Raw genomic sequence first — 221,186 nt, 5'->3', positions numbered from 1 at the left:
AAAGAGTGTGTGTATGTGTATGTGAGAGAGAGATTGAGAGAGTGTGTGTGTGTGTATGTGTATGTGTATGTGAGAGAGAGATTGAGAGTGTGTATGTGTGTGTATGTGTATGTGTATGTGAGAGAGAGATTGAGAGAGAGTGTGTGTGTATGTGTATGGGGGAAAGAGACTGAGTGTGTGTGTGTGTGTGTGTGTGTGTGTGTGTGTGTGTGTGTGTGTGTGTGTGTGTGTGTGTGTGTGTGTGTGTGTGTGTGTGTGTGTGTGTGTGTGTGTGTGTGTATATGGGGGAGAGAGAACATGTGTGTGCAGGACACCAGAGGTAACCCCCCAGTCAGTCACCCCACCCTGTCACCCCACCCAGTCACCCAGTCAGTAATCCCACCCAGTCACCCAGTCAGTAATCCCACCCAGTCAGTAATCCCACCCCCACACAGTCACCCAGTCACCCAGTCAGTAATCCCACCCCCACACAGTCACCCAGTCAGTAATCCCACCCCCCACCAGTCACACAGTCAGTAATCCCACCCCCCACCAATCACACAGTCAGTCATCCCACCCCCCACCCTGTCACCCAGTCAGTAATCTTACCCAGTCAGTAATCCCACCCAGTCACCCAGTCAGTAATCCCACCCAGTCAGTAATCTCACCCAGTCAGTAATCCCACCCAGTCACCCAGTCAGTAATCTCACCCAGTCACCCAGTCAGTAATTCCACCCCCACCCAGTCACCCAGTCAGTAATTCCACCCAGTCACCCAGTCAGTAATTCCACCCAGTCACCCAGTCAGTAATTCCACCCCCACACAGTCACCCAGTCACCCAGTCAGTAATCCCACCCAGTCACCCAGTCAGTAATTCCACCCAGTTACCCAGTCAGTAATTCCACCCAGTCTTCCAGCCAGTCACCCCCCCCCCCTCCCCCCTCTCTAGGTCTCTGGGTCTCTCTCTGTCTCGCTTTCTCTCTGTCTCCTCTCTCTCTGTCTCGCTCTCTCTCTGTCTCGCTCTCTCTCTCTCTGTCTCGCTCTTTCCCACACTCTGGATCTGGATATCTTATTTACGCTATATATATCTTAACAGCCCTATACTACACCGAAATAACCGATACTGCTTTCTTCCAGATCTGACTCTGGAGCTTCACACGGGAGACATCGGAACCCCCCCTAACCCAGAAGACAGGTAGGGAACACCTTCCCTCCAACATATAACATTGCGGGAATGAGGTACCTGGACATTGAGGGACTGCGGATCAGGTAAGATCCCAGGCGGGATTGCTGCTTTAGATATTGTGAAGAGGGGGCGTCCAGCCACTGGTTAATGGGTGCAGGAAAATAGTCACACACATACACACACACGTAACAAGGACTAATTGTAGTAAAGTATAAATGTAATACAATAAATAAACTTATGTCAAAAAAGAATGTTTTACTAGGAATTTACTTAAAAAAAATTTAAGCGGGTATGGGGGCGGAGCTAGGGGAGGGGGTGGAGCTAGGGGAGGGGCTGGGGGCGGGGCTAGGTGGCGAGTAGATTTTTTGGTTTGGCGAGTAGATTTTTGGGTAATTTGTCAAGCACTGTATATATATATATATATATATATATATATATATATATATATATATATATATACACCTTCAAGAATGGGGGACAGCTAGCGCTCCAAATACAAAACAACAATTGAGGTGCATGTCCTATAATGATAAATAGAGAAAGCAGTCAACCCTCGCGAGAGCAGACACAAGACAACACTCAGAGGTAAGTGAAAAAACTTGTATTAAAAGGTGAAAACAGCACAAACATGACCAACGTTTCAGTCCTCGTGGGACCTTCCTCAGGGTGGTGCTAAAGATAACTGGCCACAGAGTCCCTTATATACCACTAAACCCATGCCCATTTAGCTCAAACAGACTGACTGATTGGCCGTGAAGGGAGTCCAGTGATACGCCCCGCCGCCTCCGCTGTCGCACTCATGACGTCATCGGATCAGCTGGAAGTTCACTGACAGCTACTGATGCGCGCGCAATTTGAGTCAGCAGCCAATCATAATGGTGGTGGAAGACAGCATCCTCCGTTGCCGGGGTGCCGCGCTGCTGGTCGCCATGCCGCCGTGGTCCACCGAAAGGGGGTTTCCACAGCGCAAGTCACTGCGCATGCGCGGCCACGTCACCAACAGTAGAGCCAGCACCGGCATCCAACACAGCTAGGAGACACGATCCATAACCCCCCATGTCATGGCCAATCGAACAGCATAAACAGCCACAGGCTGCGCATCAAGGTGGATCCAGGCCTCCGTGCTGTGATCCAAATGGGACAGCGGAAGAGGCCTCCGTGCTGTGATCCAAATGGGACAGCGGAAGAGGCCTCCAGGGGCAATCTAAAATATCAGACAGTAGGGAACAAGCGCGAATGAAGGGTAGGGGAATTAAAAACATCGAATTCTCATGGTAGTGGGTTTAACCAGTTAGTCAGGTAGTGTGTAAATGAACTACCCACAGACAGGTTGTAACCACAAGGGATGGCAATGAAAAATGCAGAGGCAAAAATGCCTGATAATCAATGGCATATGTAAAAAATACATAAGGACGGGGGGGGGGGGGGAAATTACACCACCAGACACGGGGAAAAGGGGGGGGGGGAAGGGAGAGGAAGGAGCAAAAACGGGGGAGCACGGAGTAATACAATGTAACCAACATGATGCAATAATAAAGTTATATAGAAAACACCCAAGCATGATATCTTCATTGAGCCCACTCTGGGCCATGGTACTGAGTTCAAAAATGAGCCTCGTTTCCCGTTGAAGCAGCAGTCTTCCTCTATCACTGCCCGGGCAGATACATGAGCTTGCAGAATGGGCATACACCGCATGGTGGCAAGACTATGTTTAAGTTTTTTGAAATGTCTCGCCACAGGCTGTAACTTTGAGTCATCACTATCAGTAGGCCCACATAATGCCTTCTTGACTGAGGACCTGTGCATACAGATCCTCTCTTTCAACATGCGTGTGGTTTTGCCCACGTAGTAGAGGCCACAGGGACAACGGATAAAGTAGGCCACAAAGCGGTTCTCACAGTTGAGGAAATCCTTAATCTTTATGGCTTTGCCACTGTGCGGATGTGCATATTTTTTGCCCAAGATCGTATGTTGGCAATTAGTGTACCCGTGGCACTTGTAGACACCAGGGGTGTCTTTAGAACCACCCTGAGGAAGGTCCCACGAGGGCCGAAATGTTGGTCATGTTCGTGCTGTTTTCACCTTTTAATACAGGTTTTTTCACTTACCTCTGAGTGCTGTCTTGTCTGCTCTTGCGAGGGTTGACTGCTCTCTCTCTCTCTCTCTCTCTCTCTCTCTCTCTCTCTCTCTCTCTCTCTCTCTCTCTCTCTATATATATATATATATTTTTTTTATAAGATATATATATATTTTATTTTATAAGAACAGATAAGCAAAACATATATTTCTTTTTTAAATTTCTTATATCTTAAATTAGTCATATTGTACAGAATCAGTGCACTATTGCCTTTAATGGTTAAAAAAAATGGAAAAACAGACACCAACATGTCTGTGGAGTATACCTCCCTATTGTCATAATATAACCTTCATTTATTGTAAAATTCATTCATTTAAAGAACCATTACTTTGTTTTCTTTATTTAATTATTTTTTTAAGTATGTTTGAAGCAGGGGGTCTTTCGAGCTGGACTGCATTGATTTCAGCTCCGTGAACCGCTTGCTTCCTGAGATACTTACCTGCTGCCACCGGGCAGTCCTGACTGCGTACCAGGATAAACAAAATGCAAGGCAGCACTCAATAAATTAGACTCCGTTAGTTGATCCTGGCAACAACTGCAGTTGTTCGAAAAACTTGACATTTTAATTCACACGAGCATGCAGGTGGTACAATGTTTCTGGCCTCTAACAACCCTTCCTCAGGTAGGTTAGTCCCAACTGGGCACCCAATATAGAGATTTAATGGTCCTGTGCCCCGCGGGACCAATAGGAAGCCATGTCACGGGACCAATAGGAAGCCATGTCACGGGACCAATAGGAAGCCATGTCACAGGACCAATAGGAAGCCATGTCACTGGACTAGTAGGAAGCCATGTCACTGGACCAATAGAAAGCCGTGTCACTGGACCAAAAGGAAGCCATGTCATGGGACTAATAGGAAGCCATGTCATGGGACTAATAGGAAGCCATGTCATGGGACCAATAGGAAGCCATGTCACGAGACCAATAGGAAGCCATGTCATGGGACCAATAGGAAGCCATGTCATGGGACCAATAGGAAGCCATGTCATGGGACCAATAGGAAGCCATGTCATGGGACCAATAGGAAGCCATGTCATGGGACCAATAGGAAGCCATGTCATGGGACCAATAGGAAGCCATGTCACGGGACCTTTAAACCTTGCAGGAGATACTGGCATGAGCTTCTAAACGATGTATCTCGGGAAGCAGGGGGTTACCAGGGCTGAAATTCACGCAGTTCAGTTCCGGGACAAACCTGCTTCAAACTTGGGGGGGGGGAGGGGCAAGTTAATGGTGCTTTAAGAGATCCGTTTAATGTAAAATGGATCTGATACACCTCTAGTTTCAGTTGGCATTTAGTTGTTTATGTTATTGTATGCAAATGCAGTTACTGCAAAGTAATTGGGATATTTCCATGTAACATCTTATCATTAATAACTGTGTAACTCAATATAACCCTTCATGGAAATATTTATTAGAAGCTGGAATTAATATTGTACTTTGTATCTGACATTAGGCTCAGTACAGTATATCTTCTTGAATCAATGCACATTGGATATAACTAGAGCTCGCAGAGAGAGAACCGCTGGCCACGTTTACCAGAGTTTAAATGACAAGGAAGTCTATGAAGGAAGCCTCAGCTTTCCCTGAAATTTCATCTATAGACCTGAATGCATTTCAAATAGGTTTGATTTTACAATGTTACTTTGATCATTTTGAGCATGTAATATGTTTGTTTTGATTAAAATAAATTAAATTATTTTTTTAATGATTTGTAAGCTCCAAGTTTTTTATTCAGAAATTTCAGCCGCCATGCACCAAAATCAGTGAGATTCGGACTTCTACAAGTGAGACTGCACCAAAATCAGTGAGATTCGGACTTCTACAAGTGAGACTGCACCAAAATCAGTGAGATTCGGACTTCTACAAGTGAGACTGCACCGAAGTCTGCTGATGTTAGTGTGACTGACACCAAGTCAGTGAAACAAACACAATATCAGCGTTAATATCTGCTGCGTAAACTTGATTTACAGTCATTTTTATAAGAACAAAATTGTACGCTCTAGCGACGCTATGCTAATGTCGGTACATCAATACTATCCCAACGTCCAAAGAAAAATGCATAGTGATTCAAGAACACTTTTCTGCAAGTAACACTATCTAAAATAACCTCGCTGGAATGACCGTTAAGAAACTCCCCTCGTTTATTTACTCACTTTATTACACCATCCACTGAAGACCGTACTAATATCATTGGTAAAATCAGATCCGCTAACTGTAAATTGAACCCTTGCTCTGCAAGTCTACAAGAATGCCTCCCCATCTTGATTAATCCTATCCACATCATCGTGATGTAGCCGGGTCCCACTGCACCCGCCTACCTTACCTCCGATGAGCGGGCGGGGAAGGGGGAGGCACTGCGGCTGATAGAGACGATTCCGGTGGGGGTTGCACGGTGTAGGGAGGTTGCGGTGGCAATAGGGGTTGTAGAGGGGCGACTGGGTCACCGGAGCTCTGTGGTGGCACTTATTACAGGGCACCGCCATCTTGCAATTGCCGCGCGTGCGCATAAGCAGTTGCGCATGTGCAGAGGAGTCGAGACACCCCGGTGGCCATTACAGTACATTGCGCATGTGCATTGAGCAGCGGCAGCCAAGACACAAGGGGCTCCGCAAGGGACTACATATTCCAGCAGCACTAGGTGCTGCCAACATGTGGTATAGGAGGGCCAACAGGGCTGCTGGATTCACAGCCAGGAAATATAGGTGTTTGACGCGAATACAGGGACCACGCCAGTCAGGAGCAGGATGGAGAGGGTGAGGGTAATGTCCAGGGAGCAGTGCTCCACTGGACTAGGCCAGATTTCCCCCAGGACCAAGATAGATTCTCCGACTCACTGTAGTTTGTGTATGCTGTAGGGAAAGGCCTTAGATAGGGACCCTTCCCTCGTAGCGTGTCAGTGAGAGACATCAGCAGCACAACACTGCACAAGTGGTGAAGTACAGCCTGCGGTCTGGGACCAGATTCAGGCCAAATTGTCAGAGACTATTTTAAAGGGGTACAATCCAGCTGGAGGGCCACGTTGCGGATCCACAGAGTCCATTACTTATTGACCTGGTCTGGACTGAGACCAGGGAGGTATTATTCACATGCACCAACGGCCAAACACACTGTGGGTAGCGCTATCCCACACATTCTCTTTGGGGAGGGACTAGTCTGTGGATGCTAAGGGGTTAAGTGCCCAGGCACTCCAGTACTTTGGGGGTTCCACCCGGGAGGTGTTATTGTGTGGGTGCGGCCTTGCATGGCCTTGTTATTCTTGTCGTGTATCATATACGTTCAGTAAATACTGTTATAATATACCTTAGTGTAATTACTGTGTATATTGGTTCAGGTGAGGGGCTCCTCCCACTACGCTGGGATCCCTCGCCAGTGGAGGCGCTATATAGCTAATAGGACTATGAACCATCTGCTATGGAATAATGGCCAATTTATTATTTCAAACATTCATTAATACCATGTGCCATCATGCCAGGCATTATTAGTAACACAATATAAGTGACTGTAATAGCATGTTCCTATATACAATTCCAGCTAGCCAACCTACAACGTTGCAGCAGGTCTAATTGATAAAAGGCACCACTACTTTGGATAAGAAGGGAAATATTATTGTACCCTCGGACCTATGGTCTGAAGTGCTTACGATTATAAGCATTTAATGCATGTTATGATATGTACCCACCATTATATATAAAGGGGCGTATACCTACCTGAAGTTTTAAATGGTAGATATATCTGCCATTCAGATCAAGATTACTCATCAAAGTTCATAGCACAGCTAAGCGCTCATTTTGAGATTTTAATGGTAGTTTGTGTTTTCTAAAAATGTAACAATAACATTTATTTATTTTCATTATTAGTGGAGGTGAGTGCATCATTAGCGATTCTGTCTTGTTTAGTAGGCCTCGTCTAAAGGCAACTCTACACAACATCTCATCATAGCCTCCACACAATCCTCATTGTGGTGAAGAGAAGAAGTGCAGGCAACTGGATGAATACTTAAAGAAAGCCTATAATAAGCTTATAATGTGCAATACCTCTGCTTCAAAAAACACCACATCTAAGAAGAAAATATTTGCCACAGTCTTGGGATATGCTTTACTGAAATTTGCACATGGTGAGTAGGAAATTCATAAGAGCCAAGATTTTCTAGCGTTTCTTTTATATATACACGTTTGTGCACTATTGTATTTCTTCTTTTTTGGGGGGTGATCCACGGTGATCCATGTTCACTATTTGGAGAATATATACGTTGAAGGGAACAAGTTCCCACCGGGGGGTTCTGAGTATTTTCTGTATCACCCAGACACAATTAAATAAACTTTGTCAGAATTGACACTTTATCATCACTCGATGAGTGTCTTAATATTCACAATATAAATATTCACAAATATTAATATTCACTAATTTACCTTTGCACTGGGTTTAGCGGAAGCGCCGTTCCACACCACTTGTGGGGACTCCGAAGGAAATCAAACACAAAGGGAGATGTTCATGAAACTGCTATAACGCTGACCAGGGCGCTACTCATTGCCATCTCCCATTGACTTGAAAGTGCGCAGTTTCCGTGCGATAGTGCCCCAATACAAAGTTGCAATGTCGATTCCTAATGTTACAGCTTTATATTGCCCCCCCCCGGATCACGCATCTCCCGGAGGAAACATCTCCCCCCTTCTCCCTGGAAACGTAGTGATATCTCGGGAACAGGAGGGTCCGTGGAGTTCGGGCGCCACAGACGACTGGTTCCTACGTGAAGGGTGTGGGGCAGGTTATATCCCACAGAACAATTGCTGATAATTACTCAGAAAGAAGCAATATTCTTTGCAGCAACTTAATAGGGGGGAAAGCTGATCAGTTCCCCTTACACGTTTATAGTGCATTATTATTTTGAAAAGTAATACTCAAAATAATAAAAAATATATGATATTCATATTAAATACATTATTCATGTGGAGTTATTTCGTCATAGAATTTTTTTAAATAAATCACCTTCCTTGGGCAAGATGTCCGAAATTCAGATACAGTTTGATGGATGTTTTTGGTAGCGAATATTAGCATTCAGTTAACCTAATCACAGTCTATTGTCCAACGCTCAGTGATAGTGCAATGTGTATAACTGTGAGACTCACTGAAGTACTCAGTTTGGCCACCAGGTGGCATGTGTGAACTTCACAAGACAGTACAGGAAGTCAGACAGGAGTTACTCTCAGCATGAGTGCCACGTGGAAAAGGACAGTCCCTCATAGGACAAAACTGAACTAATGGCAGAAGTATGTTTCATGGGATAAATATAAGTGACTGATACACATTTAAAAAAAACAATGAGACAAGTCTACGTATTTTGTAAATCTATTTTTAAACTCTCCATAGTAACCAGATGCTTTGGGGTATTTGTATTACATGTGTATGACACTGTGTGCTCATTTGCATGTCATTTCCCAGAATCCCTGGCTGCAGTGGAAGCATTGCATGCTGAGAGATAATGGGGAAAGGCAGGGTCGCAGACCTGTCAGAGATATGCAAATGTACTCACACGTGCTATTTTCATTTGCTGTACACAGACTGTACAATGGAGGGTATTTGTTACTTTTTTTTACCCACCATAACTTATATAATGTGTGGTTATTACATGTATATAAACTAAAGTATTTGTAAGTACAGATACATTGTAAATCCGCACTTTATTTCCCTTTGTTGTGGAATTTGAACCCCAAAGAATCCCCCCTAGGTGGGAAGATACAGACCTCCATAGGGGGAGCTCCAGGAGGTTTAAATGTCCTGGTCACGTGGGCCAATAAGAACTCACAAGGGGTGATGTCACGGCTTCCAATTGGCCCGCGTGACGCAAGCCGTCATTTTGTTAAGCCCTGAACACCCTACAAAGTATCTCAGGAAGCAGGGGGTCCCCGAAGCTGAAATGAACGCAGTTCAGCTCCGGGGACCCCCTGCTTCAAACCTATTTTTTTGTTAAAAGAAAGCAGAAATGCTGCTTTAAAAATGATATTTTGTGAAAGCGAGTGTTAATATGAACCAGCAAGAGAGGAAAATTGCACTTCTAAGAAAATAGCGGTTCTGTACATTATCAACATTTCAGATAGAAAAATGCTTGACTTAAAACAGACCTAACATCTAAATACTTATTTACAAATACAAATATTTGGTATGTTTTGGTGACCACTTCTCACTATCATACTTGAAAAGGAGAGGTAACTCTCAATGTATTACTTCCTGGTAAAATATCTTTATAAATAAAATATAAATATATCCCACACAAACACAAAGGCCCCTGTAAGATATAGTGAGCAGTATTATACATACATTCTAATAATTATCTTCCCTTCAGTTACTCCATTGGGTTACGGGTACTTCTTACCATATTGGGTAGGGGCTAAGTGGATCTGATTCTCTTACAGTATATTCCATCAATAGAGATGTCAACATCCAAGGACCTACTGTAAATCAGTGAGATTTGGGGAATTTGGACCCCAAAAAATTTATTGGAAAAGTGCTACGTTGTATCAGCGAGACTTCACTGAAGTGTGTGAAACCACAAGCTCAAAATCAGTGAGATTCACAGACAATTAGTGAGAGTTGGCACGTCTACACCAAGGAATGTGCTAGACCAGGTCCAGTCCTCGTGGGCTACCAACAGGTCAGGTTTTCAGCATATCCCTGCTTCAGCACAGGTGGCTCAATCAGTGGCTCAGTCTTTGACTGAGCCACCTGTGCTAAAGCAGGAATATGCTGAAAACCTGACCTGTTGGTAGCCCATGAGGACTGGATTTGGCCACCTCTGGGCTACACAGGACAGGCAAAGAAACAGGATTGTAGATAGCATTCCAAGAGCAGGACTGGCGAGTAGCATTACTTGCATTACACAAGTTAACTAATGCACAGTAACTGCCGACACACAACGACACACACGGGACAACATGTAACAAGGAAGTGTTCCGAATCATTTCTTCTGGCATAGCTTTCACATGTTTACTGTTGTGACAGAGCCAACCGGTTCAATGGTATGTACATTTTTTTGTCAACCATAAAAAACCACGTAAGAAATACACCCTGTTACCCAGCTGAAATTGGGTCATTTTTAAACAGGAGTTTTGTGAGACTTTACTTTTCCATGGGGTTAATGCACTTCCCTTGGGGTTAATGCACTTCCCTTGGGGTTAATGCACTTCCCTTGGGGTTAATGCACTTCCCTTGGGGTTAATGCACTTCCCTTGGGGTTAATGCACTTCCCTTGGGGTTAATGCACTTCCCTTGGGGTTAATGCACTTCCCTTGGGGTTAATGCACTTCCCTTGGGGTTAATGCACTTCCCTTGGGCTTGGTACATTTTTATGAAATCCGCTCCATCGTTCTGATGTTAAATACAAAAACCCTAAAATCTTGCGGGCTGTGTTTGAAGGTAATTTGGGGATCTGACATACGGGGGGAAAGGGTGTGAGCATGACGGAGAATGTGCCGACTGTCCCAGGAGGCCGGCTCAGGGCAAGGCGGATGCCTTGGGCCCGTGCTTTCGGGGATGCCACGCTGCCTCCTCCTGTCGGTGCCAGAATCCAAATTCCGCCCGACAGGACAGTAGAGAGCTGTAGGATGGAGCTGGGGAGTCCCCAAAAGGGCGCAGGACCAATGCGCCGCCTTGCCATGACAACACAACGTCATTACGCTGTGACATCATGACACTACAGGAGAAATGCTGACAGTGTGCGGCCTTGGGTAAGGTAAGGCCAGCCCGGCGATGGACCTCTGCATGGAAAACTGCAAACAGGAAAAGGCCACTACTGCAGCTGGTGGGAAACACTGAACCTGAGCGCGCGTTACTAAATGTCGCAATGTAACACGTGCGCATTCTTGTAAGTATTGAAAAGTGAATTTATTGTGGATGAAACAAACCTGACTTTCAGTAAAGTACAAACGTTGCAAGCAGCCACATAACTCAAATGAAACATTAAATGGAAAACTACGTTACTTATCTGAAAATCCATAGAATAAATCCGTCTCCTTGGAATATCTTAGCTGGGCTGAAGATGATCTTCATTAAGTCTCCGTCTTTCCAAAATCTGGAGAAACTTGCCCGGACTTATAGCACTATCCATTGGCTACAAAAAAGATACAAGCCATTCACAGTATAATAAAGATTTATCTGGATACCCATATAAATAAAATATTATAGACCAAGGGGAATAACATAAAATCAGATTGATAAAAGCTTCCTAAAAACCCAAACCGCCTAGCTCGCCCGATTCCAGCGTGTGACACCATTTAAAAAAAAATGGCATTGGACACTTCTAAACACGCTATTAGAAGAGGTCTTTTGGACGCAAGAATTGAAAGCCGTGTTACGGTTGGGGTTACATTGTGAATGTGATTTAATGTATTTTTGTAATTGGTCTTAGAGATGTATTAAGACTCACTGTCTCCGACGCTGCGGTTGAAGAATCAAAAGTCTGCTGCGCTGGGGCGTGTCTGCCGCGATCGATTACACCGAACCTACACAAATACATTTATTGGGTATTGGAAGACATGTACCTGATCAGACACACACCATCACAGCAGGAGTGTTCGTAGTCCATCTTATTCGTGTATTAATACTTAACAGATAAAGTAGGGATCAATGCATCTTAGTCAGGGAATTAACTTCCAGTTAATATCTCACAGAGAGAATAGAATTACTACTCTAAATCATAATCTTTTTCTTACGCAGATGTAGTAACGTAAGGGCTATTTCCACAAGTTTTACAGCAAAAACACTACGGAAACCAATGGTAATGCGTTCTCTCCCCGTTTAAATGGTGAATAACGCTCGCTACATGCATATGGAGGCGCCGCTAACCCCAACACAGAACTGTTCATAGAAGTTTTGCCGGCACAATAAATAACTCCCCCAAAAAGCTCATCTAATTTGATTAGAACCTGGATCACCCGTTTTAAGGGCAGCGGTATTACCCACGGGCGTCTCTGTCATCAAATAATGATACTTCTGTTGCCTTCTTTTCATTGCAGCTATTTCCCCTCTCTAGAATACAGGCATGCCATTTTAAAAAGAGCATATAAAAGGAAACTTATCAAAATGTGGCGCTCTAAATTATCAGTTAATACACAGTGATACTGGTGCAAGTTATATCCAAAAATAAAAAAGTATATATATATATAAACAGTGATACTTATACAAATCAATGGTAAGATGCAGCTGTGACCCGGTAGAGGTTGCTCGGTCAATCCTCGTGATAGAAGTATGAAGAAATGTCCGGGAAGCGCAATATGTGAAAAGAAATACAATTCGTGATAGTGCAATATTGTTAAAATTAAAATCTGGATTTGATATCTTGGCTCAATAGTTAATACTCACAAACGTGAGAGGGTATAGGGCACATAAAGGTATCTTTTAATATGCTGCTCACTCGGTGGACAGGAGATGCAGAACTCAATGTTCCCCCAGATATGTGGACTCCCAAGCACCTTAATAGAAGATAAAACTGGACATAGTGCAGACCGTCTGAACAATTTATAATGGATAAGTGAAAAAGGGAGTTACACTCACATGGTATCAGTTAAAAACAAGCATTTAGATCTCTCTGGATCTCGTTGGCCAGATGGATGGTGTCTCCTCTTCCCCTCTCTCGTGGCGTGCGTTCCAGCGGTGCGTTCCACTCAACCGGAAGTGATGTCATCCGCTACGTCCACTTCCTGGGGTTTCGGCCGGCGCTGAAGAAAAACGTCACTCTACGCGTTTCACCACATAGGTTTCATCAGGAGTGACGTTTCAGTAGATAGGGGCGGTGTATATACCCTAATTCTGGGTCTCATTAGTCAGAAAACACCTGATACTACTTTAACTCATAGTATACATCTGTGGCTATAATGAGCTATACAAAAATGCTATCTCTCTATTGCACACATATGAAATTTATAAGTTAACTCATATATGTTGTGCAAATAACATTTTTGGTGTACAGTTCTTAAAAATACATATTATTTATGCAATCATTTTAAAATACATCAGGTTTGTTAAAAATATATTTGGTTAAAAATATATATATACTATTTAATCTTCAGTGCAAATATTAACAATAAAAAATGTATAAACTTTCAATATAAAATACACTGCCTAAAAACACTTTAAAATAGTTAAAACAGGTATTGCAGAGAAATTATCTCTAAACTGGAGGTATATATGTGGAAAGTGCTGGGCAAGAGGCATATTTCTAAAAAATGGAAAGATAAAATATTAGTGCATTATAAAATCACAGAAAAGGTTTAAGATCAAATTCTAAATTCAAACCAGATGGAGATATAGTTTTTAGTTCGAACATCCAGAAGGATTCCCTTTTAATCAATGCTTTATTTCTGTTTCCTCCTCTCCAATGGGGCATAACTTGTTCGATTGCTTTAAATTTTAACCCCTTGGGGTCCGCATTATGTACCATCAAGAAGTGGTTTGGAACACTATGTGTGGTCATTTTTCGTTTAATATTTCCTATATGTTCCAAAATGCGTGTTTTTAGGGATCTTATAGTTTTCCCTATATACTGTAGACCACAATCACATTCAATCAGATAAATAACGAAATTGGACCTACAGTTTAAATGCTGTTTTATACTATATACCTTTTTTGTGATGTTAGATTCAAAGGTATTAGTATTCTTGCAACTATAATGGCAAGCAGTGCAGAATTTGCAATCAAAGAACCCTTTCGGTGGTTGTAACCACGTTGGGTTTTTATTTACAGTAGGACTCCTCAAAGCACTAGGTGCTACAAATTTCTTTATATTCGGTGCTTTTCTATATACCATTTGAACCTTGTTGGGCAGTGCAGTTCCTATAATGGGATCATTTCTCAATATAGACCAGTGACTGTTCAATATATCATTTATTTTGTGTGCATCCCTATTATACTGAGTAATAAAGGGTACCCTTAGCTTATCGTCTTCCCCACTTTTTTCTCTGGGGATCAACATAGACTCTCTGGATATTTGTCTTGTTTTATCCAACGCTTTTTGGATGACATTTGGCCTGTAGTTCCGTTCTGCAAACTTCCTGGACAGTGTAGTTGATTGTTCTTCATATACTTTGTTATCAGTGCAATTTCGTTTCAGTCTACAGTATTGGCCATATGGAATGTTGTTAATCCATTTATTAAGATGGCAACTGGACTGTAGGATGTAATTATTTGCATCCACATCTTTGAAGAAATGTTTTGTTTTAATAACATTGTTTTCTATATAAATTGTTAAGTCCAGGAAGTTTACAGTGGTTTTACTTACAATGGAGGTGAATCTAAGATTTAGCTCGTTATTGTTCAGATACAGAAGAAATGTATCTAGATCCTCCAATGTACCCTTCCAAACAAAGACAATATCATCAATGAATCTCCGCCATGTGACCAGATTTGCCCCCAGACCTATCCAAGACCATATATACTGATCTTCCCACATGGCCATTAATAAATTGGCATAGCTGGGGGCAAATTTGGTCCCCATGGCGGTTCCACATAATTGCAGGAAAAACTCATCACAAAACCAAAAAAAAATTTTTGTTAGGACAAATTCAATGCATTTTATAAGAAAGTCTATCTGTGTCTCTGGGATTTTCCCATCTTTCTCTAGAAACATTCTAACTGCTTGGCAACCATCCTCATGTTTTATAGATGTATATAAAGCGGTTACATCGGTGGTTACCAATATGTAGTTTTCCTGCCATTCTATGTTCCTAAGGGCCCTGATTATATCACTGGTATCCTTTAAGTAAGATCTCTGTTGTTTCACAATGTCCTGTAAATAACTATCAATAAATTCTGACAAGTTCGCCGTTAGTGACCCAATGCCAGAAATTATTGGTCTCCCGGGGGGGTGTGTAACATTTTTATGTATCTTTGGTAGGAAGTAGAAGACTGGGAACACCGGATCCTCGACATTTAGGAACTGAAATTCATGTTCCTCCAGAATTCCCAGTCCTCTACCCTCCTCCAACAAGGACAAAAGTTCCTTCTTATATATGATTGTGGGATTAGATTTCAATTTCTTGTACGTTGTTCTGTCACCCAGTATTTTGTTGGATTCTAACATGTAATAGTCATGATCCATGATGACAACACCACCCCCCTTATCAGCTGGTTTAATCACAATTGTTTTATCAGCTGAGGGACTTACTTTTGCTCCCTCTATTGGACCCAATAAATTTGGTCTTTATGTAGACACACAAAAATTTCTACGATCACTAACATTGAAAAGATTTTTCATGAGTAAGGATGTGGAAACCAGGAATTGGGATAATAAAAATCCAAAAATTCCCAATCCAGGTGTCCCAAACTATGCTCATTCTAAATTCAAACCACAATCAAATTTTTTTCCCAAATTTGCAAAGGGGAACCATCTAGAGGTATTTTTTCAATTAGTAACAAAAGATTTGGAAAACTTATGCAACAACAAAAGCAGGCAACATAACAACCTAACTAGGGAAGAAAGAACAGCTTTAGAAGAACTTTCAGCTGATAAAACAATTGTGATTAAACCAGCTGATAAGGGGGGTGGTGTTGTCATCATGGATCATGACTATTACATGTTAGAATCCAACAAAATACTGGGTGACAGAACAACGTACTGTACAAGAAATTGAAATCTAATCCCACAATCATATATAAGAAGGAACTTTTGTCCTTGTTGGAGGAGGGTAGAGGACTGGGAATTCTGGAGGAACATGAATTTCAGTTCCTAAATGTCGAGGATCCAGTGTTCCCAGTCTTCTACTTCCTACCAAAGATACATAAAAATGTTACACACCCCCCCGGGAGACCAATAATTTCTGGCATTGGGTCACTAACGGCGAACTTGTCAGAATTTATTGATAGTTATTTACAGGACATTGTGAAACAACAGAGATCTTACTTAAAGGATACCAGTGATATAATCAGGGCCCTTAGGAACATAGAATGGCAGGAAAACTACATATTGGTAACCACCGATGTAACCGCTTTATATACATCTATAAAACATGAGGATGGTTGCCAAGCAGTTAGAATGTTTCTAGAGAAAGATGGGAAAATCCCAGAGACACAGATAGACTTTCTTATAAAATGCATTGAATTTGTCCTAACAAAAATTTTTTTTTGGTTTTGTGATGAGTTTTTCCTGCAATTATGTGGAACCGCCATGGGGACCAAATTTGCCCCCAGCTATGCCAATTTATTAATGGCCATGTGGGAAGATCAGTATATATGGTCTTGGATAGGTCTGGGGGCAAATCTGGTCACATGGCGGAGATTCATTGATGATATTGTCTTTGTTTGGAAGGGTACATTGGAGGATCTAGATACATTTCTTCTGTATCTGAACAATAACGAGCTAAATCTTAGATTCACCTCCATTGTAAGTAAAACCACTGTAAACTTCCTGGACTTAACAATTTATATAGAAAACAATGTTATTAAAACAAAACATTTCTTCAAAGATGTGGATGCAAATAATTACATCCTACAGTCCAGTTGCCATCTTAATAAATGGATTAACAACATTCCATATGGCCAATACTGTAGACTGAAACGAAATTGCACTGATAACAAAGTATATGAAGAACAATCAACTACACTGTCCAGGAAGTTTGCAGAACGGAACTACAGGCCAAATGTCATCCAAAAAGCGTTGGATAAAACAAGACAAATATCCAGAGAGTCTATGTTGATCCCCAGAGAAAAAAGTGGGGAAGACGATAAGCTAAGGGTACCCTTTATTACTCAGTATAATAGGGATGCACACAAAATAAATGATATATTGAACAGTCACTGGTCTATATTGAGAAATGATCCCATTATAGGAACTGCACTGCCCAACAAGGTTCAAATGGTATATAGAAAAGCACCGAATATAAAGAAATTTGTAGCACCTAGTGCTTTGAGGAGTCCTACTGTAAATAAAAACCCAACGTGGTTACAACCACCGAAAGGGTTCTTTGATTGCAAATTCTGCACTGCTTGCCATTATAGTTGCAAGAATACTAATACCTTTGAATCTAACATCACAAAAAAGGTATATAGTATAAAACAGCATTTAAACTGTAGGTCCAATTTCGCTATTTATCTGATTGAATGTGATTGTGGTCTACAGTATATAGGGAAAACTATAAGACCCCTAAAAACACGCATTTTGGAACATATAGGAAATATTAAACGAAAAATGACCACACATAGTGTTCCAAACCACTTCTTGATGGTACATAATGCGGACCCCAAGGGGTTAAAATTTAAAGCAATCGAACAAGTTATGCCCCATTGGAGAGGAGGAAACAGAAATAAAGCATTGATTAAAAGGGAATCCTTCTGGATGTTCGAACTAAAAACTATATCTCCATCTGGTTTGAATTTAGAATTTGATCTTAAACCTTTTCTGTGATTTTATAATGCACTAATATTTTATCTTTCCATTTTTTAGAAATATGCCTCTTGCCCAGCACTTTCCACATATATACCTCCAGTTTAGAGATAATTTCTCTGCAATACCTGTTTTAACTATTTTAAAGTGTTTTTAGGCAGTGTATTTTAAGTTTATACATTTTTTATTGTTAATATTTGCACTGAAGATTAAATAGTATATATATATTTTTAACCAAATATATTTTTAACAAACCTGATGTATTTTAAAATGATTGTATAAATAATATGTATTTTTAAGAACTGTACACCAAAAATGTTATTTGCACAACATATATGAGTTAACTTATAAATTTCATATGTGTGCAATAGAGAGATACAGTAGCATTTTTGTATAGCTCATTATAGCCACAGATGTAAACTATGAGTTAAAGTAGTATCAGGTGTTTTCTGACTAATGAGACCCAGAATTAGGGTATATACACCGCCCCTATCTACTGAAACGTCACTCCTGATGAAACCTATGTGGTGAAACGCGTAGAGTGACGTTTTTCTTCAGCGCCGGCCGAAACCCCAGGAAGTGGACGTAGCGGATGACATCACTTCCGGTTGAGTGGAACGCACCGCTGGAACGCACGCCACGAGAGAGGGGAAGAGGAGACACCATCCATCTGGCCAACGAGATCCAGAGAGATCTAAATGCTTGTTTTTAACTGATACCATGTGAGTGTAACTCCCTTTTTCACTTATCCATTATAAATTGTTCAGACGGTCTGCACTATGTCCAGTTTTATCTTCTATTAAGGTGCTTGGGAGTCCACATATCTGGGGGAACATTGAGTTCTGCATCTCCTGTCCACCGAGTGAGCAGCATATTAAAAGATACCTTTATGTGCCCTATACCCTCTCACGTTTGTGAGTATTAACTATTGAGCCAAGATATCAAATCCAGATTTTAATTTTAACAATATTGCACTATCACGAATTGTATTTCTTTTCACATATTGCGCTTCCCGGACATTTCTTCATACTTCTATCACGAGGATTGACCGAGCAACCTCTACCGGGTCACAGCTGCATCTTACCATTGATTTGTATAAGTATCACTGTTTATATATATATATACTTTTTTATTTTTGGATATAACTTGCACCAGTATCACTGTGTATTAACTGATAATTTAGAGCGCCACATTTTGATAAGTTTCCTTTTATATGCACTATCTCTATTATCAAGGCTGCACCTAGAATATTTAGTTAAAACCTTCTTACACCTAAATAGTAGATCAGATGGCTAGTTCAAATATTTTTCAAAATAGAAACAACAGACATCTGAATCTAGACACATATTTTAAGGATGCCAATTTGTCTTTTAAAGAGGACCAAGAGCAGATTAATGCAACCTGCATTAAATTAGAACGCACGATGATAAAAGACACAAAAAAGTGGATAGATTTACTGTTCCTTAAAAAATATGTGGAATATAAAATTATTCCTAGAGGACTGAGGGTCAAAAAAAAATCCATCAATGGACCTAAGTGATGAGGATTTTTTTATCAAAATGGAATAGTGCACAAGACGAGTGTTCTTTTAACCTAATAAAAATTATTATGTCACAACAAGAAAAACACTTAAAAAAATTGGATAAGGAAATAGAAGACTTGCGTTTAGAACTAGGATCTCTAGAAAACATTAAGGACTATAATGAGCGAGATCAAAAAATCCAAAAAAATATTGATAATTTTAAGAAAGAAGTTATTGAAATTAAATTACAAAAATTCAGAAGGGATCAGGACGATTATGCCAAAGGAATTGAAAGGACCTGGAATAAAGGTTCAAAAAATGGCAAAAAAACACCTTCTAGTCCTGATCCCCCTGGGGATAAAAAACCTATTACTACATCTACTATGGATACCTCATATAGAGGGAGATTCATAGAATATTATCCTAAAAATCATGCAGGTTTTTTACCACAGGTAATGGTCAAGAAAAGTGAGACTAAAACTCCACTTACTGGAGGGAAATCTAAAGAAAAAACCAAACACCTAGAGATTAGGGATATTATTGAATCCTCAGGAAAGGAAAATTTTAAACTGGGTCAAGAAGTTGAGTCACCCTCTCCCTCTTTTTTGGCACAAGGGGGGTGTATGAGTTCATGGGAAACCAGGAACCCATTTCACCCCCTGACAACACCGAAACCAGATGTCGTCCAAAGAAACAAAAGGCGCATGTCAGAGGGAGACGAGGGGGGAGACTACGGAAAGGCAAGAAAAATACATTAAACACAAGAAACATTTTTAACCTAAGTAAAAATTTTTTAACAGACTGTGAAAATAAAGTGATCAGCAAGGGACTTACTTTTGCTCCCTCTATTGGACCCAATAAATTTGGTCTTTATGTAGACACACAAAAATTTCTACGATCACTAACATTGAAAAGATTTTTCATGAGTAAGGATGTGGAAACCAGGAATTGGGATAATAAAAATCCAAAAATTCCCAATCCAGGTGTCCCAAACTATGCTCATTCTAAATTCAAACCACAATCAAATTTTTTTCCCAAATTTGCAAAGGGGAACCATCTAGAGGTATTTTTTCAATTAGTAACAAAAGATTTGGAAAACTTATGCAACAACAAAAGCAGGCAACATAACAACCTAACTAGGGAAGAAAGAACAGCTTTAGAAGAACTTTCAGCTGATAAAACAATTGTGATTAAACCAGCTGATAAGGGGGGTGGTGTTGTCATCATGGATCATGACTATTACATGTTAGAATCCAACAAAATACTGGGTGACAGAACAACGTACAAGAAATTGAAATCTAATCCCACAATCATATATAAGAAGGAACTTTTGTACTTGTTGGAGGAGGGTAGAGGACTGGGAATTCTGGAGGAACATGAATTTCAGTTCCTAAATGTCGAGGATCCGGTGTTCCCAGTCTTCTACTTCCTACCAAAGATACATAAAAATGTTACACACCCCCCCGGGAGACCAATAATTTCTGGCATTGGGTCACTAACGGCGAACTTGTCAGAATTTATTGATAGTTATTTACAGGACATTGTGAAACAACAGAGATCTTACTTAAAGGATACCAGTGATATAATCAGGGCCCTTAGGAACATAGAATGGCAGGAAAACTACATATTGGTAACCACCGATGTAACCGCTTTATATACATCTATAAAACATGAGGATGGTTGCCAAGCAGTTAGAATGTTTCTAGAGAAAGATGGGAAAATCCCAGAGACACAGATAGACTTTCTTATAAAATGCATTGAATTTGTCCTAACAAAAAAATTTTTTTGGTTTTGTGATGAGTTTTTCCTGCAATTATGTGGAACCGCCATGGGGACCAAATTTGCCCCCAGCTATGCCAATTTATTAATGGCCATGTGGGAAGATCAGTATATATGGTCTTGGATAGGTCTGGGGGCAAATCTGGTCACATGGCGGAGATTCATTGATGATATTGTCTTTGTTTGGAAGGGTACATTGGAGGATCTAGATACATTTCTTCTGTATCTGAACAATAACGAGCTAAATCTTAGATTCACCTCCATTGTAAGTAAAACCACTGTAAACTTCCTGGACTTAACAATTTATATAGAAAACAATGTTATTAAAACAAAAAATTTCTTCAAAGATGTGGATGCAAATAATTACATCCTACAGTCCAGTTGCCATCTTAATAAATGGATTAACAACATTCCATATGGCCAATACTGTAGACTGAAACGAAATTGCACTGATAACAAAGTATATGAAGAACAATCAACTACACTGTGCAGGAAGTTTGCAGAACGGAACTACAGGCCAAATGTCATCCAAAAAGCGTTGGATAAAACAAGACAAATATCCAGAGAGTCTATGTTGATCCCCAGAGAAAAAAGTGGGGAAGACGATAAGCTAAGGGTACCCTTTATTACTCAGTATAATAGGGATGCACACAAAATAAATGATATATTGAACAGTCACTGGTCTATATTGAGAAATGATCCCATTATAGGAACTGCACTGCCCAACAAGGTTCAAATGGTATATAGAAAAGCACCGAATATAAAGAAATTTGTAGCACCTAGTGCTTTGAGGAGTCCTACTGTAAATAAAAACCCAACGTGGTTACAACCACTGAAAGGGTTCTTTGATTGCAAATTCTGCACTGCTTGCCATTATAGTTGCAAGAATACTAATACCTTTGAATCTAACATCACAAAAAAGGTATATAGTATAAAACAGCATTTAAACTGTAGGTCCAATTTCGTTATTTATCTGATTGAATGTGATTGTGGTCTACAGTATATAGGGAAAACTATAAGACCCCTAAAAACACGCATTTTGGAACATATAGGAAATATTAAACGAAAAATGACCACACATAGTGTTCCAAACCACTTCTTGATGGTACATAATGCGGACCCCAAGGGGTTAAAATTTAAAGCAATCGAACAAGTTATGCCCCATTGGAGAGGAGGAAACAGAAATAAAGCATTGATTAAAAGGGAATCCTTCTGGATGTTCGAACTAAAAACTATATCTCCATCTGGTTTGAATTTAGAATTTGATCTTAAACCTTTTCTGTGATTTTATAATGCACTAATATTTTATCTTTCCATTTTTTAGAAATATGCCTCTTGCCCAGCACTTTCCACATATATACCTCCAGTTTAGAGATAATTTCTCTGCAATACCTGTTTTAACTATTTTAAAGTGTTTTTAGGCAGTGTATTTTATATTGAAAGTTTATACATTTTTTATTGTTAATATTTGCACTGAAGATTAAATAGTATATATATATTTTTAACCAAATATATTTTTAACAAACCTGATGTATTTTAAAATGATTGTATAAATAATATGTATTTTTAAGAACTGTACACCAAAAATGTTATTTGCACAACATATATGAGTTAACTTATAAATTTCATATGTGTGCAATAGAGAGATAGCATTTTTGTATAGCTCATTATAGCCACAGATGTATACTATGAGTTAAAGTAGTATCAGGTGTTTTCTGACTAATGAGACCCAGAATTAGGGTATATACACCGCCCCTATCTACTGAAACGTCACTCCTGATGAAACCTATGTGGTGAAACGCGTAGAGTGACGTTTTTCTTCAGCGCCGGCCGAAACCCCAGGAAGTGGACGTAGCGGATGACATCACTTCCGGTTGAGTGGAACGCACCGCTGGAACGCACGCCACGAGAGAGGGGAAGAGGAGACACCATCCATCTGGCCAACGAGATCCAGAGAGATCTAAATGCTTGTTTTTAACTGATACCATGTGAGTGTAACTCCCTTTTTCACTTATCCATTATAAATTGTTCAGACGGTCTGCACTATGTCCAGTTTTATCTTCTATTAAGGTGCTTGGGAGTCCACATATCTGGGGGAACATTGAGTTCTGCATCTCCTGTCCACCGAGTGAGCAGCATATTAAAAGATACCTTTATGTGCCCTATACCCTCTCACGTTTGTGAGTATTAACTATTGAGCCAAGATATCAAATCCAGATTTTAATTTTAACAATATTGCACTATCACGAATTGTATTTCTTTTCACATATTGCGCTTCCCGGACATTTCTTCACATTTTAAAAAGAGCACTTTCCTCGTATTTTAATGTTATTATTAAAATATATATATTGTGCAGCCAGATATTTTGGCATTGTAATTGGTGACCTCTGTTGGCTGAAAGGGACATTTGGATTCCAACTGGTTACTGCCCCCGGGACATTACAGAACATGGTCCATCCAAGCTGTGATTGTCTGTGCTTGAACAAAGCAGTATTCTCAAGTTTCTTAGGCCAGTCCCCACCGCAGCTGCAGATTGAGTATATTCGATTTGTTCTGAGCCATTCAAATGAACATAACTCATTTTATTAACCACTTACATTCCACTGGAAAGATCCCAGCACTGCAGAATTTAGTAACATCCATTTTTCCTTGACAGACCCGAGCTGATTTAGCGTTGCACAGGGTATGGACCACCCAAACCTACTTCTGCACTGGAGTCAAGGATACACTTGGTAAACTGGTACTTTCCCCTGTGCTTTCACTGTGCTCCCCCTAGGCAGCCAGCAGAAATGAAATGACATTTAATTGACACCATAAGAGTCCTTAGACTGCTGGTCCTAGTGAGGGTCAGAAAACATAACGGTTGTTTCACCCTAATGGTTAGGAATGTGCTGTGACTCCACGGAACCCCATCCTACCTACCCTACGTACCAAAAGTTACCCAGGCTGTAATAGAGATACAACAGTGCAATCCCATGTAGCCAGGTACCCCCTGGGCTACTAATTTCCCTGCCTAACCCATAAATCCTGGTACCAGCGCAGGCCATGTTAGGGTTAAACTATGCCCTTGCTGCAGTAAACAGCTCCCTAGAGTGACAGGGGGTGGGCCCAATGCCGGGGCTAAGACCTGGGGCTCTCTCCTGGTAACAAAAGCGGGCGGCAGTCCAAATGTAGTGTTTGTCCCCTCCCACAGGGGAGTGTTAGCTGATACCCCATACTCCACCAGGGAGCATGGGAGATAAGGAGCCTCCTGGAACCTCAAGCTCCTTGGGTTGGCTCCAGGGCCCAGAAGAAGGATGCTGTACTATGTCAGTGTGCTGTGATGTACGCTGTACTAGAAGAATAAAAACCATAAGTTATCTATTTTACTCCCGCCTAAGGATGCAGTTATTCAGGGGGAGGGAAAGAGGTTTTCCTGCAGGGACTGCACCTATCCATGATAGGTCCTGTTGGAATGGAGGCGCTGCACGAAAGAAATATAATAGCTACAGATCCGAAAACCTGTCCTGTTCTCCCCACTAACACCGGTGGAAGCTCAGAATCCTGAGAGCCTAACAGGTGAGCAGCACTACATCCGGTAACCAGAACCAAATCTCCCTTTGGGTGGGGGAAAAGGGGTTACACCTATATTGTCGGACAATTCAATTTCTTAGGGGCCTCTGAATAGGGGGAGTGTTTATCAATTAAGTGTTTTCTTTACCCTTATACCACGCTGTCTTTATCAGTAGGGTGACCAGGTGTCCCGTTTTAGCCGGGACAGTCCAGGTTTTTTAATGGCTGTACCGGTTTTTTAATGGCTGTCCTGGCTGCCCCGCATTTTTTTAAATATCCCGTTTTTTTGTGCTGTTCCGGATTTGGCCATCAGAGCAGGGAGGCAGCAGAGAGCACAGAATGCAGACAGGAGAGCAGGAGGAGAGCAGAGGCGGGTCTGACTGCAGAGGGTGGGGGCGGGGTCTGACTGCAGAGGGTGGGGGCGGGGTCTGACAGCAGAGAGCACAGAATGCAAGCAGAGAGGAGAGCAGAGGCCGGTCTGACAGCAGAGGGTGGGGGCGGGGTCTGACAGCAGATGGTGGGGGCGGGGTTATCTGTAGAGGGTGGGGGCGGGGTTAGTGTCAGCGGAGCCTCAGCAGTGAGAGCCGGAAGTGAGGTGCCTGCTGCCAGTCAAGATGGTTTCCCCCCCCCCTCCATGCTCCACAGTGACAGGTAGGACACAGAGAGAGACTGTGTGTGTGTCTGGCTCTGTGTGTGTGTCACTGGCTCTGTGTGTGTTTGTGGGGGGGGGGAGGGGTCAGTGCCTCTGTGTGTGTGGGGGGGTCAGTGGCTCTGTGCGTGTGGGTCAGTGGCTCTGTATGTGTGGGTCAGTGGCTCCGTGTGTGTGGGTCAGTGGTTCCGTGTGTGGGTGTGTGGGTCAGTGGCTCTGTGTGTGTGGGTCAGTGGCTCTGTGTGTGGGTGTGTGGGTCAGTGGCTCTGTAGGTCAGTGGGTGTGTGGGTCAGTGGCTCTGTGTGGAGATAACATTTTTTAGATCTATTTATTATATATATATTTATCTTGCTTTTGGCTGTATCCTCCCCTCGGAATGCCGTTAACATGGCTGTGCGACGTCACGTAATGCACATTGCCATAACAACGAGCCGCTCCGTGACCTCACGCGGCATCAAGTTGACATGACAACGGGATGCATTATGGCGCTGAGGCATCACGTGATGCCACATTGTCATGGCAACATGTCACCACCTGACGGCAGTGTCTCGTTGTTATGGCAACGGGGTGCGTCATGTGATGTAATTTGTTATATTAATAATTTTTTTATGTGTCCCGGTTTTTCATTTTGAAAATCTGGTCACCCTACTTATCAGAGGGCCGATAAAGTTAAGCGGAGGTGGGGAGAGGGCTCTGGCTGTACAAGGATTTGCTGATCACCGTGACCTCACACAGTGACCTCACACAGTGACCTCACACAGAAGTGGGCAGCCAGAGGAAATCAAACCTATCCTTAATCAAACATTAAAAAATAAATGAAAAATACTTGTAGGTGTCCGTTTTGGGTAAATAGGAGTATATACTGTATATATATATAGCCAATAAAGAATATCACTTGTGAGCCCATTCACATGGCTTAGACAGGTCTGCAACCTTGCCTTTCACCATTATCACCTAACATACAGTGCTTCTACTGCAGCAAGGGATTCTGGGAAATGACATGCAAATTAGCACACAACAGGTTTTTTGGTCGCCTTTTTCACCCACCATAACTTAAAATGTGTATGGGATTCTGGGAAATGACATGCAAATGAGCACTCAGTGCCACCTTTTGTCTCAAGCTTGTATTACACAAGCCAATCCTCAAGCCAATGCATGCTGTTTTAAACACAGCTTTTAGACAGAGGCTGGGATGAGATGCAAAGCCATTAGACCCACTCACATACATGTTTCAACCTTGATGGGTATCATCAGTGTGAGGCTGGTCTTAATGGCTAGCAGGTTTGAGACTAGACTAGGTAATCACCACTGTCATTAAGGTTATGGTGGGTAAAAAAAGTGACAAAAACCCTCCACAGTAAAGCATAAAGCAACTGTAAATATTACTGTATGTTCATTTGCATGTCTTAGACAGGTCTGCAACCCTGTCTTTCCCCATTGTCACCCAGCATACAGCGCTTCCACTGCAGCAAGGGATTCTGGGGAATGACATGCAAATGAGCACTCAGTGCCACCTTTTGTATTGTACTGTTGTAAGGAATCCACTACTGGCTTTGACTTTTGCCTTGCAGACCTGTGCAGTTGCAGGCTTCCTCTGGCAATCTATGGCACAGGTGCTGCCTCTCATTGCAGCTTCTGCCCTGTGCTACTTCATTGGAGGAATTCTCACACACCCTCCTCCTGTGATTGGATCTTCGCCCTTTATATTCTAGGCGTTGGCTCTGAACCAGCGCCGAGCATAACTATTCCTACCTCTATGTTACTGTCTCTGCCACAAAACACCCCAGGCCTCTCTCCTAGCGTTCTTACCTTCCAAGTTCCTGAGTATCCAGAGGCCTGGTCCTGGACGTCTGTGCTGAAGCGTTGTTGCCAGCACTGGCCTGCTGCTATCTCCTTGCAGTGGCCTACCCTGGACGTCTGTGCTGAAGCGTTGATGCCAGCACTGGTACTGCTGCATTCCCTCCTAGCAGTAGCTACCCTTCCTGTCCTGTGGCCTGCCGCTATTCTCCTGTAGTGGCCTATCCTGGACGTCTGTGCTGAAGCGTTGATGCCAGCACTGGTACAGCTGCATTCCCTCCTAGCAGTAGCTACCCTTCCTTTCCTGCGGCCTGCTGCTATCTCCTTGCAGTGGCCTGCCCTGGACGTCTGTGCTGAAGCGTTGATGCCAGCACTGGCCTGCTGCTATTCTCCTGCAGTGGCCTACCCGGGACGTCTGTGCTGAAGCGTGTTGCCAGCACCGGTACCTGCTGCATTCCCTCCTAGCAGTGGCTACCCTTCCTTTCCTGCGGCTTGCTGCGATCCTCTTGCAGTGACCTGCCTTGGACTTCTGCGCTGAAGCGTTGGTTCTACCCGACGCTGCCCTGCGGTGAACTTCGGCCAGCCTGCTGTCTCCTCCTGCTGAGATCGGCGTCATGGGCCGAGGCCGCACCTCGTGCAGAAGCCACCCCCGCGCTCACGCTCCTAAGCTGAAGCGGGGAAATCCTGACTACCTGTTGCCGAACTCCTGCTTCCATAACGACGATGCTGCCTTCTCCAATCCTGACCCTGCGATGTACGACTACGAACTGCGCACTCCGGATCAGTCTGCGTGGACTCAGGTCGGTGATTATATAACCCCACCTCAGCCCCGCGGTCCGGTCCCGGTTTGTGGCGAGCATCGGCGTAACAGTATGCTCGGCCCGTTAAAACCGGACCGCGCCGTGGCGGGGGATGGCAATTTTCCAACTGAAGTTATGTCCCGTCCTGCGTATCAGTCCCACTATGAAGGCCAGTATTTGTGTGAAGTACTACCCCTGGTTGATGAACTGTGGACGTATGAAGGTTTAACCCCTTTGCAAAGACAATGCCGTTGTGATCTCTTTATTAAGGCTTACTGCATCCTGAACTTAAAACAGTCTCTAGCCGCTTGTATTCGCTCTCCTGATTCCCCTTTAACCTGGGATAACGTGTACCCTTTGGAACTGGCCGACGCCCAAGAGGCAATCTATGCCCTGGCCTCATCACTGGACATTCATCTAGTAGAACAGAGCGCCCTCCTCATGTTGGCTCAGTCTCAAGATACACTCCATGTATTTTCCTCAACACTAGACACTCACATAATAGAACAGGATCCCCTCCTTGCCAGCTATGCTGCTGCTTGGCAGATTCTCTGTGCTACCAGTCCTGTTACTAAACCTGTGGGGTTACCTCTCTCTCCTAAGAATGGTCAAACCATTTCTCTGTCGCTGCCCGCTAAGGAAGAAGCTGCCACGCTCCCTAATCCTGAGTTAACCTCCCTAAGTTCTGTCCCTGAGGTTATTTCGGTCTTAACCCCTGCTAGTCAGGCTTATGCGTTCCCCACTGTAAATCCCTGCAGTCCCCAGGTCAGTGTGTCTTCCCTAGCACCAGAGAATGAGTCCTGTTTGCCCTCTTTTCCTAAACCAAAAATTCTAAGCTCTGTTTCCGAGGTTTTTTCTGTATTAACCCCTGCTAGTCTGCTCTGTGAGGTTCCTACTGTTAACCCTAGTATTCCGCAGTCTAATGATAGGTCCCTAGGGCAAGAGGCAGAACCCCCTATGACCCCACTCTCGGAGACTAGCTTCTATTTCTCTGATTCTCAGGTACAGAGTAATTTAACCCTTGGGGTTTTTCCTATGTTAACCCCTGCAGGTCAGCCCTGTGAATCTTCCTTGGTAGATCCCTTTAGTTCGTCAGTCAGGGACACCTCCTTAGCCTCAGAGGATCAACCCCTTTTGTCCTCTGACTCGGCTAAAATTCTCGGGGTTATGCCCCCTGAACTTTCGGCAATAATACTGGCTCCAGTAAAAAGTACTCTGGAGCCGTTTGTTTCTCTAAACCTGTTCGCAGAATCCCTACTCCTAGGTATTTCACTTACCCCGTATGTCACTCAGAGAGCTGAGACCCCTGCTTCTGAGCATAGACCCCTTTTCGTGGAATCTGTTGTCGTTTCTGATGTCCCAGACACTCCTTCCCAAATACCCACTTCAGAGACCAGCACAGGCGTGGTTACCCCACTTGCACTGTCTGAGTTCTCCTCTTCTCAAATCCTAGGGTTTAAAGCGAACAGTACATATTATGCTCCTTTCCAAGTGACCCCTACTGAGATCAGCGTATCTGCTGTTGCTCCCTCAGTACCATTAAAGTTAGGGCCCTTCTTTTTGAAGGATCAGGCTTTCAAGTTTGAGACTCCCTTTATCCCTGACTTTGTAAATCTGCAGTCCCTTCTCACTGTAGTTAAAAGTTCTCCAGCAGCCGCTGAGTTAAGCTTTGCCGCTGCCAAATCTTCTGTTATAGAAGCAACCTTGCCTAGCTTACTTCTGTCTGTCCTATCTGTGATGCCTATCACCTTTACTAAAATTTCTGTTTTGCAAGGTATTTCTCCTATTAAATCTGTGATACCTGCAATTCCTTTAATCAGTTCCAAAACCCCTGTCACTAAGTCTCCCATGGAGTCTGATGCCCTCACTAGGGATTCTCAGGGACCCAATTCTGTAACAAGCAAGATATCCCTTGTGTCTGTTGGAGAGTTTACCCCAGTTTCTCTCACGGATCATGCCACAGCCTCCGGGATGATTAAAAATGACTTAAAGTCTGGGATGCCCATTCCTGTAATAATACTGTTTTACGCTGATTCGCCCACAGTATTCGGGGTATCCACTACTGACTGTATGTCTACTACCACGAACTCAGGGGTATCGCATTTGGAACGTTCCCTTTTTTCAGAAGATCCCGTCTTTAAAATGGACTTATTTTTCTCTGTGTCTTCCACAATACTTGGGGTACTTGCTATTGACTGTCCTGTCCCAAAACTAGGGTTACCTCTCAAAAAGGTGCCTGGAGCTACCGATGTTAAAGACCCTATGTTTAAAACAGTAACAATTTGCATTGCTTCTCCCACAGTATCATGTGAGACCTGGGTACCTGGGACCTCCACTCCGAAGCCAAGCTCTAGTTCTCTGTCTTCTTTCTCTGTGTTGGAGGCACCCAGCTTTAACCCCAAGACTTTTTTCCCTAAGGTTGATGCACCGCGTAACCGCCTGCCTTGTTTTTTGGATAAAATCTGTTTTCTCACCTTTCAAACAGACTCCTTACTCGCAGGTCTCTGTGCGGTGCCCAAAGTGCCCGTTCTGTATGGCAATTGGCCTCTCCCTAAGACGAAGACACCCTTACTGGACCTCGTCGCTTTACCTGAAGCGTCCGTTCCTGTTCTCTATGGTTCCACTATGGGTATAGACATGCTTATTATGTCCTTCGCCAAAGCCACAAATTCGGATTTCATTCTCTCTAAAGATCACAAACCAAAGGAAGCGGATCCTTCTTCAACTGCCAGTACCATGACCAAGAGTTGCATACACACTGCTACAGACTCTCGCAAATTGCTTGGGATAGCAACCCTGCTTGGTATCAAAAGTACCGCTGCAATAGTGTGTAGTGAACCCTCCCGCCCCATTCCCTTGCTAACCACCACCCGGAATTCCTTGGAAGCTAAAGACTCTCGCAACTTCCTCCGTGCTGATTTCACCAAAGACATTGCCTTCTCTGAAGGTCCCTCTGCCATTTTTGTCCGACAATCTGTGTCCTGTGTCCCGTACTCTTGGACTATTACTATGCACCGGACACCTGGCTACTGTCCTTCCGATGTTCCCATTCCGGAGCCCTCAGGTCCCATTGTCCATGTACCAAGAACTGCAGTACCACCGCTGTCTTTCATGGCACTCGCCAATGTACATCTGGATTGTGGACCTAATTCTCGCCGGAGACACTTCAGGAACAACTCAATGTCTCCCAGACCTATGAATGGTCCTGTTCACCCAGGCTTCTCACCCAGTGGTGGGGGTACTGTAAGGAATCCCAACAAACTATGGGCTTTCAACGCCACCTCTCGCCTAAGGAGGTTTAGGAACAATTCCATGTCCCCCAAATCTGTGATGGATCTTGTTCGTCCGGAGGTCTCACCTGAAGGGGGGGGTACTGTAAGGAATCCACTACTGGCTTTGACTTTTGCCTTGCAGACCTGTGCAGTTGCAGGCTTCCTCTGGCAATCTATGGCACAGGTGCTGCCTCTCATTGCAGCTTCTGCCCTGTGCTACTTCATTGGAGGAATTCTCACACACCCTCCTCCTGTGATTGGATCTTCGCCCTTTATATTCTAGGCGTTGGCTCTGAACCAGCGCCGAGCATAACTATTCCTACCTCTATGTTACTGTCTCTGCCACAAACCACCCCAGGCCTCTCTCCTAGCGTTCTTACCTTCCAAGTTCCTGAGTATCCAGAGGCCTGGTCCTGGACGTCTGTGCTGAAGCGTTGTTGCCAGCACTGGCCTGCTGCTATCTCCTTGCAGTGGCCTACCCTGGACGTCTGTGCTGAAGCGTTGATGCCAGCACTGGTACTGCTGCATTCCCTCCTAGCAGTAGCTACCCTTCCTGTCCTGTGGCCTGCCGCTATTCTCCTGTAGTGGCCTATCCTGGACGTCTGTGCTGAAGCGTTGATGCCAGCACTGGTACAGCTGCATTCCCTCCTAGCAGTAGCTACCCTTCCTTTCCTGCGGCCTGCTGCTATCTCCTTGCAGTGGCCTGCCCTGGACGTCTGTGCTGAAGCGTTGATGCCAGCACTGGCCTGCTGCTATTCTCCTGCAGTGGCCTACCCGGGACGTCTGTGCTGAAGCGTGTTGCCAGCACCGGTACCTGCTGCATTCCCTCCTAGCAGTGGCTACCCTTCCTTTCCTGCGGCTTGCTGCGATCCTCTTGCAGTGACCTGCCTTGGACTTCTGCGCTGAAGCGTTGGTTCTACCCGACGCTGCCCTGCGGTGAACTTCGGCCAGCCTGCTGTCTCCTCCTGCTGAGATCGGCGTCATGGGCCGAGGCCGCACCTCGTGCAGAAGCCACCCCCGCGCTCACGCTCCTAAGCTGAAGCGGGGAAATCCTGACTACCTGTTGCCGAACTCCTGCTTCCATAACGACGATGCTGCCTTCTCCAATCCTGACCCTGCGATGTACGACTACGAACTGCGCACTCCGGATCAGTCTGCGTGGACTCAGGTCGGTGATTATATAACCCCACCTCAGCCCCGCGGTCCGGTCCCGGTTTGTGGCGAGCATCGGCGTAACAACTGTATATATTATATTATACTGTACTGTGTATATATATATATATATATATATATATATATATATATATATATATATATATATATATATATTAACCCAGGTGAGACCCCTCAAACATGTCACTGGAATTTCTTCACTTTGGTCTTAGGAGGGGATTTTTTGATTTGCGGAATAAAAAACCACCTTACTATGTCATATATAACAGAACATTGCCAAATAGCATTTAACAATATGCTTGAATCATCCCATTAAAAAGCCTATTAACAAGTGTAGCACAAATGGGAGAGGGCCTGGAAAAATAAGATAGTGTCACTGCCAAAGCATTTCTTTTGTGGGACCTGTGACTGCCCGAAATTATCTTCCTGGATTTAGTTGGGCAGTATGAGTTAATATATTAATATTTAACAGATGAAGGTTATTAGCTAAAAATCACACTACGAAATAACAAATCCCTTGTAAATCATTTGCACTTTAAAATAAAAGGTCTCGTTTCTGCGGCATTCTTTCCTTTTGCTAATTTGCCTAGAAATCAGGCGCGGTAACATGCGGCTCCTTAAAGGAGCATATGGTCTCCCAAAAAAATGCTTCACCCCTAGGTGGGAAGCAGGGGGTTTACGGAGCTGAACGGCGTTCATTCCAGCTCCGGGGACCCCCTGCTCCCTGAGATACTTACCTCTGTCGGGGGCGCCGGTAGCAGCTACGCAGGTGTAAATGCCCCGGTCACGCGGGCCAATAGGAAGCCACAAGGGATGACATCACAGCTTCCTATTGACCCGCGAGACATTTAAACCGCCATTATGGTAGCCCCAGCTGGCCCAGCAGGAGCTGCTACCGGAACCCCTTATGGAGATATTTCAGGAAGAAGGGGGTCCCGGGGCTAAAATGAACATGGTTCAGCTACGGAGACCCCCTGCTTCAAACTCAATTTATTAAAAAAACACACAATTCAAACCAGGAGCACCAATTTCACTAGAACATACCTGTATACCATTCTCTGCTCGGAGGATTACGCTTCCAACATATCATAAATAAAGGGACTCACCAGCTTTGCCTTCCGTGTAAGGCTTTTTTAATATTGTTATTTCACATTTTTTGACACAATTCATTCTAGTGTTCTTCTTTTTCTTTTTCTACTGTATCGCTAGACCATGTTTTTTTTAGCACCTCATCACTGAACATTTTTAACATCTCTTCATAGCTTCTTTGTATTTTCTTTTTTCTGCATTATCATGGATCATCAATGTCATGGGAGAGGGGGTTTGGCCCGGGATTAAAGGGGTTACACCCCATTTGGCCACCCCCTGCTCCCACTTGGGAAGCAAGGGTTTAACTGGACTGTGGTCCAGTAATGTGTTTTACACTGCTTCAGAATCCCAATGTATATTCCCCTGTAAAAATGTTTTGTTTCTGTTCAAGTGTTTGCCCCTACACATACACTGGGATTGATGCGGGAGGGAAAGGGTTAAGGTTAACTTTGTGTTTATAGCTCTTTGTTCCATGTACCATTTTGCAGAGTCTCATATGTCGCCATTGGAGCTCCATTCATTTCAATGGCGGATCTAGCGGTTTTGGACCTGTTTCCAGCGACGACCAGCAGGTGGCGTCCGAGAGGAGGAGCGGCGTTTTCCCATTGTAAGTCAATGGGGCCATTGACTTCAATGGGGATTCCTCGACGTCGACCTCCAGGAACAGGTTGGCAGCCATCCAAACCGCAAAATCGCAGAAGCGGACACAATGTCTTTGAAAAGAGCTTTATCACTGAGTTCAAGGTCAACGACAAGTGGCGTGGGAACCTTAGCTTTTAGAGCACCTGGGAATAAAATTATTTTTGCCCTAGCCCCTAGGAGCCCCTCCACACGACCCCCATCGGGTCCGGGAATGAGGGACACCCGTAAAGGGTCATACTTATGAACAAGGGTCCTGCCATTGACTTTAATGGCGGAGTGGAGGTCCCATTGAATCCAATGGCGGTGCTCGCCCATGCATTGTCTATGGCGGCGCCTGCCATTGATTCCAATGGGGAAAAGCCGCGTGGCGTTAAAACGGCTAAGTCCGAAACAGTTAAAAATGTAAGTCCATATCCCCGGTTCTGGGAGGACCAGAGGGCTGAGATTTGGGTGGCATGTAGCCAAGGTTCCGGCATGAATGCATGGCCATTCCCAGCCCTCTCTGAACAACCAGACGGAGTATGGGCAAATGTAAAGATTCTTGGTTTTTCCATAGACTTCAATGGCGGAGTTTCCCCATTGAAAGTCTATGGCGGCGGGACCCATTGACTTCAACGGCGGAGTCGTGCCATTAAACGCCTATGGCGACGGAGCCCGTTGATTTCAATGGGGAAAGAGTGAAAGACAGAGATTAATTTTTAAAGGGAAGAATTCTGTATTTAAAAGTGTTTTAACCTACATTTGTGTATCTCCGGTTCTGGGGGTCGCAGAGGGCTGCAACTTGGCCACAATGGAGAGTCATGTCCGGCAGGAAAACCTGGCAAGTATCAGCCCACTGGGCCTAACAGAACCAATTATTTTAATATGTGAAGATATTAAACTGTGAATAGTATTTTGGGTCTGATGTGAAAACTCAGAGCCCATCTGCTATGTTAATAGGTCAGGATGGCAAACAAGTGGTCTACCATACCCCCTCTGATCAAAGGTTGACCACTCTGATTGTATACAATAGGGCGGAGGAACAAAGGGCCTGAGTGGTCTGTAAGTGTCATAATTCACACTTGCAGATAAGGGAGTCCAAACTTCAAAGGAAACTGCTAGCCAGCCAGGCGCCCCAAGGTTAAGGGATAGGACTGAGATTGTATATAAACAAGGCTCAGCCTATGCCCATTGTCTTCGTGTATTGTCGTGATGATTACATCTGAACCTGTATTGTGGAAGAAATGGCCCATCCTGTATCCTGATGGCTTTCTTGTCCAACACCCTTAAGTAAGTGCATATTTTCCCTGTTATTTGTATATCTTGTGTGTTCACCTTCATTAAGGAATAAATTATATTTTATCATATCTAGTCGTGTTCAGTTCAACCCAGGTATTTTGGTGTATATTATAGCTTGTCATAAGTTACCGTGACAATCAACCACCAGATCCCATCCAAGTTACAGAGACAGATACACACTTTTCATTTAATTACCTTGATCTCACGGCAAGGTTTAAAAAAGCAGACTCCGTGTTTGACAAAGATAAAAATTTACTTTGCGAAGTTACTGAATATTTAAAACCTCATTTCTTCAGACTAGAAAAATACACAGCACAGGACTTAAGGATTTGGTGGGATGTCATTACCTTCAAAAATTATCTTAAAGACAAAAGGATACCCCGCGGTTTGCGGATGACCAAAGCACCAACCTTTGGGTTTGAGGATAGAGATTTTGAGTCACAATGGACCCAGGTTCTTGATCAATGCAACTTCAAACTTATTGAATTGATAATCGAACGTAAGCATTTCTCACGAACATGGTCTCGTGACATTTCCTGGAGTCACATTCTAATCTCTCACCGGCACACATCATTTTCATCTCGGATAGTATTCACTATCTCCTTACATATAACTACTTCATGTTTTCAGGGGATTTCTATCTCCAAACACGTGGCACAGCAATGGGAACATGCTTTGCACCTTCTTATGCCAACCTATTCATGGGTTAGTGGGAACAGTGCTACGTGTTTGGAGATAGAAATCCCTTCAGACATCTTATAGTCTCTTATCACCACTATATAGATGATCTTCTTTTGATTTGGAAAGGCACCATCACTCAGTTGCATGCCTTCATTCACTTTCTTAACACTAATTCATTTAATCTTTCATTCACCCACCATTATCACCATCACCACATTCACTTTTTGGACCTCTGTCTATGTTGACATGGACATGAAGGTATATTCTAATATATATAGGAAGCCCAACACTCGCAATACATTATTGCATGCTACGAGTTGTCATGACAGGAATTTATTTAGAGGTATACCTGGAGGTTCATTTCTACGTCTCCATAGAAATTGTTCAACAATTGATTATTATGAACAAAAATCTACTGAATTGATTCGAAGATTTAAGGTTAGAGGATATGATCCTCAAATACTTAATGAGGCATACCAAAGTGCAAAACAGGAACCAAGGGGAAGTCTTATTAAATCCAACAACACATGTTCTAAAAGAAAAAGGGAAAACATCCGTGTATGGGAATGATGATAAAAGGAACAACAATCAGCAGCTTCCTCTTTTTATTACCAGGTACAGCAACCCGGCAAATGCCATAAAACCCATAATTTAGGACAACTGGGGAATTCTGGCTACAAATCCTCTTTTGAAAGAAATGGTCTCTAATGATCCAAAAATTGTATTCCAAAGATCAGAAACATTGGGCAACCTAATATCACCCAGTGTGCCCAAATCTGCTTTAAACACATCAAAGGAATTCTTTCCCAATCTAACTGGTTGTTATCCCTGTTGTAAGTGCAACATGTGTAAATATCTCTTAAAAACCAAAACAGTTTGCAAAAAAAAATATGGAACCGGTGCATATAAAATGTTGTCTTACATAACATGCAATACCGACCATGTAATCTATATGCTCATCTGTGGTTGTGACAAACGTTATGTTGGCATGACGGCAAGGCCATTAAAACAACGAGTGCAAGAGCGTATGAGGTTAATTAGCTAAAAAGATCAGCTGCATCCAGTATCCAAACATTTTTAGTATCTGTCCAAATGGAAGTTTGTGTAACTTTAAATGTGTGGCACGTAAAGCCACACTTTCGGGGATAGAACTAACTTGCTTTTCAAATGAGAAGCTTACTGGATTTTTTCACTTGATACTCTGGCACCAAATGGGTTACTGAATGGGACCTTAAATGTTTTTTTTTACAATTAAATAAAGCATGTTTTGGATGAAACTCTTCTATTTCAGTTTCATTCCCATTCTTTCCCATTAAATACAGTCATTTTTTATATCATTTTTTATATCATTTTTCGATATCATTTTTGATATCTTAACTTTGCTGACAGTTATTGTTCTCTCTCCTCTCCATAATACTATATTATTCCAACACAACAATTTTTACTGTTTTGTACAAGGAATGCATATAATACTCTGTACTATGTTCAGCTGAGGGTTCTAATTGGTCTGTTATCAAAACCATTATTGCTTACTATATAATAACGTCCAAATATGTATGTGTATATGGATTTATTTTGCATATGATTTTTACAATCAATGATCCAAGACATACAATTAACAAATGCTACAATATGCTTAGTGTATTTATACAACATATCAATGTTGTTACATTACACTTAACTTTATAGCAACATAGAGTTAGCAACTGTATGGTTTACTTTCTATGTCTGTTCATTGTGTCTTGCAACTTTCTTTTTTTCTTTCTTACCCGTTCCTCCCTCCTCCTCCCTCTCTCCCTTCCCCCCCTCTCTCCATTTTTAATTTCTTTCTTCTTTTTTTTATCTCTTTTTACACTTTCTGTTTACCAGATAATTAATTGACATCAGCTGTCTTTGGTGTAGGGTATAAAGATCCTTCACTTCCCCCACATTGTTACTCCACGAAAAAGCGCCATAGGGGGCGTGAAACGCGTGGGAGGAAAGTCCATTCACTGTTTGTTCATGTGTTTTTTTATGTAGTCCCAATAAATTGTTTTTAATTTTCTCCTGCTGGTGAGTTCCCTATTTTTAAAATTTTTTGGAGCGGTTGTTATTTTGATCTATTTTTGTATTGATTAAAAATAGAAGCGGATGAAAATTAAACGAAATGGTTTCAATTAAATAAAAGATTTTTTTTCTCCATTCACATAGAACAAGTGCAATTGACGTGTTAATACTGTAGATTAGAATTAGGGTTTTTTTAACCCCACAATTGCACGGGTTCATGTGACACCTCCAGACATTATTGTAGCTGATTGTGGAGGTGCAGTTTTTTTGGCAGTGTAAGGAGAAGCGACACGTGTTAACCCCTTAGGGCTTGTGATACACCGCAGGCTCGTCACAGGCATTAAAGTAACTGAAACACAAGGGGCGCGTTTCCCAGGAAGGGAAATTCAAGTGGAAATTGTTTTCACCTAATGAATGGTTTCATTCATTGTTCCACAATAGGCTCAATGCATTTCTATGTAGCTGCAAAGAGGCCAGGTTTGCAATACATGGAAGCACTCACCATATAACACCTTGGGACATATGTACAAAGCAAATGGCTTCTTGGCGCTTAACTGGCTCATGGAAACATCATTTTAAATTGCACTTTACATTGTACTAAGCTGACATTCTTCAATCAGCATCAATGATATGAAATACACTGCGCGAGACAGAGACATGCTGACGGTAAGTACTGTGCTGTACTAGAAAAGAATGTTTGAGTGTCAACAAAAAAATAAGGAGAAAACACGTCAAAATTGGCCACCAATTCAGCTTGGCGTAAACACTAAAAGGGTCTGTTTGTATTGTTAGCGCAGCGGTAATGCAAGCCGCTGATTTATTTTTTTTGAAACTTTTTAAAATATTGAATCTTTTCACCAGCATCATGCTCCTTATACAGAGAAGCGCTGTAAATATATATTTTTGGTTCAACATTGCCCCTTATCCCCTCTAGAGTGTAAGCTCTCAGGATCAGCGCCCTCATTACCTTCTGTAAGTGTTTGCGCTTCTTTGTCCTTATTTGTATGTCATTCTGTGTATGTAATTTATATCACTCTGTAGCCTCATTGTACCGCGCTGCGGAGTCTGTTGGCGCTTTACAAATAAACAATAATAATAGTAATACTGTAAAACTCCCCCAATTCTGACTGTGCCAGTTATAAGACTTGAGTTGATCCCACGTGCTGTGATGCCCGGCTGAGCCACTTTGGCAGGGGAGCGGTTATTTTTCTGTAATTTTTCCTTCGCTGCTCTCAGATCTGTTTGCCAAGTTACACCACCTCATATCTGACATTACCAGGAGAAAAGGGGAAAATCAGACAAGCAGAGAAAAAGAACCTTGCGCTATCATAATGTGTGAATCAGGTTACGCCTACCTAACTCCTCCTATTGCCCCAAGTAATTATTCTCTGATGTCCCTGTGATGGTAAGGGTACCGTAGATTTGGATGCTCTTAAAAGTTAAGCCCGCCATCACCCGTACCTGTTAATAATATTATGTATTTATGTAGGTACAGTTTATTGTACCAGTCCGGTATCTGTGTACTGTGACCACATTGGGCTGAGATTATATTCTGTAGCCTGGTTCCAGCATTTTGGGAACCAGGAAAATAATTATATGTTAAATGCTTTTAATGTACGTCCCTTTGTGTGGAAGATGGATATACAAGTATACAGCCTCAACACAAAGGAGATCCTGGGTGAGATAAGGTGAGTGGCTTGGGACATTGCCGAGCGAGGCAGTGTTGTTGACTCAGGTGTGGGGGTAGTGGCTCCCTATGGGGGGGACCATTGTTCGGCCCAGACACAGAGTCACCTATCCCTTCAGGGGATATTTGGAGGACAAAGGGAACCGTTGCCGGGACTAGTCTATAGGCACGATTCCCAATGGCCCATTCAAATGCCCCGCTTGAATTAAGCCCGCAGGGGTGGGCTGTTCTGGAAGTCCAGACCCCAAAGACAATTAACTCTGGGATTGGTCGGGCATCCGTCATCTATGCTGGTGGATGAAAACCGAGGGCTATACGAGTAGGAATAGGAATAGGAATAGTAGGGCTATACGAGTCTTTGAGTCCAGAGACTTGTTGTGGAATACACGGAGAGCCAAAGTGGACCCTTTAACTATCCAAAGTCATCCACAGGTATTCCGGAGACTTGCAGAGGGGTTTGGAGGGAAACGACGGTGAGGAATTTAAAACTACCAACTAGCAATGAACAAGGCAGTGCTGCCCCTACCATTGAGGACGGCTGCAAGCTGGGAATGCGTATAGGGGTAAACTTCTGGACAGAGGTCCCCGTTCCTAGGGTTCTAGGTTGTTCCTCCAGTTGGGGGAGTTTGTGTGGGTCTTATGTACTGGAAGTGTGGAATCTGTCTAGTGTATTGATCCCTGGTGTAATTGTCCTGGTCTCCTGTGACAGTCCCTATTAATTGATCCAAGTGCCAGCAAACTTTGGCTATGACCTTGGGCAAGTCACTTTATTTCCTTGTGTCTCAGGCCCCAATATAAGATTGTAAGAACTTTGGGGTTAGGGACCCACAGTGTCTGCAAAATTCTATGTACAGCACTGCATACATTGTCATCACTATTGAAGAAACAAATATTATTATTACTATAGAAAAATGCTCCAGTTTGTGACATCTGCTATATATCTCTCATAGACTGGTTTAGGCTTAATACAAATATACATTTGGAGTGATCCAGCCTTTGTAACCGTGTGTTGGGCTAATTAAAAATCCAATCCTTCCCCTTAGGATATATAGTCAGAGAACCATTTAAAGGTAGGATCTCTCTACCGGGTTTGGACTTTCAGCGTTTCTTTTTTTTTATGTATGAGAATAAAAATGATGAATTCTTAATACTTGGAAACGCATATTGTATGACTGAATTGTGTTCATTTTTTTAATAAATAAACTTGATTAATAAACATATTACATTTAACACCCCAATAAGAAAATGAAACAAAAATAAGGCTGAGTTCCCGCTGGCGCTGAGATCGCTGAGCGGGCGGCGCTTGGCGCGGTTACTTGAATGTATATGTAGCCGAGACCCTCTTTCCATACTTGTTGTTGTTATGGGTGGGTATGCTGCAGTTAGGGAACACTCTGATAACGGAGGTTCAGCATAAGGGAGCCGCCATGTTGTGGTTGGCATCAGCGCAGACTTAGCCTAGCAGAGGTTGCGCATGCACAGAGCGAGGGTGAGGAAAAGCCCGCGAAGGAGGTAGAGCACGACGGGTCCCAGCAGCCCCCGCGGGTCCCTGTGATGCGCCTGGACCAATGAGGTGCGAGGCCAGGAGGAAAAGGAAGTGGTTGCGCGCACGTGAGGGCAGAGTTGGTTGGAGAGGAGAAGGAGCTTCGGTGTGGGGAGGCAGACCGCCCCCTACCTAGGCCGTATGCCCCAGGTCCAGTTAGGCCCTGAGTCCCCGTAGAGACAAGCGGAGCTAGGGACTGGCCATAGTTAGGTTCCGGTTCCCTTATTGCCACATTATCACCGCTGGGACAGTTCTAAGTTGGCGGGAGGTCTGGGCGCAGACCCCGCTATCGAGCCGCAGCGTGTCTGGGTGGGATCGCCCTAGACACCTACGGGTGACGTCATCTACACCTCGCTGATCCTTTGTGAAGATTGTAGCCGCACCGGGTACTGGAGTGCCCTGCAGGTAATTCTAAAGTGCACCAACGGTACCATCATTCATTCAGGACACAGTGGCTGCGCAGTCACACTGATACACATTCATTGACTCACTTGAGGGTGGGAGAACTATTCCCAAGGGGAACTGGACACGGGGTGGGATCACCCGGTGAAGGGAGAAGGGAGGGTGAACGTTCGGCGAGACGCAGAGTATAGTGTCTCCTCTAGGGAGGGACACCTGTTGGTCTAACATATGGTTACTGCAAGTAAAGTTAATTGGTTAAGGGATATTGCTGTGTGTGTGTGTTATGTACATAAGTCCTGCGAAGACCCACTTCCCCTCGGGCGGAAGCTGTCGCAGGTGGAGGCGCTGCACCAAGTTATAGGTATTGGGTGTAGCCCAGGCTCTCCGTGGCAGAGGCTCAGACCCTGTGAGCCTACAGATAATACAGCATATGGTAGTGGCCTGCGTTCGCTAGGAAGCAGGGCTACATATATATATATATGCAAGTTCCCGCGCGTGCGCATGCGCGGGCACACACGCTCGGCGCTTTTGTAAATAAAATTTTTAAACTTTCCCGCTTGCTCAGATAGCCCACAATTGCGCCCCCCCTTCCTCCCCCCCCCCCCCACGCGCGCAAGTTGCAGGACACCCGGCGCTCATGCTCTAAGCATGAGCGCGCTCAACGCCAGCGGGGACTCAGCCATAGGCTGAGGCTAATTGTATTAGTTACTTACAGAACATCATAGCCACATTCACAGATGTCAACAAATCAGTGAGGCTTGGGGGTTAAAAAGGGACAATTTCATGCAAAAGTGCTGATTTTGTTATTTAAAATATACATATGTAGACCAATGACACTCCACTGGAAATCAGGCTGGTCCTGAGGATCAGTGAGGTCATTATATGCTTCTCCATTGGAAATGGTCATTTCTTGTAATCCGGATAATGCCTTTTTTAGACAGTGAAGCCGTTTCTCTGCTTTCTAACTAAATTATAATGGAATGTGGGAGGGGGGGGGGGGGGTCAGTGAACAACTTCCTCCCAGTCATGGTGGGAAAGGAATGTGAGACAGAGGGGAAACCCCCGGGTACTGTAACTCCAGCCTCCAGCACACAGCACAGAAATACAGCCACTTCCCTATCGCAGCAGCCAATACCCAGCAGTCACAACACAAGAATGACAATCAACTGAGTTATTTGACCCTTTGTTGACCCATTATTACCAGAGCTCTACATTGCATTGTCGTGAAAATTTGCATTTCCAGCACGGAAGGCGTTAAACCCCCAAAAGTGACGCTTGACATGGGTTTTGCTCCACCCAGAGGCATGCTTTCTGCTCCAAACTCTCACATTTCTTCTAAGGCATGATAGCAACAACAGGGGTGGGAGAGGAGGGTGCTGCCTGTCCCCTGGTGAGGAGTCTGGGAGCAGGGGTCCTGTGAGTGAGGCTGAAGCACTTCCTGCCATGTCCCGGGTGGGCACAGAAGCCTGAGTGTGACCTGAGGAGTGTGACCTGAGTGTGACCCGAGTGTGACCCGAGTGATGTTGGAGATGGGACTCCTCGGGATGCCCGGGAATCTGCCCCCTCTGCTCCTCATACTGGGACTGCTGATGGGAAAGGTAGGAGGCATCAGTGGGGAACTCCTCCGGGGTATCTGTGAGAGGCACGAGCAATCCCCAATAATAAAGGACAGGCACAGCCAGACCTGACTGAGCTGCTTATAATTCCTTTACAAGTATGATTGCAGTTACCCATAATGAACTTTATTCACTGTGAGTCTGTTCATGACAATAGACCATGTGATATACACACACACACACACACACACACACACACACTTATACACACACATACACACACACATATACACACACACACACACACACACACACACATACACAGTTATACACACACATATACATATACACACACATATATATATATATATATACATGTAGAGGTGTCAGTACCGTGTTAGCCGAGCTTCAATAATCAAAAAAATAAATAGATGATACCGTTCTGTGGCTAACGAAATGCTTTTATTTGTGCGAGCTTTCGAGATACACTGATCTCTTCTTCCGGCGATGTTACAATGAATGAAGCAAAAGGTAAACATAAAAACAGTGTCTCTTGGAATGTTATCTGTGCTGTTCCTTCGCAGTGGCCTAAACAGAGATCGAAATGTTATGAGTCATTACTGACAGTAGTGAACTCTCGTCCCATAAGCGCTAAAGGCCATGTCTGTACATACTGTGCTATATGTATGCACACACAGCTGTCTCTCACACATACTAATACTCCTTGTTTTTCCATCCCTATACACCAATAGGGACCACTAAATATCCACACACACTTTTAGTTGTGCTACTAACTCTCACATTTCCACACCCACCCACACCATTTATATCCAGTCCCACTCCACACACACCTTGTGTAAAGCACTGTATATACTGTGGGCTCTCCATTCATTTTTATTCACTCTGATACACATACACACTCTTTCTTCACTTGCTTTCAGTAACCATTTAACACCTCTAGCCATAAAACACATCCACACCGGGGGAAGGAACAGCACAGATAACATTCCAAGAGACACTGTTTTTATGTTTACCTTTTGCTTCATTCATTGTAACATCGCCGGAAGAAGAGATCAGTGTATCTCGAAAGCTCGCACAAATAAAAGCATTTCGTTAGCTACAGAACGGTATCATCTATTTATTTTTTTGATTATATATATATATATATATATATATATATATATATATATATACATATACATATATACACACATCACTTTACTGTATCTCTGGCACAGGTTCTCATGATGTTTTCCCAAATACCCCCGTTTTTTCACTTGCTATCCAGTGCAATTATATAGGGGGCTGTGTTGGCCAAAATTGCCAGATTAAGTGATGCCAACAGATTCCCTCTATAACTACTAGAAGATGCATTTTTCCCACCCTGTCACTGGTACTCCATAACGTATATATATTGTTAGGTTCAGTCAGCACGTGGTTTTATAGTATTTTTTTTAGTACTGCCAACCATGTGTACATCACTTTGCTGGAGAAGTAACAAATGTTATCGCTGCCCTAGAAAAGAGTCCTGTCTATATCATTGTAACAATGTCATAGTGTGATAATCCTAATGTAACTGATTACTTTAACCCCATGTGAACCTTTCCCTGGTAAGCCGGAGACCTGTAAAATGTGTTATATCGTATATATGGTGAATCCACCCTTCCCGGGTCTGTCATTCCTAGATTCTACATCCTAAAGGATTTCCTGTAGACATACAGTGATAACCCTACATTTAGACTAATATCCCCTTCCAAACCCATAAGAGGTAGTCACTGGTAATCTGGAGTAGTGTGGTTGCTTTATGACATACCTGTATATATATATATATATATATATATATATATATATATCAGAAAATAGCCGTGTTAGTCCAGTTGCGATAGTGCAGAATAAATTAGTTCTTCAGTATTAGGTGATACCTTTTTTATTGGACTAACAATTTATGTCATAGGACAAGCTTTCGAGAGTTCTCCTCTCTACACTGTTTTAGCCATAGATTCCTGTATTTATCAGTATTGCTTGACCTGAAGAAGAGAGGAGAACTCTCGAAAGCTTGTCCTATGACATAAATTGTTAGTCCAATAAAAAAGGTATCCCCTAATACTGAAGAACATATATATATATATATATATATATATATATATATATATACATATATATATACATATACATATATATATATATATATATATATATATACATATATATATATATATATATATATCTTTATTTATATGGCGCCATTCATGTGCACAGCACTTCACAGCAGTAATACACGTGATAAGTCATATAAATAATACATAATGGGAAGAAGTGCTTCAGACATAAGTGACATTTAGGAAAAGGAGTCCTAGCCCCAAAGAGCTTACAATCTAATTGATAGGTAGGAGGAACATACAGAAACAGTAGGAAAGTGTTCTGGTAAGTGCGTCTGCAAGGGGCCAAGGTTTATGTGTGAGGTGTAAAGTATCAGCCACGGAGCTACTAATATGCTTCGTTAAGATGGTGTGTTGTAAGATGGATCTTAAAGGTGGATAGAAAGGGTGCTAGTCGGATATTGAGGGGAAGGATATTCCAGAGGTGTGGGAAAGTGGGTGAGAAAGGCTTAAGGTGGGAGAGGGCTATAGGCACCAAAGGGGTAGATAGAAAACATCCTTGAGCAGAACGCAAGAGTCGGGATGGTGTATAGCAAGAAATTAGGGCTGAGATGTAAGGCGTCTAAAGCGTTAAAAGTGAGGCGATGTTATGCCCCAGTAAGTGAACTCTTGGTATATTGCGTGTTATTTACCAACACAATATTTATTGAGATCTCTTTGTTCTTAATTGTTTTCCAAATTTACACTGGTTTTGAAAACACTAGGTGCTGATGGGTTAAAGCAATATCAGCCATTTTCACCACTTTTCCAATCCAGCTCCTGTAGTGCCGACGATTATTCTAAAAAAAACCTGGGGCAATCTCCAAAAAGACCCAGGTACATGCTGGGTACATGCTGGGTACATGCTGCAACATTTCACACATTTCTGCAGACAGACTAATGGCCCATCGGATTAACAGCGGGGGTCCCTGGCAGTCCCTTTCAATTTGGCCAGGAACCCCCGCTGTGTTAATCCGATGGGCCATTAGCCTCTGCAGAAATGTCACTGAAATGTACCCAGCATGTATACAGCATGTGCCTGGCTAGTTTAAGGCAAGCTTTAGAATACTCGTTGGCTCGTCTGTGCCTGTGGAATAAAAGCAGGCTCGCAGTATGGGGTTTATTCATTGAACAATGCCAATCGGGGCACTGCCGCGTGGAAACACCCATTGACTTCATTGGGAGACTCCGTGCTACTGATTGGCAATATCACAGTTTTTAATCTTTAATGAATAACTCCCTATATTGTAATAAGCATAGAACTTGCTCTTTATTTGATATAAATTGCATGTATTTGTTGTTCCATGGGGGGGTCTCCAAATCTGCATAAATCACACTTACTTTAGCTATTTGCATACAGCGCAATGACGCACCAAATGTGGTCTAAATAATGACGGGAAAACGCTTAGTGATTCGCATTAGACAAACGTCAGCAAAATGTCGCCGCTTTCTTTAAGTTTGCAATTTACACCACGTCTTATGTTTGTATATATATAGAACAACATTACCATTCTCACGTCCGGTAAAGGAAGACTGCACTCAGATCAGTAAAGGTAAAAAAAGTCTGTATTAGGCATCAATACAATATATATATATATATGTGTGACAGGGTGAATGAACGTCACCAGCCATATACCTGGCAAACCTATGTTTAGGCTTGCAGTGCAGCAGTGAGGAGGTTAAGTTTCAGTTGAGAAGGGCTGCTTAATTAGTCTGACCCCAGCTGCATAATCAAGGTGTTTTAAAACCCCCAGGCTATACACACATGCAGGCTAGCTGGTCAGGACACAGGACTGAAATACTGAAGAGATTACTGCTATAAGGTCTGTTTTTCAAAGTACATGTGTGATGAACTGTCTGTGTCCTGCATGCTGAAGAGGAGCTGCCTTGTTTTCTATGCTGAAGAGAAGCTATTTTGTTTTTGTCTGCTGAAGAGAAGCTATTTTGTTTTTGTATGCTGAAGAGAAGTATTTTGTTTTTGTGTGCTGTATGTTTTTAAGGGTCAATAAATACACCTTATCAAGAGAACCCGCGTGTGTGGTTGCATGTACCCTGCAACATATGGTGTCAGAAGTGGGATTTTGAGAGGCCCCTGCAGTTGAAGGGCCACACACACACACAAAAATTAGAAAAATGGAAGAATTTTTAAAAGAGTTTCTGTGCGAGCAGACCAGACAGCAGGGACTGTTAATGCAGGAGCAGGCCCAACTACTATTGCAAAATGAGAAATGGAAAAACACTGCTCACCTTAGTAATCAAATGTCAAGGTAAAAAGCGGTGCATGGAACTATAAACAATTGAATAGGATGTGATCAGAGGTGACCAACAGAAAGCGTTCCCATAGGTATTGCACTCAACTAAATATATAACTCTGAGTGATGATATATATGTACATAGATCAAGTCAAATCAAACCATATGGGTGTTAGGAGGTAAAATACAAAACAAAAAATTATTTAATTAATACTTAGTATATACACAGAACAATGAACAGTTAATTTGCAAATAATCTAAAATCACATAAGGGAGTGAAAACGGAGTGGATCAGCAAACGGTGAGGTATATTGATAAGTTGTATTGGGGGTATATACAGTACTGGCACGGAGGTGCCAAATGAAAATCACACTGCCTATAGACTCTGTGTTATTGGTCTATATGGTTACACACGGCGCTGTGGTGACTAAATTAGTCAAATTATACACAATCCTCTGTGTCTCAGGACCTCACAGTTGAGCATCATTGTGTAGTAAAATTAGTAAATAGCTAACAGCTAGGTATCCCTCATTGGTAAACTCCTCATAGTAGAGGGATATTACTCTAATAAGTATGCTGTATAGCAGTAGCGCGCTGTATATCACCCATTTCCGGATCGCAGCTTGGAGAACACCATGAATGCCTCAGCCTCCGTCTCACGCTCCACTCAACAAACAAACGGCTGACGTCATCAGTCTGAGCGTCGACTCACACCCGACGATCGTTTCACGCCTTGTGGCGCTTCTTCTGGGGGGGAGGAGTGATTTTAGATTATTTGCAAACCAACTACTATTGCAACAGCAAACCCAGCTCCTAACCCAGCAGCAGGCAGCACAGGATGAGCATATGGCCAAGCTGCTGACCCAATTCCAGGTCCAGAATTTGCGAACAAACCCCCGGTCCTCCTGAGGATAATGGCTTCGAACGAGGATCCAGAGGCTTTTCTACTGACATTTGAAAGGGTTGCCGAAGCTCAGGGCTGGGCTGCAGATCACTGGGGAACTGCTTTGGCCCCGATCCTCATAGGAGAAGCCCAGGCCTCATATCAGGGCCTCCCAGCAGATCAGACAATGGAAAACCAACAAGTAAAAGCCGCCATACTGGATCGCTTAGGTCTGACCCCAGAGACCTACCGGCGGCAGTTCCGGAACCTGAAGTACACCGCTAAGATGAGACCCCGGGTCCTCGCTCAGCGGTTATTGGACTTGTGTACTCGCTGGATACAACCCAAGGAGCGCACTAAGGAGGCAATTCTTGGTGGTTTTGGAACAATTCCTACAGATAATACCCCCTTCCGCACGCTCGTGGGTAAAACGCCATGCTGCTGAAACCCTAGCTTTGGCGGTCCGACTCGTTGAGAACTTCCTTGGGCCGAGGATCAGGTGAGTGCCTTGGACACAACGGATCCAACTTCACCAGCACTTGCGGATACCCAAAGAGGGAGATTGGAACAACGGGGAAACTACGGCGCCTCCATACGCAACCGCCAAGTGCCACGAAAGGAGCAGTCCTTCCAACAAGGAAGAAGTAAAAACACCGGGCACCGCCGAGACCCTCATCCCCTTCCTGATGTCTGCTTGTCGCCAAATGAGAGGAACTTCCGAGGATGTCGCCCACAGGAACCACCAGATGCCTGGTCTCCAGTATCCGGTCCAGCGGAGCGCTATCCGCGGAACCCTCCTGTGAGGGAACCCTCTCCATGTTCTGCCTGCGGAGAACAAGGCCACCGGCATGTGGACTGTCCACAGATGGATTGTTCCTTCAGCAGGACCGTCGCCTCGGCCTTCACTGGAGAAAGTTACAAGCCCTGGCTACTTCCAGCCCAGGTTGTCGGGAAAACCCGTCCAGGCCCTTGTAGATTCGGGCGCTGGGAAAACTCTGGTCTTCCCGCCTAACACCGCCTAACGTGTGTTCGTTTGACTCCCCATGGAGTATAGAATGTATACACGGCGATGTAAAATGGTATCCGACGGCCAAAATCCGGCTACTATTAAAAGGTCAGGAGGCCTACCTCAAATTAGGAGTCACTCCTTGGCTACCTGCCCTCGTTGTGCTCGGCCGGGACTGGCCTTTCTTTTCGAACCTAATGGCTCCAGTCTCTCACGAGGAGCCTTATTCTATGGCTCAGGAGAACCCTGGCAAACTGTTCCCCTTCTCGGCAGACCTTTTTACCAGTAGACACCGTGTTCAAAAGACTCGGAAGCAAAGACGCTATGACAAACAGGACTGGTGGCAAAAATCTGGGTCTCAAGGTGACCATTCTAGTAGCCAGAAGTCACAAGTGATGACTGGGGATGGCCAGAGGGAGGGGGATATGGGCCCTGGAGATTTACCAGACCTATACCTCCCTGAATTTCGCCAGAGGCAAAGGGAAGACCCAGTCCTTGCTAGACAGTATGATAAAGTAGTAAAAATTGATGAGCAGATATTGAATGGGGTGATAGTATTTCCCCATTTTGAATTATCGAATGATATCCTGTATAGGGTGAATAGGCAGACACAAACAGGGGAGGTCACCAGACAGATATTGGTTCCCAAGGTGTTTGTTAAATCAGTTTTCACTCTAGCCCATACTGTCCCTTGGGGTGGTCACCGGGGAAGGGATAAAACATTGGACCGTATTTCGTCCCAATTCTATTGGCCAGGGATGCATAGTGATATTGCTAAGTTATGTGCGGCAAGTCCGGAGTGCCAGCTAACTAGTCCGAAGGGACAAAAAACAGCCCCTTTGGTTCCTCTACCCTTGGTGTCAGTTCCCTTTGAGAGGATTGGGGTAGACTTGGTAGGACCTCTAGAACCTTCTGCGAAAGGACACAGGTTTATTCTTGTAATAATTGACTATGCAACAAGATATCCTGAGGCGTTCCCCCTGAGAACAGCAACGGCGAAGCAAGTAGCCAACAAGTTGTTGGAGCTGTTCTTACGGGTTGGACTTCCCCATGTTATGTTGACAGACCAAGGTACACATTTTATGGCTAAAATGATGCAGGATGTCTTAAAATTACTAGAGGTCAAGTCGGTTCAGACATCGATCTACCATCCACAGACTGACGGATTGGTGGAAAGATTTAACCGAACTCTAAAATGGATGCTGAGAAAATTTGTAGATTCAGAGAAGAGAGCCTGGGATGAACTTCTCCATTTTCTGCTGTTTGCAGTGCGGGAAGTTCCCCAGGCCTCCACGGGTTTCTCTCCATTTTAACTGCTGTATGGCCGCCAAACCCGGGGTATCCTAGACCTCCTAAAGGAGTCTTGGGAGGAACAGCGGTCCCCTTCTAAGAATACCCTGCAATATGTATTGGACCTTAGGAAGCGCCTAGATGTGGTCGGGCATTTTGCTAGGGAGAATCTTAGATCAGCCCAGGACAGTCAGGAGAGACATTACAATCAGAATGCTCGCATGAGAGTCTTTCACCCAGGAGATCAGGTGATGTTGTTGTTACCCAGTTGTGAGAGCAAACTCCTAGCCAAATGGCAGGACCCATTCGAAGTACTCTGCCGCACGGGTGATGTGGATTACGAGATCGCTCAACCAGGGTCCAGGAAGGGTAAACAAATTTACCATGTGAACTTGCTGAAACCCTGGAAGATGCAGCGGTCTCTATTCATCCACCCGGTGGAGGAGGAAACGGACTTGGGTCCTCAGCCCCCACGGGGGAACATCGTGGGTGACGATAAAATCCCAATGGGTAGACAGTTGTCCTCTGAACAAAAAGGGGACTTGTTAGCAATAATTACACAATTCCATGATGTTTTTTCTGATTTGCCAGGGCAAACTAATTTAATTTCACATGTGATCGAGATAGCACCTGGTGTAAAAGTACGTTCCCGTCCTTATAGGTTGCCTAAAAGTCGTAGGGCCCTGGTAGAGAAGGAGGTACAAGAAATGTTACACTTAGGAGTGATTGAGGAATCATGCAGTGAGTGGTGTAGTCCACTAGTTATGGTCCCTAAACTCAATGGGAAGGTAAGATTTTGTGTGGAACTCCGAAAGGTCAATGCGGTATCCAAGTTTGACGCATATCCGATGCCAAGGGTGGATAAGTTAATTGACGCCCTTGGTAACGCGGAATATATATCCACCCTGGAGTTAACAAAAGGATACTGGCAAATACCTTTAGAGGAAAAGTCCAAGTGCAAAACAGCCTTTGCCACTCCCATGGGTTTATACCAGTTTGTGAAAATGTCATTTGGACTGCATGGAGCCGCAGCCACATTTCAGAGACTCATGGATAAAGTGCTGAGAACCCATAGGGCTTATGCCGCAGCCTACCTATATGACATTGTCATTTATCGTAAACACTGGCGGGCCCATCTAAATAGGCTGAAAGCGGTCCTCAAATCTCTAAGAGAGGCAGGGCTCACAGCCAACCCTAAGAGATGTGCCTTAGGTAAGGCGGAAACCAAATACTTAGGGTATGCAGTGGGAGGTGGAAAAGTAAGGCCACTAGCCGACAAGGTAGCTGCCCTGAAAGAAGTTCCGATCCCCCAAACAAAAACGCAGGTACGCTCTCTACTGGGTTTAGCAGGATACTATCAGCGGTTCATCCCCAACTACTCGGAAGTTGCAGCCCCATTAACGGACCTCACAAAAAAGTGTGCCCCTACACAAGTGGTATGGTCAAGGGAGTGTCAGAGAGCCTTTGAGGACATAAAAAGTTGTCTATCAGAGGGTCCTGTCCTTAGAAGCCCAGACTTCAGCAGGCCTTTTGTAGTGCAAACCGATGCATCAGAAATAGGGCTAGGGGGAGTGTTGTCACAACAGTTTGAGGGAGTGGAACATCCAATCCTTTTTCTGAGTAGGAAATTGTCCCCGAGGGAAAAAAACTAGTCAGTGATTGAGAAGGAGTGCCTCGCAGTAAAGTGGGCAATCGGGGCTTTGAGGCATTACCTGGCAGGAGTCCATTTTACTCTGGTGACGGACCATGCTCCATTGAAGTGGTTAAATAGCATGAAGGACTTCAATGCTAGATTGACCAGGTGGTATATGGCCCTTCAACCCTTCTCATTTGAGATTCAGCACAGGCCTGGAAAAGAAAATGCAAATGCTGACTTCTTTTCTAGACAAGGGGTGGATGGTCGGGCTTCAGCCGTGCGTGGCCCCAGCCACACACTAACAGGGGAGGAATGTGACAGGGTGAATGAACGTTACCAGCCATATACCTGGCAAACCTATGTTTAGGCTTGCAGTGCAGCAGTGAGGAGGTTAAGTTTCAGTTGAGAAGGGCTGCTTAATTAGTCTGAATTATGGCTGCATAATCAAGGTGTTTTAAAACCCCAGGCTGTACACACATGCAGGCTAGCTGGTCAGGAGACAGGACTGAAATACTAAAGAGATTACTGCTATAAGGTCTGTTTTTCAAATTACATGTGTGATGAACTATCTATGTCCGGCATGCTGAAGAGAAGCTGCCTTGTTTTCTATGCTGAAGAGAAGCTATTTTGTTTTTTGTCTGCTGAAGAGAAGCTATTTTGTTTTTGTATGCTGAAGAGCAGCTATTTTGTTTTTCTGTGCTGTATGTTTTTAAGGCTCAATAAATAAGCCTTATCAAGAGAACTCGCGTGTATTTATAATATAGTATGTATTACATATGTGTATATATATATGCATACCCCGCATTAACGTACGCAATAGGTCCAGAGCATGTATGTAAAGCAAAAATGTACTTAAAGTGAAGCACTACCTTTTTCCCACTTATCGATGCATGTACTGTACTGCAATCATCATATACGTGCATAACTGATGTAAATAACGCATGTGTAACAGGCTCTATAGTCTCCCCGCTTGCGCACAGCTTCGGTACAGGTAGGGAGCCGGTATTGCTGTTCAGGACGTGCTGACAGGCGCATGCGCGAGCTGCTGTTTGCCTATTGGGCGATATGTCCTTACTCGCGAGTGTACTTAAAGTGAGTGTCCTTAAACAGGGGTATGCCTGTATATATACACACACGCACACACACACAAACAAATGATTGCTCCAAACTACAAAGGGCCAGTTTTAATTTCATATTCTAATAGTTTTGCCTAGATATTGTAAAGATCATTACAAAGGATGAGACCTCTTATTGCAGCCCCCCTAATAATTAGCCGGCATACGATGACCTTATTACATGGGTAATGTAGGGCAGTTTGGCATCAGATTACTTGGTACAGTATAGTCTTGGTTTGCATATCTTGAATTCCATTGTACTTTCTCTAGGGAATTCAGCAATGAACATTAAAGAAATACAAACTCTAAAATCAAGACTAGCTCGTATTGTCCCTGCTAATGGGAACCAGTTGATCGCTGAAAGTTACTATGGGAATTATAGGGAGCTTTGTTGCGGTCTTCCAACACCTGCATCAGTTCCCAAGAGTGAGCTTTCCGCATTGTGCATACAGTCATGTGAGATACAGACCGTTAAGGCAGTGTTTTTCAACCTGGGGTCCTAAGAACCCTTGTGTTCTCTGGGAATCCCTAAAGGGTTTCCTGTAATTTTCTTGTCATTTTAAATTTGTACCAAATATAGAAGAATCTACAATGCATCTGACGTCAGACATGCTATTAGAGAGGGTTGGGGTTCCATACAATGCATCTGATCTCAGACGCGCTATTAGAGAGGGTTGGGGTTCATTACAATGCATCTGATCTCAGACGCGCTATTAGAGAGGGTTGGGGTTCCTTACAATGCATCTGACGTCAGACACGCTATTAGAGAGGGTTGGGGTTCCTTACAATGCATCTGACGTCAGACACGCTATTAGAGAGGGTTGGGGCTCCTTACAATGCATCTGATCTCAGAAACGCTATTAGAGAGGGTTGGGGTTCCTTACAATGCATCTGATCACAGGCGCACTATTATAGAGGGTTGGAAGTTCCTCAGAATTTCACTTAGGGTTCCTTAACCAAAAAAAGGTTGGAAACCACTGATCTAAGGTGTCATCTCCAAACTATCGGAGGCATGTGTAAACAGAACACAAATTCAGTGCATTATTATTAACAGGGTAATAAGCGTACAACAGCGATAGCTGATGATATTTATGGGCCATATTTACGAAGCCGTCTTCTGCCAGAAGGCACCTTCTGGTGCTAGAAGACAAGTTACAACCTATTGACTTGACGGTGTCTAACAGCACTGGTTGGTGCCTTATGACAGAAGACAGCTTAGTAAATATGGCCTTATATCCTTGTCATAAAAGGTTTAACCCCATGACTACCAGATGAGATAAATCTGTCAGTGCATTGCAAAGCACTGAAGTGGTTCAATGTGCAATGTCCCCCTAAACATTAGCCCAAAAAACACATCTTAAAAAGCTCTTTAAAAAATTCAGCACCAATATCACTTAGGGCGCAGGAGCTTTGAAGCGGAGCATCTACCGGTACCCTCCTACAGAGGTAAGTATCTCCAGAAGCAGGGGTTCCCTGATATCGATGGTGTTCAGCCCCGGAGACCCCCAGCTTCTATCCAATGTATAATCACAGACTAACGCAGACATATCTGAAAATGGCTCAACTAAGACAGCCTGGCGCAGATATATTGAGCGCACGTTGCGACACTGTGCTTCCATGTTTGCTTTGATAGAGTCAAATGTGCTTTATGTTAATCCCCTCCACTGCTCTTCTTCCACCTTCCTCTACTCTACAGACTGACTGACAGTACGTGTAGTTTCCAAGAACGGTTGTGGTACTGCTGGAGGAGAAACGAAAGCAGCGGGTTCTGAAATCTTCTTACATGAGACTCAAAGTAGATTGGAACGGTTCTATCTGCACAACACACAATGCTAACCCCAACGGGCTGTTCTAGTTGTAATCATCACGTGCCAAAGATTTATTGTAGTCTGGTACCTTTTAGTGGATCACCAAGAAAGTTCTACATATGGGTAACAACGTATGCAGAGGTTCTGGAAAATGTGAAAGCTCTGTACAGACTGCTACAGATGTGGTACGACTTCCTGCCCTCGGCGTCGCGGACAAACAAGTAAAAGTCTGCGGCGCCAGGGAGAGTGTCTGCCGCGATGAAGCTACGGGAGGTCCATGCTTCTGAATGTGACCCCCACGCAGCGGTAATCCTTCAGTGGCGTGACCGAGTGTGGCAGCGTCACAGAAGACCATAAGTCTTGCTACAGCTGTAAATAAATGTGATCCTATAAAAGCTGATCCTATAATTCGGCAAGCCGTTTTAATTCGTTTTATTTTTTACATGGGATTGAAGCAGGGCTGTCTCGGGAGCTGAACCCCATTAATTTCAGCTTTGGGGACCTCTTGCTTCTGAAGATTCTTCCCTCCGTAGGGGGTGCTGATAGCTGCTCCGCTCAGCTGGCAGAGCTGACGTTATGGTGGAGTTTCGAAGCTCCCGCGCCCTGCAGGCCAATGGAAAGCCAGAACGTAATCCGGATCTGCTTCCTATTGGCCCACGTGACACGGGCGCTTTCGACTTTAAACTCCAGCAAGTATAGCTCCGCCGGAGTGACTACTGTGGTCCCCTATAGGAGGTAAGTATCTCCGGAGGCAGGGGATCCCCAGAGCTGAAATTAATGGGGTTCAGCTCCGGAGACCCTCTGCTTCAAACCTGTGTTAATTTTTTTTTAAATGGCTTGAATTGTTCCTTTAAATTTACAGTTATATCATAATATAGTGAAACTATTATAAGTGTCTGTCTTCCAAAAAGTGTTAAAAACACCTTCATGGAGATCATTTAAAAGATTTGGAAGAAAATTATAAGTTAAAAAATATGCCCTTTGCCCCCTAGTCAATTGGAGGGATTTGGTAGCCTTTGAATAAGGTCGCTAGTTATCTCCCAAAATTCATGTTACAGTTCCTAATTTTGAATGAACTTCTCCTGCTGTATGGAAGATTAGAAAGGACAGTCTAAGTGGCTTCAATTGCAATATTTGAAAATTGTTAAAGCATCTTAATTCTGGGGATCTCTTTGAGGCAGCACATCTTCCCCGTCTGCTGATTTACCATTGAGGTTGTGGCCAATAGGCTGATTACCTTTTTTGGTTTAAAAATCAAGGGTGTATTGAGTCTGTAGAAAATTATTAGTGTATTCGTTATGTCACCGACTTTGAAAAAAAAAAAACCCCGGTGGAATTGCATGGTCAGCTTCTTGTAACTTTGGCTAAGTCACTATCTTGATAGCTCGCTTTAAATCGTAAGCTCTGCGAGCCAAGGACTTGTGCATACAGCATATGGACATGTATGCACAGCACTACAGTTCAGCTTATTATATCTCCCTAGTTACTGATGTAGCAGACCTTATTGCCGTGTTAACACGATGGTGCATGTGTTTAACCGTAGTGCTATTGAAAACCATGTGTGAGGAGAGAACACCTGGTTATTTAATGCGTTATTTTGCATTAACGGGTGCAATGTCGCCTGTTATATCTGTAGAATGGCATTTGGAGATTAGTGGAGTTGCCACTGTATGTCTGATTTGTTCATTGCCTACATGAATCCCAATTCTGTTCTGGTTAATAAGTTGTGCATCTTTGTGCAGGGTACTATAAATAAGATCATTTTTTAATTCCTGGCTTAGTGATTAACGTTGATTGGGCTTTTTGACCTTTTAAGTAACGCACCGTTTTCTGGATGTTGTATTATTACAGGTTTATAGCAGCTTAATATCACTTTTCTATGAACCAACAATGAGAGTCCTTCATGTTTCAGCTGTACATGGAGTAGTACCTTTTACTGGACTATGAGAACTACCTGTAAGTTCACATTCACCAAATGACATTGAAGAAGAGACCTCTGATGCGTCGAGAACGCGGTACAACGGCATAATATCTGTTTTTCTCCTTGTATAGTACTGCAGGGTACGCCACAGAGTACAATTCCTGCACTGTTGAGCTTATCTAATGTTTTGTGTCGGAGGCTCAGAGAACATACAGCGCTTGTGTAATCTCCTCTTCAGATACTGGGCCAAATTGAAAATTGTGGGCAGTGTTGGGAGGGGGTGGGGCTATAGTGGGTACTAGACAAGTAAGGAAAATGCTGCACACCTCAAATTGAAAAAAAATATGATACAGTTACCGGTGCTCCGAAGTTTGAACGAAAGCCTGTGATCAGTCCTGAACAGATAATAAGAGGAACACAATGGATTTAGCATATCCAAACTCATTTATTGAGCCAACACAACGTTTCGACCGTAATGGTCTTTATCAAGTGACAATGGCATGTTGGTACTCCCAGGATGGGTGGGTACTCCCAGGATGAGATTCAGGTTTGTGGTTGGGCTGCGTTTCGCTAAAACGTTAGTGGCACACCCCACAAAGTAATCATTGAATGCATTTGCAATGTCCGTGGGGTTTGTCAGAGTAATATCCCCGTTAGTGATATTACTTGGTTGTTGATGGTTAGGAGGCTGGAATATATTGTTGATAACCTTCCAGAAGTTAGCTGGGTTTGATGTATTCTGGTGGAGATTGTCAGAGTAATATTGTGCTTTTGCATGCCTTGTTTTCCTTGTGCACATGTTCCGCATGCATCTGTAGTGATTGAGATCCTTGGTAGTGCCAGTTACTTTGTAGCTTTTCCACAAGGCATCCCTGAACTGGTAGAATGCTATAAGGTCAGTTGTAACCCATGGAAGGTGGGCCCCCCGTACCTTTATTTTGTGTAGTGGAGCATGGGTATCGCAGAGTTTTAAGAACTCGGATTGGAAATAGTCGAGCGCAGAATCAGGGTTGGGAATTAAATCGATTCTGTGCCATGGGAAGTTGGTAAGGTCATCCAGAAACTGTTGTGGGTTAAAGTTTTTAAATGTTCTAGTGGGGAGAACTTTAGAGCTTGAATGGGGCGGTTTAATTTTCCTTACACAGTACACTATTGCATGGTCACTGAAAATATCAGGAAGGATGACAGAGGATTGGATTCTGCTGGGGTTTGAGGAAAGAATCCTGTCTAGCAATGAATGGTTGTGCGATTTCAGGTTTGTCCGTGTGTGTTGGGAAATGAGTTGTGATAGGTTAAGTGACTTGAGTTGTATCTGGATTTTGTGGTTTTTAGGGTCAAGCCAATTGAAGTTGAAATCCCCAAGAACTAGCAGCTCACTCTTCTTATTCAGAGAGGAAATGGAGCCAAGAAACTGGGTGATATCAGTCAGGGATTGTGGAGGGGCTTTAGGGGGCAGTAGATGCCAGCAATCAAGATGGGCTTACAAAAAGGGGAGGCAGATTTTGCCAACTAGAATTTCAAAAGAGGGTGGGCTTGGGGGGCAATTTAACAGTGTAAATTGTAAGGTATCTGCAATATAAAATAACACCCCTCCTCCTCTCTTTGACCTATCTCTCCTAGAAATGGAGTATCCCTGAATGGCGATATTTGCATCAGGGGTTTTAGGGGTTAGCCATGTTTCTGTAAGAACGATGGCTTCGGGTTTATGGATAAGGCACCATGCCCTTAGTTCATCCAGTTTGGGCAGCAGGCTCCGGATATTTATATGGGCGACAGATAGCCCTTTTTGGAATTTAAAGGTGGAATTCTCAGGGGCATGGGACAGAGCTGAAATGGGAGGACCTGGATTAGGTTCAATAACACCTGCTAAAGAGAGTAATAGTATGAGTAGAAATTTGGGTAGTTGTTTGCAAGTCGTAAATTTGTGGTGTTTGCCATTAGTGTGAGCAGTGGTTGGTGTGCTGGTTTTTAGAGTTCTCCACCAACATTCAGTAGATAGTGCAAGACTTTTGAGTAGGTCAGGGTGTATGGTGATGTTGGGTGTGGGCCAGGAGGAAGGAGTTTGTAGTGTATAGAGGGAGTAACATCTCCATGAGGCCAGGAAAAATAAAAAAGTTAAGATACATAGCAGGTTCATTAGGCCAGAGGTAGGCACCCTCAGTACTTTGGGGGAACCACCACGTGTTTGGTCACTGGATGTGTACTGTGGGTACAGTTATTGCCATAATTGTACGTGTTAGTAGGTGCATACAGTAAACCTTAGTTATATACATTGTGTGGTGTATTATTCTTTACTATGTATTGGTTCCTGTGAGGGGCTATCCCGCCAACGCTGGGATCCCTCACAGGTGGAGGCGCTGCACGCAAGGAGAAAGAGCTCACCCCAGGCTCCCAGAGGCGGAGGCTCAGCCCTCCTGTGAGTGTACAGGTATCAGCAGCACGTGTAGTTACCTTAGGCATAGGGAGGAAAGGGGGCTACATAAAGAAAATGAATCCTGTTCATTTCAATGGGATGATTTTCTTTCATGTGTCTGGTACAGGGGGGCTGCCTCAAAATCGTACCACATTTGCCCCTTAACCCTTCCAGCATTTGCTTTAATAACGACCACATGGCCACGGCCGCCCCCCTCGATTGATGTAAATGTACGTGGTGGGTGCAGGGGTTCTCAACTCCAGTCGTCAAGAAGTCCTCCTCATCCCCCCAAACAGGTCAGGTTTTAAGGATATCCCTGCTTCAGCACAGGTGGCTCAATCTTCGACTGAGCCACCTGTGCTGATGCAGGGATATCCTTAACCTAGAGAATGAGGAATTTGACTTTGCTATATCTATTACGTCGATAGGGCCTCTATATTTTTCAGGCCCTCGTCTACAGGGCCCTCCTAAAGGTCCCTCCTAAAACATAAATCAGCTAAGGACAGTGACATGTTTAAAAGGTTACATGGAGCCGATGAGGACAAAATATCCGGACCGGTCGGTATACTGTACGTGTTTGTAAATATTTTCATTTTGAACATTTCCATGGTAGAGGCGTTATGGAGGGGGCTGCAGACTATATGGAACATTTCCATGGTAGAGGCGTTATGGAGGGGGCTGCAGACTATTTGGGACATTTCCATGGTAGAGAGGCGTTATGGAGGGGGCTGCAGACTAATTGGAACATTTCCATGGTAGAGGCGTTATGGAGGGGGCTGCAGACTATTTGCAACATTTCCATGGTAAAGAGGCGTTATGGAGGGGGCTGCAGACTATTTGGATCATTTCCATGGTAGAGGCGTTATGGAGGGGGCTGCAGACTATTTGGGACATTTCCATGGTAGAGAGGCGTTATGGAGGGGGCTGCAGATAAATTGGAACATTTCCATGGTAGAGGCGTTATGGAGGGGGCTGCAGACTATTTGCAACATTTCCATGGTAAAGAGGCGTTATGGAGGGGGCTGCAGACTATTTGGATCATTTCCATGGTAGAGGCGTTATGGAGGGGGCTGCAGACTATTTGCAACATTTCCATGGTAAAGAGGCGTTATGGAGGGGGCTGCAGACTATTTGGATCATTTCCATGGTAGAGGCGTTATGGAGGGGGCTGCAGACTATTTGGGACATTTCCATGGTAGAGAGGCGTTATGGAGGGGGCTGCAGACAAATTGGAACATTTCCATGATAGAGGCGTTATGGAGGGGGCTGCAGACTATTTGCAACATTTCCATGGTAAAGAGGCGTTATGGAGGGGGCTGCAGACTATTTGGATCATTTCCATGGTAGAGGCGTTATGGAGGGGGCTGCAGACTATTTGGGACATTTCCATGGTAGAGGCGTTATGGAGGGGGCTGCAGACTATTTGGGACATTTCCATGGTAGAGGCGTTATGGAGGGGGCTGCAGACTATTTGGATCATTTCCATGGTAGAGGCGTTATGGAGGGGGCTGCAGACTATTTGGGACATTTCCATGGTAGAGGCGTTATGGAGGGGGCTGCAGACTATTTGGAACATTTCCATGGTAGAGGCGTTATGGAGGGGGCTGCAGACTATTTGGGACATTTCCATGGTAGAGAGGCGTTATGGAGGGGGCTGCAGACTATTTTGGTAATAGGAGTGTTTCCCAGCCCCCCAATCCCCAGATAACTTGTTCCTTGTGCTCGGTTCCTTGTTTGAGAGGTAAATATGGAGCCGTTATTAGTCAAATAGATACATATACATTGCTGCATATGAATGGATGTACTGTCCCTGGAGAAAAAGTAAAGCAGTTACTTTAATGGTGATTTTCATCTTTCTGAGGAAGCTAGTTACAGGTTTTTTTTATTATATATTTACTTTTTTTGTATTTGGTACGTGGTGGGACTGCACCATCAAATAGTGTGCGATGCTTTCTATGTAGGGCTAACAGATATATAATTATAAGTTTATTAGAGGAGCCATTCACGTGCTTTTTAACATTCTTTTTTTTAACATAGGATTGAAACAGGGGGTCTCCGGAGCTGAGCCACATTCATTTCAGCTCCGGGGACCCCCTACTTCCCAAGATATAGACCTCCAAAAGGTCTCGTTAGTCTTGTAAATGTGTATAGGATTTGTTGTAAAAATAAGTATTAAATAAATATTAGGGCTCTCCCTGAAATGTCAGAAAAGTTTGCACATGTTATTTGGATCGTCCTGGTGTCTTGCTAAAAACGGGTGTTAGTGCATGTTGTGGTCTACCAAAAACATGCGTCCGTTTGGAGTTAAATAACATTATAAAAATATATATGATCAGGAATAAGATACCAAAGAAATGTTGGGTTGTTCTAAGATTTTACCGTTTTTCCATTCAGATGTTGCTAATTTATAGTCTTGGATGGAGGAGTAGGTCAAAAATTAACAGGGGAAAAAAGGCTACAGTAACCCAATTGTATCATTTTATTTGAAAACCAATTTGTAATGTGGAATTTTAAGAACTCAACCACCACTGTTATTACACACCATATAGTGTGTGTGTGTGTGTGTGTGTGTGTGTGTGTGTGTGTGTGTGTGTGTGTGTGTGTGTGTGTGTGTGTCTCTCTGTGTGTGTGTGTGTGTGTGTGTGTGTGTGTCTCTGTGTGTGTGTGTGTGTGTGTGTGTGTGTGTGTGTGTGTGTGTGTGTGTGTGTGTGTGTGTGTGTGTGTGTGTGTGTGTGTGTGTGTTCAAAACAGCCAGTGTGAAATTCAGGATCATTGATCATTTGCAATATATTACCTATTATGCATCCGATGTTAGGCTGCGCTGATTGCCACGCGTATTACTGCTGTGAAGCGCTATGTACATTAATGGCACTATATATAGACATACATATGCTGTAAAGCATCCAAGATGTATGTTTAACATAGCAGGTGCATTTTGGTAATGCGGGCTACATCCGTATGTCTGCCCGTAGGGGAAGGAGAACCGTGTATTTCTCTGGGTAAGCTAAGATGTGAATTCATATACTGGAAAAGCATTTTGATTGTACATTCAAACCAGATGGACAGCACAGACAGGATCTCTGTGCTACTTTGTGTCACAGATATGCCACCAGGCACACAGATGTAGCAGTGATACTGCAAAAGCTAGTTCAGTTGTAAGAAAAATACTCCGACAGAATCACATAAGTTTCATTGTACTAGTTCTCATGGGCTTTCCTCGGATACAACTCCCAGTGCAACGTGCTGAATTATACCTTTTATTTATTTATTTTTAAAGAAGAATTGGGCTGTTAATCATAGATTTACTTAAAACTCCCCTTAAAACTCCTCTTTCTCTCTGCTTCTCACCCTTTATCCGATAAAATGCAGAATTTCAGGTTTATCGAGGAGACTTCAACTTTGCATGCATACTTCTGTGGCAGAAGAACACTGCACAGATCCCACACATTGTTACAAGTAGTTTCCTGACCTTGAACATTTCTCAGAGTTATGGAAGTTTCAGTTTACCGAAATCTTCAGGGTTTGAACGAGACGTTTTGCATACTGTACTGTCTCTTACCCATCCCTTTTATTGACCGATCGAAACACACCAAGATGCACGCACTGTCCCAGACTACTAATTGTGCATTCCGTCTGCAATATATTGGACTGGTTTACTTCGTAAGAGAGAGTGAATGTATTATAAATGTGTGACCTTGAAAAAGTCACCTTATCACTGGGCTTGAAAATTAGATTGCAAGTTCTTTGTGACAGTGATTAATTGTGCCTGTAATTGCTGGTTCATCATTTAACATTGAATTGCTTTTAAAGGAGCAATCCATGCAATATCCTATATGTGTATTTTTTTAAAATAAATCTGTTCTGTAGTATTAGATACTTACTACTTTTTTTTATTTTTTTATTCAACTCTTAACGCCATTTTTAATGAGTTTTAATATACCGAGCATCCCTTGATTTCTATTACAGGTTTTAGCCCACCTCCTCAGCAGTGCAAGATATTTGCAACACTTTCCTGTTTGTGATCATTTGTTCCCAGCAGTTTGAGCAGCAAACTGTAACAATAGATAATGTTACCAGTAATGCAAGAATACATTGTAGCTGCTGAGTTACACTGACTGAAGGATTGATTGAAACTGCAGAATTTATCTATCTAGGTTAAGAAATTTGTTAGTGTAAACTAGAAAATATTTCTTCATTTTCCTGTGTGACGTACTGATGTAGCAGGCGTTACTACTCCAATTAACCCATAAAAGCCATTGAAAACATTGGTAACTAATTAGTTCACCTTAACGTGTAATTGCGCAGTAAATATTGTGTGTTAAGCATAACGTTTGATACATATGTTATGCTTAAAGCCTAAATAATAAACTGTTATACTAAAGGAAATGCAGCAGTTATGTTTTAAAGAGGCAATCAATGCTACACTTAAAAAAAATGTATTTTGTTATGTGCCGCCTTTGGTTACCTTTATTGAAAACTAATTACCTAAGCTGCAGATCGATTTGTTCTCCTGTGATCGATCAGCAAAGACCCTGCTTCCCAGGGTTCACTAAATGGCTGCCTTTCAGTTTCAATCAATCCTTCAGTCAGGGTTACTCAGCAGCTACAAAGTATTCTTGCATTGCTGGTAACATTATTTATTGTTACAGTTTGCAGCTCAAACCGCTGGGAACAAATGATAAAACACAAAAGTGTTGCAAATACAGTATCTTACACTGCTGAGGAGGTGGGCTAAAACCTGCGACAGATATCAAGGGATGCTCAGTGTATTAAAACTCATTAAAAAATGGCAATAAGAGTTGAATTTAAAAATAAAAAAAAAGTAGTATGTATCTAATACTACAGAACGGATTTATTTGAGAAAATACACATATAGGATATTGCATGGATTGCTCCTTTAAAAGCAATTCAATGTTAAATGATGAACATCAAACCTTAAACATTTTATCGGTTAAAACATATTTTATTCTGCCAATCTGAAACCATCACCGTCCTGATGAAATGCGATGTATGTGCATGAATTTACAGTAATCACGTGCAATTTCTTGCCTAAAACGTTTTCATATAGAAGGAAATACTGTAACTGGGGTTTTTTTTTGTGTATTTTTAAATAACTCCGTCCTATTTCAGGAAGAAACGGCGTGAAATATTTCGGCAAATAAGTCCCTGGCACTTTGCTTCAGAATGTGGAAGAGCTCGTTAGACGACTTGCAGATATGTTTGTGACCTTTTCTCTTCTAACACTATAAGAGGGTAATTCTATAAACAGCGCAGCCACCGTACAGGCCGATTTATGCCACACACACCTATTGATGTTATGGGCCTTAGGCAGTTCATGTATTAAAGCAGCAGTGCGCAAAGTGGGGGGCGCGAGATTTGCTGCGGGGGCGCCGGGATTACAAAGGCCCCGCGCGCGCTTCCCGAAAGGCATTTCAATGAATGCCGTGGGAGCTGCGAGGCTCCTGTAAACCTTACTTACCTTGATTCAGACGCTTCTGGTCACGCGTCACCATGTCAACGCAGTGTCAAATGACGCCGTGGGCTCATGTTACGTTGCCATGACAAATTAGCCGCAACGTCGCTCTTGCGCATGTGCTTTGGCCGTCCTCATTGAGGCACGGACTTTTGTTCACGCCGCGCTAAGCATGGATGTGGCCCAACTTGAACCCTCATGCCTTTTGCTTCATAGCCCTTCACACCGATGGGAAATGGAGCCTGGACAAAACAGGCTGGACTGAGATCTCATGGTGACATGGACGTACGTTGGCATTACTGCCTTCATCAGGGTTTGTTTGCTCATTACCCGAGCAAACTATAGGATCATCTCACAATGCTGAAGTACAACCAGCACCTCTCCAGCAGCTGACACGCCTTTACCCAGTGTCATGCGGCCATTCTCACGCTCAGAAACCATATACTGTAAGAATATTTATTTGTGATCTTCAAAAAACAAAAACACACACACATTGCAATGACTCAAGGCCAAGATTTCACTTCCTGCAGTGAAATGATAACCCTTTTGTAATATGCGTCTGTGTATGATAGGGGAACGCGGCACAAGCTTGGGAGCTAACACTTTTCAGTGGAAGGAATAAGGCCTCGGCCATGTTACGTGCTTGCTGGCGGAAGCGCGCTGAGGCGCGCTCCCGCTCAGCACTGAGCCCCTACAGCCGCAATTAGAGCGGCTTTAGTAGGGGCTCACCTGCGCTTCCGCGCGCTTGCGGAAGCGCAGGTCTTGGGGGAATTTAAAATTCCCCCGCTTGCCGGCGAGACAGGCCGGTCACGTGAGCGGTTCGCCCAATGAGGGCGAACCAGCTCCGTGACGTCACTGGCCCGCCCCCGGCCAGTGACGCGCCCGCCCCCGGACCGCCCCCGGCCCGCCCCCTGACGGCTGCTGAGAGCGCTTGCGGTAAGCAACCGCAAGGCCAGGGAAAGCACCCGTTTTCCCTGCGCCTCAGCGCGCCTCAGCACGCCAGCAGGGACCGTGGACTCGGCCTAAGGGTGAGAGAAACACGAGGGAGGAGGTTTGACAGACAAGGAGTTAGGTCACAGAGAACAGTTAGAATGAAATGCTAATCAAACACTGCGCGTCATATTGTGTGAAATCATCAACCAATAGACTTACATCTTCATGTATTTTGACACACAGCCGTTTTCATCAGTAAGATACAGTATGGGGGCCCAGTATTCCTTACAATGGAAGGTTTGTTATTATATGGGGACATTGTGTCTTCTAATGCTTTGTAAGATGAATGGCAAGTTTCCAGGTGGCGGGTCAGTAGTATTCAGTTTCTCTCTCAGTCTGAGAGGGACATTCTTTATGTAATTCTTTATGTAAAGCCGATCTTTACTGTCCGCATCTTATACTCGAATAGGAAATTAGATTGCAAGCTCTTTGAGACTGGAATGGGACGTTTCGTCGCAGCCACTCTGCCACTGCTGTTCAGACGCCAAGAACAGCCAGACACCGGCCGTTTCACCCCTAAGGTGATTATCATTAGGTGTTACGTTTAGGGATTTTAGGGTAAGGGGCGAGGTTAGGGCAGGGATGCACAAACTGGGGGTCGCGGGGATTCTCTGCAGGGGGTGCGGGGTTTATAGAGGCCCTGCTCGCTTCCTGAAGGCATTTAAATTAAATGTCGGGGGAGCAGCAAAGGCCTCTGTAACTTAACTTACTTTGGCTCAGATGGCTTCTGGCAACACAGCGTTAAATGACACCGCGGGGTCACGTGATGCCTTGTTGCTATGGCTATGTGACGCGTCAGAACGCCGAAGCAAAGGTAAGGAAGCGGGGAGCGAGTAGGGGGGGAGAACCGGCAGGGGGGCGCAGGGGAAAAAGATTGCGCACCCCTGGGTTAGGGGGTTAGGGTAAGGCTTAGCTTTTTAGGGGAAGGGTCCGATTAAGGGGTTAGGGTAAGAGGTTAAAGTTTCAGTTTTTAGGGTAAGTTATGAAGGTTTTTAAGGTAAAGATTGACATTAGCATTGGGGCTTTTAGGGTAAGGGGTTAATGGGTTAGGGTAAGGAATTATGGTTAGATGGTTACTTTGGCGGTGAAGCAGTCGGCGGCTAAACATCCCGGCAACTAAACGGTGGCAGCTTAAATGTCCTAGACCACTTTGGGGCAGGGACTCCCTTTCCTTTATAAATTCTTTATTTATAGTCCACATTTTTTATAACATTTCACATATACACAACTTTTCCAGTCTGCAGTCTACACTCAACCTTACTCAGACATATTGTATAACATCGTAAAAAAAGAATGATATATTAGTGTACCGGATTTACAACAACACATTAACTGACAGCATTAATATAATAAAAACAAACACAAAACCAACAATCTGACATAAATAAAAAATTATTGTAATTAAACAAAAGAAAAAAAAAAGAAAGTAAAAACTAGAAACAAGTCAATTCCATAAATAGTAATTATCCTTATTATTCTATTGTATGTCTTTATTTATATAGCGCCATTAATGTACATAGCGCTTCACAGAAGTAATATACGTGGTAATCAAATAAATAACAGATAATATAAATAACAGATCATGGGAATAAGTGCTTCAGACATAAAAGTAACATTAAGGAAAAGGAGTCCCTGCCCCGAGGAGCTTACAGTCTAATTGGTAGGTAGGGAGAACGTACAGAGACAGTAGGAGGGAGTTCTGATAAGTGTGTCTGCAGGGGGCCAAGCTTTATATCATGTGTCCAGTATTATCCACAGTGCTATTCATATGCTTCTTTAAGCAAGTGTGTATTAAGGTGGGTCTTAAAGGTGGATAGAGTGGGTGCTCGTCGGGTATTGAGGGAAAGGGCATTCCAGAGGTGTGGGGCAGTCAGTGAAAAAGGTTTAAGGCGGGAGAGGGCTTTAGATACAAAGTGGGTAGAAAGAAGACAACCTTGAGCAGAACGCAAGAGTCGGGATGGTGCATAACGAGAAATTAGGGCTGAGATGTAAGGAGGCGCAGAGGAGTGTAAAGCTTTAAAAGTGAGGAGGAGAATTGTGTGTGATACGGAATTTGATCGGAAGCCAGGAGAGGGATTTCATGAGGGGAGATGCTGAGACGGATCTAGGAAAGAGTAGAGTGATTCTGGCAGCAGCGTTTAGTATAGATTGTAGGGGAGACAGGTGAGAGGTAGGAAGGCCGGACAGCAGGAGGTTACAGTAATCAAGACCTGAGTCAGAGTTTTTATTATTATTCTCACTATGGCAAAGTGTCCACTTTCCGACCCTCTCACAGTGTTCTATTAGCAGTAAACTCTGACCATGGCAGCCAGAGGTGTTCACATTGTGACCTAGTGTCCGTGGTTATCTTTGATAGTTGTTCCATTTTCATGACCTCCCTACTCTCGACTCCCATTGTCCCATAGTGGGGGCCTCCAGCTTTTTCCAGTTGTCAGCGATGGCACATCTTGCTGCATTTAGCGTGTGTATTAATAGAGATTTCCTAATTCTTTGCCCCTTGACCCCTTCTCTGCTTAGCATTGTAATACTCGGGTCTTTTGGGATTCTAATCTTGGTGATATTAAAAAGCTGCTGTAATATCATATCCCAAAATCGCTCTATTATCTTACACTCCCACCAGATATGAAGCATTGTTCCCACCTCCTCACACCCTCTCCAGCACTTATTGGAAGTTCCTGGGTATCAGTATTTCAGTTTTTGTGGTTATAATACCACCTATACATTATCTTATATCCATTTTCTAGAATGTTCGCTGATATCGAGGAAGAGCTGCATTACTCCACATCGTGTCCACCCGAGTGCAGAGTACTCCCTGCCCAGCTCTTTTTCCCAGGCTAGTACAAACCCTGGTTTAGTTTCAATGTTAATTTCTAGTAATGCTCTGTAGATGTACGATATATTGTGTCCAGAAAACAGAAAAAAAGTGCGCTACTAGATATTAATCAAAAGTAGGTGATTAAGTGAATAACTACAACACTACAAAATATACACCTCTGTCGGTTGCTCCCTGGCGTCTGGTAACACGTCAGAGTACTGTACATGAAATGCCTGTTTCACTTCACTTGATGTACGCAGATATATCACCTGTACCTCATATATAATTTTTATTGAACTTACTTCACTGTATGTGTTGTGTGCTGTTTTTTCTTGTCGTTCACTGATATATTGTGTCCGCCTGCACCCCGCAAAACCAGCACTGTTTCAAAAGGACTCAGCACCCTTAATATATTTTTTGTTTTTTTTCCGTTAATATAATGTAAAATTTGCATATATTGCCATCTGTCCCTTTCTTTAAATTTGAACTGGTCCTGAAAGTGCTTAAAGCTGCAGTTCAGTCAATATCCTGCATGTGTGTTTTTTTTTAATAAATAAGTTCTGTAGTAAGAAAAAATACTTTTAGCATTTTCTGTTTTTAAAAAAACAACCTTTAAAGACCAATTTTCTTGTATTCTATTTTAACAGCCATTTGCTAAGGCACTGCCCCTTCATGTCCTGTCACAAGCCCTGGCACACCCCTTTGTCAGCCCCGCCCTCCCTCTAGCACATGTCAGTGCAGGAGTGCTCATGAATATTCATGAGCTTCCACTGAGAGAAAGAAGCAGAAGAAAAACAGATCCCTTCACTAATTATGTCACCAAATTTTGCCTATCAATACATGGAGAACGAATTGACCTGCAGCTATACAGTTCTTTAGGTAATTAGAGATTGCCCACATGAAACTGTTGAAGTAAAAAAATTAATTAAAAAAAGACTGAACTGCCGCTTTAAAACATCTGGGACCCCTTTTCCTAATGGCTTCTTTTATGTAGAAAGAGTGTATTCCTATTATGTCATGTGTGTTCCTGCTGGAAAGCGCTATGTACATGAATGGCGCTATATAAAGTAAAGATATACATACAATAATGTAACGTATTACATATTACATATTACATATAATGTAACATATTGATTGCACAGATCATGAAATGTTACGACCTTGTTATTACCATCTTATTTACTGAATGGGATTGGGTTTCTAACAAAGATTCAGTCACCTGTGAAATAATAATGTGTGTTTGTTTTCTTTTGGCTGGAAAAGCCATGCTTAGCAAATACCTATTGTCACGCACTAAAGAGATACAATGTTTACTGATCATTTGACTGGAGATTGTAGGATCAGTGTACTGTACCAACACACTGCATCTGGTTACCATAGAGAAATTAGAACTTGAAAACTTATTTAAAAGACGTATACTGGTCTCATTTTTTACAACACTGATCACCACCTGCATTTCACCAATGAAATGTTTAGTTGAGGTGGTTCCTAGGTGTGAATTCCCCTTTAATTCTAAGGGCCTTATTCTATATTGTCCGAAGTGGACATTCGGGCAGATGTAATATTAACCTCCCCCTCAACAACATTAAAGTCAATGGGGATTTTCGGGTGAAAATGGGTCGAACGGCTACTTAGGACAATATAAAATTACTCCCCAAGTTGTACAAATGACCTTTCCTTTCCATCCTGATCATAAAACTGCATCTTGAAAAGCTCTAGTTTTGAGAAATATACATGCCACAAACATTATTTCAGTTGCTGGGACTTGTTTGCGGTTTTCTAAACACTGCAGTTGAACTTCTCCCTGATGACTGCACCCTCGGAATGTCTGATGCAAGCTTTGCTGCTGCAGGTATGAGACCCTAACCAGCCTCTAGCAAAAGCAGAACGTATTGCAATGAGGGAATGTGAAGAGCCACAAGCAGTTAAGGAACGGCAGCATGACCTCATTCCAAAGCCCCCCCCCCCCCCCCCCCGGTGAGGGACAAAGTTTGGGTACAGATACATTGTTTAGTGGGAGTGTGGTTTAAGGGATTTCCATTCTCAAATACAAATACAAACTCACTACAAAGATCTATTAAAGGTGTAATCCCACACAGGCGACCAGTTTAATTTCGTAGTTCAATCCTGTTTCAATACAGTGAGTGTTGAGGGAGAGTGATAACGTTATCTAGTGCGGGTCATGTTTTTGGTGAAAAGATTGGCCACCGGAGCGATCCAAAGGAGAGGAACACAACCCAGTTTTAGGAGAATTTTACCGGTTACCACCTTCCCTCCGCCCCTCCCCCCCCCCAAAGCCTGGGCTATTTAATTTAGTGTAAATAAAGTGATGATATGCATTGTTTCACAAAAACAAAGAGGGTTTGTTATCACATTTGAAAGGTTTTGTTTAGACATTCTCCTTGTGCCTTCATCAAACAGAAGGCATGTCTGGCCTTAGATATAGACCTTTAGTCGGAGAACCTGATCCTATCTCAGACCTGAGGTGTGGTAGCTAACAAGGAGCGACAAACAGATGCAGAATTTGGAAGCTGCCACTGTAAAATGTGCATCGCTCAACTCAGCGTTTCTCCACACTCTCCCAGCCCATGTTTTGGGGATAACCAACCAATCACACATTCACAGAGAAGATAACTGCATACATACGTGCTTGGTAATTCATTATACAGCTCAACCCCATTATAACACGACCCGTTACAACGCGAATCCGCTTACAACACGATGCACGCGTGGCTCCCAATTTTTGTATTTATGAATACTTTACAACACGATTATTGGTATCTTAAATACTTTATTATTTGTAACGCGATCCGCTTATAACGCGATGTGATTCTTTGGACCCCAAGCACAGCGTTATAAGGCGTTGAGCTGTGTATTCCTAACATGCGTGTCCTGAGGAGATCATAGAAAAACAGTGGTTAAACTCCTCCAAAACATCCCCAACGGTCACTAACCATCTCAACAATGCAAAGTGCGGGACCTCAACACATTTACAGGAGAAGATGTTTAAAATGACTTGTGTGGCTTACAAGAAAAAGGAAGAAGCTGAAAGATGCAGTCAGAAAAAGAAAACACAGACAGCAAACAGTTCTATAGGAATTACCTGTGCCTCTGGTTTGGGAACATGCCAAAATATAAGCAGACGTGCTCTCTAAAACTGTGGTTAGTGCTTCGTTCTGCCTACACTGTGCCACGCTTTGCCATCACAATGTAATGAATAGGTGCTAAGTACGGATTCCAACTTTCCATAAGGGCGTACTTACTGTAAGTGCATTCAGTTAAAAGCAAAAACTAAATACAGGCATAGAGATATTCCTCAGTATACTACACATCAGGCACAAATAGTTTGAAGAGTATTCATTGCATAGGGACACAGACTAAAGTAATCTCACCGAAAGTTTCAACAGCAGCAAAAAAAGAAGTTTAGATGTCCTGACTTGTAGCTCCATCTTAAATATTCATTATAGATGTCTGTAACTATCATTATACGGCTTATTCTGACCCAATCTGACAAAGGTGTCTCCATTCTGTGGTCCGATTCGCTATCAATGAAGCGGTTTTATACTTCAGCACATTTATTCACCCCCATTTCAGAAGTGCAGACACAGTCACCTCTTGAGAACAAATGGACATCTTTCTATAAATAAGGAAGAATTGACATTATTAAATATTAGGCGGTGAATGGATCCCAGTGCTCATGACTTGATGCTTTGTAGGATTACATTACAGAGAGACATGACCCATGGAAATGAGGATGTGGCCTGGATACATGTTTCAATAGGGGGCATTGTTGACGGTCACTGGAGAGGCTGAATGCTACATGATTTGGTCTGCAGCCTCACAAATTGCCTGTGCTTAGATAATTGTACTTCTTTGAAATGGAACACAGAGCAAAGGACTATTCTTTGCTCAATTCAGATCGTTGCCCCTTTCAAAGGCATTGTAAGGGAGGAGCAGCTAAAGTTCAGAATTAGTCTAATTATTCACATTAATTAACTATTTTTAGGATCCGTACTGTTTAAAATGGTACATTTGTATACAGCTTGTGCAAATGAAACATTTTATATTTATTTCTAACACTTCTATCACCAAAGACTTTAGGAGTCTTAACAAAGTTACAGTTCTGAAGTCTTCATTGATTGCACATTAAACATCAGACTGATCAGCTAGTTCCATTCAATCAGATGATCTGTTTCATTGATTAACATGGCGCAGCTTTTGCACCTATTTCATGGAGAACGGATTGGTATTGGCATTTGTGTTCTTGGTTTTCCTTTACGAGTCAAATAAACCACTAGGTTTGAGCTGTGAAAACCTTGTTTAACCGCGTTCGCTGCCAGGTGGGCGTAAAATGCATTGCAAAGCAATAAAGCTTATCTCCGGCAATTCTAGGGCACCATATAAGACCGTTTCTTTTATTTAACGCTATTAAGCTATTAATAGGACTACTGTGGCTTTGGTGGGACGCATAAGCCTATTGAGAATAGCCTATGCATTGTACCAAGGCTCCTGGGAGGCGTTTACGCCGTGACTCCCAACATATTAAATACTTCGGTTCGATAAAAAAAAGGATTACCAGGAGATTCAAAGGGGTATCTCATTTATCAGAACATGCACAAAACCAGAATAGACAGATTCTACATTTTAATGCACTGAAAAGCATATCATTGACATGTATGTATGTCCAATTATATAGCGCCATTAGTGTACATAGCGCTTCACAGCAGTAATACACGTGACAATCATATCAATAACAAATAATACAAATAATAGATCATGGGAATAAGTGCTTCAGACATAAAAGTAACATTTCGGAAGAGGAGTCCCTGCTCCGAGGAGCTTACAATCTAATTGGTAGGTAGGGAGAACGTACAGAGACCGTAGGAGGGAGTTCTGGTAAGTGCGTCTGCAGGGGGCCAAGCTTTATGTATCAGGTGTATAGTATTAGCCGCGGTGCTACTCATATGCTTCGTTATGCAGGTTTTAAGGTGGGTTTTAAAGGTGGATAGAGAGGGTGCTAGTCGGGTATTGAGGGGAAGGGCATTCCAGAGGTGTGGGGCAGTCAGTGAGAAAGTTTTTAGGTGGGGGAGGGCTTTAGATACAAAGGGGGTAGCGAAAAGACATCCTTGAGTGGAACGCAAGAGTCGGGATGGTGCATAACGAGAAATTAGGGCTGAGATGTAAGGAGGCGCAGAGGAGGGTAAAGCTTTAAAAGTGAGGAGGAGAATTGATTGTGTGATACGGGATTTGATAAGAAGCCATGTCCCATGCTTTATACTATTAACCCTTTGAATGCCCTAGGATGTAGCTACATCAAGGAGCACCCTGGGTACCCCATAGGTACATCCCCTCAAAAATATGTTTGTTTTCTTAGGGGAGATGGCGTCCAATTGAGCTCTGGATGCGATCTGCACTAATGGCGGAAGGAAGGGGGATGACTCCTCCCCTTCCATTTCATCATCAGTGATGGAGTGGTCACGTGACAGGCGTGTCGCTGGAGCTGTCCTTATAACCCTGCTGCCTAGTGATATTTTTAGCTAGGCGAGCATTGCTCTGTACTACAGGGCTCCATTCAAATGTGCTCTGTATTTGCATCGTTTTGTTTTCTTTGATATTGGATTATGTTGGATACAAAGCTAACTCATATGCTGCAGCCAGGTGCTTCAGTGAATGTCCCAAATATTGTGTTTAAGTATAAATGATATAAACAGAACTGTATTGTCTTGTTCAGCCTTGATGTAGCTGTGGGCGCTGTATATCTTTATTTATATATCACGTAACAGTTTATACTTTAGTAAGGTTATCAATTAGAGATGTGCACCCCCATGTTTTGGTAAAATATATATTTTCTGACAGAGTAGAACACAGATTAGATCGTGGTCCATATACCTAGAATAGTAGATTAAACATTAAAAAAAATGATATATTTATATCTTTATTGTTAATGATTTCTGATGTGATATGTCTCAATAAACTGCATCAGAATTACCTATAATATTACCAACATATTCCATACCTAGGAGTACGGAATATGTTGGGTCATTGATTTTTAAATCTCTTTTTGGCGAGCCTCGGCCAGGCCATGCATTGTGCATAATGCGTTGTGCATAACCAAGCAATGCTCTCTAATGTTACGATACGTGCATTATCAGGTGTGAGAACAGTGACACAGATCTGTGTATACAATATATATTGCAGTTCCTTCAATTCAAGTAAGGCGATTTAGATAGAACAAGCCTTTGACAAGTGGAGCGATGACCTAAACATATGAGACTTAAGTTATTTAGCTATATTTTCTTTATTAAAAATAAATTGATATTCTGTACAATAAACACGTGTTTGTTATTCAGTAAGAACTATTCTGAAACTCCATAGCAGCGCATAAAGAACCTGAAGCTATGTAGGTGTAAGAACATTTTATTCTTGGACGGTGATGAGGATGTGAAATATATGAGCATAAATGATATTTTCTTATACACCGTGCATCAATAGAGGATGTTACAGTACTGTACATTTTCTATTCTGGTGATGGTCTCCCCAGGGGCTACGTATAAAGAATCATTTTGTGAAAAAGTACTGCGTCAAAAATCAGTTTCCCACCTACAATGGTTATGTTACGTCATTATTCATGCTCATTTGGTACCCACTTTTATTATTTGTACGGTGTGCGCCATGTTCATGCGTATCAATGCATTAAGAACGGTTTGCTTTGTAACGTTGGCTGCTGTACATCTTTAACAGAAAGTGGTCCAAACTTTTGTAAGCAAGAGTTTCGGAACAGGCGCTGTAGGTGTCCGACAGACGCTATAGGTGTCTGACATCTGGGAACTAACGGGTGGTGAAGTGTATGTAGCTCGCACAATCTTGACACTACAAACATATGGTGCGTGCTACCCTTTCTATGGAGTAACTTAAGGGTAGGGATCTTCTAAATACGGGGGGAAGTCCAGGGCTGGCGCATCTTCTGCTTTAGATAGAACTAATACTAGACACTGGGCGTTTAAGGTGTGCTGTGCCGGAAGTTATTTGCAGTATATCTCATAGAATAATAGAATTCTATATATAACGGTGTTTCCCCCAACCAGTCGCAGATAGGGGCCATTGCAGGGTGTGTGGTGCATATACCTGCTGGTAACAGGAGGGCTGAGTCGTACTCCGATGGTAGTGGGGACACAGGAACAGGCTTCCGGAGTTCATACCACACATATCTCCTGAGCAGTGCAGCGCCTCCATCTGCCGTAGGCTCCAGGAACTGAAGGTGATCTCCCACGGTAGAACTATTACCTCTCCCCCCAGTAAGGTCACGCACCAGGCAGGAGGTATATGCAAACAGGAACGGGTTTATTACTTTATACTATGTAGTAACATGTACTTTATACTATGTAGTAACATATACTTTATACTATGTAGTAACATGTACTTTATACTATGTAGTAACATGTACTTTATACTATGTAGTAACATGTACTTTATACTATGTAGTAACATGTACTTTATACTATGTAGTAACATGTACTTTATACTAAGTAGTAACAAGACCAAGGCAGGATCTGCCCAATACAGTCTCTCAGTATTCACCGGATGATGGTGCCTGGGCCGCACCCGCAGCCGTCCCAGCTCTCCCCCACCTCCCTAGCGGAGGCAGAGGTAAGGTCCACACTCACTCTCCCCCAAGGGGAAGAGGAATAGAGTATGCCCAATATGCAGCCTCTCCAATGTGTGACCTGCCTTCCCCAAGTGGGGGAAGGCACTGCTAACTATAGGGCGGTCCTGCCCTTACGTACAGCCAGGAGACGGGCACCCCGTTGTCTCAGCTACAACAGGATGTACCACCCCCCGCTGTCACTCAAGTGCAGTACCAAATGTGAGGGGGAAAACCCCATAGCAACTACTGGCAACCTGATAGTACCAGGGTTTACTGCCAGCCCTAGGGCAGAAAATTAGCCATACGCAGCCATGGGTATATGGCTTCATATATAGAATAAAAGGCTTACAGTTTCCGTATATGTGCTGAAAAACCAGCTCTGTAACCAGCTCACAAAGTAATGTACGAGATGGTTATCTTCTGCTGTCTTTGGAAAAAATAACTTCCTTGTAAAAAAGGATTCTCCTCATATCATGCATGATCAGTAAAGAAAAAGTCACGAAATACGGCTGGTATACATGGCATTCACCTGTAACAGCCTCAAAAATATCACACACACACACTGAGACGCACACACACACACACACACACACACACACACACACACACACACACACACACACACACACACACACACACACACACACACACACACACACACACACACACACACTAAGACACACACACACACACTGAGACACACACTGAGACACACACACACACACACACACTGAGACACACACACACACACTGAGACACACACACACACACACACACACACACACACACACACACACACACACACACACACACACTGAGACACACACACACACACACACACACACACACACACACACACACACACACACACACACACACTGAGACATACACACACACACACACACACACACACACACACACACACACACACACACACACTGAGACACACACACACACTGAGACACTGCTTTTATGTTGTTGTAAAATGTATTTTCAAAAACAGATTTAAGGGGGTTTCAAAAGAATAAATAAATGTATGATCGTTTCCATCATGTACAGTACCACAGCAGAAATGTAATGACTATAAGTTGTGTGACTATTGTGGGGTTCTGGCTGGAGAGAGGGCAGAGTAATGTAATATTTGTGCATTTTGAAGGTTCTCAATAATTATTAGCGATGGAGCCCGCCTAACCGTCCCCTTTGGTTAGATATGGTGGAATATGTTGTGGTGTTTTATACCAGTAATTCCCAGCGTGCAGTCGGGGAATCCCTGCGGGTTCGTGGGGTGTCTCCAGTGGGTTCAGTAAAACAAATCTGCAATGGCATTTCCCAGGCCGTATAACGGGTTCCTGGCCCAGTGTGGGGGCTGCGCACTTAGTAAGGCCCCAAACTGCACCTTAGCATGAGGGGTTTAGCTGCCAATTACAGCAGGAGCTTCCAAGGTCAGTCCCCACAATGCATTGCAGTCATAACGCAAAGCATTGTGGGAAGCTCCGCAGTAGTTGACAGCTATTCCACCCATGCGGTCTGCACACACCAAGGGGCCGTTTGTGGCCCTATTAAATGTGTGTTCCCCCACGCTCAGGGCACTATACTGACTGGGATCGGTCAAACTGTTTATTCATTGGGGTTCGCAGCACATTTTCTAGCAGGGGGCGCACAGTGTAGAAATTAGATTGGAAACTGCTGGTCTACAACAGGGGAGCGCAAACTTTTACCTCTGCGCCCCCCTTTCTGCCTGCTCCGGAGCTCGTGACCCCCCTCCTACCTTTACCACTGCGTCAATTACTCTCAGGGGACACGTGACGACAGGTCACGTGACCCACGGCGTCATTTGACGCATGTGATGTCACATGACCACGCGGCGTTATTTGATGCTGCGTTGCCATGGAGACGCGTCACCGCGTCTGATTCCAGGTAAGTTTTCTTTGTTGCAGAGGCCTCACGTGATCCCCCGGCATTTAATTTAAAAGAGCGAGGGACCTCTGCAACCGCCCGCGCACCCTCAGACAAATCTCCCCCCCCCCCCCCAGTTTGGGCACCGCTTGTTTACAGCAACATGGTCACTGAATCCTATGGAAAGTTTGCGTTCAGCAAATACTATTTACTGACATTACCAGACATTGTCACAGCGTCTTCAACCCAGCGTTCATACCAATAAGACAGTTTATTATTACACACCCAGGGTACTTTGCGTAGCGCCTATGACTCTTTAATATTCAGTGTTACTCACAGGTATGAACACAAGAGAGAGATTTGTTTCCCAGGACGTAGTAATAAACGTGCAGCATATATTGAGTAGAGCATTCTTTTGCATGTTACTGTAAACCATTCGTTGTTTGGTTACATGATACAGCACATGGTTTATGTAATAAAGCAGTGACTGCGATGTACGTATCACGTGCTGGACGACTGCAGGAATTTTAGCCGGTAACTCATGAATCTATTCATGTCAGATTACTCATCTCACCGTTCTCACCAACTCATTCTGTGTAGAGAACATGTTCACACGGGCGTTATACATACAGTAAGGCTCCTGGAAATTGCACTTGGACACAGGAATTTCTTATGTCCTTTAGCATCAGTGTCAAAAAGGTAAGAAACTTGTTCATCAAGTTTCTTTTATCGGACTCCTATCTGTTAGCAAGTTAGATATATATATCATCTCATACTTCATGGGTTTTTTTTTCTACAGATAAGTGAGAACAATAAATATTAATTTATTGTACATCTATCTGAAGAACTCCTCCCTACCCCCAACATACTCAGTGTAATCCTTCCCCAAGACACTCGAGAGATAAGCCCGGTACGTTGATACTTTCATGCTAAGAAAGGCAGAACTACTGTCCGTGAAGCTTGAAAGGTCCCGTCATGCGATAACCAGAGGAGGCCACGTGCCTGGCATGTGATATAACCGGAGGAGGCCACGTGTCTGGCATGTGAACCAGTGTGAGTTGGGACGATTACTCTTTCCCTTTTAAAGGAGTAATCCAAGCCGGTGATTTTTTGGATGAGTTTTTGGTTATTTTTTTAAAACATGGGATTGAAGCAGGGGGGGCCTGGAGCTGAACCCCATACATTCCAGGTCTGGGGCACCCCTGCTTCCAGAGATACAGACACCCAAAGGGGGCTCCGGTATCGCCTGCAAGTTTAAAGCTCCCACGTCATTTGGGCCAATAGGAAGCTGCACCGGATAACATCCCAGCTTCCTATTGGCCCGCAGGGCATGTGAGCTATGTATACATCGGCCATTACAGTACGTGATCGCTGCTACCAGCACCCCCTACAGAGGTACGTATCTCTGGAAGCAGGGGGTCCCCAGAGCTAAAATTAACGGGGTTCAGCTCCGGAGAGACCCCCCACTAAAGCCCATGTTTAAAAAAAAATTCAAAAATATTGTCCGCTAGATTGCCTCCTTAATAGTCAGAAAGTAACGTCTGCAACCAGATCATTCAGTTATTCAGGTGGAAACTTCACAATACACTGTAAATGATAGAGAAGCTGTGTCAGAATGTGTAAGGATCAGAGCTGAAAGTGATTAAAGGGTAACATGGTGGGGGATACGCTTTAAGAGGACTAATGATAATTTTATCCGTCACACTGTACTATTCACTTTGTTTCTCTTTGCACTGGAGGAAAATGTACAGACCGGGGCGGGAGTGTCTTACATCTGATGCTGATCTCCTGAACAAAGCGAGTAATGAAACCTCAAGCCCGGCGGATTTAAATAACCCAGGGAGAAGCCAAAAACTGCCCCATTCACAAGAAGCAGCTTCGATACGTCCCCAATATTAATATTTACTGGAACAATTCCTCTCCGACTTCTACAAATCTCTCACTGATACAAGTAAAGCAAACGTGGCACAAAGTACCAAAAAGTACCAAAAGTATCAAAAAGTACCAAAAAGTACCAAAAGTATCAAAAAGTACAACCTTTAGAAGATCCCAAACGGCACCTCAGGGTGTGCAGAGAGCGTGGGTGGTATAGTTGCCAATTACTACCAGAGCTTCCAAAGTCATGCCCCACAATGCCTTGCCACTGAATGCAATGCATTGTGGGCAGCGACTTTGCAGGCGCCTGCTTTAATTGACAAATCTATGCCACCCCACACTAGGTTCTGGGCCTTATAAAGTGCACACTCCCCACCCATGCTCAGGAACCCGCTATCTCCTGCCATGACATCTTTTTGGGAGCAACCCCCTTGGAGACACGTCACGAACCTCTGGGGGTTCCCAAACCGCCTGTTGGGAATCAGTGCTCTAAACCAGGGGTGCGCAAACTTCATCCTGCTGCAATTGCCATGGTAACTGGGCGCTGCATAACACCGCGTAGCGCAATGACGTCACGTAGCATCTCGTTACCATGGCAACGTGGTATCCTTTGCCGCCGCGCAGCCATGTTCACTGCAGTTGGATGAGGAATTGCAGGAGAATGCCGGAGACGCCGTCGCACCCCGCCGCCAGCCAGAGCTTGACAGGCTAAACCCGTAGCCCGGAGGTAAGTGCCCGAAACCGGCAGTCTCCGGGTCAACCCCGGGGAGGGGGCAAACCTGGTCCCAGCTATTGTTTTTATTTTTAAAACGTGATGGTTTGTTCTGGGAATATAAGCAGGGGGGGGGGGGGGGGGTTAAAATGAAGCTCTCCCCAGTGCCCCTTGTAATATAAAGGTTACCATGGTAACCTCACAAGAAGGTAACACTAAAAGAAACTTGAAATAAGAAGGAGATGCTCAGGGGCGAGATACTAACATGATAAGGAGTTACACGCATACAGGCTTCTGGGCGGGGGCAGGGGCGAGATACTAACATGATAAGGAGTTACACGCATACAGGCTTCTGGGCGGGGGCAGGGGCGAGATACTAACATGATAAGGAGTTACACGCATACAGGCTTCTGGGCGGGGGCAGGGGCGAGATACTAACATGATAAGGAGTTACACGCATACAGGCTTCTGGGCGGGGGCAGGGGCGAGATACTAACATGATAAGGAGTTACCCGCATACAGGCCTCTGGGCGGGGGCAGGGGCGAGATCCTAACATGATAAGGAGTTACCCGCATACAGGCTTCTGGGCGGGGGCAGGGGCAAGATACTAACATGATAAGGAGTTACACGCATGCAGGTTTCTGGGCGGGGGCAGGGGCGAGATACTAACATGATAAGGAGTTACACGCATACAGGCTTCTGGGCGGGGGCAGGGGCGAGATACTAACATGATAAGGAGTTACCCACATACAGGCTTCTGGGCGGGGGCAGGGGCGAGATACTAACATGATAAGGAGTTACCCACATACAGGCTTCTGGGCGGGGGCAGGGGCGAGATACTAACATGATAAGGAGTTACCCGCATACAGGCTTCTGGGCGGGGGCAGGGGCGAGATACTAACATGATAAGGAGTTACATGCATACAGGCTTCTGGGCGGGGGCAGGGGCGAGATACTAACATGATAAGGAGTTACCCGCATACAGGCTTCTGGGTGGGGGGCAGGGGCGAGATACTAACATGATAAGGAGTTACACGCATACAGGCTTCTGGGCGGGGGCAGGGGCGAGATACTAACATGATAAGGAGTTACACGCATACAGGCTTCTGGGCGGGGGCAGGGGCGAGATACTAACATGATAAGGAGTTACCCGCATACAGGCCTCTGGGCGGGGGCAGGGGCGAGATACTAACATGATAAGGAGTTACCCGCATACAGGCCTCTGGGCGGGGGCAGGGGCGAGATACTAACATGATAAGGAGTTACCCGCATACAGGCCTCTGGGCGGGGGCAGGGGCGAGATACTAACATGATAAGGAGTTACACGCATACAGGCTTCTGGGCGGGGGCAGGGGCGAGATACTAACATGATAAGGAGTTACACGCATACAGGCCTCTGGGCGGGGGCAGGGGCGAGATACTAACATGATAAGGAGTTACCCGCATACAGGCCTCTGGGCGGGGGCAGGGGCGAGATACTAACATGATAAGGAGTTACCCGCATACAGGCTTCTGGGCGGGGGCAGGGGCGAGATACTAACATGATAAGGAGTTACCCGCATACAGGCCTCTGGGCGGGGGCAGGGGCGAGATACTAACATGATAAGGAGTTACACGCATACAGGCTTCTGGGCGGGGGCAGGGGCGAGATACTAACATGATAAGGAGTTACACGCATACAGGCTTCTGGGTGGGGGGGTTACTGCTATAACGTCACAAACGGGGATACTCACCTCTGCTGTAGGTAGCAGGGATCACTTAATGGCCGCTTTTCAAAGCTCCTGCGCCCTGCTGGCCAATAGGAAGCCGTGACGTCATCAGGTTCAGCTTCCTATTGGCCCACGTAATGCGGGAACTTCAACACTTTAAAGCCCAGTTAGCTCAGCCAGAGCGGCTACCGGCACCGACTACGGAGGTAAGTATCTCCGGAAGCAGGGGGTCCCCGGGGCTGAGATTAACGGGGTGTACGGATATCCCTTCCTTCTCTATGGATCTGGAGTACCTATCTGGAAACTAAAGTTGGTAACTTCTAATAACCACAACGCCCTATTATCACGTTGTACACGTGAGTGCAAACTTTATAGCGCTGCCAGCACTGATTTCATTGTTGGGGTTGACAATATTGCACTATTTGGTATTTTACTTCTCTCCCATGTCCTGATGTGATTTGCGCACCTGTTTCTCCTTCGTGTATTTAATGCATGAATTGTTAACATAATTCCAGTAGGAGTGTGCAATTCTTTGCTTACGGTTCGCTAATTAGGCAAAAATGTAATGGATTCATTTTTTTGCGCAATAAAAAAACAAACAAATCCGCCCTATAACTTCCAAAAAAGATCAGGCATTAAAACACAATGTGCAGGTCACGTGAACCTTTATATACAGCTATTTACACAATGTGCAGGTCACATGAACCTTTATATACTGCTATTTACACAACAGTGGTGTTATTTTTGTGAAAAGTAAGAGAAAAACACAATTTCTTTTGTACCAAATTTGAGTGATTAATATCACTTTTCTTTTAAAGAGTGGATGACGTACTATTACTGTTACATACATTCAGACTATTCTACTAACTCTGATTTATGTGTTTATCTTTAGGTGACATGTTCCTGTGACAGTAAGTACTATTATCTCGTACCTTTAAATTGAATGTTTGTCGGTTTGGAAGTACTGTATGACTTGCTGCCACCTAGTGGCAATAACAGATATGGCAGACCCGCTCCTAATTAATAACACAACGCATCAGCCCCTTGCCAGGGAAGATTTCAGCACCATGCCCTTGAATGAGAAGACAGTTACACAGCAAAGTAAAGCAAGGTTGTGGTTACTTTTTGTTTCTTTGGAAATTAGAGACAACTCTCTTCAGATAAGAGGGAGATCAAACCTATCCCCATGTCTCAGCACACCATATTTACAACTTAACTGTAAAAAAAAACTATTTAAAAATAGGTGTAAAAAAAGGCTTCAGTTACTCAGATGTAACCCCTTCAAACATGTCACTGCCATTAGTACATGCTCATCCTAGGACGAAGTGGCCCTTGAAAAAATGGCTTTTGATTAAGAGTAAATAGAAGTAAATAATGAATAACTTGGTTAAATTAAGTGTGACAAGGCTGCTCTTTTTTCATAGAAAAAAAATAAAGTTTCCTATAATAAACGGACCAAGTTATGTTGGGTTTTTGACCGTATTACTCTGCCATGCTATATTCTATTATCATATACTATATGTATTTTGGTGCTAACTTGCAGTCTCATCTATTACAGTTGCCGCAGAATGTAACGTAATCAGTGTCCTGGCCACAACTTCCCAAATCGGTGTTACCGGACTTCCTGTCGGATTTGTCCTGCAGAATGCCACATATTTAAATGAAACTCTGGCAACAACACCTGCGCAAGTCTCTAATACATCAATCGTAAATGCAACGTCTGGTACCCAATACATTATCCACTATGGCAACTCTTCCATAAGCTGCTGCCAGACCATCACAACACGTAAGTCTCTGGGTGCTGGGCCCCCGCATGCGGCCTTTATTCATGTTTGCAATAAACTCTCTGAATCCGGTCTGACATTGGAATACTTAACGGAGGTCATAGAACGTAATATCTAACAGCCTGGCTTTCAGTACATCATTCCTGCTATACCGCTGCCACGCGTGGCTGGTGCCTGCTCCAGGGCAGGCAGGGGGGGAGTTCTCAATGTGCAGTGAGAAGGTTGTGGAGTAAATCGAGCCACACGCCCATTATTTCCTTGTATTCTTTCCATTGGGGAACATAAAGAGGACGAGAGGCATAGGGACGGATGTTAGTGCTTTGTATGTACAGTATTGGTAATACACAGATATACAGAGGCACCCCTATTGCCTATATGTAGCTCACTAAGGGAAGTGACCTTGGTGCAAGATAACCCATCAGGGCCCCTATGCTTACAAATAGAAGCATATAATGGTACCATGTAGAAAAGATGGAGGGACACAAGTAGTAAAATTGGTAAAGTTTACAGCAGTGTAGAAGTCAGACAAAAAAGTTATGTTTTGGGGACACAGCCCTTTCCTCAGGGGGCTTTGTTTGAGGAAGGGGCTGTCCCTCCAAAACATTACTGGTGTGCCTCCATCTTTTCTGCTATGTACAGTATTTATGTGTGTTGTGTATAAGAGACTTTCAGTGCCCAGATGGCCCGTAAGTAAATATCTTCATTCCTTTATAGTCAGGTCACCTTTTCTCCTCTTGTATATTCTTGGACGCTCTTCAAATTGCAAAGGTCACTCAACTGCCCAAGTTACAACTTCCTGCTCTATCTCTGAATCTGTAACGTGAGCAGTACCACTGGTTACAAGCAAGATGAACCATCTGCAGGTGACTAAGCAGTCCAATCAAAATTGGTCAACTTAGCTAACTCAGTGGTGTTCTGTCTTGTGTGGAAGAACCAGGATAAGCAAGAGTTCAATGTTTCAGTGTATTGATGGGTCAGCAAACGCTCCCACTTTCTCTGATTCTCCATACTCAGGATCATCGTTGGATCATCTTTAGTTGAATTCATAATATAACTACCATTTGCACTGTTCGTTGAAACCTAATACATCCTTTGTGATGATTATCAGACTCTGTATGTCCTCTGTTACACATTGTCTGTACTCATACTGCTGTCTCAATTACTGACACTTCTGCTTTTGGCTTCTCATGTACCTCTGGCCCTAATGAAAGTGATGTGTCTTCTCATTGTCTTCTGTTATTGGATGCGGCCAAAATGAGTGCACCACCTGTGAAGGGAAATTACGCTTTAGCCAGCGAACAGCCGAGGCCTAACCATAGAAGCGTACGGTTATTAGGAATTGTTGTGGTGCTATCATATACTATAACTAAATAGGAAATTAAAGAGCAAAAAGTGAAAATGGGTCAAATCATACAAACACAAAATATATGCAAATGTTCGTCCTCTCCCACCCCCCACCCCACTCTTCTCTCCACCCCAACTCTTTCCCCTCCTACTCTTTTTCCCCTCCCACTTTCCTCCCCTCCCCAATCTTTTCTCTCCTCCCCCCACTCTTCCCCCCCAATATTTTCGCCACCCCTCCACTCTCTCCCCTCCCCCCCCACTCTTTCCCCTCCTCTCCCCCTCTTATATATTTTTGTTCTAAAATGCTCTTAATATGCAACAACTACTTTTGAATGCCGTCTCTCAGCTTTTTCCTGCACTGGTCAGCTGGTGCAGTTGGCTGCAGTAACTTTGTCAGCTAATAACTGTTCATTTTCTCTGAGTACATGGTACATAGCTTCTTGAATAAGAATATTAAAGCTATACAGGCATACCCCACATTAACATACGCAATGGGACCGGAGCATGTATGTAAAGCGAAAATGTACTTAAAGTGAAGCACTACCTTTTCCCCACTTATCGATGCATGTACTGTACTGCAATCGTCATATACGTGCATAACTGATGTAAATAACGCATGTGTAACAGGCTCTATAGTCTCCCCGCTTGTGCACAGCTTCGGTACAGGCAGGGAGCCGGTATTACTGTTCAGGACGTGATGACAGGCGCATGCGTGCGCTGCCGTTTGCCTATTGGGCGATATGTACTTACTCGCGAGTGTACTTAAAGTGAGTGTACTTAAAGCGGGGTATGCCTGTACAAAATAGGCCCCTGACCGGGGCATGTGTCAGAAGTCCATTGTTTCCAACAGAGAGCGAAATAGAGATTAGGGCAGAAGACTCACTGTTCAATGAAAAACAAACATTATTCAGCTGTTACCAGTGCTCCAAACTTTCTGGGGCTGTCTGCTTGTCCCCAAATACAGTTACATACTATATACAGAGGGATGAGCACACAAAGTTCTCGTCTCATAAATTCTTTATTTTGCCCGATTATCCAACGTTTTGTCTGACATAGCAGCCTTTTTCAACATAACGACGAAAATATTTTGGCACATATTTACTAAGTGGTGCTATTTCAGAATATGCAGGTACCTTTTGGTGCTGGATGACACCTTATGGCTCATTCAAGTGATTGGTCTGTAATAATAATAATAGCACGTTCTTGTATAGCGCTGCTAGTTTTACATAGCGTTTTACAGAGACATTTTTCAGGCACAGTCCCTGCCCCGTGGAGCTTACAATCTATGTTTTTGGTGCCTGAGGCACAGGGAGATAAAGTGACTTGCCCAAGGTCACAAGGAGCCGACACCGGGAATTAAACCAGGTTCCCCTGCTTCACACGCAGTGCCAGTCAGATTATTTTACTCACTGAGCCACTCCTTCTCTGTAAGGTGTCTTCTGGTCACATGAAGGTGTTCTTACAGCATAGAAACATTTTGTAAACAGGCCTCATAATCCTTATCTCCTTGTTGGTCAAACCTTCAAACTGTGATTATGTGTCAGCTTTGAAAAACATTACTATATTTAACATAGGATGAGCTAGTTGTCAACTGGTTCCATGTGGACTTGTAGTCATCATCACGTCATCATCTCAGTGTTTCCCACTCATTTTGACCTTATTGAGGCAGTAGGGAAGACGCTGAGTGTATGGCTCTAATCAGGGGTCATTCCATTGATGTAATGGGAGACCATATGTGCCAGCACAGAAAGGGCAGAAGAGGGAGCTGAGCAGTGAAACTATGGTGAAGACCCACCTCCCAAATATAATAAATGGGGAACCTTAAGTCTAATAGTTGACCAAGTTAAAGATAATTACCTTTTTGTCATTATAGAACCAAAACCTGTGAAACTGCTCCAAACCAATAATGTGACTTCAAACTCTGTTCCCCTGAGCTGGGATAAACCTGATGAGTATAACAGTTATTATACCTACAGAGTACAGACAAACACAAGTGTATCATCATCTATAATAGTAACAAAGGAATCCGCTACAATAAGTAGCCTGACAGCTGGGGAAACATATACATTCTCTGTATTTACCAGGGCAGACAATGTCACTGAAGGAGAATCGCTCTCAGTCACTACCTGCACAGGTGAGTACAGGCCGACTGCTGAAACGGAAACGTGTGTTGCTTATTTTAATTGTGTATTTTTTTTTTATAAACTTGTTCTTTATTTGCATTGTCTATGACAAAAGGTGGGGAGGGGTACAGAAAATAAAAGGGTAGCGTGTTACTCTTCGTTTACGAGCATTTGTTAACACACGTATAATACCTTTATATTAGTGTAAACTTAAAAAGCAACACTTTAGTACAATACAAAAAACGACAAGCTATACACTATCAAATATTAAAGGACAAAAAGAGGAGTAAAGAAGAAAAAGAAAAAAAAGCTCAAAGCTGTGACCATGCAGCAAGCTTTAGCCTATAGGGGAACCATGTTGAATGGTTTTGAAGCAAAAGGTGGCACTGTGTGCTCATTTGCATGTCATTTCCCAGAATCCCTTGCTGCAGTGGAAGTGCTGTGTGCTGGGTGATAATGGTGAAAGGTGGGGTTGCAGGCCTGTTTAAGACATGCGAATATTTCCATTTGCTATATACTTTGCTGTGGAGGGTTTTTGTCACTTTTTTTTACCCACCATAACTTAACTAAGTATATATATATATCAATATCAGAAAATAGCCGTGTTAGTCCAGTTGCACTCCCCTGCTCTAAGGCTTATCACTGTTTAGTAAATCTGGGCCTGTATCTGTAACATAGAAATATGTCAGGCCTCTGTCTCTTTCATTGGAATGTATAATCCCAGTGACGTGCCCTATATAACATACAATGCATGTGGATGGCAGCAGCTATTTTTGCATCTCTAATTAATGTCAGTTAAAGGTTTAGTTCCTTTAAACACAAAGCAACAATTCAACTGTAGTATTATATTGGACATCAACAAAAGTGAATAGAATTAAAATCTTTGCTTTTATTATTTTTAGTTCCCGGGAAAAGTCAGAATATCACAGTGAGCAATAAGAATTCTATAAGTTTCCTTGAAGTCACCTGGACAAGACCAGCAGGGAAAGTGGATTATTACAATGTCTCCCTGACAGGCGACATAAATACAAAGAAGCAAACTGATTCTACACAAGTGAATTTCACAGACTTACTACCAGGCCGAGAATACTCCATCATTATACTAACAGTTAGTGCCAACTGCAGCCAACCCGCAGATCCAGTGATAGAGGCAACATGTAAGTATGATTGTTATTGTTGTGTTAAATTGGATGTCATTTTTTATATCACACAAAGAGAAAGGGAAACTGCCCCAGTTATAGGTGCACATTTATTATTATAATGTATTATTGATCAAAATGTGGATGGGGCACAGAAAATAAGGGGAACACGGGTACGCACAAACTGGTGGGTGTGGGAAATTACCCTGAACCATAGTACAATAAGGGTACAGTATGTTACACCATAATGGTGAGCGCGGTGGGAAAGGGGAGAAGGGAAAACAAAGGAAAGTTGGGGGGAGGGGGGAGGGAGATGCCTATTATATATTATAATGATACATCATAACAATCATACATTATACAGTATGTAGGATATTATGTGTTATTATGGTTGGAAGTGTTTCCGGACTCTATAAATATATTCAATCTTAATATTTTATAATTTAAGTGAATATAAAAAGGTGGAGTTTTAACCAATATTTTGATCATTTTAACAGATCCCTCTCAACCCGGCCCCTTAAACGTTACCAACACTGGAACAAACAGCATTTCCTTTTCCTGGGGAGACCCACTAAATATGACCGGCGTGTTCAAGACTTTTAATATAACCTATAGGAATTCTTCAGGCGTTATTTGGAGCCTCTCAAGGAACACATCATCTGTCACCCTTCAGAGCCTCAGATCTGGGACTAACTACACAATTACTGTAGTAACAATTGGAGTCCGGCAGTATCAGAGTTTACCTGTGAGCAACACTGTGATCACAAGTAGGTTCTCATTTATTTCTATCTCCTGCAGGATGTTTCCCCTTTATTAGCACCTGTTATAATATACAGCAGGTCCCTTTGCAGCTTCAGTTGTACTGGAACCATTGGGTTATATAACTGGCAGCTGTTGTCCTGCTGCAATTAGGAGGAATTATGTTTTACATTTAAGTGAAACTAAAATGTTCTTCCCATTCAGGTCAATGGGTTAAAGTTTTCAGAGCTTTTCCTTAGGTTGCCAAATGAGTCGTATTAAAGTAATAATCCCTGAAGGACAGGGCATTACTGGCCAATAATGCCCTGTCTGGAAGATGGAAGAGTTGAAGGCCCGAGGCGAAGCCGAGGGAATTTAACCCAGCCAGGGCACTATTGGCCAGTAATGCCCTGTTCTGAGGGGATTATTACTATTATAGGCTTATTTCATAAATAATAGACACTTTTGTATAGTTATATAGATTTTTTTATTAAAATAAAATGGTAAATACATGAAAACACCTCTATATACTCTTACACTGCAGATATCTATATCCACACACTGCCGCCCCTCTGTGTACACACAAACACACACACACACACACACACACACGAGCTCTATACAAACACACACACACACACACACACACACACACACACACACACACACACACACACACACACACACACACACACACACACACACATACACACACACACACACACACACACACAGTAGCTCTATATACACACACACACAAACTGCAGACAGCCACTTACTTATTTGCAGACACCATCTCCCCCCCCCCAATTAAACTGAATCTGCTCAGAAAATCTCAGTCAGCTCGGGAGGGGGAGGAGTCAAACCGTGGCTGATACTTTTTGACCAATCCCCTGCCCTGTCTCAGAGCTGTTACTTAATTCAAACCAATCCCTTGCCCTGTCTCAGAGCTGTTACTTAATTCAAACCAATCCCCTGCCCTGTCTCAGCTGTTTTGAAAGCTGATTGGCTGGAAATAAACAGATTGAAAACTGCACTTTGCAAGCTGCTGAAATTCAGGGCATTACTGATTGGAATTTTAACCAATCAGAGAGCAGGGTTTTCAATAATGCCCTGAATTTTACTGCTTTAGTTTAGCCTATAATCGATAGAATCCAATAATACCAAGTTTCCTGGTTACAAATTGTCAGTAAAACTGTGAGAAGTTAACATGTTTGTGAGTTCGTGAAGCTCCAAGAGAATAATAATATAGGGGTTGTATTTTTATTTTAACACTCATTTAAATATACTAAGCTATATACTATTGTATTTTATTGTAGAACCAAAACCCGTGAAACTGCTTGGATCTAGAAATGTGACTTCAAACTCTGTTCCCCTGAGCTGGGATAAACCTGATGAGTATAACAGTTATTATACCTACAGAGTACAAACCAACACAAGTGTATCATCATCTATAATAGTGACAAATGAATCAGTTACAATAAGTAACCTGACAGCTGGGGAAACATATACATTCTCTGTATTTACCAGGGCAGACAATGTCACTGAAGGAGAGTCGGTCTCAGTCACTACCTGCACAGGTGAGTACAGGCTGACTGCTGAAATGGAAACGTGTTTCTTATTTTAATTGTATGTATGTATGTATGTGTCTTTATTTGTATAGCGCCATTAATGTACATAGCGCTTCACAGCAGTAATAGTTACACTCATATAAATAATAAGATATAAATAACACCTAATAAGATATAAATAACACAAAGGGAAGAATTGCTTCAGACTTAAAAGTAACATTTAGGAAAAGGAGTCCATGCTCTGAAGAGCTTACAATCTAATTGGTTGGTAGTAAGAACGTACAGAGACAGTAGGAGGGCATTCTGGTAAGTGCGTCTGCAAGGGGCCAAGGTTAATGTAAGAAGTGTTACTTATCAGCTATCGAGCTACTCATATGGTTCCTTAAGCAAGTGTGTCTTAAGGTGGGTCTTAAAGGTGGATAGAGAGGGTGCTAGTCGGGTACTGAGGGGAAGGGCATTCCAGAGGTGTTGGGCAGTCAGTGAGAAGGGTTTAAGGCGGGAGAGGGCTTTAGATAAAAAGGGGGTAGAAAGAAGACATCCTTGAGCAGACCGCAAGAGCCGGGATGGTGTATAGTGAGAAATTAGGGCTGAGATGTAAGGAGGGGCAGAAGAGGGTAAAGCTTTAAAAGTGAGTAGGCGAATTGAGTGTGAGATGCGGGATTTGATCGGAAGCCAGGAGAGGGATTTCAGCACGGGAGACGCTGAGACAGATTTAGAAAAGAGCAGAGTGATTCTGGTAGCAGCGTTTAGGATAGATTGTAGGGGAGACAGGTGAGAGGCAGGAAGGCCAGACAGCAGGAGATTACAGTAATCAAGACGGGAGAGAATGAGGGCCTAAATCAAAGTTTTAGCAGTCGAGCAGCAGAGGAAAGGGTGTATGTTTGTAATATTGCGGAGGAAAAAGCGTCAGGTTTTAGAAACATTTTGAATGTGAGAAAAGAATGTGAGAGAGGAGTCGAGTGTGACCCCTAGGCAGCGTGCTTGGACTACTGGGTGAATGATGGTACTTCCAACAGTAATGGGGAAGGAGGTAGTAGGGCCAGGTTTGGGAGGAAGTATGAGGAGCTGTGTTTTTGCCATGTTTAGTTTAAGTCGGCGGAGGGTCATCCAGGATGATATAGCGGAGAGACATTCCGAAACTTTGGTCTGTACCGCAGGTGTAAGGTTAGGGGTTGAAAAGTAAATTTGTGTGTCATCAGCATAGAGGTGATATTTGAACCCAAGAGATGAGATTGGGTCACCTAGAGAAAGTGTGTAAAGAGAAGAGGGCCCAGAACAGAGCCCTGGGGTACCCCCACAGAGAGATCGATAGAGGAGGAGGAGGTGTTTGCAAAAGAGACACTGAAAGTACACTGGGAGAGGTAAGAGGAGATCCAGGAGAGAGCTTTGTTAGGAATGCCAAGAGTATGGAGATTGTGAAGGAGAAGAGGGTGGTCCACGGTGTCAAATGCTGCAGAGAGGTCGATTTTCTGTGTTAATTTTTTTTAACAATATATGAGACAGCATTTACTATCAGTCTCAGTTCCCTCTCTTCCACTGGTCAGCAATACTGCAACATACTACTTCATTCACTATATAACATACAATGCATGTGGATGGCAGCAGCTATTTTTGCATCTATAATGAAATTCTCTATACGCCGGTTAAAGGTTTAGTTCTTTTAAACAAAAAGCTACAATTCAACTGTAGTATTATATTGGACATTAACAAAAGTGAATAGAATTAAAATCTTTGCTTTTATTATTTTTTAGTTCCTGGGAAAAGTCAGAATATCACAGTGAGCAATAAGAATTCTATAAGTTTCCTTGAAGTCAGCTGGACAAGACCAGCAGGGAAAGTGGATTATTACAATGTCACCCTGACAGGCGACATAAATACAACAAAGCAAACTGATTCTACACAAGTGAATTTCACAGACTTACTACCAGGCAGAGAATACTCCATCATTATACTAACAGTTAGTGGCAACTGCAGCCAGCCCGCAGATCCAGTGATAGAGGCAACATGTAAGTATGATTGTTATTGTTGTGTTAAATTGGATGTAACTTTTGATATCACACAAAGAGAAAGGGAAACTGCCCCAGTTATAGGTGCACATTTATTATTATAACGTATTATTGATCAAAATGTGGATGGGGCACAGAAAATAAGGGGAACACGGGTACGCACAAACTGGTGGGTGTGGGAAATTACCCTGAATCATAGTACAATAAGGGTACAGTATGTTACACCATAATGGTGAGCGCGGTGGGAAAGGGGAGAAGGGAAAACAAAGGAAAGTTGGGGGGAGGTGGAGGGGGGAGTGCCTATTATATATTATAATGATACATCATAACAATCATACATTATACAGTATGTAGGATATTATGTGTTATTATGGTTGGAAGTGTTTCCGGACTCTATAAATATATTCAATCTTAATATTTTATAATTTAAGTGAATATAAAAAGGTGGAGTTTTAACCAATATTTTGATAATTTTAACAGATCCCTCTCAACCCGGCCCCTTAAACGTTACCAACACTGGAACAAACAGCATTTCCTTTTCCTGGGGAGACCCACTAAATATGACCGGCGTGGTCAAGACTTTTAATATAACCTATAGGAATTCTTCAGGCGCTACTTGGAGCCTCTCAAGTAACACAGCATCTGTCACCCTTCAGAGCCTCAGATCTGGGAGTAACTACACAATTACTGTAGTAACAGTTGGAGTCCGGCAGTATCAGAGTTTACCTGTGAGCAACACTGTGACCACAAGTAGGTTCTCATTTATTTCTATCTCCTGCAGGATGTTTCCCCTTAATTAGCACCTGTTATAATATTACAGCAGGCCCCCTTGCAGCTTCAGTTGTACTGGAACCATTGGGTTATATAACTGACAGCTGTTGTCCTGGTGCAATCAGGATAAATTATGTTTTACAGTTAAGTGAAACTAAAATGTTCTTCCCATTCAAGTCAATGGCTTAAAGTTTTCAGAGCTTTTTCTTAGGTTGCCAGATGAGTCGTATTAATCGATAGAATCCAATAATACCAAGTTTCCTGGTTACAAATGGTCAGTAAAATAAATTGTGAGAAGTTAACAAGTTTGTGAGTTCGTGAAGCTCCAAGAGAATAATAATATAGGGGTTGTATTTTTATTTTAACACTCATTTAAATATACTAAGCTATATACTATTGTATTTTATTGTAGAACCAAAACCCGTGAAACTGCTCCGATCTAGAAATGTGACTTCAAACTCTGTTCCCCTGAGCTGGGATAAACCTGATGAGTATAACAGTTATTATACCTACAGAGTACAAACCAACACAAGTGTATCATCATCTATAATAGTGACAAATGAATCAGTTACAATAAGTAACCTGACAGCTGGGGAAACATATACATTCTCTGTATTTACCAGGGCAGATAATGTCACTGAAGGAGAATCGCTCTCAGTCACTACCTGCACAGGTGAGTACAGGCTGACTGCTGAAACGGAAAAGTGTTGCTTATTTTAATAATCTGTGTTAATTTTTTTTAACAATATATGAGACAGCATTTACTATCAGTCTGAGATCCCTCTCTTCCTAAGGTCAGCAATAGTGCAATATACTACTTCATTCACTATATAACATACAATGCATGTGGATGGCAGCAGCTATTTTTGCATCTATAATTCAGGGGCCTATGCAGAAAGCAGAGCTAGAATAAATTGGAGAGTTTAAGAAAAAGTAGCTTTAATGGAGAGTTTTTTCTCCATATGCAGAAAGGGCATAAAACTGCATTTAAAATCCTGTCTGCATATTGAGAGTTTCAACCAGCGATATGAGCGCTGTTGAAACTAGTGGGAAAAAAAATCGCGTTCTTGCTGGCGAAGCAAAATGTTGAAAATCGCGCCTTTTTTTTGGCACGAACAGCCACTAGATGGCGTTCGCGGCTCTCTGAATACGGCCGTTTTCAACACTGGAGAGATTTAGGTTCTCTCCAGCCGCGCGGCGAGTTTCAGAAGAAAAAAAAAAGGCGCTTTTTTTAAAACTCGCCATTATCTGCCTTTCTAAAGGGAGATTTCGGCAAAACATGCCGCTTTCCCTGTTAGCGCTGCTCTCTGCATGAGGCCCTAAATTCTCTATACGCCGGTTAAAGGTTAAGTTCCTTTAAACACAAAGCTACAATTCAACTGTAGTATTATATTGGACATTAACAAAAGTGAATAGAATTAAAATCTTTGCTTTTATTATTTTTTAGTTCCCGGGAAAAGTCAGAATATCACAGTGAGCAATAAGAATTCTATAAGTTTCCTTGAAGTCACTTGGACAAGACCAGCAGGGAAAGTGGATTATTACAATGTCTCCCTGACAGGCGACATAAATATAACAAAGCAAACTGATTCTACACAAGTGAATTTCACAGACTTACTACCAGGCCGAGAATACTCCATCATTATACTAACAGTTAGCGGCAACTGCAGCCAACCCGCAGATCCAGTGATAGAGGCAACATGTAAGTATGATTGTTATTATTGTGTTAAATTGGATGTAACTTTTTATATCACACAAAGAGAAAGGGAAACTGCACCAGTTATAGGTTTTTATTATTACTTATTTATCAAAATGTGGATGGGGTACAGAAAATAAGAAGGGGGGAAATGGGTACATAAAAACTGGTGGGGTGGGAAATGACCACGAACAGAACCATAGTACAACAAGAGTATGTTACGCCGTAATGGTGAGAGGGGTGGGAAAGGGGAGAAAGGAAAATATAGGAAATGTGGGCGGGGGGGGGGGGGGGTAGAGGGGTGGGGGAGGGGGGTAGTGCCTGTCGCCTCATTTCAGTCATTGAAGATGCTGAGAGAGTGTACACATGTCTCCCCCAACCACTGTCTCCTGTTTCAATAGGCGCATATTTTTATTGATTTGATTATAATAAAGCTCTGTCTCCTCCCCTAACTCCTCCTATAACCGCTCCCCAAAATACTAATTGGCGTAAGTGGAGCAAAATGGGAACAAAGCACCTTGATACATTAACACAAATTGACAGAGTCAAAATAGCGCAATTTGCACCCTTTTTATAACTGCTCCAGTTACGACAGTTGTTACATATTCCCAAAGTATCACAGGTTACTGTCAATGTTTGCAAACTCACAAACTCACAAACATGGGTTGATTGATAATAAGTAGTTTATTGCAGAGTAGGATCATACCCACAAAAGTCAAATCAGAGTCTCTGCCAGGGAGTGTCCAAAACAGCTTTTTTATACATTTCTTCCCCCTTTGTTCTAAAGAGGTTACCAGGCAGAATATACTAACCACTCCTTAGTTCTTGGACCAAACATCTTACAGATCATTAAAACCTGGTTAAAACTTGATACAAACAGCTCTGTATAGGAACCAGGTATCACCTTACTCTAGGAATGTGGGCATAAACTACAGGCACAGTCGTAAATCTACTTAGAAGCGAAACTCTACAACACACACATTTCTACACACAAAGTGGATACTAAAGAAATAACAGATTTTACCAAATGGAAACTGAACATTGCCATCAAACCTTCTCCATAGACCCTCCAGTCCATTTCAGTAATATCAACAGTATGTTCATTTCAGCAATATTATTTTGTCATTACATTTTTAGAGCAGAGACGACCATAATACCAATATATGCAAGCCATTTCATTCTTGATTGAGCATTTGGTAGTTTGGTGTTAGGAAGGTTAGGGTAGTTGACATATTAACCTTTAGAATGGTCTCATGATGTGTCTGGTACATAATGGGCCCCGTTATGGCAGAGTGTAACGTGTAGCTCACCACAAACCAGGCGCGGCCGCGAGGCTGAGGTAGAGAATTGTATAAACGCCAACCCACAACCGCGAGGGCGCGCCTAGAATGTTCTTGCAAGCCAGATCAGGAGTATAGAAGGTGGAATAGTCGTTATACTTGCCAGGTCAGGATTGGAGAATAGCGGATAGTTGGAGTACTTTGCCAAGGTCAGGATTGGTGAGTAGCGGATCGTTGGAGTACTTTGCCAAGGTCAGGAGAGGAGAGATGTGGGGTCCAGATATGAAGCAGGGGTCAGGCAGCAGCAGGTACAAGGCAGGAGGCAGCAAGGCACAAGGCAGGATGAAGCAAGATACAGCGTCACATAAGGTTATACTCAGCGATGTGTGTCAGTACTGAGCAGGTATATAAAGGAACCACCCACCAATGGGAAGTGGGGAGGAACAAGATGGAACGCAGGGATAGGCTGCTGGGTCGCGCATGTGCGCCCTATTGTTCAGCCCGATCAACTCTAGGGGTGGAGCTACGTCCCATTAGCGACCCAATCACGCGCCCCTCACGCACCGCGCATGCCCGTCACGAGAATGTGAACGGAGACTGGAGGCGGGTCCAGGAGGAGCTTGTCCCGTACGCATCACTGACGTCAGGAGGTGACCACTCGATCGCGCGCCACTCGCGCACCGCGCATGTCCGTCTTTGGAGCGTGGGGCGGAGACTGGGGGCGGACCCGGAGAGGTGGCCAGACTGAGTGTCAGCCACATGCGCGCAGTGGAACCACCATAGAATCGCAACTCCCGAGCACCAGATGCAGCAGGATGGGGAGGTGAGTTCCGACCCTCAGGATGGCGAATCCTCACACAGAGGTCCGTTGATGTACCAGGTACATCATTGTGGTTTCCATCACCCAGGGAGTGGGATATGGGCCTTGATAGTCATGTGATTGCTATTGAAGTGATCACATGACTGGAAATGCCGAAGGTCGTGTTGCATTGTAAATGTTAAAGTAATCAATCTGTGCTTCTCAATTGCTTCCTTCATACTGTATACCTGTATTATAATGATACATCATAACTATTAAACATTATACAGTATTTAAAGCAGAAAGAAGGATATTCAGCGCTCGTGCTGCAGAAATAAAGATGGAAAATCCCTTTGCTGCACGTGCATGGAGCGTCTCCCCAAATGCTCCCACTTCAAAAGGTGATCCCCCCTAAAAAAGGGGGGAGGACACCCTGAAAGACAGAAAAAGAAAAAATGCACAGATGCGCACCAGGGATTAGATAATGTTATTTATTAATAAAAATACACATATAAAACTGAGAGGATCCAACCCCTCCTCAGCTAAAGGAGTTAAACTGCCCAGATACAGTGACCATACATATGGACTCTGAAAAATCGAAACCCTAAACAGTAAAACACACACAGTGCACTAAAAAATGTATATACAATGTAAAAGAAGGGAAAACCAAAGAAAATAGCGACAATCCAAGGTGATTCAAGTTGAAACCGCCAGAGAGGACTATCATACCGCTGACAACGGGAAACGAACACTCACACTGGGGCAGAAGTGGGGGTCCACGGATGACCGCATAGGATCCGGATCGCGGCACCGCAGAAGTTGAAAAACACCACTTGTGCCACAGGCAGGCTCCGTCTCAGCCTCTCAGCAAACACGCGCAGGATGACCTGTCGTGACCTCTACGCGTTTCGCACCACGTGCTTCGTCAGGGGGGCTTTTCTTTTTCTATTATACAGTATTTAGGCTATTATGTACTATAGGAAACTTTTTGGTTGGAAGAGTTTACCAGACTATAAGTATATTCAGAGGGTAGATCCGAAATTGGCAAAAAAAGTGGAGCACAGCATGCAAAGCACTGGGGCTAAGGTACAATAAAGTCAATTAAAAACAACTTTATTAATGTGGTGACAGCATGGAAATTTGGCAGGTGGGCCACTCTGATGCGTTTCATGCTCACGGCGCTATGTCAAAGAGTTTGTCAAATACCGTATACCTGTAGTTCTCGAGACTTTCTGAAGAAACAATCTAGACTTATTGCATTTTGTGATCTAGGGCTGGTATGTCCATACAGGAGGAGAACAAGCCGTGGCTGTCCCCAAAACAGACATTGGCGCTATTATCCTCCTTTGGGCGTCATATATATACCCCCTCTATTTCAGCCTGTACAAGTCAATGGGGCCTATGCTAGTAGCCTCAACGAGTTGGCTGCTACATCGCAAGGTTTGGCATGTTCCCGCCAAACGGTTTGTCAGTTGAGTTATCGGGGTATTCAGAAAGAATCTGGACCCCTCTCAAACCGTGCGGTGGGAAAATGCCCAAACCGTTCGGCGAAGCAGCAAACACCTCTGAGATTTTTCCCACGTTCTACCCCGCACGTTCTGGCTGCAGAGCTGCATAGAGAGCTGCACAGAGAGAGCCGCCGAGACCTGCACATCTCTCACATGCGATCACAGTGCTATTTGTTTAAATTTTAATACTAATGTGCATGAGAAGGGGGTCTCCGGAGCAGAACCGCGTTGATTTCAGGTCCGGGGACGTCCTGCTTCCCGAGATACAGGCCCTGATATGGGGTGCCGGTATCTCCTTTGCGTTTAAATGTACCAGTCATGTGACGCTGGACATTTAAACATTGCATGGGGATACCGGCACCCCATAACGGGGCCTGTATCTCGGGAAGTAGGGGATCCCGGACCGGAAATCAACGTGGTTCAGCTCCGGAGACCCCCTTCTCACACACACTAGTATTAAAATGAAAATTAAAGCAACTTCATTACCTTTGTGGCTAGCTTGAATAGGGGCAGAGGGGGAAGATGAAGGAGGTTGTTGCCCCTGGTAGTTAACCCCTTGATTGCCTTAGCGGTTAGCCGCTAAGGTAATGAAGCTGCCTGTAAATGCATTTTCATGCATTGGATTGATGCCGGGGGGCTCCGGTGCAGTATTAATGTGTATCAGCTCCTGAGACCCCCGGCATCAATTCGATGCAGGAAAGATGCATTTTTTTTCTAAGTCCCTCTCATGTAAAAGCTGGCGAGAAGAATCTTTGATAAAATTGCAATTCCACAGCCCCGATGAGATTATCAAGATTTCGCAATTTTATCAAAATTGCGAATTTGGGCTTCTCGCCGGTTCCGCACGATGTGTTTCGCCGGGAGCCAGAAATCATGAGAAAATGCTTTCCCAGCACGACTTCACCAACTGATCGAGGCTTTCTGAATAGCTACCTAGCAAAATGTTGCGAGAACAGCTCAAAATCTTCAATGAGTTGGTCATCGAAGTTTATAGAATAGAATAGGCCCCAATATCTTCGTATCGGACACTCACAGGTGTATTAATTCTCCATCTTCATATCGGACACTCACAGGTGTATTAATTCTCCATCTTCATATCAGACACTCACAGGTGTATTAATTCTCCATCTTCATATCGACACTCACAGGTGTATTAATTCTCCATCTTCATATCGGACACTCACAGGTGTATTAATTCTCCATCTTCATATCGGACACTCACAGGTTATTAATTCTCCATCTTCATATCGGACACTCACAGGTGTATTAATTCTCCATCTTCATATCGGACACTCACAGGTGTATTAATTCTCCATCTTCATATCGACACTCACAGGTGTATTAATTCTCCATCTTCATATCGGACACTCAGGTGTATTAATTCTCCATCTTCATATCGGACACTCACAAGTGTATTAATTCTCCATCTTCATATCGGACACTCACAGGTGTATTAATTCTCCATCTTCATATCGGACACTCACAGGTGTATTAATTCTCCATCTTCATATCGGACACTCACAGGTGTATTAATTCTCCATCTTCATATCGGACACTCACAGGTGTATTAATTCTCCATCTTCAAGCAAGTTTAACCATCAGCTTCACATTCACATACGCTGCTCTATCTACAGCTCTGAAGCACTGCAACACAGAACTGTATTTCTTTCTCTCTTATGAATATATTCAGTCTTCATATTTTCTAATTGTATTGAATAGGAGGGGTTTTAACTAATATCTTTATCATTTTAACAGATCCCTCTCAACCCGGCCCCTTAAACGTTACCAACACTGGAACAAACAGCATTTCCTTTTCCTGGGGAGACCCACTAAATATGACCGGCGTGGTCAAGACTTTTAATATAACCTATAGGAATTCTTCAGGCGTTACTTGGAGCATCTCAAGTAACACAGCATCTGTCACCCTTCAGAGCCTCAGATCTGGGACTAACTACACAATTACTGTAGTAACAATTGGAGTCCGGCCGTATCAGAGTTTACCTGTGAGCAACACTGTGACCACAAGTAGGTTCTCATTTATTTCTATCTCCTGCAGGATGTTTCCCCTTTATTAGCACCTGTTATAATATACAGCAGGTCCCCTTGCAGCTTCAGTTGTACTGGAACCATTGGGTTATATAACTGACAGCTGTTGTCCTGGTGTTATCAGGAGGAATTATGTTTTACATTTAAGTGAAACCAAAATGATCATAAACTGTGAACTTTCAAAGTGAAACCTAATATAATGCTCATGCATGTTATTATAACAAACCTCAATGTTAATCCGCATTTGCAACGCAGTAATGGAGAGAAAGAAGGGAGCCGTGGTGCTGCATGTGAAATAGTGGGTAATATGCAAAGTGAAGTATTTACTTTGGATTATATGGTGATTAAGTTTACATTATCAGCCATATTTACTGAGCAGTCTTCTGCAGTAAGACCCCTTCCGGAGCTGGAAGGCGCCTTGCTGCCCATTCAGGCTAAAGGGTCAAAGCTTTCAGAGCTTTTCCTTAGGTTCCCTGATGGTATTACTGTATTGGAATTTGTAGATAAGAAAAATAAGTTCTCATGGTTACAATTGGTCAGTAATAAAACTATGAATAGTTTCAATGTTTATGAGTTCCTGAAGATCCAAGATAATAATAATATAGGATTTCTATTGCTATTTTGCTTCTCTTTTAACTAAATGAAACAATACACTTTTTTTTTTGTAGAACCGAAACAAGTGACAAAGCTCCAAACCAGAAATGTGACTTCAAATGTAATTTCAATGATTTGGGATAAACCTGATGAGTATAACAGTTATTATACCTACAGAGTACAAACCAACACAAGTGTATCATCATCATCTATAATAGTGACAAATGAATCTGCTACAATAAGTAGCCTGACAGCTGGGGAAACATATACATTCTCTGTATTTACCAGAGCAGACAATGTCACTGAAGGAGAATCGCTCTCAGTCACTACCTGTGCAGGTGAGTACACATTGATGGTACTGATGCAGCGGCCGTTATTCGAACACATCACGGCGCCGATTTTGAGTTCTCTGCTGTTCCCCACGCAGCATGAATGCGGCCAATCGCCCCAGGCACACGCTCTTATCGCCCCAGGCACCCGCGCTTATCGCCCCAGGCACCCGCGCTTATCGCGGATGTTTTGTTTGAATTTCATGGATTCTGTTTCTTCGTTTGCAATAAAATGGATGAATTGTAATGTGTACAGTACTGTGTTACTGTGTCACTGTGCTACTGTGCTACTGTGTCACTGTGATACTGTGTCACTGTGTTACTGTGTCACTGTGCTACTGTGTCACTGTGCTACTGTGTTACTGTGGTACTGTGTTACTGTGCCACTGTGTCACTGTGCTACTGTGCTACTGTGTTACTGTGTTACTGTGTCACTGTGTTACTGTGTTACTGTGTTACTGTGCTACTGTGCCACTGTGTTACTGTGTCAATTTCATGTTTTAAAAGCCAGAACACTAAAATTCGTTTTTCTGCGCTCGCATCTTAGTGCGGGGAGGCTGGAATTCATCCCGCGGTTTCAAATCGGGATTCTGATGTACATGAGGCGTGAAGTGTTCCAATAACGGCCGCTGCATCAATAAGGCCTCATTCTGAGAGACACTTTGAGTGTGTTTAAAAGTCAGAGTATAATAGGTTTTCTCAAACTGTGGTCATCAAAGACAGTGATCCACAAGACTGTTAAAAAAAATCCCTGTTACCAACTGTTCTCTTGCAGTCTGTGGCTTTTGTATCATTAGCAGCCTGTCCGTGCTGAATATAGGAGATAAATAAATATACTGTACTGATGTACATGGCTGAGTAAATGTGATCGGCGTACACAGGAATATTGATGCTGAAAGGGTCAGCGATGAAATGTTGAGAACCCTTTGGTTATACAATACACCCCGAGACATTGGGGTTATTTAACACTGTGTTAGATCCATGTACAAGTACATCGCATTTAAATGGATAACCCCAAATAACCTGCATTGTTCCTTAATAAGATGTTACAAAATGATTGAAATATTTCTTTAGATAGGATAGATATGCCAAACAGGTTAAAACATGAGTAGAGGTTTGATAAAAATAAAATAAAAGTGGTATTGCATTTTTAAGTCAAAGATTAACACACATTCCCAGCACGCTCAAACTCCCACACCCACCACATGATGAATATATATTTATGTCAACCACAGAGCTCCTGAGCGTGGCAATGGCATACAGCAAGAGACAGGGGGTGCCCAATGCTACATCCCATTGACAAAACATATATGATGAAAAGTATAAAGTAAAATACTTCAATAATAATAATAATAATAATATTAAATACTTCGTTATTAGTGTAGTGTAGGACCTGCATTAATTTGGTTATACCTTGACGTTGGTATGCAGGCTTAATACACTTGGCCAAAGGGTTAACCAAATAACCAAGTATTTAATATTATTATTATTGAAGTAGTTTACTTTATACTTTTCATCATATATGTTTTGTCAATGGGATGTAGCATTGGGCACCCCCTGTCTCTTGTTGTTTGCATTTTTAAGTCACCTGGATAGAAGGTCCTTAGATATATTGCTGCGTGGCAGAATAATTTGTAAGTTCTTTTTAACACAAATAAGATATTTTATTTTCTGGGGTTTTAGATCTGGCTCACAGAATAGCTCTCCTGGATGAAACAACACTGACCTTGTATGCTCTGTGATGTACATGTTATATTTCGGTGGCTAGTTCTGGCACTATACACAGCAGTGAATATGGCTACATCACAATGTCGCTCTCTCCTATAATCCAGTTGTTAAAGCAGAAGACTAAGGGATTTCTACAATGTCTTTGGTTGAAAATATCAGCTCCTTAATTACAAGGTCCCAGAACGTATACTATTCACAGTGTAAGAACTGTAACTGCATAAAAGGCATGTTTAATATGGGTTTGAATGTGCTCTCTTTTAGTGCCTGGTTTATTGGCATCCCAGAATATCACGGTGAACAACAAGAATTCTACAAGTTTCCTTGAAGTTAATTGGACGAAACCAGCAGGGAAAGTGGATTCTTACAAAGTTATTCTCACAGGAGCCATAAATATAACAAAGCAAACAGATTCTACACATGTGAATTTCACAGACTTACTACCAGGCCGAGAATACTCCATCATTATACTAACAGTTAGCGGTAACTGCAGCCAGCCATCAGCTCCATTGGTTGAGGCAACATGTAAGTACAGCAATGTGTTTTGTTCTCATTGTACCATCGTCATCGTCTCATGAAAAGGTCTTGCAGTTCTTGTCAGATTCTGATGTTTAGAATATTAACAGATAATTATGTCTTCTCTCGTTAGCTGATATTGTTGAAGTAATAACTCAACATTAATAGAATGAACAGGGGAGTCTCTGGATGGTATTTGTGGCGGCAGCTGGGAGGATTAGGGCTAATAGGTTGGTTGTCGCACTTTGCGTCACGCAGCGTATCGTATAATGCACAACATTACTTTTCTACATCTTAAATTAGACGATAGATTGTTATTTATCAGGTAACCTGCTGCTACACGCCCATTACACATGGTAGTGTGCCCCAACATTTTGCGCCCCCCTCCCCCCCACACCGGTCACTCTTTGACACTTATCCGATAACCATTGGGTTAATAATCTGTTATATATAAGGGACCAATATGCATTTTTATAGACTAGCGTAAGATTATCAGATCCCAAATGAATAATAGTAATCTTCATGATGCTAGTAATGTCCCCAAAAGGAATCTCCTTAAAATATTTTTCTAACAATAGAATCACAAAAGAGGCTTCGAATGTAATTATAAATCCAATAAAAAACATATTTAGCTATTGTCATAAAAATAAAAAAATAAATTACAAAAGGGCGGGATTAAAAAAACAAGTGACTAAAAACCTAAAAAGTATCACAAGCTACAACTGATCTACATTCCTCCAGGACTAATACGGCTACTGGAACTTTGAATTTAAAGCTGCAGTTTGAGCAATGTTTAAAGCAATATCCTACATGTGTGTTTTTTTTTTAAATAAATAATTTCTGTACTATGAGAAAATACTTGTAGCATTTTTTTAAACAAAAGGGGTATTGAAGAACTGCTCACCTAATTAACCAATTGTCCTTAAAAAGTAGGTGCAAGGGGTGGGTTATAATGCAAACAGGATTTGAACAGAGAAGTTCAAGAAGTACCCCTATAACTGCACTCTAAACTGTATGTAAATGTTTCAGAAGTAGTAGGGTAAAATATCCCCCATACCAGAAACTAAAAGGCGAAAGCGGCGCAAAAAATAAAAAAGTTTTATTACATAATTCAATAATAGACACTCAAATAGATAAAAATGGGTATGAACTGGACCCCTAAAAGGAGCGAATGGAGTCCTAATGGAGGTGCTTATAGTACTATTAAACCTTTATAATTGCAGGGTGCACCCCATAGGCTCCTGCAAACTTAGGGACACATATAGCCACTGAGTCTGGGTATATAGGAGTGGTATTCCTACTGGTGTATATACTCCTAGAACTGTGTTGCAATAACCAGGGTGTGGACCCTATAGCGTGTGTAGCTGGAGTACTGCAGTCTGTGTGATTGGCTGGGAATGGGTAAGTGACAGAGTATTCCTAGGTTGGTAAATATCAGCACTATGTGCTACGTGTAGGGTAAACCAAGGATATATATACTGTGGATAATGCAGTCCTATATGCAACAGTATAATCACAGACCCCAAGAGGGTAATGGCTTATCCGTCTCGCAATTCACACCTCTGCCAAGTTAGCTCACAAAGCTAGAAACTCCTTAAACACAGATGGCTGCCGTTACAGCCGCAACAAAGCCCGTGGTTGGCGAATTGCCAAAGCCCACAAGGAGGGAGGTATAATAAGTCCCAGCTTCAGGGAGCTGAAAACCGGCTAGCCTATACCAGGAGAATAAAGGAATACAACCCGTTTCAGATGGCTGAGAGTGTCTTTGCAGTCGCTCCTACAGTGACGTCGCCGTCATGACGTCAGCAAACACCCGACACGTGTTTCGCGCGGATGACGCGCTTCATCAGGGGGAGGAGTCAAATCCTGTTAGCATTTTTTTAAAACAATGTTTAAATACATTTTAAATGTATTCTAAAGAAGGAAGCATTATTGTTTCTATAGAAACCATTTACAAAGTCACACCCCCTTCCCCTTCTGAGACAGGCTCTGGCTCTTGAGCCCCGCCCACTCTCTAGCAGTGCACCAATTATATCTAGTAACTGCCTGGTCACATGATCTTTCACACACAACTTTGCATTGTGGGTACTGTTTTGCAGCAGTAACAGTGATATAAAAAAAAACCCGAGCCGAATCTTCAGCGATCGATTACAGGAGAACGGATCGATCTGCAGCTTAGCCAATCACTTGTCAGTGCGCAGAGTGTATTGATGCACATATCGAATGGAATTTAGTTTTTTAAACGGCAGTTTGTACTACAGCCTTAAACTAGCTGTTCACAATTACAGCTATTGCGGTTTAGTGACTAACCCCCTCACCTTATTCATCGGTAACCAGCAAGTTGGTTCAGTCATGTTAGGGGGTAATTCAGTGTTGTCTCTGAAGTCGGTTGGGATTTGCAGATGAAAAGACCGGAACGGCCGCTTCGACAATATAGACACCCTCTAAATCTTCAGGTCCAGGTGCTTCAGTTGGACTTTTCTTTGGCAGCAGACATGGAAGATCACAGCTCATTTACTCCTAATGCTCATTTATCCTCACTCCTTTATGCAAATATGAATGAACATTCACACAAATCCACATATACATACTAACGCTAACAGCCACCTACACTTACACCCACATATACATACTAACGCTAACAGCCACCTACACTTACACCCACATATACATACTAACGCTAACAGCCACCTACACTTACACCCACATATACATACGAACGCTAACAGCTACCTACACTTACACCCACATATACATACTAACGCTAACAGCCACCTACACGTACACCCACATATACATACTAACGCTAACAGCCACCTACACTTACACCCACATATACATACTAACGCTAACAGCCACCTACACGTACACCCACATATACATACTAACGCTAACAGCCACCTACACTTACACCCACATATACATACTAACGCTAACAGCCACCTACACTTACACCCACATATACATACTAACGCTAACAGCCACCTACACGTACACCCACATATACATACTAACGCTAACAGCCACCTACACTTACACCCACATATACATACTAACGCTAACAGCCACCTACACTTACACCCACATATACATACTAACGCTAACAGCCACCTACACTTAACCCACATATACATACTAACGCTAACAGCCACCTACACGTACACCCACATATACATACTAACGCTAACAGCCACCTACACGTACACCCACATATACATACTAACGCTAACAGCCACCTACACGTACACCCACATATACATACTAACGCTAACAGCCACCTACACTTACACCCACATATACATACTAACGCTAACAGCCACCTACACGTACACCCACATATACATACTAACGCTAACAGCCACCTACACGTACACCCACATATACATACTAACGCTAACAGCCACCTACACTTACACCCACATATACATACTAACGCTAACAGCCACCTACACTTAACCCACATATACATACTAACGCTAACAGCCACCTACATTTACACCCACATATACATACTAACGCTAACAGCCACCTACACTTACACCCACATATACATACTAATTCTAACAGTCACCTACAATTACACCCACATATACATACTAACGCTAACAGCCACCTACACTTACACCCACATATACATATTAACGCTAACAGCCACCTACACTTACACCCACATATACATACTAACGCTAACAGCCACCTACACTTACACCCACATATACATACTAACGCTAACAGCCACCTACACTTACACCCACATATACATACTAACGCTAACAGCCACCTACACTTACACCCACATGCACATACTAACGCTAACAGCCACCTACACTTACACCCACATATACATACTAACGCTAACAGCCACCTACACTTACACCCACATATACATTCTAACGCTAACAGCCACCTACACTTACACCCACATATACATACTAACGCTAACAGCCACCTACACTTACACCCACATGCACATACTAACGCTAACAGCCACCTACACTTACACCCACATATACATACTAACACTAACAGCCACCTACACTTACACCCACATGCACATACTAACGCTAACAGCCACCTACACTTACACCCACATATACATACTAACGCTAACAGCCACCTACACTTACACCCACATATACATACTAACGCTAACAGCCACCTACACTTACACCCACATATACATACTAACGCTAACAGCCACCTACACTTACACCCACATATACATACTAACGCTAACAGCCACCTACACTTACACCCACATATACATTCTAACGCTAACAGCCACCTACACTTACACCCACATATACATACTAACGCTAACAGCCACCTACACTTACACCCACATATACATACTAACGCTAACAGCCACCTACACTTACACCCACTTATACATACTAACGCTAACAGCCACTTACACTTACACCCACATATACATACTAACGCTAACAGCCACCTACACTTACACCCACATATACATACTAACGCTAACTGCCACCTACACTTACACCCACATATACATACTAACGCTAACAGCCACCTACACTTACACCCACATATACATACTAACGCTAACAGCCACCTACACTTACACCCACATATACATACTAACGCTAACAGCCACCTACACTTACACCCACATATACATACTAACGCTAACAGCCACCTACACTTACACCCATATATACATACTAACGCTAACAGCCACCTACACTTACACCCACATGCACATACTAACGCTAACAGCCACCTACACTTACACCCACATATACATACTAACGCTAACAGCCACCTACACTTACACCCACATAAACATACTAACGCTAACAGCCACCTACACTTACACCCACATATACATTCTAACGCTAACAGCCACCTACACTTACACCCACATATACATACTAACGCTAACAGCCACCTACACTTATACCCACATATACATACTAACGCTAACAGCCACCTACACTTACACCCACATATACATACTAACGCTAACAGCCACCTACACTTACACCCACATATACATTCTAACGCTAACAGCCACCTACACTTACACCCACATATACATACTAACGCTAACAGCCACCTACACTTACACCCACATATACATACTAACGTTAACAACCACCTACACTTACACCCACATATACATACTAACGCTAACAGCCACCTACACTTACACTCACATGCACATACTAACGCTAACAGCCACCTACACTTACACCCACATGCACATACTAACGCTAACAGCCACCTACACTTACACCCACATATACATACTAACGCTAACAGCCACCTACACTTACACCCACATATACATACTAACGCTAACAGCCACCTACACTTACACCCACATGCACATACTAACGCTAACAGTCACCTACACTTACACCCACATATACATACTAACGCTAACAGCCACCTACACTTACACCCACATATACATACTAACGCTAACAGCCACCTACACTTACACCCACATATACATACTAACGCTAACAGCCACCTACACTTACACCCACATATACATACTAACGCTAACAGCCACCTACACTTACACCCACATATACATACTAACGCTAACAGCCACCTACACTTACACCCACATATACATACTAACGCTAACAGCCACCTACACTTACACCCACATATACATACTAACGCTAACAGCCACCTACACTTACACCCACATATACATACTAACGCTAACAGCCACCTACACTTACACCCACATGCACATACTAACGCTAACAGTCACCTACACTTACACCCACATATACATACTAACGCTAACAGCCACCTACACTTACACCCACATATACATACTAACGCTAACAGCCACCTACACTTACACCCACATGCACATGACCCTACTCTCACATACACTCGCATCCACCTACCCACTTACAGTATATAGACACATATAGATTGGGGTTCACTAAATGCAGATGCCGGGTATCGCATACCAATGAACTGCTAACTCATTTACTTGACTGGTAGTTAACTAAACATAGGGGTGCGATATCACACATCAGCGTTTAGTGAACCTTGCCAGGCGGAGCATGCTCATAAAATCCCCATATAATTAACATGCCATTTACACGGCGCAGTCACTCTCATACTAATACCTACCAGTGGCGCACTGCTGTGGGACATACACAATGTGCCAGCGGGAGAAGCAGACATTTTCTCTTATGAGAAGGAGGCGCAGAAATCGCGCAGTTATACCCGCTGAGCGCATCAGAATTTCATAGGAAACTGTATTCACGTTACCACAGAACCACTGTAGATTTGCTGCAGGTTGTGATACCTTCTAAAGGACCAACACAGGAGTTATTTATAGATTATCAAGCGCAGAGCTTTCCAAACCTCACGCGTTTCTTCCTCAGGTGTACAGTCGTGTCTTTGTTCTGCGTCTTTGTTACGAAGAAGAGACCTGTGAGGTTAGGAAACCTCTGTGCACAATAATGTAGGCAGCGTCATTGCACTCGGGGGAGCGCTCCCGGGAGTGACAGAAAGCGATAGTCCCGCCCCCTTCTCGCACTCAGCCAATTCAAAACAATGGCCGCTTCCCCTACTGGTGCGCTGGGTATGTCCCACTGCAGCGCTTTATGGGTTGTATAACGTTGGCTACATCTGTATGAAGAACTCTCATTGTGATCCTTCAAAGGGAATCACAACCTGCAACAAGTCTACATTTCTCCAGAACCAAATACTGCTACAAGGACTTTGGTCTACATCTAAACCATCTTCCAATGGCCAGATACAGTAGTGTGATGACATTATGGGGTACGGGGTACCACTTATTTTTGAAAAATCTACAATTCCATCTATTTAAAGATAAATGGATTTATTTTAGGAATCATCGCTCCCTTTATGGATTCTAAACATACATTTTGTATACAATATTTCTAAGATACAGTAGAAAATAGGATTTCCCCCAATGTTAAATATATTTAGCATTTGTTTTCATTCACTTCTACCAACAAGGGTTACATTTTACCTGCATTTGTTCTCTGGATTGTAATTTTATGTATTCCTGCACTTACTCGGTTACCTTCCCCAAAAAATGATTTCTCCATGTAATTGCAATGTTTAATTCAGCCTTTTTTAAATTGTAGAAGGAATAAAAAATACTAAGAAACATAAACACGTACGGTAAGTTAAGAAACTAGTATTTCAAGTAGAAAGCTTAAAAAAACGGTATAAATATCACAATAATTAAACTTAGTGTAGCTACACATGGTTCCAAATTGATACATTTAAATGAATGAATTCTCATTCTCAGCTAATATATGGTGTAGAGGTTTTTAACTAATTTGCTGTTAACTCTCTTGTGTTTAACAGATCCCTCCAAACCAGGAAACCTAACCTTTACCAACAATGGAACAAACAGCATTTCCCTGTCCTGGGGAGACCCAATAAATATGTCCAATGTGACAAAGACTTTTAATATAACCTATAGGAGTTCTTCAGGCGCTTGGAGCGTTTCAAGTAACACAGCATCTGTCACCCTTCAGAGCCTCAGATCTGGGACTAAATACACAATTACTGTAGTAACAGTTGGAGCCCGGCAGTATCAGAGTTTACCTGTGAGCAGCGATGAGACCACAGGTAGGTGTTCAGCATTTATCTATCTTCTGTAATTTTGTTATTTGCCTCCTGTTATGTGTCACCCGGGGTAGCACCTCTGTCCTCAAAGTTTCTCAGGCAGCTACTGTAAAGATGCTTTTTATCTTCTTCAATTGATCTATTGACTAAATAATGATTAACGTTTTTGCTAAGGTTACACAATGTCAAAAGATCATGGATGATTTAGTAGTAGATAACCTCAGGTAAGCACAGAAGGGTGGGGGACCGTGTTGGTCCTTTCATCCATGTTTTAACAGAGGAGGGAGAGGGAGTGGGGGTGTGATACCTTTTATTGGACCAACAAGTAGTTATGTTACAAGATTTCCAACCTCTTAGGGTCCCCAATGACTACTAAAGTAGTATGTATGGCTTGTGTATAACGTTCTCTATTCTCCCATAAGCATGTGAAGGTGAAACCTCTTTTTTGTGTTATAATAGGACCGTATCCGGTGAAAAATCTCCGAGCTGATAATGTAACATCAAACTCTGTTCCCCTGAGCTGGGATAAACCTGAGGAGTATAACAGTAATTATACCTACAGAGTACAGACAAACACAAGTTCACCATCGTCTGCAGTAGTGGTAAATGAATCGGTAACTGCAGTAAATAATCTGACAATAAGTAACCTGACGCCGGGTGAAACATATATATTTACTGTATTTGCAAGAGCGGACAATGTCACTGAAGGAGATTCTGTTTCCCTAACCACCTGCACAGGTGAGTACCGGCTAACTGCTGACCTGGAATAATGTTACTCATTCTAATTATCTGTTTATTAAAGAATATCAGAGACGGCATTTCCCATCAGTCGCAATCCTAAAGTTGGGCGTAAAGTACGTGTCTGTTTGTTTCGCTTCAGTGGGCCGTTGTTGTAAATGCCTGAGAGCGATCTGAATGAAATATTATGCTACTAATTGGGTGACAGTGAGCTGACCATGTCCACAACTTCACAGTAACAATACTGTACTTAAAATATATTGAATACACTAACAATATTATTGTTTCTTAGTTTTAAATGAGTCCTGCTTAAACGCCTTGATTAGCGTGTATTTTGGGGGCTGCAGACATTCTATCTAAATCATTGGTGGGTGTAAGAGACGAGTGCAGAGGTATAAGCAGGGAGACATATACTTCTACTGTATTGGGGGAAATAAACCTGAGCTTTTATTCAGCTCGTAGCTTCAAACAATGCCGCTTTAAGGCAGTATACAAATACATAAATCCGGCCTGTCCCTTTGTAATGCCTGACTCACTCTCGCAGTCCCTATCTGCAGGGCTGGGAGGATAGGCCTCTTTCCAACCACTGACCCCAAAGTCCAAAGAGGTAACTGACAGCAGGGGCTCTTTCCTGCAGTCTGGGTCTGGGTTGATGTTCCAGGGGTGATTCCTCTGACAGGTTCCAGGGTCCGCTGTGTCCTGGAATAGAGGGTCTGATTCCCTGGGATCTCTCTGACAGCACCCACTTCCCTTGTACCAGAGCAATCCCCTGCAGTTTTAGCAGGAGGCTTCTCTACCTGAGCCAGGTGGAGACTGGCTAATTGTTTCTAGCTGCAAATAACCATCTCCCTGCTGGACTCATCGGCCAGATACAAGCTTTCTATCTGGAGCCCTATTTAGACAGGGGTTAAGGTCCTGTCACAGTGAGCAACAGGCGGACCAGGGGCCGCATACAGACCTCAGGGGCGTCACTTACAGCCCCCAACTGCTTACCACCCCAGCTGTCCAGTTTCCCTCTTTCCCCACTCCCTGTGCTGGGTAATGTCAGTGCAAATCACTCATGCCCAGTAAGGAGAGGAATGGGACAGTATTCATCAGTGTGTCGGCATTAGGAAGCTGGCTGAAGGGGAGAAGCTCCTACACATGGCTGCAACGTCCCTTCTGCCTGTGTGCGCCATATGCATACGTGGGTAATGTGCGGCCCATTTGAGGGATGAAGGGCCTCACATGTGGTATATATACAGTAGCAGTCCTTCAAGTCTATACAGTACTAACCAATATGGACCAGATGTACTTAACATTGCTAAGGTCTCCATAAAACCCATTCAAATGAATGGGTCTTAAGGTCCTCTAAGTCTTATTAGCACTATTTAATAAATAGGAGCTGGTGTCTAACATGAAATCTTTCCTCTCTTACTTTCGTTGGAACTTATATTCCAATGTGTCCGGTAAAGGTTCAGGGGCTTATTCTATAACTGGCGAATCACCCGGTCAGTGGGGAGGTTCTGTCGAAAACCACCCAATTTCCCCTTCGGCGGTGTTGCAGAGAAGGGGCAATGTCACGCGGTTAGACTGAACAAGGGTTTTATTCGGTCAACCCAAGATGCAATACACATAAAATAAAAACAGCATCAGAAAGAGATTAAAAAAATCCATCCATAGGAGCGCTGCGTATTTTGTCATATAAATTCCCTGTAAGCCGTTTAAAGGACAAGGGAGATTTCATACCATCGATACCCTAGGTTTTTGCGACCTTAGTTCTGGGGGTAAAACAGACCTTAAGTAGGAGTTGTCACATAGACCAGACCTTCAGTCGCCGGGCAGCTGCTTTCCTGATCGGGGACAGACCACAGGAAGCTAGGCTGACCTTTTTAAAGGGCTTATGATGCTGCTGTAACCTTGCCAATGACCTCTGTTTAACTAGTGCTCTGCTGGACTCAGAAGCTACAGATACGTATCCCACACATCAGACAGGCTATCCACCCTGCTACAGGCGGATATAGAATAAGCCTCCTAGTTCCTTAAACACAAAGCTACAATTCAACTATAGCCTGATCTGTTGTGTACATAAAAACACAATGTTTTGTGTGAATAGACTAAATCTTCGAATTTATTATTTTAGTTCCTGGGAAAATTCCACCTTCGAATATCATAGTGAACAATAAGAATTCTATAAGTTTCCTTGAAGTGAACTGGACGAAACCGGCAGGAAAAGTGGATTATTACAATGTCACTCTGACAGGAGACCTTAATATAACAAAGAAAGCTGATTCTACACAAGTGAATTTCACAGACTTACTACCAGGCAGAGATTACTCCATCATTATACTAACAGTTAGTGCCAACTGCAGCCAGCCCGCAGATCCAGTGATAGAGGCAACATGTAAGTATGATTGTTATTGTTGTGTTAAATTGGATCCAACGTTTTACAGTAGATCACACAAATAAAAAGGAGGTCTGTATTAGAGAGCCCTTTCCTTCTAGTAGGCTCATACTGGTGGGTCCCCGATTTCCTTCATAACATTACTATCCCCCTTTCAGTGATCGCATGACCACTGGCTACTTGTTGGATGAACAACTGTCTCCACCTATGGGAAACTAAATACACCCCTTGTATTTTAAATATTATATATTAACAAATGAATTGTAATAATTAGATAATTTCACGAATTTGCTTCATTTTTCGTGAGGTTCAAGCATCTACAATCACTTGATACGTATCCCCCAAACTATCATAGGTTTAATTTTTAGAACAGACCCCCACCATATTTACAATATATGGAATCCATTTAAATCTTGGTTGAGCCTTCTAGAAATTTGGTACAGTAGCTTTAGTGTTCGGGATGTTGGGCTAGTTGGCAAATTAAATCATGCAATCTGTGCTGCTCAAAATGTTTGCTTCATACATTATAATCATACATCACAACAATAAAACATTATTGTAAGAGGTACGACCACGGAGACATCTTTGGGAAAAAATAAACCATGGCTTTTGTTCAGCCCATAGTTTGATTTCGAAACCTCACAGATCTCTTCTTCCAGTGTACTTTCTTTGTTATGAAGAAGAGACCTGTGAGGTTTCGAAATATCTGTTTACAATAATCCCATGTTTCATGAACTTTCATGCTGCTCCCTTAAATGTTATCACAACCTCCAACAAATCTACATTTCTCCAGGGCCACTACTGCTATATACGGACTTTCAACTACGTACTGCAGAACTCTACTAATGACCATTTAGTGCAATGATAGTCATTGTATTGACATTTTATTTCTATATACGGGACTCGAAAGAGTCGGCTTAGGCCGTTTTGTTGCAACAAAAAAAAAATACGGAAAGATTCCCGAAGCCCCTTTCTCGGTATTCTATATAGGGGCCAGAGGTACTTGAAGCAGGTCCTAAGCCAACTTCATATGAAACTCCAATGAAAGTTCCCTGCTTCAGAGAAAAATTGTCTCAACCCCCTATTAAACTCTATTATTTTAGGAATCCTGTCTCCCTTTCTGCATTCTAAGCATGCATATTGTATAGATCTTTCTAGCATATAGTATAAAATAGGATTTCCGCAAAATGTGAAGTGCAGCTGCAGCCACCGGTATTCGACCACATCACGTTCCAAACTCATGGCCAATTCTCCATATACCCCGCGACATGGTCCACGGCAGATCAATGGCCCATCGGATTAACACAGTCAACCTGACTGTAAGAGACACGCAGTCAGAGAGAGACTGAATCAGTCACTCTTCCTGCGCGCCTCTAACAGGCGATCGTTGGGCTTTCATTTTATTTTAATATTACAGTATTGTAGCAGGGGGTCTCCGGAGCAGAACCACATTGATTTCAGGTCCAGGGACCCCCTGCTTCCAGAGTTACAGGCCCCGTTATGGGGTGCCTGTATCCCGGCGGACATGTTTAAATTCTCCTGTGTCACAGCCCACGTGATCAGGGGATTTAAACCAAGCAGAGGGATACCGGCACCCCAACGCAGGTATAGTGACTGCTTCGGTCTATCTCTGACTGCGCATCTCTTACAGAAAGGTGGAACCCGGTAGGAGTCCCATTCAAACGAAGGGACCCCTACTGTGTTAATCCGATGGGCCATTTTTTCTGCTGTGGACTACCTACCGCGCTGGGTTTTTGATGAGAATCAAAGTTTTTCCCGAGATGTGGTCAAATACCGGAGACTGAACCTGTATATTTAGCCTCTTTTGAAATGATAGAAATACATTTTTTAAATAATTTCTATCACTAAGTGTTAGTTTACTTGGTTGTAAGATTGTGCATTCCTGCGCTTATTAGGTTTTAATTCAACGCATTCTCATAGTTTTTTACAGTGTACAAGGAATATACAGTAGATGAGTGTACAAGGAATATACAGTAGATGCTAGGAAACCTAACCAAATATGTTAAAAATCAAGCAAAAGTTACTAAAAACTGTCTAAATATCCCAAAAATGAAACATGGCTGCACACGTGTGCAAATGAATACATTCCAATTCTAATATATAGTGTATACTGTAGGTTTCAACTAATTTGTTGTTATTTTGTGTTTAACAGATCCATCTAAACCAGGGAATTTAAACTTTACCAACATTGGAACAAACAGCATTTCTCTGTCCTGGGGAGACCCAATAAATATGTCCAATGTGACAAAGACTTTTAATATAACCTATAGGAGTTCTTCAGGCACTTGGAGCGTCTCAAGTAACACAGCATCTGTCACCCTTCAGAGCCTCAGATCTGGGACTAAATACACAATTACTGCAGTAACAGTTGGAGTCCGGCAGTATCAGAGTTTACCTGTGAGCAACACTGTGACCACAAGTAGGTTCTCATTTATTTCTATCTCCTGCAGGATGTTTCACCTTAATTACTGTAGCTCATGTCATAATATTGTGTCCCTGGCAGCTTCAGTTGTACTGGAACCATTGAGTAATAAAACACCTGGCAGCTGTTGTCCTGGGGTTACCAGAATTACCTATTTTTTTGTATATGAAACTAAAATGATCATAAACTTAATGGGTAATTCAATAACCTGCCGAGCGTGTTTTGGACCAATTGTCCCGTTTTGTAGCATATCGAATCATCCCCTTTACATCCATCAACTGTGTGATCATATAACAAAGTGAAACCTCATACTGTATAATGCTCATGTAAATTATTATAACAAACCTCAATGTTAATCAGCATTTGTAACACAGTAATGGAGAGAAAGATGGGAGCCACGGTGCTGCCTATGAAATTGTGGTTATTATTCAAAGTGAAGTATCTACTTTATATTACATAGTTATCAAATGTACATCATGGGTCATATTTACTGACGAGTGTTCTACCATAAGACATCTTCCAGAGTTTTAAGACGCCTTACTACCTATTGAGGTCCATGTGTTGAGGTTTTTAGACCCTTCTCTTAGGTTCCCAGATTAGTTGTTTCAATACCACCACATTATCATGGTTACAATTGGTCAGTAATAAAAACGGCGAGGAATTAAGAAGTCTGTGAGTTGCTGAAGCTCCAAGAGAATAATAATATTGAGTTTGCATTGTTATTATACTTCTCTTTGAACTAAATGAAACTATAACGTGTTTTTATTTTAAATTGTTTTACTGTAGAACCGAAACCAGTGACGCAGCTCAGAGCCAATGATGTGACTTCAAACTCTGTTCCCCTGAGCTGGGATAAACCTGATGAGTATAACAGTTATTATACCTACAGAGTACAGACAAACACAAGTGTATCATCATCTATAATAGTGACAAAGGAATCCGCTACAATAAGTAGCCTGACAGCTGGGGAAACATATACATTCTCTGTATTTACCAGGGCAGATAATGTCACTGAAGGAGAATCGCTCTCAGTCACTACCTGCACAGGTGAGTACAGGCTGACTGCTGAAACGGAAATGTGTTGCTTATTTTAATAATCTGTGTTAATTTTTTTTAACAATATATGAGACAGCATTTACTATCAGTCTGAGATCCCTCTCTTCCTAAGGTCAGCAATAGTGCATCTATTATATATATAATATATCTATTATATTATATATTATTATATATTAATAATAATATTATATTATATCTATTATATAAAAAATGTATCTTATTGCTCCCTCTGGAGATCCTTGGCCCTTATTGGCCACACGGAGGCACCTGATGTGCTTGCCCCTAAGCCTCATGTGAGTTGTAGTCCCGTGGAGGCTGCAAATACATTGGGGCCGCGTGCGCACTTGCCCTGCGCATGCGCGAGTCTTTGGGGGCCACCTCAACCCTTCCTGCACTTTCCCTACACTCGCGCGACTTCTCCCTAGCTCTGGGGCCTTACCTGCGCCTGCGCGATCACTGCGCATGCGCGACTCTCTCCGCAATGGCGGCGCCCTCCTCGCTAGTTGCCGGGACCGCAGCAACGCGATCGCGGCCTTAGCAACGGCCCGATCGCGTCCCCGGCAACCAGCCTGCTCGCGGAGATAGCACGCTACTCCCTGCTCCGGCCCCCACCTTTGGAAGCAGCCGTCGGGTCCGTCGCTGGCTCCGGCGGCACCCGCGACCACGCTGCTCCAAGGGAGGGGGGTCTCTAGGAGCTGCTGGAGACCTGGGTTACACATCTATAATGAAATTCTCTATACGCCGGTTAAAGGTTTAGTTCTTTTAAACAAAAAGCTACAATTCAACAGAAGTATTATATTGGACATTAACAAAAGTGAATAGAATTAAAATCTTTGCTTTTATTATTTTTTAGTTCCTGGGAAAAGTCAGAATATCACAGTGAGCAATAAGAATTCTATAAGTTTCCTTGAAGTCACCTGGACAAGACCAGCAGGGAAAGTGGATTATTACAATGTCTCCCTGACAGGCGACATAAATATAACAAAGCAAACTGATTCTACACAAGTGAATTTCACAGACTTACTACCAGGCAGAGAATACTCCATCATTATACTAACAGTTAGCGGCAACTGCAGCCAACCCACAGATCCAGTGATAGAGGCAACATGTAAGTATGATTGTTATTATTGTGTTAAATTGGATGTAACTTTTTATATCACACAAAGAGAAAGGGAAACTGCACCAGTTATAGGTTTTTATTATTACTTATTTATCAAAATGTGGATGGGGTACAGAAAATAAGAAGGGGGGAAATGGGTACATAAAAACTGGTGGGGTGGGAAATGACCACGAACAGAACCATAGTACAACAAGAGTATGTTACGCCGTAATGGTGAGAGGGGTGGGAAAGGGGAGAAAGGAAAATATAGGAAATGTGGGAGGGTGGGGGGGAGGGGGAGGGGTGGGGGTAGAGGGGTGGGGGAGGGGGGTAGTGCCTGTCCACTCATTTCAGTCATTGAAGATGCTGAGAGAGTGTACACATGTCTCCCCCAACCACTGTCTCCTGTTTCAATAGGCGCATATTTTTATTGATTTGATTATAATAAAGCTCTGTCTCCTCCCCTAACTCCTTCTATAATCGCTCCCCAAAATACTAATTGGTGTAAGTGGAGCAAAATGGGAACAAAGCACCTTGATACATTAACACAAATTGACAGAGTCAAAATAGCGCAATTTGCACCCTTTTTTAACTGCTCCAGTTACGACAGTTGTTACATATTCCCAAAGTATCACAGGTTACTGTCAATGTTTGCAAACTCACAAACTCACAAACATGGGTTGATTGATAATAAGTAGTTTATTGCAGAGTAGGATCATACCCACAAAAGTCAAATCAGAGTCTCTGCCAGGGAGTGTCCAAAACAGCTTTTTTATACATTTCTTCCCCCTTTGTTCTAAAGAGGTTACCAGGCAGAATATACTAACCACTCCTTAGTTCTTGGACCAAACATCTTACAGATCATTAAAACCTGGTTAAAACTTGATTCAAACAGCTCTGTATAGGAACCAGGTATAACCTTACTCTAGGAATGTGGGCATAAACTACAGGCACAGTCGTAAATCTACTTAGAAGCGAAACTCTACAACACACACATTTCTACACACAAAGTGGATACTAAAGAAATAACAGATTTTACCAAATGGAAACTGAACATTGCCATCAAACCTTCTCCATAGACCCTCCAGTCCATTTCAGTAATATCAACAGTATGTTCATTTCAGCAATATTATTTTGTCATTACATTTTTAGAGCAGAGACGACCATAATACCAATATATGCAAGCCATTTCATTCTTGATTGAGCATTTGGAAGTTTGGTGTTAGGAAGGTTAGGGTAGTTGACATATTAACCTTTAGAATGGTCTCATGATGTGTCTGGTACATAATGGGCCCCGTTATGGCAGAGTGTAACGTGTAGCTCACCACAAACCAGGCGCGGCCGCGAGGCTGAGGTAGGGAATTGTATAAACGCCAACCCACAACCGCGAGGGCGCGCCTAGAATGTTCTTGCAAGCTAGATCAGGAGTATAGAAGGTGGAATAGTCGTTATACTTGCCAGGTCAGGATTGGAGAGTAGCGGATTGTTGGAGTACTTTGCCAAGGTCAGGATTGGTGAATAGCGGATAGTTGGAGTACTTTGCCAAGGTCAGGATTGGTGAGTAGCGGATCTTTGGAGTACTTTGCCAAGGTCAGGAGAGGAGAGATGCGGGGTCCAGATATGAAGCAGGGGTCAGGCAGCAGCAGGTACAAGGCAGGAGGCAGCAAGGCACAAGGCAGGATGAAGCAAGATACAGCGTCACATACGGTTATGCTCAGCGATGTGTGTCAGTACTGAGCAGGTATATAAAGGAACCACCCACCAATGGGAAGTGGGGAGGAACAAGATGGAACGCAGGGATAGGCTGCTGGGTCGCGCATGTGCGCCCTATTGTTCAGCCCGATCAACTCTAGGGGTGGAGCTACGTCCCATTAGCGACCCAATCACGCGCCCCTCACGCACCGCGCATGCCCGTCACGAGAATGTGAACGGAGACTGGAGGCGGGTCCAGGAGGAGCTTGTCCCGTACGCATCACTGACGTCAGGAGGTGACCACTCGATCGCGCGCCACTCGCGCACCGCGCATGTCCGTCTTTGGAGCGTGGGGCGGAGACTGGGGGCGGACCCGGAGAGGTGGCCAGACTGAGTGTCAGCCACATGCGCGCAGTGGAACCACCATAGAATCGCAACTCCCGAGCACCAGATGCAGCAGGATGGGGAGGTGAGTTCCGACCCTCAGGATGGCGAATCCTCACACAGAGGTCCGTTGATGTACCAGATACATCATTGTGGTTTCCATCACCCAGGGAGTGGGATTTGGGCCTTGATGGTCATGTGATTGCTACTGAAGTGATCACATGACTGGAAATGCCGAAGGTCGAGTTGCATTGTAAATGTTAAAGTAATCAATCTGTGCTTCTCAATTGCTTCCTTCATACTGTATACCTGTATTATAATGATACATCATAACTATTATACATTATACAGTATTTAAAGCAGAAAGAAGGATATTCAGCGCTCGTGCTGCAGAAATAAAGATGGAAAATCCCTTTGCTGCACGTGCATGGAGCGTCTCCCCAAATGCTCCCACTTCAAAAGGTGATCCCCCCTAAAAAAGGGGGGAGGACACCCTGAAAGACAGAAAAAGAAAAAATGCACAGATGCGCACCAGGGATTAGATAATGTTATTTATTAATAAAAATACACATATAAAACTGAGAGGATCCAACCCCTCCTCAGCTAAAGGAGTTAAACTGCCCAGATACAGTGACCATACATATGGACTCTGAAAAATCGAAACCCTAAACAGTAAAACACACACAGTGCACTAAAAAATGTATATACAATGTAAAAGAAGGGAAAACCAAAGAAAATAGCGACAATCCAAGGTGATTCAAGTTGAAACCGCCAGAGAGGACTATCATACCGCTGACAACGGGAAACGAACACTCACACTGGGGCAGAAGTGGGGGTCCACGGATGACCGCATAGGATCCGGATCGCGGCACCGCAGAAGTTGAAAAACACCACTTGTGCCACAGGCAGGCTCCGTCTCAGCCTCTCAGCAAACACGCGCAGGATGACCTGTCGTGACCTCTACGCGTTTCGCACCACGTGCTTCGTCAGGGGGGCTTTTCTTTTTCTATTATACAGTATTTAGGCTATTATGTACTATAGGAAACTTTTTGGTTGGAAGAGTTTACCAGACTATAAGTATATTCAGAGGGTAGATCCGAAATTGGCAAAAAAAGTGGAGCACAGCATGCAAAGCACTGGGGCTAAGGTACAATAAAGTCAATTAAAAACAACTTTATTAATGTGGTGACAGCATGGAAATTTGGCAGGTGGGCCACTCTGATGCGTTTCATGCTCACGGCGCTATGTCAAAGAGTTTGTCAAATACCGTATACCTGTAGTTCTCGAGACTTTCTGAAGAAACAATCTAGACTTATTGCATTTTGTGATCTAGGGCTGGTATGTCCATACAGCAGGAGAACAAGCCATGGCTGTCCCCAAAACAGACATTGGCGCTATTATCCTCCTTTGGGCGTCATATATATACCCCCTCTATTTCAGCCTGTACAAGTCAATGGGGCCTATGCTAGTAGCCTCAACGAGTTGGCTGCTACATCGCAAGGTTTGGCATGTTCCCGCCAAACGGTTTGTCAGTTGAGTTATCGGGGTATTCAGAAAGAATCTGGACCCCTCTCAAACCGTGCGGTGGGAAAATGCCCAAACCGTTCGGCGAAGCAGCAAACACCTCTGAGATTTTTCCCACGTTCTACCCCGTACGTTCTGGCTGCAGAGATGCATAGAGAGCTGCACAGAGAGAGCCACCGAGACTTGCACATCTCTCACAAGCGATCACAGTGCTTTTTGTTTAAATTTTAATACTAATGTGCATGAGAAGGGGTTCTCCGGAGCAGAACCGCGTTGATTTCAGGTCCGGGGACGTCCTGCTTCCCGAGATACAGGCCCTGATATGGGGTGCCGGTATCTCCTTTGCGTTTAAATGTACCAGTCATGTGACGCTGGACATTTAAACATTGCATGGGGATACCGGCACCCCATAACGGGGCCTCTATCTCGGGAAGTAGGGGATCCCGGACCGAAAATCAACGTGGTTCAGCTCCGGAGACCCCCTTCTCACACACACTAGTATTAAAATGAAAATTAAAGCAACTTCATTACCTTTGTGGCTAGCTTGAATAGGGGCAGAGGGGGAAGATGCAGTATTAATGTGTATCAGCTCCTGAGACCCCCGGCATCAATTCGATGCAGGAAAGATGCATTTTTTTTCTAAGTCCCTCTCATGTAAAAGCTGGCGAGAAGAATCTTTGATAAAATTGCAATTCCACAGCCCCGATGAGATTATCAAGATTTTGCAATTTTATCAAAATTGCGAATTTGAGCTTCTCGCCGGTTCCGCACAATGTGTTTCACCGGGAGCCAGAAATCATGAGAAAATGCTTTCCCAGCACGATTTCACCAACTTATCGAGGCTTTCTGAATCGCTACCTAGCAAAATGTTGCGAGAACAGCTCAAAATCTTCAATGAGTTGGTCATCAAAGTTTATAGAATAGGCACCAATATCTTCATATCAGACACTCACAGGTGTATTAATTCTCCATCTTCATATCGACACTCACAGGTGTATTAATTCTCCATCTTCATATCGACACTCACAGGTGTATTAATTCTCCATCTTCATATCGGACACTCACAGGTGTATTAATTCTCCATCTTCATATCGGACACTCATAGGTGTATTAATTCTCCATCTTCATATCGGACACTCACAGCTGTATTAATTCTCCATCTTCATATCGACACTCACAGGTGTATTAATTCTCCATCTTCATATCGACACTCACAGGTGTATTAATTCTAAATCTTCATATCGGACACTCACAGCTGTATTCATTCTCCATCTTCATATCGGACACTCACAGGTGTATTCATTCTCCATCTTCAAGCAAGTTTAACCATCAGCTTCACATTCACATACGCTGCTCTATCTACAGCTCTGAAGCACTGCAGCACAGAACTGTATTTCTTTCTCTCTTATGAATATATTCAGTCTTCATATTTTCTAATTGTATTGAATAGGAGGGGTTTTAACTAATATCTTTATCATTTTAACAGATCCTTCTCAACCCGGCCCCTTAAACGTTACCAACACTGGAACTAACAGCATTTCCTTTTCCTGGGGAGACCCACTAAATATGACCGGCGTGATCAAGTCTTTTAATATAACCTATAGGAATTCTTCAGGCGCTACTTGGAGCATCTCAAGTAACACATCATCTGTCACCCTTCAGAGTCTCAGATCTGGGACTAACTACACAATTACTGTAGTAACAGTTGGAGTCCGGCAGTATCAGAGTTTACCTGTGAGCAACACTGTGACCACAAGTAGGTTCTCATCTATTTCTATCTCCTGCAGGATGTTTCCCCTTTATTAGCTCCTGTTATAATATACAGCAGGTCCCCTTGCAGCTTCAGTTGTACTGGAACCATTGGGTAATATAACAACTGGCAGCTGTTGTCCTGGTGTTATCAGGAGGAATTATGTTTTACATTTAAGTGAAACCAAAATGATCATAAACTGTGAACTTTCAAAGTGAAACCTAATATAATGCTCATGCATGTTATTATAACAAACCTCAATGTTAATCTGCATTTGCAACGCAGTAATGGAGAGAAAGATGGGAGCCGCGGTGCTGCATGTGAAATAGTGGGTAATATGCAAAGTGAAGTGTCTACTTTGGATTATATGGTGATTAAATTTACATTAGGAGCCATATTTACTGAGCAGTCTTCTGAAGTAAGACCCCTTCCGGAGCTGGAAAGCGCCTTGCTGCCCATTCAGGTTAAAGGGTCAAAGCTTTCAGAGCTTTTACTTAGGTTCCCTGATGGTATTATTGGAATTTGTAGATAAAAAAAATAAGTTCTCATGGTTACAATTGGTCAGTAATAAAACTATGAATAGTTACAATGTTTATGAGTTCCTGAAGATCCAAGATAATAATAATATAGGGTTTTTATTACTATTTTGCTTCTCTTTTAACTAAATGAAACAATACACTTTTTTTTTGTAGAACCGAAACCAGTGACAAAGCTCCAAACCAGAAATGTGACTTCAAATGTAATTTCAATGATTTGGGATAAACCTGATGAGTATAACAGTTATTATACCTACAGAGTACAAACCAACACAAGTGTATCATCATCATCTATAATAGTGACAAATGAATCTGCTACAATAAGTAACCTGACAGCTGGGGAAACATATATATTCTCTGTATTTACCAGAGCAGATAATGTCACTGAAGGAGAGTCGCTCTCAGTCACTACCTGTGCAGGTGAGTACACATTGATGGTACTGATGCAGCGGCCGTTATTCGAACACATCACGGCGCCGATTTTGAGTTCTCTGCTGTTCCCCACGCAGCATGAACGCGGCCAATCGCCCCAGGCACTCGCGCTTATCGCGGATGTTTTGTTTGAATTTCATGGAAATTCGTTTGCAATAAAATGAATGAATTGTAATGCGTACAGTACTGTGCTACTGTGTTACTGTGCCACTGTGCTACTGTGTCAATTTCATGTTTTTAAAAGCCAGAACACTAAAATTCGTTTTTCTGCACTCGCCGCGCTCGCATCTTAGTGCGGGAAGGCTGGAATTCATCCTGCAGTTTCAAATCGGGATTCTGATGTACATGACGCGTGAAGTGTTCGAATGAATAACGGCCGCTGCATCAATAAGGCCTCATTCTGAGAGACACTTTGAGTGTGTTTAAAAGTCAGAGTACATCGATACACAGAGGCTGCACATACTGCATTAGAATTAATGTCAGTACAATCTAAAGAACATTGTGTACAATCAAGGTTTCCAAATGTTATATTGTTAAGACATGCAGAGTACATTTAAAAAAAATTATAATGATAGCACAACAATAGCTGCCACAGAGTATAATAGGTTTTCTCAAACTGTGGTCATCAAAGACAGTGATCCACAAGACTGTTAAAAAAAATCCCTGTTACCAACTGTTCCCTTGCAGTCTGTGGCTTTTGTATCATTAGCAGCCTGTCCGTGCTGAATACAAAAAGGATGGGGGAGCACAATAGTTGGAAACAGGCAGTGTTGTAGAACTAGTAATTGCTTTTAAAATAAAGTAATTATATCCTGAGCGAGTGTGGTAGCTCAGGTGTCTAATGTCTAATTTGAATGATATACACACATTGGTTCATATGTATTGGAGAATGGGTAGAATAAAAGTATATATAACTTACACGGCCTTGTGTAAGCCCAATCACATCAAGGTTTCTTTCGGAATCCCGTGTGCTTCTGGTGAGGCTTTTCTTCTTGCGGTGTGGGTTCTTCTTCTTGATGTATAAGCTGCTTGCTTCGTTGGTTCAGAGTGCCGCTCCAGGAGGATTTCCTCTCGTGTAAACAGAAAGGAGGATAGGGTTAACACATATACATATATACGTCAATGTGGGGGAGGGGATGGTGTGTTTATGGACCACCATAAAAATATATATAGATTATACTCCGGCACTCACACGGGCTGGTGTGAGTGTACTCTTATCTTGGTATCTTGTTTACTTATGGGTGTTACCCAATTAGTATCAGGTGATGAAAGAGAGGGGTACAATGGTATATATATGGTAAATATAACACAATACTCACACGGGCCAGTGTGAGTACACACTTCTAGCGGTATCTTTGTTCTTCTGTTCCTGATGTAGCTAATGATGAAGATGGGGTTTAACGCATATAAAAGACACTAGGGTCTGGAGGGTACAAACTAACTTTAATAAAGAAATAAAAACAAAAACAGAAACCAAACGTTTCTTGGGGAAGTAAAAGCAAGGGGGGACAGTATGGTGTATAGTAGTAGGGGGTCTCGCCTTCCGTGTCCGGATGGGGAGCTGCAACTACACCTCTGTCTCCTCTATGATGTGCTGTTAAAATGTTCCAGGTAAAAGAGCAACGCGTTTCGTCCAAGTACTGGACTTCCTCAGGCTCTGTACAGAGCCTGAGGAAGTCCAGTACTTGGACGAAACGCGTTGCTCTTTTACCCCCCTTGCTTTTACTTCCCCAAGAAACGTTTGGTTTCTGTTTTTGTTTTTATTTCTTTATTAAAGTTAGTTTGTACCCTCCAGACCCTAGTGTCTTTTATATGCGTTAAACCCCATCTTCATCATTAGCTACATCAGGAACAGAAGAACAAAGATACCGCTAGAAGTGTGTACTCACACTGGCCCGTGTGAGTATTGTGTTATATTTACCATATATATACCATTGTACCCCTCTCTTTCATCACCTGATACTAATTGGGTAACACCCATAAGTAAACAAGATACCAAGATAAGAGTACACTCACACCAGCCCGTGTGAGTGCCGGAGTATAATCTATATATATTTTTATGGTGGTCCATAAACACACCATCCCCTCCCCCACATTGACGTATATATGTATATGTGTTAACCCTATCCTCCTTTCTGTTTACACGAGAGGAAATCCTCCTGGAGCGGCACTCTGAACCAACGAAGCAAGCAGCTTATACATCAAGAAGAAGAACCCACACCGCAAGAAGAAAAGCCTCACCAGAAGCACACGGGATTCCGAAAGAAACCTTGATGTGATTGGGCTTACACAAGGCCGTGTAAGTTATATATACTTTTATTCTACCCATTCTCCAATACATATGAACCAATGTGTGTATATCATTCAAATTAGACATTAGACACCTGAGCTACCACACTCGCTCAGGATATAATTACTTTATTTTAAAAGCAATTACTAGTTCTACAACACTGCCTGTTTCCAACTATTGTGCTCCCCCATCCTTTTTGTATTCACTGCCTACAAGGGTCCCGGATAGATCCTGCTGGGGTTCCGAGTCACAAGAGGACACCACTTGAAAACTACTCACAGGCAGTATTACACCACACCTTTTTTACTTCCGCACATCAAATAAGCCATACAGAGATAGCGCCCGGGTACCTCCACAAACAACTCATTTAGTGTCCGTGCTGAATATATGAGATAAATAAATATACTGTACTGATGTACATGGCTGAGTAAATGTGATCGGCGTGCACAGGAATATTGATGCTGAAAGGGTCAGCGATGAAATGTTGAGAACCCTTTGGTTATACAATACACCCCGAGACATTGGGGTTATTTAACACTGTGTTAGATCCATGTAAAAGTACATCGCATTTAAATGGATAACCCCAAATAACCTGCATTGTTCCTTAATAAGATGTTACAAAATGATTGCATATTTCTTTAGATAGGATAGATATGCCAAACAGGTTAAAACATGAGTAGAGGTTTGATAAAAATAAAATAAAAGTGGTATTGCATTTTTAAGTCAAAGATTAACACACATTCCCAGCACGCTCAAACTCCCACACCCACCACATGATGAATATATATTTATGTCAACCACAGAGCTACTGAGCGTGGCAATTGCATACAGCAAGAGACAGGTGGTGCCCAATGCTACATCCCATTGACAAAACATATATGATGAAAAGTATAAAGTAAAATACTTCAATAATAATAATAATATTAAATACTTGGTTATTAGTGTAGTGTAGGACCTGCATTAATTTGGTTATACCTTGACGTTGGTATGCAGGCTTAATACACTTGGCCAAAGGGTTAACCAAATAACCAAGTATTTAATATTATTATTATTGAAGTAGTTTACTTTATACTTTTCAAAATATATGTTTTGTCAATGGGATGTAGCATTGGGCACCCCCGTCTCTTGTTGTTTGCATTTTTAAGTCACCTGGATAGAAGGTCCTTAGATATATTGCTGCGTGGCAGAATAATTTGTAAGTTCTTTTTAACACAAATAAGATATTTTATTTTCTGGGGTTTTAGATCTGGCTCACAGAATAGCTCTCCTGGATGAAACAACATTGACCTTGTATGCTCTGTGATGTACATGTTATATTTCGGTTCTGGCACTATACACAGCAGTGAATATCGCTACATCACAATGTCGCTCTCTCCTATAATCCAGTTGTTAAAGCAGAAGACTAAGGGATTTCTACAATGTCTTTGGTTGAAAATATCAGCTCCTTAATTACAAGGTCTCAGAACGTATACTATACACAGTGTAAGAACTGTAACTGCATAAAAGGCATGTTTAATATGGGTTTGAATGTGCTCTCTTTTAGTGCCCGGTTTATTGGCATCCCAGAATATCACGGTGAACAACAAGAATTCTATAAGTTTCCTTGAAGTTAATTGGACGAAACCAGCAGGGAAAGTGGATTCTTACAAAGTTAGTCTCACAGGAGCCATAAATATAACAAAGCAAACGGATTCTACACAAGTGAATTTCACAGACTTACTACCAGGCCGAGAATACTCCATCATTATACAAACAGTTAGTGGTAACTGCAGCCAGCCATCAGCTCCATTGGTGGAGGCAACATGTAAGTACAGCAATGTGTTTTGTTCTCATTGTACCATCGTCATCGTCTCATGAAAAGGTCTTGCAGTTCTTGTCAGATTCTGATGTTTAGAATATTAACAGATAATTATGTCTTCTCTCGTTAGCTGATATTGTTGAAGTAATAACTCAACATTAATAGAATGAACAGGGGAGTCTCTGGATGGTATTTGTGGCGGCAGCTGGGAGGATTAGGGCTAATAGGTTGGTTGTCGCACTTTGCGTCACGCAGCGTATCGTATAATGCACAACATTACTTTTCTACATCTTAAATTAGACGATAGATTGTTATTTATCAGGTAACCTGCTGCTACACGCCCATTAGACATGGTAGTGTACCCCAACATTTTGCGCCCCCCTCCCCCCCACACCGGTCACTCTTTGACACTTATCCGATAACCATTGGTTTAATAATCTGTTATATATAAGGGACCAATATGCACTTTTATAGACTAGCGTAAGATTATCAGATCCCAAATGAATAATAGTAATCTTCATGGTGCTAGTAATGTCCCCAAAAGGAATCTCTTTAAAATATTTTTCTAACAATAGAATCACAAAAGAGGCTTGTAATGTAATTATAAATCCAATACAAAACATATTTAGCTATTGTCATAAAAATAAAAAAATAAATTACAAAAGGGCGGGATTAAAAAAACAAGTGACTAAAAACCTAAAAAGTATCACAAGCTACAACTGATCTACATTCCTCCAGGACTAATACGGCTACTGGAACTTTGAACTTAAAGCTGCAGTTAAAGCAATGTTTAAAGCAATATCCTACGTGTGTGGTTTTTTTTTTAAATAAATAATTTCTGTACTATGAGAAAATACTTGTAGCATTTTTTTAAACAATGTTTAAATACATTTTAAATGTATTCTAAAGAAGGAAGCATTATTGTTTCTATAGAAACCATTTACAAAGTCACACCCCCTTCCCCTTCTGAGACAGGCTCTGGCTCTTGAGCCCCGCCCACTCTCTAGCAGTGCACCAATTATATCTAGTAACTGCCTGGTCACATGATCTTTCACACACAACTTTGCATTGTGGGTACTGTTTTGCAGCAGTAACAGTGATATAAAAAAAAAACCCGAGCCGAAACTTCAGCGATTGATTAGAGGAGAACTGATCGATCTGCAGCTTAGCCAATCACTTGTCAGTGCGCAGATTGTATTGATGCACATATTGATCTGCAGCTTAGCCAATCACTTGTCAGTGCGCAGAGTGTATTGATGCACATATTGTATGGAATTTAGTTTTTTAAACGGCAGCTTGTACTACAGCCTTGAACTAGCTGTTCACAATTACAGCTATTGCGGTTTAGTGACTAACCCCCTCACCTTATTCATCGGTAACCAGCAAGTTGGTTCAGTCATGTTAGGGGGTAATTCAGTATTGTCTCTGAAGTCGGTTGGGATTTGCAGATGAAAAGACCGGAACGGCCGCTTCGACAATATAGACACCCTCTAAATCTTCAGGTCCAGGTGCTTCAGTTGGACTTTTCTTTGGCAGCAGACATGGAAGATCACATCTCATTTACTCCTAATGCTCATTTATCCTCACTCCTTTATGCAAATATGAATGAACATTCACACAAATCCACATATACATACTAACGCTAACAGCCACCTACACTTACACCCACATATACATACTAACGCTAACAGCCACTGTTAAATGTCCTTAAATTCGCTTTTTCTGTAGATTCACATCAGTATAACAGAATTCAGCATTCTTGTCGTTTGCACACAAAAACAAAACGTTTATTTTGAAAATAATTACTTACATACAAAAATAGTAAGAATGACGATGGTGATGTTTCAAATAGATTGATATTCTTAAGAATAGTTGCACATAGTAACCTTCTTTCTGTTAATATTCTCTTCAGGTATTAACATGTCCTTTTCTCCTCTTCATGGTATTATCAATCTGGCCCGGTCTTTCTTCGTCTGGCCTATCTTCTCTCCATCCTTCCTTCCTTCCTAAACTCACTAAGCTCACTGCTGTATTTATCCATAAAGACCCACCCAGTCAGCCATTTTAACCTTTAAGATGTTATATCCCAACATGGTATTCACCTACATTACTGATGTCATATGAACTACTTCTGAACATATAAGTAGTTTCAAACTTACTGAATTGAAAAGTCTTATGCAGCATTTTTCCCAGTTAGGACTTGCAGCTGTTCAACAACTTGAGGCCACGAATTGACCTTTTGGGTCAATTCTGTCTGTCAGAATAGATCTGACCTTTCACTTAGAATACTGCACATGTAACAATAACTGAATATACAATCAGATAATATATAGATATGAAGGAAAGTCCAGACTATTATACTGTATACTTTAACATTCTGCCTTTGATAACAGATTCATTCATTACAATATAATTATTGCTAAATTGGATTTCTTACAGCCCCCCTAAATTAGATTGTAATAGAATCACTATAAATCTTTCAAACAACCATACATATCACATTCAAAACTTATCAAACAGAATGTCAGAATACAGCATACCTCTGAATTACTCTGCCTTCACAATACATATTACCAATTGCTGAAAAACAATATATCATGTTATAACAACGTACAATGATGAAGACAAATGAAATATTTCCCAATACTGATACATTATAACAGATTTCTTTAAAACTTTGCCCATTGAGCCTGTAATTACCCATCATGTTCTATCTCTTTTAGTTTACCTTCTTCATGTTGAAAAACAATTTCTGCTTTTTATTGTTTTTGTAACATCTGAAGTAAACCTTAATCTTTTTAAAGTTCTTCAGTCCATTTCTCTCAAGAGAACTCAAACTCATTTATTTGAGCTATATTAAATTGTAATGGAAGCATATTTACATCTCTCAAAAATGTGTAAATATATTCCTACTGATTTCCTCCAATACAATTTAATTCTTCAAACATTAAATGTTTTTACGGTTTCAATACAAAGTAAGCATGAATGATAAATAATCTTGACCTGGCGTAATAAACAAAGTATTTTAGAATAAAAATGTAAACAAGCGTAAAAAATCTATCCGTTAAGTCTTGCTATAATTGTGTAAAAAATAAAAATCTGGATATTGGAGACTATAAAATAATAACTGAATATTATTACCACTATTTCTAGTACTGTTATAGGAAATAAAACGCTTTCTTTTCCTAATATGAACATTTAAAGAAAAAATAATAATACTTGTACATACTGTACATCGCACCCATAAATCTGTATAATTTTGAACCAATAACAATTCTTCTAGCAAACTTTGTTGTACTCCTAGAGATGTAATTCCCCGTTGTACTTTTTCAGTATTGATTATTTCTTTCAATAGTCCCAGTAGTAATAAATATAATAAAAAATAGTCATTTTGTCCTTTTTCCTAAAAAATTTAAAAATATTCAGTCCCATAGGTGATGACTCTTGTTGATTTTCCTCATTCTTCTTGACTCCGATCATCCAAACGTATTCTTTATTCATCACACAATTACATATGACCTGTAAAAATATAGCAGTATCATTATATTGGTAAATATATTTAACCTTAGTCCATCTGGACCATACACTTACAATCGACATATTACGTAAATAAATCACAAACATAACCTTTATCATAATGTTAATTATATCATAAGATCCTTCTCAATTTGTTTACCAAATACTTTTTTTCATAAAAAAAATGATCATAATTGTCATCTACTTCACTTCCCCCCTTTTTAAAATTTTGGAAATATAGAAGACCTATTTTAATTCCTAAATTTTAAATCCTATTCTACCAACTGATTATGGATGATACTTTAAATCTTTATTTAATCCCTAAAATTTCACATGTAAACTTTCATCACTAAACCTGTGAAATGAGAACCCCTATCTGACTCAAGAATGCGAGGAAAACCCCATCTAGAAAAAACATGATGCCAAAAAACTCGTGCTGTAGTAATTGCATCATTTTGCTTGACCAGAATGCTCTCAGCCCATTTTGAAAAGACAGCTCCCATAATCCAAGCATGTTTTAACCCATTCTTCCCTGAGGGTAAGGAACCATTGTGATCAATTTGCAATGTGGACCATGGGCCATCTGCTGGTGCAATACATTGGAAAGGTGGTTTTTGCCTTTTGAGCCCAGGATTTCCTTTTAAACTTTCCAAAAGTGTCTCTTGTCCTACGTGACCCAAACTTTCATGATTTATGGCCTTTTCTTTATGGACACGAGAAGGCTTTAAATCAACCCGGGAAATAGCAATGGACGTATCCTTTGCCTGTTTCTCTGTAAAGGAAAGGAGCTGCATATCTTTGTGTCTGACTGTCGCTGTGGCACTAGTCTCTGTAAGCACTACATTCTGTTCTGTTAAAACCTCTTCCTTAGCCAAGGAATCAACTATTGCATTTCCTTCAGTGAGAAAATCCTGTCCTGTTTTTTGTGTTATTTGGAAATCTTTCTTAAGTGTTGGCTTGACACAAAAATTATCACTGATTTCAGGTAATTGAAACTCACTGGTGACCATTTTAATTGGACAAACACTTCTCTCGTTACCATATTCAGAAGGATTAATTAACACAGGCTTTCTTCCTTTAGAATCTTTCCAAATTGCCTTATTGCCTAAATCCACAATATTACAAAGAGGTGTTCCTGACAACATTGGTAACTTTTCCTTTGTTACACTTAACTGTGCCTTGGTATCTATTAAAAACTCTGTATCAAACCCCCCTAAGGTTCCTTCTTTATCCAAAGTTACTGGAGTTAATACTTCAAGAGGACGTGGTTTCCGATAGTCTAGTCAGGATGAATTAAGTCTTTCGTCTATGTGAGTTATGTTACAAACCTGTTTGTGTGTGAGATCATTAGTGTCAGTGTAACTAGCCATGATTTCTGTAATTTTTTTTACAAGGAGAGCATCCCGTGTTTGCTTAGGTGCTGTGGGCTGAACAAATACATTCTCTTTCCGCAAACTTTTTTGTAGATCTAAGAATTTGTCACAGTTTCTTCTATAATGCCCGATTTCTCCGCAATGAAAACATTTAAAACCTTGCAGCCGCAAAGGCTTGTCTGTTCTGCAGTTGTCACTCCTGTCACTCTGACTGTTCCAAGAGCTGTTACTTTTTTGAGTGGCATGAAAGGCATTTCTATCATTAACAACTTCTGAGATTTTAAGTCTGGGATTATTCTGCAAAAGCTGACGTCTAATATTATCAATAAAAAGAGCAGCAACTTCTAATGATTCTTTCTCAGAAGCAATTGCTAATGTTACTGGATCTAAAAATGTAAAATTTTTTACAAATGCTCTAATCATTTTCTCTTCAGAATCTTGATCAGAAAACAGTAATTTGTATGCAGTCTGGAATTTTAACATAAACTCAAAAGTATCCTCTGTAATTTTGGGTTTAAGATCTTCCAAAATATCAACGGTAATGGCATGTCCGGTGGAAATGTAAATTAATTGATTAAGCCTGTCAATGCAAGACCCTTGTATAAAATCACCGTTATCATCCACTTGAGGCATGCTGACAGGCATTTTTAACCTTCGACTCATGTGAGTTGGTAACCACAGTTTGTAAATCTTATTTCTTTGTTCCTCAGTCAAATTAAATCGATCTGTATAAGATTCAAATATGTCTGCATTATGAAATGCATCCAGGTGATTTTTATAATCAGGTATATCTTTTAATACCTTCATTAAATGATCGTGAATCTTTAAATTCAGTGTGGCTGCTTTGTCATGGAACTTTTTCCTTGTCAGTTCTGTGCTGCTAATGTCAGTCATATCTACGTCTGCACTAGAACTAGGAATAAAAGACGCCCCTTGAGTATCTTTTTTCTTTTTGTCTTTACCAGCAGCGCATGCAAATTTGATATTGGATGTTTCAATTTGTTTTTCTAACTCATGTATGCGTTTATGTAAAATGTTACAATTTGAACATTGATCAGTTTTTACAACTTCAATTTTATGCGAATTCTCATCATTGAAAACCATCAAATTAAACACTTTGATCATTTTCATGACATTTCTTAATTTTTTCTTATCTTTATGCATAGTTAGTATTTTCTTATCTATTCTCTCATTTTCTATTTGCACCTGATTCCACAGAGAATTCCATAATTCAGTGTCAGTAGATGTATGAGGTAACACATTTAACATCATATTACTGTCATTTGCATATGAATTAATAAATTCCATTACTTACGTTTTGTTAAGTATTTTCTTTCACCGAAAACTTGTGCTGCAAAAACTCGAATTGTTCCCCCACAAACGTCGCAACGTTTCTTTGAAGAAATTCCACGCTATTCCATTCAGCGCATACAAATGCTCCAGACAATGCTCCCTGCACGTCCCGCAAATGTACCTTCTTCCTTGGGAAACTTGACCAGACAAAGGCAACCCCCGAACAGTCCGTCTCCCTCTAGGAGATTCGTGAAACGTGGTTCTCTGTCTCTGATCTGTTAATCAACTGTAGTCAAATCTACCAAAAACTTGACACTTCTTTTTTTCTTTGGTTCGTTTCAATTTTTTCTCAAATCTTGGATCCAGGATGTATCGACAACACCCCCTCTAATCCAAATGTGACGAAAAAACTGAATGAAGGCTGGCTCGCCAATGTTAAATGTCCTTAAATTCGCTTTTTCTGTAGATTCACATCAGTATAACAGAATTCAGCATTCTTGTCGTTTGCACACAAAAACAAAACGTTTATTTTGAAAATAATTACTTACATACAAAAATAGTAAGAATGACGATGGTGATGTTTCAAATAGATTGATATTCTTAAGAATAGTTGCACATAGTAACCTTCTTTCTGTTAATATTCTCTTCAGGTATTAACATGTCCTTTTCTCCTCTTCATGGTATTATCAATCTGGCCCGGTCTTTCTTCGTCTGGCCTATCTTCTCTCCATCCTTCCTTCCTTCCTAAACTCACTAAGCTCACTGCTGTATTTATCCATAAAGACCCACCCAGTCAGCCATTTTAACCTTTAAGATGTTATATCCCAACATGGTATTCACCTACATTACTGATGTCATATGAACTACTTCTGAACATATAAGTAGTTTCAAACTTACTGAATTGAAAAGTCTTATGCAGCATTTTTCCCAGTTAGGACTTGCAGCTGTTCAACAACTTGAGGCCACGAATTGACCTTTTGGGTCAATTCTGTCTGTCAGAATAGATCTGACCTTTCACTTAGAATACTGCACATGTAACAATAACTGAATATACAATCAGATAATATATAGATGTGAAGGAAAGTCCAGACTATTATACTGTATACTTTAACATTCTGCCTTTGATAACAGATTCATTCATTACAATATAATTATTGCTAAATTGGATTTCTTACAGCCACCTACACTTACACCCACATATACATACTAACGCTAACAGCCACCTACACGTACACCCACATATACATACTAACGCTAACAGCCACCTACACTTACACCCACATATACATACTAACTCTAACACTTACACCCACATATACATACTAACGCTAACAGCCACCTACACTTACACCCACATATACATACTAACGCTAACAGCCACCTACACTTACACCCACATATACATACTAACGCTAACAGCCACCTACACGTACACCCACATATACATACTAACGCTAACAGCCACCTACACTTACACCCACATATACATACTAACTCTAACACTTACACCCACATATACATACTAACGCTAACAGCCACCTACACTTACACCCACATATACATACTAACGCTAACAGCCACCTACACTTACACCCACATATACATACGAACGCTAACAGCCACCTACACTTACACCCACATATACATACTAACGCTAACAGCCACCTACACTTACACCCACATATACATACTAACGCTAACAGCCACCTACACTTACACCCACATATACATACGAACGCTAACAGCCACCTACACTTACACCCACATATACATACTAACGCTAACAGCCACCTACACTTACACCCACATATACATACTAACGCTAACAGCCACCTACACGTACACCCACATATACATACTAACGCTAACAGCCACCTACACGTACACCCACATATACATACTAACGCTAACAGCCACCTACACGTACACCCACATATACATACTAACGCTAACAGCCACCTACACTTACACCCACATATACATACTAACGCTAACAGCCACCTACACTTACACCCACATGCACATACTAACGCTAACAGCCACCTACACTTACACCCACATGCACATACTAACGCTAACAGCCACCTACACGTACACCCACATATACATACTAACGCTAACAGCCACCTACACTTACACCCACATATACATACTAACGCTAACAGCCACCTACACGTACACCCACATATACATACTAACGCTAACAGCCACCTACACGTACACCCACATATACATACTAACGCTAACAGCCACCTACACGTACACCCACATATACATACTAACGCTAACAGCCACCTACACTTACACCCACATATACATACTAACGCTAACAGCCACCTACACTTACACCCACATGTACATACTAACGCTAACAGCCACCTACACTTACACCCACATGCACATACTAACGCTAACAGCCACCTACACTTACACCCACATATACATACTAACGCTAACAGCCACCTACACTTACACCCACATGCACATACTAACGCTAACAGCCACCTACACTTACACCCACATATATATATACTAACGCTAACAGCCACCTACACTTACACCCACATGCACATACTAACGCTAACAGCCACCTACACTTACACCCACATATACATACTAACGCTAACAGCCACCTACACTTACACCCACATATACATACTAACGCTAACAGCCACCTACACTTACACCCACATGCACATACTAACGCTAACAGCCACCTACACTTACACCCACATATACATTCTAATGCTAACAGCCACCTACACTTACACCCACATATACATATTAACGCTAACAGACACCTACACTTACACCCACAAATACATACTAACGCTAACAGCCACCTACACTTACACCCACATATACATACTAACGCTAACAGCCACCTACACTTACACCCACATATACATACTAACGCTAACAGCCACCTACACTTACACCCACATATACATACTAACGCTAACAGCCACCTACACTTACACCCACATATACATACTAACGCTAACAGCCACCTACACTTACACCCACATATACATACTAACGCTAACAGCCACCTACACTTACACCCACATATACATACTAACGCTAACAGCCACCTACACTTACACCCACATATACATACTAACGCTAACAGCCACCTACACTTACACCCACATGCACATACTAACGCTAACAGCCACCTACACTTACACCCACATGCACATACTAACGCTAACAGCCACCTACACTTACACCCACATGCACATACTAACGCTAACAGCCACCTACACTTACACCCACATGCACATACTAACGCTAACAGCCACCTACACATACACCCACATATACATACTAACGCTAACAGCCACCTACACTTACACCCACATATACATTCTAACGCTAACAGCCACCTACACTTACACCCACATATACATACTAATGCTAACAGCCACCTACACTTACACCCACATATACATACTAACGCTAACAGCCACCTACACTTACACCCACATATACATACTAACGCTAACAGCCACCTACACTTACACCCACATATACATTCTAACGCTAACAGCCACCTACACTTACACCCACATATACATACTAACGCTAACAGCCACCTACACTTCCACCCACATATACATACTAACGCTAACAGCCACCTACACTTACACCCACATATACATTCTAACGCTAACAGCCACCTACACTTACACCCACATATACATACTAACGCTAACAGCCACCTACACTTACACCCACATATACATACTAACGCTAACAGCCACCTACACTTACACTCACATGCACATACTAACGCTAACAGCCACCTACACTTACACCCACATATACATACTAACGCTAACAGCCACCTACACTTACACCCACATGCACATACTAACGCTAACAGCCACCTACACTTACACCCACATATACATACTAACGCTAACAGCCACCTACACTTACACCCACATATACATACTAACGCTAACAGCCACCTACACTTACACCCACATATACATTCTAACGCTAACAGCCACCTACACTTACACCCACATATACATACTAACGCTAACAGCCACCTACACTTACACCCACAAATACATACTAACGCTAACAGCCACCTACACTTACACTCACATGCACATACTAACGCTAACAGCCACCTACACTTACACCCACATGCATATACTAACGCTAACAGCCACCTACACTTACACCCACATATACATACTAACGCTAACAGCCACCTACACTTACACCCACATATACATACTAATGCTAACAGCCACCTACACTTACACCCACATATACATTCTAACGCTAACAGCCACCTACACTTACACCCACATATACATACTAACGCTAACAGCCACCTACACTTACACCCACATATACATACTAACGCTAACAGACACCTACACTTACACCCACTTATACATACTAACGCTAACAGCCACCTACACTTACACCCACATATACATACTAACGCTAACAGCCACCTACACTTACACCCACATGCACATACTAACGCTAACAGCCACCTACACTTACACCCACATATACATACTAACGCTAACAGCCACCTACACTTACACCCACATGCACATACTAATGCTAACAGCCACCTACACTTACACCCACATATACATACTAACGCTAACAGCCACCTACACTTACACCCACATATACATACTAACGCTAACAGCCACCTACACTTACACCCACATATACATACTAATGCTAACAGCCACCTACACTTACACCCACATATACATACTAACGCTAACAGCCACCTACACTTACACCCACATTTACATACCAATGCTAACAGCCACCTACACTTACACCCACATGCACATGACCCTACTCTCACATACACTCGCATCCACCTACCCACTTACAGTATATAGACACATATAGATTGGGGTTCACTAAATGCAGATGCCGGGTATCGCATACCAATGAACTGCTAACTCATTTACTTGACTGGTAGTTAACTAAACATAGGGGTGCGATATCACACATCAGCGTTTAGTGAACCTTGCCAGGCGGATCATGCTCATAAAATCCACATATAATTAACATGACATTTACACGGCGCAGTCACTCTCATACTAAAACCTACCAGTGGCGCACTGCTGTGGGACATACACAATGCGCCAGCGGGAGAAGCAGACATTTTCTCGTATGAGAAGGAGACGCAGCAATCGCGCAGTTATACCCGCTGAGCGCATCAGAATTTCATAGGAAACTGTATCCACGTTACCACAGAACCACTGTAGATTTGTTGCAGGTTGTGATACCTTCTAAAGGACCAACACAGGAGTTATTTATAGATTATCAAGCACAGAGCTTTCCAAACCTCACACGTTTCTTCCTCAGGTGTACAGTCGTGTCTTTGTTCTGCGTCTTTGTTACGAAGAAGAGACCTGTGAGGTTAGGAAACCTCTGTGCACAATAATGTAGGCAGCGTCATTGCACTCGGGGGAGCGCTCCCGGGAGTGACAGAAAGCGATAGTCCCGCCCCCTTCTCGCACTCAGCCAATTCAAAACAATGGCCGCTTCCCCTACTGGTGCGCTGGGTATGTCCCACTGCAGCGCTTTATGGGTTGTATAACGTTGGCTACATCTGTATGAAGAACTCTCATTGTGATCCTTCAAAGGGAATCACAACCTGCAACAAGTCTACATTTCTCCAGAACCAAATACTGCTACAAGGACTTTGTTCTACATCTAAACCATCTTCCAATGGCCAGATACAGTAGTGTGATGACACTATGGGGTACGGGGAACCACTTATTTTTGAAAAATCTACAATTCCATTTTCTATTTAAAGATAAATGGATTTATTTTAGGAATCATCGCTCCCTTTATGGATTCTAAACATACATTTTGTATACAATATTTCTAAGATGCAGTAGAAAATAGGATTTCCCCCAATGTTAAATATATTTAGCATTTGTTTTCATTCACTTCTACCAACAAGGGCTACAGTACATTTTACCTGCATTTGTTCTCTGGATTGTAATTTTATGTATTCCTGCACTTACTCGGTTACCTTGCCCAAAAAATGATTTCTCCATGTAATTGCAATGTTTAATTCAGCTTTTTATTAGCCTTTTTTAAATTGTAGAAGGAATAAAAATACTAAGAAACATAAACACGTACGGTAAGTTAAGAAACTAGTATTTCAAGTAGAAAGCTTAAAAAAACGGTATAAATATCACAACAATTAAACTTAGTGTAGCTACACATGGTTCCAAATTGATACATTTAAATGAATGAATTCTCATTCTAAGCTAATATATGGTGTAGAGGTTTTTAACTAATTTGCTGTTAACTCTCTTGTGTTTAACAGATCCCTCCAAACCAGGAAACCTAACCTTTACCAACACTGGAACACACAGCATTTCCCTGACCTGGGGAGACCCACTAAATATGTCCAATGTGACAAAGACTTTTAATATAACCTATAGGAGTTCTTCAGGCGCTTGGAGCGTTTCAAGTAACACAGCATCTGTCACCCTTCAGACCCTCAGATCTGGGACTAAATACACAATTACTGTAGTAACAGTTGGAGCCCGGCAGTATCAGAGTTTACCTGTGAGCGGAGACGTGTACACAAGTAGGTGTTCAGCATTTATCTATCTTCTGTAATTTTGTTATTTGCCTCCTGTTATGTGTTACCCGGGGTAGCACCTCTGTCCTCAAAGTTTCTCAGGCAGCTACTGTAAAGATGCTTTTTATCTTTTTCAATTGATCTATTGACTAAATAATGATTACCGTTTTTGCTAAGGTTACACAATGTAAAAAGATCATGGATAATTTAGTAGTAGATAACCTCAGGTAAGCACAGAAGGGTGGGGGGCCGTGTTGGTCCTTTTATCCATGTTTTAACAGAGGAGGGAGAGGGAGTAGGTGGTAGGATACCGTTTATTGGACCAACTACGAACAAGTAGTTATGTTACAAGCTTTCAAACCTCTCAGGGTCCTTCATCGGCTATGGCAGAAAATATTATATACAGTGTTTGTAATAGGGATATCTGGTTGCAATGGATATTAAGAGTATATATACTGGCCTCCTCACACTCATCCCCCCTCACACTCTCCCTTGCCTCCTCACACTCTTCACCCCCCACACTCTCCTCACTCTTACACACACACACCTCTCTTACCGTGGGGGGCACACACACCTCTCTCTTACATTTGTACACACAAACACCTTTCTTACCTTGGTACACAAACACCTCCCTCTTACCTTGGGGACTGCGGTGCGGCGCCAGTCCGTCGCTTTCTCTTCCCGTCGCCAAAGTTGGACTAGACCTCCGGCGCCGACAGGATGAGGAGGGAGAGGAAGAATATCAGTGACCGGGCAGCTGCTGCTGAGCTAGGGAGCCGCCTGGTCACTGCTACGTGGGGTGCCAGCACGCAGCTGGGCCTGGGACAGTTGGGAGAGTTGTCCCAACTCTCCCCACTGGCGGTCGCGGAACCCCCAAGGGACCCTTGGTTGAAAATCACTGCAATAGAGGATACGTTTTTTTCTCACATTTGATTGGGCTTCTTCTGAACTTCAGAGCTTTTCGAATAGGCCCCAATGACTACTGAAGTAGTATGTGTGGCTTGGGTTAATCGAATGAACTCTGCTCAGCCCAAGTGTGTTCAGCTAACTACAGCTGAGACCCTAGACAGTCTTCAGCTGATCAGAAAATACCAGAACCGGCATCTTCCCCCTCCTCCTGGGATTTAGAGGAGAGAGTGGAGACAGAAGGCCTTGCCGCGGACGCGGACCAAGTACCGCTCCCGTCAGAAGCACCCAACATCGGCTGTTACCAGCTGGCCTAGAATACAGCACCATCCGAGGAGTGTCAGCGTTTGTGCCACAAGTGAGTACTCTCTAACAATATCCACTGCAAGCTTTCCCCCTTCATCTAGTAAATACTCATTGGAGCAGATTATATTTGGACACTATTGTGGACATTAGTTCAATTTTTTTAATTATATTTTAATAAATGTGCTCTTTTCAATTTTCACTCACCTGTCATGCTATGTGTTTTTTTTTTATTACATGCACCTGATATCTTATCATACTGAACTTCATTGGTATCAACAAAGACGCTTGTCTTTCATCGGATCACCAAATGGTTGTATACTTACACTTTTTTTTATTCTTTATTTAAATCTGAAAAAAATGCTTACTTCATCTATATATATAAAACTGAAAATCTTGGTTGTGAGTGTCTGTAGACCATTTGATTGGTCCGTCGGTCTGCCAGCCCTCCCACGGCTCTCATTGGCCAGTGTTTCTCGCCCCGCCCCCCCACGGCCCCATTGGCCGGTGCGCTCTAACCCAGGGGTCCCCAACCCCCGGCCACACTGCTGCTGCCGCCTGAGGTGAGGTAATGCTACCTGGTGGTTGTGGTGTCGGCTGTTGCTGCTGCTGCTGCTGCTGCTGCTGCTGCTGCTGCTGCGCGGAGGCTTAACTGAGATGTGTGAGTATTTGTTCCCCCCTCCAGCTCCGTTTTTGACCACCCCCGCTCCGTTTTTGACCCCCCTCGCTCCGTTTTTGACCCCCCTCGCTCCGTTTTTGACCCCCCCAGCTCTGTTTTTGACCCCCCAGGTCCGCTTTTTGACCCCCCCTAGCTCAGTTTTTGACCCCCCCCAGCTCCGTTTTTGACCCCCCCTAGCTCCATTTTTGACCCCCCCTAGCTCCGTTTTTGACCCCCCCAGCTCAGTTTTTGACCCCCCCCAGCTCAGTTTTTGACCCCCTCAGCTCAGTTTTTGACCCCCCCCAGCTCAGTTTTGACCCCCCCAGCTCCGTTTTTTACCCCCCAGCTACGTTTTTTACTACCCAGCTCCGTTCTTTACCCCCCAGCTGTTTTTTACCCCCCAGCTCTGTTTTTGACCCCCCCAGCTCCATTTTTGACCCCCCCAGCTCCGTTTTTGACCCCCCCCCACCCAGCTCCATTTTTGACCCCCCCAGCTCCATTTTTGACCCCCCCCAGCTCCGTTTTCACCCCCCCCCAGCTCCGTTTTTGACTCCACCCAGCTGTTTTTGACCCCCCCCAGCTCCGTTTTTGACCCCCCCAGCTCCGTTTTTGACCCCCCCAGCTCCGTTTTCACCCCCCCCCCCAGCTCCGGTTTTGACCCCCCAGCTCCGTTTTTTACCCACCCAGCTCCGTTTTTGACCCCCCCCAGCTCTGTTTTTGACCCCCCCAGCTCTGTTTTTGACCTGCCCCCTCCGTTTTTGAACCCCCCAGCTCCGTTTTTGAACCCCCCAGCTCCGTTTTTTATCCCCCCCAGCTCCGTTTTTGACCCCCACAAGCTCTGTTTTTGACCCCCCAGCTCCGTTTTTGACCCCCCAGCTCCGTTTTTGAACCCCCCGCTCTTTTTTTTACCCCCCCCCAGCTCCATTTTTTATCCCCCCCAGCTCCGTTTTTGACCCCTCCAGCTCCGTTTTTGACCCCCCCAAGCTCCGTTTTTTACTCCCCCAAGCTCCGTTTTTGACCCCCCTGCTCTGTTTTTTACCCCCCAGCTCCGTTTTTTACCCCCCCCAGCTCCGTTTTTTTACCCCCCCAGCTCCGTTTTTTACCCCCCCAGCTCTGTTTTTTACCCCCCCGCTCCATTTTTGACCCCCCAGCTCCGTTTTTGAACCCCCAGCTCTTTTTTTTACCCCCCCAGCTCCGTTTTTTATCCCCCCCAGCTCCGTTTTTTATCCCCCCCAGCTCCGTTTTTTACCCCCCCAGCTCCGTTTTTTATCCCCCCCAGCTCCGTTTTTTACCCCCCCAGCTCCGTTTTTGACCCCCAAGCTCCGTTTTTGACTCCGCCAAGCTCCATTTTTGACCCCCCCTAGCTCCGTTTTTGACCCCCCCAGCTCAGTTTTTGACCCCCCCCAGCTCAGTTTTTGACCCCCTCAGCTCAGTTTTTGACCCCCCCAGCTCAGTTTTGACCCCCCCAGCTCCGTTTTTTACCCCCCAGCTACGTTTTTTACTACCCAGCTCCGTTCTTTACCCCCCAGCTCTGTTTTTTACCCCCCAGCTCTGTTTTTGACCCCCCCAGCTCCATTTTTGACCCCCCCAGCTCCGTTTTTGACCCCCCCCCCACCCAGCTCCATTTTTGACCCCCCCAGCTCCATTTTTGACCCCCCCCAGCTCCGTTTTCACCCCCCCCCCAGCTCCGTTTTTGACTCCACCCAGCTGTTTTTGACCCCCCCCAGCTCCGTTTTTGACCCCCCCAGCTCCGTTTTTGACCCCCCCAGCTCCGTTTTCACCCCCCCCCCCAGCTCCGGTTTTGACCCCCCAGCTCCGTTTTTTACCCACCCAGCTCCGTTTTTGACCCCCCCCAGCTCTGTTTTTGACCCCCCCAGCTCTGTTTTTGACCCGCCCCCTCCGTTTTTGAACCCCCCAGCTCCGTTTTTGAACCCCCCAGCTCCGTTTTTTATCCCCCCCAGCTCCGTTTTTGACCCCCACAAGCTCTGTTTTTGACCCCCCAGCTCCGTTTTTGACCCCCCAGCTCCGTTTTTGAACCCCCCGCTCTTTTTTTTACCCCCCCCCAGCTCCATTTTTTATCCCCCCCAGCTCCGTTTTTGACCCCTCCAGCTCCGTTTTTGACCCCCCCAAGCTCCGTTTTTTACTCCCCCAAGCTCCGTTTTTGACCCCCCTGCTCTGTTTTTTACCCCCCAGCTCCGTTTTTTACCCCCCCAGCTCCGTTTTTTTACCCCCCCAGCTCCGTTTTTTACCCCCCCAGCTCTGTTTTTTACCCCCCCGCTCCATTTTTGACCCCCCAGCTCCGTTTTTGAACCCCCAGCTCTTTTTTTTACCCCCCCGGCTCCGTTTTTTATCCCCCCCAGCTCCGTTTTTTACCCCCCAGCTCCGTTTTTTATCCCCCCCAGCTCCGTTTTTTATCCCCCCCAGCTCCGTTTTTTACCCCCCCAGCTCCGTTTTTTATCCCCCCCAGCTCCGTTTTTTACCCCCCCAGCTCCGTTTTTGACCCCCAAGCTCCGTTTTTGACTCCGCCAAGCTCCGTTTTTGACTCCCCAAGCTCTGTTTTTTACCCCCCAGCTCCGTTTTGTACCCACCCCAGCTCCGTTTTTTACCCCCCCAGCTCCGTTTTTTTACCCCCCCCCCCAGCTCCGTTTTTTTACCCCCCCCCCAGCTCCGTTTTTTACCCTCCCAGCTGTTTTTTACCCTCCCCAGCTCCGTTTTTTACCCCCCCCCCAGCTCCGTTTTTGACACCTCCATTTTTGACCCCCCCAGCTCTTTTTTTAACCCCCCCAGCTCTGTTGTTTACCCCCCCCTCCCAGCTCCGTTTTTTACCCCCCCCAGCTCCGTTTTTTGACCCCCTCCCAGCTCTGTTTTTTACCCCCCCAGCTCTGTTTTTTACCCCCCCCCAGCTCTGTTTTTTACCCCTCAGCTCCGATTTCCCCTCCCCAGCTCGGTTTTATACCCCCCCCGCTCCATTTTTTTACCCCCCTGCTTCGTTTTTTACCCCCACCCAGCTCCATTTTTTACCCCCCCAGCTCCGTTTTTTACCCCCCCCAGCTATGTTTTTTACCCTTTCAGCTCCATTTTTTACCCCCCCCAGCTCCGTTTTTTATCCTCCACCAGCTCCGTTTTTGACCCCCCCAAGCTCTGTTTTGTACTCCCCCAACCTCCTTGTTTGACCCCCCCCCAGCTCCGTTTTGTACCCCCCAGCTCCATTTTGTACCCCCCAGCTCCGTTTTTGACCCACCCCAGCTCCGTTTTTATCCCCCCCCAGCTCCGTTTTTTACCCCCCCCCAGCTCTGTTTTTTACCCCCCCAGCTCTGTTTTTTACCCTCCCCAGCTCCGTTTTTTACCCCTCCCAGCTCCTTTTTTGACACCTCCGTTTTTGACCCCCCAGCTCTTTTTTTTTAACCCCCCAGCTCCATTTTTTACCCCCCCAGCTCCGTTTTTTACCCCCCCAGCTCCGGTTTTTACCCCTTCAGCTCCATTTTTTACCCTCCAGCTCCGTTTTTTACCCCCCCCCCCAGCTCCGTTTTTTACCCCCCGCAGCTCCGTTTTTATCCACCCCCCAGCTCCGTTTTTGACCCCCCGAAACACAGTGACACACTCTGACAGACACAGTGACACCCCTTCTTCCCCCCCGCCAATGCCTTCCCCGCCCCTGCCTTCACCCCCCCGGCCCTGCCTTCCCCTTTCTCCCGCCCCTGCCTTCCCCTTTCCCCTGGCCCTGCCTTCCCCTTTCCCCCACCCCTGCTTTCCCCTTTCCCCCGCCCCTGCTTTCCCCTTTCACCTGCCTTCTCCCCCCCCACCCGTGCCTTCCCCTTTCCCCCACCCCTGCTTTCCCCTTTCCCCCGCCCCTGCTTTCCCCCGCCTTCTCCCCCCCCAGGCCATCTCCCCCCCTCACTTGCCTTACCCCGCCCCTGTCTTTCAACCACCCCCTCGCCCCTGCCTTTCACCCACCCGCCGCCCGCACTCCCGCCGCCTCCCGTCTTTGCCTTTCACCGCCCTCCCTGCCTCTGCCTTTCATCCACCCGCCGCCCGCACTCCCTCTGCCTTTCAGCCACCCGCCACCTCACGCCCCACAGCCACCACACGCACTCAGACACCTGCCGCTTCTCACCTACCCGCCACACTCGACACACACCCGCCGCCTCTCACCCACCCACTGCCCCTCACCCACCCGACACACTCGACACACACCTGCTGCCTCCCGCCCCTACGCACTGACATCACTGACCAGCTGCACCCACTCATCACCCACCCGGCGCCTCCCGCCTCACACCCACCCGCCGCATTCACACCCCTACACACCGACATCACTGACCAGCCGCCGCCTGCACTGTCCAGACACCCGCCGCCTCACACCCGCTCACACCCTAGCGGGACACCCACCCACAGCCAGCACTCACCCGCCACCCGTACTGAACACCCACCCGGTGCCTCACACCCTAGCGGGACACACACCTAGCATTTTTACATCACTTATGTCACCAAAATATACATTGTACTGTGGTGTGTTTACAATAAACCATTTTTAAACAACATTGTATTACATTTTCTTCCATGTTTCTTTTCAACATTATTATACAACCTTTCCACCAAATAGTCATCCTATTGTTCCCCTATTTATACATAATACTACCTATTACGGATTTACATCCCGGGCAATGCCGGGTATATCAGCTAGTTGATTATAATATAAGGCGCCGAATTTATTGTCTTTTCTTTACATTATGTATGGCTTGTGTATAACGTTCTCTATTCTCCCTTAAGCATGTGAAGGTGAAACCTCTTTTTTGTGTTATAATAGGACCGTATCCGGTGAAAAATCTCCGAGCTGATAATGTAACATCAAACTCTGTTCCCCTGAGCTGGGATAAATTTGATGAGTATAACAGTAATTATACCTACAGAGTACAGACAAACACAAGTTCACCATCGTCTGCAGTAGTGGTAAATGAATCGGTAACTGCAGTAAATAATCTGACAATAAGTAACCTGACGCCGGGGGAAACATATATATTTACTGTATTTGCAAGAGCGGACAATGTCACTGAAGGAGATTCTGTTTCCCTAACCACCTGCACAGGTGAGTACCGGCTAACTGCTGACCTGGAATAATGTTACTCATTTTAATTATCTGTTTATTAAAGAATATCAGAGACGGCATTTCCCATCAGTCGCACTCCTAAAGTTGGGCGTAAAGTAAATGTCTGTTTGTTCCGCTTCAGTGGGCCGTTGTTGTAAATGCCTGAGCGACCTGAATGAAATATTATGCTACTAATTGGGTGACAGTGAGCTGACCATGTCCACAACTTCACAGTAACAATACTGTACTTAAAATATATTGAATACACTAACAATATTATTGTTTCTTAGTTTTAAATGAGTCCTGCTTAAAGGCCTTGATTAGCGTGTATTTTGGGGGCTGCAGACATTCATTGGTGGGAGTGCAGAGGTATAAGCAGGGAGACATATACTTCTACTGTATTGGGGGAAATAAACCTGAGCTTTTATTCAGCTCTCAGCTTCAAACAATGCCGCTTTAAGGCAGTATACAAATACATAAATCCGGCCTATCCCTGTGTAAGGGCTGACTCACTCTCCCAGTCCCTATCTGCAGGGCGGGGAGGATAGGCCTCTTTCCAACCACTGACCCCAAAGTCCAAAGAGGTAACTGACAGCAGGGGCTCTTTCCTGCAGTCTGGGTCTGGGTTGATGTTCCCGGGGTGATTCCTCTGACAGGTTCCAGGGTCCGCTGTGTCCTGGAATAGAGGGTCTGATTCCCTGGGATCTCTCTGACAGCACCCACTTCCCTAGTACCAGAGCAATCCCCTGCAGTTTTAGCAGGAGGCTTCTCTACCTGAGCCAGGTGGAGACTGGCTAATTGTTTCTAGCTGCAAATAACCATCTCCCTGCTGGACTCATCGACCAGATACAAGCTTTCTATCTGGAGCCCTATTTAGACAGGGGTTAAGGTCCTGTCACAGTGAGCAACAGGCGGACCAGGGGCCGCATACAGACCTCAGGGGCGACACTTGCGGCCCCCAACTGCTTACCACCCCAGCTGTCCAGTTTCCCTCTTTCCCCACTCCCTGTGCTGGGTAATGTCAGTGCAAATCACTCATTCCCAGTAAGGAGAGGAATGGGATAGTATTCATCAGTGTGTCGGCATTAGGAAGCTGAAGGGGAGAAGATCCTACCCATGGCTGCAACGTCCCTTCTGCCTGTGTGCGCCATACTGTATGCATACGTGGGTAATGTGCGGCCCATTTGAGGGATGAAGGGCCTCACATGTGGTATATATACAGTAGCAGTGCTTCAAGTCTATACAGTACTAACCAATATGGACCAGATGTACTTAACATTGCTAAGGTCTCCTTAAAACCCATTCAAATGAATAAGGTCCTCTAAGTCTTATTAGCACTATTTAATAAATAGGAGCTGGTGTCTAACATGAAATATTTCCTCTCTTACTTTCGTTGGAACTTATATTCCGATGTGTCCGGTAAAGGTTCAGGGGCTTATTCTATAACTGGCGAATCACCCGGTCAGTGGGGAGGTTCTGCCGAAAACCACCCAATTTCCCCTTCGGCGGTGTTGCAGAGAAGAGGCAATGTCACGCGGTTAGACTGAACAAGGGTTTTATTCGGTCAACCCAAGATGCAATACACATAAAATAAAACAGCATCAGAAAGAGATTAAAAAAATCCATCCATAGGAGCACTGCGTATTTTGTCATATAAATTCCCTGTAAGCCGTATAAAGGACAAGGGAGATTTCATACCATCGATACGCTAGGTTTTTGCGACCTTAGTTCTGGGGGTAAAACAGACCTTAAGTAGGAGTTGTCACATAGACCAGACCTTCAGTCGCCGGGCAGCTGCTTTCCTGATCAGGGACAGACCACAGGAAGCTAGGCTGACTTTTTTAAAGGGCTTATGATGCTGCTGTAACCTTGCCAATGACCTCTGTTTAACTAGTGCTCTGCTGGACTCAGAAGCTACAGATACGTATCCCACACATCAGACAGGCTATCCACCCTGCTACAGGCGGATATAGAATAAGCCTCCTAGTTCCTTAAACACAAAGCTACAATTCAACTATAGCCTGATCTGTTGTGTACATAAAAACACAATGTTTTCTGTGAATAGACTAAATCTTCGAATTTATTATTTTAGTTCCTGGGAAAATTCCACCTTCGAATATCACAGTGAACAATAAGAATTCTATAAGTTTCCTTGAAGTGAACTGGACGAAACCGGCAGGAAAAGTGGATTATTACAATGTCACCCTGACAGGAGACCTTAATATAACAAAGAAAGCTGATTCTACACAAGTGAATTTCACAGACTTACTACCAGGCAGAGAATACTCCATCATTATACTAACAGTTAGTGCCAACTGCAGCCAACCCGCAGAACCAGTGATAGAGGCAACATGTAAGTATGATTGTTATTATTGTGTTAAATTGGATCCAACGTTTTACAGTAGATCACACAAATAAAAAGGAGGTCTGTATTAGAGAGCCCTTTCCTTCTAGTAGGCTCATACTGGTGGGTCCCCGATTTCCTTCATAACATTACTATCCCCCTTTCAGTGATCGCATGACCACTGGCTACTTGTTGGATGAACAACTGTCTCCACCTATGGGAAACTAAATACACCCCTTGTATTTTAAATATTATATATTAACAAATGAATTGTAACAATTAGATAATTTCACGAATTTGCTTCATTTTTCGTGAGGTTCAAGCATCTACAATCACTTGATACGTATCCCCCAAACTATCATAGGTTTAATTTTTAGAACAGACCCCCACCATATTTACAATATATGGAATCCATTTAAATCTTGGTTGAGCCTTCTAGAAATTTGGTACAGTAGCTTTAGTGTTCGGGATGTTTGGCTAGTTGGCAAATTAAATCATGCAATCTGTGCTGCTCAAAATGTTTGCTTCATACATTATAATCATACATCACAACAATAAAACATTATTGTAAGAGGCACGTGCAGAGGTACGACCACGGAGACATCTTTGGGAAAAAATAAACCATGGCTTTTGTTCAGCTCATAGTTTGATTTCGAAACCTCACAGATCTCTTCTTCCAGTGTACTTTCTTTGTTATGAAGAAGAGACCTGTGAGGTTTCGAAATATCTGTTTACAATAATTCCATGTTTCAAGAACTTTCATCCTGCTCCCTTAAATGTTATCACAACCTCCAACAAATCTACATTTCTCCAGGGCCACTACTGCTATATAAGGACTTTCAACTACGTACTGTAGAACTCTACTAATGACCATTTAGTGCAATGATAGTCATTGTATTGACATTTTATTTCTATATACGGGACTCGAAAGAGTCGGCTTAGGCCGTTTTGTTGCAACAAAAAAAAAATACGGAAAGATTCCCGAAGCCCCTTTCTCAGTATTCTATATAGGGGCCAGAGATACTTGAAGCAGGTCCCAAGCCAACTTTATATGAAACTCCAATGAAAGTTTCCTGCTTCAGAGAAAAATTGTCTCAACCCCCTATTCAACCCTATTATTTTAGGAATCCTGTCTCCCTTTCTGCATTCTAAGCATGCATATTGTATAGATCTTTCTAGCATATAGTATAAAATAGGATTTCCGCAAAATGTGAAGTGCAGCTGCAGCCACCGGTATTCGACCACATCACGTTCCAAACTCATGGCCAATTCTCCAAATACCCCGCGACATGGTCCAAGGCAGATCAATGGCCCATCGGATTAACACAGTCAACCTGTCTGTAAGAGACACGCAGTCAGAGAGAGACTGAATCAGTCACTCTTCCTGCGCGCCTCTAACAAGCGATCGTGGGGCTTTCATTTTATTTTAATATTACAGTATTGTAGCAGGGGGTCTCCGGAGCAGAACCACGCTGATTTCAGTTCCAGGGACCCCCTGCTTCCAGAGTTACAGGCCCCGTTATGAGGTGCCTGTATCCCGGCGGACATGTTTAAATTCTCCTGTGTCACAGCCCACGTGATCAGGGGATTTAAACCAAGCAGAGGGATACCGGCACCCCAACGCAGGTAGAGTGACTGCTTCAGTCTATCTCTGACTGCGCATCTCTTACAGAAAGGTGGAACCCGGTAGGAGTCCCATTCAAACGAAGGGACCCCTACTGTGTTAATCCGATGGGCCATTTTTTCTTCTGTGGACTACCTACCGCGCTGGGTTTTTGATGAGAATCAAAGTTTTTCCCGAGATGTGGTCAAACATGAGACTGAACCTGTATATTTAGCCTCTTTTGAAATGATAGAAATACATTTTTTAAATAATTTCTATCACTAAGTGTTAGTTTACTTGGTTGTAAGATTGTGCATTCCTGCACTTATTAGGTTTTAATTCAATGCATTCTCATAGTTTTTTACAGTGTACAAGGAATATAGATGCTAGGAAACCTAACCAAATATGTTAAAAATCAAGCAAAAGTTACTAAAAACTGTCTAAATATCCCAAAAATGAAACATGGCTGCACACGTGTGCAAATGAATACATTCCAATTCTAATATATAGTGTATAGGTTTCAACTAATGTTTTGTTATTTTGTGTTTAACAGATCCATCTAAACCAGGGGATTTAATCTTTACCAACATTGGAACAAACATCATTTCCCTGTCCTGGGGAGACCCAATAAATATGATCAATGTGGCAAAGACTTTTAATATAACCTATAGAAATTCTTCAGGCGCTTGGAGCGTCTCAAGTAACACAGCATCTGTCACCCTTCAGAGCCTCAGATCTGGGACTAAATACACAATTACTGCAGTAACAGTTGGAGTCCGACAGTATCAGAGTTTACCTGTGAGCGGAGATGTGTACACAAGTAGGTTCTCATTTATTTCTATCTCCTACCGCATGTTTCACCTTAATTACTGTAGCTCATGTCATAATATTGTGTCCCTGGCAGCTTCAGTTGTACTGGAACCATTGAGTAATAAAACACCTGGCAGCTGTTGTCCTGGGGTTACCAGAATTACCTATTTTTTTTTATATGAAACTAAAATGATCATAAACTTAATGGGTAATTCAATAACCTGCCGACCGTGTTTTGGACCAATTGTCCCGTTTTGTAGCATATTGAATCATCCCCTTTACATCCATCAACTGTGTGATCATATAACAAACTGAAACCTCTTACTGTATAATGCTCATGTAAATTATTATAACAAACCTCAATGTTAATCAGCATTTGTAACACAGTAATGGAGAGAAAGATGGGAGCCACGGTGCTGCCTATGAAATTGTGGTTATTATTCAAAGTGAAGTATCTACTTTATATTACATAGTTATCAAATGTACATCATGGGTCATATTTACTGACGAGTGTTCTACCATAAGTCTTCTTCCAGAGTTTTAAGACGCCTTACTACCTATTGAGGTCCATGTGTTGAGGTTTTTAGACCCTTCTCTTAGGTTCCCAGATTAGTTGTTTCAATACCACCACATTATCATGGTTACAATTGGTCAGTAATAAAAACGGCGAGGAATTAAGAAGTCTGTGAGTTGCTGAAGCTCCAAGAGAATAATAATATTGAGTTTGCATTGTTATTATACTTCTCTTTGAACTAAATGAAACTATAACGTGGTTTTTTTTTAAATTGTTTTATTGTAGAACCGAAACCCGTGAAACTGCTCCGAGCCAATGATGTGACTTCAAACTCTGTTCCCCTGAGCTGGGATAAACCTGATGAGTATAACAGTTATTATACCTACAGAGTACAGACAAACACAAGTGTATCATCATCTATAATAGTGACAAATGAATCAGTTACAATAAGTAACCTGACAGCTGGGGAAACATATACATTCTCTGTATTTACCAGGGCAGACAATGTCACTGAAGGAGAATCGCTCTCAGTCACTACCTGCACAGGTGAGTATTCCATGATTCCATGAGGGTAAGATATCATTCTGAGAGACACTTTTACTTTGAGTGTGTTTAAAAGTCAGAGTACATCCATACACACAGGCTGCACACACTCTATAACAATTAATGGCACAAACTTTATCTCCAGTCATTGTTTCTCAAGATTATATTGTACTGTATTGTAGAGACATGCAGCCTAGATTTTTTAAAAGAATTAGAGCACAATAACATCTTCCACTAAATATAATAGGGGTTCTCTGAATGTAACGCGGGGTCTACAAGACTGATTAAAACAATCACAATGAACAACTCGTATCTTTTTAGATAGGATAGATATGCAGGAATATGCACACAAAAAAGTCAAAACTTAGGCCGAGTTTTGACACAAAAAAGTAAAATAAAAGTGATATTCTCTGTTAAATCACCTGGTTAGAATAGATTGAACAGTAAGTTCCATTTAACACCATAGGAACATCATTGTTTTCTGAGTCCTGAATTTTGGCTCACAAAATAACTCCCATGGATGAAACAAACACCGACCTTGTACGTTCTGTGACATAAAGAAAAGAAAACTTGGTTTTTAAGCGTACTGCCAGTGTGTACAACACTGAATAGGTCCTGCATTACAAACGTGTACATCTTTGGTTCTAAGTAACAATTCCTTCATTTCAAGGTCACATGACATTTACTATACACATTGTAAGAACTTTAACTGCGTACAATAAATGTGTTATATGGCTCTGAATGTGTTCTCTGCAGCCTCTGGTCTTTACAATAATCAAAGTCAACGCCGCAAATTTGTAACCGTTATAACCATGATATATGCACATTGGAACCGTTCCCACCACGGTATACCAAATTAATATAGCATGTATTGTAGCGTGGTCGTGGGAGGGGGGAGTTGGGTTAGAAACTCCCTTCCTCCTCGTAGGTTCACTTCGGTCCACTGGCTTAGTCAAGCCCTCCCAGAGCAGAATTGCTGTTGCCTACGGGACATTTTTAAAATCCCTATATTATATATTTTGATACTACAGGTGCGCCGACGAGTATTCTAAAACTTGCCTTAAAAACTTGCCTTGGAAAATCTGGGACTATCACCAACAAGACCCAGGTACAAGCTGGGTACATGCTGGGTACATGCTGCAAGATTTCAGTGACATTTCTGCAGAGACTAATGGCCCATCGGATTAACACAGCAGGGGTCCCTGGCAGTCCCATTCGGTTTGAATGGGACTGCCAGGGACCCCCGCTGTTAATCCGATGGGCCATTAGTCTGTCTTCAGAAATGTTACTGAAATGTTGCAGCATGTACCCAGCATGTACACAGCATGTACCCAGCATGTACCCAGCATGTACCCAGCATGTACCTGGGTCTTGTTGGTGATTGCCCCAGATTTGTTTAAGAATACTCGTCGGCACTACAGTACCTGTATTAAACGTTTGGTGTTTTTAACATTACTACATACTGTATTACTACATATTACTACATATTCATCTCACTATTTACTACCCATTCATCCATGTAAATGATTTTTCTACATATTAGTTAAATTGAGTTCTTATAAGTAGGGATTCTTTTCTGGATCACCGGTCCCTCTTGACCTTGTTATTCAGTTATTTTGTATCTTTTGCTCTCTTTTAGTGCCTGGTTTATTGACATCTGAGAATATCACAGTGAGCAATAAGAATTCTATAAGTTTCCTTGAAGTCAACTGGACGAAACCAGCAGGGAAAGTGGATTATTACAATGTCACTCTGACAGGCGACATAAATACAAAGAAGCAAACTGATTCTACACAAGTGAATTTCACAGACTTACTACCAGGCCGAGAATACTCCATCAATATACTAACAGTTAGTGGCAACTGCAGCCAGCCCGCAGATCCAGTGATAGAGGCAACATGTAAGTATGTGTTTTGTTCTCATGAGTAGATTTATTCTCGACAACATCCACATTTTACTGCAGTTAATTGTGTGTTGTCTAGTCGCTGAATTTAAAGTAATACCCCAACTTTATCATAAGGTGCACAACATTATTTGTCTAAGCCTTACATGGTGCTACACATCGATTAGACACCATGTTGTTCTCCACACATTACTCACCCTTAGAGGGGTTTTCTATATCGGAACCCTAGTCAATAGCACTCAAGGCCCTAGAACAGGGGTGGCCAACTCCAGTCCTCAAGGGCCACCTCCAGGTTAGGTTTTAAGGATATCCCTGCTTATAATGAAGAAGAGATTGGGGTGGATGATCCCCCCAAAATGACGAGTGCTGCAGAGTGTATAATCCAAAGGTATATGGTACATTAGTTTTGCAAATACATCCGGAGAGTTGGGAGTCAGAGCAGTGATGTAACTGAATGAACAAAGCCAAGTCCACCGACTTGGACCCCTAGTGTGGGAAATAGCCTAGCGATAAAGAAGGGATGACCGGGGGAGGTCTCTGAACCGGCACCGGACCCCTGTATATATAAAGTCCCGCATATATGGCCAATTCACCTGGGTCAGTTCTGGTAAAAGTATTTGAAGATCACTTACTGCGTCCCGTATCTCCGTCCGGGTAGGCGTGCTCCTGGCTGTACAAACGAGCAGACGAACACCTCTCAGTGAAGAGAGACAATCAGCGGGCACTGCTATGCAGAAATGTGAGGCTGCACTGTGCTGTTATAGAAAATATTTCTTTATTTAACCATAGACAAAAATGGATAAAAGAGGGGATGGGCCCCTGTGAACTCTGACGCGTTTCACCCCTGTGGGGCTTTGACAAATCCTCACATTTTTGCATAGCAGTGCCCGCTGATTTTCTCCCTTCATTGAGAGGTGTTCGTTTAAACATAATGAAGATTTACACATTGTGCTGGTTGTGGTCTCACTGTTTGCACTGGGACTGGGGCGCAGATAATGCTGCACATTGTATCCCATGCACAGGTCATAGATTTAGTTAATGTCCGTGTCAAGAGTGGTGGATATTTATGTCAGCAACTGGTATTACCTCTAAGTGGCTTAATAAATACAGCTTCACTCAGACGTAGACACTCGCAACAGGTAGATACTGTGACAGATGCCTATTGTCACACAATAACGGTATCCTAATTGTACCTCTCTTAGTATCCTGAATCTCTAGTTAATTAGTAACTATTTGTTCTACTGCCCCATAGACTGGGCTATTTATTAAGCTGCGGGTGCTGATTGGGGCTGGAAGTTTAATGAATAACCCCTAAAGGCTCATGCTCGTAAAACTCATACATCCGCTTATAGTCAACAACACAACCCAGTCACTCTCATACAAATACACATACAGTACATCAGAGGCCCATGGGGAAATACATTCAAATGATCATAGGACCGCTTTGCAGATTAGTGTTAGGCTGTGACACCTTTTATGGGACCAACATGGGCGTTCTTCATAGACGAAATTATAGTGAACAGATATTTCCAAACTTCATGGGTCTCTTCTTCATGTTCACTTTCTTTGGTTTGTTTCTTTGTATGAACAAGAGACCTGTGAGATTTGGATGCACAAATATTCCATATTGAAGGAACCCTCATATTGATCCCTAAAAGGTATCACAACCTACAACAAATCTACATGTTTCTAGTACCAGTACTGCTATAGGGTCTTTAAACTACATAGATCCCTTTCTAATGACCATATAGTGGGATGATACTATGGGGTAGAGTACCAATACTTTTTACAACCCCAGAGCACCACTCTTTTTATTGATAAACTTCTAGTTCCACTTCCTATTTAACGAAAAAATAGATTTATTTTAGCAACCCTCTCTTCCTTTCTGCAGTCTAACAATGAATATTGTGTAAACAGTATTGTGTAACCCTGCCCTTATTGTGTAACATTTGACAAAATGATATCTCTTAGCAGTTTTTAATTCAATAGATTCTCATTTTATTAAACCTTTTTCTAAATGTGTAAGGAATATACATATTAAGAAACCTAAAAATATATGTTAAAACTAGGTGTTTCTAAGTAAAAAAAACAAAAAAAAAACTTCCAAGAACTGTATCAATATTACAACAATTAATCCTATCTACACAAGTCTCCAAATTAATATATTTAATACTTTCTAATTCTAAACTAATAAATGCTGTATACAGTAGGTTTGAACTAATATATTAACTATTTTGTGTTTAACAGATCCCTCTAAACCACGTGACTTAGTCTTTAATGACATTGGAACGAACAACATGTCATTGTCCTGGGGAGACCCAATAACTATGACCAGCGTGACAAAGACTTTTAATATAACCTATAGCAATTCTTCAGGCGCTTGGAGCATCTCAAGTAACACAGCATCTGTCACCCTTCAAAGCCTCATGCCTGGGACTAAATACTCAATTACTGTAGCAACAGTTGGCGCCCGACAGTATCAGAGTTTACCTGTGAGCAGCGATGAGACCACAGGTAGGTGTTTATCATTTACAGTATCTTCCATACTTGTACTATAAAGAAATAATCACTACAATAAAATTAAAAAAGACCTGAAAGGTTGAATCAACAAAACCTGACTTTCTGGAGCTTGATAAGAGGACTTGATGCTCAGAGATGTTGCAAGTTTTGTTGATTTATCCCTCTGCCTTTTGCTGTTGTTGTAATGACTGTTTCTTAACACACATTTTCATTAGATTTTCAGAAATTACATTTGATCCATTAAGAACTCTAATGGTCCATGACCTACCCCCGATACCTTTATGTGTATTCTATGTGCTAACCTGGATGCTGTCCTACCCTTCTGCTTATTCCATGCCCCACCTCTGTTTTTACCCTACACCTTGTGCTTATTCGATGTGCCCCCTCCTATCCTGATTGGGCTTCTCCCATGTTGCATTATTTGGGATTCTATTCAGCATAGGTCAGTACATTGTGTAATAATGTGTCACCTTTCTCCCCCTAAGTTCCAGATTCTGTGCCTTCATTTGAGTGCTACTCTCAGCCTGAAAAATCTGCCCTTTCATTCACATGGCAGTGTCCCAATGGGCAACATTCCTTCTTCAAACTTACAGTCACTGACAAGACTCCCGTCACAAATGTAACAACCGTTGTTTCTAACTGTTCTTCTGGATACCAGAGTTTCAACGTGACACATTTAAAGTATCATACTGAATATGCTGTTAATATCACAACTCTTTCATATGGCAAAGAAAGCAACGCAGTGCAAGAAATCTCATGCTGGACTTCAATAACAAGTGAGTTGAATACAATGATTTTCTCAAATGTGATACATTGATAGTACTTCCCATTCACTTTGTAAACCATTGTGATTGGGGCTTCGAGTATCCGCCTTAAAAGAAAATACAAAAAGAAGTTGTTGTAAACAAAACTGTGTGGGTGTGCCAGGAATATGTTGCCATAATGCCAGAGGCCTTGGTAGAAAAATATTCAAAATAGGTTTATTGAAGCTTGATGGACATTTCAGTCATTACTGAGATACTAAAATCCGTGATGGTGTATTACTTAAACACCCCTTGGTGTTGGCGCGTTCACGGGATATGTGTGTTAGAATAGTGTATTAGAAGTGTCTTATTCACCTGAATGTTATTGAAACAAAGAACAAAAACACACATAAACACAAACGTAATTACTTGTGTAACGAGCAGAAACCATAATGTAGCAAGAGGTAAGTGGAAAAATACAAACGTATCACTTCATTCACAGACTTGTCGGCCGATACATTTAGAAAATACATACATTAATAATTATAAATAGAGCACAAATACACTTTGAGCACCTGTAACCATCATAATAGATTAATAATACTACAGTAAACGGAGAGCAACTTGTATAACCCTTAGTTAGGCAATAACTGCTCCTATAATCTCTATAGCCACAAGTAAACCTGAGTATATCTAAGTAGTTAGTACAAGTTTTCTGTATCACAAGTATATATTTATATAAAGTAGGATAAATGATAATAGGGAAATATATTTCAATAGATATTAAACACAATGTTAAGTGAATTAAAAAACAAATTGGTAAGTATAACAGAACGAACCAAGAAGGAAGAGAAACCCCAGTATAGGAAACGCCCCATTCCCTGTGGTGTAAGTGATCAGTTTTACTGGTTTAAGAACAAATTTAAAGGTAAGAAATATTAAAATATATACATATATGTCAAGGTTTTTCAAGTGACTGACAGTGAATATCGCAATTGATGCTTCAATATGTTAAAAATGAATTGCCCGCCACACATGCAGCTACTCAAATACTCTCCGCAGGGGATATATGAAAGAAGGACACTTCCAACACGGAGATGTTCTTCAAATAACTTCACTTTATGAGGCACAGTATACCGGTGTAATACCGGTGTAATACCGGTGTAATACAGGTGTAATACCGGTGTAATACCGGTGTAATACAGGTGTAATACAGGTGTAGTTTAGTCTTGTCTGTTGTGTGAACTGGACAAGATCTTCAAACTGCTTTTTCCCTGAGGAACCTAACACACACACACACTGAACCATAGTATTATACTATGTATACATAGTAACAGGCACACCATAGTATTATACTATGTATACATAGTAACGGGCACACCATAGTATTATACTATGTATACATAGTAACGGGCACACCATAGTATTATACTATGTATACATAGTAACAGGCACACCATAGTATTATACTATGTATACATAGTAACGGGCACACCATAGTATTATACTATGTATACATAGTAACAGGCACACCATAGTATTATACTATGTATACATAGTAACGGGCACACCATAGTATTGTACTATGTATACATAGTAACGGGCACACCATAGTATTATACTATGTATACATAGTAACAGGCACACCATAGTATTATACTATGTATACATAGTAACGGGCACACCATAGTATTATACTATGTATACATAGTAACGGGCACACCATAGTATTATACTATGTATACATAGTAACGGGCACACCATAGTATTATACTATGTATACATAGTAACAGGCACACCATAGTATTATACTATGTATACATAGTAACGGGCACACCATAGTATTATACTATGTATACATAGTAACAGGCACACCATAGTATTATACTATGTATACATAGTAACAGGCACACCATAGTATTATACTATGTATACATAGTAACAGGCACACCATAGTATTATACTATGTATACATAGTAACAGGCACACCATAGTATTATACTATGTATACATAGTAACAGGCACACCATAGTATTATACTATGTATACATAGTAACGGGCACACCATAGTATTATACTATGTATACATAGTAACGGGCACACCATAGTATTATACTATGTATACATAGTAACGGGCACACCATAGTATTATACTATGTATACATAGTAACGGGCACACCATAGTATTATACTATGTATACATAGTAACGGGCACACCATAGTATTATACTATGTATACATAGTAACAGGCACACCATAGTATTATACTATGTATACATAGTAACAGGCACACCATAGTATTATACTATGTATACATAGTAACGGGCACACCATAGTATTATACTATGTATACATAGTAACGGGCACACCATAGTATTATACTATGTATACATAGTAACGGGCACACCATAGTATTATACTATGTATACATAGTAACGGGCACACCATAGTATTATACTATGTATACATAGTAACGGGCACACCATAGTATTATACTATGTATACATAGTAACGGGCACACCATAGTATTATACTATGTATACATAGTAACGGGCACACCATAGTATTATAATATGTATACATAGTAACAGGCACACCATAGTATTATACTATGTATACATAGTAACAGGCACACCATAGTATTATACTATGTATACATAGTAACAGGCACACCATAGTATTATACTATGTATACATAGTAACAGGCACACCATAGTATTATACTATGTATACATAGTAACAGGCACACCATAGTATTATACTATGTATACATAGTAACAGGCACACCATAGTATTATACTATGTATACATAGTAACAGGCACACCATAGTATTATACTATGTATACATAGTAACAGGCACACCATAGTATTATACTATGTATACATAGTAACAGGCACACCATAGTATTATACTATGTATACATAGTAACAGGCACACCATAGTATTATACTATGTATACATAGTAACAGGCACACCATAGTATTATACTATGTATACATAGTAACAGGCACACCATAGTATTGTACTATCCCTAAGAACCGTTCATCTGGTTACATATTACCTTTTTTAGGATATTGTTGTAGCTTCTATGATCCAATGTTACCAGATTACTCCCTTTACTTAATAATAATCCTCTTTTCCAAGTCCATCATACCAGCAACCCATGTCAGGTAATACAATTCAGCTGTGTGTTTTCCCATCTTACTGATAAAGCGAATTGAAAACCTACAATAGAATAGACTTCTACAAAATAGTCCAACCAATACAGCCTCTGCTCAAAAACATACAGTGGTGTGAAAAAGTGGCTGAAAAAGAAAAGAATCGAGATGTTGCAATGACCCAGTCAAAGACCAGACCTCAACCCGATTGAAATGCTGTGGCAGGACGTTAAGAGAGCTGTGCATAAACAAATGCCCACAAACCTCAATGAACTGAAGCAACGTTGTAAAGAAGAGTGGGCCAAAATTCCTCCACAACGATGTGAGAGACTGATAAAGTCATACAGAAAACGATTACTTCAAGTTATTGCTGCTAAAGGTGGTTCTACAAGCTATTGAATCATAAGGTGTACTTAGTTTTTCACACATGGATTCTCCATTTTGGCTTTATTTTTGTTAAATAAATGATGACGGTGTAATATGTCATGTGTTGTTGTTCATCTGAGGTTGTATTTACCTAATCTTTAGACCTGGTAAGGAACAGATGATTGTTATTATGTCCTGATATGTAAAACCATGGAATTCAAAGAGGGTGTACTTTCTTTTTCACACCACTGTGCTAATGAAAATCAAAACCCTCCCCCTCCCCAAACCTGTTGTATTTCTGTACCCTTAACTCCCACCCACTCTCTCCCCTTCCAATTTCTGTATCCTTTTATCTTTGAAAAATGTATAAAATTCAAAGAAAAGAAAAGGTGCTGATGTTTTCATCTCCTTTTGTACAGGCCCACCAGATCCGCCGGTGACGGTGGTACAGAACCCAGCTGCCTCCTCGCACAACGTCATAGATTTTACCTTCCTTGAATTTGATAACACAAATGGTCCCATTAAGGCTTATGCAGTGATAATAACAACTGATACAAATGGTACGGTATAACTGATCTCTACAGAAAGTTCTGTAAATGTGTTAATCTGCGTTGGTAGATTATTTTATACAAATACAATTTGGTGTTTTTGGACCTATTGGATAATTCTTCCTCTACCTGGGACCTGCCATATACTGGGGCTACAGCAGCATTTCACAATTGAAAAAAAGGTGTGTGTGTGTGTGTGTGTGTGTGTGTGTGTGTGTGTGTGTGTGTGTGTGTGTGTGTGTGTGTGTGTGTGTGTGTGTGTGTGTGTGTGTGTGTGTGTGTGTGTGTGTGTAATGTACGTGTGTGTGTGTGTGTGTGTGTGTGTGTGTGTGTGCTGAGCACGCGCATTTTAAATGAAACTTCTTTGTCTTTTGTCACTGTTTTGTCACAGAAATTATAATTGTGATGTTTTTAATTAATCAAAACCCAATTATAGTGCCAAAACACGAAGAAGTTTGACTTACAAAGCGTGTCTTAGCTATTTGCACTTCTATATTTATAGTAACTGAATTCCTTGTGTGTGTCTGTGTGTCAGTCAGTGTGTGTGTCTGTGTGTGTGTCAGTCAGTGCGTGTGTCAGTCAGTGTGTGTGTGTCTCAGTGTGTGTGTCAGTCAGTGTGTGTATATCTGTTAGTGTGTGTGAGTGTCAGTCAGTGTGTGTGAGTGTCAGTCAGTGTGTTTGTGTGTCTGTTAGTGTGTGTGTGTCTCAGTGTGTGTGTCAGTCAGTCAGTCTGTGTCAGTCAGTCAGTGTGTGTGAGTGTCAGTCAGTGTGTTTGTGTGTCTGTTAGTGTGTGTGTGTCTCAGTGTGTGTGTGTGTCAGTCAGTCAGTCTGTGTCAGTCAGCTCACTTGCGGGGTAGAGGGTGTGCTCGGCGGCTCACAGGGGGGGTGCTCAGCGGCTCACGGGGGGTTACTCGTGGCTTATGGGTGGGAGAGGGTGTGCTTTCGGGTGGTGCTTGCTGGGGTGTTTAGCGGCTCACGGGGTGTATGTGTGTTTGTTCCTCCTGCTGCTGGAAGCTGGCAAAATGCAGTGGCAGTGAATGTTGCTGACGGCCTCTTCTGCCAGCAGTGACGTCACTTCCGTCACCACTGATGTCCGTTCCCACCAACTCCATTCACTGCCATTGAATTTTACTCATATGTTAGGTGCCGCTAAAGAAGTTTCACTTCAAAAAGACCCACCACCGTTTAATTTGCCATGCATACTACGAACACCCTGCGGATCATTATCATTTAATTTCTAAATCTCATGGTACAATAAACCATGAGCACTCAGCAAGGATAGCCATGTTTGGTAGTGTCCCCTCGCCCCCATGCATGTTTGTTATGGGGTAATGTTTGGGGTTTTAGGCCTGCTCAGGGAAGGTGAATGGGGTGAGTCTAAGCCAGGGCTATATACTGTAGGCTAGTAACTAGTGATGTATTGGGTCCAAATAATGACCGGGGAACGGGTAACCAGGGATAAAAAAAAATTACCAAGCCACTTAGCCAGGTACCCGGCAGGGTAGGTTTGAAGTACCTTCAGCCGGCGGTGGAGGGTGAGGAGGACGACAGTAACATACTGGTGGTAGTCAGCAGCCAGCGTCAGAGGGTGAGGAGGATGGCGGCAACAATCTGGTGGCAGTGGGAGCAGAGGAACATGTGACCAGAGCAGGAGCGGCACTAGAGAACAGCCGGGGAGGAGCCCGCCGCAGAGGTCCGACCCGGAAGTCTTCCGACGTCCGGTGTCTGCCGCTGCTACAGTGCAGCTCCTCCCCGGCTGTTCTCCAGTGCCGCTCCTGCTCTGGTCACATGTTCCTCTGCTCCCACCGCCACCAGATTGTCAGCGTCGTTCTCCGCACCCTCCACCGCCGGCTGCAGGTAAGTCTTATGCTGTTCTGCTCCTGCCGTTCTCCAAGAGGATGACCGAGGGAGCAGAGCGGGACGTAAATACCGGCACCGGGTTCCAGCGTACCGGTAATTTCTGAGTACCCGGCACATCACTACTAGTAACCCTTGGGGGTAAACGCCCTCTTAGTGTAGTAGCCAATATAGTTATCCTTAGAACTCCTGATGGATTGAATCAAAATCAATATTTCCTATATGTTCCAATATCCCTGTAAATAAATGAAAGGCATTTGTTCCATCCTCTAAAAGTCTAAATATTACAAACATGTATCTATGGCAAATAAAAATATGGGGTAGAGGACCCCAATCACCCGGTGCTGCAGAGCTTTGTATTAACCCACAATAATAAAATGAGTATGTCTAACTGCTTTTGAACCGGGTCACTTGATGTGAAAATGCGTGCTTGAGGCTGTATGCATGAATCCCCTAGATGGCACAAGGTGGCAGAGATATGCAGAGTTGTAAGGGGGGAGTCTTGAAACCCCCCCCCTGACCTCTCCAGTCTCTCTGAACTGAATTATCCTATATGCCTGGGGCAGCTCTCATGGGGCAGCAATAGTACTCACGTATATGGGAAACCACCGGCTCTGTGTGCTCCAGGCTGATGTAACAAGCAGAAGAAGTGTACCTGTTCCGGTGAGGAGAGGCAATTCAGCGGGCACCACGAGGCAGAAGAAAAAAGTTGCTGAAGCTGGACTGTGCTGTATAACAAATCCTTTAATGAAGCATGATTAAAAAGAGGGGGGATGCATACCCCTGCGCCTCTAACGCGTTTCACCCGCAAATTGGGCTTTTTCAAAATTTGCGGGTGAAACGCGTTAGAGGCGCAGGGGTATGCATCCCCCCTCTTTTTAATCATGCTTCATTAAAGGATTTGTTATACAGCACAGTCCAGCTTCAGCAACTTTTTTCTTCTGCCTCGTGGTGCCCGCTGAAATGTATCTATGGCATAATAAAGAAAGTTAAGGCTCAACATAAAGCTTTACACCTTTTTATTGAATGTGTTATTGAGAAATAGTTTTTAATTTGCAGTAGATATAAATATTAACGGGTTATTTGCAGGCCAAAAACCCCCCAGCGGGATTTTGTCAAAGACATACAAGGATTTCAAGAGCAAGAACACCAAGACATACGTTACCTATATCAAAGCATCTGCACCGCCCACTGGGAGATCAAATAAGGCAAACCCTATAGCAATACGTGTAGGCGATGGTTCCAGCACACATGGTTATAACAATGGGCCACTGGAACCATTAACAGCATACAGGTTAGTACATTACCCATTCTTTCATAATAAGAAGTATTTTTTTACATACTATAGCACTACATAGTACATCCCACTGGTAGTGGGGTGATGGGTCCCTCTGTTGAAGCGTTTACAATCATATTTTGGAGATCATGATCACAGAGAGTAGTTTTTTCACACAGCCTTCTGCAAGCGGATAATCCCAAGCCAGAAAGCTTGGCACCTTTTACAATATTAACTCCAATTAATACCAAACTCTAATGAAATGACAAAACGCATAACTGCATTCTCCTTCTATGAATACTACTGCATACTCTTACTACTTCTACATACTCCCACTACTGCATACTCTTACTACTTCTACATACTCCCACTACTGCATACTCTTACTACTTCTGTATACTCCATCTACTGCATTCTCCTTCTATGAATACTACTGCATACTCTTACTACTTCTACATACTCCCACTACTGCATACTCTTACTACTTCTATATACTCCCACTACTGCATACTCTTACTACTTCTATATACTCCCACTACTGCATACTCTTACTACTTCTACATAATCCCACTACTGCATACTCTTACTACTTCTACATAATCCCACTACTGCTTACTATTACTACTTCTGTATACTCCCACTACTGCATACTCCTTCTATGAATACTACTGCATACTCCTTCTATGAATACTACTGCATACTCTTACTACTTCTCCATTCTCCCACTACTGCATACTCTTACTACTTCTATATACTCCCACTACTGCATACTCTTACTACTTCTATATACTCCCACTACTGCTTACTATTACTACTTCTACATACTCCCACTACTGTATTCTTATGGGGTTTCTCATTAAACTGGTATAATGCCGATCGAATCACGAACACATGAAGGGAGAATCCATGAAATAGTACCCTGACTGACACTATCACAGGTTAACATTTGGGGTTCTCTGACGTCAATACTCCTGCTTTCCTGAGTAGGCTTGGGTCAAGTCTAAGCCGAAATATGTATTTTTTCCTCCTTCATTTGTATGCGTGTCATTAATATTCTCTTTCTTCTTGTAATTTCTCTCTCAGGATAAGTGTTGCAGGTTTTACTGCTATTGAGTACGACAACAGCACCGGTGTTATCATGGAAGATCGCAGCTTATCAACAACTTCTCCTTACTCAGATGTGATTAATACACCTCAAGATAAAGGTACTACTAAAGTGTTACTACTGTATAATGCACAGTACAACAACAAATAGAGTTATTGAAACCAGACCAAAATAAAAATGATGTTGACAACTAAAAAATCGAATAAGGATTATAATGGTCAAGTCATCGGAGCAAGGAAACCCACAACTCCCACACGTAAAGTACAACACAACGCTGCTGAAATCCATGCAAACGCCAGCATGCGCTTAGTACAGAGAGTCATACGCAGAGAATACAATGCTTATCATCATTTTATTAAATCTAGTAAGATCCAACAGATCCCAGCAGATCCAGATAGTGTCCGTTCATATCTCTAATATTTCAGGTTTTATAATTCACTTGTCATCAACTGCACTATGAGGGTTATTCATTAAAGCGCGATAGCGCCAGTCGAGCAGTACCTCGCGGAAACCCCCACTAAAGTCAATAGGGGTTTCTGCGCAGAAGCACCCAACTGACGCTATGGCACTTTAGTGAATAACTGTTGACTGCGCCACTGATTGAGCCACCTGTGGTGAAGATGGGATATCCTGAAAACGTTACCTGTAGCGGGGGGCTTGAGGGCTGGAGTTGAGCCGCTGCTTTAGAAAACACACTAAAGAATTGTCAAAAGAAATATCCATATGCTTATTTAAAACCACATCAATACTCCCAATTAATAAGAATTCAGATGTGGGTTATGTTTGCTGGATCCAATGCTGGAGCCATACAGTACCAACACAGCACTTTGTCCTCTAACATAGGACCGTGTTTTACTTGCATACAGCGTTCTGTTTCTTATTATAAACGTTTAGAGGAAGTTAAGTAGTTAATCAAATATACTGAGTTGCTCCTATTTCTTGGAAAGGTCATGTTACATGATTAAGTGTGTGTATGCATATATACACATATTTAAAGTAGCAATCCATACTCTGGTTCAAAAACTATATATACAGTGTGTATATATATATATACTAGATTTTGTACCCGGCTTCGCCCGGAGAATGTAATACTGAATACATGTCGCCGCCCCCCCCCCTCCCCACCTCCCTGGCGTCACATCTCCCCGTCCCCCCCCTCTCCCCCCTCGCTGCTGGATGTAGTGCGGGGTGAGATTTGTGTCTGTGTGTGTGTGTGTCTCTGTGTCTGTCTCCCCCCGCTGCCGGAACATGTCCCCGGCCCCTCCCCCCTCCCCACCGGCGGCACATCTCCCTGCGCTGCTGTGGCATGTCCCCTCGCTGCCAAATCTGCAGCAGAATGTCCAGTGAAAGTTTCGTTGTGCCCCGTGTGCCCCATGGTGCCGTTTCTGAGATTTTGATGCTTCGGACATACAAACAGACGGAATTCAACGTAGAATTATAGTATGTATGTACGTATGTACAGGAATACCCCGGTTTAAGGACACTCACTTTAAGTACACTTGCGAGTAAGTACATCTCGCTCAATAGGCAAACGGCAGCTCACGCATGCGCCTGTCAGCACGTCCTGAACAGCAATACCGGCTCCCTACCTGTACCGAAGCTGTGCGCAAGCGGGGAGACTATAGAGCCTGTTACACATGCGTTATTTACATCAGTTATGCACGTATATGATGATTGCAGTACAGTACATGCATCGATAAGTGGGGAAAAGTGAGTGCTTCACTTTAAGTACATTTTCGCTTTACATACCTGCTCCGGTCCCATTGCGTACGTTAATGCGGTGTATGCCTGTATGTATATATATATATATACACACATATAGTCACACACTGTGTCTCACACACACACATACACACAGTATCACACACACACACACACACACACAGTGACACACACTCACACAGTGACACCCACACCCACAGTGTCACACACACACACACACACACACACACACACACACACACACACACACAGTGTCACACACACACACACACACACACAGTGTCACACACACACACACACACACACTCACACACGGTGTCTCACACACACACACACACACACACACACACAGTGTCACACACACACAGTGTCACACACAGTGTCACACACACAGTGTCACACACACACACTCACACACACACACACCGTGTCACACACACAGTGTCACACACACACAGTAAGTTTGCAGCAAGCAAAAGCAGCCTTTCTCCTTACCTCAGCTCACATGTAAGGAGAAGAAGAAGCAGCCCCCCCCCTTCCCCCTCCCAAGTGCCGGGCTGCTAGAGCAGCTCCGAGGGGGGGAGAGGAGGCAGGGGGCAGAGGCACAGGGACAGAGCCGGGCACAGGGGCAGAGCCAGGGACAGAGCCAGGCACAGGGACAGAGCCGGGCACAGGGACAGAGCCGGGCACAGGGGCAGAGCCGGGCACAGGGACAGAGCCGGGCACAGGGACAGAGCCGGGCACAGGGACAGAGCCGGGCACAGGGACACTGCTCCACGGAGCGGCTCCGGCTGAGAATCACATTCACTGCACATGACACGCACAGCTCCGTCACAGGCAAGGACACGCCCCCTCCCTTAGTAGCCACGCCCACTCCCTTAGTAGCCCCGCCCCCCGCCCCTCTGTTCCAGCACTAAGGTTTTTGCTGAACATTAGAATGTCCATAACTTGGCGGGTGAGTGACATGTGAAGCCCAAAATAGTTGCGTTGACATACAAATTCGCAGCAGAACGTACAGTGAAAGTTTCGTGGTGCTACGTGGTGCCGCTTGTGAGATTTCGATGCTTCTGACATACAAACGGAATTCAACTTAGAATTATTTATATATATATATATATAAAATACAATGTATATTAAAAAAATAACATTACAGGTTATAGAAAATATTTCATCATATTTAGCTCTGAGATGCATTTTTGTAGGAGCTGTTGATTGGGGGTTTAATTAACACCTTAATTTTCATTTTTCCTTCTCCTAATAAGTCACTGCACTGCTTTTTTACGGTGTCGTTGCATTAAATAACGTTACATAATGGCTGATTTATTGTTATTTTCCATTAGGTGTTATTGCAGGGGCGGTTGTTGGCTGCATCCTAGGCTCGGGCGCTATTGGGATCATGGGATTCTTTATCTGGCGGAGACGCAGGTAAAGCCATTTGCTTAGGGTTACACCGCAGTGTCCCCTCCTATACTGTACATGTGATAATTTCACTTGTTCCACAAACAACAACTGCAATGTCAGAGCACGTGTTAAAAATCCTACATTTTCATATAAAAACACCTCATTTTCTCAACTGGTATCAACATGAATTACACGTTTCATCGTTATGCTCTTCACAGGGGAAATAGCATGTGCTTTGTTCTGCAAGTTGTGACATTTCTGCTTAACACGTAATTGCCACAGTACTGTGTGCGAGTCTTCATGGACTGCAAGTCCTGTTTGTGATGTATAGTGTGCTGTTACTAGAGTTCTTGGGTGGTGTACGGTTGCATATGCAATGAATGCGTTCATGGACAACCCGTCTCAAACTGTGTAAATATTGATATTTTGACATTAAGGCCCATATTCACTAGTGGCGCTATTTCATAACACCACCTGGGTGCTGGAAGAAACCTTCACGAGCAGTCACAATGGGACATAACGTACCTTACAGGTGTCTTTAGAAATAGGATAGTTTAGCAAATGTGCGCCCAAGAGCCTTTTTGCTTTCAAAAGAACTATTCATCCCACGGGCAGTACAAAGGACTCGGCCCATCCCTTAAGGTTGGAGGAAAGGAGATTTCACCAGCAACAAAGGAAAAGGTTCTTTACAGTAAGGGCAGTTACAGTGTGGGATTCATTACCCATGGAGACTGTGATGGCAGATACAATAGATTTGTTCAAAAAAAGGTTGGACATCTTTTTAGATGGGAAAGGTATACAGGGATAAACCAAATAAGTATACACGGGAAGGATGTTGATCCAGGGATTAATCCGATTGCCAATTCTTGGCGTCAGGAAGGAATTTATTTTTCCCCTTAATGGGGTTTTTTGTTTGCCTTCCTCTGGATCAATAAATAAGTATAGATATAGGATAAAGTATCTGTTGTCTAAATTTAGCATAGGTTGAACTTGATGGACCTACGTCTTTTTTCAACCTTATCTACTATGTAACTATGTAACTATGTAACTATATGTAACTGTGTAACTATGTAACTATATGTAACTATGTAACTATGCAATATGGTGGGAAGTGGAGTCGTGCAGTTAGTGGCACATTCACTTCCATTCAGTTGAAGTTAATGTTTTGTTCAAGAAATTAGTGCCCTAAACTCCTCCCGTGCTAAAAGAAATGCTTCCCGTTGATGTTAGGAGACACTTGAGCACCGGAGTGTATTAAAGTATATACAGTATATTTGTGTGTGTAATATACAGTATGTATGTATGTTTATCTTTATTTATATAGCGCCATTAATGTACATAGTGCTTTACAGCAGTAATACAGGTGACAATCATATAAATAACAAATAATACAAATAAACACACGTTGGGAAGAAGCGCTTCAGACATAAAAGAGGAAAAGGAGTCCCTGGCTCCAAGAGCTCACAATCTAATTGGATAATAGTGAGAGTGAATATATCTAAATATGACTAATACACCTCAAGGAAACATATTGGTGAAAATGAGATATATATATATAGTGAAAAAGAGTCAATATATGAAATCAGTCCATAAAATGTCAGTGGAGTGGTCCAAAGAGATCTGTGGAAATGAATGCAGGTGATTTGGAGTGATGGGCAGCTTCTCAGATGATGGGCAGCTTCTCAGATGATGGGCAGCTTCTCAGATGATGGGCAGCTTCTCAGATGATGTACCCCTTCAGCGACAAATCTCTAGAACAAAAAAACAGAAGCGCACGCTCCATAGCACAACACTGTAACACAGTTACTGTGAATACTTTAATGAACAACCGCAGACAAATGTTCCCTTACAAGAAGTAAGATTCAAATAAGCAATGGATGTGTGATAGCAGGGGGGATATGTGTGTGATAGCAGGGGGGATATGTGTGTGATAGCAGGGGGGATATGTGTGTGATAGCAGGGGGGATGTGTGTGTGATAGCAGGGGGGATATGTGTGTGATAGCAGGGGAGATGTGTGTGTGATAGCAGGGGGATGTGTGTGTGATAGCGGGGGGATATGTGTGTGATAGCAGGGGAGATGTGTGTGTGATAGCAGGGGGGATGTGTGTGTGATAGCAGGGGAGATATGTGTGTGATAGCAGGGGAGATGTGTGTGTGATAGCAGGGGGGATGTGTGTGTGATAGCAGGGGAGATGTGTGTGTGATAGCAGGGGAGATGTGTGTGTGATAGCAGGGGGGATGTGTGTGATAGCAGGGGGGAGATGTGTGTGATAGCAGGGGGGAGATGTGTGTGATAGCAGGGGGGATGTGTGTGATAGCGGGGGGATATGTGTGTGATAGCAGGGGGATATGTGTGTGATAGCAGGGGGATGTGTGTGTGATAGCAGGGGGGGTGTGTGTGATAGCGGGGGGATATGTGTGTGATAGCAGGGGAGATGTGTGTGATAGCAGGGGGGATGTGTGTGTGATAGCAGGGGGATATGTGTGTGATAGCAGGGGGATGTGTGTGTGATAGCAGGGGGGGTGTGTGTGATAGCGGGGGGATATGTGTGTGATAGCAGGGGAGATGTGTGTGATAGCAGGGGGGATGTGTGTGATAGCGGGGGGATATGTGTGTGATAGCAGGGGAGATGTGTGTGTGATAGCAGGGGAGATGTGTGTGTGATAGCAGGGGGGGTATGTGTGTGATAGCAGGGGAGATGTGTGTGTGATAGCAGGGGGGGTGTGTGTGTGATAGCAGGGGGGATATGTGTGTGATAGCAGGGGGGATATGTGTGTGATAGCAGGGGGGGTGTGTGTGTGATAGCAGGGGGGATGTGTGTGTGATAGCAGGGGGGATGTGTGTGTGATAGCAGGGGGGGTGTGTGTGTGATAGCAGGGGGGGTGTGTGTGTGATAGCAGGGGGGATATGTGTGTGATAGCAGGGGGGATATGTGTGTGATAGCAGGGGGGATATGTGTGTGATAGCAGGGGGGATATGTGTGTGATAGCAGGGGGGATATGTGTGTGATAGCAGGGGGGATGTGTGTGTGATAGCAGGGGGGATATGTGTGTGATAGCAGGGGGGATATGTGTGTGATAGCAGGGGGATATGTGTGTGATAGCAGGGGGGGGTGTGATAGCAGGGGGATATGTGTGTGATAGCAGGGGGGGGGTGTGTGTGATAGCAGGGGGGATATGTGTGTGATAGCAGGGGGGATGTGTGTGTGATAGCAGGGGGGATGTGTGTGTGATAGCAGGGGGGATATGTGTGTGATAGCAGGGGAGATGTGTGTGTGATAGCAGGGGGGATGTGTGTGTGATAGCAGGTGGATATGTGTGTGATAGCAGGGGAGATGTGTGTGTGATAGCAGGGGGGATGTGTGTGATAGCAGGGGGGATGTGTGTGTGATAGCAGGGGGATGTGTGTGTGATAGCAGGGGGGGTATGTGTGTGATAGCAGGGGGGGGGTGTGTGATAGCAGGGGGATATGTGTGTGATAGCAGGGGGATATGTGTGTGATAGCAGGGGGGGGGTGTGTGTGATAGCAGGGGGGATATGTGTGTGATAGCAGGGGGGATGTGTGTGTGATAGCAGGGGGGATATGTGTGTGATAGCAGGGGGGGGGGTGTGTGTGATAGCAGGGGGGGTGTGTGTGTGATAGCAGGGGGGATATGTGTGTGATAGCAGGGGGGATATGTGTGTGATAGCAGGGGGGATGTGTGTGTGATAGCAGGGGGGATATGTGTGTGATAGCAGGGGAGATGTGTGTGTGATAGCAGGGGGGATGTGTGTGTGATAGCAGGGGGGATGTGTGTGTGATAGCAGGGGAGATGTGTGTGTGATAGCAGGGGGATGTGTGTGTGATAGCAGGTGGATATGTGTGTGATAGCAGGGGAGATGTGTGTGTGATAGCAGGGGGATGTGTGTGTGATAGCAGGGGGGGTATGTGTGTGATAGCAGGGGGGGGGTGTGTGATAGCAGGGGGATATGTGTGTGATAGCAGGGGGGATGTGTGTGTGATAGCAGGGGGGATGTGTGTGATAGCAGGGGGGATGTGTGTGATAGCAGGGGGGATGTGTGTGTGATAGCAGGGGGGATGTGTGTGATAGCAGGGGGGATGTGTGTGTGATAGCAGGGGGATGTGTGTGTGATAGCAGGGGGGGTATGTGTGTGATAGCAGGGGGGGGGTGTGTGATAGCAGGGGGATATGTGTGTGATAGCAGGGGGGATGTGTGTGTGATAGCAGGGGGGATGTGTGTGATAGCAGGGGGGATGTGTGTGATAGCAGGGGGGATGTGTGTGTGATAGCAGGGGGGATGTGTGTGATAGCAGGGGGGATGTGTGTGTGATAGCAGGGGGATGTGTGTGTGATAGCAGGGGGGGATGTGTGTGATAGCAGGGGGGATGTGTGTGTGATAGCAGGGGGATGTGTGTGTGATAGCAGGGGGGGTATGTGTGTGATAGCAGGGGGGGTATGTGTGTGATAGCAGGGGGGATGTGTGTGTGATAGCAGGGGGGATGTGTGTGTGATAGCAGGGGGGATGTGTGTGTGATAGCAGGGGGGATGTGTGTGTGATAGCAGGGGGGATGTGTGTGTGATAGCAGGGGGGTGTGTGTGTGATAGCAGGGGGGATGTGTGTGTGATAGCAGGGGGGATGTGTGTGTGATAGCAGGGGGGATGTGTGTGTGATAGCAGGGGGGATGTGTGTGTGATAGCAGGGGGGTATGTGTGTGATAGCAGGGGGGATGTGTGTGTGATAGCAGGGGGGATGTGTGTGTGATAGCAGGGGGGATGTGTGTGTGATAGCAGGGGGGATGTGTGTGATAGCAGGGGGGATGTGTGTGTGATAGCAGGGGGGATATGTGTGTGATAGCAGGGGGGGTATGTGTGTGATAGCAGGGGGGATGTGTATGTGATAGCAGGGGGATGTGTGTGTGATAGCAGGGGGATGTGTGTGTGGTAGCAGGCGGGATGTGTGTGTGATAGCGGGGGGATGTGTGTGATAGCAGGGGGGATGTGTGTGTGATAGCAGGGGGGATGTGTGTGTGATAGCGGGGGGATGTGTGTGTGATAGCAGGGGGGATGTGTGTGTGATAGCAGGGGGATGTGTGTGTGATAGCAGGGGATATGTGTGTGTGATAGCAGGGGGGATGTGTGTGTGATAGCAAGGGGGATGTGTGTGTGATAGCAGGGGGGATATGTGTGTGATAGCAGGGGGGATGTGTATGTGATAGCAGGGGGATGTGTGTGTGATAGCAGGGGGATGTGTGTGTGATAGCAGGGGGGATATGTGTGTGATAGCAGGGGGGATATGTGTGTGATAGCAGGGGGGATGGGTGTGTGATAGCAGGGGGGATGTGTGTGTGATAGCAGGGGGGATGTGTGTGTGATAGCAGGGGGGATATGTGTGTGATAGCAGGGGGGATGGGTGTGTGATAGCAGGGGGGATGTGTGTGTGATAGCAGGGGGATGTGTGTGTGATAGCAGGGGGATGTGTGTGTGGTAGCAGGCGGGATGTGTATGTGATAGCAGGGGGATGTGTGTGTGATAGCAGGGGGGATGTGTGTGTGATAGCAGGGGATATGTGTGTGTGATAGCAGGGGATATGTGTGTGTGATAGCAAGGGGGATGTGTGTGTGATAGCAAGGGGGATGTGTGTGTGATAGCAGGGGGGATGTGTGTGTGATAGCGGGGGGATGTGTGTGATAGCAGGGGGGATGTGTGTGTGATAGCAGGGGGGGGTGTGTGTGATAGCAGGGGGGATGTGTGTGTGATAGCAAGGGGGATGTGTGTGTGATAGCAGGGGGGATGTGTGTGTGATAGCAGGGGGGATGTGTGTGTGATAGCAAGGGGGATGTGTGTGTGATAGCAGGGGGGATGTGTGTGTGATAGCAGGGGGGATGTGTGTGTGATAGCAGGGGGGATGTGTGTGTGATAGCAAGGGGGATGTGTGTGTGATAGCAGGGGGGATGTGTGTGTGTGATAGCAGGGGGGATATGTGTGTGTGATAGCAGGGGGGATGTGTGTGTGATAGCAAGGGGGATGTGTGTGTGATAGCAGGGGGGTATGTGTGTGATAGCAGGGGGGGTATGTGTGTGATAGCAGGGGGGATGTGTGTGTGATAGCAGGGGAGATGTGTGTGTGATAGCAGGGGGATGTGTGTGTGATAGCAGGTGGATATGTGTGTGATAGCAGGGGGGATGTGTGTGTGATAGCAGGGAGATGTGTGTGTGATAGCAGGGGGGATGTGTGTGTGATAGCAGGGGGGATGTGTGTGATAGCAGGGGGGATATGTGTGTGATAGCAGGGGAGATGTGTGTGTGATAGCAGGGGGATGTGTGTGTGATAGCAGGGGGGGTATGTGTGTGATAGCAGGGGGGGTATGTGTGTGATAGCAGGGGGGATGTGTGTGTGATAGCAGGGGGGATGTGTGTGTGATAGCAGGGGGGATGTGTGTGTGATAGCAGGGGGGTTATGTGTGTGATAGCAGGGGGGATGTGTGTGTGATAGCAGGGGGGATGTGTGTGTGATAGCAGGGGGGATGTGTGTGTGATAGCAGGGGGGATGTGTGTGTGATAGCAGGGGGGATATGTGTGTGATAGCAGGGGGGATGTGTGTGTGATAGCAGGGGGGTATGTGTGTGATAGCAGGGGGGATGTGTGTGTGATAGCAGGGGGGATGTGTGTGTGATAGCAGGGGAGATGTGTGTGTGATAGCAGGGGGGATGTGTGTGTGATAGCAGGGGGGATGTGTGTGTGATAGCAGGGGATATGTGTGTGATAGCAGGGGGGATGTGTGTGTGATAGCAGGGGGGATATGTGTGTGATAGCAGGGGGGGTATGTGTGTGATAGCAGGGGGGATGTGTATGTGATAGCAGGGGGATGTGTGTGTGATAGCAGGGGGATGTGTGTGTGGTAGCAGGGGGGATGTGTGTGTGATAGCAGGGGGATGTGTGTGTGATAGCAGGGGGATGTGTATGTGATAGCAGGGGGATGTGTGTGTGGTAGCAGGGGGGATGTGTGTGTGATAGCAGGGGGGATGTGTGTGTGATAGCAGGGGGATATGTGTGTGATAGCAGGGGGGATGTGTGTGTGATAGCAGGGGAGATGTGTGTGTGATAGCAGGGGGGATGTGTGTGTGATAGCAGGGGGATATGTGTGTGTGATAGCAGGGGGGATGTGTGTGTGATAGCAAGGGGGATGTGTGTGTGATAGCAGGGGGGTATGTGTGTGATAGCAGGGGGGATGTGTGTGTGATAGCAGGGGGGATGTGTGTGTGATAGCAGGGGGATGTGTGTGTGATAGCAAGGGGGATGTGTGTGTGATAGCAGGGGGGATGTGTGTGTGATAGCAGGGGGGATGTGTGTGTGATAGCAGGGGGGATGTGTGTGATAGCAGGGGAGATGTGTGTGATAGGAGGGGGGGGGTGTGTGATAGCAGGGGGGATGTGTGTGAGATAGCAAGGGGGATGTGTGTGTGATAGCAAGGGGGATGTGTGTGTGATAGCAAGGGGGATGTGTGTGTGATAGCAAGGGGGATGTGTGTGTGATAGTAGGGGGGATGTGTGTGTGATAGCAGGGGGGATGTGTGTGTGATAGCAAGGGGGATGTGTGTGATAGCGGGGGGATATGTGTGTGATAGCAGGGGGGGGTGTGTGTGTGATAGCAGGGGGGATGTGTGTGTGATAGCAGGGGGGATATGTGTGTGATAGCAGGGGGGATGTGTGTGTGATAGCAGGGGGGATGTGTGTGTGATAGCAGGGGGGATGTGTGTGATAGCGGGGGGATATGTGTGTGATAGCAGGGGGGATGTGTGTGTGATAGCAGGGGGGGGTGTGTGTGTGATAGCAGGGGGGATATGTGTGTGATAGCAGGGGGGATGTGTGTGTGATAGCAGGGGGGATGTGTGTGATAGCGGGGGGATATGTGTGTGATAGCAGGGGGGATATGTGTGTGATAGCAGGGGGGATGTGTGTGTGATAGCAGGGGGGATATGTGTGTGATAGCAGGGGGGATATGTGTGTGATAGCAGGGGGATGGGTGTGTGATAGCAGGGGGGATGTGTGTATGATAGCAGGGGAGATGTGTGTGTGATAGCAGGGGGGATATGTGTGTGATAGCAGGGGGATGGGTGTATGATAGCAGGGGGATGGGTGTGTGATAGCAGGGGGGATGTGTGTGATAGCAGGGGAGATGTGTGTGTGATAGCAGGGGGGATATGTGTGTGATAGCGGGGGGATATGTGTGTGATAGCAGGGGGGTGTGTGTGTGATAGCAGGGGGGATGTGTGTATGATAGCAGGGGAGATGTGTGTGTGATAGCAGGGGGGATGTGTGTGTGATAGCAGGGGGATATGTGTGTGATAGCAGGGGGGATGTGTGTGTGATAGCAGGGGGGATGTGTGTGTGATAGCAGGGGGGATGTGTGTGTGATAGCAGGTGGATATGTGTGTGATAGCAGGGGGGGGTGTGTGTGATAGCAGGGGGGATGTGTGTGTGATAGCAGGTGGATATGTGTGTGATAGCAGGGGGATATGTGTGTGATAGCAGGGGGGATGTGTGTGATAGCAGGGGGGATGTGTGTGATAGCAGGGGGGATGTGTGTATGATAGCAGGGGGGATGTGTGTATGATAGCAGGGGGGATGTGTGTGTGATAGCAGGGGGGATGTGTGTGTGATAGCAGGAGGGATGTGTGTGATAGCAGGTGGATATGTGTGTGATAGCGGGGGGATGTGTGTGTGATAGCAGGAGGGATGTGTGTGTGATAGCAGGGGGGATGTGTGTGATAGCAGGGGGGATGTGTGTGATAGCAGGGGGGATGTGTGTGTGATAGCAGGGGGATATGTGTGTGATAGCAGGGGGGATGTGTGTGTGATAGCAGGGGGGATGTGTGTGTGATAGCAGGAGGGATGTGTGTGTTATAGCAGGGGGATATGTGTGTGATAGCAGGGGGGATGTGTGTGATAGCAGGGGGGATATGTGTGTGATAGCGGGGGGATGTGTGTGAGATAGCAGGGGGATGTGTGTGTGATAGCAGGGGGGATGTGTGTGATAGCAGGGGGGATATGTGTGTGATAGCAGGGGAGATGTGTGTGTGATAGCAGGGGGATGTGTGTGTGATAGCAGGGGGGATGTGTGTGATAGCAGGGGGGATGTGTGTGTGATAGCAGGGGAGATGTGTGTGTGATAGCAGGGGGGATGTGTGTATGATAGCAGGGGGGATGTGTGTGATAGCAGGGGGGATGTGTGTGTGATAGCAGGGGGATGTGTGTGTGATAGCAGGGGGGATGTGTGTATGATAGCAGGGGGGATGTGTGTGATAGCAGGGGGGATGTGTGTGTGATAGCAGGGGGATATGTGTGTGATAGCAGGGGGGATGTGTGTGATAGCAGGGGGGATGTGTGTGTGATAGCAGGGGGGATGTGTGTGTGATAGCAGGGGGGATGTGTGTGTGATAGCAGGGGGGATGTGTGTGTGATAGCAGGGGATATGTGTGTGATAGCAGGGGATATGTGTGTGATAGCAGGGGGGATGTGTGTGTGATAGCAGGGGGGATGTGTGTGATAGCAGGGGGATGTGTGTGTGATAGCAGGGGGATGTGTGTGATAGCAGGGGGGATGTGTGTGTGATAGCAAGGGGATGTGTGTGTTATAGCAGGGGGGATGTGTGTGTTATAGCAGGGGGGATGTGTGTGATAGCAGGGGGGATGTGTGTGATAGCGGGGGGATGTGTGTGTGATAGCGGGGGGATGTCTGTGATAGCGGGGGGATGTGTGTGATAGCGGGGGGATGTGTGTGATAGCGGGGGGATGTGTGTGATAGCGGGGGGATGTGTGTGATAGCGGGGGGATGTGTGTGATAGCGGGGGGATGTGTGTGATAGCGGGGGGATGTCTGTGATAGCGGGGGGATGTGTGTGATAGCGGGGGGATGTGTGTGATAGCGGGGGGATGTCTGTGATAGCGGGGGGATGTGTGTGATAGCGGGGGGATGTGTGTGATAGCGGGGGGATGTGTGTGATAGCGGGGGGATGTGTGTGATAGCGGGGGGATGTCTGTGATAGCGGGGGGATGTGTGTGATAGCGGGGGGATGTGTGTGATAGCGGGGGGATGTCTGTGATAGCGGGGGGATGTGTGTGATAGCGGGGGGATGTGTGTGATAGCGGGGGGATGTGTGTGATAGCAGGGAGATGTGTGTGATAGCGGGGGGATGTGTGTGATAGCGGGGGGATGTGTGTGATAGCAGGGGGGATGTGTGTGTGATAGCGGGGGGATGTGTGTGATAGCAGGGGGGATGTGTGTGATAGCGGGGGGATGTGTGTGATAGCGGGGGGATGTGTGTGATAGCAGGGGGGATGTGTGTGTGATAGCGGGGGGATGTGTGTGATAGCGGGGGGATGTCTGTGATAGCGGGGGGATGTCTGTGATAGCGGGGGGATGTGTGTGATAGCGGGGGGATGTGTGTGATAGCGGGGGGATGTGTGTGATAGCGGGGGGATGTGTGTGATAGCAGGGAGATGTGTGTGATAGCGGGGGGATGTGTGTGATAGCGGGGGGATGTGTGTGATAGCGGGGGGATGTGTGTGATATCAGGGGGGATGTGTGTGATAGCGGGGGGATGTGTGTGATAGCGGGGGGATGTGTGTGATAGCGGGGGGATGTGTGTGATAGCGGGGGGATGTGTGTGATAGCGGGGGGATGTGTGTGATAGCAGGGGGATGTGTGTGATAGCAGGGGGGTTGTGTGTGATAGCAGGGGGGATGTGTGTGATAGCAGGGGGGATGTGTGTGATAGTGTGATAGCAGGGGGATGTGTGTGATAGCGGGGGGATGTGTGTGATAGCGGGGGGATGTGTGTGATAGCAGGGGGGATGTGTGTGTGATAGCAGGGGTTGCGTGTGATAGTGTGATAGCGGGGGGATATGTGTGTGATAGCAGGGGGATATGTGTGATAGCAGGGGGGATATGTGTGATAGCAGGGGGGATGTGTGTGTGATAGCAGGGGGATATGTGTTATAGCAGGGGGGGGGTGATAGCAGGAGTTGTGTGTGATAGCAGGGGCTGTGTGTGATAGCAGGGGCTGTGTGTGATAGCAGGGGTTATGTGTGATAGCAAGGGGGATGTACAGTATGAGTGATAGCAGGAGGTGTGTGTGATAGCAGGAGGTGTGTGTGATAGCAGGGGATGTGTGTGATAGCAGGGGGGATGTGTGTGATAGCAGGGGGGATGTGTGTGATAGCAGGAGGTGTGTGTGTGATAGCAGGGGATGTGTGTGATAGCGGGGGGTTGTGTAATAACGGTGTAGTTACCGGGGTTCCAGCTGATTTGAGTAATTAATGATGCATGTAACTGTAATCCTGGTTCAGCCCTTTCTAATCAGCTGTAAAATCACAGCCTGATTGTGTGGAGTACAATCTGTTTTTGCAGTCCCCTGCAAAGCTTTGTTCTTTATCTCAATGTACCTGATAAAGAAAAAAGTCCCAGACTGAGGAATACACAGCCAGGTAGTGTTAAGGCCTTGCCCCCGCTGCCTACTGCAGCGCCCGCTGTGGCGGACGCTGCACGGACGAGAGCCCTCCCCTCAATGGCGCCGGGCCCGCTGCGAGGGGGGGCTGCAGCGCTGTGGCGAGAGTTGCTCCTGCTCTCAATAGAATTGAGAGCAGGACTCGCGTCGAGTGATACGGCACGCCCCCCGGCGGTTCAGCCAATGAGGGCAAACCTGCCCAGTGCCGTCATGGCCGAGCCCCCGTCACTCCCCGCCACGCCCCCCCCCCCCCGGTCTCTCACCCTGCAGTGAGCTGCAGACCGGGGAATCGTCTGCACGCGCCGCCAATCTCGCGGGCGCGCATTGCAGCGGAGTTACCGGGGCCTACCTTGCATACCAGGCGAGATCTTAAAGGTTCTGTAACTGCAGACTCCTCCCATACTGCTGTGCGAGCTATACTACCCATACTACCAGCTGATCCGTGCTGCGAGATGCATCTGCTCGGCTACCAGGCATCATATAGTGGCTCCTGTTCTAAGCTCCCACACCCTGTGAGCCAATAGGGAGCCGTGACGTCATCAGGTTCGGCTTCCTATTGGTCCACGTGACGAGGGAGTTTTAAAGTTTAAAGCTCGGAGCAGCTACTAGCGCCCCCTATGGAGGTAAGTATCTACTGAAGCAGAGGGTTCAAGGAGCTCAAATGAATGGGGGTTAGCTGTGCAGATCTCCTCCAGCAATCTTGGGTTAAAAAAAAACGGCTTGCATTGCTCCGTTAAAGCAGGAACACAAGGGGCGTTTTTTCCATTTAATTTTATTTTGTTTCCCTTTAATAGAGATAGGGTGCAGGGAAGTAAGTGATCCATTGCATAGGGATAGGGGTTTGTTACTTTGTTTCCCTTTAATAGAGATAGGGTGCAGGGAAGTAAGTGATCCATTGCATAGGGATAGGGGTTTGTTACTTTGTTTCCCTTTAATAGAGATAGGGTGCAGGGAAGTAAGTGATCCATTGCATAGGGATAGGGGTTTGTTACTTTGTTGTTGTTGTACGTTTTGCCTGGATAACTGACTAAATCAGTGTTTCTTTCATTCTCTACAGACAAGGAGGGAAAAAAAACACAGGAAACAATGACATCTCAATTAAAAAAATCAAGTAAGTTCTATCTATGTATATATATATATCGTTTTAAAAGTATTAAATATGTTTGATTTTTCAAATGTATTTTTAAATTACATTTCAATACAAATACCAACTCATCTTTTTGCCAAATAATTTGACGCACATTTAAAAATGGCGTGCTTTTTTATTCAGAATATTTTGGTTTATTCATGTGTTCATTTCATATTCTCTTTGAAAAAGTGTGAAAAGGTAAGTAATTAGCATTTTCAACCAATGTAATCCATTTTTGTTTTTAAGCTGTGTGTTAAGTGTCGTATCGATTTCTGCTTAAATGTTTCAGATCACATGCTATAAAGACCGAACATTTTGAGTCCCACTTCAGGAGGCAGCAAGCCAACACGAATCTAGGCTTCAGTGAAGAGTATGAAGTAAGTGTTTTAACACGTTGGCACATAAATAGTAAGCGGTTTCCAGAATGACACCTAGCAGACTATTCAAGTGAATGGGCCATATTTTGTCTTCCGGCACTGGAAGGCGTTTTATGGATTAGCACTACTTACTAAACATGGGCCATTATCCCTTTTTGATGACAATTCTGTGTTATGACCTTGATCAATTAACTAATAACAATAGGGACATACTGTGATCGAAAATAAGCTTATGCATATATATAGCAGCACACATAGTCGCCCTGACACCAGGGAAAGGGGGCTATATATATATCCCCCTTTCCCCGGTGTCAGGGCGACTGTGTGCTGCTAATACCTGCGCGGCAAACAGGAGGCCTGATCCTCCACCACGGGGAGCCTGGGGTGTGTATCAATATCTACTAACAGCGCCTCCACCTGAGAGGGATCCTTATGTAGTAGGATGGCCCCTCCCAAGACAATATACCCAGTAATACACACACAGTATGGGTAACAGTATTTACTGGAAGGTACTAAACAATAACCATGAACACACAATATACATATACAGTATAGTTTATACGGACCCGTGGTGTATTCCCACAGTAATTGGGTGCAGGGGCACCAGTGTCCTAGTGTCCAGGCCACGAAGGCCTATCCTGCCCCAAGTGTGATACAGCGCTGCCCCCCACGATGTGTTGGTGCACTTGTGGAAAATACCTGGCCAGAGCTCCAGCCCCAGGGGGTCGCTGAGTAAGGCCAAGTAACGGTCAGACTGTTCCACCGAAGATCCGCCTCCGCGCGGGGTGGCCTCCAGCCGGAGCGTCCCACCTTTAGATAGTCTCTGAGATGAGGGCCTGGTCTGGCCCCTGATGCAGGCCACGCACACCGCGTGTGTCCATCACCGGTACAAGGGTACTAGCACTAACAGGCTAAGGGGCGTGTTCCTATCTGAGGGGGCATTCCCTATAGCACCACAAGCTAGAGATGGTCGGGGTCTAGCTAGGACGTGAAAGGGGGATACTCTGTCCTAGTCCAACAGAGCACTTCTCCCTGGACCTTACCTATCCCTTTTCTGTCCTGCTCCTAACTGGCTAACTGCTCTAACTGTCCTAACTGTTATAACTGTTATAAATGCAGCAGCCTTATTGGTTGCCTGGCAACATGTGGTCTGCGGCCCCTGAGGCCCGCTCACAATCAGAGTTGCCGACCTGTCTTCTTCCAGTAAGTTAGTCCAAAAGAGTGACCTCTCAGTCCCCTGCAATTGCTTAATCCATTTCCAGACATTTTACATTCCCAAAGTAATAGGATGCTGGATGTGAGTTATCTCCAGAACTTGGGGGGCTCGTGTTTGTAAGATAGCAACCTAGTTTATTCTGCTTTTCCTGCCGGCCAATCCATTGAACGGGAATGTTATCGGTCTGTTAGGACCAAATAAGACAGAAGTCCCCCCCTCCCACCCCACCCCAATAGACAAATATTAAAAGAAACCAACAAGTGCACTGTAAAATAGGAAAAAGTGAAATGCAGGGTGAGGATAACGAAATCCATATGAACATGCGTACGGGGGATCCTCTGGTTCAGGTAAGATAAAATGGAAAAAAAATCATTGAATAGGGGATTATTGCATTAAAAAAAGTGAAATATTGGATTTTTTATATATTTTTTTTATTTAGAGCTTTGCATCTGTTGGTGTCACTCAATCAAAAGCCACAGCTGAAATTCCAGAGAATAAAGAGAAGAACAGATACTCTAACGTGTTGCCATGTGAGTACCTGCTGGGCGTAGGAACTTCCACCTGTGTTTTGACTTTGGCGGTAATAAAAAAAAATTAATAATTATTTTATGGACCTAACAAAAAATGGGCGTTTTTGTTCTGATGTGCCACAATTTGATGGATTTGGCTTTATACTTTTACAAAAATATGGGAGAAACTAAAAAAAGCTGGACAATGCTAAAAACAACATAACACATTCTTAAAACTAATTTAAAAGCATAAAACCAATTAGGAAACTTAATTAATATCATTGAAAAACAATATGTCGATAATCACCCCAAGTTTTTAACTGCACGGGAGTGGTTTTGGTTATAAATAATTTGGGGGGTTAGGGTTTTATAATGGGTTTTGGAATGTACGTTTCTGATTTAACACACCCGATTTCACCCATGTCTAGTTTCTGTATTTGTTTTTTTTGTTTCTTACATTTTCTATTAATTGTTTTGCAGGGCTATTGGGGAGTGGGGATACACAAAAGAAACAGGAGTGGGGTACATCGATACATATAATTATGTAAAATCACAGGGGGGAGGAGGGGGAAGGGGTGCAGCATTTGTATATACAGATGGGGCCTTTGGTTTGTATTAGCCTCCACGGACGATCCCTAAGGCTGAGGCCCCGGTCTCTCCGCTGTAACGCGCGCCCGCGCTTTTGGCGGCGCGTTCAGTCGATTCCCCGGTCTGCAGCTCACTGCAGGAAGAGAGACCGGAGGGGGGCGTGGCGGAGGAGTGACGGGGGCGCGGCCATGACGTCACCCGGCAGGTTCGCCCTCGTTGGCTGAACCGCCGGGGGCGTGCCTAATCGCTCGACGCGAGTCCTGCTCTCAATTCTATTGAGAGCAGGAGTAGCTCTCGCGCGAGCGCTGCAGCCCCCCCTCGCAGCGGGCCCGGCGCCATTGCGGGGAGGGCTCTCGTGTGTGCAGCGTCTGCCACAGCGGACGCTGTCGTAGGCAGCGGGGGCAAGGCCTAAGCAGTCTGTTTGCTTTCTGCGGGGAAATTTGTGCCTCTCCGCGGCGTGTTGCCCCTGCTCCGTCCGAATTTATTTAGTGGCCAGACGGAATTATTATTTGTGTGGTTGCAGTTCAGCGTGTGTCCGGCAGATGGTAAAGTGAATGTCTTTGCCTATGGGGGAAACTGAATGCTACAGTGCTGTGCGGCTCAATGTCTGAAAGCAGGTGTCTATACGCAAGATATTATAGTTTTAGCATCACAGCTGCCACAGTATTTTTAATCGAAGTACGGAGATATCGGAAGTCCTCCCATGGGGTGGGGTGACACGGTGCACAGCAAAAAAAGGGATGGTAGACTGGATCGCAAAAGAAAAAGTTTTAATGCTCAGTGAAATAGCATAGCAGCAAGTAAGAAACCACACAGAGGGCAAGCTCTAGAGCAGGGGGGTGCAAACTTTTTTTTCCTGCGCCCCCCTGCCGACGGTCCCCCTCTCTTCGTGACCCCCCTCCCACCCCCACTTACCTTGGCTTCAGCGTTGGCTCCGGCGGCACGATATCACGTTGCCATAGCAACGCGACGTCACATGCCCTCGCGGCGTCATTTGACGCCGCATTGCAATGGTGACGCATCTAAGAAGACGCCGGAGCCAAGGCAGTGGCCCCTGCAGCTCCCCCAGCACTTAATTTAAGCGCCTTCGGGAAGCGCGTGGGGCCTCTGTATACCCCGCGCCCCCCAGTTTGCGCACTGCTGCTCTAGAGCATGTGCAAAAAAACATTTCCAGACAAAATTGCCAGTTAAATGACACTCTTTGCAAGATTTGGACACGTGAGAACTGTTTTATGAATCAGACCAGATGGGTTTGTGTTTTCACTTGGAAATGCCATTCTCTCACTCTTATGAAATGGCCCATTGTAGGATAAATCGGGGTGATTAGTAGTGGTATTCTCAATCTTTTTATTTTACAACAATAAAACATTTTTAAATCAGTTCTGTAGTATTAGATAATATTTACTGTATTTTTAAAATTCAACTCAACGCCATTTTTAACGGGTTTTAAAGCATCCTGTGGTTTCTATAGCAGGTTTAGCCCACCTCCCCAGCAGTGCCAGATCTTTATAACTCTATCCTGTTTGGGATAATGTGTTGCCAATATTCCCAGCAGTTTGCGCTGCAAACTGTAACAATAGATGATGTTACCTCAGTAATATAAGGATACATTGTAGCTGCTGAGTTACACTCACTGAAGCAGCAATTATGTTAGTCACACAATCAGGATTTTTACAGATTTATAACAGGCGCACCAAGCGATTGACAGTTTAGGTAAGAAAGTAGAATTATACATTGTCACACACTTTCCATATACAACAAACTAAACTAAATGTAACATGGTTCCCCCGCCCTCCCTCCCCCCCCCACCCAACCTCACATAGGGACCAGTGCTGGGGAATAGGCATATTACCGGGTGTGTGTGGTGCTCTACCCGTAGGCTGCAGGAGTACTGAGTGGTCTGCTACATGGTAATGAGACAGAAACAGGACAGGCTCGGACAGGTCTCTTGGTTCTTCTGGGTTGGTATCAGCGCCTCCAGTTGTGATGGAACCCACGGGGTGTGTGTGTCAGCCCCATCACTGCACTCTCATACCCCTCCTGCCCAGGAACTGACACCAGAGGCAGATGTATCGCTGAACGGATTTTATTGTAGTGCTTGCTGCACCAGCTCTTCCTTGCAGCATATCATTTTCTCCACTAGCCACAGGAATTCTGGAGGGTTCATACCCGTCAGTAGGGCACTGATCCTGGTGGTCTCTAGGTCAGCCGGCCTAGAGTGAGCATGTTTGCCCCGCCATGGGGAAGTCTGACAGCTCCGTCCTCTCTCCCTGAGGAGCTGAGGACAAGGACCCTCTCTGTCCTCACTCTCCGAGGAGCTGAGGAAAAGACCATTAACTTTTGGCTACTCCCCTAGAAAACTCTGGAAGGGACGGGCTCATGGACTGTACCTACCTACAAGGGGGCTGTACACAGGCCATGAGTCACCACCTACCTGCCTTCACTTTCAAGTGAAGCAGAAGGGGGGTCACTGGCCCATAAATTAACCTGCTAATGCCTGGAACTTAACAGGACTTACAGAGCAGATACACTATGTGGGGAGAAACAGGTACTTATGGAACATACCCTGTCATATTAATATAATGAATAATAAAATGTCACAGGCTTTACATACAGTATTCAAAGAAGAAAAAAGGGGGACTGTACAGTAGTATTGGTGCTTTAAAGTTTAATGTTTACAGTAGGTCACGGGGGCAGTGCTTATCTTATTCTCATCATCCCTAATTCTCATGCCATATAATATAGGTCCTGCAACAAAGACAGTTAGGAAAGGGGGGGGAAGAAGAAAATTCAGGACATTTTAAACAAACAAAAGGCAGAAACTACTGTACGGGAACTAAAAAAAAAAAACTTTCAAGTCTTAGTTTACAATGTTTCCAAATGTTTACAAAGGGGACATCTGTGAGAAATACCTTTATACAATGGACAACTAGAAACACAGTGAATTCTTCTTAAACATCATTGCAAGGCAAAAAGGCCCTAACGTCCCCTGATAAATAGCCACAGCCCTGTGGGATTCTAACTAGATAAAAGGGGGAGTCAGAGTAACTGGTTTGCTGTAAATTGTCAGACCTCTCTCATCTTGTATAGGGAGCTAGTCTTCAGGTAGTGAAACACATCTCAGGGGAGAAGAGCATCGCAAAAGGAGGATGGGAGGAGGAGTGGTGCATTAGGAACACAAGCACAGCCGAAAATAGAGAGTCCACTTCATATATAGACTGTGCACAGCTGTGTCTCTGTGGTGGTGGCTTATAGTAGGTAGAATAGATGGAAGTGTAAGAGGAGGTATCTCTAATAAGAAATGCAGGTGTTAGTTTTGTATACATTTAATTGACAATATCCTAATTGTTGATGCCATGAGCCAAGTCATAGTAGCTACACAAGCATCCTGCGATGTGCTAGCAGACCTACTCTTAGTTAAAGTTCTGTCTTGTTTTCTTGCCTTTTAGATGACATTTCTCGCGTAAAGCTTTCTATTCAGAATAATCCAACAGATGATTACATCAACGCAAACTATATCCCAGTAAGTGCTCGCAAATGTCAGCCATGTAAGATTTCAGGCATTTCAAGTTATTCAAAGTTATTAAAAATGCTACGTATGCTGCTTCTTTTCCAGGGGTATAAATCAAAAAGAGAGTTTATTGCAGCGCAGGGCCCCTTGCCACTAACGGTACAAGATTACTGGCGCATGGTTTGGGAGAAGAATATATGTGCCATTGTCATGCTCACCAGATGTGTTGAAACTGGAAAGGTACTGTACATCTTTGTATTACTATTTGTTTTATTTCACTGCAAATCCTGTATACATAGTTATCTTCAATTACACTATTTGACGTACGTACGTTGGTTGGACTAATGGCAGTTTTATGTTGGCCTGGTATTCTACTGGAATAAAACTGAAACATACGTTAATGAAGATAGAGGACATCGGTTTAGAAGCCGCTCTTAACATAACTGAAGAGTGGACTCTCCTAATACAATAGAAAGAGAGGCATGCCGATGACAAAATTCCGGTGGTATCTGATAGTCTCCTCCTGACCATGATTGGTTAAGTCCTTCTCCAGTCCCCCCGCTCTTCCTCTGCCTTTTTAGGGTTGCTTAGTCATTGTAGCTCCCAAAGATGCTAACTGCGGATTACCATAGGTAAAGACCCTATTGCTTAAGCATTTGACTTAGCAACCAGGCCAGGAATTAATGCAGAGGCATGATGGTTCCAGTGTATATCGCCCTGGACCTCCACAAGGGCTTACTGAGGAGCAGCTCAGGATCTAGACAGGAAAGTAAGCACAACATGGTTTGCCCCTCCAAAATGGAGAGGATAAGCTTTATCCAAGCTATTCTTGTTCCTAGAAGTGTAATTTTTCTTCTAAGTCTTACCATCCTTGAGGTAGCCCTGGTAGTATCGGTATGCTATCATACGATTCCTATCAGGATTAAAGGAAACGGTAAGGAGGGCTTTCAGAGATTATGTTTGAATGTCTTGAACATGAATCCATGGAATTAATGGCTATTAAGTACATTCTAGCCATACATATATATGGATAGGAAGGATTCTCTGGACTTCATTCGAGTTTGTACAAACTTGTAGAGAGGTGGCTAGTCCCCCAATAACTTTTTTTCTACTTTCATGGAGACATCTCATTGTGCACCATTGCCCCAGCAAAAGCCTTGATTGCCACAACAGCCATTGGCCTGATCATCACAAGACTGTGTTATAACCAGTAATGTTGGTAAAGTCAGTGTGCATTAATTAGAACATCTCTAATAACAAATCCTGCTAAAATGCAACATTTACTGATCAATATCACACCAGGTTTGCAACAGTGGAGGAGTTTCATTTAAAAAAAAAACTTTTGTGTCTGTTTATTCAAATACGTATACAGATAATCACTACTTGTATTTTAGGTAAAATGTGAGGAATACTGGTCTACAAAGTACAGCAATAATCGTGGTGGCATATCAGTATCTGTGGCATCAGAATCTGTGTTCCCGGATTGGACAATTAGAGACTTTACAGTAAGAAATGTAAGTACCAGAAAATGGACTGGGTGCAGAACATTCAGTGGCCCAGTACAAGAATCATCTCCAGTATACAGTAGCCCCATCTTTCAAAGTTTTAGAGAAGAGGTGAAATCAGCTAACGGGTGTGAGCCGGTTGCTGCTGTTCGCTGCTGTTCTGAAACTCGCCGGCCCTTTTATCCCCTGTACCTAATTTTCCAACTCTATCTGTCCATGAAATGTCTGAGAATTGACTGTATAACCTCTGTTCTTCTAATGTAACCATGTATTGTTATCGTAACTCTGTGCCCAGGACATACTTTGAAACGAGAAGTAACTCTCAATGTATTTCTTCCTTGTAAAACATTTTATAAATACATCGGCAGACTACATGTAGAGATGTAGACAGTAAATATATAGCCTGCGTCATTGACAACAATCACCGGGATTCACTAATAAGGGGTATTGGAGCTCAACCCCACCGTTGACTTGTATCACAGTGAACGTGAGATCGAGCTCCGATACCCCTTGGCAGAGCTTGGTGAATTCCCCCTAATTGTCAGACTTTTTATTCAGTTGGTAAATAGATTTATTGTAACACATTACAATGGCAAGTGGCACAAGCTACAGCGTACATCCACATGTATTTTATATTACATCACCCATGTGTGCACTTCTTTACAGATTTGCAGTAGATCGCACTGTGTAGTTTATGAGGGATACACACAGGCCAGTGTTGGAAGGCTCATTTGAAAGAGATCTGGTAGATAAACTGAGGATATCCCTTAATCTTTTATTAACTTTCCTGGGTTGACAGGACTTAGGGTCAAATATATTAAGTGCTGTTACGTTATAAGGCAGCTTACAGCCTATCAATCTTAATGGCCCGTAGGGTTCTTTATGTCTCAACGTTTTAGGAATATGCACCTTCAATTCAATATTCAGATTGTAGAAAAATATAGTCTTGCTGCAAGGATTTCTCACAATATCCGTCTCAATGTGTTTTAATTCTTGAAACACAAAAATGACAAAGCAAGATCATCATTTGATGTCCCTGGGAACACAAAACCTCCACTTTAATTAGACAATCTCTCATTAAATTACAATTGTTTCTTATATACCCCTCTTATAACTATTAAAATGCTCAAACATTTTGGAATATGATTGAGTGGGAGGTGGGGGGCACAGGCTAAATAGTTCAGGATAGTCTTCTGTTGTGATTTGTTTTTGAATCTCATTGGGGTTTTTTTCCCTATGGTTCCTTATATCAATATTCATGGTATTAAAAAAGATATTTATTTATTAAATGTTTTCCACATGTAAGAAAAGATACCGAATGCAAAGAGGACAAAACCAGTATTTTTATTACTTCATGAATTCTAAAAAAAAAAATGTACTTTCTAATGTTGAAATGGAATTAAAATTTTGCAACAATTTAAGTCGCATTAGACTTGATTGGCTAAAATGATGTCTGCAGGCCTGCAATGGTGGGGCAGCCATAGGCCCCAGCTACATTCCTCACTCCCATTTTACCACTGAAGCATTGCCAGACAAACACTGCATCCATCTTGGCTCCAGTCCACTCGGACTGCTGTGCCTGCCATACTTATCGTCCCCTCTACCCCACACAAAAAAAACATTCCCCTTCCCTTCTGAGTGTGTAATGCACCTTAAATCCAGGACCTGACACCAGCTCCTATATTTCTTTAGCTCCACCACTCTTCCCAATTCCCACAGTCCTCCCAAGTTGCCCTATTTCACCTGAGTTGCTCTTTTACTCTACCTACCGTAGGCCGCATGTACATCAACAAAGATCAAGTTGGTATTATTGGCCTACTGGTAATGTCACTGTATTTGAAGGGCTTCACCTTTTAATATACTGTACCTCTTTCTCTCTAGTTAAAAAAAAGGGTACGAAGCATCTAAGGCAGAGATCTTCAACTAATTTCTAAATGGGGCCGGATCAGAAATAATGTATCAGCAGAAGAAGATCCACATTGCAATTTCATTGATATATCTAATAAGACTTCCATTACTTAAAATGAGTACACATGCAGTTTGCAAACATACCTGTGCCATATATAATGTACATGATCTTTCAGTGGGGAGAATGGCATTGTGCGGCCTGAACAACTTCAGTTAAATTGTCCGGGACAGACAGTTCAATGGTTGGATTTGGCCAACCAGCTCCATAGTAAAAGAGCCATAATCTAGGTCCAGATGTTTGTTTGTGGTTTTTGATTTTTTTTATTATGATGAGTTTTTCTTTTTTATGGAGGAAAAATCCAAATGCAACTGCAGTACACGAAGTTATTTTATTGATGTATGCATTAGAATTTCAATGTTCATATTCCCATCTTTTTGGAGGTGTTTTATAGTATCGCCGTCATATTATTCTCCCTACTCATGCAATACAGAGCTAATGTACAGATCATGCGCCTGATTAAACTAAACTCCTAATTTCAGTTTCTCTTCGGTAAGATATTCTATCTCTTTATGCACCAGAATACCAAATGGTATAGTTAGCACTTTGTGGAATTTCGTTTTCCCGTATAATTTTAATTAAAAAAACAGCATACACATTTATTATTAGGATTTGCTCTGTGTACATTACTACACACTATTTTGCTTTGCGTAGCAAGCTTGGGGAGAGATATTGACTTGTAGACCAAACATTGCATTCTTATTGATTTAATTTAGTTTAATTCCAGGTAAGGAAAATAACAAATGAAGCATAGATGCAATAATAGTGTTCATGTAACTGACATTATATTTCGCTTGATCTTCCAGACCAGGACACATGAAAGCCATCCAGTGCGTCAGTTTCATTTTACCGCGTGGCCAGACCACGGCGTTCCGAAAACAACTGATGTTTTAATAAGCTTTAGGAATTTAATGTGTGAATACACCAATGAAAATTCTTCTAATTCACCTACACTGGTGCACTGCAGGTACAGTAGCATAAAAACGTACAAGATGGATCTCCTCTATACGTATTTATTATAAATTACAAGTGGCATATGGCACACGAAATCCCTCGGAGCGCTGAAGCACAATAAAACGTGTGCTGGTGTTCCATGGGGGTGTCTAAGAGATGTGTACTGCTAGAAGAATCATTTGGAACGTTCTTCTTCCAATGCGACTGGATGTGAGCATCCTTCTATTCCTGCGATCGGAGTTAATGATGACCAAACACATGGCAAAGCTGTTGATATTTAAGTAATAATCCCCGAAGAACAGGGCATTACTGGCCAATAATGCCCTGGCTGGAAGAGTTGAAGGCCTGAGCTGAAGCATCTCTGAAAGCTGAATTGGCAAGTTGCCAAAAATTCTGGGCATTACTGAATGAATAATGCCCGGAATTTTAACCTATCAGTGAGCAGGGATTTCAATAATGCCCGGAATTTTACAGCTTTAGCCTATAATATAACATATCCCATTTTTCGTGGATGATTCAGTGGGAATAATAGGCATCATCTTCAATGCTCAGCTTGATTCTCTTTTGATTTGCATGTATTCTCCGTTTTCAACTCTTAACAAATCGTTTTAAGTCATCTGCAGCATTGCTTACCTGTCTTTTTTTATGCCCAAGCACTCCGTTTTTTTTTAGTAAATGTAGTCCTGGAATATGATTGACTGGGCAGTTACTAGATACAATTGGTGCACTGCTAGAGAGAGGGCGGGGCTCAAGAGCCAGAGCCTATCAGAAGGGGAAGGGGCTGTCACTTTGGAAATGCTTCCTACTTGAGAAACATTAAAAATGTCTTTAAAACATTATTATTACTTTTTAAATGCTACAATTATTTTCTCATAGTACAGAACTGATTTATTAAACACACACATGTAGGATATTGCATGAACTGCAGCTTTAACATGTACAGCAGCGGCAGCTCTTATTCGAGCAAAAGCCGCTGGCTGTATGCGGCTGGGAAGCGGGTAGCCGCGGCGCGTGGCGGCGCACTGTGACGTCACAGTCACATGCGCGCCTGGCTTCCCCGTGTTCCCCGGCTTCCCCAGGCTTCCCCGACACCCCTGGAGATGAAATTAAGGTAAGCGGGGGTACGGGGAAGCAGAGGGGCATGACAGAAGCCGGGTTCGGGGTCCAGAAGGGGGGGTAATTGCGAGCGATGTGGAGGGGGGGTGCGTGGGGGAAACGCGGCGGCGCGCGTTTTTTACTGGCGGCAGCTGGGGTAGATCCCGGCATGCCGCCGGCATTTACTTTAATAAAGTATGTCGCTACTGTAGCTATCCAAAAACTCTTGGTGGGGGGCACTTTTAGTTCCCTGAACACCAAATGATGTATGGTGAATGAGCTCTATTCAATATGCCATGAAGCTCACTTCTTTCCTTCAGATCCATTCGTCGTGTACACGATATTTTTGTCTCTACCAGGGGTTGATTCCTCCCAGCTCACATGGTCATAATCCACAGTTGGTACATTGTTGCATCATTTTTGTTTGATCTTGTGATTGCTCTAACGCACGATTAAACCCTTTGTAGCGCTGGTGTGGGACGGACAGGCACTTTAATTGCACTTGATCGCATTATGAACCAAATTGAAGCTGAGGATACAGTAGATGTGTATGGAGCTGTATACGATCTGCGTATGCATCGGGCATTAATGGTGCAAACAGAGGTAAGAGGCTTCATTCACAAAGCTTGCCAATTTAACCAAGGTCATTTGTATGACGTATAATCAAGCCACAGGATTGGATAGCTGTAAAGAGAAATAGTATGGGTGGAACCCCACACAAGTTTCTTTCAGTTGTCCAATTATTATAATGAAGGAAAATCCGGAAGTGTGATTGAACTGAAGAAATCAAAAATTGTATTCATCACATCCTAGGCCTCAGATATAGTACAGGAGCACGCTCGCGACGGAGCGCATGGCGTTGTGCGCTCCCGTACGAGAAGCGATCCGTGGTCTGTAGGATTCCTATTACGTGCGTGACAGGGAAGCGTGGTGGAGGCGGGGCTGTGACATCACGTGAGCGGTTCGCCCTCATTGGCTAAACCATGCACGTGACCCGGCCGTTGCTCGTCAAAATAAAAAAATGTTGTCTAGCGAAAAATTGCAACGCCTTCAATCTAGTGCGCAGGCTTAGATGGCGGCCATAACGCGTGCGATGCTGTGCGCGGCACGATGCTAAACCATAAAATCAGGCCGGCCATACTGCGCGCAATGCGGCGCGGCAGGATTTTGAGAAGACAAAAAATTAGAATTTTCGTGCGACGGCCGCATCACATGAACGTTTGAGCCAATCAACGCGAACCACCCTGGTGATGTCACCGCTACGCCTCGCCGTCGCGAGTGCATCGGAGTCCACAGATTGCTCAGGCGACAGGCGGGCACTTCCTCCTTGCGCTGTGTCTCGCGCGTGCGCGCCTGCACTATGTCCGACGCCTTAGAATCTATCAACAAGTTGACAAGTACTAGTAGCCCTAATAACTATTGGGAAGGGTGGATTCTGATCACTTTTACTGGACCAACAAAAGAGTACTCCACACGTATATTTAGAGAACTTTAACACTCTCGCAGGTCAAGCTTATTGTAATGTAAATTTGGATACATTTAAAGACTTACATTAAGCCGCACGTTGCCTGTGGGCCGCCTGTTGAATAGCGCTGTTATACCTTGTACTGTGGTAGCACAGCGGAAAGCACGCATATTATGTCCTATAGATTTAACTAGAGCTATTCAGGCATTTCCTGCTTTATTCCATAGCAATGTTTCAACTAATACTTTGCATTTTATACCCTATCAGTCTCAATACGTCTTTCTGAACCAATGTGCACTGGATGTCGTTAAAGCCCGAAGAGAGAAGCCTGACCTAGTTTACCAGAACTCAGGAGCAATGGGAATCTATGAGAATATCCTGCCGCCTCCCCCTACCTGTAAGTCACAGGTGTGACCAGGAAACCCCTCTCTGCACTGACTTGAAGTAGATTAACCCCAATACGTTGTCTCTCTGGTAGAGACAAGGTTAAAAAAAAACAAAAAAAAAACAGATAGTTGAACAGAAAAGGGAAATGCACTTTTAAGGAATTCTTTTTTTTTAAATATATTTTGTTTTCCAAAAAAGATTAATTTTATTTGTATTAATTTAATGCATAGGATAATGTGATTTATTTTTTCAAATGTACATATAAAGTCTGCTGGAAGGATATAATGTGTCATACATTATGTGTATGTGTCATACTTTGTGATATAACGTGTCTGACGGTACCAGACACAACATTTTGATGTTTGCCACTGGATTTTAATTGTATGCAGACTTCTTTTAAATTGGCAAAACAGATGCAGACAATCTTTTTTTGTTTTATTATGACCGTGTTGGAGCCATCTTTAGCTTTTTAAGACACATAGAACACATTCCAAATTTACTCTGTATCTAGAAACATTGTTACTGGAGTTTGATGTAATTTCCTTTTAAAAACCAAGAAATCGTCTTGTAAATAGTTAATACGCGATAGGAATAGGTCCTAGTCTTACACGCACGAGATCTGTCGTAGAAAAGTGTCAATTGTTATTGAAAAACATCAGTAGTATACTCACATTTTAAAATATTACATCACTACAGATTTTAATTATGTTTCTACCGACGAGAAGTTCTGGATTGTGCATTTAATGAATCAAATGTCCCATTATGCAAAATGGTTCTCATCTAGGGGTTTTGGAAGCATTAAATAATATACAAGTAGCTATTTTTAAATGTAAGAAAATAAAGACAGATTTTCATCTGAATTCATTTATATTATACTGTAAATTCAAAGTGATATTTTCTATTTGTAATTTTGTACATTTTACTGCTCTATTTTAAATATCTATTTTTGATATTCACAAATCAAGGAACTTATTTATCTATTTGCTTTCATGTTATAATTTCTGTTTTTAATGGTGGAACGGTGCAGTTATAGACCGAGTACTGTATGATGTATTTTAACCTCAGGATATTATTGCACTGAAAAAGAAAATAATGTAAAAATACAGAGATATGTGATCATTTTTCTGTATGTTCATGTATATGTGTAAATATGCAAAGCCAATAGTGACCTGCACTTTTGTACTTATTACAAGGTATAACCAGCTGTTTTACCTGCATCTTGCCAGCAAATTGTTACCATTCTCTTGCCCTGTATAGCTACCATGGTGGTCAATGTGAGAAGCTATAACTTGGAGAGAAATGTAGCCACTCTTGGGCTACGGAATAGGTTTTTCAAAATGTACATTTGAAAATAATTAAAAATGATTGATTTTCTCCTTTCCCCCGGCGCCAAGAAAACTATGACTCATTTCGTAGCCGGGGAAGCTCATGGCCGCCATTGAGCTGCTGGGTTGTTGGTTCAGGAAAAGGCAGCAGGAGAATGATGGGGTGAGGAGCAGATTTTGATGTTTCTCAATATATTAGCCGGGAGTCAAACACGATCCCCGCCATCGCGCCCAAGTTGACGATACCAGCCATTAAAGTCAGTGCGCCTTGGTGACTGACGGATAATGTGTGTTCCCAGCTCCTTCCAATATAACCACTCCAAAAACCACTCACTAATACACAACACATTAACACAGCAAAACAGGCACTTCGCTCTAAGTGAACCACTCAAAATGCCTCTTTTTTTTTTTAGTTTCAAATATTTTTGATGATTGACACATACAGTAGCCATATTATTTTATTTAACTAACATGTAAAAAGATAACAATGTGAAAATGTTAATAAATCATCCCAATATACTGCTGCTATTGTTGATTTACCCTGTTGTATTTTGTGCTAAATGTTTTATCGGACCAAAAATTAATTGAGATTTACATTTTTGCTGTTTTACAATTTAGAATACCCTGTTTTAAAAAAACTATTTGTTTCTGAACCTGTTCGCATGACTTGTTATACTTTCTACAATGTGTCTTTGTTTAAGGATATAGCACTTCAGAAATATCTGTTTGTATGTATATTTAACGTTTCTAAGTGGTGCATAATTTGATTAATCATTTTACGGTCTGTTAATTGTGTATCATAGTATCTTTGTGGGGAAATTTCCAAAAAATTAAAACACTAATTATTTATAAGAGAGCTTGGTTACTTGAAGATGGTGTCAATAGACACTTCAACATGTAAATGTTTCTTGTTGCCATTTGTACCCGTACGTACAAGTAATATCCTGGAATCTCATAAACCCTCAAGCTTGAAGTCAATGAATTAAAGAAGCTTGTAATTAAAGCAGCAAATCCCACGACCAGTTTTTTGTTTTACAGGATAGTGTCAAAGCGTAGAAATAAAATCAATGAGTCAAAGGGTTCAAAGTAACAGGTGAGTTTATCAGCACCATGGCACAATTTGAGAGAACAGAATTCCAACAAGGAACTCAGGCCTCTGCCAACATATTGCTTGGTATCACATTTTTATACATTTCAAAATGAGTAATACGCCCCTTTAAGGGGGCTGGCTTAGAGATAAATAATAATATGATGACATACAAAAATACATATTGGTTGATACATAAATATGCTGCATACGCTATATTCTTATCCCATAATGTGGGCCTCTTAACCTTGTGACATAAGGGAGTTACTGTGTCCAGCCCTGTGTGTACTGTAGCTGTCAGATAACAGAACCTAAGGTCAGCAGAATTATCTAAGGCAGGAAAAACCTCTTACGATTGCATTTTCAATTCTTGCATGCCTTGTAGGAATTACACATGGGCGAGTTACATCTAGAAGCGATACTCTGCAGAATCAAACATTCACAGATCATACACGAATGAAACAAATAAGCATACATACAAGCAAACACTCAAAATGGCGGTTAGGCCAAAATGGAGGTGATGATAGCCACACACATTATCTCAATCTTCACAGTCCTCTCTTTTTATTCTTAAAACATAGTCTTTAAAGGATAATTCAGATAAAACTCAGAAGTGTTGCACTGGCCTGGAGGGCCCAAATTTGCATGGCTTTGATAGTTCTGGAAACTCACAGAGCTGCTGGCTATCATATCAGCCAGGTTGGTCTTTCTGCCCTCATCTTCATCTGTATTCCATTGAGGAGGACTGACTTTTCCTTCTAAGATTGCATCTTCCGTAGTGTTGTCTGTGATCAGTGGCATGGCCTGGGTAGAGGGTGTTACACACCTTTGCAGTATGGATTTACTGCACATGACACAGTCATACAAAACAATCAGAACTGCAAAACAATCAGAACTGCAACAAATCCATTCATCAGTTTCGCTTCTAGGAAACCAACCAACTTGGTAATTCCTAACAAAACCCACCTCTTATCTACACCTTTCCTTAATCTCTCCTGTATCTCTGCGATCTTCTCTAGCTCATGCTCAATCTTACCACTTTGATCTCTAATAAAAACACAACATTGCTCTTTAACTAGGGCACATACGCTAAAATATAGTCCAGAGCCATTCTATTCTGTAGGGCCATTTTCCACAAAGCCAATACACTCCCCTTGGTAAACTAGAATTTGTGCAAGCACCTTTTACTATCTTAATTAAAACTGAAAAATGAAGGCCACATCCTCCCTGTAAATTTTTAGTTCAGGTCTGTAAATACATTTTCATACAAGTTTCATTGGTTGGTGGAGACACCTGACCAATAAATTAATTTGTTGTTCCCAGTGTAAAATCCACCTACAGAAACCTCATTTACCAGTGGAATTCGGTTTAAAAGTTTAGAAAAATTTCCCTGTAAACAAATTCAAATTAACATTTCATTTTTTAAATTCGGCATTAGTGTAAGGTATCCCTACTCAAGGGGTTAAATGTTATTCTCTCTTACATCATTGGGGGTCACTAGAGTATGGCAGGGAATCATTGTATATATTCCCATGTGACCCATTAACCTGTGTAGTATTTCTCTGAGATTGTATGATTGTCTGCAAAATGATGTCACCACAAAACAGTAAACATTACAAATATTTCAAAACTGATCATCCCTTGTCATCATCTGGATGGCGTAGGCTGATCTTGCCTAGCGGGGCATATATCTTAAAAACACACTCTAAAGCCTAAAAAATAATAATATTGAGTCCTGAAAAAAACAAATTGTTCGTTTAAGACCGGGCCTTGCCTGAAGTCTAAATTCCTCGGTGATTAAATGTTCTAGGATTATTATGCCTAGATACACGAACTGTTGGTCAGTGGTCAGGGAAAAACCCGTCAAAACACTGGCTTGATGATTCTTTGTCTTTGTTAGCTGTTTACGGTGGTGCCGGCACTTTTTTCTTGCGATGATGCTGCTTTGTATTCTCCTTGGTAGACTGTATAGGCTGCACTTAAGTTTGGAGAGACTTAAACATTTCATTAATAAAAGCACAAGGAGAGCGCTTTTAACCACTATAATTTAGTATCAGCACAGATTTTTTTTGTTTTTCACCACTGTCTTGGCATCCACATATAAAATAAACACAAAAACACCTTGCTCACCAAACTACAAAAGAAAGAAATCAACAGTGCATAGGGAAATTTCGTAAGAGAACACTGATAAGTGACAAGAGGTTGTCACTAAAAGTCCCTAAAGCTTGCACTCATTGTGAACAGTAAAATATACATAAAGTACCAGTTAAATAACTAATACCACTAATATCAAATTATTACAGACCAAATGTGAAATATTCACATAAACCTAACTATAACACAACTAAAACGTATACAACTTTTTTACAAGCTAAAAACTGACGAAATGCATAAAATGACAACTAATAAACCATAAATAAGAGTCCCCATGTGAACGAAACGGACAGTATACGGTAAACAAAAATGCTAGTATGAACACAAGTGTAAAGCCCTATCAGAAAATGAGGGGCCAGTGTCCATAATATACTAACAATGCTAATTAGCTTCACCACAAAACACTGCAGAGTAGCAGCTCATCACATTAATACTTAGTTCCCAAACAGACTCAAAATAAAGCTATCCAATAGTTATGCTGGAAAATGTAAAGAGGAGGGGTATATCCCTCTCAACATGAATATTCATGAAGTAACATGTTGCTATGTGTAGCAATGAGTAGACAGCACCAAAACACAACACAGTATGAATGGAGTCATATCGGCAAGGAATGCCAAAGGATAAATAACAAAACAACACACACAAGGTAATGTTGCAATGAACAAAATAGGCAGAGTCCGCATATAGACAGGTGTGTTATGGAAAATCATATAAATTATCCTCTCTTTTGATCATATGCAAATCCTATGACGTGAACAGTAGACGACATAAAGGATGATGGTATTTAAAACATCAGCAGCTTGAGATTTAAATATATATATCATGAATTTGACAATAGCTACTGCTTAAAAAATAAAATCTGGATTGCCTACAGTTGCATTCTTTAAAATGAGAGGCTATAGATGAGGGTTCAAATTAAGACACCTTTTGGAGGGAAAGGAGAGGTAATGGTTAAAAGTTATAAAAATACATCACATATGCAGTTAACTTTATAGGAAAAATTATTTCTTATCTGACTTTATGCTTACTCGTTTATATTGTACGCTTTGTGAAGTACTGAGTATGCTTTTGACACTATTCAAATACGGAAATACATATTAAATATTATTGTATTGTTAATAAAACAATTATAACAAATAGAATTAAAAAAACATCTCCTAATTAGAACAAATAGAATTGAAATGTGTTTACTGGTTTCTGCGTAGAGGTAATTTGGATACTGCATGTGGGGATTATAACCCCTTGTAATAATTCCTACATAATAGGGGCTATGCAATCTAAAGCATTTCTGCTGAGTGGGTATTGGCCAATTCTGGGGAGGGCAGCTTGGGAAATAATTTAACCCATACTGGTGCAGCAGACCAGACGTACCCAGTACTGTTGTTGGGAGACGCCCATAAACTATGAGGTATTTATCCTAAAATAGATACAAAAAACAGAAAGCACAATAAATAAGCATAATTTCACACTTCTCTGATACAGAGCAAAATTAACTTTACAAAAAATAAGATAAAAAACCCCAAACAGACCTGTTTGATCCTGCAAACTTAGTCCAAAAATAAATAAATTACAATATCATTCTCTTTCCCCATACTATAGCTAAGCTGCTTTTAAACATTTTTTTTTCTCAGCTTCTAGTTAACTTTTCATGTCTGGAACGTGGTCTTTGTACATTCCTTAAGCTGGAGGAGGGGGGACAGCCCACTCGGCTGCTTTTAACCTTCCCTCTTTTAAATGACTGCTGTTCAAAAATCAGACGAGCAGTGTATTTTTAAGAAAACAAACCGTTAGTTTCCTATTATAAGTTTGAACAGAGAAACCTTGATAACTAAAAAACAAAAACAAAACCATCTCTGCAACCCTTCCTATAAAAACAAAAATCTTATTGTTTTATTTACTATATATTTCTAATTCCTTATCTTTCTTACACACACCCACACACTCTCTGAGTTTATCTTCCATCAACATTCATTCTACTTTCTACGGGCAATTAACAAAACTTCAACATACAATGCTTCCTAGGTTTATTTTAAATGCTACTGTCATGCCTTGTAAATGGCAGCAGGCTTAATACACTTTGACAAAAGGGTTTAAACTTAAATGACCCTTTTACAAGAGATATATAAGTATTGCACTGTGTATTTTTGTCATATTGGAAGTAGCTTTTTGCATTTTTGTTTTTTGTTTTTATTTTAACCCTTATTATTATTTCATTCAAAATCATTATGATCTGTTGTTTGTATTATTTGTTATTTTTATGATTAGTACAACAAGTGACAATGTGAAGCGCTATGTACACTAATGGTGCTATATGAATAAAGACATGCATACATACATACATACATACATTCATACATACATACATACACTATCAGAGTGACACACAAACACATCACTCCATGACATGTATATTATTATGCCATCAAACTAGTTTCTATGAGCTTTCTAAGACAAAAACAAAAAACATTTAAAGAGGATGTCCCCTTTTTCTTTTTCCATGCAGTATTAATGCATTAATTCCTAAAAAACTACTTTAACATTCTTAAATTGAAGCCATTTCTTCCTAGGTTAATAATTAACTTCCATGTCTCACAGACATGCAACTCCTGTGCCTCACAGACATGCAACTCCTGTACCTCACAGACATGCAAGTCCTGTGACCTTTCAGTGAAAAAGGGGATGAGGAAAAGGAGGGTCCACTAATGCTGCAACTATTTTCCTTCTTATTTGATATATTCTGCACCACTAAATATCCATTTTTAAAAAAATTTATTGCCATAAAGTCCACACATAATTTCAAGTGATGTACCCTTCGCCGGCAACTGCTGAGAACGTAGGTTTCCCCATAATTCTCCTGTATTACACCGATCAGCGTTAGCTGACCATGTACCTTACACCGATCAACGTTAGCTGACCATGTACTGTATTATACCTTCTGAGCCCTGAATTGGCCTGCCCTTTAGCATAAGGTATAATCTGACCTATCCCCGATCAACGTTAGTCGATCGGGTACCAATAAAGTGCCCCAACACTTGGTATAATATAAGTAGAATATAGAGTTAAGGACAAGTGGCCTTAAAAACAGTTTCCTGCTGTTCCTTAACAATAATTCTCTCACCAAGTTCTAGGAGACTTATCACCTTATTAACTATGACACCTTCTGAGCCCTGAATTGGCCTGCCATTTGGCATAAGGTGTAACCCGAGTTTATGGCAATAATAACAAACAACAACAACAATACCTGATCAGTATAATATTGATAAACTCACGTGATACAGGGTGTCCCGTCACTCAGGTAGGTTGCCCATAAAGAACAAACTGTCTACAGATTACTCAAACAATTAATCTAATGTTTTTTTCTGTTAAAAAGGATAAAGCCATACCTTATTCCAAGTGTGCACGTTTGAGTAATGTAGGCAGCTGCTCCGTCTGGGGTTTCCTGGTCCCGAGGTGTTGGGGTCCCTATTCGGGCGCCATCTGTCAAAGCGTAGAAATAAAATCAATGAGTCAAGGGTTCAAAGTAACAGGTGAGTTTATCAGCACCATGGCACAATTTGAGAGAAAAGAATTCCAACAAAGAACTCAGGCCTCTGTCAACATATTGCTTGGTATCACATTTCTATACATTTCAAAATGAGTAATACGCCCCTTTAAGGGGGCTGGCTTAGAGATAAATAATAATATGATGACATACAAAAATACATATTGGTTGATACATAAATATGCTGCATACGCTATATTCTTATCCCATAATGTGGGCCTCTTAACCTTGTGACATAAGGGAGTTACTGTGTCCAGCATTGTGTGTACTGTAGCTGTCAGATAACAGAACCTAAGTGTAGACGGACGTTCACAGAGGTATACAATTGGAGACTTTATAAGGTGAAATTATAACGAGGCTTTATTGTGCCTTTTCCTTAACATCAGTAAACCATCCAAACAAGGGGGAAACAAAGCTTCTATTCACTTGGGAGTGGTTCTAGTGAAATACTATGCAATTCACAACTCCCTTAGTTAAGCATGTCTCCCAGCCCCAAACACATAGCATGAAATGAACAGATATAAAAAGTCTTGTAATAAAAGTCTTATCTGTTCCTTGTGGTTTGGAGGGAAAATCTTCTCTGTCCCTGGTTGCTACCTTTTCTTCGGGGTTTGTCAGCATTCAGGTTTAGAAGTTTCCCCTGTGTCTTGGAAGCAGCTCTGCTGTGTCTTCAAGCAGAGCTCAAGACATGGTCAGCTCCAGAGATCTGTGTTCTCTTGGTCAGTTTCTCCTGGGAGACTCAAGAACCTCTGCTCTGTCTCCAAAGTTCAGCTCACACGTGAGCTAAGGAGTCACTTCCTGTCTCAAAGGCAGGCTTTTTCTACCACCTGTAATCAGGCAGGTGGTGTTAGTTAATTTGCTACCAGCAGTTAACCACCACACTGCTGGATTAGAGGCACATTTGTGAACAGGGATAAGTCCCCTGTTACATACCTCGCCTGTTTGTGGGAAGCTCGGGCTTACCACGGCCAAAGCCCATCCTTCCACTCTCATTCGAGAAATTTTCTTCTTTGAGTTTTAAGTTTTTTCTTTGTAATCTTAAATGTTCTCCTTTTTCAGTCTCTGTACTATTCAGGGCCTCTTTGCAGTCCTCCTTCCATTTACGCACATCTGCTTTGAGAATGACAGTCTCGTGGCGTGAGACATCCTTCTCTAGGTTGAGGGTCTGAAGCTCCTTCTGGGAGACTTGGAGATTTGTATTAAGATTGACAATCATTTCTTTAGAAATGTCCAGCTCCTCAGTGAGACTGTGTAGTTCCTTTCTGGAAACTTCCAGGTCTGTGCGGCAGCTGTTGGTCTCATGATGTGAGGCATCCAGTGCTCTGCGGAGTGTCTGAACCTCTTTCTGAGATACGTCCACCTCTATCCGGACACTGTTGACCTCCTGTTGTGAGGCATTCAGCTCTATGCGAAGAGTGTGAACCTCTTGCTGGAAGACTGTCATCTGCTTCAGTGCTTCCTCATACTTCCGCTTTAGCGTAGCCACCATTTTATCAGATTGGCTCTGCTTTCCATCCATGGCGGAAATAGTAGCATTTGCAGTATCTAGCTCAGTCTTGAGATCGTCCAATTCTGTCCTGGCTATAGAGTACATTGCGAGCAAATATTCCTGTAGCTTCACATTATTTTTCTGTAGCTCTGTGTAACCATCTTCCTTTTGTTTCAATTGTTCACGGAGCATATCACAGTCATGCCTGGCATTTTTCAGGGCATCTTCAGGGTTGGTCAAGGGATCATCACTCACTGGTTCTGGCTCCACTTCCCTGGGATGGTTGGTTGAGGGTTCCTCACTGTTGGCACCGGACAGACACTTCTTTGGGGTACACGACTTCTGCCTTGGGCCCTCTGGATATTCGGTTAACCGTGGGACGAATTCTCCATTTTCTCTAGGCTGCAGGGCAACTCGGTTCCCCTTTTCCTCCACAGGATCTGCGGATGTGTCTGTTCCTTCCACTGTAAGTGAAAAACCACTTTTCTTTTTCTTTTTCCGCTTTTTTGTTTTGGATGACTCCGTCCCATCAGGACTACTGGGGTCTCCTTCTTTATTTAACACTTTAGCAGCTTCATTATATACGCCAGACTTTTCTTGCAGTTGCTTTAGCTGACAGAAATATTGGGTGATCTGCTGCTCCCGCTCTCTCTTGTCGACCATATTCGTCATCATAGAGGGCGGTCTTTTCTGTTCGTGCCGAGTTCAGGCACCCCCACCATTCTTGGGGTGTTTTGTGGGTGTGACTCGGTTCGGGTTCCCCGTAACAGATGTCTTCCTCTTTATTGGACTGGAAGGGCCACTCTTCCGTGGGGTAGGGTTCATTACAGGAACGCTGCATCTTGTCCTCCATTTTTAGGCTATCAGGTGTAATTTTCTTCCTGACCTCAGGAGGCGCTATTGCAGCTGTTGCCACTGTATTTGCTAGAACCCCCAATTGTGGTTGTCCTACAGGTGGGCATATTTTGCTTGTAGAGGTCATAGCTCTCACAGGCATCTCTGTAGACTTTTCTTTCTTGGGTAATTTTTACAATATCAGCAGTGCTGTGCATGCATTTTCTCTTATCAGGTATAAAAGATGTGCAGTTGCTAGGTAAAAACGTCTATTTGCTTTACATCATTTACTTGCTAGGTGTAATCTCTCATTAGGTATGCTGAATGTGTAGTTGCTAGGTAAAAACTTCTGTTTGCTTTACACCATTTACTTGCTAGATGCAATTCCTCCGCTTCAGCAACAGAATTTGGTTTTCTGCTTGAATTCAGTAATTTTCAGTCTCATCCTTGGGTATTATGGCATTCTCACTTCGGGTGTCTTGTTTTGCTCCCAAGATATATAGGCAGACTTTTTTTTACTTGCAGAAAAAAAACATTCTTTGCAGTGGAATATTTCATTCACTCCCGGCAGGGTGACTCAACACTCAGCAATTGGCTTTGGAATACCTTTTACCCAGTTCAGCAATCCCTTTTTCCCCTCTAGGGCAATTTTACACTCAGCATTTGTTTGCTAAAAATTCCCCTGCTTCAGCACAGTCTTACATCAATTTTCCAAATTTTTCTGCATATACTCCATTCACAGCTAGTAGTCCTATGCGGTGTGGCAACCTTTATTTGCAAAATCAGTACCGCTCGTGGGTCACCATCTGTATTCACTGCTTCAGCAAAACTTTTGAAAATAACAAATACCTATCCCTTTTTAAGGGCTGACTCACTTCTTGAACCCTGACTATGGCTGGAAAGCAAAACCCCTATTTCAATAACCATATTACACTTTGTGATAGGCAAATAAGGTTTAGCTGCTTCAGCAGTCTCTCTCCTCTTGGGATTGGGGAAAAGAGTCCATCTGTGGTTTCAGTGCAGTGGTGTGTATCACTTTAACTCTGGTCTCTGCTGCCTGAGAGTTTTTTTTTTTTAAGTTGCTCAGACTGTTTGTAGGCAAAAAGCATAAAAAAAAATTTCACAGAAAAAATCTCCGGTCCTTTCTAACTTAAAAGACGCCCTCTCGTCCCACTTCGGACACCATATGTATACGGACGTTCACAGAGGTACACAATTGGAGACTTTATAAGGTGAAATTATAACGAGGCTTTATTGTGCCTTTTCCTTAACATCAGTAAACCATCCAAACAAGAGGGAAACAAAGCTTCTATTCACTTGGGAGTGGTTCTAGTGAAATACTATGCAATTCACAACTCCCTTAGTTAAGCATGTCTCCCAGCCCCAAACACATAGCATGAAATGAACAGATATAAAAAGTCTTGTAATAAAAGTCTTATCTGTTCCTTGTGGTTTGGAGGGAAAATCTTCTCTGTCCCTGGTTGCTACCTTTTCTTCAGGGTTTGTCAGCATTCAGGTTTAGAAGTTTCCCCTGTGTCTTGGAAGCATCTCTGCTGTGTCTTCTGGCAGAGCTCAAGACATGGTCAGCTCCAGAGATCTGTGTTCTCTTGGTCAGTCTCTCCTGGGAGACTCAAGAACCTCTGCTCTGTCTCCAAAGTTCAGCTCACACGTGAGCTAAGGAGTCACTTCCTGTCTCAAAGGCAGGCTTTTTCTACCACCTGTAATCAGGCAGGTGGTGTTAGTTAATTTGCTACCAGCAGTTAACCACCACACTACTGGATTAGAGGCACATTTGTGAACAGGGATAAGTCCCCTGTTACACTAAGGTCAGCAGAATTATCTAAGGCAGGAAAAACCTCTTACGATAGCATTTTCAATTCTTGCATGCCTCGTAGGAATTACACAAGGGCAAGTTACTTCTTGAAGCGATACTCTGCAGAATCAAACATTCACAGATTATACACGAATGAAACAAATAAGCATACATACAAGCAAACACTCAACATGGCGGTTAGGCCAAAATGGAGGTGATGACAGCCACACACACATTATCTCAATCTTCACAATAGGAAGCTGGGGATCCCCTAGAGCTGAAAAGCACCGTTTTCAAGTCCTGGTAACTTTACCGGAACGTATCTTGGAAACCAGGGTGTCTCAGGTTCACAAGATACTTTCCGGGAAAGTTACCAGGTATAAATATCCCTCCTGGGGAAACAAATTAGCTGCCAAATCTCTAGCCAATCGGAAGACGCATCGTCACCAGTTGACGCCCCACATTGGACAGCCATTTCACTCTTCTTTAAAAACCAGCAGGTAAGTTCACTGGTAAATATCTCGAGAGCCGTGGGGTCCCTGGAGCTGAAAATAGTGCGGTTATGCTCTGGACGCGCCCTGATTCCAAGCCTAGGGGGATTGCCGCTTTAATTTACTGTTTGAAACAGCCAGCAGAAATGGCTCTATAAGATAAACAGAGATGGATAGAAATAAGTTAGCAACATGCCCCAAATGTTCCCGCCCCTAATTCTATGTGTTTTGTATGAATCAATACAGTGTCTAACGGCAATTTACTAAAAGCAGCGATAAGGATCTGCCTCTTCATTTTATTCAATCCATAAATTGGAGCTTTGCAAGTATGTATTATTAACCACTTCCCAGGAGGACTTATGCAATGAAAGTACATGTAGCAACCAGGTCACATATGTTAACTATAAATGGAACACACTAAAGCAGCAATAACACTTGCTAGTCAATGTCTTACAGTGTACAGTATGTGAGACTGATTTAGCATACAGTATCTAAGCTCCTCTTCATTCTACATAAAGATGGCGCCCCTACGAGCGGCAGGTTCTGCCTCTCAGCCTGTTGCTTAAAGGTAGGCATTCTACAAGTGACTATTTGGTACTATTACATAAGACACCTTACTTTCCCCATTAACTTAAATGGGCCATAAGGTGTCTTATAGCATACTGTAGCGCCGCTTAGTAAATATGGGCCATGATGTCCAAGAGTTCCGACAAGCAATATAAGTTTGAGGCCTACAAGGAATGGCAGCATTAGAGACTCAATACGTTGCCTGTTTTACACTTGTGGCAAACTGTGGAAAACATAGTTGCTTCTCCAACCCTTATCTCATGGCTTGTTGGCTACATCAATACTCTAGTTCTACACACTGTAAGTGGCATCGGATTTTGAAACCCTTCTTAGGGCTTTATTTAATAATGTCCAAAAGAGTAACCATTCACTTCAACGTCAGTTTCTATGCCAAAACTGGAACAACCTACCAGAAACTCTCACATCCACCAACAGTTTAAGTTCTTTCAAATCTAAAGCTGTCTCACATTTTAATCTGGTCTGTAACTGTTTCATACACCCATAATATATATTTTCTTTAACTGTGCATTTAATGTCTTGTATATAATGTATAACTTGTTAATTTATGTAACTGTATTTGTAACCATGTATTTGTCATCATACCTCTGTGCCCAGGACATACGTGAAAATGAGAGGTAACTCTCAATGTATTACTTCCTGGTAAAATATTTTATAAATAAATAATCGCGGTGAATTTGGCCGCTTTCGACCAATACTGAATAAGGCTCTTAGGGGTAGAGTTCTCAAGCGCGGGACGGGTTAGCGTAACTCCACGTCAATGGGAGCTAATCCCCAGCGGCGCTTGATGAATTTGCCTATTTAATGGAAGTGGGGTCTACAAGAACAAAATAATGTTACCAAAGATGTGTTTGGTTAAAATGATACTTTATGAAATGTGGGTTTGGATGAACGTTACAGCATTTGCAAAAGCTTGGAATAAAGTCAGCTGTCAGTGTCACTGTATCATTTCATACTTTCATAGCTAGTTGCACTAATATTTAGTGCCAGAGAGCATATAATGGTTTGTATTTTATCTGAGATGACCTACAGGTAGATCAATGTACAGATGTTGCAAGCATTAGGGCAGGTCCATACTGCCTTCGCCCGTGCGGAGGCGTGCGCGTCCGTGACATCACCCGCATGAGATGGGTGCGTTTTTCGGACATCCTAGGGGCGCCGTCGGGGGGGGGGGGTGTGTCTAGGGGTGTGTCAGTGACGTCACGGAGCTGGTTCGCCCTCAGTTTGAACTGATTCCTTAAGAACGCGTGCCCCCTCCTGCGCGCACGCCCATGTGGTCTATGGGTGCAATCAATGCCTTACGGCAGTGTGATCGCGCCGCGCGTGGACGCCTCTAAGTGGTCTGCGGCAGCACGGACTTAGTGTCTTCGGTGCCACTGCTACGGGCTATTTCGCAACCACAGCACTGAGGATTTCACGCTGTGGCAGGTCCCACTCAGAAGAATGGACCTACACAGCTCCAGCCCGGCACACGCTATCCCGGGCGCCGTTGACTTTTGCTTGTTCGTAAACGACGCCAAAGACAGCAAGTCTTACTCCAGCTGTAAATATAATTGCAGTATGAACTAGCATTGAACACAGGCACATCTTTTCTCAACCTCAACTATTATGTTACAATGTTAACCCACCACCTCCCCCCGTCCCCCCCCCCACTAATTACCAAGCCATCAGCACCTCCCTCCTTCCCTGGCCCCAGAGAGCTATGATAACATTGTATGCTGTGTTATCGGGGGTGGGAGGGAACAATGAGGCCAGCTACATTTGTGTTGGAGGCGATTCCGAGATTCCAATGAGCTTTCTCATGTACTGAGGATGTGTACCTCCTGCACGCTTTGTGACATCACTACAACGGGGAAAGAAGAAGCTGCAATCCTGGTAATAAATCAACCTTACAAGTGACACCTGAAATAGGTGTATAACCAACACAGGACATAAAGCAGGCACAAGTCACTCGTAGAGCCGGAGGCATAGGGAGGTAATGTCACGACTGCCCAAGGTCACAAGGAGACCCGTCGCTGGGATTTGAACTGGCTTCACTGGTTTGCTTCAAAAGGTGTTACCACTGAGATACTCTCTCAGCCCGCCTTTAGGATGTAGTAATTACCATTAATGGGGTCATCACTGAAGCCTCCCCCTGGAACTCTTTACCCCAGGGGTAGCCAACTCCATTCCTCAAGAGCCACCGACAGGTCAAGCTTTCAGGGTACCCCTGCTTCAGCACAGGTGGCTCTGTCATTAGCCACCTGAGCTGAAGCAGTGATGTCCTGAAAACCTGAGCTGTCGGTGGCCCTTGAGGATGGAGTTGGCCTCTCCCTGCCTTAACCCTATCTACTCCCCAGTTCTGCTATGCAAGAATAAGCTAACAACAATGCTGGGGCGTCTTGCTTATTGTGAAGGAAGATCAGTTATTGTACAAATAAATCACAGCAAAAAAATATTGATTTTTTTTTTAAACAGCCGAGATAATAATTACACAATAATATTTCTGTCTAGAATAAAAAACACACACAGTTCCAAACATTTGGATCCTCCCCAACAGTAACATTTATCTATGAAAAGTCAGACTGCAAGAAGACCCATACAGTACATAGAGGCACAGGGCTTCTTCCATACAGTACATAGAGGCACAGAGCTTCTTCCATACAGTACATAGAGGCACAGAGCTTCTTCCATACAGTACATAGAGGCACAGAGCTTCTTCCATACAGTACATAGGGGCACAGGGCTTCTTCCATACAGTACATAGAGGCACAGGGCTTCTTCCATACAGTACATAGAGGCACAGAGCTTCTTCCAAACAGTACATAGAAGCACAGAGCTTCTTCCATACAGTACATAGAGGCACATAGCTTCTTCCATACAGTACATAGAGGCACAGAGCTTCTTCCATACAGTACATAGCGGCACAGAGCTTCTTCCATACAGTACACAGAGGCACAGAGCTTCTTCCATACAGTACATAGAGGCACAGAGCTTCTTCCATACAGTACACAGGGGCACAGGGCTTCTTCCATACAGTACATAGAGGCACAGAGCTTCTTCCATACAGTACATAGAGGCACAGAGCTTCTTCCATACAGTACATAGAGGCACAGAGCTTCTTCCATACAGTACATAGAGGCACAGGGCTTCTTCCATACAGTACATAGAGGCACAGGGCTTCTTCCATACAGTACATAGAGGCACAGAGCTTCTTCCATACAGTACATAGAGGCACAGGGCTTCTTCCATACAGTACATAGAGGCACAGAGCTTCTTCCATACAGTACATAGAGGCACAGGGCTTCTTCCATACAGTACATAGAGGCACAGGGTTTCTTCCATACAGTACATAGAGGCACAGAGCTTCTTCCATACAGTACATAGAGGCACAGAGCTTCTTCCATACAGTACATAGAGGCACAGAGCTTCTTCCATACAGTACATAGAGGCACAGGGCTTCTTCCATACAGTACATAGAGGCACAGAGCTTCTTCCATACAGTACATAGAGGCACAGTGCTTCTTCCATACAGTACATAGAGGCACAGGGCTTCTTCCATACAGTACATAGAGGCACAGAGCTTCTTCCATACAGTACATAGAGGCACATAGCTTCTTCCATACAGTACATAGAGGCACAGAGCTTCTTCCATACAGTACATAGAGGCACAGGGCTTCTTCCATACAGTACATAGAGGCACAGAGCTTCTTCCATACAGTACATAGAGGCACAGAGCTTCTTCCATACAGTACTTAGAGGCACAGGGCTTCTTCCATACAGTACATAGAGGCACAGGGCTTCTTCCATACAGTACATAGAGGCACAGGGCTTCTTCCATACAGTACATAGAGGCACAGGGCTTCTTCCATACAGTACAAGAGGCCCAGGGCTTCTTCCATACAGTACATAGAGGCACAGAGCTTCTTCCATACAGTACATAGAGGCACAGAGCTTCTTCCATACAGTACATAGAGGCACAGGGCTTCTTCCATACAGTACATAGAGGCACAGGGCTTCTTCCATACAGTACATAGAGGCACAGGGCTTCTTCCATACAGTACAAGAGGCACAGGGCTTCTTCCATACAGTACATAGAGGCACAGAGCTTCTTCCATACAGTACATAGAGGCACAGAGCTTCTTCCATACAGTACATAGAGGCATAGAGCTTCTTCCATACAGTACATAGAGGCACAGGGCTTCTTCCATACAGTACATAGAGGCACAGAGCTTCTTCCATACAGTACATAGAGGCACAGGGCTTCTTCCATACAGTACATAGAGGCACAGAGCTTCTTCCATACAGTACATAGAGGCACAGGGATTCTTCCATACAGTACATAGAGGCACAGGGCTTCTTCCATACAGTACATAGGGGCACAGAGCTTCTTCCATACAGTACATAGAGGCACGGGACTTCTTCCATACAGTACATAGAGGCACAGGGCTTCTTCCATACAGTACATAGAGGCACGGGGCTTCTTCCATACAGTACATAGAGGCACAGGGCTTCTTCCATACAGTACATAGAGGCACAGGGCTTCTTCCATACAGTACATAGAGGCACAGGGCTTCTTCCATACAGTACAAGAGGCCCAGGGCTTCTTCCATACAGTACATAGAGGCACAGAGCTTCTTCCATACAGTACATAGAGGCATAGAGCTTCTTCCATACAGTACATAGAGGCACAGGGCTTCTTCCATACAGTACATAGAGGCACAGAGCTTCTTCCATACAGTACATAGAGGCACAGGGCTTCTTCCATACAGTACATAGAGGCACAGAGCTTCTTCCATACAGTACATAGAGGCACAGGGATTCTTCCATACAGTACATAGAGGCACAGGGCTTCTTCCATACAGTACATAGGGGCACAGAGCTTCTTCCATACAGTACATAGAGGCACGGGACTTCTTCCATACAGTACATAGAGGCACAGGGCTTCTTCCATACAGTACATAGAGGCATGGGGCTTCTTCCATACAGTACATAGAGGCACAGGGCTTCTTCCATACAGTACATAGAGGCACAGGGCTTCTTCCATACAGTACATAGAGGCACAGAGCTTCTTCCATACAGTACATAGGGGCACAGAGCTTCTTCCATACAGTACATAGAGGCACAGAGCTTCTTCCATACAGTACATAGGGGCACAGAGCTTCTTCCATACAGTACATAGAGGCACAGAGCTTCTTCCATACAGTACAATAAGGCACAGAGCTTCTTCCATACAGTACATAGAGGCACAGAGCTTCTTCCATACAGTACATAGAGGCACAGAGCTTCTTCCATACAGTACATAGAGGCACAGGGCTTCTTCCATACAGTACATAGAGGCACAGGGCTTCTTCCATACAGTACATAGAGGCACAGGGCTTCTTCCATACAGTACATAGAGGCACAGAGCTTCTTCCATACAGTACATAGAGGCACAGGGCTTCTTCCATACAGTACATAGAGGCACAGGGCTTCTTCCATACAGTACATAGGGGCACAGAGCTTCTTCCATACAGTACATAGAGGCACAGGGCTTCTTCCATACAGTACATAGAGGCACAGAGCTTCTTCCATACAGTACATAGAGGCACAGAGCTTCTTCTATACAGTACATAGAGGCACAGAGCTTCTTCCATACAGTACATAGAGGCGCAGGGCTTCTTCCATACAGTACATAGAGGCACAGAGCTTCTTCCATACTGTACATAGAGGCACAGGGCTTCTTCCATACAGTACATAGAGGCACAGAGCTTCTTCCATACAGTACATAGAGGCACAGAGCTTCTTCCATACAGTACATAGAGGCACAGGGCTTCTTCCATACAGTACATAGAGGCACAGGGCTTCTTCCATACAGTACATAGAGGCACAGAGCTTCTTCCATACAGTACATAGAGGCACAGGGCTTCTTTCATACAGTACATAGAGGCACAGAGCTTCTTCCATACAGTACATAGAGGCACAGGGCTTCTTCCATACAGTACATAGAGGCACAGGGCTTCTTCCATACAGTACATAGAGGCACAGGGCTTCTTCCATACAGTACATAGAGGCGCAGGGCTACTTCCATACAGTACATAGAGGCGCAGGGCTTCTTCCATACAGTACATAGAGGCACAGGGCTTCTTCCATACAGTACATAGGGGCACAGAGCTTCTTCCATACAGTACATAGAGGCACGGGGCTTCTTCCATACAGTACATAGAGGCACAGAGCTTCTTCCATACAGTACATAGAGGCACAGAGCTTCTTCCATACAGTACATAGAGGCACAGAGCTTCTTCCATACAGTACATAGAGGCGCAGGGCTTCTTCCATACAGTACATAGAGGCACAGGGCTTCTTCCATACAGTACATAGAGGCACAGAGCTTCTTCCATACAGTACATAGAGGCACAGGGCTTCTTCCATACAGTACATAGAGGCACAGAGCTTCTTCCATACAATACATAGAGGCACAGGGATTCTTCCATACAGTACATAGAGGCACAGGGCTTCTTCCATACAGTACATAGAGGCACAGAGCTTCTTCCATACAGTACATAGAGGCACAGAGCTTCTTCCATACAGTACATAGATGCACAGGGCTTCTTCCATACAGTACATAGAGGCACAGAGCTTCTTCCATACAGTACATAGAGGCACAGGGCTTCTTCCATACAGTACATAGAGGCACAGGGCTTCTTCCATACAGTACACAGAGGCGCAGGGCTTCTTCCATACAGTACACAAAGGCGCAGGGCTTCTTCCATACAGTACACAGAGGCGCAGGGCTTCTTCCATACAGTACATAGAGGCGCAGGGCTTCTTCCATACAGTACATAGAGGCACAGAGCTTCTTCCATACAGTACATAGAGGCACAGAGCTTCTTCCATACAGTACATAGAGGCGCAGGGCTTCTTCCATACAGTACACAGAGGCGCAGGGCTTCTTCCATACAGTACACAGAGGCACAGAGCGTCTTCCATACAGTACATAGAGGCACAGAGCTTCTTCCATACAGTACATAGAGGCACAGAGCTTCTTCCATACAGTACATAGAGGCGCAGGGCTTCTTCCATACAGTACATAGAGGCACAGGGCTTCTTCCATACAGTACATAGAGGCACAGAGCTTCTTCCATACAGTACATAGAGGCACAGGGCTTCTTCCATACAGTACATAGAGGCACAGAGCTTCTTCCATACAATACATAGAGGCACAGGGATTCTTCCATACAGTACATAGAGGCACAGGGCTTCTTCCATACAGTACATAGAGGCACAGAGCTTCTTCCATACAGTACATAGAGGCACAGAGCTTCTTCCATACAGTACATAGATGCACAGGGCTTCTTCCATACAGTACATAGAGGCACAGAGCTTCTTCCATACAGTACATAGAGGCACAGGGCTTCTTCCATACAGTACATAGAGGCACAGGGCTTCTTCCATACAGTACACAGAGGCGCAGGGCTTCTTCCATACAGTACACAAAGGCGCAGGGCTTCTTCCATACAGTACACAGAGGCGCAGGGCTTCTTCCATACAGTACATAGAGGCGCAGGGCTTCTTCCATACAGTACATAGAGGCACAGAGCTTCTTCCATACAGTACATAGAGGCACAGAGCTTCTTCCATACAGTACATAGAGGCGCAGGGCTTCTTCCATACAGTACACAGAGGCGCAGGGCTTCTTCCATACAGTACACAGAGGCACAGAGCGTCTTCCATACAGTACATAGAGGCACAGGGCTTCTTCCATACAGTACATAGAGGCGCAGGGCTTCTTCCATACAGTACACAGAGGCACAGGGCTTCTTCCATACAGTACACAGAGGCACAGAGCTTCTTCCATACAGTACATAGAGGCACAGGGCTTCCATACAGTACATAGAGGCACAGAGCTTCTTCCATACAGTACATAGAGGCACAGGGCTTCTTCCATACAGTACATAGAGGCACAGAGCTTCTTCCATACAGTACATAGAGGCACAGAGCTTCTTCCATACAGTACATAGAGGCACAGGGCTTCTTCCATACAGTACATAGAGGCACAGGGCTTCTTCCATACAGTACATAGAGACACAGAGCTTCTCCATACAGTACATAGAGGCGCAGGGCTTCTTCCATACAGTACATAGAGGCACAGGGCTTCTTCCATACAGTACATAGAGGCACAGGGCTTCTTCCATACAGTACATAGAGGCGCAGGGCTTCTTCCATACAGTACATAGAGGCACAGAGCTTCTTCCATACAGTACAGAGGCACAGAGCTTCTTCCATACAGTACACAGAGGCATAGGGCTTCTTCCATACAGTACATAGAGGCACAGGGCTTCTTCCATACAGTACATAGAGGCGCAGGGCTTCTTCCATACAGTACATAGAGGCACAGGGCTTCTTCCATACAGTACAAGAGGCCCAGGGCTTCTTCCATACAGTACATAGAGGCGCAGGGCTTCTTCCATACAGTACATAGAGGCGCAGGGCTTCTTCCATACAGTACATAGAGGCACAGAGCTTCTTCCATACAGTACATAGAGGCGCAGAGCTTCTTCCATACAGTACATAGAGGCTCAGGGCTTCTTCCATACAGTACATAGAGGCACAGGGCTTCTTCCATACAGTACATAGAGGCATAGGACTTCTTCCATACAGTACATAGAGGCACAGGGCTTCTTCCATACAGTACATAGAGGCACAGAGCTTCTTCCATACAGTACATAGAGGCACAGGGCTTCTTCCATACAGTACAATAAGGCACAGAGCTTCTTCCATACAGTACATAGAGGCACAGAGCTTCTTCCATACAGTACAATAAGGCACATAGCTTCTTCCATACAGTACATAGAGGCACAGAGCTTCTTCCATAAGGTACATAGACGCACAGAGCTTCTTCCATACAGTACATAGAGGCACAGGACTTCTTCCATACAGTACATAGAGGCACAGGGCTTCTTCCATACAGTACATAGAGGCACAGGGCTTCTTCCATACAGTACATAGAGGCACAGAGCTTCTTCCATACAGTACATAGAGGCACAGGGCTTCTTCCATACAGTACATAGAGGCACAGAGCTTCTTCCATACAGTACATAGAGGCACAGGGCTTCTTCCATACAGTACA

At 43.3% G+C, this 221,186-nt stretch overlaps 1 protein-coding gene across 2 annotated transcripts; it reads left to right on the top strand.

Annotated features, from left to right (window-relative positions):
• Positions 1–42,645: 42,645 nt before the first annotated feature.
• LOC142464250 (receptor-type tyrosine-protein phosphatase beta-like) lies at positions 42,646–200,956 on the top strand. Of its 2 annotated transcripts, XM_075567664.1 has the most exons (44): positions 42,646–43,184; positions 83,616–83,634; positions 84,282–84,509; positions 87,725–87,985; positions 88,877–89,131; positions 89,611–89,880; positions 91,171–91,431; positions 93,174–93,428; positions 93,909–94,178; positions 94,612–94,872; positions 95,647–95,901; positions 101,238–101,507; positions 102,197–102,460; positions 104,441–104,701; positions 112,037–112,303; positions 112,760–113,038; positions 115,161–115,421; positions 117,595–117,861; positions 118,651–118,911; positions 119,774–120,028; positions 125,106–125,375; positions 126,062–126,325; positions 130,171–130,431; positions 142,948–143,214; positions 149,880–150,158; positions 152,251–152,511; positions 154,659–154,925; positions 155,715–155,975; positions 157,612–157,872; positions 160,123–160,389; positions 160,881–161,171; positions 165,084–165,224; positions 168,159–168,363; positions 169,429–169,550; positions 172,513–172,597; positions 185,135–185,188; positions 185,496–185,583; positions 187,239–187,329; positions 191,346–191,419; positions 191,513–191,647; positions 192,802–192,921; positions 195,685–195,845; positions 197,395–197,530; positions 198,660–200,956. In XM_075567664.1, exons 1-44 carry the CDS (start codon positions 43,107–43,109, stop codon positions 198,804–198,806), a joined length of 9,306 nt encoding a protein of 3,101 aa, XP_075423779.1. In that variant the 5' UTR covers positions 42,646–43,106; the 3' UTR covers positions 198,807–200,956. The 2 variants fall into 2 exon arrangements, with proteins under 2 accessions (XP_075423779.1, XP_075423780.1); XM_075567665.1 differs by lacking the exons at positions 104,441–104,701; positions 112,037–112,303; positions 112,760–113,038; ... (1 more) ...; positions 117,595–117,861; positions 118,651–118,911 and having other exon boundaries at positions 42,648–43,184.
• Positions 200,957–221,186: the final 20,230 nt, after the last annotated feature.

The sequence above is a fragment of the Ascaphus truei genome, chromosome 12 (assembly GCF_040206685.1).
Source record: "Ascaphus truei isolate aAscTru1 chromosome 12, aAscTru1.hap1, whole genome shotgun sequence".
Classification (NCBI taxonomy): Eukaryota; Metazoa; Chordata; class Amphibia; order Anura; family Ascaphidae; genus Ascaphus; species Ascaphus truei.
This window is presented reverse-complemented; position numbering and strand designations above follow the sequence as displayed.

Coding starts and splice junctions, on each gene's coding strand:
- LOC142464250 (XM_075567664.1), top strand. CDS start 43,107: ATGTTGGAGATGGGACTCCTCGGGATGCCCGGGAATCTGCCCCCTCTG. Junction 94,873..95,646: donor CTCAGTCACTACCTGCACAG/GTGAGTACAGGC, acceptor ATTATTTTTTAG/TTCCCGGGAAAAGTCAGAAT. Junction 101,508..102,196: donor GAGCAACACTGTGACCACAA/GTAGGTTCTCAT, acceptor TTTTTTTTGTAG/AACCGAAACAAGTGACAAAG.